We start from the raw sequence: 288,358 nt of genomic DNA on the forward strand, positions 1-288,358 counted from the left end.
AGCAGCCAGAAGCCTCCTAGCCAGACACTGGAGAGACCTGTCAGGAGTAAACATGAATCAATGGTATCAAATTGTATGGCAAATGGCTTTACTAGAAAAGCTAACCAATAAACTGAAACTGACATGGGGACAGATAGAAGAAGACACCTTCACCCCAGTATGGCTCTGCTTTATCATATACACAGCCCAACAAGACAACAACAAGAACCCACCGACAGCATACAAATCAGTCTGGCTTACCTGACCCAACAAGCCCTCTCCCCATCACAAATGCAAACAAACCCCACTGCAGACAACCACAGACAACCAACCACACCATGCCCCCCCAATACTTCTCACTATCAAGGAAATGTAATAAACGAATAGAAAGAGAATCTACCCAGTTGACGCTGACACAAAACCCCACACATACACTATACAAAAGAATATAAGCCTCCCCACCCCACCTCCCCTCTCCCCACCTCTTCTTCTCCAACCTTATACTGTACTCAACACTAAGGTCTCACAACAAATGTAACTGATTTGTAAGAAAGACTATAAAACCTGAAAAAAAGATGAGGCGTGAACTTTTGTAAACCAAGAAAACTGTTAATAAAAATACATATATTTTTTAAAACTTCTCATTTTTTCCAGTCTTAAATTCAGTTCTCCACATCTCCATAGATCAGTTGGCAACTCCCCCCCCCCCCAGGAAGTAGTATGAAAATTCAGCAGCATTTTAGTGTAAATTTCTCCTAATATATACATTTTGTGTGTGAAATTTCCCCTAATATACACACTTTTTTTGCAAAACAATTTCCCCTAATATAATGAAGGTATGAAAGCTATTTTCATGGGAATGTGCATTTGTATGCACAGCTTTTCACTAGCAAATGCATTTCTGTACGTATTATTTGGAGAACTGCATTGCAAAATTTGGAGAAGTGCGGCTTTGGTATGTTTGCCTTTAAATGTGAATGGCATTGGATTTCTTCCTCATCCCTACTTGGTTGTGAATCAGCTGATCTGATTTATGGTCAAAGATGGGACAAGATACACTTGGACCATGTTGCAAACTGAGCTTGGTAATGAATCAGCTGAATTGCTTCGTGCTTTAAAAGCACCATTTTGGAAAAGCAGGAGAGGCAATCGTAATATCAATCTCGACTCCCATGTGAATGTTCCTTAGAAATATTATATCTTTCTTGACTGTGCAATATTTTCAACAGTAACCACTAAAATTAAATCAGGAGTCCTGGTTTGATTATTGCTGTTCTTTTGTATTTTGACCTTGACTATATCCATTATTAGAATCTACTCAAATGTGTAGATTCTCCCTCTTCTTCTGTGAATGTTCTGCTCATTAGTCATGGCAAAGGTCTTGTTTGGAGGTTCTAGTAGGGGAGCGCAGCTATCGTATACCCTTGACCGAAGAACAGTACACTCCTTCTATCTGGGATGGTCGTCCTCTTCCACCGAGCACGCAGCTTCAGGAGGGACACACATGGAGCGGTGAGGGAGGAAGGGGACACCCGCCTAGCCAGCCAGATCAGCCGAATCAACCCTGGCGATCAATGGGGTGACAGATGTCACAGCCAGATCGCCCTCACATCCGGCAATCCCTTCCTCCCTCACCGCTCCATGTGCGTCCCTCCCGAAGCTGCGCGCTCGGTGGAAGAGGACGACCATCCCAGATAGAAGGAGTGTACTGTTCTTCGGTCAAGGGTATACGATAGCTGCGCTCCCCTGCTAGAACCTCCAAACAGGCAAAGGTCTTTATACCCCATCTTTTCCCCTTACGGACTCAAGGGAGCTTACAGATAAAAACAGAAATCACTAAAACGGGAAAAACAATAACTAAAAAACAATTATACATCAATAGAATTAAAACTACACACACACACACACACACACACACACACTTAAAGCATACAAATAATTGCATTAAAAACAACATGGCACCAGTCCGTTCATCAAACCAGTCAAGTCCCCAAAGCCTTTTGAAACAAGAAGGTACCTGTTGGTAGAAGGACAACAAGGAAGGAGCCAGTCCAGTTTCTCCAGGGAGGAAGTTCCAGGGTCTGGGAGCAGCCAGCAAGAAGGCCCTTTCCCACATCCTCACCAAGCATGCCTTTGAGGGGACGGGACCAAGTGATTGGCCTTCCCCTGAAGATTTGAAAACTAAGGCAGGTTTGTATGAGGGAATACAGTCTTCCAGATGGCTTGGACTTAAGCCATGCAGGCTTTATAGGTCATAACCAAAACTTTGAATTGTGCCAGGAAACAGAGCAGTAGCCAGTGGAGCTGTTGTAGTAGCAAGGCACCACATGATTCCCTGAGCGCTTTTCAAAAGTAGAGCATGTTACAGTAAATCCTAAGTATATAATTTCAGCTTTAACTTCATTGCTTCTCTGTCACCCCCCTTGATCACTTTTTACATAGGACACATAAGTTTGAGTTTTAATGAAAAACAGCACTGCACAATTAGCAATTCTTCCCCAACTCTGTAAAAAAGAAAGCCCACTTTAGATATCCAAAATGCTTCACCATGAGTGTTTACAAATGACTCCTTAAGGCATGATATTTGAGAGTCTCTGGGGAAGTTGCATGGTGGGTTTTTTATATAAAAAATGAATTAAAAATGTATCCAATGTTTCTTTTTATGGATAATTCCCCCTGAGAGCCAGGCACATTGCTCTCAGGGAGGTTTGTTTGTTTTCAGTGTGTCAGCATTAGGATCCCGGATCCCCACGTGTAATCATTTTCTTTTAAAATAGCAAAGAGAAAGCAGAGAAGCAGCTCTCAGACCACCTTGTATGGCTTCAGTAAGTTATCTAGAGTATTTAGCAATGTGGGGATACCTGAGCAAGCAAACAAGTCAATTTGCACATTGGCTAGGATGGTGCAGATCATGTGATTCTGCATAGGGATATTCTTTTGCTATATTCCCACCCCATCCATAGTTCAAACCCCAAAATCAGGACCACACTAATAAAACTGACACGACAGTAGGTTTCAAGACAAAGAAGAAAAGCACTTATTTTTGTGTCAAAATATCAATATGTTGTGATCGTTGCCTGAAGGGTTGTTGTAGACCGCAAGCACAAAGTGAAATTCACATTTACCTTGCCCCTTTGTGAGATCCTCAGAAATGTGTGACCCCGTTCATTAAGATGTGCTGCTTGTGCAAACTGCTGCCCGTGTGTGTGCATGCGTCTTTGTGGAGATTTACATAATTGCAGTAGTTTAAACCAGTGATGGCCAAACGTGGCCCTCCAGCTGTTTTGGGACTACAATTCCCATCATCCCCGACCACTGGTCCTGTTAGCTAGGGATGATGGGAGTTGTAGTCCCAAAACAACTGGAGGGACAAGTTTGGCCATCACAGGCTTAAACAGTGGTATAGTACTGCAACTTTATGTTCTGTGCTCTCACCTTGGTGCATGGGCAGAGAAGTTCTAATGAAGGGGCAAAACAGTTTGCATGATTAATTAATTAAATAAATAAATATGCATATGCATAATTACATACATTGCTGCATAGCAGCACAACACCACTGGTGTAAACTTGTACTAGAGTGGGGGGAGGAGTCAAGGTGGTGCCTTGCAAATGTTATTGGACTCCAAGTCCCATCAGTTCCAGCCAGCATGATCAGTGGACAGAGATGATGGGAGTTGTAGTCCTGCAACTTCTGGAGGACACCTTTTTGACTACCCCCGCTCTAGAGAGAAACTGGGGCGGGGGATAAGCCATCTCATCAGTCTGGCATTGCAGTAGCACTAGGATCACTATAAAGAAGCTCCTACACCATGCAGAATTCCCAGGGAATTTTGGGAGGGAACAGAGGTGGCAGAATCAACTTTTGGTAGCTAGCCATGAAGCGGCAACTGGAAGTGAACTGGCTAGTTCTGCCAGTCATGGAATGGATGGGTCATGGCATGCCTCACATTAACTGGAGCAGGGAACAGAAGAAACAGATGTTAATTTCCTGTTAATGCTGAGTTAGTTAATTCTACACAATGTCTGTCAATGTACCTTTTGTAAATCCATGTTAATGTCACGTCTCTGTAAAAAAGGGCTGGGGTTTTCTGCTCGGGAAACCCAACTTAAAAGAACACGGCTAGTTAAAGATGCAGAACACTGGGTATGAATAGAGTATGCTGAAATGGAATGTAAGGCTGAAAGACAAAACTCGGTGTTATCATGGCTCCAGGCAGAGCTGCCTGTAAATCAATGGTAGGCCAATCAATAAGGCAATCTAATGGGACCACAAGAACACAATTTGAAATTCTAGATGTTGAACTCAGATTTTGAATGGAACTGCCAGAGTAACTGAGCTATATCTTAAATTATTTGGAGAAACAAAAGACTTTTGAAAATCTATGACCCTGTTCTTTTTGATAGCGCAAGTCAACTGTAAAATAGTCAATAAAAGTAATAATTCTCTTAATGGCTACATTGTAATATCTCTCTCTCTCTCTCTCTCTCTCTCTCTCTCTCTCTCTCACACACACACACACACACACACACAGAGAGAGAGAGAGAGAGAGAGAGAGAGAGAGAGAGAGAGAGAGAGAGAGAGATTTTATTTTTGCTGCAAATCCATTACACTCTTTTCTGTTTGGATTCTGCCTGAGGCCTTGACTACGGGGCTACCTTAGAGACTGTGTATCTCCCACTTGGAGCAAACTTGTGAAAGAGAAAAACAAAAACAGGCTGGATGCTGTTGGACTTGACTAGGGTCTATTTTGGTTTTTGGCACAGCAGAAGGTCCTGATTTGATAATGGAGAGTTTTGATGCAAAACTCAATTCAGTTGCTTTTTGAAATGATTGAGCCATGTGCAGAAATTTAAGTCAGTGGTAAGTTATAATCTCAAGTAGTACTAATGGAGTCTCATTCCATTTCTATAGATCTCTAACTTTCTTTCTGAGTGATTAGATGCCTCTCTACAGTCTAGGAGGGCTACTCCTAAATGAAAGGATCGAATCCTAATAACTGTGAGTTAAGCTATGCCATCCACCTGTATTTCACTTATTATTCACAATGGCAGACTGAAGAGGTATTAACAAAAGGTCTATAATTATTTTATAATGGCAGCGCCTGTACCTATTTAAATAAAATTATAGCCAGATCTGTTTTTACAGTTGTCTAACATCTAGTGATTTTTCAAGCCATTGTGGGGAAACAGCCATTTTAATAGGCCGTGAGTATGATTTGTGGAATAATATGGGTGGTTTAACAACCACATAGCACAGTTATAAAATCATATTGTTTAACTGATTTTATTTGAGTGTTTTATTCCTTCAACTAGAGTTGAATAATGTGAGATCATGCAAAACCCAGCTTATACAAGGATCCATTGTCCCTACTTTGCATTTAAACAAAGTTCTTTGTTTGTCGAGGACCTCAAGCCACCCCCAAGAAATTGACACAGGAGACATTAATTTTGTTTGGGTTTTTGGCAATAATTTAGGCCACAATTTTATTGAAATACAAATTCGGTGAGTGGTTGCGTAGGCATTGGTTCAGACTAGCTGTCCGCCGGGACAGAGCTGACATCCAGTCAGCGTCGGGAGAGTGCCAACTGGGGAGAGTTAAGGAGGCTGGGGGCAAAGCCTCCCTCTCCCCAGAGGTCCCGGGGGCTCTGGCTACGGCCCTATCCCCTACCGGGGGTTTGGACAAAGCATAAGAGCCGCTGGATTCCTTTAACGGAATTCCCTGTACCATCATCACCATGATTCTGGATGTGGGCACCACCCTTCCAGCAATCCACACAATAACCAATGCCTAACCGCCAACCTTACAAGTTGTGACAAGTTGCTACTGCAGTAGGCGAAAACCAAATGGCAACAGCCAATCAGCCAGATGGAAAAATTCCTACTGGGCCTCTGCCCCAAAAGCAGATGACCCCATGACAGGCAGTTGCAAAGTCAAGAGCAGAGGCCTATGAAAAGAGGGGGGGAGGGGGGTGATCCGAAGCTCGCAGCCAAGAGAGAGATCACCCTGCGTGCAGAGGAATATAAAGGACACTGGGCTGTCCATCACAAGTTGCTACATCTAGCTTTGCCCAGCAACACCTCCTGACCCTATTGCAGCTAAGGCTGGCCACCGGCCCCATCCCCCACAGGACAGGGAAGTGTCTTGCCAGGCCCCGACCGCAACACGTGCTCTTACTCAGGGTAGAACCCGATTTGTAAACTGCAAGTTGTCATTTCCTCTTTTCAATCTACTGTCATAGATTAGTGTTAGAGCCCTGATAAACAACTTAAAAATAAAATAAAATAGGAGCCATATGTTGAACTGAATAAGACCAGCATCATAGACTTTGGCTTTTCCTCTCTCTTCAATCTCACTTCCATCTCCATAGAGGAGAAATTTGATTCCGTTTGCATTTTAGGCAAATGTGCCAAATCCACACTTTCTGAAACAGTACACAAATTGAAATAGTGCAGTTCTCCAGCCAAGGAGTATGTGCCAAAATGCATGTGCTCTGGTGCGGTTTGTGTACAAATGCATGTATTAGTGGTATTTAATGCACAAAAAACGTATTATATTACAGAAGGTTGTGCAAAAATGCTGTTGGCAAAAATGTGTGTGTTGGGCAAAATTGCATACAAATGTGTACGCTAGAAAAAAAATTGGACTAAAATGCCAATGAAGTTTTTAAATGCCATGAGGCCTTTAAAAGGAATTTCAAACTGATACGGTGATGTACAATTGATGGGAGTGGGGAGAAACCTGGGAGAAACTGAAACTGACAGATTCACGATCCCTATCGTATGGATGACAGGACAATGCCTTTGGGGAGTAGACTGGAGAAGAAAGGCCTTGGGATTTGCCTGTGGGATAAGCAGCCTCATAAAACCAACATTCTTAAGTATAATTAATGCATGAATGAGTTAAGACTATAGAGTAAGCTATACTGCCAGGAGTAGCTAGGTCACTCCCCATAACCAAGGGAGGTCCCTTGGGAGGAAGGGTTATCAAGCCTTTGTTCTCCCACTTTCCACCATGTGAACTCTACCAGTAAGTTGGTCTAAGCTGGATGCTCCAGGCTTTGACCACATGGCTAAAGCAAGCCAGCTTTGTGTTTCTATACAAATAACTTAGAAGCTCTAACCACTGTGGAACCAAAATTTTACTGCCTGTGTTTTCTTACTGCTGTATGGAAAAGCACATGGATCTGACCTTTGAAAGGTTTGTAAGTAAACCCTTTTTAATTTACCAAATGTGTGGTCTCTTTCTATGCTAAGGGTAGTAGGAAACTTTGGACACAACATAGACGGGAATATTTCAAAGGGCTAACAGACCGGTTTATTTCAACACTCTACTTTGCTCCAACTCCCATCAGCTCCAGCCAGCATAGACAATAATCAGGGATGATGGGATTAGTAGCCGAACAACATATGGAGGGTAACAGCCCCCCATCCCTGCTCTAAATGATGCCCCATTTTACCATACATTTCACTCTTTATTCCTTACTGTATTGCTTACTGTAATATACCAATCAGTTTGATACTAGAACTATCCTAGATGTACCAAGTTTTAAAATATTGTAGGCAAATATTTTTCTTGCATGTGCCAACTGATATTTAGCTAAAATATCATTATTATTTCCTTAAAAAATGAATCTCATAGAGCTACCCCCATATTGGATTATTTCATGTGTGACATTAATTTTCTGTTTAGCAGCAATTGCCATGTGGCGACATAGATATAGCGAAAAGTAAGGTATACTGGGGGAAATGAATGCTCAACCTTGCTTCGTTGCCATTTTAATGCGAAAATTGTATTTTCCATTTTGCTAAAACTCTGCTTGCAAGCTAGAAGATGCCTTCATTCAGAAAGGTCTCTTTCCTGGGCAAGCTTATGCTTTCCTCGCTACAAAAAAAGTTTGTACCGGTTCTGCCAAGCACGCTTCTGGGCTAGAAGACTAGATGGAAACTCAGTTCAGCTTACAAAAAAGGAAGCTTTACTCCATCCCCTTTGTGTGAATGTATGTCTCAAGACCACCTCAAGCATCTATTGTCTTGTCTGTATAAGTTCGTTGACAGCCAGGAAAAAAAGATAATCATCATCATCATCTTTTGTTTCTGCTAACACAATAAAAAATGAAAATAACAAAGACATTAAAATCAGATAAAACCAGCAATAAACAGAATTAAATAAAAAAACTCACCCAACGATATATTTAAAAGATCCTACTACCCTCTGCACATTTAACAGATGGACACAACAAAGTCGGGTGATGTTTGTGTGAGGAATCCTAATCTTGTATTTTGACCCTCCCAAGTTTTCATTGTGAAACAAGGTCTGAATTGAGACAGTACTTTCTTCTGTCTTTCTTCCTGACATTTCCTCACCTGTTACCTTTTTGCAATTCATGTGATCTTGCACACGACATAAAAGCAGCTTCTAGAAATCTAGTGGAATCTAGCAAAAGTTAGTGCTCTTTTCCATCTTAATCTCCCCCTCGAAAAAGAAATCCATTTGTAACCTGTTAAGTCAGCAAATCACAGGAGTTTTGCATTGTAATTTCCCCATGGTTTTCATGCTGCTGCTGCTGCTCATACAATGAAATTTGGAGCGGTGTCTCAGCATAGAATTTAAAATTTAACACGACGTGGTGGTATATCGATCAAAAAGGCACAGTTCCATAGTGCAACAGGTACTGCAGTATAAAAGGAATTGTAGAAACTGAGACAGAAGCGGTAGCATTTAAACTGCACAATAAACCCTGTGCCTGAATGGAGACAAGGTCATGTCAAACTCAGTTTTCTTCAGAGTAGACCCATTGAAATTAAGAGAACTAATCCACGTCCATTCATTTCAAAGTTCTACTTTGGGTAGAACTAACATTGGCTACAACCCACAAGCCGCAGCACATTATTATTTGTTTGCAAGACCATGGACTTTTTTTTGTACCAGTAGCAGCTGCTGATATAAGTTTGTTTGTTTGTTTTTAAGACATGATTGCTGTTTTGGGAGTGCACCATGATTATTTTTTATTTCAGTTTATTTCAGCTTTCTCCAGTTTAGAGGCAGTACACTACTGACTACTACCAGCTGCTGGGGAAAAGATGGAAGAGACCGATTGCAATTTTGACTTGCTTGTGGGCTCCCTATAGTCATCTGGTTGGCCGGTATGAGAAATTGGATGCTGGTCTGGATGGACCATTGGCCAGATCCATCAGGACTCTCCCTATGCTCTTAAATAAGTAACCCCTTCTTAAGTACTCTGGAAAAAAAGTCTGACTGAATTACCTTAACTTCAAAAACAGTAGGTGTTTCAGTCATAAACTGCATCGTGTAACAGAACAATTATCACACACTCAAAAAAAGAAAAAGAGGTAGGCTCAATGGAGGGTGATTCCGTTCAGCTGCATCCCTGACCTCCATGTATTGTCCCAAAGCTTGGAAAATATCCTAAGTTCATACAGATGGTTCACACAACCAGACACATAGCATTAGGTTTGCTTTATTCTAGCACTGTGCCAAACCTGGTGTCATGAGAAAACCTCTGCTGAAATGATTGAAGAAGAAGAAGAAGAGTTTGGATTTGATATCCCGCTTTTCACTACCCGAAGGAGTCTGAAAGCGGCTAACATTCTCCTTTCCCTTCCTACCCCACAACAAACACTCTGTGAGGTGAGTGGGGCTGAGAGACTTCAAAGAAGTGTGACTAGCCCAAGGTCACCCAGCAGCTGCATGTGGAGGAGTGGAGACATGAACCCGGTTCCCCAGATTACGAGTCTACCACTCTTAACCACTACACCACACTGGCTCTCACTGATTGACTTAGCATTGCCCCCTGTTCTGACCTTCAGATAGGGAAGTTGGAGAAATTTTATTCCGTTCTCTCTCTCATTCATATATATACACTGTGTGTGTGTGTGTGTGTGTGTGTGTGTGTGTGTATGTACTGTTTTACAATTTAAAATACTCCTTCTACATCCTTAAGATACCAATGACTTCCCTTATTCCTTTTCCATGGTTCATTTTACATATCATAAATCCCTGCATATTTTACAAAAAAATATACCATTCAGTATTCCATTATTGCATCCATCAAAATTTATTCACATTGTTGAATTTATCTTAATGCTGCCAGCACTTTCAGTTGTACACAATTATTTCCCATATATTCAATAAATGTTTTCCAGTCTTTAGACATTTGATTCAGTTCTCATTGGGTATGATTCCCTTTCTCTCTCCACACATCGAGCCTACACAGTTTTAAAAGATGTGAAAGGAGCTAATGCTATTGAGCTGTGGTGTGTGCATTTTTCACCTGGCTTACATAATAATAATAATAATAATAATAATAATAATAATAATAATAATAATGGGTCCTGAGCCTCAAACCAGCCTGGAAATTGCACTCTGACATCTCTCTCCTCATTTCACATGTGTGTGGCTGATTGTGATGACTCATTGTTGATGAAAACTCTCTCTCTACCTGTTCAAGGCTCTTTAATATTACTTGACATGTTTGAGCGCTGAATAGGTTCTGGGGATGTGACATTGAAAAATACATTTTAGGAATATATCCTGGTGAGCCCTAGCTCAGATTATGTTTCATGCTTTCAATTTACCAGTACCAGGTTGAGCATCAATAGCCAGGAAGATATTTTTTAATCTTCATTTTAAGTTTTTTTTTTTTTTTAAAAAAAGCAAGCTTGAAAATAAAATAAAAATACGAAGCAGGCTTCTAGTTTTTGAGGAGTTGTGTTCAGGTGGTCCTGTTGACGCATCTGTCATATCAAATCCATCATGTGCGTTAAGCTTCATAACTCCGCCTGATAATGAAAAATGATGGGGAAATGCACGTTGATACAGCACCTCACAGTGTGGCATCGCAGCAAGAGAATTTTAAAAATGTTTAGATCCCCCAAGCACAAGTTCCATATGCCTTTTAATGGAGCAAGGACAGGCAGCTTTGACTTGCTGTGAAAAAGAAAATATTCCAGTAGGTGTTTGTTTCTCAAATCTTTGCGGGTAATTAATCTTTCTGGTGCCTGAGATATCTGAAGGCTGATGCTATTAATGTGAGTGTCACGCCACATTGTGTCAGGGAATCCTTTCTTCTCTGTCACCACAGAGTTGTTGCTTACAGAAAGGCAGGTGGGCGGGGGGGGGGGATTCAATACCTTTGTGAATTTTCCCATCCTCATTTATTTATTTATATTTATATTGCACCCTATACTGTGGGCTCAGGATGGCTGGCTACAACAATGTCATCAATATCAATCTGTGTCCTGAAAAGCATCATGATCTGATCGTTTTGTCAGGTCAACTGCAATCCTGACACCACTTCCCTAGGAGTAAGCCTTGTGGAATTCAGTGGGACTTACTTATTTGGTGAAGTTTTCCACCTAATATATTAATACAGTGCAATAAAATTAGATGGAGGGGCACCTATGCTGCCTTTTCAGCTATTCACACATCTTAGTTAGAGGTGTGAGAAAGAGTTATTAGAAAATCCACCAAAATTCAACACACCACAGCCAGAGCACCCAAATTTACCTCAAAACTTGCTTTAGGTCAAGTGTGGGGATCCTCTGGCCTTCCAGATGTTGCTGAACTACAACTCTCATCATCCCTCGCCCTTAGGCATACTTCCACGGGCTGAGACTATTACATTTCTTTATCCAATACTCATTTCAAAATGGCTCGAATGTTTACAAATAAGCATTTGCAAATTGCAATAGCACCTAAATTTCAAACCTTTACTACACACCCTAAAGGCAGATGGAGAGTTGTGTGACTAAATTAAAATGCTCTTTTAGCATGGGGTGGGAGTAAGTGGGGGCGAATCAGTTTGCAGAAAAGAAGATGGCATGGTCTAATTTCATGCAATGACTGAAAGGCTGAATTTCTTATTTTGTGCACTGATATATAGTTCTACTAAATCACTTCTCCAGAAAGAAAAGCAGACTTTGTTTCATGCAAATGATATACAATTTCCTTGTCATTATCCTGTCTGCTGTTGACACAGGTAGATTGGTGGACAAGCTAAGAGAAAACACAGTTAGAGATGGGGGAAATGTGATATAAAAGAGCAATATGCAAACATAAAAATACCTATGGATATTCTTCTGAAACATGCTGAAACACTCAGCGAGACCTTGTGGATTGAATAAAAACTGGCAGCAGCTGCCATAATTGCATGGGTATTTTTCTCAGCTACCATGATCATGGCCATATATTTCATTATGTGGTCTGCATGCTACTATATGTTTACCCTTGGTTCTTTTTAGACATGCATGTACCTCTCATTTGATGTGTGGACTGATGCCATTCAAAAGCATTTTATTGGTGTGAAGTGGTGAACAAGTATCTATGGTGTTTTGTCTGTGATGGCTCATTCCTCACTTGATGATGAAGTCATCAAGTGAATCGCAGGCACATGCGATGAGAAAGTGGACTTTGGGTTGGTAATGTGAAGTGACGGGAAGGATTATGTGAACCAATTCTCCTTACTAGTAGCATCAAAATATGTGTGAATATTGAGTAGAGTATTGGCCCTGCCTGGGTATTACAGTTTCTACTGAGGAATTTCCCAAATCCTATTGTCTGCTGAAGAGTGTTACCCTTGCTCAAAGGAAAGGGCATTTTCTATGGTGCCACCATGGCATTTTAATCCCTAAGGAGGCTTGGCTGGTGTTGGCATTACAATATTTTGGGGTATTAGTTTCTGATTATCTGCTTTGCCCAGGCATTTTGCAGGGATTATATTGGTGTCTGGTCCCCCCCCTTCTTTTTAGCTGATGCCTTTTAGTGTTGATTGTTTTGTGATGGATTATATTTTGTTTTTATTGTTGCTATGATTATAATCACCTTGGGATCCATTTTAGAAAGTTATAAAATAAATAAGAGATTTTTGCTTATGGAAAAAGTGCAGAGATGCACATGATAAGTGCAACTATAACTTAGTAATGAAAAATGTGTCTTGGAGGTCGTAGCATGGTGGCAGAGAATGTTCTTTGTGTGCACAAAGTCCTATGAATCCTTGGAACCTATAGTTTAAGGATCTAAGGACTTGGAAAGCTTTTTTTCATTTGAGATCTGACAAAATTACAGACAAAATCTGACTGAGATAGATAGACCAACGATTGGACTCATTACAAAGCAGCTTGGAATGTTCATAAAGTCTTATGTGCAAGTTTGGCTTCAGTAGTTTTCTAGTAAGATTTGTATTATAGCAAACTGATGCAGAAGACTCTGAAATAAGAGAAGGCAAAACTTCCCTGGAGCTAGGCATGGAACCAATGAGCTGTGCAGGCATGTTGGAAGTCTTTAATAACAGAGAAAGATTTAAAAGCTGTGTCTGTGGTCTGGTTTCCCCTCCAATGGATTATAGTGATGATCTATCATTTAGAAACTGAGTAGAAAATAAATTTGAAACCTCAGCATTGAAGACTGAATATAACATCCTGAACAAGAAGTCGTATCATTCGTACAGCAGATACAATTTATTTTTTACAATTGAAAGTACAAAAAAGCCCTAGTTCATATTCGCAAATATAAATCCTAAGAAACTTGAAAGGTGTCGCTAGCCGACAAAGGAGAGAGAGAGAAAATTAAAACTTTATAAAGTATATAGCAAGAGCAAAAAAAGGAGACCGAAGACTATCAGGAAAAATAATATTTAAGCATCTAGTTACTGTATACATAAATCTAGGATGCTCTACAAAATGTTAATATATACATATTGTATAGCAAGTTGAAATATTTTTATACAGTTAATGACATTTTATTCACAACCTTTTTTTAGTTTGCTTTATAAAAAAATTGTCTCTAAATTCAATAGAAAAGACTTAAAATAACATGACAAAACTATACAATAGGGGAACATACACCATGTGCATTGGATACTACCCTTATATACAGATACTTGAAACAATATACAGAAATGAAAATAAAATGAATGGGCTGAATCCAAACTAAGTTGGTCACACTACAGTCCCACGGGGTGGGGCGGTGGGATGTGACAAGTTAATGACAACCAACATAAGCCCCATTGGTTCAATAGGACCTAAGTGTGACTAACATAGTTTAAACTAGTGATTCCCAAGTTGTGTGCCAGGACCAACTCATCAGCCATGAACAGGGCATTACATGTGCCTTGAAAAAACTAAGCCACCATATTGGATGCATCCACCACTCTCGCATTTGGAAAGTCCATGCAGCATTGACATCTCTACCTCATCCATCTCTACCAATAGAGTAAAAGTGTCCCTGGAATCCCTGGTATAGCTGCCCTACAGCTGACAGGTGTTGTGAGGGGATCCCAGAAGTACCCTAGCACCTAGAAAATCAGCCCCATCCATAGCAGATTGAGCAAAAGTGGTAAGGTGTTTAACTAGGCCATAAAACCAAGATTTGATGCAGTTTCAAGGAGAATGCCTTCCTATTTCTCCTGGGTGTTGAACACCCTACATCAGGCATAGCCAAACTTGGCCCTCCAGATGTTTTGGGACTACAACTCCCATCATCCCTAGCTAACAGGACCAGTGGTCAGGGATGATGGGAATTGTAGTCCCAAAACATCTGGAGGGCCGAGTTTGGCCATGCCTGCTCTAGACAGATAGTGTGTGTGTGTAAAAAGGTGTGCCTCTAAATTCTAATCCAGAAAAGAAGGGCCCACGTAACAAATGCTTGGGAAACACTAATATCAACAGATTACAGTACGAAAGTGTCAGGTATAGACAAATGGCTGACTGGAAAAGGATTGTCCATTGTCCAGTACTTTACTGGGTTTCAGATTTGTACAACGCAATGGGCTATTGCAGTTTATGCAAACTTTTATCAAAGCAGAGGAAGTCACACTGCCTGATCAACACTGGATAACAAGAATGGTGTGCTGTGTAGGTGAGTAGGCCTCACTGCAATGTTTACCAGATATTTTCAACTTGCTGTTCCTTCAAATGTTTTGGACTACAACTCCCATTGTCCTTGACTATTGCCCATGCTGGCTGAGACTGAGGCTGATGGGAGTTGCAGTCCAGCAGCACTGGAAGGTCACAAGGTTGGGAAGGTTCACGGATACATTGAAAGACCCACCGTGAAAAATAAAAAGAAGGGAAAGTGTAGCTTTGCCAGAACAGCAGGAGACAGTTGTGATGAAGGAAGAGGCAAGGCTGATAGCCTAGTATGCTCCTCTGCTAGTTCACTTGTGAAAGTTGGCTCAAATGTGTAAGTGCTGCTAGCCTTATCTCTCTGTATGCTAACCTTCTCTCGCTCTATGTCATGTATGTTCTTCCTTGTCTGGAAGAAAATTGTCTGACCCTCCACACTCAGAGCCATGACTACGTGCACATGGCCTAGTCCATCCATGAAACTCTCAAATATTAGAGCAGCATCCCCCCCTCCAAACTGCCGTACTTGGAGACACCACTGTCAGAATGTTGCCCTGATAACTGTGGATAGACCAGATCACAATCATTGTCCGTGCAATTGCATCTCTTGAAAACAATAGAGACACATCATTTGTGTGTGTGTGTGGGGGGGGGAGTAGTTGGCAGGCCGTCAAGCTCATTCTAGTTTATTTGCAAAGAAAGCTTTGCTGAATGGCAAACACCTATGCGTTTACTGAACATATATGTATGAAATATAGTGATTCTAACTCCCGTAACTGGTGATACATGTAAGTGAAATTCAGCTTAACAGCCATGTTGGACAGCCCAGTATAGTTCCTTATTTTTTTAATGCCTTACGGGGACTCTAAAAACCGTGGTGTTTCCAAGCATGCTGGTGAGCAAATTTGGCTGAACAAGTGGCAAGTTGTGCATACCATCTCTAGGGCAATTGCAGCAGCATTCGGGAAGTCTCCCCAACCCTCCTGGTTTTTAGTTATATATAAATCATGAAGGCTCACTGCTTTGCAGGATACAGCAGTTACAGTTTGTGACAAATTCAGTGCCTATTGTTGAGCTATCTCAAGAAAATATGATTATGCTAATAATCTCCAGTTTAGATCTTCCGTATATAGTTCATATTACCTGAAAGATTATATGCCTCCCAAACGTTTGAGGCTTGGCCATGTTGTTCTTTTCCAAGGTCAGGGGCTGGGGAGGGGGAATCCTACATCTCTCATTTGGGTGGAACATATTAACTTTTCAATCATTTTCCAGCATAGGTGTTTGGGGAATGGGAAGCAATTTAACAAAATCTATAGCCTAATTTAGACTTATCATTGCAATCTGAAGATTAATTAATTCTGTAGACCCAGGTGATTTAAAGAAATGGCAACTTTTTTTAAAAAAAGCATTGAATTCCTTGCTAGATGTTGACAGCATGAATTGTAGTGAAAATGCTTAAGAAGTCTACATATGTGGACTGATTCAGAGTTCAGAAAATAACATATCAGAACAGTTCCTTTCTCTGAAATGGTGTGGCTGTTCAAAAACTGCTAATTTTTTTTATTGAAATCCTGTACCCGCTTACCTAAACACCACTGCACTCATTTGGAGTTGTTTCTGTAAAGGATTGTGCTGTCAGTTAAATAAATTTATACTACTGTATAATCAATAGGTAAAAATACTGACATTTCATTTTAAAACATACTTGGTCCCACCCGGGATATTTATTAAATATTACACTATTTGAAGAAATATTTTAATAGTTCGTGTCCCACAATCTGATTTTAATACTGACCCAGTACCCAAATGCTCATCTGTTAGCAACAATTATGCAGGAAACTCCTACTGAAGGAACACTCCCCCTAGCTGGACCTACAACCCAGATCAAAGGTTGGGACTTTCCTTCTGGCTATCTTATATTGAAAACATCACCAATTCTGTGATTTGGAGGATACAAAGGACTTGGCTATTGGCTAGATTATGCCCAGCCTGTCAGAGAGATATGCCTTGAACAGTTGCAAGGCAGCCATCAAATACTTCTTCATTTCATCCTCAAAGAAACAAAAGTGGCAGTTGATTTCACACACACACCAAGGTGGTGCAACTGGGGGGGGCAATATTGTAACCAATTCTAGAGTGTGTACCTATGGTGCAATCTGTAACATTGGCCCTTTGGGTGGTGCTTCGACTGCCAGCTTCTTGCATTTATCGTGTTGTATATTAATATGCCCAAGGGATGCTTCGTTGGCTTACTGTCCAGTTGATACTGGAAGCTCAATGTGTGAACTTTGTTGGAAAAAAACCTGTGCTTGCAGTAATATGAAAGCTCTCTTTGTTGTGTTGTGGCTGTACAAGTCACCCACCACTGTAACATTTAGGAATAACATGGAATAACCCAGTGACTCGCCATAATTGGATGGTTAATTTAACCACTCTGTGTCCTTGGTTGGCAGGGAAAGTCATAATGCAGTGATCCTGCTCCCACAGTAAGGGAGGAGTGAAAATACTTAAGATTTTCCTCTTGGCAGCATCTCCTTTGATGCTCATAGCCATCAATATGTCTGTTATAACCTGACAGTGCATGTGGTAGTCAGTGATACTGTTTCTGATGCTGGGATGAACAGCGACACCAGTAGTTCCTTCAGCCCAGGTTCTGCTGAGCTACTTGATCTCCACTCAGGCTGACTGAGCTTTGCCAGTGTGTTTTAGACAGCCAGACAATTCAGAGGACGCCTGCAGACCACAGGAGCTGCTGGCTGTTCGAAGTGTGTTGTGGAAGCAGTCCCTTGTGCTTGCTTTCCCTCTGAATGCTTTAAAAAAACAAAAACAAAGGAGAGTGCCAGCACACTCTGCAAATGAGCAATATTTGTCTCCGCAGCATCAAGCTGCTAATACAATCAGATCTATTACCCTTTGTCATCCTCTCAGTAAGATTGTTCCCCTCTAGGTTTTAGCCTCTGAGCCATGATAATAAATCACAGAAGGCTAAGGGAAAGTTGGTTACCCAAACACAGAAGAGTTTACCATTTAAATGGCAGAAAGCAACCATCTATGAGGCTCACAATGTGTGATTTTTGTTTTCTTAAAAAAAGATAGTTAAATCTGTAACAAAGAAAATTATTGCAAGAGAGAGTTCTCACTATATTTATGGTTATAAGGGATGTTGTACAAAACATAGTGCATCAGCTTTGTCTAAACATTACTTAGGTGCGAATACACAAATATAATTAAAAAAAACAACCAGGAGCATACTTTACAACATAACTTACAGTACTATAAATATATTTTATATACATGTTAGTATATTTTTAAGACATGATCTTCATACATACGTACATATATATATGTGTATATGTATATCTATACATAGATGGTTTGTATTAATATTAGAATATTCAGTGCTTTAATTTTATTATGAATCTGCACTTTACATATAAATATTTGCATTTTTAGACCAATAGCAAATTCTTCTATATCAGAAGGTTCTTGCAACCTCTTAAGCTCGGTCTATTGGTAGAGTGATCTGTCCATGGTTCTGATGAACAGTGTTGGTGTATCTTCAATCAAAGACTTGTCCTTCTAGTTTGACTGTTCCTCATGAGCCCTAGAATAGTGGCTGCAAAGGAATGACAGCAGGATGTGGTGACAGGAGTGAGGGGAACAGTGTGTGGGGCAATGGGGGAAATGCCAAATGGCTTGGGTGGAGAACTGAAGCTGGAATAAGGGGCAGTTGGGGTGGGCCAACAATGGCTGTGTGACTTGCAGGGCAAAGTCTTGGCCCGACTGACAGATGAGGTAAGGGTGTCCGTGAAAGAGCCGGGACTTGGGAAAGAAACTGTTGGTGAGGCTGAAGGACCTTAAATGTACTTGCTGCAGCAGCCGCAGCTGCTGCGGCTGCTGCTGCATGCTGTTGCAAAACCGTGTGGTGGATTGTGGTGACCGAGGTAGAGCACAGAGGCTGCTGCAAAGGCAAGGGCTGCAGAGGGGCATTGGAAGGTTGGACTGCAGCTGGAGGAAAGGTCAGCTTCATCTTACTAGCGAGCATGTTTTGCTGGAAGATCTGGTGGTAGGCCTCGCATTGCAGATCTTTGAACTTGTCGTGGCTTTCCGGGGGCAAAAGCAATGTGTGTTCGGGCAAGGTGAAGGGGGCAAGAATTTGCTCTGTGGTTAAAAATGTGTGACTGTTCATATGTGCTTCTTTAAAGGGCAAAGGGGGAGGTGCATTAAATATACCTGGGTTATACCGTAGCCACTCGTTGACTGATGGGTTGAGTTTCTCTTGGGGCATAGCCTCAGCCACTTCATAATGACACAGATATGCTTTAGGAGGAGGCTGATCAAAGTTTCTTTCAAGACTGGGCACTTTATTAGGAACTTGCATTTCAGGAACACTTAGGTTTTCAGGTTTTTCTCCTTCTAGCATGTTTTGGGGTTTTACCATTGGTGGAACACTGTGTTCGGTAACAGAAGAAGAAAATGTAGATTCCTCCAGAGAGGTAGTTTTCTCTGTACTGGAAGAGTTCGAACCTTTGCTATTTTCTAATGAAAGTAAATGTTCGGATTGTGGAGCTGTTTGACTTTCTACTGACTGGATTGTTTGTTCCATATTGCCATTTGCATCATCTGTGATGGAAGGTGTTTTTGTTTGCTCTGTGTTTTCTTCAGTAAATAGTTTGAGGGAATTATTGACTGTGCATACCCTTTTAGGAGACTCAACAATTACATTCCTTCTTGGTGCCCTCTCTCTAAATGCATGTTGAGTTCTTGCTCTCTTTCTCCTTCGTTTCCGTTTAGGTTTACAAGGTGCTGCAAAGTTACATGTTTGCCTCAGATTCTCTTCTGAGAAACAGGTCAGTGCATTTGAACTTTCATCTGATGAACAAGAATACATATGATGTCTCCGTTTCCTATGGGACCTTTCTGGCTCTTCTGTGAGTGACTGATAGGCTCTCTTTGTGGGCAGTGATTGATTCACACATTTTTCTTCAGAAAAATGGCCTAAATGTTTATGGTCTGGGCTACTGCTACATCTTCTGATTCTCCAACTACAAAATGCTCCAGAATGAACTGAGTTGCATCTTCCAGAACTTGAACCTGGTTTATTTGATTGTCTGTGAGAAATTGATTTACTCCTTCTCCACACTTGGTTAGAGTTAATGTAAAATTCCCTATTGTCTTTTGTGTTGCAAGTGGGATGTAGACTTTGGTTTCCATGGACCTGTGTGGATGTTCCACCACAGTCATTGTTCTCAACCTGGAAAGTTTCAGATGTCTGCTGAAAGAGTTCCACAACTGAATCTCCCATTCCATTTTCACCAGCGCCTTGTTCCAAAGCATTATGAAGTTTTGGATGTTTATCAACATCAGCACAGTTATTTTGCTGTTCGGGTAAGGGAGAAATTTTAATATCTGCCTCAGTAATTTCCTCCTCATAATGGTGATGGCATAGCTTTCTTCTTCTTTTCCTCTTCCTGTTTTTGTGAAACCACTTTTCATGTGTTCTTTTTATCCAAGCTTTGTTTCGCTGTTCATTGACTGATGAGCTTTCATGTATACATTTTGGGGAATTATGGCATTTTTCATTTTCTCCAATCATCCACAAAGTATCTAGGCTTAGGTCATCTTGTTTTTTATTGGGGCTACAAACCTCTGCCACTGAAGCATCCGTCATATTTAATTTCTCATCATTGTATGGATGTGTGTTGTTAATGTGAGATGCACAATCAACATTTGCTAAAAGAGATTTATCTGGACAGTCTAAACTCAAATCATGGTTTGATTGAGGTTTATTTTTCTCGAGGCATTCATTTGATCTTGATGACCTAAAGTCAAAACATAATGGATTACAACTGTATGAAATGACTGGCTCTGTGTTTGTGTAAATTAACATTTCTGATGGCCACTGAAGAATGGTTGATCCATGTTTGTTAAGCACAGGAACAAATGGCTCACAAGGTCTTTTTTGTGAATTTTGTTTACAAGGAAAAGCTACAGTTTCCCCCTCAGAATTTGCTGGCATCAGTCCATCCGATGAGCATTTTTTAATTTCAACTTCAGCGGCTGGTGAATCGCTGCTCAGGTTCTGATCATTTTTCCCCTGGATATCCTGCTGTGATAAACAGTCTTCATTCACAGGGAGACCTGTGCATTTATTTCCATTGGGCTCATCACTATTACTTTCTGCAGGGAGGGCTTTGTTCCCAAGGGCAACTTTGGATGATGTTTCATCTGGCGAGGCAGCTGAATCCGCATTAACAGAAAAGCCCTCTGAATCACCAGGCCCAGGTTCTTTCAAATGAGAGGCAGGAGATCTTAATTCCATGACCTCCTTTATCATGTTTCCCTCAGTGGGTGGTTCATCTGGTGGTTCCTGTACTTGGAGAGATTCGCCAGCATGCTTTTCCATTAGTGGAACAATAGAATTGGGTTTCTCCTCAGAACACAGAGATATTTCTTCATTCAGTGAAACCTGAAGGTTGCAAGGTCCAGGAACAAACCGGCTTCTTCTGCTAAGCCCATGTTCAGACGAAGTTTCATCATTGTATTCATAGAAGGCAGCGGCCGATGATTCCAGCTTGACTGCTGCTTTCTTAGGAAATGCAAAAGAGAACCCCACTTTATGTCCATGGAGCCCCTGCGTTTGATCCCCAGGCTTGTTAATGTCTGGCTTGCTGTTATTTGCATTTTCAGGTGAGAAAGAAGCCACAGATGTAACATTGTCAGCTGTCTTTGAGCTGCGCAATAATGCAAAGTTGAATTCTTGCTCCTTTTTAGTAGAGTCCATGAGGGCACGTGGAGGGATTTCGTTGCAATTATCTCGGACTGTAACTGTCGTGGATCTGAACATAGGGCCACTCCCTGGAGCACTGAAAGAAAACAAGAACACACTTTCTGTAAATGCAGTTCAGAAGCATTTGGAATGCAAAGCTAGCAGTGCAGTAACAACGCCACTTTCCAAAAACAGCACAATCCTGACATTTTACAGGCAAAAGATATGCATGCATTTGTCATTTCCTGGGAGCTGAAGGCAATTCTGTGCACAGGTGCTGACTGCAAAACTGTCCTGTGGGTCCCGTGAGCTCCAATTGTTACAGAGGGTTGTATGTCACCACCATCATTATCATTAATATATTGCTTAATGCCCAAATAGGCTTCTATTTGGTTTATAACACCATCAATGTCTGCTCAAGTGCAGGGGCGAAGGAAGGGTAACCGGCACCCAGTGCAGGATGTCGGGGGCAGGGCAAACCACCTGATGATGCATGCACATGTGCCATATGTAGCATGCACTGCACGTACTATGTGCATGCATGCGCTGCTGGGCAGTTTCCCGGCGGCTCTGCTCGAGCGCCGTACGGATGGCGGTGGGATCCCTCCACCACCGCTGCAGCTGCGAGCGGAGGCTCCTCCGCACACAGCGACGGTGGCACGATGGCAGTGGCGAGCCCCTCGCAGGGTGCCTTCTTGTCACCCCCTTAGAGATGGCACTTGGTGCGGACTGCCCCCTTCCTCCATCACTGCTCAAGTGTCTTGGAAGAACCTGGTCTAGATGTCATAAGTGGGAGCTACCTTTCCCCGAGTCCGCCTTTTGTTCTCTTGCTGCTTCCTCCATTTGCTTGCCTTTCTTAGGGCTCACTATGTCCAGCTGCCCAAAGAGAGATTGAAAGCCACTGCTCCTTCTTTCACTGCTTGCTGGAGAGGGGAGGCAACAACAGGAGGGAGGAGGAGGATGAACCCAGGCAGTGGTCTCTGGAGTTGGCAGAAGGCCCTTTGCCAATGCATGGACTAGATAAGCTCAGTTGGTTAGAGTGTGCTGATAACACCAAGGCTGCAGGTTCGATCCCCATATAGGACAGCTGCATATTCATGAGGTTGCACAAGATGATCCTCAGGGCCCCTTCCAAATTTACAGTTCTATGGTTCTAATTAACACTCCGGTTAAAAAATGGAAGAAATGTATTAATAGATAGGTCTTAGGACTCTTCCCATGCTGTGAAGTATGCAAAACTAACTAACAAAAAAATAATAATCCAGGTTTCCCACCCATTCTCATTCAATATAACTGCTCTGTGTCCTGGGAGGAAATGAGCACATATTCAGATGCCAATGGCCTGATGTGGTTCTATTCTATGGAAACAAAAAAGAAAAAAGAAAAAGAAAAAGAAAATAACAAAGGGGGAGAGAAAAAGACACCATGTCTCTTTCTGGTCATTTATTCTCCAGCTCCCTTCTGTTCTTACTCTCTTACAAAAAAAAAAAAAAGTCAGGAGGACATCTAGACCACTGAACTAGACAATTATTTGAAAGTAACAAGGACAGAACTGCAGCTGGAAGTTTTCTATGGGTCTTCCACACCATTATGCTGGAATGACAAAATTTGTCTTGAATTTCTCTTTAGGAGAAACGTAATGGCAATTTTTGGTCTGGTTCACACACGCACTGGCCCACCCCTGCCAGCCTTGGACTGGAATGTCTTCCACCACCGTGAGGAGAACCTTCAGCATGAACAAAGCCCTACACGCAAGTACACCAAATTAATGGTATATGTCCATTGTGGTTGGGGAAATGGAAACCAGTACTTTACAGGAGTGGGAGTTCATGTTTGGTGAAGGTTCAGTGAAAGGAATGTGTGTGAACCTGGGACTTTTACCTATTTCTCAGTGAACATGACACCTACATGCTACAGTTGAATGTGTGAATGAACCAGACCTAATTTACATATAAGCACCCTCTCCCATAGCTGTCAACTTTTTACTTTTTTTAAGGGAAATTCCCTTATTGCGAATAGGATTCCTCGCAAGAAAAGGGAAAAGTTGACAGCTATGCCCTCTCCCCACTGATCAATAAAGGTGGAATTCAATGTTGCTCTCTTGCAAACATTCTGTCTTTGCAAGTATTTCAACTTGCCCGATGGAACAGTCCCCTCTCTCCTTCCTCCCCATTGTTCTGTGGGTTCTCCTGACAACCCATCAAGTCCTTCTTTGAGGGACAGGGGAACCCCATGGCTCAAGCAGAAGTCCTTGCACAGGGCTTTCCTGATGGGGTTTCTTAAGCGAATCCCATCCTGCATATTTATGAAAATCCGTATTGCATGCATCAGCTGTGAATCATAACACTAGGGATTTATCGTCTCACAAGCATGTATATTTTGGTAAACATCAGTTTGGCAATTCCGCAGGGCATGTTTGCTCCCACCCTTCCCTTCAAGAAAGAAATGCAAGAGGGGCTTGGTCACATGGTATCAGTGGGCAAATAGGAGGTGGTCTGGAAGGGGTTTTTAAAGTGGCTGCTCCTCCAGACCCCCTCCTGTTTGCCCATTGGTACCCTTTATGCAATATTGGCATTATAGGCTAATCACCCAGAGCTGAGTAGGATTTTTTTTTTGTTAAGGCCTCTTCCCCCCCCCCCTTCACACTGTTGAGTAAATTTGATTGGCATTCACGGAGAGGTGTGGCTTTCTTGCCAGTATGGCATTGAGTCTGGGTAGATAAGAAAGCTGGGTGCAAACCCTAGGTTTATGGAAGCAGTACTGGGCTAGGGACACCCTTCAGGGACCAGCTGCTACATTGTGCCTGGAGGGCTTGAAGGAGTACACACACAGGTGAATACTACACAGTGGGGTATGGGTGCACTTGTGGGGACCATACGCAAGGTTTTTCTGATGAGGAGGGAGTCTTTTATTCACTGACCTTAGCTGGGGAGCAACAGTGCAAGGCTGCACCTCATGTCCAGAGGGGGTGGAGTGGGTGAGGATTTACCTATCAGAGTTTGGCAAAGTCCTCACCTTTCTGTTAAATCTGATTACAGGTAGGTAGCCGTGTTGGTCTGCCGTAGTTGAAACAAAATAAAAAATAAAGAAATTCCCTCCAGTAGCACCTTAGAGACCAAATAAGTTTGTTTTCGGTATGAGCTTTCGTGTGCATGCACACTTCTTCAGATTCTTCAGTTAAATCTGAATTTGTTTGATTGGGTTGACTTGTTTGCTTGGAATGCATATCTTCCAGTCTGTTAACATTTTAAGAAACAGAACCTTTAACCTATTCTGTTCCTCAAGTCTCCTTTCTGGATGTGTGTATGTATAGGGGTTTGGGGGGGGGGGGCTTGGTATAAATCACATGTCAACGTCTCTTTAATATTTAATTTGTACAGCATACTGTCCAACATTTCTTTGATGAAAACAGGGACATCCTAAGAAAAAGTGGGACATTATGGGATCAAATCAGAAACTGGGAAAGCTTTTGTAAATCAGGGACTGTCCCTGGGAAATCGGGACACTTGGAAATCGTATGGCACAGAACTTTATTATAGAGAGCCCAAGCACCATGCCTAGGACAGGGCACTAATTTCCCCTACTCTATAAAATCCCACCTGCCAGAATTATTTTAGCTTCCCCCGAAACGTCTTCAGATCTTTTGACTGAACAAGATCTTCCGCATTTGTCTCAAATTTCACTTTGTGTGCAATTTGGTGGAAAGCCCAACTGACAGCAGCTCTCCAGGGCCTCTCAAGACAGTCTTGCTGGCCTTGATCATTTAGTCGGAAATGCTTACAACGGAGCTTGCAGCTTTGCGTATGCAAAGCATGGCCCCTGCCACTGATCGGCAACTCCCCCCTCCCCTGTGTTTTTAATGACATTTTGGGAATGCATGTTGCGCTAGCAATTTTGGAATGACTTTTAAACACATCTTATTTGACACACGGGTTGTTGAGTGAAGATAAGTATGGAACCCCCCATGGTCATTTTAAATAGTTGCTCTCTGAGCACAGCTACCCTATACCAGACAGGTTTGCATTTTCTCTGATGTAGCATGTAGAGCTCTTGGCTGTATTTCTAAAACATTTATAGCAGTATCTAAATGTATACAGTACCCCAGGGGTCCAGCTTGCAATTTCAGATATGTATACACATAGGCTGATCCATTGTCCTCCTCTCTCCCCGAACCACCGCCATTAATAAATATACCATTAGGTATAATGTGATCATTAGCACAGCAAGAGGAGTTGGATACGGACCTCTGGCTGTGAGTTATTTAAAGGTTACAAAGGCCCGAGGAGTAAGGGTAAAATAATAACAACACACACACCCCCAACCAGCAACATGCTAAATCAGAGTTTTGGGATTTAAACTGTTTCAGCTGTACAAGTGACCTACGGGGCTTAGATTATTTCTAGTTTGAATTGTTCATGGTCTGCAGCCAATTCATTGCAGAGTCTTGGGTCTGGAAGAAGACTAGAAGGTCACTCATTTTGCCTTTCTGTGATTAATTGCTTTATCTACAAATATCCCTGATGGGTTATTCTTCAAATCCAGAATTGAGGGGAGTAGGGGTGCTGAATGCAACCATAGGGCAAGGATGGTGATTGTGGTGGTGATGACGCCGACGACGATTTAAAGGGATATCTTAAGGAAATGAGTCGTGTCACCCATTAATTGGAAATATGAAAAGTTACTATTTTCAGGGGGTTATTAGTCAGTTCTGATGAGAGAGAAAAAAGTTGCTATTAAGTATTATGGGCTGGCAGGCAGGATTTGGGAAAAGGTCTTGGGAAATATAGATTCAGGACCCTGCTCAGCAAGCTGGGTATCTGTGAGTATACCTCAGCATCAGTTGCCAACCTGTGAAATGGATGTGATAACTGTCAAAAGACTAAAAAGGGGGCACATAATTCATAGGAATTACAACTAACACTTGATAACACAATTTCTCAGTTCTCGGATCTGTATTCTTGAAAAAGTGGTCAAATGACATTTCTCTTAAACCAGGGTCAGCCAATGTGGTGACCTCCAGTCAGATGTTGCGGTACTACAACTCCCATCATCCTTGACCATTGGCTATGCTGTCTGGGTCTGATGGCACCTGGACAACACCTGGAGGATGTATTGCTGGATACTCCAGCCTTACAGATTATTTTTTGTCAGTGCTCCCCCTGGTCGTGAGGTACAGTGTGTTATTGGCTATATTTTTAGAGAGCTGTTCATTCTTATCAATGCAGTAAATCTCAGAGCAGTTTTGCATGGCAATTCAGATCTCTTCACTTGGAAGTCCACTAAAAAACAACAACCATGTTTATTGTTTTAAAAAATGTCAGTAATGAAGGAAGATATAGGACTTTAGTCATCACGCATAATTGCCTGTCAGTGCAACAAGAAAATACTTCATAACGGCAGCCAATCAATTTAGAATGTGCTAAGAGCAATGATTTGTGGTGATGAAGTGAATGCTATTAGCAGTTTGAATGTGTGAACACACCTCAATAAAAGTTGTAACACGAATTGCACATTTTAAGTGTGACATACACCAGCAGCTATAAGAGGTCCCCTGTTTGCCGTTCCCATAGTATATATGGTTTCTGACACCGAGAAGCTGTTGCTTAATGCAGTAAAATGTTTGACTTTGTTCTTCCAACCCAGCATATCCTTATATTGCTGCTACACATATTTCGATGTCTACAATGGCTTCATGCAATCCCAGATGGGAGAAGAATATGGGTGTTTGCAAATTGTTCCATGAGATGAAAGATGGAGTGCTACTAGTGATAAAGGATGCAGAGAGGCTACCAATGATAAAAATGTGTGACACCCCCCAATGTTGGACCAGATCATCTGATTGTTACTCTGCATGTTCCCAGCAGTACTGATTGAGGGTTGGGCAGGGGGAGAGAAAATTAGGAAAATTAGGGATGCTCTGCCATCAGTCTACAGTGATCAGCATCTTCACACTGTAGCACCCACTTTTCCCCTGGGACCCTGAAGATTTTTTTCACATGGGCAAATTCCTTTGCAGGATTTGACTCAATCACTGGAACCTCCTCTTTCTGTAAGAGCTGTTTGACAGTGGGACAGACTCCCTCAGGAGGCTGTGGTCTCTCCTTCCTTAGAGGTTTTTAAGCAGAGGTTGGATGGCCATCTGTCATGGATGCTTTAGCTGATATTCCTGCATTGCAGGGGCTTAGACTAGATGACCCTTAGGGTACTTTCCAACTCTACAGTTCTACGATAATATCACCAGGTAGCAGGTGGTTGGATGGATCTCTGCCAGAGACTCTGTAGACCTGTAGTCCATCAGAGTAGACAACATTGGGCTAAAGTGTCCAGTGATTTGACTTTGAAAAATCTAAGTTCATATCTGCTTGCACAATGGGACTTCCTCTTCCTCTTCTGTCCCTGTGCCTCCCAACAAATCAAATCAAAACAAAACCCTGCGTTGGAAAGTGCCACTATGGGCATCTTCCTGTAGTTGGCCACTGTGAGAACAGGATACTGGACTAGATGGGCCTTGGGCCTGATCCAGCAGGTCTCTGCTTACATTTTTATGTGTGCAAGTGAGAGCAGATGAAACAGAAGTCTTGTTGTGCAAATGGAACTTATTGTACAAGCAGAATGGCAGCATTGGCTACAGCTCTATTATTCCACTTCCTCAGTTGCTGGTATGTGAAGTCCCTGAATCAGCAACCTTTGCATGGACAGGCAGAGTCCCTCAAACCCCAGGTGACCCCTGAGCGGAATGATGACACAAGACAACGTTCTATGGGATTAAAATTGGCCACAACTTTATTAAGATTCAGATGTAGGGAGACCTTGGCTAAGGCATTGGGCCTTTATCCTTCCCAGTCCCCAGCCGGGGATCTGGAAAACTTCAGGGTTATCAAAAATGTGTGGGGATTGGGCTGGCTCTGGAGAACATATGTTCAAGCAGAGAATCCGGTCCCCATCCACCACCACTGTTGGGAGAGAGCAATGACAACCTCTCCGCGTATGGCCAATGCCTCCCTCACAATCCCTTTAATGGGGAACCCAGGTATTGCCGCTGCACTGAGGGTGTGGGATCACTGCCCCATGCCCCCCATATAGGAAGATGACTAAAGGATTCCACCGAAGGCCTGAAACCACCACCCGAGACCGCAAACTCGCGGTCTCGCCACCAAGACTACCTACACCTGAAAAGATGCTTCGCAATCCATCAACAATTCCAAAAGGCCATGCCTAATGTGGGCTGGGTGGTCCCTTCCCTTACCTGGCCAATCCCCTGGCAGCGCCTCCCCAGGCAGGATTGGGCGGTTAACTAAGGTAGGTGGAGACCCCAGGTATCCTGCCTGGGGGAAGGTGATGCCAGCCCGAACTACCAGGAGTCACACTGGAATCCAGGGGGCTGCGTGTGACCACGCAAATGTCACCCCCCCATTTGATGTGGGGGAATGGTCATTGTGATCAATGTGACATTTGCTATCAATAAACTGTTTAAAGCAGAATAGGACCCAAATTTCAGAATGAATACTACAGAACTGAACTGGGTTGTGCAATATTGCGCAGACTAGTAGCAAGCCAGTGTATTCCTTTCCTCATCAGTGGTGTCCTGTCAAAATTCAAATGACTGACCTAGTTTCCTAATGTTTTCTACTGCTAAGCCTGATTTATTAAATATATATAGGACATGTTTTTAACTCGAATACTTGTCATTTTAGCTCTGTTGAAAAAGTAATGTTAAAACATTTATTTCTTTGCATGGTGCCACATCTGATTGCAACATACAGTTGAGAGAGTGCCGAAAATATATAGCTACTTTGTTCTGGTTCGAGATCTTAATAGTCACGGGGCATTCTGCCACATCATGTCATCTGGAATATTCTTCCCCCTTCCCCTGTACTTTTTACCTTTCAGTAACTTTTCACTCACCACACAGCTTCTTTTCTCAGTTCAGCTAACTTGTGTAAGCGTTGAAGGGCTTTTTCTTGCTTCCTTTCATCTTTTCTTGATTTGGAAGCTACATTTCGGGCAAACTCCCTCTGTTTCAGCTCCTTGAGTCTCTATTAGGAATAATTGAAAGCAGGGTCAGGGGGAAAGGGGGAGGAGAGAAACATTTAATGCAAAAAGAGAAAAAAATATTGCAAGATAATTTAAGAAGTCTTTATTTTCAGTTCTCATTAAACCCTCTGATTTATGCATTTATACAAACTGAGAGCAGCCCCCGAATTTAGCATAGCTATGATGGTATTTTGTTCAGTTGCTGGTCTGTCCCCTCCTTCATGATTACTTGTGTATTTTTTTGGTAGCAAAATGGTTTAGTTTAAGGAAATGCCCCAATACTACAATCTCTAAATTTATTTATAGTGTATTGTTTAGTTCCAAAAGCATCAGTGAAGAGGGAGGGCACATTTTTGTGGTTCACCTCAAACACCAAATGTCTTGGACTGGCCCTTCTTGTTACTCAGCTACAAGTCTTCCAGAATGTCAATATTTTCAGGTAGAATTCAATCACATACCATCAAATTCAGGTTGCACGGTTATAGCCGATTGGGAGAACTTTAGCAACAGACTTGCTTCCCCAAAAGGATTGTTCCGGAAAGCACAGGACAACTCCTGTTTTGATGCACCAGCATCTAACCCCCATGCAGACAATTTGGAATGAATGCTCACTAAACAGTCAGTGCCATCTAATCTACCTAAAAACCAAGGTGAATGTTCAACGAAGTGCTCACCAAGAAGTGCCCTAAGATATTTATCCAAAGCATTCAATATAAAGCAAGTAGGGAACTAGCTCCCTTGAAATAAAAAAGAAAGAGCTCTTGATATAAATCCTAAAATCACAGGTTTCAAAATTATAGATGAGAAGGCAGCATTCTTCTACAAGCCCAGGGGGGGGGGTGGATTCCATTCTGGCAAGGAACAGGCAGACTTCCCTCAGAACAAGTTGAGACAGAGACCAAAGACAAAAATTAAACTACCACTTTGAAACCTGAGATCTGCCCTTGGGAGTTAGAGGGTTGGATGGACAAAGGAGCCGCCATTCACCCTGCTGAGAGCCTGAGGGCCCTGCTGCTGCTGCCTCTATCCACCAGGGTGGATCCAGGGTGGGGCCAGGTTTTATAAGGACTGCTGCTGCTGCTCAGCAGAGAGGGCTTCTTCTTTTAAATTGCTTTTTTTATATATCCTTTAAAATATTTTTAGTGTTTTAACTGTTTTTAACTGAGTTGTCCAAAATTTTTGGTTCAGTTCTCTACTGTTCCACACCAGCCAGTGGTTGTTGTTTTTATTTTTAAAAAGTTCCTATGAAAATTAATCTGAATTTTTAGTGTAAATAGATACTTTTTTGGGGGTATAAATTGGCCTAATATACATTATTTGCAAAGCAATTTTCCTCAATGTAATGCATTTTTGTGACATTTTCACTAATGCATGTACACTTTACCCCAGTATATACATCCCTGTACACATTACTTGGTTGGAGAATTGCGTTGCAATAGATAGAGAAATGTGCATTGTAAGTTGGTTTGCATATTGTTTCCGAAAGTGCTAATTTGGCAAGTTCACCTTTAAATGTGAACTGAATTGAATTAGTTCCCCATTCCTAATCGGAGGAGTGGCTATGGAAACAGTTTGCTGTTTCCTATATGATGGCACAGACAAATAGAGAAGATCTTTGTATGTGTTTGTGGGGGGGGGGGTGCAGTAAAATTGGGGTCTTGTTTTGTTATACAGACAAGCTTATTAAGCTAATCAAAGTTCAGCCTTTCCAATCTGACCCGAATCCAAACAACCCCCCCAAAATCTAACCAATTACATTTTCAATCTTGAAAGGTAAATACATTCCACCATGGTGGTTAAAATGGACATATGAGACAATCAAATGCTACACAACTTTATTAAGGACAATCTTCAATACAAATATTTACACTATGGATAGCAATGGTGCCCCTGTCCCCCCCCCCCGGGTTGCCTCAGAATTACTAACAACTGCTTTGGCACATCTTAGCTAAAAACAAAACAAAACCCTAGGCTTAACATTTTAAGGTATATGTTGAAATAAACAAGGGAGTTTGCAAAAGGAATATGCAACTTTCATCCATCTGATCATTTGTAGTATTCATTTATTTTAAATGTTTCTAACCTGGTCTTAATCACAAGTGAAAAACAAAAAACAAACAAATTGAGAACAATTACAACAGCATAATTCTGCACAATAATATCATGAGCAGGCAAGCAAATAAAAGTGGCAGCCATTCACATAGTTGACTACATCTTAAAAGCTAGTTTAGGAGCTAATATCCATCAAAGGCCTGAGCAAAAGCCTGTTTTGGTAGTTGAATTTAGGGGCTGGAAAACAAACCAATACAACTCTTTTGTTTCTTCTGTAGTTTAGAGAAAGATCCTCAGCAACTCGCTCTGAGATCTACCTTTCACTCCTGACCTCCTGTCCATCCACTATAGTCCTAATTTGCCTAACCATTGTCACTTCCTGTGCTCTGTGCTTCCACAAACTCACATCTACACAATTCTTCATATGTCTGATTTAAGTCTATTATTTATAATGGCACATAGGAACCTGTGTTGTGCCAAGTTGTCACACCAGTGATCTGTCCAACGGAGTCTTGTCTGACAGACAGTGGCCCTGCAGAGTGTCTCCCAGACCTAGCTGGAGACACCTGGGTCTATCTGCACGCTGGTCTAGAGCTGTTCCCTAGCAAGCACCTGGCAAGCACACTGCTGTTCAGGAGGCCTCCTCTCCTCTCCATTTCCTTTCCTTAAACTGCAGCCTTTGTGAGGCACATTTGCATGAACCTAATTTATTCACCCTTTAGTAGTTTGGTGTACTCCCTTTCTCATTTTGAGTGATACTAGCGCCGTGCCATCTGTCTCTTCAGATGCTGTCATAAACCTTAAAAAGATGCCGAGAAAGAGCAGAGTGAAATATTACACTCGTGGGTTAATGGGTATTACCTGTCACTTCAGTAGCTCTGCGTGGCTTTTCAGGGAACCCTTGATGGGTACAAATAAATGATTTGGAAGGTAAAATAATCATGACCTCTGCTGTAAGTATTCCCCAGGTGGAGCTTGCGAAAAACATTGCCGTCTGTTGCAAGCTAGAAACAATGAAACTTAGGCATTTTAGACAAGACTTTGGAATATTTGATAGCTGCACTATAATGGAGAATGCTAGGTTATTGAGGCTCCATTTCATAAGATCCAGCTCGTATCTTCTTTGAGGATTGAAGGTAGCAGTTGCAACCCCCTCGGTTGGTATTAAAGATATTCTTCTCTTGTCTGTGCAGATTGGGACATCAGGAGCATCCACACCACAAACTTAAACTGGTGAAACTATTTCGAAAACCTGGCTCTCTGGCCAGGCAGTCATGCCCCCATGGCCGCACCAGGTGGGGGGAGCTCCCCATCAGCTGGCGACCATGTGGGTCCAGCTGCCAGGAAGGAGGTGGAGAGTGATGGTCCTCAACCAATGCCCACCAGGGAAACAGTGAGTGTCCATTCTGTGGACAAGGTCAAAATGCACACTACCCCCAGTGATGGGTAGCCCAACTCCAGGGAGGGTGGGTGGAAGATCTGATGACTGAGCCAAGGGACTCAGTCAGCTCTGTGGCTCCACTCCCTGAGTGTGCCAATCTCTGGATCCATCTGCTATTGATCAGTTTGCAGGCAAACCAAATTCAAAATTCCCCAGTTGGTGAAAGAAGCTGCTGTGTCTCCCACTGGCTGTGGTACCCAGCTGTTGGGTCTGCAGGAGTGGTGGGGTGGTGCCATGAGCAACATAGTGTTACTGTTAAAGGTAAGCAGTATTCTTACTAATGGTTACGGTTAATGGTAAGCAGAATTCTTACAAATTTGCATATATACACAAATATATATGCTGCTGCAAAACTACCCTTACGGATCAGTGACTAGGGCTGCCTAAGATTACACCCACAGAAAACAGCCTGTTTAAGTTTGGGATTAAGTGCTTCTTTCACATTCTTACCTTCTTTTTTACTAGCTTGCAAATGGAAGAGCTGTTTAAGGACATGTAACAAAGCATAAAAAGGCATTAAAATGTGGAAAACCCATACATTAATAAAAAAAAAGATACTGAGAAACACATTAGCTTCATTCCTGGAGACTAGACAGGGACTCACAATGCATTTTAGATTCCTTTATGACAGAGGAATAAAAGTTCCTGCCTTAAGGGGCTTATGTATCTAGAATATGAAACAGGGGAAGCTGTGGAGGAAAGGGAGGAAAGCAGAAGCAGGTGGTAAATGGGGGGAGATAGAGCTATTATTTCAGTTACGTGTAGAATGAAAACATCAGGGCCCTGTTGGATCAAGCCAAAGGCTTGCTGTCCAACATGCTGTTTTTGCAGTGGCCAACCAGATTCCCATGGGAAGCCAGAACAGGCATGCCTCTAGATGCCAGTTTCTGGGACTCTCAAATGGGGAAGAGTGTTATTATGATCAAACCACGCTTTCCCATAAGCCTCTGGTTGGTCACTGTGAGAACACAATGCTGGACTCAATGGGCCACTGGCCTACTCCAGCAGCGCTTTCCTTGTGTCCCCCAACTCTGATTGCCAGCAACTTTTATTTAAATGACAGCCATGAAGAGCGATGTGGTATTGGAGACAGCGCAATGTCTCCCCTGCACCTCCTAAGATAGCATAAGATAGTCATACTACCAGTAAGATTCAACTACCAGTCTGGTCAGTTATTTTTACATGGAGTAGGAAGAGACCATAGGCCCCCTCAAAATTCAGGTGGCATTTGGCTCCACCCCCTGGCTCCTCATGATGTTGTGTGATATCAGGATATTGTGTTGGCCCCTCTCAATCATCTTGAGAAGTTGGCACCACCGGAGGGGACACTGTCTTTTCTTTCCCCCTAGACAGTAAAATGTCTTGGGCTGACCTAGTACTTAGGTCTGGTTACAGACTTTAGTCACCTCTGTTCAACTGTAACTTAACTATTTTTTATTTTTTTTGCCCAAATGGTTATTCACCCTTGGGCAACACTCCACATATAATCACCACACACTCTTGCATTCACACACGCAAACAGATATAGCACATACAGGTCACCCTCCTCCTTGTTGTGATATTATAACATGCCGAGCTGCGAACGCTGTAGCAGCAAGGTCACAAGACTTAAGGGTCATGTTTCACCCTGTGGGAGAACCACTGGTCCCACTAATCTTCACACACATGTGATGTCATTGTAATGTATGGATGTAATTTACTTTCAGTTCTGCGTCAGGAGATGCAGACGCTTTTACAGACAGCTCTGAATTATGAGCTGCTACGCAGATATATATATATATTCTGCACTTTATCTACAATAAAGTAGGTTTTAGCCTTACTGGCTGATGCGTGTTGTTTTTCAAGCTGGGAAACAATCGCATATTACCCTTGTGCCCCTGGACTCCAGAAGCCAGAGGGCACGGAAGCTTCGTCCGCCTTGGGGGTCAGTCTCTCAACTTGCCCCCGCGGGAAGTTTTCATAACACTCCTTACCTGATCTGTGCAGATAGTTTGCATCCCTATCAGGGATAGGAAAGTAGGAAAGGGACAACTGTATTCTCAACAGGGCCTGGGCTGGGTGAAGAGATTTAACCATTGTCCATCTACCCTGGCGCTGATTTCTTTGCTCCACAGCTGCCAAAATTAGTGGAGTCTTCAGGCCCCATGGCTGGAGGTTAGCCACTTCTCCATTAGAGCATGGGAACTTGGGGGAGTAGGTAGAAAAGGTGGGGTCTGAGAAGGTCTTTGAAGGAAGCATAAGGGGAAGGGCTGCAGCTTAGGGTTAGAGCACTTGCTTTGCATGCAAAAAGTCCCAGGTTTGGTGTGTGGCATCTCCTGGGTAGTGTCTAAAACACCAGAAATCTGTTGCCGGTCAGTGTAGACCAATGCAGTTCTCTCCAGATGTAGGTGGATCAAATAATTGATGCTAAATCCTAAAATGACAAGAGTTATGTAGGCTTCTTGAATACAAGTGCTTTCCTCATGAAGAGGTCATAGATGGCAGATTTGTTTTGGAGGCAGAAAGAAAGGTAAAATGACTCTACTGAAAGTATTCAAAGACTGCTTGCATGCCTCCCCTACCTGGCTTTTACCTTGCACGTTTTACTTTCTTCTTATGAATTTATCTACCTGAGATTTATTTTAACATAATAGCCCCTTTAACAGTTACAGACTGCTGCCTTAAATAACATTCACATCTGCACACACAATGGAGAAATAATTTTTACCCCTTTTCAAAAATCCATTATTTTGACTCTCTTTTATCATCGGATGGCACCCACCTGATTTTTATGGCATCACCCGGGGCTGGAGGCAGCTTTTTTTTCAAACCCTAGTGGCACACCAGTGATGAAACAGTCAGGTCTAGACATAGCATAATGAAGTAAACCCAGTCCTGCTCAGGAACGGCCAGATTTAGAGATTGAGCTCATGGCAGAATCTGGTTGTCCTGAAGTTTTATCAACATTAATCTAGGATGACTCATTGCACCCTGTCCAAGTCTGGCAGCAAAGAAAACAAATATTGCCACCAATGGGGTGGGGAGTGAGGGCCTCTGTCTCTTTCCCTCTTCCCCCCTCACTATAAGCTAAAACAACAACAACCAAGCATAGGATTTGGGTAGCTTTAAAAAGGAAGGGGAAAGTTATACAGCGACAGGCAAAAAGACCTTATAGAGCTGAGGGAAGCCATTGGCTGATATTGGTCATAAGGCTTCTGGCAAGAATGAGCAGTAGCAGCTTATTCTAATGAGGGCAGCAATAACAATTAAAGTTGCTTTGGGCCAACCTGAATTGCCGCATTTTTCCGTGTATAAGACGCCCACATGTAATAAGATGACCCCTATTTTTTTGAACCCAGAATTAAGAAAAAGAAACCCTAAAATAGAAGTGGAAATCTGGATGATTGGTGGCAGCAAGTTGTTGATTTTTTTGGGTGGGGGGGGGGGAGGCGATCGCGCTGAAAGCTTCCAGCATGAGGTGCATGCAGTGCACCGTGGTGAAGAAGCAAAGGCAGCGACTGGGGTACCAGGTTCCCAAGCAGGATGCCAAGGAAGAACCGGGGAAAGGCAGCGGCCGCTCTGCATTGGGCCATGCAGTCGAGCAAACTGAGCTGAGGAAGGTGGTGAGCAAGCTGGGGGCAGACTGGGAGTTTGAGAGGGGAAGAGGGGGGGAAGGAAGGGCAAGGAGAGGCAGCTGAGGCAGCTCTCAGCAGTGGTGGTGGTGGTGGCAGCTGCTCTTGATCCTGTGGCCGAGTCAGCAGAGGCTTCAGGAGGCAAACCTGTCGCCAGCATGCAGCCTGGGGGGAGGGGAGAGAAAGTAAGATGGCAGCAGAAGGGACCACCTCAGCCCACCTAAGCCAAAATCCCTGACATATGCTTAACTATTTTAAAAAAATTCCCAAATGCCCATGTTCCGTGTACAAGATGACCCCCATTTTTTTTTACTAATTTTTTAAAGCAAAAAACCTCATCTTATACATGGAAAAATACAGTAAACGTCAGGCTGGCTGCTTTATTTATTTTTTAAATTGTAGTTCCATTAAGGGAAAGTGAGGTATAAACATTTTAAATGAATACGCAAGTTCCCCAGACATATCAAAAGTGTGCTTCCAATGTCTGTGGCTATTTGTTAATAAGATTGCCCCCCCCCCGACATCATAGTGTTAAGATTTAAAATATACACATAGAAGGTTTCCCTCAAAGCTTACTTCTCTTGTTAGATCCATCTGTTATATGCAGCTAAAAGAGACAGACGTTCATACACTGAACATGTGAAAAGGCATGACTGTGCTAGCAGAATCCATCCCTGACTTCCATCTTGACAGAGTGCCTGGACCATCCAAGTGCAAGTCATTGTATGAGTTCAACTCATGATGCTTCCATTTGCAGGCTCCTCAGTTTGCTCAGGCTAAGCCTATGTGAATACACCTACACAGGCTCAGGACTCTAGGCACACCATCATCCAAATGGGTGGAGATTGGGGCTATGGACAGTTGATGCAATCCCATGCCTCAATCCAATCCAGATGTTCACTGAGCATCTGGAGTGACCTTCTAATGTGTCAGAGTGAAAGTGTCAGCAAGAAGAATGCTGATCGATCAAAAGAGAAATTTTTATGTGGACTAAAAGGTCCGCTGGATGAAATAGAAACTTCACAAGTTTTGGTGACTGGAGCTGTAGGCAGTAAGTGGGACAGAAGTAAGACAGGAGAAAAGGCTCAGTGAAATGGTGGCCAAGGGGTATCACTCTCCTTCCTCCTTCCAGAGGCAAAGTGGATGGGGGAAAGGATGCAGAGTAAGGGTGCTTCCAGACTGTTGCTATTTTGAGTGGAATTCGGTCACATTCTGGCAAATTCAAGTGGTGGTATTCTCGTTGATTGGGAGATCTTTGTGCAAGAAAACCTGCTTCCCCAAAACTCCCCGTGATAAAGAAAATGGCAGGGAAACACCCTGGAAACGGTGGGATAACACTAGTTTTGACAAAATGTGCTCTGACCTCCCTGCAAACAAATTGGGATGAATGCTCAATAAACTGATAATTTGGAGGTGCCCTATGAGGTAGGATGAACATAAAGGAAGAAAAGAGGCATGTGGAAATGGGGGTGCGAGAGGCCAACTGTAATGAAAATTGTCAGACCATGCATACTTGCCCAAAGCAGTGACCTAGACCAACTCTGTGCAGTCCAATTTTGATTTAGATAAGTTTACATCTTCTGCTAATTGATTCCTTTGTCTACTATTGCTACGCTAAAATTGCAATCAAATCTGGAATGGGATAATCCAACTACAGTAATGGGTTATTTTAAACCCACAGCTCACAATGAGCAATTTCTCTGCTATTCTTGCATTGCAGCAATGTATTCCTGTTGCAATTAAGAAGAAGCATGGGTTCGTATACTGCATATTAGTTTGGGCTGATTAACATAACTCAATTTTTTAAAGCTAATCAGTTCAAATTGCATATTGAAATCTTATTTAATGCCATGCTCAAATACTGTAATAATGGCTATGATACAAGAACCTCAATAGAACTGATGAGAGTACAACTGAATGCGGTACAAAATTAATTTAGCATATTCATTTTGCATTGGATACTAATTATACGTATACTAACCTAGAAGAGAATTAAAAGCATTACTAAATAGGGATAGCTGGATTGGTCTGCTTCTGTTCTTTGTCAATTTTACATAAGTTCATTCATAAGTGAATTCTTCTCTCCTGTTTTTTGCACAAAATTGCAATGTGTTTGTTTTTTTAAAATCCACATGACAATTCATATTTAATTGTATATTTAAATTTGTACTTTATCATGTATACATTTCTGAATGCACTATAAACTAAAACATGTTTCAATATGTTTTGGCTTCCCTTTTAGCCAATAACTATATCACAATTAGGATGGGGAAGAAATTCAAATTACATTTAAAGGCAAACTTTCTAATTTGCCCTTTCCAAAACAATATGCAAATCATACTGTGTTTACTATTAGTAAATGTTTTCGAGAATCATAGTGGTGCTAAAGAATAAAAAAATATGTGCAATGCAATCCTATATATGTTTCCCCAGATGTAATCACACCAAGTTCAGCAGGAACTTAAATTCCTGTGAGTCTGCATTGGATTACAGCCTTGACACAACATTTGACTCAATGAAATTATTCCCAAACTATGACTATCAACAGGACTCTACTATATTTTAAGCATTTTGCTATTCTCTTGTCCTTATCCAGTTAGTGTGCATACACGTGGGGAAGCAGATCTCCGCAAATCTGTCTGTTGTTGAATGGGGAATCCTGTGTAAACATGGGTTTTGCATTTTCTGGTTCTTCCCTTGTTCTTGCTGCCAGATGCATGCATGTCATTCTTCAAAAAACTGAAATGATTACTGCTATGTTGTGCTACATTCATCTGCCTTTAAGTAGACATTGAATCTGTTTGCTTATTTCCATTGTTGTTGTTGTTCAGTCGTTCAGTCGTGTCTGACTCTTCGTGACCCCATGGACCAGAGCATTCCAATCCTTCACTGCCTCCCGCAGTTTGGCCAAACTCATGTTAGTAGCTTCGAGAACACTGTCCAACCATCTCATCCTCTGTTGTCCCCTTCTCCTTGTGCCCTCCATCTTTCCCAACATCAGGGTCTTTTCCAGGGAGTCTTCTCTTCTCATGAGGTGGCCAAAGTACTGGAGCCTTATTTCTACCTGCTTTTAATTAATGGGCTTATGTAAAAGAGTTTCAAATGATTTGAGGTTGGCTTTCATATATCTCACCTCAACCATTCCTTACCTGATTATCACCTCTCACCATCAGCTATGCTGTTTGGGGCTGATGTGAGTTAGACTTCCAACAACAAAAGGAGGGCACCAGGTTGCCACCTGGGACTGAGCTTTGCTCTACACCCAACCCAATTCCCAGGTTTCACAGTCTTATGCCCACCTCTGAAAACATGCTACATTTTTTATTGAAAAGACCAACCAAAGCTGAGTCCATTTTACGTGAACAAAATAGCTGAGGAGAGCATGCTGGATATTTCACCATGATAGCTGGTAAAGGAGCAACGTGTATAACTGCAGTCTGGCCAAATTGCAGAGCTTTAGGATATTTCTGTTAGCTTCAGCAAAAAATCCCAAGAGCACCTCATAAATATTAGTGATGGGAGGGCCAAAGGAAACACCGTAAAACTGGAATTAGCATCCTAGCTTTCAGATTTAAATTCATAATCAAAAGATCATAAAACTTGAGGCCATTTGTTTATCTGTAAAAATTGCTACATGTGGCAATTGCCTTGGAGTTGGAGGGTAATTATTTTTAATGATTTTAACGGGCTCCAGTCTGCCTTCGCTGAAGTCAGTGGTAAAGCACTCACCGGCTTCACTAGGAAACGGAACAAGCTTTCTAATTATAAAGATAAATTTGCAGTAACACCTTGAAGAGCTTTCCTCAACCAAGAAAATTAAAGACAAGTTGGGAGTCATTTTTCTCTCTTTACTTCAAATTTCACTTGACATTTCAATTCCATTTCTGTATCGCATTGGCCTCCCATTTCAAATCTTGTCCAATAGCAAATACGTGAGAGCTTTTTCCAAGCACAGTCAAGACACATAGATGATTACCTTCTGGCACAAGCAATATTTAACCCACCAAAATGACTAATATAGCTGCCTCCAGGCTTAAATCAGAACAGTTATCCAGTGGTCAGCCTCCTACAGTATATGCTGAAGATTGCTGACTATATCAGGCCCTTATGAGGCTGGTGGTCTTTTTTTTACCCCTGATCCAGGATCATAAGTTCTACCTCTCTGTTTTCAACAGAAGCCAGTTCCGAGGCCTCATCATATAGACCTTGGTAGCGATAGCCGTTCTACACTATCTGCTAATCAGAGATATACTCTAGACATGGAGGTTCCTTCTCAGCTGTTATGGCACAATCTGTGAATTTGCTGAATATTTTTTAAAGCATTCTGTGTAATAAAATTGTTAAGTTGTCTATTACACAAAGAAGTACAGTGGTACAGTGGTGCCCCGCTAGACGAATGCCTCGCTAGACGAAAAACTCGCTAGACGAACGGCATTTATCTAGCGGAAGCTGCCCCGCAAGACGAAAAAGTTTCATCTTTTTTTCCGTTTAGCGGAGCGCGGCTGTCATTGCCGCTTCGCTATTTGAAAAAACCACTAGACGAAAAAATTCGTAGAACAAATTATTTTCGTCTAGCGGGGCACCACTGTACCTTGGTTCTCGAACTTAATCCATTCAACTCTTGAAACCATCCAAAAACCAAGGTGTGGCTTCCGATTGGCTGCAGGAGCTTCTTGTACTCAATCGGAAGCCGCAAAAGCTGCATCATCAGACATTTGGTTTCTGGAAAATGTTCGCAAACCGAAACACTTACTTCTGGGTTTGTGGCATTCAGGAGCCAAGCCATTTGAGTACCAAGGTACTGCTGTACTTTCTTTTCATTGTTTGGTTCTTACCAATTTCCACAAGTCACCTCCCCCCTTTAATTATGAACTAGATTCTGCCAGGCATAGACTGCAATCCTAAGTGCACTTACCCTGAGCTCAGTGGATTGGCCTGAGAAGCACTTTTACATCAAAAGGACAATTATGCGTCTGACTATTTCCTACTTGAAAAAATATGAGAGTAAAACACACCCATGGAACTCAGTTTGACTTGTGTGCAAACATGGACAAGTATTTTATTTTATTACCTGCACAGCATCTCTTTGGAAATCAAATGCATTCATTATGCGTGATGAAATGTGCATGGATGACTATTGCATAATGTCCGGGAATACCAAGAATCAGATCTACAGAGAGGAAAAGGAATCATCTCCATCACACACCACCATCTCACTGGCAGTGTACTTCAAACCGGCTGTATTTTTGCCAAAATGAGATATGTGACTCCTGTGTTAAGTATGGTGATTAAAAATCCATCTTCCTTTCTCACACTGAATTGTGGAGGAAATCCACTTGGCTAATTGCAGTACTGATATATGTGACCTGGGGGTAGCCTTTATGTCTCCTCTGTCTCGTTTCTGAAGATATAGGCATGTAAGCAGCTTAGGTTTAAGGATTTAGGGCTGCTGATGTTGCTTTATAGTTGATCTTCAAGGTGACCCTCACTTCAAAAAAAACGAAGACATTTGAATCTACAAAAGGACGGTTTCTTAGACAAGTGTGACCCGACCCACCTCCCTTGGGCAGAGAAGCTTGGCTGTCTTCTTTTCCCAGGAGCTGACCTTTGCTTCACATCAAAAATGAAGAATATTTCATAAAGTGCAGAGCTATGTAATTTTCATGCCAAAGCAGATGGTTTGCAAGTAAGGACAAATGTGTTAGCGTGTGGATGTTAAGCACAATATGTTGTCCATTCCGCTTCACAGAGAGGTCCATGTGCCTCAGAAGTCATCTTGACCTTTTAAAAGTATCCCACCGCCCTTGCTAGCTAAATGCTAGCTAATCCCTAGGACTAACTAACATACTTCCCCTTCCCTTTTAACCAGAAGAATATTAATTGATTAATTAGCTATGGCAGACAGGTTTCAAGTAAGGATGAGAGAAAGACACACACATCCCAAACAAATGTTTCATATCAAATAATAATAAAGAGTTTGTTTCACAATACCTGAGAAAGACCCACCAAATTTGCTTCAGTTTTTGTCCTAAGTAAACTCACCCAGGTGATAATGTGCAGACTTCCCTGAAAAGGTTGCTAGTTTTACCAAAACAGAGTTGTGCAAAGTCTGGATTACTGCAACATACACTTTGTGGGGCTGCCCTTGAGCCTGATCCAAAAGCTTCGGTTAGTGCAGATCACATCAGCTGCAGTGCTGACGGGACAAATGGCTGACAGCATGTGACCGTTGTGCAAAAAACATCTGCATTTCTATTGGGTCAGGTTAAAGGTTCCTGTATTAATATACAAAGTTCTGATCAACTTGGGTTCAGGATACCTTGAGCCTTATAATCCCACCTCAATTGCTGTGATGTTCCACAAGAGTGCTGTTAAGTTCCCCCACTTGTTTCAGGAGCCTAACTCGCGTCTACTAGAAGTCGGGCATTTAATGTTGCCAGTCTCGTGTTCTGGAGGAGAGATTTGGCAGGCATCCTTGCTGCGAACTTCCCAACATCTCTTGAAGACTTTTTTTTTTTAATGCTACCAGGCCTCTTCAGTTGCTGAAACTATTTTGAGATGAGCCAGTCATTTCTGTGATTGCTTTGTATTGTTTTCATTCTATTTAATGACTTGTTCTACTTGTAAATTTAGTTGTATAATGCCTTGGTATTTTGTATGAAGGCCGTCTATAAATAGGTTTATTAAAAAAGTTAAAAGTTAATATGTGGAAGTGGACCTATCTGCCTCCCAGGGAAGTGTGAGGGACAATAGCATTTGTTATTGCTCCATGATCACTGCAGATGGAGACAGCAGTCACGAAATTAAAAGACGCCTGCTTCTTGGGAGGAAAGCAATGACAAACCTAGACAGCATCTTAAAAAGCAGAGACATCACCTTGCCGACAAAGGTCCATATAGTTAAAGCTATGGTTTTCCCAGTAGTAATGTATGGAAGTGAGAGCTGGACCATAAAGAAGACTGATCGCCGAAGAACTGATGCTTTTGAATTAGGGTGCTGGAGGAGACTCTTGAGAGTCCCATGGACTGCAACAAGATCAAACTTATCCATCCTTAAAGAAATCAGCCCTGAGTGCTCACTGGAAGGACAGATCCTGAAGTTGAGGCTCCTCATGAGAAGAGAAGACTCCCTAGAAAAGACCCTGATGTTGGGAAAGATGGAGGGCACAAGGAGAAGGGGATGACAGAGGATGAGATGGTTGGACAGTGTTCTCAAAGCGACTAGCATGAATTTGGCCAAACTACGAGAGGCAGTGAAAGATAGGCGTGCTCTGGTCCATGGGGTCACGAAGAGTCGGACATGACTGAACGACTGAACAACAACATTGCCGTTAAAACACTGACAATTAGGTAGGTCTCGACTATGTTTATCAGTTTACATTCCCTTTGAAAAGAACCATTGTTGCCTGCTATTGGAATCTCTACAATAGGCACCTTACACCAAGACAAAAAAGACTGCAGAGGATTTAGCCAGGAAATGTAAGAAACACAAGATCGACTGCTTTGAACAAACTCTATTCCCCCTCCCTTTTAAACATAAAGTGCTTGAGAGCTATTCCGTGTCCTTGAGAAGCTAGAAGGCAGTGGAGCAGCAGCTACAGTCAGCAAAATGAACCTAATACCCCGTTCAGGGAACATTGTCTCTGCAAGGTAGCGGGTGACTCATTTCTCTCTTAAGGTTTTCAGAAATGCTTGCAAGGGGCACTCTTCCCCCCCTGCCATTGCCATTAAATAGTTTACAAGTAAAAAAAGTAGACGTTGGTAAGGTCTACACAGGAACTGGGAAACTCCAGTTGTGAGGAGAGACACTTTGCTTAATATAGGAAACCTTCTCTGATTAGCGACAACAGCAAATAAGGGCCGCCACCTTGACAGAATCCCCTGGTGTTTGTTCTCTGAAATGGGTAAATATAAATCTGTTTTCAAATATTCACAACATTTATCTGGAAATTTCACCAACCAAAGATGAATTATCTACATTCTATAGCATCCTGGAAAGGCAAAATACCGCCCAAAGTTTTGTTGCTGATGAAGTTCAGTGGGAGCGGCATTTTACCAAGTGGCCAGGGCTTTAATATTGTTAAACCAAGAAAGCAGCAATATCATGAACTTGGAATAAATAAATAAATCCCAGAGTACTTAATACTAGGGCTTAAACAATACATTTTACACCCTCTCAGGTGCTCCATACAAAGGAGATGCCAGGTATGTGTTTCCCAATGAAAGGTAGCCATTACAAGGGGAGAAAAGGGGTAATTGCTTTTATACTGCATACCAGTTTGACACACTGCACAGTTTAGAAAAGGGAAACAAAAAAGGGACAGTGCAATCAGTTGACACCACAGGGGGGAAATTAATAGAGAGGGTGTTTAATTACCTGACTTGGAATTTGGCAAGAGTGTGAGGGTTGACACTCCTGCTCTTAAGAAAAGTGTTATGGGAGTTTAATTATCACAAGCCACCAGGGGCTTGGTTTTATGTCTTCAGAAATGGCAGGGGCCGCAGCACAGTGACACATTGCTTCAATACTGGCTCGCAGGGGGAGGGCAGTAACGAAGAGCCGCCCCTTCCCAAGGGTGAGTGCTTTTTGCAGTGCAAAGAGTTAAAAGGGCATCTCTTTCCACTGTGAGTTTCCCTGTAAGCCTGCTCAGCTGTCAAAATCAAAGCACGCTTAGTGGCGTGGTACGCAGTGAGAACTACCAGGCAAGTCTGTTTTCAATAGTGAGGGGCAAAGGCATGAACTGAAGTCCTTGAAACTCCCCGCCCCCCGTTGCATGCAAAACAAACAACACAGACAGAACCCGTTGTGGTATGGTGGTAAGAATGCCCAACCACAAAGCGGGCTGGTTGGCTGATGCTGGGCCCGTCAGAACTCTGAAACCAACAAACTACACAAAGTATCACAGTGGTGATAATAATATGACACTAAACCAAACCAAACCACCACAAACTGGCTAATTAATGTAAAAGGGAATTTACTAGAATGATAACTGAATGAAGATTGACTAATAACCATTCAAACAAGCAAAAACATATTACAATGCCATGTGTACTGTTTTTGCCAAAAACATGGAATGAATTATATGCACGGTGAACGTTTCAATGTCTGAATATTCATTCATTCCTTGCAAAACCAGTATTGATCTGTGGTGGTTTGGTTTGGTTTAGAACTCTGAAACCAACCTGGCTCAAAGGATGGTGAGAGGGCAAAATGAGGTGGGGAAGGCAGTGCATGCTATCTGGAGCTCCTTGAAGGAAAGTGAAGCTTTAACTAAATAAATCACCGATTTCCACTTTACAAATGAAATGCACAAATCTGAATGGGAAAAACTCGTCTGCACAGCCCATTAAAGCCCCTGCTCCACAGATAAACATGTGGAGAGGCTTTATTGAGAACTAATTTTACTCACCTTTTTTCTTTTTCTATGTGATAATTGTATGCGGCATTGGGTTCTCAGTTATCTCCTGGTTTTCCCCTCCCCTCTGTATTCTCATTTTGATTTCTGATTTTTGTTTTTATTTGTTACATTCTTTAGTCTTACTGCATTTTGTATGTGCTTATGTCAGTAACCATTCTGTATGAAGAATGACAACAACAACAACAACAACAACAACAACAACAATGTTGTTTATTATTATTACAGTGGTACCTCGGGTTAAGCACTTAATTCGTTCCAGAGGTCCGTTCTTAACCTGAAACCGTTCTTAACCTGAAGCACCACTTTAGCTAATGGGACCTCCTGCTGCCGCTGGGCCGCCAGAGCACGATTTCTGTTCTTAAGCGGAGTTCTTAACCTGAAGCGTACTTAACCTGAGGTACAACTGTATTTAAAAAAGAAACAAAACTTGGGAAGGAGGGCCAATTGAAATGAGCCAGAAAAATGTATCATTATAGACAGACCCTCATATTTCCTCCAGCTATTTCAAGGTTTTCATCTTTTGGCCAAGGGCTGGACTAGACATAACACTAAACCAGAGGTAGCCAATGTAGCATCCTTCAGATGATGGGGGTTGAAGTCCAACGATGTCTGGAGAAAACTATGTTGGCTACCCTAGTGCTAAACACACCTTTATCAATAATAGCAAGACATAGAGGGCGTTTTCATGGAACCATGGCATGTTGGGAGTATAATCCTCATGAAAATCCCGCCTTCCCAGCACGCTGCTATTATCTCTGGAAGAGAAGCTGTCCATTGCACTAATGTGGTACAAATCAGAGGGTGGAGTCTTTCACCAGAACAGAGGTAGGAAAACTTTTCAAGCCACATTCCCTTGTGGAACCTGCAGTGAAATGGGAATGCACCATCCCATGCCCTCCTGTCGCCCAGCCCCTCACTTCCACTGCCACCAGAGCATCGCCGTCTCACCAAACTCTGCAAGAACCAGGGTGTTCTGCAAGGCATTGCCATTCATTTTTCCTACTCCAGGGGCAGGAAAGATGAGCAGCAACACTGCATGCCAGAATGCCTCCTTGTTGCCAGCGAGAGAAGGGTGTTCCGGTGGCGGCAGAAGTGGTGGGGAGGGCTGGGCACCTCCTCTTGCACTTCTATCCTCATGGGTGGGCTGCCTCTGGATCTTTGCACACATGCTAGATTTCAGCCATGCAGTAGTAGCCAGAGGGTTCTACAGACACTCATTCAGCTCGCCATCCATAGAGGCAAGAGGCTTTGTCATAGTGCAAGGACACATCCCAGCCAGACAGAAATGCTTGAGGACAGGGTAGAATAGGACTAGAGAATTGTATGGCCTGGGGAGACCAAGGGCCTGTGAGTTCCAAGAGCCAAATAAAAATGCTCCAGAGGTTCTCCATCCAAGTCTGACGTTCTCCATCCTTGCACTACAATGCTGCCGCCAAATACATGGGCATTTGATAAGATTTGACTGACTGAAGATGGTTTGGCTTCTGCCTTTAAGCTATGTGTAAAGCAGTCCTGAGTCATATTTGCTCACAGAAGAGGAATGGCAACACCCAGAACAGAGGTATGACACTCTGAAGTGGCCAACTCTTAAAAGCTGACAAGGGCTGTCAAGGTGTCAGAATGAGAGAAAAGCCTGCACAATTAAGCTAACTCATAATGCATTCTCTTGAGAGGAAAAATGTGGCGAATTTGTTTTGGGGCAATTGTGTTTAATAAATAGATGTGTCACTTGCTGCATAGTTACCTTCTAAAGCACCCCATTAAAGCATACTAAAGGCCAAAACCTCTCATACCCCCTGTCACATTAAGCAACATGCAGCCATTACTTCATATTTCAGGCAATTTTATTGTCTGTGATAGCACTTAGAATGGGAGAACGAAATGGGTTTCTCAGCAGTGCACTGCAAAGTTTTCATTGCAGACATCATCAGAGCTGCCTGCTCACAAAGACAACCATTATTTTATATTTCTACTGTTTCTCCTACAAAACACACGCACACAATATAAAATTGATCCAAATTGCTGACTTCAAAATCTGTTCACTTTGTAGCAGTAGGAGCAGCAGTTTTCTTCCCACTTGAAATGGTCCAGATCTTTTCTCCCTTACCATGTCATCTTTGCCTTAAACTCCTTCCATCGTTTGTATGTGTTCAGTAAATTATTAACACAAAGCACATGTGAGTTTAGTCATCCTGAGAATGGAATGCCATATAACAGATCCTTTTGCTACACTGTAGCAAATGTACTGTATGATCTCGATACCAGATTTGAAAATACAGGCAACTTTAAGTGAGTTTACTGATAAAGTTTGTGCTTGCATCCTAAACAAAGAAGTTCATCTTACTCTACTGCTTAGGTAAGATTGTAGGTTAACAAAAAACACTAATCTGTGACTTTGAAAAGCAATTCCCCCCTTTTTTGTTTTGTTTCTAAGAATGTGCAAAATCTCTTTGGGAAATGTTGCTAGACTTCTTCTTCTTCTTCTTCTTCTTCTTCTTCTTCTTCTTCTTCTTCTTCTTCTATAAATTTCTATACCACCCTTCATCCAAGAATCACATGACAGTTGAAATTCTTCAGACTTCCCCTTAAATCTTAAGTTGTTTTGCCCAGGTAGGATCTGTCAGGCTTACGACTCCAATTTTGCCTTACACGGAATTCAGTGGCACTCAAGAGAGGTCCAAATAAATCACAGGCAACTTCTGCTAGTCTTATCAGAACTCATTCAGCCTCCCTCAAAACTCCATGGATGGATTTTGGGAACACAAATTAGACTCTAAATTGGCCCACACTTTCACTTCAAGTGAAAGTCTAATCGCATTCCTGTGGCACATCAAATTCCAGCTGTGATTTGCAAGGAAGCTTGTTGAATCATGGAGGCAAAATTGGAAGAGAGAAAAAAAAAACCATAAGCAAGATAATCAAGAGAATGGTGTGACCCACAAATGGAAAGCTTCTTCTCTGGGTTTGCAAGTTCGCAGTCAGCCCCAGAGCCTATCTGCAGCTCTTTCTACCCCTTTGTATGAATGGAAGAAGAAGAAACTGGGACATCACCAACGAGTGATCATAAACACTTCCATGTCTCTAAAATATTGTACCTTATAATGGATTTTAACTACTGCTTTAGGAATGAGACTTGGCTAAAACACTCAGTATAAAAAAGGGTTGTATCTAAGTCATATTCAGAGTAGACCCACTGAAATCAATGGGTGGAATCTAAAGTTGTATGAGTGAGCTTCCAGTTCTGCAATGGCACTTTGCCTTCCTCTTCTCTCTCCTGAAGCCCACACCCCACAAATCGGTTCCAGGGGGGGGGTCACAGAACCCCCTGGAGCAGTTTCTGAGGGTGCACAGGATGTTGAAGGAGGTAAAGTCCCATTGCATTAGTAGAAATCCATTTCATTTACTCACAGGCAGCACTGGCCACAACCACCAAAGTCCATTGACTTAAATTACTGTACGCTGAGTAAGACTTGGTGGGGGGGGAGGGAGCTCATCTTCTGGCCCTTTGTTATTATATTTGTCACATGTTGTAGAGCTGACTACCCTCTCCCAGGAAAAGTGAGCTTCAGGGTTAACCCTGGCTTAAAACATGCTGATGTATAAAAAACCTATGCCCATCGTGAAAGAAGTCTGCTGCATGGAGTGGTGAAAAAAGCAAAAACATTGCTATTCTCGCTATTGCTCTGTGATGCTGCTTTATTGTTTTAATGAAATGATGGCTGTTTTAAATCGCTGCTTTTGATTTCAGCTGCTCCATTAGAGTTGAAGAGAGGGGTAGACATGATTGCAAACCAGGCCGTCAATCAATAGCTGTTGCTTCTGATTCTTCAGCAAATTTTACTATAGTATTTCCATCTCTGAAACTGCAAGGGGCAGTACTTCTGTTTTTGAAATGAAAATCTTAACAAGGGCCTTCAGTTGATGAGAAAAGCACCATGGGAGATTTACACATCCTCACAAAGTGTATAGTGCAGGCTTCCTCAACCTCGGCCCTCCAGATGGTTTGAGACTACAGTTCCCATCATCCCTGACCACTGGTCCTGCTAGCTAGGGATCATGGGAGTTGTATGCCAAAAACATCTGGAGGGCCAAGTTTGAGGAAGCCTGGTATAGTGTCTGCTTTTATTTATGTTCCCTGAACCACAATTGCAAGTGGTTCACTAATTCACCTAATCTGGTGTGGACAGATTCACCTAATCTGTTGTCCCTTTGTGCATTTGGAGTTCGCATAGCCATTGAAGTGAATGAGGGAAAGCATTGTATGGAGCGGAGTGCTTGCATACATAGAAAGCTCCTGTGTCTGCGCTGAATCACTTGATCGGGCTGCAAGTATGTTGATTGTCATTCATAGGCGACACCAAGCATTAGTCAAAAAGAAGGACTAATAGCTAATCGCTTTTAAAATAGGAGCTGGAAATTCTGTTCAGGCTAATTTCCTTCATTCCGCTGCTTCTCGTGTCAATACATCCTGTGGGATTGCAGTGGTCGACAGTGCTGGCTTATATTTGCAATACCAACATTTCAGAAGAGCCGTTTGCCAGCATACGCTCAGAGATGACTCAGGCTGGCCGTTGCACAGCCGCTGGGCATTTTAATGTAGCAGCATTAATCATTAATGACCTGGAATTAATATTATTATTTATTATTCATTATTTGTAATGCAGAGGTGCCTAGGAGGCCCGGTCAGATCTAATTGAGGCTGAGAGAACAAAGGGATGGTGTAACACAGAGGCAGAAGAAAGGCAAAGATAATAGAGGCAGGAAGCTATGTCAGCTTCTATTATTCATGTGCAAAGAGGTTGCAGGACTCCTTACAGGATTTCTCGCAGGCCGAAGTGTAAGTAGAAAGTTCAAGCTTCTACATTCCAAAGGAATCAAAATTCAGAGCCCACTGCTGCAACCCCAAAGCTGTATTTTTCTCGATAAGGAGTTTGAAGATTCTTGGTAATGGCTGTGGTCCTCAAGCAGCCTTGTGAATTTCAATCACAACTCAGCAGGCACAGAACGTATGCTTAGAGCTCTGGCCCAGCCCTTGGGATTGTGTCATCCTAATATAATAGTGTCTAAAACATAATCAGATTATTCAGCATAAGGGACAAAGGCAAAAGACGCGAGGCAAATGTATGTGGGATGTATTATTAATAATGCAGCTGCAAACCTGCAACAGGCACCAACCGATCTATGCCTTCTAGGGATGTAAGAAGGCAGTTATCTCCATTCCAATGTGTATTCATCGCAACCAGAGCTGTTTCTGTTCTGCTGCACTTTGGCTTCCACATAAATCTAGATGATTTGTCTCCTCGTCAGCTCTCACTGAGTTCAATGCAATTAATTATGTCATTAATTACATTATTTCAATGCAAAGAAAACACCAGAAAAATGAGACAAGGGAATGCCATTATTTACATATCTTTTGTGGATGAAAAACAGCAGCTACAAAGAATACTAATTATATCTGTCTGCCTGATTTCCGTTCCTGACATCAAAGCAACATGCAAGCTGCAGGAATTTCTGCTCCCATGTCCACTTAGAGCAGAATTCCCTGTCACCCCTAACACCGTGGGCCAGATTTAGAAGGCGATTGGGCCTGATCTGGCCCCTGGGCCTTAGTTTGCCTACCCATGGCTTAAAACATAGGTCCAGGATAGAATGCATAGAATGGCTGAAAGAAAAAGGAGAGAATCCAATACAGCACTAAGAAGAATGTTCTGTCAGCAGAAGTTTCTGCTTGTGCAACAGAATGTCCCCCATCCTCCACCCATGTCATCCCAAATCTGTCAAAGAGGTTGTCCCCAACCCTCTGCGGTAGATTTGGAGAGTGTGTGGAGTTCACACGTGGGAAGGACAGAGCGGAAATCCTATTCTGCAAGCAGAAAGCCATACACTGACATGACTCATCATTAAAGGACCACCCACAGTCATGAACCATTGTGCTGTGAGACCCCCCAAATCCCCATGAGAGACTTGAATGATTAATCAGAAACACAAAACAACCTGAATGCCTCTGAGCCAAAGTATCTTTATTGGTGCATTTCAGGACCAAGCATCTAATCTTGGGCTGTGTGTCTGGTGAAGAACTTGCTCCTGGACTCACACCACATATTCTTGATGGAAATATATCTGTAACTAAATATATCTATGTGTTTCTTCTTATAAGAATAAAACCATTTATTCAACAGAGCACCTGGATTTAGGTATTCTGCAATAAAACACTGTTGCTGAAAAAGGCATTGAGGCACAACAGAGCCCCCAAGAGGAGTTCCTTTTACTCCAGTCACTTGCAACGTAATGGATGCCCCTTATTTCCACTTGTTCCACTTCCAGGGAATATAATGGATGTCTCTTATTTGAGATACCACACCTCTAAGAGTCCCTTGCTTTTTGAAATATTGATCCACCCGCTCTAATTCAGGGTCACAATTGATAACTGTCTCTTCGCAAAAGCACATGTTTCTTGCAGTACGCTGGAGCCGAAATTTCAGAGGTGAAGCAAAATCAATGCATTACCTCCCTGCACTTCTGCAGCAATTCCAGCTGCCAGATCAAAGTTGATTGGGCCAAAGTATTCAGGTCTGCATGTTTTGGTACTGGGTGGTGGTGGTGGTGAGTGGAACAAAAATGCCACTGGTGATTGGATTAATCTTGGTGGAAAAACACCAAAAACTTTTGGATCGGAGTGAGTGGGCTGACATTAAAAGATGAGGTGGCTGTTGTTGTTGTTGTTGTTGTTGTTGTTGTTGTTGTTGTTGTTCAGTCGTTCAGTCGTGTCCGACTCTTTGTGACCCCATGGACCAGAGCACACCAGGCACACCTATCTTTCACTGCCTCCCACAGTTTAGCCAAACTCATGCTAGTCGCTTCGAGAACACTGTACAACCATCTCGTCCTCTGTCGTCCCCTTCTCCTTGTGCCCTCCATCTTTCCCAACATCAGAGTCTTTTCTAGGGAGTCTTCTCTTCTCATGAGGTGGCCAAAGTACTGGAGCCTCAACTTCAGGATTTGTCCTTCTAGTGAGCACTCGGGGCTGATTTCTTTAAGGATGGATAAGTTTGATCTTTTTGCAGTCCATGGGACTCTCAAGAGTCTCCTCCAGCACCATAATTCAAAAGCATCAATTCTTCGGCGATCAGTTTTCTTTATGGTCCAGCTCTCACTTCCATACATTACTACTGGGAAAACCATAGCTTTAACTATACGGACCTTTGTCGGCAAGGTGATGTCTCTGCTTTGTAAGATGCTGTCCAGGTGGCTGAGGTTTCTTCTATTTTCTTTCTTTCTTTCTTTCTTTCTTTCTTTCTTTCTTTCTTTCTTTCTTTCTTATTAGGAAAAAAACCCCCACCGAACTTTGCTGCTTCAGCTACCTAGGGTAGTTGAATGACATTCTTTTTTGAAATTTGTGACCCATTAACCAATGAAGTGGCATTACATCATGCTGTAGCATTCTTCCTTATGTATTAGGAAAGCATTAGGGGAGTTGACTCATCTAATCCAAACTTCTTGGACCAATGTGCAAATAAGGACCATTCTTTGATTTTTGCCTGCCTGCTGGAAGTTGCTTTCATCAATTGCTTTCTTTTCTTTTTCAGTGTATGATGTCATGCGGTGTCACTGAATAACATCAAAGGCTTTCCCATGAGCCTGTCTCTCAAGAGCTATGTTTCAGTTCAATCTCATTTACTCCTGTGCAGCCAATTTGTTTTTTTAAAAAAAGAAGCCTCCTCCAGTCCACAGTCTCCACAATTACTGTGTCATCACCACCATTATCATGGATTTCCTTTCAGACTTAGTGTTCTAGTCACATTTTCTGGATTTCAGCAGAGTTGTAAGTTAAGTGGAATTTCTGAGGTTTTTTTCACCTTCTTCAAGGTCTAGCGCTGTCCTGTTGCTTTGGCAATCCTACCTTACTCAAGGGAATGCAAATGTCAGCAGTTTTAAGGCAGTGTGGGAGGGAAAGCTGCAGAAGCCTCTTGACGCAGCTCTATTCCTCCCCCTCGTGATTGGCACGATTTATGTAGGTAATAAACAGGCAGAAAATGACAGCAGGTTGCATGATTATAATTTCAGCAATTAATGCTGACAATGCTGTGTTGAAACAAAATGACGGGGGAAAAAACAGTACTGCATTTAAAATGGACAGTAAAAGTAGTAGGACTTAAGGATATTTATCGTGTAAGTTTTCAGACCATTGTAAGAAGAGTCCTGCTAGATCAGGCCAAAGATCCATCTAATCCAGCATCTTGTTTTAACACAACCAACCAGATGCCTAGGGGAAGCCCACAAGCAGTACCTGGGTACAACAGTACCCTCCCACCTTGTGATTCGCAGCCACTGGCTTTCAGACAGTGGAGGTCAAACATAACCACTCTAGCTAGTAGTTGTTGATAGTCTTAATCTCCAAGATTTTGTCAAATTCTGTTTTTAAGCAAACCACCACAACTTGCCGGAGGGCATTCCATGGTTTGTACACTATGTCAAGAAGCACTTTCCTTTGCATGTCCTGATACTAACTTTTGGCTTCATTGGATAGCTGTGGATTCTGGTAATATGAGAAAGGGAGAAAAACATTTCTCTACCCACTTTTTCGAAGCATGCACAATCTTATGTACTTTTATTTTGTCCCCTTTGAGCTTTTAAATTTAGAAACATGGTGAACAAACACCATGACCTTTCCACGTAGGAGACTTACTCCACCCCTTTAATCATTTTGGTTGCCCTTTTCTGAACCTTTTCCAGATCTACAATATTCATTTTTTTTTTTAGATGAGTTAAACAGTACTTCACACAGTATTCCAAAAGTGGAGCACCATCATAGATTTGGATAATAATAGCATTGTAAAATAGCCACAGGAGGGTAGGAATCAACTTTAAAAGGGGAGTTAGATATTTTATAAGCAAGGTATTTTTATTGTTTGTAATCTGATGTTTTACCTGTGAGAGACAGAAAATTATCTCATTTAAAAATGTTGCTTAATTATGCTTCTGTCAGAGTTTCAGAAAATGTCACGAGTAGCAACTGCTTTGGGGGAATGGGATGGACTGTGTTATAAGGCTTAAACAAAACTTGAGGAGACTTAGTAGATGGATTTTGCCAAACTGTCTTAGTTAGATAGCATGTTGGCTGGCTAGAATGTTGTCTACCCATCAGAAATGGTGCCAGTTGCCTACATGTTGTATTATTGATTGAGCATTGGAATTGCACAGCATCCTTCTAAAATTAATTTATAATGCAGAGGAAAATGGTAACAACAAGCTTTTTTGCAAAGATCCTGTTCATTTCTGTCAGATCATCAGTGGTTGCTCATGAGTAATCAGCCAGAAGCTGAACTTCTAACAACTAAGTTCTTTATTGTGCAAATATTTATAGTGGAGCTCAAATAAAAACGTCCATCTCATCCCTCAGCAGAGTCCGGGAATGACCGTTTCCGGTTCTTGGTCCAGCACAGAAGGCGCGGGATTCTAAACCCCCGCCTCCCCCTTCCACGTCCTTCCTCCCTTCACAATCGGAGCATGGGAAAAGGTCCCTGTTCCCCACTTCCTGCTTGGTGTTGAGGCTCTGTGATCCTGACACAGCCCCTGTCCCGACTCCCTGCTTCCATCTCCCCTTCCCCACTGGAGGAGTGGTCTCCTCCTCCAGAGGAGGAGGATGACGAACTGCGGAGAGGGGGAGGTGGGTCCCTGTACCGCAACAGATCTGGGAAAGCTACCTGCTGGGGTGAGGGGGGTTTCCTGACAATTTCTATCCAAGGAAAACCAAAACAACCTGTTTTCCGTGGAGTAACAGTGAGCAGAGAAAGATGAGGAGGGAAACCACTGTCTGATATTGTATGCAAGAAAAGTTATTTCCATAGTATCAACATCACAATTAGTTCCTAATTTATGCCCATTCTGATTAGGGAGAAGCTTTCCCATTGATGTGGTCTTGTGCAACAAGAGAAACTGAGCTGAGTTTCAACAGATGACAGCAAACTTTTTGTCAAGGAGTCCCCAAATGCCATCACATTAGCTGCCTGACTGCGCACGAGGACAAAAGAGACATAAAAGAAGAGATATATTGATTTGCTAACAGATTTAACAATAATACTCCGTACTTCCGTAGGTGCTTGGAATGCTCTACATTGATGAGCTCTGGTGTTAGCCAGCAATTTTCTGACAAAGATGGAGGCAGCCTTTACCAACTGATTGTTGCAACTACCTGTTTGAAATAATGAGATGCCATTTAGGAAGAGCAATCAATAGCAGGATGGTGCCAATTAACTTCTAAGAACTAAGGTCATGATAACAGAGGGAAAGCGGGTACCAGAGATGTCCAGAAGACTCTTTGTTCCAAAACTCCCCCAAAAGGTATAGAGGTGATGAATCCGTTCTTCCATTTAAGTCCAGAATTGATTTTTAGTTTTATTTATTTAAAAGATTTAGATGTCACACCCTAAAGTCATGTTCTTAGGGCAGTTTCAAATAGATTAAAAATGCATGTAGTAATTTAAGAAAACATACAAAAAAGCAATATATATATATATATATATATATATATATATATATATATATATATATATGTGGAAGAGATTAAAAGGCCTAGGGAAATAAGTTATTTTTTTTACCGGCCACCAAATCCAAATAGCATTTCAAATAATATTCTTCAACCTCCACCCAAGGTTTTATTGATTGGTGGTGAAGAGTCATCCCACAACAGTTCACTAAACATGTCTGATAAGGACAGTGGCGGATGTACCTGAAAAGGAAGGTATGTAGGAAGGAAGGACAATGAGCCAACTATCCCTTTGAGGTTTGGTAATCTAAAAAAAAGCTGCACTTCCAAAACTGTCACAGTGGCAGATTCCTGTGACACAAAATTTATGTAAAAACTGATATAAGAAAGAACTACTTTTACCAAGGGACAGAATACCCAGCAGTTCAAATGACATAAGTAGAATAAGAAACTGCTTGCCCACATTTTTGAACAGTATAATATCAGCAGAAGTGAGGAAACCACAACAATAATGTTATTGCTAAGAAAAGCCTCCGCGAACAAGCCAGGCCTCCACAATTTGTGCCCCACCAGCCATATTTAGCATCCAGAAATTTCCACACAGAAGCATTTTGCTCACCAGTTTCAACACTGCCTCTACCCTCAGCACCCATTTTGAGCCAAAATACAACATTCTGGTGCTCTTCACCTCAGTTGCAAGTGCCTCTCCATTGGGGTGGGTTTGTCCAGTCAAATTTAGCTGCTCAAGCCACTCTTGTTTCTCTGTTGTTGTTTTTAATTGCAATCTTTATTTATGACTGCATCATACATCCAGCTTGAAATAATGGGCTTCTAGCATGCAAAGATGCTCTGCTGCGGTCAAAATTACAAAGAAGTTATTTGCTTTGCACGAGCTGTTGTCTCTCAAGATGGTTTTATAACACACTAGTTTATAGGCTGAGGTAGCCCATGTGGTGCTATCCAGATGCTATTGAACTAGAACGCCCATCATCCCTGGCTATTAGCCATGCTTAGATAGTAGTTGTAGCCTGTGATATCTGGAGGGCAGCACATCGACTATCTAAGTTAAATTTTATAACCTATATCTTCCTTATTCACAATTTTTCTTACTTGTAATGCAACCTCTGGGACATTCCAGTGCTGCCCTATAAGAAATATCCCACTATGACCTCCGTAAGAGCTGGAAGAAACATTTTCTCCTTCTGCGCACAGTTGGGTTTTATTTAATCCAAGACCATCAGTTTCTTGCCATTTATTCCATTTTGTCAAATATTTATACAGGATGCTAACAGGTAAAATAAGGTATAGTCGTTTTTCCTCCCTTAAATATCCTGTTTATCTGTCTCCAGCAAGATGTTCAGTTCTCCACACTTCTATGTGAATCATAAACCACTTGAGGGCTGAGAGATAAATTTGTGTGCTAACAGATTCATGTTTACTTCTGCTTCAAATTAAAAAATGGAGAGGGGGGAAAGAACACAGCAAAAAAAAAATAGTGTTAGGTCAAAAGACATTTTCACTGGAATACAAAAACTGTACTGGAGGAAATTAAATAGGATGAAAATTTCCCCACTTTATTGACCCATTCACGTTTGAAAGCACAGCTTCTTGTTTTTCTTATAAAGTAAGGACCTCCAAATTGTGGACCTGATCCTTAGGACATGTATAGCCCTCCACCCTGCATGGCACTGTTTGGGGATGATGGGATTTGTAGTCCAGGAACAATGGAAGTGTCACAGGTAGTCCACTCCTGCTTTAGGGAAAATGCAGTCCCATCCAAAAGAGGTTTAACTGATCACTATTCACAACCCTCAGTTTTGAACCGAAGTGTCATGAGTTTGAACTCTCAGCTCAGATCCTGTGATCCCATTGGAGGACAATGTGTCAAACATTATTCTGAGCTAGACATAAAAAACCAACCCAAAACATTTAAGTATGTGCACTCAGAATTCCCAGGTAAGTGTCCTTAGAATTCCATCCTGTAGCATTTGGAAGAAACCAATTTTAGTGTGTTGTTATGTGCCACCCCAATCTCTGAGGGGTGTGAGATTCCAAGAGTACTGGGCATGCTTACCAGGGTTCGTGTTTTCTTTTGGAACAATGAAGCACAGCGGGGACTGTGGTGTCTTTATGATATATGGTTTATTAACACATATTTACAGCCTGAATCTAGATTGAGAGAGTTCAGAGTATTCAGATTCCAATAGGGTCTCTTGCTTCTCCCATAGGCCCAGCAGGCTTGGGTCTGAGAACAGAGAAATCAGCCATGCTCTCTGTCTCTTTGTTTTAGGTTATCACAGTCAGCTATCACATGGTGCCCCTGACCCCCAATTCTTCTTCCTTGTTGCCGCTAACAGACTGAAAAGGATTTCCTCCCAACCTACTTCACCCAAACTGAAATCCTAAACCCCCTTTTGTCTCTGCTCACTAACACAATCAGAAGAAGAGGCTCCACCCCTCCCATTGCTGTCTGGCACTGAGTGTTCTGATGACTCATCACCAGTCTTTGTCCCCCTAATAACCCACACTCAGCTAGCAATCACCAGACTTGCCTGGTTTGTTAACATAAACTTAGTTCAGGGGTTCAGTGTTTGGCACAGTTTAACTCTCCAAACTTTGATTATTTTCTAACTTTTATTGGATCCAGGAATTTAGGGTGTCTCGCACCTCACAAGCTCATAAGTCACCTTCTTACTTGCCTGGTTTTGTCATTGCACAACTTAAAAGCTTGCATACAAATAAGACACAAACATGTAAAAAAGAATACTTTAACTATTTCATATGTCTTATATTCTCCGGTCTTGGGGTCAACATGACAACAGATGTCTATACAAGGCAAGCATGTACATTCAGGCCATCCGCAATTACTGTGGATGTAATTGACAAGAAATCAAATCAGGAGAGCACCGAGGATGTAATCACTCATATGGAGCCTTGCAAGCTTTAATCAGCAGATTAATCCATTAACGCTTTAGTTGATTAATTGGTTGGGAGTCCAATATTAATCAGTGAAGGCAAATTTTAATTGATGGGGCTGAGAGTGAAAGAAACCCTTGCTAATCTTCTGAAGCTATTTTGGTTCTGGTGCATCAGAAACAGGGAATAATATATTAAAGAAGGAACCATTAGTAGTCATGCTTGTTTATTAAATTGTGAGTTTTCACACATCCTTCAAAATCTCAAAGACGCCAGTACTGGAAAGTTTTATAATAGAGAAATAAATTTTAATTACAGTAATTAATTTTACGATTTCCATCCTAGCTTCTAGCAACATTTTAAAGTGCCTAATAATATAGGGGGGAACAGTGCAGTTCTGTACATGTTTACTCAAAGGTAAGTCTGGCTAATTTCAAAGGGGCTGACCCCCCCCCCCGGTAGGCAAATATAAGATAGTAGCCAAACACAATAAAATATAATAAAACAGCAGAACAGCAACAAGTGATTAGATTTAGTTACAGATAGGTAGGTAGCCATGTTGGTCTGCCATAGTTGAAACAAAATAAAATAAAAATCATTCCAGTAGCACCTTAGAGACCAACTAAGTTTGCTCTTGGTATGAGCTTTCGTTTGCATGCACACTTCAAGTGATTAGATTACGTTAAAGAGTGTTGTCCCACACTTTCCAACAAATTCTCCTGTCACTTTCCTTATCTCAAAAAGTAAGATCTTTTGCAAGAAGCGGGTTTGTTGATCATGACTCTATGGTCACATCCACATAATACATTCAAAACACTACTTTAAACATGACTTTAAACAGTCATGACTCCCCCCCCCCAAAAAAAAAAAATCTGGAGACCTGTAGTTTGTTAAGGGTACCTTAGAGTTGTCAAGAGACCCCTATTCCTCTCACATAGCTACAATTCCCAGAGTTCCCTGCAAAGCAGAATTGAAGGGGTCTCTGTTTACCACTCTCAGCACCTTTAACAAATGACACTTCCCAGGATTCCTTGCGGGAAGCCATGACTGTTGAAGGTGGCACCCCAGTGCTTTAAATATATGGTGCAAATGCGCCCTATAATTCTGCAGCCTGAATTTGCTGGTATGTGATAGAATCCAACCCCCCGAATAGTGACAGCCTGTTGGTACTCCCTTTCTTCAAAATGGTGTGCACTTGTTACAATCACAGGTCTTTCATTTTCAGCTAGGGTTTCAGGCACAAAACAGCAGTGGGGAAAAATACCTTTGCTATTTACATCATTTTGGCAGTCATGGAAACGCAGGCGCTTACCTGTTTGTGAGCGTGGTCATAGGAGTTGATGTGATTGTCAAACTCTTGATGCTTATAGTATTGTTTATCACAAAGTTCGCAATAGAAGTTGGCTTTAAGGTCTTCCAGAGCCTTGGTGATTGTATTCTCCTTTTCAGCATAATCCTGTAGAGAGGAAGAGTAAGGATTCTTAGTTTTTATCCCAGCATTACAAATATGAGGGAAGGGTTGTTGGTTTTTTGTACTGGGTAAGTTAATCAAATTTGTCAACCTGTAACTAAAAGCTTGCTCTTACTTGCTTTATCAGCAGAGGAGCATAACATTTTTGCACACTCCAATTTGCACTTCCAACTGACAGCTACCTCTAGGGCTAAGGAAACATGTCTTTTAATCTTATGGAAAAGGAAATAAATAAAATGAATATTTATCTTGCTTACGGCTGTGTAAATGTTAATTTCTATCTGCGGGGGGGGGGGAGTGACGATACACACATCAGTGTGGTCAAAACCTTCAGAGCATAAATACATTTCAGCAGAACACATATGGAAATTAAGACAGTCATTTAATTTGGTTACAGGGCTGTTTTCAGTAAACAGTAATAAACAATTTGCTGCTTGAATATTAGGAATAAAAAGGGGGGAAGGGAATAAATATGTAGGAGGATGATTCTACAACTGAATAATTATTTTTTCCAGGCTACAACTGAATAATTATCTATTTTCAAAAATGGCCATAGTTTGGGGATGGGCAACCTGTTGTTGGTGAACTACAACTCCCTTCAACCCTGACATGCTGGCTGCAGCTGATGGGAGTTGGAATCCAACAATATGTGGAGGGTCAAAAGTGCCCCCATCCCTGGCACAGGCCATGCTCTTGAATCAGCCAGTGATGAAAGAAAGACTGCCACTTACTGTGGCCTCAGTAGCATATACAGTATAAAGTGTTCCTTGGCTTTCTCCCTTTACATGCCACATTTAACTTTTCCTAATTTTAGAGCTGTAAGGCAATGGCGATACATGCACTGATTGGATGCAGATTCTGAGCAGCACCTGACTTGTACTAACACAGACCATTGGTCCATCAAGCTCAATGCTATCAATACTGATGGGCAGTGTGGCTCTCCAGGCTTTCAAATACATTTCCCAGCCCTTCCTACTGGTACTTGCAATTGACAGTTCTTAGTACCAGTCTCCATTTTATTCCCATCTCAAAGGACCCTCACAGTCCTCTCTTTGCATAGCTAGCCTAAATCCTGAATAAATGTGAGTATTCCTACTCAAGCAAAACCTCTGAGGAATGTTGAGGGTTCCTTAAGACTAGCAGTGCATCTTAGGGGGGATTTCCTGCATCCTCTGGGCAATTTTGCCTAAATTGAAATTCAGAGTGCATCTCAGGTGTGAGATGTGAGGAGCTACACAGGAAACCTGAAGCATTTTGATAAGACTGTTGAAATCTCTATAAGCCTTTCTCCATATTTCTCAGTGACGAGTGGCTGTTTTTGTCTTTCTTCTGGCATAAAGTGTAGGAGGGGTCATGGCTCTGCATGCAGGAAGTCCCAGATTCAGTCCCTGGAACCTCTTCTTGAAACCTCTTCCATCCATCAGACAGGATGGAAGGACTTTGACCTGAGTTCCTAGAGAGCTGCTACCAGACAGAGTAGACAAGAATGGGCTCCAGGGACAAAAACTGACCTAGTATGTGATAATTTCATCTGTTCCTAAATACTTGTTTTCAGTGCTGAACATTGCCATCTCCCACAACCAGTGACCGCTGCCTTCTGCAATGTGTTTTGTAATAAATTCCCCATTTTCTTCACAGGCAACTAACTGTACACACCCACACCTACCTAAATGCACACCATGACTGTGCAGGTGGAAAATTGTCCTGAAGCAAAACCTGAAACTGATGTACCGTATGTCAATGGAAAAACCAGTCCAATCATTTTAAGGCACCACTAAATCCTGCCATGCTTGTGATGGAATGGCTGCTTTACTACAGTCTTCTGTGTGTTCTACATGAGTTAAGTATTTGCTACTGCAAAATTACTTTTTTTAAAAAAGGGAAAAGGGAGTCTCATAAAATCGCTTGATTAAGTTTTTAAATGTTAGGCAAGCCGTTTTGCATGGAGATATGGTTATTATTTATTATTTATGATGCTCTTCTGGTACTTTAAAATGGAAGAGCTAAATCAAAGGGATAATATTATTGCATATGAGCGTGCAAATACCAGATGATATCAGGGAGCTCTTGCAGACTTTTCCTTGCTCTTATCATTTCACAGAGTATGACCAGGATTTTGCAAAACACATTATTATTTACTAAACATGTTTGGCTTATGGAAGAATAAAATTGGGCATTCTGGTGTCTTCTCGTTTATTGTAAGTTACCTTAAACTGTGGGAGAACAATATAGTTTGTCTAAAATTAACCTCAGTAGGTTCACGAGAAAGTCTACTGGTTATGACTTGCAGAGGATTTGTACTGCGTTGTGATAAAGAAGCAGCAATTTTGAAGCAGCGTTATTGACTGTGGTATTAATGGAACCTCCTGGATGTCCTCAATGATACCAGCAACAGCAGATAAAGCACCCAAAAAGACAGCTTGCCCATCACAACTGATCTTTCTCCATATTTTGTAGCCTCAGGTTGCATGTGTTTGGGGACATACAAATAGGATCTGCAAAATGTTGCACTGTGGTGTGTTCCTGTTCAGAGTTTCAATCAGCTCACCAACCATGCCCATTTCCAGAATACTCCATTCCATTCCATTCTATTCCATTCTCTCCCTCCCCACGCATACAGACAGGTTTCACTTTCCCCTGCTGTCAGTCAGCTAGCATTCCATGCCAGCTGAGCATGCTTAGATATCAATCAGCTGTGGGGAATCACAATCAGTTGTATACAACTGGAAGTCCTTGCACAGGGCTTCCGCTGACAGGGTTCGTTAGGCGGATCCTAACAAATTCTGTGGGTTTCTGTGAACCAAGTGGATCCTCCCGCTTGTCTGTGGGTTGTGGCATTTTGGTTACACAAGGATCCACCCTCTGAGAATGAGCTCACCATTGGTTTCCAATCTCCAATTTCTCAATCCTTGGAGGTGTCATGGTTAGAACCTAGGGTCTTCCACAAGTAAAGCATATGCTCTACCACTGAGCTACAGCTTTCTCCCAAACAGAGGAACAGAATGTGACTATGCAAAGTTTGTGTGGGGGCCCAGTCCTATTAGGAGGAACCTTAGAGGGCATGGGCTTCTGCGCTTTTGCTTTTAGTTCCAGCATGCCCATAGCTGTCAATCCCCCCTGCTGTTTCCCAATGCTATAATAAGGGAATTTCCCGCAAAAAATGGGAAAGGTTGACAGCTATAAGCATGCCTGAAAACCACTGTCTTAATGCCATGTCCAAATGGCCATTTGAGGAAATGTTTGTAGACCAAATTGACTCTGTTATATATTCTCATCCTGTTGGTCATGATCCAGCCAGCCAAACCTAAGCATTTGGAACTACCATTTATTTAAATGGCAGAATTATGCACAAATATAACTGTCTCATTCAAATCAGGGAGACTTAGACTTAGCTTTGGAAGAATTATGGGCACTTTAATTTTAATTTTTTGCAAATCGGTATCTTAGTTCCCCAAATTATATCTTTTCGCCACCTACTCCCCCAATTTGTGCCTATTTAAAGAAGCCACATTTCCCCTTGGCTTCTTCTTTTTCGCTTTAATTAGTATTTTATACAAGTGAAATAAAAAAAATGGCAATCATAACAGAGCTTGTCAAACATTATTATGTATACTTAAGTCATTTATTTTTCATTCCCCTGAGATTCATTACAATCTACGGACTGATTTCCTTTCAAATACATATATTTTAAGCTGGGTTTTTTTGTATTTATTTTTTAAAAAAAACAATTAAATACAAATCAGTGGCTGCAGAAAGTGCACCTTACTTATTCCTCCTATTGAGATGTTCCAGAAATGTACCCTGAATGAAGGTAAATACCTATTATGAATAAAGCACTTTAGAATTTAAAATTATATGTATTCAAACAGATGCTGGTTGAAATCCAAAAAGACGGCTAGGTGATTCTCCACCCCCTTCTATAGAGATGCTTCTCTAAAACCCACCGCTCTACCTCAGTTTCCATTTGATGATAGCTCTCCAGTCTATTAAGCCTTTTAATGGAAATTCACCATCTTTCTTCTGTCCTGTTATTTCCCTAGGAAATCTCACCACTAGTCCTGCTTTATGCACAATGAAGTTATATGTTATAAGTACTTAAAGATCAAGTCACCAAAAAGATGCCTCCCAATTGGGCAGGTCTTAAATTATTGTACAGAGACTTCCTTCTATCTTCTGCTTTGCCTTCTTTTCTTTCTTTTTTCTTTTAAGCACAAGAGGGAAGTTCAAAAACACACTTCAAGAAGCATATTTTAGTTTATTGCCCATGAGTCCTAACATCCTACCTCCCTTGTTGTGAAGAGCACATTTTCTTTCAAATAAATTGGGTTATTCTGTGGAGAACAAGTTCAAGATGAATTTTAAGTTCATCGGTTACGCATTAAGCGGGATCTGAAAAGTCCCTCAGGTGCAAACGAGGCCTTCCGTAGGCACACCAATATGAGTCTAGTGCATGTGTACATGTCTTTTTGCATACAGCATCGTCTTCTGTTTCTCCTGGAGAGAACTTTGGACTCTCCTCACAGTCAGGTACAGAGGGAGGCTGTTTTAGGGTTCTCACAAAACTCAACTGGGCATACAAGAGTTCTCAAGTGTCCTATCCTAATGACTGTCAGCCAACCCACACATCCGGACACAGGCCCTAAGCTCCAATACCAAAAACTCAACTGATGGATGAAATGTACTTGAGAAATTTTACTAGTCTTTTCTCAACACTTTTGGCTTGCCACAAAATCATAGCTGTCAACTTTCCCCCCTTTTTAAAAGGGAAATTCCCTTATTCCGAATAGGATTCCTAGCAAGAAAAGGGAAAAGTTGACAGCTACCCACAAAATCTCTCAGATGGAAAATTTTTACAAGTTACACCCACCCACTTTTCAATTGTTGAATTCCAATTTAGATGAAATCTCCCCCATCTCTGTTTGCTCCATGTCCCATCCTTGTACATACTTCCTTTATACTTGCTAAAATTTAGAGGCTTATGGAATTCCCATGAGACTTAGTCCTCCTCCTGACTAGACTTCTGAAGTAATTTTGGCCTTGGTAGTGACTTCTCAGATTTTAAATACTCCATTGCCCTTGGCTGCAAGAGCTGAACTCTGCCAGATACCCCTGGTAATATATTTGACAGAAAATAACATAGTTATGTCAAATACCCCAATTGTTTTCTAGGGTTGTGAAAAAAATGTTATGTTTCTAGAATAAGTTAGGGTTGCCATATTTGAAAAATATTTTGGCTCCACCTACTATTGTCTTCCATGCTTTCCACCCTACCAGCCACCACTGACAGCTTCACATATCCCTACTCTAATAAAACATTGATCCTGCAAGTGTTGCTCTCTGGGCGTAAAAATACAATAATAACATGTAACATAGCTAGCAATTTGCTGCCCTTTCATGACACTCAATATCAGCTGTCTGAGGCAGCTGCCTCACTTTCCTCAATGATAGGACTGGCCCTTACTGTTTTTATTTTCCTAGGTTCCCTAAAATGTGGAGAGGCAAACCGATGCTTTGCATCAGGCCAAGTTTGTGACTTATAAAATGTGCTTCTCCTTTTTTATTTGTATTTATGGCTACACTGAATAAACAGTTTTTATTTCTCAAAATCTCAGACTCCTTTTACAATCTGTGTACTGAGTTTTACAAGGATTTTTATATCTGACTGGAAAAGCAGCGTGTTCAGGGAGGGATATCCAGTGAAACTTTCTAGCCATTGAGACTACCAAAGGCTTCAATCTGATCAACTCCTTCCCCCCACGGTCTGACAGCCACATTACTTCCTAAAGGCAGTTCCTTAGTAGCGAGCTGTGACTTCACAAGCTCTGAAGCAAACGTGTTAATGATTTAATCTATGAAACGGCTGAATCTGTGAAAATGTTAAATGTTCTCTCCAAAGGTCACTTTATCAAAAACAGTGAGGGCTGATATACATACAAGTACGTGATGACTTGGTGAGATGGGTTGAGCTTTCAAATGTGGGTTATGCTTGTAGATGCATAAGTACAAGGACATGTTTAGAATTCTACATAGGTAAAGGTAAAGGGACCCCTGATCGTTAGGTCCAGTTGCGGACGACTCTGGGGTTGCGGCGCTCATCTCACTTTATTGGCCGAGGGAGCCGGTCTACAGCTTCCGGGTCATGTGGCCAGCATGACTAAGCCGCTTCTGGTGAACCAGAGCAGTGCACAGAAACACCGTTTACCTTCCCACCGGAGCGGTACCTATTTATCTACTTGCACTTCATGCTTTCGAACTGCTAGGTGGGCAGGAGCTGGGACCGAGCAATGGGAGCTCACCCTGTCATGGGGATTCGAACCACTGACCTTCTGATCAGCAAGCCCTAGTCTCTGTGGGTTAACCCATAGCACCATCTGTGTCCCTTAGGGTTCTACATGGTTTTGTACAAAGAATGCTTCCATCCAAATTCCTCCCCCATGCCAGAATTGTATGCCCAATAAAAGTACTCTAGCTTGCCATTTTTATAGACCAGGATTACTTTTGCACACATTACGTTTTCAGTCCCTGCTGACAGAGTCAGTAAATGAATTATGATTGCCAAAGGAACTAGTGCCCTGATAGCACCCACGTTGGTCAGGAATGTGAGTGAGGGTTACAGAGATTGCCTGAGGTCCCCACTGAGGGGTGCTACTTCCTTATGATGAACTCCTATTTCCAGGCGATTGCAACCTGATTGGTACCTTGCCAGGGTGGCGGGTCCCAAAGTCCCATGGAATTAATCATGCCCATGTGGTCAATTCCCCAGTGGTGTGGGATTATAATACAGAGAAGCATCTTAACGTGCCCTTCTCTCTGTGCCTATCTGGTGTGTAAAAATGGCCAAGTGTGAAGAAAGGGAAAATGGCCAGAGGGATTTCATTTTTCAGTGGGATCCTTCCACCCCACTGAAAAGTTTTTGCTCCTCTTTAAAGTCTCTGACAACCAAATTGACATGCACAGAAGCTGGTCTGAGCTTGACTCACCACTGTTCAGCCCACGTAATTGGCAGATAACAACATGGCTGAAATCCAATTTCAGTGCAAGCCAGACTTGAGTGGCAGCCATCCCACAGTGGAGTTCTAGGATTTTAGTTGCAATATTTATCTTGCAAGATACATCTGAAATCTCAAAGTGCCCTTTGAATAGTTTCACACAAAGCAAGAAAGAATCAATTTAATTTGGTCTAAAATTATCACTGTTTCCATGGGCAGCTCCTTAATTAAAATAGCATTTTCTTGACTGCCTACTGATCATATTCCTGTTGGCTTTTTTTCATCATGGCAGATATGAAAAACATGCTCACCGTGAGCATTTCGTGTTAGCACTCTGACTCAGCAGTTTATCCCATGGCGTCTTTAATTTGTTACAAACTAAATCTTCTTACGAACAACAGCAAGAACTAAAGGTCAGACAGAAAATCAATGTTGACATCTCTGGCTGCCCTGCAGAACCTTGCTTCTTCACTGGCTTAATTCTTTTTCAATGCTTGATTCCTTTAGACTCCAAGCCCTCACCAGTCCAAGCAAGAATGGCAAATGGTCAAGAATGATGACAGTTGTAGCTCAGCAAAAACTGGAGGGCCACAGGTTGACTACCCCACTTTAAGAGGTGTCTAATCTGATATAAGAAGTTAAGATTGGTAATAAGATGTTATATTTTGACACTTAGATGTTAAAAGATATAAATTGTGTTTTTGTTTAAGTTTGATATGTAGTAAGATGTAGGAGACAAGTTAATTATTGGAAATAGTATTAAGAAGAGATGAAGTTACTAAAGTAAATTGGTACTGAACGCAGTCAAGAGAATGGGGGAAGCCCCCGCATAAGATTCGAAATTCAAATTTCAATAAGCATATTATGATTTAATGTCGGTGTGTTAGGTGATAGGTATGTATACGTTTTTCTTGTTTTCTTTCTTTAGTGTTTGTTTTTTTCTCTTTAATGTAATTGTATTTGTATTGTGTATTTGTTCTGTTTTTGTTGTTTATTGTGGAAAATCAATAAAATTTCATAAAAAATATAAGAGGTGTCTAATCTGCACGTCCACAACTTTGTAGGAAAAATGCACTCTTCCTTTAGTGAACCAAGAAGCAGTTTCAAAAAACGAAAACAGGAACCAGCGTCGTCATCATCATCACCACCATTATTATTATTGATATTTAATAAGCACAAATTCATGGCAGTGTAGTGATCTGCCGGGGCCACCTTGAGAAATTGCATGAAAGATACATTTAAAAACAAAACAGGAAAACAACTTCCTCTTTTAGAGCTTCCCTTGGGATTCCTTAGAAATCTCTCCTCTACCCCATAGTGTAGGAACCTAAACATCTGCCTAAATATTGTGCTAGATGCAGTCAAACCACCACTCAGGTGGGCACTAGTGACATTATAAGAGAACAAGGGAGGCATTCATGCTGAGTTCCGGCATCACGTTTTCTAGAAAAATAGCCCTCCACGTGTTATAGATCAGCCAACTATTACTGCACTTACCCTAGGGTTAGCTGTTTTAAAAACTCTTAGCCTTTCCTACCTCACAGGGTTGTTGTGAGGATCAAATGGGGAGGAGGAGGAGAACCACATGCACTACCTTGAGCTCCTTGGAAGATAAAGGTGGTATATAAATGTAATAAATTAAATGACAGGAAGCAGGAGTTTCAGCTGCTGAACAAGTCAACCAGTTCCTCCTGTGTTGCTTCTAGTGCTTTACCATGGCACCAACTGGGCATCCTTGAGGTTGTTTGGGGTAGACCTGACTTGTGTGGAGTCATCTGGTCTTCACAGAGAACCCTACCAACGCTCCTTCTACCACCTCTGATTATCATGGTCATGGGCAAAGCCAGCATTCCTGTTTATAGTACAATATTGCAGAGGAGAACGTGTCAGTATTCTGGTGATTGTTGTCGCCACCCTTTATTGGGGGTTAAATCTTTGCTTTTATTTTAAATGGCACCTTGTAGTACAAAATTTACCAAATATGAGTCTTTCATTGCTGACCTTTCATGTTCAATCTTAAAGGTAATGAGAATGGTGCACTAAAATAGAGATTCATTTACCTTTCAGGAAGCTTTCCTGCAACATTTTCTCTCCCAAATTGGTTAAATATTTGCAAGCAGGCGCATTCTGCCTTTTCCAATAAACAAAACACTTTCCTCCCCTGGCAATTTCATTTCTGGTTCTAATCAATTTGTTTATGGCACCATAACTGCCGCCATAACCCACCCCCTAAGGACACACACAGAGAAAGAGGACAAGGCGGGGTGAAATAATTATTCTTACACAGTACAGTTAAAGCGCAGGCTGTGAAAGAGCGTACGCACTAAATTAAAATTAGAGACAGGAAGGTATTAGGGCAAGGAGATGTAAATTGTTTTAATGTGCATCTAAGTAGCTGTTAGAAGCTAAAAATCATTTCCCACAAAACTGTCTGTGGTCGTATTGTAAGGCCTGAAAAGCGACTTACCAAAAAACATGATTTATTTATTTTTAAGGACTGAAATATAAAACAATCTTCCCTTAAGATAAAATGTATTCTTCTAAATCACTGTTTAGGCATTCCCTAGCCTTGTTCAGGAAAGATGCGACGAGAGCTAGCTCCACCTCATATTTCCTCATCACTCCCTACAAGTTGGAGGGCAGCTGTCTGAAGCAAGCAGTCTTCTGTATGCATAGATCACCAGGAAGCTGCCTGCTTCAGAAGATGATCCTCCAACACAAGGAAGGAGATTGAACCAGTGATGAGGGGTGGAGCTAGCACACTTATTCCTCCGCCTTGGGTTCATTGAAATTCTTAAAGAGTGCCTAAAGAGATCTTAAATCCATGCAAGTATTATTTGTCCACTTGTCCTCTTAAATCAATGTGCAGAAGGTGTTCCTACCTATTACTCAAAGGTGTACCAGTATAATCCCTCTAGAATGTGGGAGGGCAACACATTTATGAGCTACAGGCGGTTGTTCCAATAGTTGCAAACTTGGGGACCAAGATACCCTCAGCTGCTGTAAATACAGAGAGATGTCAAACTGAAGGTTATGTCCCACTGCCAGTATGTTGTAAGCTTAATATTATGTACAGCCGCACTAGCCAACAACACATCTTCAGGTAGACTCATTAAATTATTTATTGCCAAGCTACAATGTAGCTTTAAGGGGTGCAGTCCATACAATAGGAGACATCCTGTCAAGTCACCAGAGTTCAGAAAGGAAGCAAATTTAAGAGCCAGTCCGACAAAGTCTTTTTGATACCCACCCAATTTTGTCCAAGAATTTACAAATTCAACCAGGCACCAATCATTGAGTTCAGCCTCTGTCAAGCCCCTTCCCTCAAGTCTGAGATAAGCAGTCTAGAACACTAAATCTCAGTGTAAAATAAAATTTTGAGCTCTGGTATGGAATTCTAAAGTAATTCCCCCTTTGTCCAAACAGATAGAAATGGTCTATTTTTCAAAAATGTCATGAGGCTAAGAAAAGAAAGCAGCTCTGCTGTGGTCAAGAATTTCTTTCTCTCTTAGGAAATAATAATTTTACACATGGAAACACGACTGAAGGGGATGGATGAGGCCTGAAAACTGACATGTAAAAGTACCATACAGTGGTACCTTGGTTTGCAACTGTTTTGGATTACAACCGTTTTTTTTTTATTACAACCACATCAAACCCTGAAGTGTGTGTCCATTTTTTTGGATTAAAACCATGTTTTTTTTGGGGGGGGGAGGCCCCATTGGCGAAAGCACGCCTTGGGTTACAACCTGTTTTGGTTTACAACCAGACCTCCAGAATAGATTATGGTTGTAAACCAAGGTATCACTGTACTTAGAATTTTCCGTTCTGATTTGAGATGGAGTTGAGTGCCCTGTATCCTTTCACATCATTATATTCTGCCTCATTAAGCACTCTGTTTTCTTAGCTGAATGGCTTTCACATTCACAAGATGGGCATTGCAAAGCAGAGTTTGAGTCTAAGATACAGAATCACTTTAGCGAGTTCACCCAGTCTCTTTATGGACTATCAATGAGTACTAAATTGTTTCCATCCGTGTAGCAATTCATCACTTCCCTACAGATTTTTGTCTTAATGTTGTTCCTCTGTGGAACCAGCAGCCTACCAAGAGGAGCGGCTGACAATAGCAAACACACATAGCAAGACTTTAATAATGGAGGTGCTCTCAACATCTTTTTTTCTGAATGGTCTCTGCGCCCATGGTGAATTTTAAGTGGACAGTCAGCTGAGTTATCAGCTTTCTTATAGGAATCCTTTAGAGCCCCTAAGGAGACATTTGGTTAATGTGTATCATTGACAGACTGACTATATCTTTATAACATTCATGTTTTCAAGTTGCATATTCAATATTCTGATATTATTAATAATTATAATTAATAATAATAAATTAAAGCAATTGACCTGGTGTCTGCTGGTGGAAAATTACTGAAGGTGCACTCATGTACACACAGAGAACTAAAAGAAAGCAATTCACCTGAATGGTTTTCAGAAGAGGCATCTCAATAACGTCATATTAAAATGAATCTTAAAGATGTTTGCTTAATTGTACTTATCATAGGAAGCTGAAACCAAAACTTTGCAAAGTTTTGATACATAGGATTACTTTAATAAAATATTATTATTATTATTTTAAAAAGGAAGCTGAAACTAAAAGTATCATCCTGTCACTTCCATATCACATCACTAAAACCCTTTCCTGGCAAAAATGGAGGGGGCAGTGAATAAAGAGGTTCATGGAGACTAAGTATGCTCATTATTGCATTAAATGTAGTCTGACTGTTAGGGAGACAGAGAAATGGGGAAACAGGAACAGACCACTGGAATGGTGCACAGACTTCAGACACACTGCACATAGCCTGTCAAACACCACCCACTTTCCCAACTGTTGCAATGCAGCTGAAGTAGCATAAGAAGGAAGAGCCTGCTGGATCAGGCCTTGGCCCAACCCAGTTCAGCATCCTGTTCTCACAGTGGTGAACCGGAAGCCTGTGGGACACAAGCAGAACTTGAGCACAAGAGCTTCCCTCCTGTGGTTTCCAGCAACTGGTATTCAGGAACAATCTGCCTCTAGGTCAGGGGTAGGCAACCTAAGGCCCGGGGGCCGGATGCGGCCCAATCGCCTTCTAAATCTGGCCCGCAGACGGTCCGGGAATCAGCGTGTTTTTACATGAGTAGAATGTGCCCTTTTATTTAAAACACATCTCTGGGTTATTTGTGGGGCCTGCCTGGTGTTTTTACATGAGTAGAATGTGTGCTTTTATTTAAAATGCACCTCTGGGTTATTTGTGGGGCATAGGAATTCGTTCATTCCCCCCAAAAAAATATAGTTTGCCCCCCCCATGGTCTGAGGGATGGTGGACTGGCCCACGGCTGAAAAAGGTTGCTGTAGGTGTTGAGCCAGTGCATTGCCTTCAGGGTCCGAGGAAAAAGAAGAAGAAGAAGAAGAAGAAGAAGAAGAAGAAGAAGAAGAAGAAGAAGAAGAAGAAGAAGAAGAAGAATAGTAGTAGTAGTAGTAGTTTGGATTTGATATCCCACTTTATCACTACCCGAAGGAGTCTCAAAGCGGCTCACATTCTCCTTTCCCTTCCTCCCCCACAACAAACACTCTGTGAGGTGAGTTAGGCTGAGAGACTTCAGAGAAGTGTGACTGGCCCAAGGTCACCCAGCAGCTGCATGTGGATATGTGTACTCCCCTGAGACTTCCCCGCCCCATCCACTGCTCAATGCTATCATACAAAAATAATTTCCCTTTCAGACTTGTGAAGATGGGTGTACAGGGAGAGGGAGGATAATGAAATGTCCCCCCTATAGCCACATATCTGCTGGTTGAATGCTCTACCCAGGCAGGCACTCTTGGATCAATCTTTATCCAGTTTTAGGAATCAGGCAAACAGCTGCATGAAGCAGGTGCCTGGAGCCACAAGAGCAGGATTTAACCCGCACAGTCAACAGCTGACAAGCTCTCACGTGAGTTTGCCCCAGTTACATGACTGAGGTCCAGTTTGAAGATCTGCCTATCAGTGAACAGATAAATAATGATGTTAGCAATGGCCTTCAAACAGTTTACTATCCAATCCCCATAGACTAGTTTTTAATCTTACACAAAGCTAGTATGCCAGTTGGGTGAAGAGGAACACGAGCTTTGCACACTTCACATGTTTTAGACTGCACTCGTTTATATTCATTTACCTTAATTTCCCCAGATAAACGCAATGTGTTTCTGTGCCAGTGTTTCTGGCAACTCTCAGAAATTTCTATCTGGAGTCATAATTTAGGTTCCAAAATGGGCAAATGGGTAGGCAGGTATCTCTCCAGTTAGTCATTTAGTATTCAAAGCCTATCATTTGATTGTACGAATTCTATTTATTTTAGTCAACCGCTCTTGCTACTGAGGTTTTTATTTATTTATTAATCAATGGCATGTGTGCATTGCCTTTTGATGTGGGTGGGGGAAACCTCAGAGAATAACTTGCATATTAACAGTCCCCCCCTCCTCTCTCTCTTCCCCTTTCACCTCCCCACTCTCTGAAATTGTGGTGAGCAATTAAAGCAGGTTGCTATCTTGGAGTATCTAAACTTTGAGACTTGATGGCATAATGATTTTAATAACTACCTTAAATGTAACATGTTGACAAGTTGACACCTGAGGTTTGTGTCCTGCAATCTTATTTTTCCAGCATCCTATTGTTGTGCTGGAGGAGTAGCAATATGGTTAGAGACGTTTTAAAAAGCCATTTCTTGTTCCTTCTTGTTGTTTATAATTATTCAGTATTCCTCCCCCTGCCTTTTTCCATTTGAAACTCTAAAGATGTATGAAGCACCCAAAGCTCATATTTTTACACTAATATGGTGGCTGCTTCCCTTCCCCCTTCTGCAGAGCTTGTGTCTACTTTGTAACAGGCTCCCGAACCCTGCAGTAGCAGAACTATTAGTAGCAAGGATTAAAACCCATATTTTATGTTGACAATGTTGATTAGACAATACGGAACTAGAAGAGCCACTGTCCTATGTTCCTATATTCCTGCAGTTTAGGAAAGAAAACAGTCATTTGCTCAAATGCCAATCCTGGGGTCGAGAGTAAAGAAATTGTTGTTGTTTTCTTGGGTAACAAAAGTACACACGGTGTCCCTGTTTTCAATTCAGAGTCCTGTTACATTCAATGTGAGACATTACTGTTATAGGCAGTATAGGGTTGGGGATAGAGTGGGAGAAGAAGGGGAAAGGGGGCAGGGGCCATCTTACCCATAGGCACTAGGGGTGCAGGGCACCAGGGCGCTGGGCTATCAGGGGCACCAGCCGAGAGTCCAGGGCCTGAGAGTTGAGTCCGGGGAAGAGCCCGCCCGCTGGTCAGAACACCGTGGTGGGCTCTTCCGCTGCGGGCGGCTCTGCGCTGCGAGTTCAGGAGCGACTGAGCCAGTGAGACGCTGAGGCAGCTGGCCGGCTCCGCCTTCCTGCATGCCTGGGATTTGGCAACCTGGGGGGGGGGGCGCCGGGCGGATCTTTGCACCCCGGCACCCGCGTATGCCCTGAAAGGGGGAGATAGTAAACATTCATTCTTTTGCATATTGTGTGAGCGTAATTTTGTACTAGTGTCATGTAAGTACAGTAGGTATCATATTTTTGTTGGCGGGGTGAGAGACTAAAGGGCCAAGGGCATGGTTGTTGCCACTGGTTGCTTGCAGTGTGCTTTGTTTGTGTGTGTGCAGAAAGTGCTGTTGTTGGGTCAAACTAGCTATACTGATATGTATGCCGTTGGGGGGGGATAGGTCATTGTCTTGTTGGCCTCTGTATGTAATGAAGGGGAGCCACACTGGGGTGAAGGCCTCCTTCTTTGTTTGTTCCCATGCTAATTTCAGTTTGTTGGTTAGCTTCTCTAACAGAGTGGTTTCCCATACAGTTTGGGACCAGTGGTCCATGTTGACATCCTGATATCTTGTTACAATGGTCTTTGTTGCTGAGAGTAAGTGGTTTATGAGTTCTTTTGTGAGCTCCTCGTTCCTTTCCTTGATGGCCAACGTATGGATTGAGGAAAGTCACAGAGAGATATGAAGGAGGGGGTTGGAAGACACTCATTAGCATCTGAAAGCAATGCAAATATTACAAGTATCCAAGGTATGAATGGAAAGCTCAGATCATCGGTAAAGGCTGCATTTCATCTGAATAAGTAATCTAGCTACAGCACTTTGAAGTATTACACTCCATTTAGACCAGCATATTTCAGTTCAATAGCAAAGCATAGTAATTAAGACTATAGCATTGATCAGTGTCTCTGAAAGGTTTCAAACGTATCAGGCCCAATTCTACAAACAGCTTACTGCCAAAAATCAATGAGATCACTCCGATGAGTGGCATTACTAAGAGTGAAAGTGTTGTAAGATCGGATTTGTAGCCAGGATCCAGGCTTCCAGGCCAGTGCACATGTTTCTCATTATAATATAACAGATTGCAGCTCATGATGATTGCAAATTGTTATTGCACCAATATGTACCAAGCATACTGGCACTGGATTAAAATGCTATAGAACTTCATTTCACTATACTGAAAGAATAAGATGTTTACTACAGTTTGAGCAAGCCCCTATCTAGTGTACAAGATAAATAAGCAACAAAGGCAATACTGCTTTGTACTGTGGTTTAAATATATAAAAGTGTGTGTGGGGGGGGCAACGACAAAGAAAATCATTATGGGGAAAAACAACTCTGCCAATTAGTGTGTGTCCATCAATAAAAGCTTGCGTATCCAAATCAAATTTAAGACACAGCCACGTTGAGCAGTTTCTTCCACACCATTTGTCCGGAGAGGTAAATGGCATATTCTTCCTGGTCGATTTTAATTTACTTCTAAATAATTTTCTTGAGTCACTACTGAGAGGTATGCCTGCCTTATAGGTAAAGGTTCATTACCTCTCTGTACTTCACACAAGGGTCAACCCTAGAGTAGAGTTATCTCTCGTCTAAATATCTCCAGTCAGAGCAACCAAGTGGCACATTTATAGCTACAAAATGTTGCCCAAGGTGAATTTTTGGGGGTGGGGTTGTTGGTGTCTTATTCCCCTCAGAGAGCTACAATTCCCAGAGTGCCTTGGGAAGATGATTGATTATTTAACCACTCTGAGAATTGTAGCTTTCTGCAGGCAATAGGGGTCTCCTAACAGCTCTCAGCACCATTAACTAACCACACCTCCCAGAATTATTTGCAGGAAGCCATGACAGTCTAAAGTGGCACGATGCTACTCAAATATATAGTGCAGGTGGGGATTTCATCTGCATATCATTTTATGCCTGTTTTGCTCAATATAAACAAAAAACACCCCATTCCCAATCCAAAATGAATAAATAAATCCCAAAATAATCTTGCAAACCAGAGAAAAAGGCATTCTTTACACATACAGTGTGTAATTATGTGAATTACACATAATTCGTTCTGCGAAAATTTTCGTCTAGCGGGTTTTTCGTCTTGCGGAGCGGAAATGGCAGCCACGCTCCGCAAAACGAAAAGAAAAAAAAAGACGAAAATTTTCGTCTTGCGAGGCAGCCCATAGACTTTTCGTCTAGCGGGGCAGCCTTCCGCTAGACTTCGTCTAGCGAGTTTTCGTCTAGCGAGGCATTCGTCTAGCGGGGCACCACTGTATGTGGTTTAGCCTGCAAAATCTATCAATCACATCTGATTTAGAATTAGGGATTAAATAAAAACTTCTATGTTCCTTTTTACCTCCCCACAATGGATTTGCTTAGTCTTTTTTTTTTTAAAAAAGAAAAAGTCTGAAGTTAAAAAAAAAAAACCCCGAGTAAAGATATTCCATTTGCTTCTGCTGATTAATGTATTAAGAATTCAGGTTTAATAAAGCAAGCTCTGTATAAGAACAGTATCTGGAAGGAGGCTTTCAATTTTTGTGTGCCTGCTTAAATGCCTTAATTGCAAATTGCCGTTCTGGGGAACTAATCACTTTGAATATTTTCAAATGTGAATGTTTAAATAATAGCCTCAAATTGCTCCCTGTTTATGTATCCTCTTCGTGTCTGAGGCCAATCTTGTAGCATAGGCAGCCTAGCAATGGCTCAAGATTTGTATTTTCCTAAAGCAGTTATCTCTGGCTTATATCCCACCATGATTTGTCATCTGCTGAAAATGTCCTCAACTGACCAACCAAATATTACTTACTTTACTTACTTGCCCCTTCCCATAAGATCCCAGGGTAGGTCATAGCAACTTCAAAATGCAGTATTAAAACTGGTGTTATACAAATTACAGTCATGAGAACAGGGTGGGTCAAAGGCCAAGGGAAATGGGTGCCTCTTCAGAACACATACAGTGAAGGTACCATATGCATCGATCCAATCATTTGCTGGACAACTTAGGGGCCACCACAGAGAAGGCTCTCGCCTGTCTACCCACCACTTCTGAGGGTGGTAGAACTACCAAGAGCTGATCTTAACAGCCAAGAGCAGGCTTCCTCAAATTCGGCCCTCCAGATGTTTGAGACTACAATTCCCATCATCCCTGACCACTGGTCCGGCTAGCTAGGGATCGTGGGAGTTGTAGGCCAAAAACATCTGGAGGGCCGAGTTTGAGGAAGCCTGGCCAAGAGGTTATAACAGTGGTACCTCGGGTTACAGACACTTCAGGTTACAGACGCTTCAGGTTACAGACTCCGCTAACACAGAAATAGTACCACGGGTTAAGAACTTACTTCAGGATGAGAACAGAATCATGCAGTGACGGTGCAGCGGCAGCGGGAGGTCCCATTAGCTAAAGTGGTACCTCAGGTTAAGAACAGTTTCAGGTTAAGAACGGACCTCCAGAATGAATAAAGATGGAGGCAGCCTTGCAAGTATTTGGAGCCTAAGTCATTTAGGTCTTGAAACACTGATGTGAGCACCTTGAATTGCGCCTAGATACACACTGGCAACCACTTATCAGTGCCTGCCCCAGAACTCCCTTTCCCTGGCCCAAATCATACCCCTGCCCACATTTTCCCTCACCTTGCTACTAGTCATGATGGCTCTATTACCTCCAGTTCCAGAGGCAATGTGTGTCTACGAACCTGATACTGGGGAACTCATGTTCTGCTTGTGGACTTCCCACATAGGCACTTGGTTTCTACTGTGCCCTTCCTCCTCTATTGTTAAGGAGCAGAGCAGAGCCTGTTATTCATGGAGTTCACTCCCCAAGTGGAGAAAACTGAGCCTACAAGTGATGGGCAGCATGGGGCAGAGAGAGAGATGGGTCTCCTTGCAATTGATGGTGGCCCCTCCTTGGCAACAGGACTGTAGTCCAACCCTCTGATTCTCCCTCTGCTCCACTGATTGGCCAGCTCCTCTGATACAATGGGAGGCAGAGCAGAGACAGGCACTTCTGCCCCTCTGGGATGTCTAGCTGCCCTGAGGCAACCCCTGGCCTCCAAGGCTAGGGCTATCCCCACCCTTATCTCAGGGTTCTATTCTTCTATATCCTGGCACTCATGCACCATCCTCCTTGGCACCACAGGGCCTATGACAAGCTGGATTAGATGGGCCTCTTCTTCGGTACTGATTGCCACAAGAATGAATGGACGTTCAAGTCACATGATTATCATATTGGAATATTGTCCTTTGTTATATGTAAAGGAAAATTCACCAAATGCCACTTGTTGACTGTGTATGGTTACAATGAAATTACATGATGATGACATGGTAGTGGTAACAGTAGTTTTACTGCAGTGATGTGGGAACAGTAAAAACAGTATTTTACTGTAGTAAAAATGAGGTGACAGGAGGAAACTTTTTTTTTAAGATACAACTGTGTGAGTTGAGATGTGATGGTTATCAGAATAGGCTTTCCTTATTTATAAGCTTTGGGTTTAGGAACCAGTTTAGTTAGTCATGCTCTGCTTAATAAACTCAAGTTGAAATGGGAGGAGGATGGAAGGGAAAGAGAAAGGAATTCACAGCTGAACTGGAACAAAAAAGAGGATACGATTGAGGAATGTACATATCTGTCTGAGATCATGCAGGAGCCTTTAAACAAAGCTACACATGGTAAGAAGCCTCTAGGGGACTGTAGTGGCTAGCAGTTTTGTCAGTCATCCGGGAAAAGTCTCCTACCAACCCTCTCTCATTATTGACCACTTGCTCACCTTCCATCTTTTACCACAGGGCTCAAGCTTGGACTTGAAGTGGCAGAGAAGAACAAAGAAGAGCATGTGAGGGATGTAGGATGGGTTGTGAGAAAGCAGGTGGGTTGCTCTGAATAGGCTGAAAGTGGGTTCTTCCTAGGTGGCTGCAGCAGTCAAAAGCTGTCACAGGCACCCAGGCTTCTCATCATTTGAAATCTTATTCATGGACTGCAAAGTATGAACTGCAAAGAATAGCATAAATGAATGAGTGTGCCTTTAATTTTTTTCATTGTCTCATTTTTCAACCATGTCTGAAAAATGTAAGCTTTGTTCTTTCCTAACCCAGTGACAATAAGGCATTTCTCATTGAAATTCCTGAAGCAATCAGCAAAATGAAGAGAGTGCGTACTATCACCTGTTTGTATTATATCACCTAAAGAATAACTTTGCAACTTTGCTCCTGAATAAGATTTCTCTCTTTCATAGTTGCAGTGTGATGATTCCATTCTGACAGCCTTGCAAAACTGCAAAAGACAACTCTCTCTCTCTCTCTCTCTCTCTCTCTCTATATATATATATATATATAATGCAATGAGACACAGAGGCATCTTACTTGCCAGCTGACATACAGAAGGAGGAAAAGAAAGGTTTTGTGATCATTTTCTTTCACAGCCTACTACCATTTGAATCAAAGGAGCTGAAAGAAATTAGCCACTAGAGGGAGAGATCACCACAAACATTTACTTAGTTTTAGCACCCAGATGGCGGCAGTGGTGCATAGAAGGCACATTTTAAATGCAAGAGTGGAGAATTTTAACAACAAAAAGTCACTTGGGACAGATTTAACAAAGTTTCAAACCTAGTACTAGCTCAATAACATCAATTACAAAAGTGAAAAGAAGGGTTCACACTTCACAATGGAGTTGGTTTGGGGATTGGGGGGGTGGATTTCAAACTTGAAGTCTGTAGGCTGAAAAGATAGATTTAGAGAAGGATGTACATAATTTGTTATCACACAGTGATAAGTTGAACTAACTTCCAAGCTGAAAGGGATTGTGTCAGATGACATGAAAGTTCTTTCCGTGGTGTTTGATGTGGATTGTCTCATTTCAGACAAGCAAGAAATTACTTGACATTGCAGCTGTGAATATAATACACAAACTCAGCTCAGAATGAAGCAGCATAAGTGGATGCCAGTCATTTCAAATTAATATACAGAATTATGGACAAGCCAACATCTTCTAAGTAAGGATTGTCATATTTAACTGACAGAGGTATTTGCACACTGTGGATTGTGGAGTTCCCCTTTGACCTCAAGACGTTTTCACTTTATCACTACTGTTCAAATAGACACATAATTTTAACATAGTTGTGGTATGTGTGTCTATCTGTCAGTCAGTCTGTCCATCTGTCTATCACCCAATTGCAAATCTGCTGTCAATTGCACACAATTCTCAATGTCATAAAAAGTTGTGTTACTGTTAGATTAAAAAATGGTTAAATTCAGGAAATATTAACTGTAGACTAGGCATGCCCATAAAACCCCAGCTCTTGGTTATACCAGTCAAATGATCCTCACCTTAACCCATTAATTGCCATTGTTTGATTTATTTTCCCCAAAAGCAAAGGATTTTTTTTTCAATCCTTGACTTGCTGTCAAGCTGCTGATGCTCATTGAGGCAGGGATTTGTACTTGGGCAGTGACAATGGAGGAGAAGAATTTTAACACCCCTCCCACCCACATACTTCCCCCCAGAAATAAATTTCTGTCTCAAGCTGCTGTTTGCCCATGGGAAGAACACACAAGGTGGAGGTAGGGATGTAGGCAGGGGATCAAAACCATGAACCCAGTCTAAACTGCCTTTTCCAGCCACTGTTATTAGCACTTCTAATTGTTTTATTTTTAAGTGCAGAAATCTGATTGTGGAACTCCCAATGTCATGTCCAATTTGGTCCCAAGAAACAGAACATATTCACATATTGTATTGGTTCAGCATTTTATTTAGTTGGTTTTTTAACAACAACTGTTGAGGAGAGTACCCATTGGTGGTGTTTTGGGTGCATGTGTATACTTTTTCTGTTGTTGAGGTTCCAAAATAATAGCCTTTTCTTTCATGAGCTCATTCTGTCATTTTATTTCCTTGCAGAAACCAAAAGGGGACAAAAAAAACAAAATTCAATAGCAAATACAATGTCAGCTTTTCATTCTTTTTTCATTTCTGCATGGCTATGGGGAATTATTGCCTCTGCCCCTGAAGTATCTGAATTCCATAGAATCAACAAGCAAATATGAAAAGCCTAAGGAATATCCTACGCTAATTTAAGACCTTGGGAATTAGACATTTTTAGCACTAAGTGTTTAGTGAATTTAGCAAATCTCTAGCCAATTGCCTTCAACACTTCCAATCCTTCTTCCTCCAAAGACTGCGTTTTTATTTATCTATTTTTTAAAAACCAAAATAGGTTGCTGAAAAAGCCCCCCTGACTTTCATACAGCATAAGAACACAAGGCAAGGAATCTCGATCAGGCCAATGGGTCATCTAGTCCAGAATCCTATTCTCACAGTGGTTGACCAGATGCCTGTGATTCTCTGCAACTGGTTTTGAGAGGCATACTGCTTCTGACAGTGGAGGTAGATAGAATCATAGAATTGTAGAGTTGGAAGGGATGCTGAGGATCATCTAGTCCAACCCCCTGCAATGCAGGAATATGCAGCAATGCAGGAATATGCAGTTGTCCCATATGGGAATCGAACCTGCAACCTTGGTGTTATCAAGAGCACACCATTTTACTGGCACTAGACTCCAGTTTAATAATGTTTCCTGGACTCTTTAATACATGCATCCAAAATTTAATGACCTACTTAAGCAGGGGGTGGGGATAAAGAAACTGAAAATAAAGAAAACTTTTGAGGTTTTCATCTTTTACACACCCACTTGGAAACATGTTGCATTTTCTGAACATTGTGTAGGCTACTGCAAATGGTTGGCGTTACACATACATAATGTACTTCAACATTGTTTAGTTTTTTATCAAAATAATTGTTGGCATATTTTTTTTGAGAAGCAACATATTTAATCTGGATGGACAAAATTAGCATGAAATCTCTCACTCTTTAATGTCACTAGTAGAACATAGCTATTTTTTAAAAGGGGAAAGAAAACGAAATGTAGTGAAACAACTTTCTCAGATGCCTGCCATTTTTAGGGCAACCTCAGGTTTGTTTGCCTTTAATAGAAACAACAAGAACACAACAACACAACAACAAAACAGGTGATAGCTATAAGTGCAGTCTGTTGCAGCTAGATCTGTTTGTGCTATCAAACGATGGACATAGAAAAACTGGACTGTAATTGTAGAGGCTAGAGGGTGCTATTTGCAAATTTTCAATGTCAGAAAAGGTTGCTCATTTGGGGAGGGGTGAAGAGAAAGAGAAGAGAAAGATGGGGAAAGAGGAAGGAGAAAGAAAAGAGGGAAAGGAAAGAGGGGGAAAGGAAAGAGAAAGAGGGAAGGAAAGAGAAAGAGAAAGAGAAAGAGAGATGAGCACTTCCTCTTTCTCTCTTGTTGGATGGTACCCACACTGGCCAAAACATTCCTTCATAGATATGGTGCAGAAACAATAAGCCTCTTGTACTCCCACCCAATGTATGTAATGTGTTCTAAAACAGAGAGTTTGAGGAATTGTCAAAACATAGGAGCCGCACCATGCTGCATTATTTGTAAGGAATGCAATTTGGAAAGGGCCATAGCTCAGAGGCAGAACACATGCTTTGTCTACAAAAGATCCCTGCATCTTCAAGAAGGGTTGAGAAAGACACCATCTGAGACCCTAGAAAGCAGCTGCTAGAGGACCAATGAGTGCATTTAGGAATAAATTTGTGAGCACACAGTCTACCATAGACTAGCTGACCAACCACTGCGTAAAAAACACATGTCCTGTTGCTCTCTTTTCCAGTAACAAGTGTTGCCTGAATCAATTCCCCTTGGCTTCAGTTCTGCATGGCCCCTCTAATGCCATTTGGTCATTAGCAGCCAAACTGTGTGTTGGGCACAAGCCTTTGTGTCTTGTGATGATGCAGGTAACATCTGATTGCTGTAAGAACAGTAATAATATGTGAACTATAACAGTAGTTATCTTATATTGCCCTCTGTTGTATTCCTGAGCTCTTTGCATGCATGTCACACTTTAGAAAAGATAAAATATGAAGGCCGGATCTTCTAAAAGTTAAGTTTTGTGCCCTAAAGCAGAGTATTTGTACCATTACTCATCTATTAAGAATTATAGCAACTGTGCAAAGGTGTGTTTGCCTCAGTATTAGCTTACAGATGGATTTCAACATCCGGATTTTGGGATCAATATTTGAATAGGGATGTAAAAATTCAGAAATAAAAACTTATGGTTTAGAAGACAAAGCCTGTATCTACTTATGCAAATATTCATTTCAACTGTAGTAATTGGGATATGCAAATAGGCAATCAAATTGATACCGACTTATCTGAGTTTAGAGATGGGTGAAACTGCAAAATATGATATACTATTTCTCCAACAGTTGTTTTTCTGCATCATTTTATGCAGTGCTTTTTTCTGGGGGGACACAGGGTATGCATATCGCTAAACATTTTGTGAATCTACATTTGGCCTCATTGCGAGAGGCAGTGAAGGATAGGCGTGCCTGGCGTGCTCTGGTCCATGGGGTCACGAAGAGTCGGACACGACTGAACGACTGAACAACAATTTTTTTAAATATGAGTAGGAAAATGAGAGTACCCCTAAACATTTTTTATTTTTTAAAAAAGCACTGATTTTATGACATATTGATAACATTTAAAGGACTTCTTTTTAAAACAAAAGTTACAAAAATGCTTTCTCTATTTAAAAAACAAAACAAAAAAACACCAAATTCCTTGGTTTTCCAAATCAAATGAAAAAGCTAAATCGATCAAAACATCCATTTGATTTTAAAATGGCTGCTTTACAGATTTCTAGAACACTTTTACAACATTCATAAATGAATCATTCCACACTAAGAAGCTGGTTGTTTTTTTGGGGGGGGGATCAGTTCTGAAAACGGCTAAACCCACTGTGTGAAATTCCCTAAGCCTACAAGGTCCCCCACATTGTCACATGCAGGAAATTATTACAGTACATTCAATATTTGCAGTAACCATTGATTGGTAATTAAAAAGCCACCAGAAGCCTGTCTAATAATCTATTAAAGATGTTGCATGTTCCCGAACTATCTCTGTTAGTACATCAAATGTTCCTTTTAAGGCACGTGCTGCAGGCTCCAGAAGAGGAATATAGAAGTATATAAGAATTCTTTCAAACTTGTAATAGTGGAGAGATGTCTGGTTTACTATTGCCACTCTTGGAGCTCCATCTCATGCTACCATCACAGTGTAGAAGCTGCTGCAGCATGGCTCCGTCTCACACGGCAACATATATATCAGTAGGAACACATGAACACAGGAAGCTGCCTTCTCCTAAATCAGTCGACTGGTCCATCTACCTCAGTATTGTCTACTGTAACTCACAGTGGTTCTCTAGGTTTTCAGGCAGGAAACAAACTCAGCCCCACCTAGAGATTCCAGGGATTGAACTTGGAACTTTATGTATGCAAGGCAAATTCTCTACCTCTGAGCTACAGCCCTTCCCCAGTAGCTTTGAGGGCCATTCCATGTCTCCTCCCCCATCAGCGCCATGCCTCCCAGAAGCTAGAGAGCAGCCATGTTTTGGGACAGAGGCACATCGTGATGAACACACTCTATGAGGCTTTAAACCTCATTGAAGGAGCCCTGGCAGATCCTTCAGCAGAGCATGCCATGTATGGTGTGGGCTACCCTTCTTTAAGCCCTTCCCAGCATGCTATGCCTAGCATAGTTACACCACACTATGCGGGGGTCAGCAGGGAGGAAGAAGAGGTTCCACCAAAGTAGTATGGAACCCAACAACAAGCAGTCCTGTTTCGGGAAGTTGTTTTTTTATGTTTCATGACTTACTATGTTTTCATATTTCCTGGAAGCTGCCAAGAGTGGCTTGGGAAACCTAGCCAGATGGACAGGGTATAAATAATAATAAAAAATTGTTAAGAGCTGAAGGAGCACAGGATCCCCACCCTTACTTTAGAGAATGCCTAAGTGGATGCACTCCCAGTAGGAAGAACTGATCACATGCATCTGTAGGTGTGTAGGAGGGGAAAGCTGCAACCCAACACCCACTTACTTGGGAGTAAGCCCTCTTCTCAGCTGCACTGCTGAGGATAAACGTATAGGCTCGCACTGTAAACCTTCTCAAACCAATTATCATAAAAAAGAATAATGAGGGAAGCTTGCACACTTCGACCTTTATGAATTCTGGTAAGAGCCGATGTGATCCATACCTCCAGGACTAATATGTAGATTGGAGCATAATTATGCACTAGCTTTCACGCTCCTCAAATGTTCGAGCCATTGTAACACTGGGTTTTGGGGGGTGAAAAGTAATTGAGAAATGCATAGAGGTGAGAAAACATGAAGCTAAAAATAAAAAATAAAAATCTGATGATGGACATTGTGTGCAGGGTTGGCCAAGATGTTTGGGTGCCTGAAGGACAAGTTGTCTCTCCCCCCGCCCACATTCTAAGTATAAATCTAACAAGAGAGGCAATTGAATATTACTTCAACAGCAATGATGAGACTCCAATGTGTCATGCTTAATAGCAGGCAGCCAGCTTAAAAGACCCCAGAGGAATGACTGGGTCACCCCAATGCTGGGGGGGGTCACTTCCACCCCAGCATTGGTCACCTGAGTCAGCTGCCTCACTCTGCCAAATCCCCTGGAGGAATGACTCATTATGCTTGCTGCCTTAGCTTAATAGCAGTGACTGCCAGGTATCACTCAGTCTCCTAAGAACATGCTTGGGTCAATGATGCTATTATATGATGCTGTGATTAATGATGCTTATTCCCCACAACCACCTTCCCCCCTCTCTGATTCTTCTGCTTGTACTCACAGAAGTGGTTTTTCTTCCTTTCCCCCATTTATACACAAATTATTCACTCGGTAATTGAGGTAAGATGACAACGACGATGACGATTTGCATCATTTTATAATGATAGGTGGCCAAGCAGGATCTCCATGTGACTGTTAGAAGTCACTCTGCTTTTATAAGGCTTTTCAAAGTAACAATGGAATAAATTTCATTTATGGAGTGAGAAAGATTCCTGGGCACTTAACTTTATAGTAGTGAGCCAACTATGCTTAAACCCATCAAAATAATTTGGGCTTAGCAGTCTGATAACTGCATGTAAAGAAAAGAAAAGATGCATTTTAAGTAGCCTAATGCAAACTGCACCGCCATAAACAAAACTTTTAAAAGGAGAAAGCACACACAGTGAATTGAGGGTTCCCCTTAATTCTTGTTGCCGAATGAAATGGTTTCAAATAAATAAATAAATAAATAAATAAATAAATAAATAAATAAATAATCTTATTTATTTATTTATTTATACCCCGCCCTCCCTGGCTAACACCAATAAAATTACAATAAAACGTAAAGGAAAAGGGAAACAGTTAATTAAAATACGGGTGAAAATATGGGTTAAAATACCATTTAAAATGCAGCCTCATTTTAGTAGTAGCCCATAAATTGAAACCATAAGGGGAGGGAAACATAAGGGTCAGACTGAGTCCAAACCAAAGGCCAGGCGGAACAGCTTTATCTTGCAGGCCCTGCGGAAAGATGTCAAATCCCGCAGGGCCCTGTTTCTTGTGACAGAGTGTTTCACCAAGTCGGGGCCAGTACTGAACAGGCCCTGGCCCTAGTTGAGACCAATCTAACCACCTTGCGGCTCTTGACAGAAGGCGCTGGCACTAATTGAGCCCCCACTAGAGATGGGAGTTGGCCCCCCAACCCCATGTCATCCTGACCCAGCCAGAGGACCTCTGTCTTTGAAGGATTTAACTTCAACTGGCTCCCATGCATCCATCCAGCCACAGCTTCCAAGCATCTGGTCAGTGTGTCTGGGACTGAGTCAGGGTGGCCATCCATCAACAAATAAAGCTGGGTGTCATCTGCATATTTATGACAACCCAGCCCAAAACTCCAAACAATCTGGGCAAGGGGGCGCATAAAGATATCGAAAAGCATCGGGGAAAGGATTGCGCCCTGCGGGACTCCACATACCAAGGAGTGCCGCAGCAACAACTCCTTCCCTAGTGCCACCCTCTGTCCCCGACCTGAGATAAAGGAGCGCAGCCATTGTCGGACTGTGCCCTGAATCCCCACGTCGGCACGGCAGTGGTCCAAAAGCTCGTGATCAACCATATCGAAAGCTGCTGACAAATCTAAAAGAATCAGCAGTCCCGACCCGCCTTGATCCAGCTGTCTACGGAGATCATCCGTTAGGGCGACCAAAACAGTCTTGGTCCCATAACCAGGGTGAAAACCAGACTGAAATGGGTCCAGAGCCAATGTTTCATCCAGAAACCTACCAAGCTGTTCAGCAACCACTCTCTCAATTACCTTACGCAGGTATGGAAGATTTGAAACCGGGCAGTAATTGAATAGATCTAAAGGATCTAGAGATGTTTTCTTTAAGAGCAGACGCACCACTGCTTCTGCATCTCGCCAACAATGCCATATGGTGATTACAAATGCACAGCCTAATGACATTTTTATTCAAGTTAAATACTTGGATTTGGGTCCATTTAGTCAATGGAACTAACTCAGTCTAAAAAATATTAAACATTTTGGTCTACGTGGTTTGTGGATTGTAAATGTTCATCTATGATTTTAAGAAAGCATTTGGTCATTAAGTCCCATTGATTTAAGAGATGAAGGAATCAATGAGACTTATTTCCAAGTGTATTAGAAGAAAAATGGTATTATATTTAGTTGTGAGGTTCGCACAGTCGTTTATTAATGGTTTGTACTTCTTCATTTCTAGATTTCACCCAAGCCTGCTGTCACACAGAGACCCCATCTTGTTTCTCAGCCTCTTTGGCTACAGTCTATTGACACTCAACTACTTGGTTTCAGAGGAAACAATGGTAATGATAGGCAGATTTCATATTAGAGTTAATGATCGCAACATTCTGTCGTACACAAGGCATTTTCAAAATAGCAAAATCTCTAGTTCCCTGGGTTAATTAAAAAAAAAATACACTGGCATTTTCAAAACTTTGATTTTGACAGTTGGGCCAAACAAGAAGTAGATGCAATAAACCATCCACGAAGCTTTGATTAGTAGATTGCTGCTATTATTAATATTATTAGTCAAATGTTATACGACTGTTCCTTCAAAACCCAAGTTACATGACAGACTGATATTTTGTATATAATATGTCAATAGTTAGTAATAATGCCAGTGGATTTGGAGAGTAAAATATGTCCACATAAGGAAGATGCCTTGCTTTATTCATTTAAAATTTTAAATAAATATTTGTACAGCTCACCCTTCATCTGTACAACAGCAGCACAGGATGCCAAACAAACAAACCATGGAATGATGATAGATGATGATGATGATGATTAATAAATATCATGAGCTCTCATAAGAATATTGACTGGATTTTGAGATAAGATTATTTGGAATCACGGCAATAACAGTGTTTCCCACCTACCCATGTAGGGGTGGAAAAGTGATTGCCAAAAGTCTGCTGCTGCTGCTGCTGCGGCTGCTGCTGCTGCTGGTCTGCTGCTTGGCTATTAAGGAAACATGGCCCTGGTTTCCTTTTAAACATCAAGCCACCCTAGCCACTCCCTTGCAATTCACCACATGTTTGTGGTCACTTTCCTCTTCAGCTATTTCATTTCGTAAATGGCTGGGAAAATTCCTGGCCACTGAGATGAAATAAGCTCACGCTTTCTGGAAACCTAACAGAGTTGGCATTAATTTCCCAACTCAAAGTATACTTTCCTCTTCCCAGAATCAGAATCATCAATTACAGCCCTAGCATTTCCTCTTCTCTCTCTCTCTCTCTCCCTCTCTCTCTCTCTCTCTCCTCTCTCTCTCTCTCCTCTCCAGAAGGATTTCTACAGTTATCACCATCTGCAACATGGTAAGTATGGGGGAGAGTTTTCACGTCCCTAAATGTGTACATGAGGCTGGTGACCTCTTTCACATGGATGCAATGGCCCCTTGTGAGAGAAAAAGTAAGGAAGAGGAAGTAAGGAAACTTCTTCTTCTTCTTCTCTTCTTCTTCTTCTTCTTCTTCTTCTCTTCTTCTTCTTCTTCATTATCAGGAGTTCAGTAGGGAGTCCTATAACTTGCACATAGGGGCAAACAACACAGTGACCAACTATTAGCTGCAGAGGTGCCAGCTGTGCAAGGGTGATGGGGGGCAACATCATGCGCATGATGGTCATGCGTTCCGATGTCTGCACAAGACATCAGGACATTGGGAGGAGCCAGGGGCAAGTCAAATATAGCAGCCACATGTATCAATGGCTGGCAGCTCCTCCTTCACCTTGTCCTGGCATTGGCCACTGGTGGGAGGCAGCTTCAACCCTCCTTCTCATCTGTGGCAGGAGGAGGAGGAGAAGGAGCTGGCCACTGGAGCCATGCCATGCTTGGCTCTGCCTGGCTCCCAGCCCAAAAATATTGGGAGCCTCCAAAGGGCTCAGTCCTCAGGCTCCTGATTAGCTGTCATTGATAATGTCCTGGCTTAATGAAAACATGTTTTCTGTAAAAGGAACACAGGACACTGGATGAATGAGAAGCAGGTGAGACTCAATTTAAAACCAAACCCAAAACCTACTGCAGCACTTGTTTCAGAAGCCTTTCAGGATGAAATCATTTTGCCGGTGCTCTTATCAGAACAATGCTTTTAGAATGGAATGAATTTTCATTTCGTATGTTTCCTTGTAAAATGCTCAGTCCTTTTCCTCTTTAAACATGCTTATCTAGTAGTGATAAGATATGCAAATATCCCAGCAGAAATCAGTCAAATTGTGGGAAAGAAAGCGTCACCCCAAACACAAGTATTTGCTTTGTAAATGAAGAGAGACATTCAGGGTAAGAGAAGGTTTCAAATAAAACTCCTCTCCCTTCTTTAACACTGCAATTTTAATAAACCGAACAGGTTCCTGGTGTATGCAAAAACAGCAAATAGACCTCGTGGCACCTCAAAGATGCAAGATACATGAATCAAGTATGAGATCTGCAGACTAAAATCTACTTCATCACGATACGTGAAGTTTTACTCTGGTTCCAGTATATGCAAAAAAAAAAAAAAAAAAATGGGGTGGGGAGTGTAAACAGTGAGCTGTCAAAAAACAACCCCAAATGGCCCTGGAATAATTTTTATTGTTGTGTTGTTTACTTGTGTCTGACTCTTCGTGACACCCCTGGACCAGAGCACGCCAGGCCACATCTGTCTTCCACTGCCTCCCGCAGTTTGCTCAAACTCATGTTGGTAGTTTCGAGAACACTGGCCAACCATCTCGTCCTCAGTAATTTTATAAGCTCCCTCAATACTTTATTGAGGGGCCAACGGGACCGTAGCCCTAGGAGTTGGCTCCTATGATGAACATTACATAATTGTATTGGAAATAGAAGATGCAGATTTCGTTGTAACTCTTCAAGCTCATGAAACATTTTGCATTGCAACCTGTAGCGTCTGGATATGTTGCCTGTCCCTGGATCTCTGTCCTCTTTTTCCCTCCTGTTTTTTGCATCTTCTGTTACTAAGTTATCCTTGGAGAGGGCTGGCTTTCAAAGCAGATGCCTAATGTGTCAATGATCTTCCCTTTTCTGCCATGAGTGATGTTAAAGTGTTCTGATACATGTCTCCACAGGCACAGCTTTCTTCCTCTCATAATCTGCTGGCTGTTATTCCAAGAGTCAGCCCAAGTCATTAGCCTCTGACATGCAAATTACAATCAGTGATGTTGTTGTGGAGCAGGGTTGGGGGAACACAACACAGCACAAAATCTATTTCTATATTAAAGAGAACAGTTGTTTTTGTTGTTTGTTTTAAAAAAAGTTATGAAGTTATTATAAAACTAGCTAGGAAATCAGGCTGGCCTCAACCTTTTAAATTTCTCCCTACCCTAACTTTCAGCTGGGAAGAAATTACATAAATAAATAACCGTTGGGCCAAATTTATTTTATTCTCCGTCTCACAAAGGCAAATGAGATTTGGCTCAGAGAAAATGTGCAAAAGAATGTTCATGACTCCCAATATGTTTGCTTGCTTTGGTGTGAAGGGTTAAGTAAAATAATAATAACAATGTTGAAATTTTCTCAAGTGGATTGACATTCTTCAACTGGGATTGCCACTAGCTGCACACAAGCCTAATATTCAAATCCACATTCCACCTTGTACATAAATAAAAGCTATCCTAGTGGGATAATAATTCTTTAGCAATCAATTGATTGCACATAGTTGCTGTTTTTCCAGGTATGCGCCTCTTTAAGTAGATTGCAAAATAAGCAAATAATAGCCTTCATACATACAGATTATGTGCATTTTCAAGAAAACATGGACACTGAGACAGTTTAGTGCTGGCTTTGGATTCACACGCTAAGATTTGGCAAATAAAATATCGCCAAATGGACAATTACTAAGGAAGGCTCTTGTGAATGAGTTACAATGAGTCCACACTGCCCTTACTTGTAGGCACAACTACTGGAACAGCTACTGCCTCTGCAACAGACCAGACCTGCACAATCTTTTAGCCACAAAGGCAAAACACAGCCCACCAGTGGAGACTTTGTCTTTGCAGTACCACACAAAGACATTTATCAGCCTATGATGGACCTCAATCAGAGGTGCCAACTTACAAGGGTGATTGGGGGGGCAACATCACACAGATGTTGCAGGCTCTGACATCGTGCATGTGATGTCAGGGCAATGGGAGGAGCTGGGGTGGAGCTGTCACCAGTGACAATTCAGCTTCAATGGCCAGCAGCTCCTCTTCTGCCACCTCCTGACAACACCACCAGTGGAGGCTGATTCAACCTACTTCCCACCTGTGGCAGGAGGAGGAGGAGCTGGCCACTGGAACCACGCCACACTTGGTTTCATGCTTCACCACCATGTTTTTTGACACAGGGGGTGACCCTCGAGCCAAAAATATGGGGGGGCGGGGTGCAAAAGTGGCTTAGCCCCCAGATGCTGGCACCCCTGACATCAGCATAGGCTAGTGGACTCTTTTCGGCTTCAAAAATCACAAGTTGTAGAGAAACTGAAACAGAAACGAAATACCTCTGTCAAACTAGCTTGGTTAAAAACAACCTGAATTTGAGATTCATACAGGATAGGTGTTTTTGGGGGGTTTTTTGGTGAGGAAGGAGGACACAGTCAGCAACAGATCTGTGTTCCAAGAGAAAGTGATTAGGTACGTTGCTTTATTTAATAATATAATGCCGCCTGTTATGCAGGAATCCAGTGCACAACAAATAATAAAATATTATACAAAAAAAACCCCACAACCCAACTGTAATCATCAACTACAATAAATATCAAACATGCAATCAAAAAATCCTTAAAGTTCTACAGTGGCAGTGATCAATAGTCAGTAAAAGCCAAAGTGGGCAGTTTATTTCAGCATGTGCTGAAATTGCACTAATGTTGATTATTCCTGGGGTAACACTATTCCAGGGAGTGGGTGCTATCACAGCAAAGGTTACTGGGTTTTGCCTCATATCCCTTCACACTTTAATGGGCAAAACCCCGGGTTCTCTTCATAGTGGATCTGATGCAATTTTGTGATTTCTATCAGAAACTGATAAAAAATGGAGCAACGTACCCCTTCTATAAGGAAAACATAATATTTCCAGATATTGTGCATTCAGTTTCTTTGTTTCATTTATTTTAAGAACTGAAGAAACCAGACCTTTATACCAGTACTTTCTTTCACTATATTTATTTAGCTGAAGAGAATTTCTGATAGGAATCACATGATGGCATCAGAACCACTGTAAAGAGAAATCAGTCTCTCTCTCTCTCTCTCATCTCTCTCTCTCTCTCTCTCTCTCCATTAAGAGTGAGGGACATGAAATGGAACCCACTAGGTTTGTTTTTAATTATAAGTACCTGCATGCATGAGTAGCTGTCATAACTTCAAAGAAAATTCTTGGCTGTGAAATAGGTTGCAGGAGTTACCTTGAGGGTATGCTAATGGTGCTGCAGGGCTTGTTTTCAAGGCAAAAGGCGATTTTTTAAAATCAAATTTTATTTACACTGTGTTACTTCTTATCCGAGAACAACACAGATGGCGGCCACAATACCCAGTAAAAACTCAGATATCTTCAGTTCCATTTATCCAGAATTCTGAGTTATTCTGATTCTGCAGTGTAGTGAACCAAAGCCAGTGAACCGAAGCAGCCGATAGTAACTATGTAGTGCATATATAAAGCTGGAAGTTTGAGGGGGTGGGGAGAAGAGCTATGGTGAGCTTCAGATGACTTAATGAACCATGGTGAATGGTACCGGAAGCCAGGCTTGAAAATAAAGGCCCCCAGAGGATTGTGAGTCCAGGCTTCAAAAACACACGCACCAGTCATGTCTTATACTACACAACTATATGGTTCCCCACCCTGGCATAGAAGGGCGGTGATGATTTTGCATCTAAAGCTGTATTGTGAAAAGAGCTAGATTTCCTATAAGATTCCTGTACTTAACTGGGGAGGGACAGTATACCGGTAATAGTGACAGGCTTGCGCAAAGCTTGTCTGAGGCCTGGGGTCTTGTTTGAATAAAGTTATAAACTGGAAAAAAAGAAAAGAAAAAAGCAGACAGTCCCTGGCAGGCCCCACCAGCTGGAGTAGCCCCACCTCTGCAAGGGCCATTGGAAGGAACCAGGGCAGCTATTCATAGCTTGCTTATTTATTTATTTATTTATTACATTCACATATCACTCTTCCTCCAAAGAGCTTGGGGTGTGTTTGTGTTGATGAGCCTTCATTCATTTTATCCGAACATCAACCCTATGAGGAAGGTTAGATTGGGAGGCAAAAGAGACTGGAGCATCCAATAAGTTTCATTGTCAAGGGGCTGATAGGACGACCAGGTCATTCACAGGTCAGGGATGGAGAAACGTGTCTAAGGTGAAGTTAGTTTCTTTTATTAAGGGAAGGAGGGGGGAAAAACAAGGAGGCTCATAAAGGCAACCCCCTGTCATGAAGTTGGTTGAACTGGCGTGCAGCCCCTCCTTCGCTGTATAGCCCTCTGAGTCAGGGCTCCTCCCCTGTAATCCTCTGCTAGGGTGAGCAGCAGGAGCCTCTCTCTGTGCTTATCTGGCCCATTGCCCACCAACATGTAACATCCTTCACATTCTGGGAGTCAATGGGGGCGGAAAGCCTTCAGCAGAGAGGTTGTCCTGTTGGTGTTGTGGGAAAAATGCTGGGTATGGCTCCTCTCTGGCATCTCTGTCAGAACCTGTATCCAAACTGGAAACCTGTATCCAACCTGCTCCATAGTGGGTCATGTACCTGCTGCTGCCTTTCTGTGATCCCTCATGCTTCCTGCTTCTAGGACTTCCCAGCTTGTCCCCTCCTCTGAGGTGTGGCCGGTATCCCACCACCAAGATCTGGGATCTAAGTCATCATCTTCTGTGTTCTCTCGGGGGTTGGGGGGTTAGGTGAGCAGCTCTTCTCACTCTTCCTCATCCAGCCAGAGATTGAACCTAGATCTCCCCACTCGCAGTCTGACACCCTAAACCAAGAATGTATACCCTTTCTTGACCTGATGGTCACAGGCAACCTTGGCCAATCCTCCAGTTAGTCAGTAATGATGGGGTGTGGCAATGTCTGGAAAGTCCCCGGTTCCCTGTGCCTGCTGTTGACCCAACAACCAGGAAGTAATCATTAAAAATACAGCAACGCTGTTCTACAGAACTGCTCCTTGCACCACACCATTCAATGGTGCATCATGCTACAATTCAATTTCACTTGGCATCAGAGTAGAGGGTAATTTCCTCCATATCAATTAATTCTGTCATGGGCTGAATTCTCCCCCACAGGTACATTTTGCATGCCAGGGTTTTTCACCTGCATGCACATGATTAGAACTGATCAGCATCTGGACATTGTTACTTAAAAGGGAATGAAACAGATCTGTTGCAGATGTTTTCATTTAACATTTGAGAACCTTCTGTGGGACTAGAAGATTTAATTTTCTGGTCATCTGTCTTTTTAATAATGAGTATGTTACATTACTGAATATACTCTGCCTCCTGTAATACTACTCCTTGAAGAGATACACAAATAAAATGGGGATATAAATGAGTCTGGGATGTCTGCCATTGTTCTAAACAAAGGGACAATAGGCAAATTCAAAAGGTTCTCAAAATATTTGGGAAATTAAAAAGAAAGTATACATTGTGATTGGAGTACATTTATTGAGGGCAAATTAAGACAATTTTTATGTTCAAGTAGCTTTGCTCTATTTCAGGGTCAAAACACAGCCTATGACACAGCTAGAATAATAGATATTGATCCTGAGACTGAAGAAGGTGCCAGTTAAAACTGCAAAGCAAATTAAGTGTGTAAGGAACTGTTGCTCTAAGGAAACCTTTTATTTACTTCCCTAGTTTGGGGCTATCTGAAAGGAAGTGTGGAAATGTATGGCAAATTGAAATTGAAATTGAAATACTTTATTGTCACTTGTACAACTTGTATACAGTGAGATTACATGAGCACCCCCTACTCAGCAATCTTAGTCTTAATTCCCCTCGTTTACTGACGCACACCCACCTAACCCGAAAGTCAGTTGCCCTGTTGTTATCTTCTCATTCAGTAGCCTAACAGCCCACGGATAGAAGCTGTTCTTTACCCTGTTGGTGTGACTAATCCTGCTTCTATATCTTCTGACCAAGGGCAGGAGATCAAGAAAGTGCCGGCCAGGATGTGAATCATCCCTGAGGATTTTCCTCACTCTCCTGAGGCAACAGTCTTCCGCGATGTCATCCAACAGATTCACGGGACAACCCATAATATCTTGTGCTGTATTCGTCACCTTTAGTAGGCACTTCCTGTCCGTGGCGGTCAAACCAGCATACCACACCGTGATGCAGTATGAAAGGACACTTTCTAATGTGGACCGGTAGAAGGAGATCATCAAATGTTGGGTGACATTGTTCTTTCGCAATACTCAGGGGCATTTTTTTTCCTTTTAGGTTTTAGGTCGCTCTTCCAACCATTCTGTGTGAAAACATTTGAGCTTGTCCCTTGAATTTTGCTCTTGCCATGAAACGTCCTCAAGGCATCAAGCTAGAGCCTAGGTGGTGGCCAATGACTGACTCATGCCATGTGGAGTACAGCTGTGCACAGGATCCAGCCTAGGCATCAAGAAGCAATTCAGGGCCGAGATCCAGGTCAGGTTGCCCCTGGATCATTGAATCAGGGTGATACAAACTGCTAGACTTGGGCCTTAGATTGGATCTGGGAAGTGGGGGCATCCATAGCCCTAGTAATAATCATTGAGATTTTGTTGGTGTGCAAAATTCACGCCTTAAAATTCAATAATTTCATAGGAGTTCTAATCCTAGAAAGTTTTATTGGCATGCCTCCTTGCAGTATCTGCAAAAACACAATGAGCTGATTTGCCATAATCTGCAGGCTGTTTCACTCAGAGCAGAACGTGGGTTGACTACTCAGGATTTGAGGGCTGTCTGCCACATGAACCTACTCCATGGACAAGCATTTTGCTTGAGATGATGTGAAGTTCTAGCAGTGGTATTTGACCTGCAGTGGCTCACATTGCCATCTGGTGCTTCTTCCATCTGGCCATGATCATGCATATGTGTAGTGGCCCAGGTTTTCTGCTATTTTGATGGCACATTTTAGACACTCAACATGCCGACACAACAAGCACGGGGAATTTAATGACATATGTGAAATAGTCATTTCGTTGTACAATGGCAAGATCCAGATGATGAGTCTTCAAAATCCACTCTCAGAATTCTCTTCAGTGGGTTTCCAGGGAATATTTTTAATGCTGCAAAATCAGTGTTCTTAATTGCTGTTCTGGAGCAGAGTCAGATTTAGGGCAGCGTGACCGGTTCTGCCACACTGGGTGCTGAGTCTAGGGGGTGCCACAGGGCATCACAACTATGATGTAGTGAATTGAGCAAAACAGAAGGCTGGTGGAGGGCTGGGAGGGCATCCAAATTTTGGCCTCAGACAGGGTGCTGCTGAAATTTGAAAGACCAAAGTCTTCCCTTGCCTGGAGAAACCCCAGATCTGCATTGTACCAAGGATGCTCTGTGCAGATTCACATTAGAAGTCCTTCCTAACTTAGCAAGAGACACTGCTGTGAATCTCAATCAGGCACACATCATTTTAAAGCCATCAGATGCCTTCCCATTCTGCCTAACAACCCATGAAGAACCTATTCTGAGGCACCTTTGGAAAAGCAATCTTGATTAAAAATCTCTTACACATTTGGAAAAGAATTTCACAAGCCCTCACAAAGGACTCTGCCAGAAAAGTCCCAGTTCCCCTCTACCCTTATGTTTGAATTGCTACTAATAATAGGAACATCTTCCTTTTATAATTTTGAATATAAAAGCCATTTGCCGAGTAGGTATCAGTGGAACAATGCTGAAAGAAACAGAGTAGCATGCATAATCTAGCAGGCCATGTGATGTACATTACCTCTCCCTGGGTAATTCGTACATCTTGATTTAAATTAAAGTGACGGGCCTCACTATTATAGAGTCTTAGGCCTACTGGTTCCTTAATATAATGTGCCCATGACAATGTTGCAGCAAATTGCATAGCTCGGCATATTCAAGTTATGGACCTCAGATCAAATTCAATTTCCTCTGAAGGAAACAAGGTTTGTATTGGCGGAACAGTTTGAGGTTACAGGGCAAAACTATAGTTGAAGCCAGCCTTTCCCAACCTTGGGTCTTTAGATATTCCTGGACTCTGATAGTCCCAAGTAGCACAGCCAACAGTCCACAACTCCCATCATCCCTGACTGTTGGCTGTGCTGGTTGACACTACCAGAGGTTGGAGTCCGGAAACATCTGCAGAGCCACAGGTTTGGGAAGGCTGATCTGGGCCAATGGTACTGTCAGGAGTGGTCAAAAATTAATAGTCAACAGCTGAGATGGATACTTTGTTATCAGTGAAACTTGGCGGTTTTCCAATTCTCCATTTTAAATGCCTCTCAACATTTACCCTACGAGATTAAGTGGAATAGTGAAAATTCATGAGAATTTTAACATTCCCCCCCCCCAATATACACTTTTGTTGTTTAGTGATTTATTCGTGTTTGACTCTTTGATCTGTATGCAATTTTGACTAATGCAAACAAAACTATTTTTCTTGACGTAGGCTATTTTCACAAATATACGAATACCTATATGCTATTTTCACTCAGATATCCACGTGCTACCCTACTATATGCATTTTTGTACTAAATACTTGGCCGAAGGACTGCATTGAAAAAGTAAGAGAAACTCAAATTTCAAAGAATGGCTGCACTTTGATTCCTTGGAAAGTGTGAAATAGGTAAGTTTGCTTTTAAATGTGAACCAAATCAAATTTCTTCCCCATTCCTGCCCAGAAGTCATGACTTCTCAGCGTCAACAAGAACAAAAATTTCTTGAATGGAAATTCAGACTGGCATTCTGAATAAGTTTTCTTAACAGGGCTGAGTCAACTATTTGTTTTATATTATTGGGGGGCGGGGGGGGTTGCATACAGAAGGAGATGGGTTGTGTTGCTTTTTTTTTTTAAAGTATAAACTAACATTCTCACTGTATTAAGTCATGCATTTCTACCGTATTTGACATAACAGAATGATGACAATGATTACTGTTTTTTTGTTGTTGTGTCTCTCTGATTGTCAACAAACAAACAAAAAAACCCAGAGGACTGGCAGAACATCATTATGGCTACTTCCAAACAGGGGGGGGGGAACTCTTTCTGAAAACGAATTACTGGAAATTTCCACTGAACTAATTTTTCAGAATTCTCCCCTAGAAAAGAACCCCAGAATCTAGATGGCAGGGGGAGGGGACAGCACATCATACATATGCAGCTTAAAAACATGAATTATTCAGCCACATCATGAATATGCATTTGGGGATTTAAAAATATGTATTATTAACCAAGCAAACGCAGATCTGATGATTAATGAGCAAAAGTGGATCAAAACCCAGTTCCCTGTACAATAAATGCCAGCCTGATGGGGAGACAGATAAACTGTGTTTAAAAGTAAACATTATTAACTGAGGAAGCTGCAGCTACACCCAAGCTATTTTTAAGCATCAGTAACTTGGGAATTGGAATTTGCTTTTTAATCTTTCAACATATCTGATCCATATTTTCTATTACTCTTCTGCAATAGCCCATTTTAAACAAGACAATTGTATACATAAGGGCAATCCATCTGAAACTTCTGTAGCCTGATAATGTGAAAAATGGAAAGGCGATTTCTTTGACATTTTAATAAATCTCTCCTGGCCTTGTGATTGTGGGTATTTATATACTTTCATTGATGGGCTAGATAGTAAGAAAAAAATTCCCCTTATTTTCCATTTTGAAGGTGAAATATTCACATTACTCATTAATAACTAAATGCTAGGTGTACAATGCTAGATGTACAATGGGGCCAATCCTACCATTGGGTAGCGTGAGATGGTCATGTTAAGAAAAATAACATATATATATATATATATATATATATATATATATATATATATATATATGATTGTAAGTTTGCTGCTAGGGAAAGAGGGTCTTGTGGGATCTTTGCACTTGACTGAGGAAGGCACAATCGGTTCTTTTAATGTAATTTCAAAAAACAACAACAACAGAAACATGTAATTTGGTGTCAATGAGTGTGGGGCTATTTAATTTGTATGCTTTATGCATTTGGCCATGTTTAATCAACACTCATCCTCTGCACACTCCCTGTGCTTGGTTTCCGTTTGTGGACTTCCCATGGGCATCTGGTTGGCCACTGTGTGAACAAAGCACTGTGCCTGATGGGCCATTGGTCTGACCCAGTAGTGCTATTCTTATGCTGTTACACATAGGAGAACATCCCATGGAACTCTGTGGAGGCTACGTATGAGTAACATACATGTAGGTCTGGATTGCAAATGCTTATGCATCTCTTTTGACCTCTTATCTAACAAAGGGGACATGGAGAGTTGGAGGGAAGGACTTAGGCAGAGGGGGAAACCAAATATAAGTCAAGCAGTTTCTGCATTGCAGGGGGTTGAACCACATGATCCTCGTGGTGCCTTCCAACTCTACAATTGCATGATTCTAAGTTTAGGGACACAGGTGGCGCTGTGGGTTAAACCACAGAGCCTAGGGCTTGTCGATCAGAAGGTCGGCGGTTTGAATCCCCGCGACGGGTGAGCTCCCGTTGCTGGGTCCCTGCTCCTGCCCACCTAGCAGTTCGAAAGGACATCAAAGTGCAAGTAGATAAATAGGTACCACTCTGGCAGGAAGGTAAATGCCATTTCCGTGCGCTGCTCTGGTTCGCCAGAAGTGGCTTAGTCATGCTGGCCACATGACCCGGAAGCTGTACGCTGGCTCCCTCGGCCAATAAAGCGAGATGAGCACCACAACTCCAGAGTCGTCTGTGACTGGATCTAATGGTCTGGGGTCCCTTTACCTTTACCTAAGTTTAGGGTATTTAGGAAGTGGGAGAAAGGGATGTGAATAGCAGTGAGTTACGGGCTGAAAGAGTTGCGGAGCTAGCCAAGTTTATCACTATGCTTGCCTGGCACACTTTTAATATATCTCAGCCGCTTTCCACTCAGGAACTAAGGAAGAGAAAACATTGTTTGTTCTAGTTCCAATGTTCAGAGATGAGTGCTGTTACATATATAGCCAAAATGGAACTACACACACACATAAATGAGGAAAGCATCAGCAGGTTTGGGGAGGGGTCCCCAAGACTTGCAAAAGTACAGAATAAAATCTTGTGGGGATACCTCTGAAACAGATAAGCACAGAGCATGCTCAGTGACAATGGGGCGTTGACTGGTTGTTGGGGCGGGAGATAGAATAACTGGGTGGGAGGGATAACTGAGGGGGAGAACTCCATGCTGTAACATTTTGTTCCAGCTTGCCCTGGTTATATACATAATTGTTTATATACCCTTCCACTCCTTCTGTCTGCCCCCACTGGCCTTTGGATAAATGAGGCAAACCCTTACACCTTTTCAAAACGAAAATGAGAATAGATACTCCTGGATCAGCTCAGATAACTGTTTGGAGGAAGATTCCATTTTGCTGCTAAATAAAAGGACCAAGTGTGTTTAACGGTAATGTAATTGTGCCTAGTAATATATTAATCCCTCACTGATTGTAATTTCCTTGATTAAGTTTTAGCACTCAGGCAATTCTTTCATAGCAGATCCACTATTTACTTAATGAATAATACATTCTCTTGTAAAATATATCTTCTGTGTCACACCTTCGCCCAATAGAAAGGTTAATGCAGCATTTTATAATGCCGAGACTGTGGCAGAAAGAAGAGGGAGGAGGGGGGGAGGGAAGCTCTCCCAGCAAGCAGAAATGTCAACACATCTCTAATAAGACACAAAATGAAGTGTTATCAACTGCTGACTAGTAAGGAAGATTTTCTGAATTAATCACTAAGACAAACAACAGCACTGGGCAGATTTTAAAAAAAAAATAAGTTAATGAAACTTTCATTAGAGAAGTTTTCCAAGTGTGAGTTCTTTTTGCAGCATTCTCAGTGGGGCCTGGGTTAAGCTAAAATGGCCTCACAAAATTCACCATGGTGTTTGTTTCGTAGAAAAAAATGGCAGCAGCCCCAACATTCCCTGGTGGGAGGTGGGATTTCCTAATAGTATGGAAGGGAGCACAGAGAGAGAGAAAACTCTCAGGAAACTATTCTCAGATATTTCAACTCACCAGATGTTGCATGAAACTCTACTGCTATTAGTTCATATAGTTGGGTAAAGGGACCAATGGGCTAAGAAAGGTGGGCTGGAAGGAGCAGGGGTGAAGTCCATTGCTTCCTTCAACAATATTAAAATTGTACTGGGTTGAATCCACAGTTGTCCTTAATATTCCTCTGGAAGAACTGCTGGGAGAGCAATTTTATAGAGTATTCTTTTTGGGGTGGGGAGGGGATAGAGTTTTGCAATTGGGGGACACACACACCTGAAAATAGTAAATTCTCTGAGAATTTCTCAGAATATTCTTTCCTGAGAATTTCAGCTCACGATATCTGGAATTCTGGAATTTTGTTTTGTGGAAAATTTAAATCATACAATTAAAAAAAAATTAAAACAAAAGAGAATTTCACCTCACCCTTTCTGCTTAAAACCTTCATAGGATATTTTAACAGACATGAACAACACAGTTAATAAGGCTTCCCAAGTGAAGCAAAATTATATGGGAGCTCCAGTCTTGCTATTTTCTTGTAAGAAGCCTGTAACGAGAACATTTTTTTTAATAAGATAATACTAATCAGCAGCAGAATTTGTGAAGTAATGCAGCGTTTTCAAAATCTAGAATGTCCAAAAGAGCCTCAAACACATTATCTCGCTGACTTTGTAAAGTAGGTGAGCATTATTAGCCCTGTGTTACAGATAGTGTGACTGAGGCCAGGAAATAGCACCCTGCCGAAAAGATTCATAGCTGTGCTGAGATATGAACTGCTACTATTTTTAGCTACTATTCTAGACGAGCTCTTGCATCATGAAGAATTCACCGTGTATCTTAATCCATATACCATGGAGGAGTAAGCTATGAATCAAGAATAATTTCAGATTTTGACATTTGAAGATAATGATTTACAAATAGAAATTCTGCAGAGTAATTACAACCCTTACAGAATAGAGAAGGGCACCTGCTTGCACAGAAATTATATCTGCTACAAGAATTCCATGCGGCTGAAAGATGCAGAATGGTTATGGCTCTCCAGTCCTCCAGCACTGAACAAGTTGTCTAGTATTGCTTAAGGCAAAGCAACGTATTCATTCTACGTATTAAATGAATTAAAGGAAACCTGGTGAAAACAGAGTGAGGCAAGCACTTGTTCAGAGCAGCCAAGGTATCTGAAGAGAAAGAATACCCAGTTCTCATCACCCTATGGATATGAATTCTCTGTTCTCACCATTGCTCCAGCTGCCAGCTCTTTGCAAGGTTCTCTGCGCTGGCCTCTCTAACCAAGGGCGGGACCAAGGGCGGCACACATGCAGAAGAACTTGGGTTCACTCTCTTGCATCTACAGTTGAAAAGGATCAGGTGGCAAGTGATGTGGAAGACCACTGTTGGAGATGCTGCAATCCTTGCTGCCACTCAGAATAGACAATTCTGGACTACATGGATCCATAGTCTGACCTGGTATAATGTAGAGCAGGGACATCCAACTCCCAAGAGACTCCAATCTACTCCCGGATTAAAAAAGAAGAAGTGATCTACTCATTGGGGGGGGGCAAAATTCTTGAGGTTTTTTTAGGGGGGGAACGCCATACTTCTGCCACTTTTTTTGGGGGGGGAGCATGCCATTAATTGCTTACCGAGTAGAAAACACAGCAGCAATAACTGCGTCTTCCATTTTTGCAGTCATGCGCGAATGAAAGGAAGAGCGGGGGGGGGCAGGGCTGAATGCTCTTTTTCCCCCATGGAGGAAAGTGAGCCCGCAATCGACCACGATCAACCAATATCACCCGGGGGACGACCTGTCCATCGCGGTTGACGGGTTGGACATCCCTGATGCTGAAGAAGAAGAGTTTGGATTTAATATCCCGCTTTATCACTACCCGAAGGGGTCTCAAAGCGGCTAAAAATCTCCTTTCCCTTCCTTTCCCACAACAAACACTCTGTGAGGTGAGTGAGGCTGAGAGACTTCAGAGAAGTGTGACTAGCCCAAGGTCACCCAGCAGCTGCATGTGGAGGAGTGGGGACGTGAACTCGGTTCACCAGGTTACGAGTCCACCGCTCTTAACCACTTACACCACACAGAGCTTTGCACTGGATCCAGCAGAGCCTCAAACTATATCAGACGTATTCAGAGGGATCTGTGCATCAGTCAAGTTGAGTTGAGAAAGCCCCAAATCTCTGCTGGTTGGGTTGGGTGGCCCAGAACAATCTGGGGTGTCAGGAAGGAGAGGAGGGGTGGTCAGGAAGGAGAAACCATGGAAAGGAAAGACATACTGGGCAGCTTACTGGGGAAGGTAGGGGTGGGGTGAGTGGGTACATTTCCTACCAAACATTTCCTTCCTGTCTCCTGAAGCAGCACCCCACACAATCCAATGCTCCTGTTTATTAGCAGGAGGATACACAGAAGTTTCATTATCACTCAGCAGTAGAGTCATTGAATAACACAATTCCTCCATTTCTCTCTGCTACCATTTGCCTGATGGTATCAGGAGACATTGGTAAATGGTCGTTGGAAGGGAGTTTAGTCGGACTGTCAACACCTCAAAGTCACAGGGTAGTTTACTCAGACCTATTGAAATTAACAACTAATTAGGGGCATCAATTGCAATGAGTTTATGCTGAGCAAAGTTGACTACTACCTTCTGGTGATCTCTCTCTTTCTCTTATACACACACACACACACACACACACACGATTCACATATGCACTTGCGTTTTATTCTGTCAATAGTTATTGTACCATTTGGGCCCCAAAACAAAAACAGAACAGAACAGAACAGCACGTCACATGGAGAAGTAATCTGTATGCAAAATACATCCCAGTGTGCCTCTTTGCAAATCTCTTTGCCCTACTTGCAAGCTAGATTAAATGGGGTGGAAACAGTGCAGTCACAAATGCCTCAGCATTTCCATTTTTAAGGCTGCAGTATTGTATATGTTTACTTGGGAGTAGAGCTGGGCAAATCTGTCGATTTCATGTTCTCGTTTTCCCCAACTTCAGTTCTCCACATTTCCACATCGGTTTGCTTAAAAAGAAAAAAAAGTATTTGGTGTCTAATACAAATTTATCCTAAAATACACCTCCCCATTCATCCCATGAGGTCATCTCAGTGAAGCCACACCCATCTGTCCTCCACCTAATGTCATAGGTGTGGGGCAAGGAAACCTGAAGCTTGGACAAAGGTGAAACTTGATGGGATGGTGTCTTCAGATACCTTTGAACAAGGCTTCTTAAGCACAGATGATCAGTTGGGAAATGTTGTGGGCAAGGCTTCTCAAGAACTCAATTGCCCTTGTGAAGCATGATTCACAGTGCTTCCCAAATCAGCTGACTGCAGCATTGTGCAGACCATTTTGATTTCAAACAATGTGGGCGAAAGCAGGTCACATGACATCAGGGAATTCACAGGTGGGCATCCCCATCTATCTGTTTATGTGCACACCTCCAATAATTGCATCTGTGGCCTTACTCCATGCACAGGGGCTTCTCATCCTCAGTAGCCAACTCACAGAGACTGAGATGGTTCAGTGCTCTCTATGCCAGGTTCTGGTGGATTCCCAGCTCAGCTTTATAGAAATGTCACTCTGCTTGCACAGCTAGCAAGGGAGCATAGCAAGCTGCCTTAAACCAAGTCTGACCATTGTTCCATCTAGCTCATTTATCCATGCAAACTGGCAGCAGGTCTCCAGGGTATCATCAGACAAGGACTCTTTTCTAGCCCTACCTGGCAATGATGGCCATTGAAACTTGGACTTTCTACATGTAATCATTTGCAAATGTGTCTGAAATGAATTATGGGTTCAATCACAATAAACTTGTTCCTCATTTAAACCTAGAGCAGGCTTCTTCAAACTCGACCCTCCAGATGTTTTGAGACTACATTTCCCATCATCCCTGACCACTGGTCCTGCTAGCTAGTGATCATGGGAGTTGTAGGCCACAAACATCTGGAGGGCTGAGTTTGAGGAAGACTGACCTAGAGAGTATCAGCATCATGTATTGCACAACGGAGGACTCTGATGAAGTTCAGGCTAGTTCCTTGAGGTGGGAACCAATGGTACCCTATTTCTGGCCTTCCTGGTTAGAGGACACTTCCCTACTGCCATCTTCTGTTTCCCCAGACTCACAGAAGCCAAAGACTTCAGAGAGACAAAAACTACCACCTTTCAGGCTTAGTCAGCTTACTTAAGGCTTCTATGAGGCAATTTATCTCATACCTGCCTTAGCAGCGTCCTCTCTGCCAACCAAAGTAGCTTCGTACTCAGCATTGTTTGGTAATTCTTTTTTTAAAAAACCAAAGGAATCATTGCAGTTTTGAAACATTTGGTTAAAATCAGTCCAATTCTGAAAGGTTCGGCCCAAGCGCCACTGAAAAGCTGCTCCTCAATCTCAGGAACCATAATGCAAAATCTCATTACAATATCTTCAGAGCATGTCCAAATGCATAGTGACTTTCCATATATATATATATATATATATATATATCTCATTCATACACATTATTAAAAGCTTGTGACAATGAGGAATCATGGCAGAATATATCACCCTAGCTCCACAGCACTAAAACTCTTCAAAGTGTATAATCTCCTTCAACGGCTTCTCACAATCCCTCCCTCTGGCTTGGCCTGTAGCCTCCCAGCCCTTCTGATAAAAGACAAAGGTTTTCCAGCACGATATCTCACCTGGGCCAGGGTAGCCTGTGGATTGGAAGCTACATCATTACCTTTATTGCACAGTTAATAGAAGGCCAACCCTGTATTCTCGTTCCCGTTGAAGATCTAATGTGGGAAGCCAACTCTGCCCTCTGAAATTGAATTTCATACTTTCCCTACTAGATCTGAATTATGCCAGCTGCTTTCCGTACAGTAATAGGCACTTGAGGTAGATGATTGGTTTAATAACCTAGCCAGGTACCTCAGCTCTGAATGGCTGCGCACAGCAATTGAAACTAAAATGGCCTTTAAAGAAAATGCTATTTATACCAAATACAATAAATGGGTCTCTGCAATGGCCTCGAGTGTCAGAGGTGAAACATATATATTGTTTAGAATTTTCCCAGAAGATCAAAATGAACAACACAGGTCATTCATGAAAAATATTAAGAATGACTTGATAAATATTATCTCCCCCCTCGGCCAAAAATACCCCCTTGTGTTATGACAAATGGAGCCATTCAAGCTTTGTGATAAAATGTGCATGTAAAAATCACTGAACAATCTATGGTTGCTTAGATTCCACACGCATTCATGCAAGGTTTTTTTGAGGGCCATCACAGTCACACACACACCAGAGGAAGTTTGCTAGTCTCATGGAGCTCTCTTTTATATTGCAATCCTCAACGCATCTATGAGGGAGTAACTCACACTGAATTTTGCCAAACTTACACCTGAAGATTGCACTGGGCATTTCTCTCAAGAGTCCCTCTGATTGCAAGCAGGAACCTTCAGTAACTCTTTAAACCAGGGACAATCTAGGTCAGAGTTTCCCAAACTTGAGTCTCTAGCTGGTTTTGGATGAAAGCTCCCACCATCACAGGCTAGTAGGACTTGTGGTCAGGGATCATGAGAATTGTAGTCCAAAAACAGCTGGAGACCCAAGTTTGGGAAACCCTGATCTAGGTGGTGCCCCTCAGATGTTCCAGGACAACATCTCTCATCTGCCCCAGACAGCATATCCAATGGTGGAAGGCACTGCATTGGCCATCCTGATTTGATCTATGCATTTGCAGCATTCAGCAGAGCTGGCAGAACCTCAACCCTTTGGGCTGCTCTCGGAATTTCTTGGATGGTTTCCAGGATCACAAAATTTGCCTCAGATTTCACTATACATAAAATGTTGCAGCAATGCTAGGACTTCTTCTGTCCTTAAGACTTTGAGTTGTGTGTGGGTCTCTCTGTGTGTGGAGGGTATCACAGGAAACTAATAGGACAAGCTCTCCATAAACATAAACATGCTTAAGCACTCTCTCCAAACATATAACCATGCTTCGACCCACCAGGAGGCTGTGATAACAGCTCATACAACTGCTATTCGACTCAGCTGTCTGGAATGTTTTCCCCCACATACACACAGGATTGTGCCAAAATGCTTTAATGAGGAGATTACTAGTTTTTATTCTTTTGCTTCCTGCACAGCCAAACAGTTAATTTCGCCTAGCTATGATAATCCTCCCTCCTTTCCTCTGATGCAAATTGCTCCAATTTTATTTCTCAGCTGTGATTATAAAACTGGTTTTCAGGATGGTCAGGCAGGGAGAGACGGCATGTTTTTAAAGAGCTGGATTTTGCTTTCACCTCAAAAAGTGCATTAACAGCTTCAAGAGAAGTGGGTTTATTTGTTTCTTTGTTTTTAAAGAGCCAGCTGGAACGTTGCAAAACGTGGGTGTGTTACTTCCTAAACAAAGGTTGAGCCACTCAGTGCAAGAATTAAGGAACATTATAGAAAAAAGCTGCCTTGTTTATTATAGTTACCAAGAGGAATCATGCTAGCAGGTATACTTTGGTGGTAAGGTACAAATGATGACACCAAGTTCTATTCACTCTCTTGCTCTGCTGTCAAATAAGCAGTGAATTTGAGTTAGTTTGTATTTAAAGTTGAACCTACTTAATTTGCAGTTTCTGAAACAATACGTGAACCAAAACAGAACCATCTTTCAAAAATTAAACCTCTCCCAATTTTGCAATGCAGTTCTTGAGCAAAGTATATGACAGAGTAAGGTGTGCAAAAAGAGAGAGTATATATTAGTGAGAATTGCACACAAAAATGTCAAAACAAAATAAAAAATTTAAAAAATAATTCTTCCAGTAGCACCTTAGAGACCAACTAAGTTTGTTCTTGGTATGAGCTTTCGTGTGCATGCGAGAATTGCTTTACAAAAATGTGTATTGGGGAAATTTGCTGATGGATTTTCTTGAGGACTTTAAAAAAATTGCAAACTGATTTGGAAATGTGGAGAACTGAACTTAAGATGGGAAAAATGAGAAAGAGAGAGAAACCAAGTTTGACAAGTTTGCCCATCTTATTTCTGCTAATGAAAGTTTCTTTTAAAAAAAAAGTGAGAAAGATATGCCATTTTAGACACCATTGTTTTTGCAAGCTTCTCTTAACTTACTATTCTAGGAGGAATATAGTTAGGTATTCATTTAGCAAAGCTCCCCTAAATGCCAAGGCAGAACTCCTGGACGTTTTTACATCTGTCTTGCCTGGTAACTTTTATAGCTGCAATCATTTAAAGATTGCAGTAACATCACATTATGGCTTCCTAGTTGTTTCTCCCGGGGTGGCACCCAAATCTTGCTTTGAGGGGAAAGTTGATTGCAGCTGTAAGGCCAGATGCTAACATACCCCAACAACATCTCCATTTTACTCATTTACAAACAAAGGATAGTTCAGTTGTGTTTTAGCTGGTGCTACCTTTATTTCGAGGCATTCCCCCATTATCACACAAAAACCCCTTCAAAATGACTTTTATTTGCCAGCAATATTTCAATAGCTAAATAGCAACAATCACATCTATTGTTATCTCTTTCTACTAAACAAGAGGAATGCATTTTCCACCGGTTTTGTTATTCAGAGAGTGAATAATCCGAATCACCCTTCGACTTGCACAGCTTCCTTAGCAGTGAGTCTTCTTTTTGCCTGTAGATTTTTATTTACTCTATAAACGGCAGAATTCTGGCCCTAAAACATTTTTATATGCATGCATCTTTCCAATTCGTATCCAGGAAAATCTCTTATCAACCTAACGCAGTCAAAGAACCAGGCAGCATTCTTCCAGGGTACTTTAGCATTTAGGGCTTGACAGCATTCTTATGCAGCGACAACACTATCAATAAAGCCATTTCATTTTTACATTTCGTTGGAACGTGTTACAACGGTCAGCGCAGAAAATCCCTTAGCGACGCTAAAATTGACAGACTTGATAAAAAAAAAAATTAAACTTGCGGGGATCAGTGGTGACCGTCCCACCGAGTGAAGTCACACAACCGGTTCGCACAATAATTGGACGTGAAAGCTTCATCACAGCTCTCTCCCCATTGATTGATACTGCATGCACATGTTGAAAAGTCACTACACATAAAGCTGGCAAGCTGGATTTGTTCAAATCCACTCTCGGAAGCAGCATGCTTACGAATACCAGCTGCTGGAAACCGCAGGAAGGGTGACTGCAGTTGCGCTCAAATCCTGCTTGCAGGCTTCTGATAGGCATCTGGTTGGCCACTGTGAGGATAGGGTGCTGGGCTTGATGGACCACCAGCCAGATGCTGCAGTCTCTTCTTAAGTTCTTAACTCTCAAGCTATTATATAACAAATGATTCTGGGATAGCATATCCTTGTATTGGGGCAGTATTGCCATTCCCCAGACGCTTCGGAGCTGAGTAGGGAAAAAATTGCATGTTCCGTGTTTATCCATACGTAGGCAATGGATTAACTCCCAGGCAGAGACTGGAGAACTGGTTAGATTCCTCCATAATGCCACCAGGGGAATTGCTGGCCATCCATTTGTCTCTACCTCTTTGACCCAGAGACAGAGAGTATACAATGGATACTATTTCAGTTCAGCCTCTGCACAGTTTGGGGAAGGACACCAGTCAATGCATTCTGGCTTCTGGCAAAAAGGAGGCAACAAAGACCACTGAATGCCAGTTAACACATCCATAATACAAGACTGGCTTATAGAATTGATTGGACATAAAGTGGTGATAGTTATTAGCTATGATTATTGACTTAGATGAGGGTTTTTTTTTTAGTCAAATTCATAGAAAAGTACATATTTTGTGGCTCCTCCAGTAGATATGGGATCATCTCTAGAAACAGACTTGAGAACTCCCTTTCTTCCCGTATTGAGCTCATGATTTTGGTTTTGTTTCTCATGAACAGTACACACTGGGAGGATGAAACAGGTTCTGAAGCTGCTTCATCTCCATTTCTCTCTCTAATCTCTCCCCAGTCCCATCTCCAGTCCTCTCTCATTGTTTTTATCCTTGCCGCTTAGCTCTCTCCCCCCCCCCAGCTATTTATGACCAGCACCCCATGGCATAGATTTAATTTTGAAATTTATTTCATGCTTTCCCATTGCTAAAATGCCTGTGACTTCTATCTCCCACCCCCTCTCTCTTTTGTTTTGTTTGATGAGTGATACTTCAACTACCCCAAACAGCCAGCTGCACACTGAGAGCTTCACAAATAATAATTGTTAACAACATGAATATAGATAAAATGAATTATTAGGGAGAAATCAGGTGGATAGAAGATGGTTTCGTTTTGAAAAGGGAAGGAGCACAGTACACCAGATTCTTTTTAATGCCACTAGCACTACATAAAGCACTTATCCACACATTGTCCCATGCAGCCGCATACCACATTGAACGTTTTCAGTATTTCCATACCACTGATGTGCGACCCAAAAGGAAATTATGCTCGCTCACTGCACACAGATACACCAGAGCACAAGGTTCAACATGACACTGGGTTTGTAGAATCCTGCAGTTTTTCAATGTTCAGAAACATAGGAAGCTGCCTTATAATGAGTCAAACCATTGGTTTAGCAACACCAGTGTTTCTCAAACTTCGGTTTCCAGCTGCTGATGGTCTACAGCTCCCATCATCCCTGACCACTGGTCCTGCTAGCAAGGGATGATGGGAGTTGTGGTACAACAGCCGGAGACCAAAGTTTGAAAAACGTTGGCCTGTACCGACCGGTAATGGCTCTTTAGGCTTTCAGACAGGGAGTCTCCCTCAGCCCTACTTCAGCTGTATCCTAAAAATTACATGGCTGTGATATTATTTTCTCTCCCTCCTTTTCTCTTCTTTCACATTCTATACAAACCAGTATAATCAAATTGAAACGATTGTCTAAACAGTCAACCTATCTACTGCAGTCCCCTTTCACACTCTTAATTTTTGAGAATTGTCAGTCTAAATTGATGGTGACATTAATTACATCTGAATTCAGTGTTACAAATAAACACATGGGTACACATTGCTACCATTAAGATGTTTTACTTTCTGCATGCTCTGATTAGATTAAAATTCAACGGGCATACTGCATAGGTGACACATCCACCCTCATTCATATAAATACATTCTGGAGTGTTAAAAGAAGGACCATTAGGGCTGCCATACGCCCGGAATTTCCTGGATATAGCCAGAATACGGCGGCAGTCAGAAACAGCGGAAATAACTTTGGCTCACATTTGAATGAGTGTATTCAGATTCAACATGTAGCCAGCAATGGGGAGGATTCTCTGATGGAGACCCCGGAGAACAGCTGCCTGTCAAGAGTAGACAACACTGGGCTAAATGGACAAACAAGTCTGACATACAGGTGAAACTTGAAAAATTAGAATATCGTGGAAAGGTTCATTTCTTTCAGTAATTCAACTTAAAAGGTGAAACTAATATATGAGGTAGACTCATGACATGCAAAGCGAGATATGTCAAGCCTTTATTTGTTATAATTGTGATGATTATGGCGTACAGCTGATGAGAACCCCAAATTAACAATTTCAACTTTGGGGTTTTCATCAGCTGTATGCCATAATCATCACAATTATAACAAACAAAGGCTTGACATATCTCGCTTTTCATGTCATGGGTCTACCTCATATATTAAACTCCAGTAGCTAATGAAAACAATTGCTTACATAAATGGACTTTCCCACGATATTCTAATTTTTTTGAGTTTCACCTGTATTAAAAAGCAGCTTTCTCTGTTCCTATGATGTTCCTGCAGCTTGACCAATTGCAACTAGGAGCAGCTAGGAGCTAGGTCTAGTCAAAGATCTGAAAAAAAAAGTGTAGACCCCCACACACTGGCGAGCTTTTGTTTTGTCTTGGAATGCTGGTTTGCAGCTTCTCAGAAGTATGTAAAGGCAAGAAGCAGGCAGGGGAGTGCTGGCCTGCAATGGCACCAGTCTTGCCAAAGGCAAGATGGTTCGTTTAAAATGAGATTCAGAAGCAACACAAAATACACAAATGTGTGAGAAGATTAAAGACTTTATTCTAAAACAGCAAGCAATGTATACATAGCAAGCAAGCACTTCAGCATGGTGCCGGCATGATGTAGTGGTTAAGAGCGGTAGACTCATAATCTGGTGAACCGGGTTCGTGTCTCCGCTCCTCCACATGAAGCTGCTGGGTGACCTTGGACTAGTCACACTTCTTTGAAGTCTCTCAGCCCCACTCACCTCACAGAGTGTTTGTTGTGGGGGAGGAAGGGAAAAGGAGAATGTTAGCCACTTTGAGACTCCTTACGGTAGTGATAAAGGGGGGTATCAAATCCAAACTCCTCTTCTTCTTCTTCTTCTTCTTCTTCTTCTTCTTCTTCTTCTTCTTCTTCTTCTTCTTCTTGTCTGCCACTTGGAAGCCCCAAAGAAGTGGCGAAGCCGCTCCCCTAGGTAGCCTCAGTTTGCACAGCCCTGCGGCTGATCAGTCCACACACAAGCTTCAAAGAAACTCTGCCAAACTGTCCAGTTTTATAGATAGCCTGTGTGGCTTCCAAGACTGACTAATATGCAGATCATCCATTAGCCACCCCCTCCCATGTGTCAATTTCTCAAAACAATGTCCAACATAAAAAGGTACCCAGCATTATCCTCCACAACTGATTAAGACAGCTGGGGGGGGGGTTACCACCTCCCAATGTTCTCAGGGCATTAAAGACTGTTCTCACACCATTGAAAAACTTAACAAGAGGGAAGGAGAGGGAAGGAACAGAGGCAGGAAGGGCTCCGTGTTAGATCACCAACTCCTTGATACATTTTTGCCTTCTGGATGCATTTCCCATACAGCACTCACCTGAGAGGTGCTGGAACTGCGCTCTGGCTGAAGAAAAAAAAAAGCACTGGCCAACAGGAACACAAGAAGCTACCTTCTACCAAGTCAGACCACTGGTCTATCTAGCCTGGTATTTTCTACACTGACTGGCAGCAGCTCCCCAGGACGTCAGAAAGCTCTAACTGGAGAGACCAGGGACTGAACCTGGCACCCTCTGCATGCAAAGCAAATGCCTTACTGCTGAGATACGGTTCCTTCAAACAGTAACAAAGACCCAACCCACACCTTAGTACTGGTGTTGTGCAACAGTGCAGTTGGCACTGAAATTTGCTAAGAATGAGTCCCTCAAGCATTCCTAGTCCATAGGTAGAAGACTTGTGATTTAGGACTCCTCTTTGCAGAAACTCCAGATCTGGAAATTGGAAATATTATTATTATTATTATTATTATTATTATTATTATTATTATTATTAAAAACTGAGATTTTACTTTTGCATGCTGGCTTATATATATATATTTATATTTGCATTTTTGAGGCTCATATTGCCATCAGTCATATGCGGCTAATTCTTCTGGCAGAACAACCTAATAGTGCAGCCACCAAATATTTAATAATTCTGAATAAACTTCAGAGCAGTGTTCCTATAATTAGTTCTCCTCTATCCTCTTTTCACTGATAATCTCTGGCTTTTTCTTGTTGCTTTTTCTTAAGGAACCAGAATATAAATGCTAGCAGATTTAAGATAAGGAGAGAGAAAGAGGGAGGGAGGGAGGGAGAGACTCATTTGGTGTCCTAGCTATTTGAAGCTTCAGAACCACCCTTTTCCAGTAGATTTGAACAGCAAGTTAAATGGGAACAAAACAAGATTATTTGGTAGGAGAAGTAAGCAGGGGGCAGCTGCCAAGAAGAAATGCATACATGCTGAACAGTGGAAGAGAAGGGATCATTCTTTGCATGTGTTATGTTGACAGGAAGTGACACTGAAACTGGTGCAGAGTGTCCATTAACGCAGTTCCACTGGCACTTGGGTGAATATTTAAAGGTAAAGGTAAAGGGACCCCTGACCATTAGGTCCAGTCATGTCCGACTCTGTGGTTGCGGCGCTCATCTTGCATTACCGGCTGAGGGAGCCGGTGTACAGCTTCCGGGTCATGTGGCCAGCATGACTAAGCCACTTCTGGTGAACCAGAGCACCGCACGGAAATGCCGTTTACCTTCCCGCTGGAGTGGTACCTATTTATCTACTTGCACTTTTGACGTGCTTTCGAACTGCTAGGTGGGCAGGATTAGGGACCGAGCAATGGGAGCTCACCCCGTCACAGGGATTTGAACTGCCGACCTTCTGGTCAGCAAGCCCTAGGCTCTGTGGTTTAACCCACAGCGCCACCCATGTCCTGGATGAATATTTACCCTGGGGCAAATCTCATCCTAACAAAATGATTCCAAGAGAGATCCTAAGAAGAAAGCCATATTAAGAGCAACGTAGTTCCATTACTTCTGGGGGACTACCACAAGAGTACTAAACTGGACATCACATTGTGTATACCATACTAGAGATGTTACTTTTTTGCAGAAGGATTGCTGGAGTTCAATGCAGTAACAAAATGCTCTAATAGGAAATAAACTTTTTTTTAAAAAAAATGCTTGACACTATTGGCGGACTTTAATACTGAAACTCATGTGCTTCTTGCATTCATTCTAGACTGGCCTACCACTCACTCATTTTTCTGCCTCACCCCCCCTTCCACTAACTTCTTTCATGTCCTTTTTCTTCTCCTTTATTTTCTACATTCCCTAGTTATACTCGCTTTTCCCCTGGAATAGCATGCCATGCCAACCCTGACCCCTGCTTTCCAAAAATTCAGCTTGGTGCAAGAATAGGGATACATATAGAAGAGGAAGAAGAAGAGGAGGAGGAGGAGGAGGAGGAGGAGGAGGAGTTTGGATTTGATATCCCACTTTATCACTACCCTAAGGAGTCTCAAAGCGGCTAACATTCTCCTTTCCCTTCCTCCCCCACAACAGACACTCTGTGAGGTGGGTGGGGCTGAGAGACTTCAGAGCAGTGTGACTAGCCCAAGGTCACCCAGCAGCCGCATGTGGAGGAGAGGGGATGCAAACCCAGTTCTCCAGATTACGAGTCTACCACTCTTAACCACTACACCACACTGGGAAATATAGGGTTTCCAAACGAGCAGAGGCCCTGATTGCACGGGCTCTCCATGCAATCAGGGATCCAGGTCACAAACTCTCCATACAATCAGGGATCCAGGTCATAGACTCTCCATGCGACCAGGGGCCCTGATTACACGGGGTTTCCAATCATGCTGTAAGTCTGTCCATATGGGAAGAGGGTGAACAGAATGTTCAAAACTGGTGTAGAGCCAACAGGCATGGTATACTCATGGAGAAAAAAATTGTGAATAGAGGCTCCTTCCTTTATCATTTCTCATTACCTCTTTGGCTTTTCAAGTACAGTACCCTTTTAGACTATTCATATTATTCTGCTTTAGTTCTCCGCCCAGAAGACATAGGACAATGTGGGAAAGATATGCATGCTTAATCATCTATAAATATTTGTGCCACATAGCATAATAATAAGAAGAAAACCTGGTCTGTATCATCTCTTGCCAATAATCAAGATGTCTTCTTCAACCCCAACTATAACCTAGAATGTTCAAAATAATCCGGCTGTGCTTTGAGAATGTCTAAAGGCAATCCAGCATCTCTCATTACAAAAATAATACCCATTAGCATTTAATGTGTTTTTAATTGGTCAAAATAGATTTAATTGTTTAGCTGATTCTTCAGTGCATAATTAAATATACTTCGGGGAATCGCAATAAAACTGACAGGCTCTACCCTGCCAGCCTTGCAGGCACTTGGGTCTGAGGCTGTAAATTTCCAGGACTTACTGCCCGATCTGGAGAGGAGATAAGGCACTGCAGATAAATCCCAGAGACCGCCACAAAACTAGAATCAGCTGTCAGAAGCAATGCACTCCCAGCCTCGGCAACTCAGAGTAATGCCTTTTGGTTTCTGGTGCACAGTCATGAATTATTTCTGCTGCGTTGCTCTGTCATCTTTTGCACACAGCGAGGACTGAGCAGATTCTTGTGGGTACATAACAGTAGGCCTGCATCTGTGATGAAGGTCCCCAGGGATCCTCGGAAAGTACGCCACGAACTCAAACACATGGTGCTAGTCCTGGGGGCAGTCGGAAGCTTGCTGCATTAACCGGGGAAGGAGGAAGTTGCTCAAATAAAAATTAAGTGCTGACTTGGTATCTGTAAAGTACTGCAGCTACTAATTGCCAAGCACTAGATAAAATCACTAACTCTGCCTCTGCAGCGGCACATTATATAGCTCGGGTAGTAAAACAGTTACTCTCCCTCTTTCTCACTTTTAAATCACATTTATCTACTCAAGCAGAATTTTAAAAAGGGAGGCATGAGTTGTTTATGAAGAATCCTAAAGCTAACAGGATTTTGCATATAATCTACCAATCCCTTTGAACAGGACTGGATGCAAGGGTATATAATTTAATAGGCAGAGTACTCCCCCTCCTTTCACTTTGCACAGCAGCAGCTAGTATGCATTTAATCTATGCATATTTTACCTGCCACACTCAGTGGCTGGAACCACCTTTTGCTGTACCAAAGTGTCACCCTCCCCCAGGCAGCAAGTACTAAGAGGTGTGATCGAACAAAGTCAAACAGACAACGATCTGTATGAAAAATGGCCACAACTTGATTGGTTACAGGTGTAGGTGGAATTTTGGCTCTGGCACTGGGTGTACATCAAGTCTAGCCTCCTGCCTGAAACTGCATCAGGGTCGTGCCAAGGAATGTGGGCCTTCCCCAAGATGTCAATCTACCGAGATGGCCGTTCTAAGGCCACTGCTATGGCCTGTCTGCCCCACACCTGGCCAGAGATTTCCACTGAGACCCCTCTAATGGGGTACCCTGAATCAGCCACTGGTTCAGGCAGGCGACACACTGCTTCACCCAAAAGCTTGAAGACTTGGATTCCACCCAATGCCTTAACCACCACCAAAACCACCACCACCACCTACAACTGCGACCAATCAGAGCAGGGCTGGATTTAGGTTTGATGAGGCCCTAAGCTACTGAAGGCAATGGGGCCCTTTATCAACAACAAATTGTCACTGTTTTTTTTTGTGTTGAATATATGCTATATGGTAATTTATAGACCTAATAGGTATCTAAAGCCATTTCCACATTATAGTCCTTGCAGAATGTAGGCACCCTATATATAGAAATGAGCAAACCAGTGATATTTGAGGGAGCAGGCTAGCAGGCAGGGCCCATTACTTACAGCCTAGGAGCCTACACAACACAAAACACTATTGCTGCATGTAGGTTTTATTTTATTTGTTGTTTATCTTATATTTTGGAAATGGACATCCAGGTTTTTTTTTTCCTTTTTGGGGGGCCTCCAAGAGAGTGGGGTCCTAAGCTATAGCTTGTTTAGCTTATACGTAAATCCGGCACTGAATCATAGATACCTCTATGTGGGACTTCCCTTGCACAATAAATTTGTCCTCTTTTTTGCTCTTCAGAATATGGCAACCCTAATCTTCACTGTACTCTTCTTTGGCATCTGCTAAAAACATGTTTGTTTGGGCAAACCTATCCAGACATAAAGAAGTCACATGTACTGAGATGTTTTTAAATACCTGTTTTAACTGTTTTTAAAATCACTGTTTAATATTTTTGAAAACAGCTTGGAGATTTTCATAGAATCAAGTGGTACCTAATTTTTCTTAAATTATTGGGGGCGAAGAGAGAGAGAGAACACAAACACTTGTATCCATTCTTCCAAGTTGCCCAGAGAAGCATTTTATTGTCACAACAGACCTGCCCAAAGCTAACCAGGGCACTTCATAGCTATGTAGGTATTTGAACATGGGTATCACATAGCAAAGCCTCTGTATCTTACTGGTTTGTATCTTGTTCTGAAAAATTCCATTGTAATGTGCACATCTGCTTAGTATACCTGTTGTTGTTGTTGTTGTTGTTGTTGTTGTTGTTGTTGTTGTTGTTAAAATTTATATACCACCCTATGCATAGAAGTCTCAGTTCACAGGATAAAATCAGAATATGAAGCCACAAATATAATACTTATTCATTTGTTTGACCAATTTTCATTTATCTATACTAAACTACGAAAATTTTAAGACAAAATAGAGTGTTTGGAAACTGAAATCTGAATTACCCTTCCCATTCCCTCCAAACTATGCTCTGTTCCCTTACAACGCCCCAATGTGTCAAGTATCACAGCTTCACAAAATGCCACAGATTCCTCTCATTTCAGAATGTTACAGTGCCACAGAATTCGACGGAGACAGATTTCTGTTCTCAGCTGGTTCATTTCGGAAATAAGCGGAGCATCCAACGCTTGCTCACTCCCTGTATCCACAACGTTCTCTAGCAACTGGTTCCATACACCCCCTCCAGCTAACTTACCTTTCGCATTCCAAGGACACAGCTACCTCAAAATGCGGTGGCCCACAAACACTGCCTCCAGTGTTTACTGGAGTTACACAACACATCAAGTAAAAAGGTAGCCCTGAGAAATGTGCAGCCTTATCCACAGTTGAACAAATGGATAGGAACAGAATTTCAAGGACAGAATGGGCAAGATGTGTGGCATTTACAAAGTAGTGTCTACATTATCAGTTGCCAGAAACTGAAGGTGTGTGTGTGTGTGTGTGTGTGTGTGTGTGTGTGTGTGAATGAGAGAGAGAGAGAGAGAGAGAGAGAGAGAGAGAGAGAGAGAGAGAGATCATTGGCTTAAATAGAACCATTGCTATGTCCTAATGCAGTTCCATGGCAGTGAGAGATTTCACTTTCTTGGGTTCCATGATCACTGCAGATGGTGACAGCAGTCATGAAATTAGAAGACGCCTGCTTCTTGGGAGAAAAGCAATGACAAACCTAGACAGCATCTTAAAAAGCAAAGACATCACCTTGCCGACAAAGGTCCGTATAGTTAAAGCTATGGTTTTCCCAGTAGTAATGTACGGAAGTGAGAGCTGGACCATAAAGAAGGCTGATCGCCGAAGAATTGATGCTTTCGAATTATGGTGCTGGAGGAGACTCTTGAGAGTCCCATGGACTGCAAGAAGATCAAACTTATCCATCCTTAAAGAAATCAGCCCTGAGTGCTCACTAGAAGGACAGATCCTGAAGTTGAGGCTCCAGTACTTTGGCCACCTCATGAGAAGAGAAGACTCCCTAGAAAAGACCCTGATGTTGGGAACGATGGAGGGCACAAGGAGAAGGGGCCGACAGAGGATGAGATGGTTGGACAGTGTTCTCGAAGCTACTAACATGAGTTTGGCCAAACTGCGAGAGGCAGTGAAGGATAGGGGTGCCTGGCTTGCTCTGGTCCATGGGGTCACGAAGAGTCGGACACGACTGAACATTTTTAAAAAAATAAAATTAAAATATTGCCTGACAACATGTTGGCTGTTCGCAGACAGTGTGTATAAGGATGACACGTGCTTCACAAACATTTTTTCCCTCCATAAGAAAGTGATTTAAAATCTGCTATAATTTCCATATGAAGCTGCCCCTTTCTTTATACTTCTTAACCTCCTAGAGCCTCTTTTCAATCCTGGGAATGCTGTACAATACTCTGGGGTCTGAGGGAAGTTTTACCCCCAGCCAAACTTCCAACTTTCCTTTCCATCACTGGAATCAACTTTCTTCCCTGACCTGTTGGTAATGAGTCTTCTGGCTTCAAACCAGTTCAGCCGGGTCAGTGCCAGAGGCTTCACCTGCTCTTAAGTGCAGTGCAGTGCTGATGATTGATGGTTTTATGGAGCACACTTCTAGCTCAAAGGCATCCAAGGCAATGGAGAAAAATCTCAGTACACATTGTAGAACAAAATGAACTATTCAATATAAAACCATTTTTTTAATTAAAAAAAACCATTTATATATATGGCAATAGCAGTTGAACAGGCCCCTCCCAGTAACCTCATAAGCCAACCATCCACAGAACTGCCGCTCAGCCGCTACGAAATCATTTTAAAATGAGAAAGTTCTTAACCTGGCAGAATAACATCAGGGAAGTAGCCAGGCAGGTCTCCCTTGGAAAGGAGCCATCCATATTCTGAACTATAAGAATAATGTTGAAATAGGGCAATCTAGGGTCTCTCTTTTCTTTGACAGACTCTTGCCTACACTTAAGCAGGAACCCTACAGGAATATTTGCTCGCAGCTGTTTATAATTGATTGATTATTTATTTTCCTATACCGCATTAATATATTAAAAAAACACTGTCTTAAGCATTGGGTACAGAAACCCGAAGCAACAGCAGACAATTTGAACAAAGTAAGTTGACTTTGGCTTGGTTCAGGGTGTCACACATTGTATTTATTCATTTTTGTCCCCGCTAGCCCAGGTGTGAGATTCAGATCACACAGATATTTTAGTATGGAAATCTCCATTATCTCAGAGGCATGTTTCATAGCTTTTAAAACAGGAAGTAAGGGCTCACCTACACACCTGCTTTTCCCGTTCCTAGAAAGCACGTCCAAGCGGTTTTCTGCTTGTCCCATGGGTCCGAGTGGTTTTTCATATGTCCCTGAGATAGCCTGTTGCTTACCACCAAATCGAAACAATCGTCAGCCCATAGAAGAACCAACTGACATTTGTTCCGATTCAGTGGAGTTTCCTGGGGGAAAGTGCCGGAACAAACAGAAGTGTGGATTAGCCCTCAGTGTGGAGCCAATGAGATGTCATTAGACTGCAAATCCCATCAGCCTCAGCACTACGGCCAAAGGCTGTGGATTGTAGGAGCTATAGTTCAACATTTTGACTTTACGCCCATAGGTGCACTCCTCCATGGTCTCCAAAGACAGACGGATGCCAACAATCAGTTCAACATCCAGAGAGCACCACAGCAGTTAACCCTGTTCTGAAATCTTACATATTGCTGGGTCAACTCGGATTAATGATGGCTTCAGATGTTATACTTCCTTGCAAGGATGTACACTTTAAAGGACATGGGTGGCACTGTGGTCTAAAGCACTGGGCCTCTTGGGATTGCCAATCAGAAGGTCAGCAGTTCGAATCCCCACGACGGGGTGAGTTCCCGTTGCTCTATCCCAGCTCCTGCCAACCTAGCAGTTCAACAGCACACCAGTGCAAGTAGATAAATAGGTACCACTGCAGCAGTAAGGTAAATGGCATTTCCATGTGCTCTGGTTTCTGTCATGGTGTTCTGTGTGCCAGAAGCTGTTTGGTCATGCTGGCCACATGACCCGGAAAACTGTCTGTGGACAAATGCCAGCTCCCTTGGCCTGAAAGTGAGATGAGCACCACAACCCCATAGTCGCCTTTGACTGGCCTTAACCATCCAGGAGTCCTTTACCTTTACCTTTACACTTTGAGGCACCTGAAGGATTCATGTGATGGAAAAGCACCACACTATGTGAACCAGTGCTAAGCATTAAGGTTAATCCAGAGCTTGACGAGTGAGAGGAGGAAAGGACAAAGGCGACCACTCCATGCTGCAATTTGAATTGAGCCTCCTAAATACTTAGGTTACATTAAAAGGAAGCTATGGCCACTGAAGCAAATCTCCATGCCATAAAAAAACCCCTCCTACAGGCCTCTGCATGAAGCCCTTGCAAGTCTGCAGTTGCCTAGAGATGCATCTGGACCAAGCAGCTCCGAGATAATCAAAATACAAAAGCCATGTAAGAGCCCTTTTGAAAGTTTGGAGATTAATGGATTGTTGTGGAGAACAGCACTTACTATGCTTGAACTCAAGTAGTCGGTAATTTCCTCTAGGAGAGGAAATAAGTGGACAAAAGACGTATGATTAATAATTATGCTAATCGAGATTTACTTATACAAATGTACTCTCCCAGCACAGAGGTTTTTCGGCAGAGCGGAGAATTAAGAGCAGAGCAGGATAAGTTGAGTTTGCATGCAGAAACTGACAGCAAAGAAATCTGTGCATGTTGTTAGACTACAGTCTATCATGTGGAGGTTGAGAGCATCACTCCATGGATAATCTGTATCCTAGGCGATCCCCTGGTACTCTCATCTACACAGGATAAGGAATCCAGTTTGGAGGCTATTTTTTAAAAACATGGTTGATTTTTCTTCCCTGAAGCAGCTATTTCAGCTACACTGGCCTGCGCTGATAGATAGGTCCCTGTTCAGACAGGTCCTGGTGCAGATTTTAAAAATAAATGTTAGTTTGTTGAGAAGCAATTTCACACAGAAAAATAAGCATTGTAAACAAGGGTTTGTGTATCTATCAAAAGAATAATTTTATCGAAAAAAGGACTGAAAATTAGAGAAATAGTGGAGAACCATTTCCCCCTGTTGTGGGCTGCATTTTGTTGGAGTAATCTGTTGGGGGGTAATCTGTTGTACCATGCAAGAGATTGAGCCAAGGGTAACCCCTAGCACTACAGAATGCAACCTTTTGTTCAATTCACTGGACAGCCAGCATTCGTGTCAGTGAGGTTTGTTTGTGCAGGGCGGCAGTGGGGGAGGAAGGGGGACGGAGGGCGGTTCGTCCTAGGTGCCATCTCTGGGGGGGGGGGTGACAAGAAGGCACCCCGTGGGGACTCGCCCCACTGCCCCCGGGCACAGTGGCGTGAGTCGCTGCCATCATGCCACTGCAGTCGCATGCGGAAGATCCTGCCGTCTGTACAGCGCACACACGGCGCCACCATATGTAGTGGCGCATGCACATGTGCCATACATAGCAGAGCTGTGCATGCACCACTGGGTGGTTTGCCCTGCCCCGCTGCAGCCGCGAGTGGAGGATCCCACCATCGTCCATACGGCACACGTGCATGCGCTCTCCATAGCGGCGCTGCACATGCAGTGGGCAGTTTGCTGTGGGCAGTTTGCTCCACCCCTCAACAAGGTACGACTGTATACAGTTTATTACTGTTTATATTTTGAATTAGATATATATGAGGGCACCAAAATCTTTTAAGTTTCATAAACTGTTTATATTAAAGTTGCTTTTGTTTAAGCATCCTCTGTGGGGCCTCTTCTTCATGATCCTTTTCTTTCTTCATAAACAGTGCATGTTTGGGCTAAGGCTGAATCTAGACCTACCAAAGGAGCATTTCAGTTAAACACATTGTAAAGTTTGTATGAGAAATCGGGTTGGCAAAAACGGAACTCCACAGCGCCATCTGGTGTCACAATGTTATAATGCACAAACAACACATATAAAGTGTTTTTCCCTTTGATAAAGTAGCTGAGTTCCAAGCTTGCAATGTAGAGGGTTCTCTGCACCCCTCTGCAGCTATGCATTAGAAGAGATAGCGGGCAACTTCACCCCTGCCCCTCAGCAAACGTGCCCTTCATTCCTGATCTTCTAACTAATAAGCTTGTGAAGCAAGTTGTGAATCCCACCCATCTACTGTACATTAATTGATCAGGTCCATATGGCACTCTTAGCTGCAAGTCCTATAACCACACAATACCCAATTTATAAAATCTATCTTTAACAGCCAAGAGGTTCTGTTCTCGACTGGCACAAAACAGACCTAGAGGGTTAACATACAACCAGCAAGTGCCATCAGTAGCACAAACTAGTAGCAGCAGTAGAAGGAAGCCAAGGATCCCCCTCCCACCTCAGAACAAGTACACTGTGTCTGCTAAGAGGCCTGCCAAAAGCTACACACTGCTGCTAGAAAATTATCCTTCCCAGCTGGTAGCAGCTATGGGAGGGGAAGAGGAATCAGACCTTTTCTCCCCCCCTGCCATATGAAGGAAGACAGAAAAGGAAATGAAATATGACAAAGTGAGCAAATGGCAACTTCCCAAGTCATTTGAAGTCAGATTTTAAAAATAGTCTATGCTACAAATATTTAACGTTTCATTCTTTTCTTCTCAAAGGAAGGTTCAGTTTGGGGGAACGGAATCCTGATGAGTGAGAGACTTTCTGTGAATGCCTGATGGATTAAAAATACCCAGCAGCCTTCATATTCCCCACTTGCCTTTCCCCAGAGCATAGCTGCGTGTGTTTATTTTATTTGACACATAATCCAGCGAATGTATATTTTTTGCAGATATGACACAAAAGGAATCCAGATACATATGTGTCCAGGTGGGGGGGAGTACAGCAGCTCTAAGCTTTTGGAAACAATGGGCGCACATTTCCTGGGGAGCTAACCCTTTGCAGTGTGTGGGAATGTCACCATGGGCACCATCGCTCCCAATATTTTGCAGATGGAAACAGGGGGAGACTGTGCAGCGCTCCTACTTTCAAAAACAAAGACCAAGGACTATTAATCAAGCGCCTTTCACCAACAGTGATGGAAGTTCCACTCCATTTGCTACGCATGACAACAATTTCTGCAGTCTTAAAAGACGCAAGAAATGAGTTGCTCTTTAGGCTATTTTAGGAAAACATAAATTACCATGCAATCTGCTATCAACAATTCAAAAATGAGCCTTTTGTCTTCTTGACTCTTAGTGGTCATATGTGTGCAATGGGCTAGTTTACAAAAATGTGACCTAGACACCAGGCGTCCCCACCATCCCCACCAGTCAAGATATTTTATGTCTAGTGATTACAGGGCAAGGACTAGCACGATCTATTATACTGGGCTGCAGCAGTCCTGAAGGTGTGGTGAGGCTGGGAGGGAGGGGGTTCCTCCCAGTTATGCAAGCACCTCCCGGGCTGCTGGGTGGACTGCGAGTGGGGAGTAGAGAACCAGACGGGTCGACACCCTTCCCTGCCAGGGTGAAGCCCCCTCTCGCTGCCTTCCCCCTTCAACATGCCAAGTCCTCTGCTTGCAGGAACTGCATGCCACATGCTTCTCGTGCCATGGCTGGCAGCGGCGCTATGCATGCCAGGTCACTGCTGCGCTGGGAGGCCCCCTACTGCCTCTGCTTTGGGACAGAAGCACCTGGGGCTCCCATGGTATTGCAGAGCCTCAGTCCAGGCCCCCATACCCCAGCTGCGGGGTGCCGCTGGAGCCCTCAACGCAGGCAAAGAGGCAGCTGCGTGAGCCTTGGCTGGCAGTGTGCTGGCTCCTGGGCTGGACTGATAGAGCTTCCTGTGGAAGTGCTACGGCTGGTGCAGGATGAGACATGGTGCCAGAAGGGCTCCAATTGGGTGGTTGGAGTCTGCATCTGCTCCCCCTTTTGCACCTTGCCCCGGACACTGGCAACCCATGCTACGCCACTGCTTTGTCCTAGATGTTACATTTCTGAAAGAAAAATCAAGTTCTGCTTTGCAAAAGGCAAAGGTTATCCACTGGGGACTCCTCCAGATGACCAACATTCATCCCAATACACTTGCATAAAGCTTCTGTGGTGGTTAGACTATGCCAGGTCTTTATTGAGAATTTGTTCTTGTTTGTTTACAGGGTGCTTGTATTGCAACGAGCATTGATCCTGCATCCATCCTGATTTGGTTGCGGGGTGTTTACACACCTTCAGATTAATCACTCCTTCACCCCCCCTCACTTTCCAAACTGCAACAACAATACCATTGTTGTGTTTTAAGTGGATTTGTAGCATGGAACCCTTTAATTCACTTTAAATGCACACATCTAAAGTTCCAGGATGTGCTTGAATCCTTCTCACAAAATACTGAGAGTCTGGAGGTGCCATAAATCTGCTACCTCTTCCCAAACTCCCATCTCAAGACTAACACCAATGCAGACCATATGGCTTTAGCACCAAGGCAGCTACACTCAGCCATACAGATATTGGCTTAGATTATTCTGTACGCCACTTGAGGGACTTCTCTCCATGCTTCCATTGTATTGCTAAAGAACCAAAATGAAACAGCAGCATATGCAGATTCAACTGAATCCTAAGGATGAGCAAATATCCTTGTTGGTTTCATCATCAAGGGATGAGAGTTAAAGGTACAGGTAAGCCAGACATCTCGACAAGACTGTAAAAAGATCCTCATGGATCAGGCCAATTACTTATCTGGTCCAGCATCCTGTTCTCACAGTCGCCAACCAGATGTCTGTGAGAAGCCAGAAAACAGGACCTGACTGCAACTGCACCCAGCAACCAGAAGACAACATATTGTTAGCCATGTATGTCAACAGCCTTGTGCTTATTTACACTGCAATATAGAAAGTTGCCCGGCTTATTTTGCTGTTCTCTGACTTTCCCTAAGAATGTGTGTCCCCTAACATTTCCCCTCAAATGTATGGATCGGAATATAAAATGCCTTCCGGTTACTGGTTACATAAAGAAATTTGCAAGCTGATCTTCATGGCAGATGAGTACTCAGAGCCAAAAAGAATTTGCTAAGCTTGTCAGCTTCTGTGAATGTTAAATGTTAAGACATAGCTGCTGGTAGAAATGATGGGAGGAAATCTCATAGGGGAGAAGGAGAGATTTATAAAAGTCTCTCCAGCATGTTTGATTCTTTTGTTAATCCTGTCACTTACTTAAGTACATGGTGACGCTTGATTTATTTTGTTTGAACATTTGGGATCAAACAGCAGAGATGCACAGTTAGAGAGAGTATATTTATTAATGTGCATGTGTGGAATAGCATCTGGTATAGCATTCAGCGTACCATACTGGTACAGTCTAGGGTAAGTATACTTTCCAAAGAAAAAAAAGAAAATGGCTAATGAGTCTGGATTACCATTTTCACATGAAATAATGAACAGTGTATTCTCTTGGTAATTACAATATAGTAACAGCATTGATTTGCTAAAGGATTAGGGTTAGGATTAAAAACAAAAACAAATCAGGGCTTAATCAGGAAATCAGACATCAAGCCAACTTTCATCATCCCCCTTTTTATAACGGTTCTTCAACTGAGGCCAGTTAGAAGAATTAATTACAACTTTGTTTTCAAAAACCAAACATGTTTGCTTCTTCCTATTCCCCCAACCACTTGTACTGTACACATGCCCCAAAGCTTAAAAGCAAGTCAAACACATTCTGTGGAAGACATCGAGAAATACATTCTCATTATTTCTTTTTCCTTTTGTTTAGTTTACTGCACCCCCCAAAAAACATGGAAAACAAGGGAAGAACAATACCCGAGAAAACATAACCAAATGGCAAGCTAGTCATAGAATCATAGAATTGTAGAGTTGGAAGAGACCCCCAAGGGTCATCTAATTTAACCCCCCGGAATGCAGGAATAGTCCTGTGAGCTGCTACACTAACAAATAAAAGTTGTAGCACATGATCAGCAGCATGGCTTAATGTATTGTCTGTTTCATTGGTTGACCAGTACAGCCTCAGATAGGGCATCCCACAACACAGCTTGTCTCAGTTTGGGATGAAGTCCAATAGGTGTGTCAACACAGAATGATCCAATATATTGCCCTGCTATAGATTCATACTGCCTTGCCATAGCTGAAATCTGGGGCAGATGCAACACAGCAGAATTGCACAACGTTGCTGATGTGCAAACATTGCCACATGCATGGACAAGGACAGGGATGTGGCATGATAAGAAATAATTCACCAAGTCATTTCAAGTTATTTCAAATTGTTCAGTCAATACAGAGCCACCTGAAGCCATTATCCAGCACAGGTATGGGACAGAGCCACCATGGGGCTCTTGCACAGCCTAATGTCCCTAATATGCACTACTGTCTTTTTAATAATAAGGTTTCCTCTGCAAGGCAGCTCAGAAGACTTGCTCCTTTCACCTTGCGCAGGATCACTGCTCAGTTTCCAAAAGGAGAAGCAATGAAGAATTATGCTCATCTAGAAGCTATGATGCCTAAATCTTCAACCTGCCAACACTGACTGTAGCATAACACAGTACACCCAGAGATGCTATGGTGCATAAACAGAACTCCAAATGATACACAATATAGGAATAATGAGCCCATGTATTATTATTTTTAAGGGATCCCAGCCTAGATCCACTACAGCTGTTTGGAATCAAGCCAGCCCATCACACTAAAAATTAATATACACTGTACATACAGGATTTGTAGAGTGCTTTATTTCTCAAAGCACTTCAGATACAATTTCCAAAGTGATGATCTCTTTAGAATCCCAGCTGCCACATGCCCCAATGGTAACTTTGAAGAATGAAGTCTTGTCAGCATATGCAGTGGAGAGAATTCATGAGTATGTTCTTCTATTTGCCTTCCCAAATGCACTGTTGAGATGCCTTATAGCAGGGACCGGGAACCTGCACTGTTAGAGGACTCCCAGCCAACATGAACCATCCATGGTAAATGATCAGTGGAGCTGTAGTTCAGTAGCATCTGGAAGGCCACGGGTTCCCCGCTGCTCCTCTAAGGCTAGCCACATTACTTTTAAAATGCTAAAAAGCAATGTTTTCAGAATGCAACACTTTCAGCCATTGTTAATTTTGCAGAAACTGCTATGAATTCTTTCCCACTGAATGAATGCTATCCTGTATTTGCATATTTGCATATTCACCCCAAGAATATAAAAGCTAATGGTACAGACATAAGGGATACATTTAGATGTGCATGTGTTATGATATCGCTCTATGGGGACATGTATACAAGTTGTGAGCTTTGATACAATGAGCATCATGTTCAGCACAGAATGCCACTGCAATTGCCCATGCGTTGCCTCTGGCTCCCTCTAGTGCATATGCACTACCATACTATTCAAAGAAGTATGGGGCTCCTATGACAATTGGCATGCAGTCTTCATGCATATTCCAGCACGGGAATGTGTTTGCATGAAAAATGATCCCTGGAGCATCTCTACGCTTGAGCACAAATGCTATGGAGATGTGTCAAATCTCCCTGCGATGGCATATGGAGTTTAAACAACCCACAGCTTCTGCTCCTGATAAACGGGATTTTAAAAATATATAAAGAGCTTCATCATAAAAGTTTTTTTTAAAAAAATCTCAATTTATTGTATTGTGTAGAGTCTTTTTGAGGAGATTGCCATCAATAAAACAAAATCTGTACAGCATTCCTGCGACAGAGGCATTTGTCACTCAAACAGATGTCAACCCATAAAGCTGCAGATATCACTGTGTTCCTCCCTCTATATGGAGAGCAGCAATGTTTACACAGATTTAATTGGTGGTGAGTTTTAAGTGGCAGCTGTTCACGTCAGCGTGCTCCTCCATGCCAAGGTGACCCATTTTTATTTTACATTTGTTGTTCCTGATCAAACAGAGTAATGATATGTAATATGCTGTGTAGGTTTTTGAGTGTATTAAAAATTTGCCATGTGAAGGTTGCTGTGCATACATTTTAATTTTGCACTGGTAGGTTGATGAGAGGTGTTGAAAATGCATTGGGCAAGCAGAGGAATGGAAAGCCTCATTCCAGATTCAGCTTTGCAAATGAAGAGAGGCCCATCACAGGCACTAAAAAATAAGATAAGAAAAGCACTGCAAATTGAGAACCAGGCTTGTTTTGTTCAAAAATGACAACCAATGCAATCTCCTGTAGAGCTCCGCCTTCACAATGGTCCCAATTGCTTTTGTAGGTCTGAGGTTGTGTTCTCCAATCCATTTGTAGTGCTGAAGAAGCTTGAAGATGGAATAGAACCACTGATTCTAGGACTACATATTGATGCTCAACCAGTTTTCCTGGAAGTCTCATGTGCCTCACAAGAGTCATACATTCAGAGGGAACATCTCCTAATATGGAGATGCCATGATGGGAGGAATCTTCAACTGTTTAATTTCTGCCTACCATAACTTACAGTTCTAGATCCCAAGCCAATCTGGATGAGTCAAAACAAGATGCAAAATGACCTCCTCACTTTTCTTTTCTGAAGGCATCGCTGTTTCTAAGTAATGTGTGCAAAAATACATATACGAAAGCATGCATAAAAATGCTACCGTACAGACATGTGTTATATTAAGAGACGCTGCTTTGCTATAATGCAAATATTAGGCAAAACTGCAATGAAACATGTTGCATTAAGAGAAATTTGTGGTAAAATGTTGGTGAATTTTCATGATTTTCAAATCAATCAGTCACAAACTGATGTGGAGAAGCAAACTTAATATTGGAAAAATGAGAAACCAAGAGGTACGAAAATTGACAAATGTCACTGTGTTGTCATCATCCCCAGCCAGCATGACAGATAGGGTTGATGAGAACTAGAGTCTAGCAATGTGTGGAAAGCCACAGGTTCTCCACCCTTGCTTAAATAAGCTAAGTTATAGAATCATAGAACTGTAGAGTTGGAAGGGACCCTGAGGATCATCTAGTTCAGTGTTTCCCAACCTTGGGTCCCCAGCTGTTTTTGAACTACAATTCCCATCATCCCTGACCAATGGTATTGCTAGCTAGGGATGATGGAAGTTGTAGTCCAAAACCAGCTGGAGACCCAAGGTTGGGAGACACTGATCTAGTCCAACCCATTATAATGCAGGAATATGCAGCTGTCCCATATGGGGATCAAACCTGCAACCTTGGCATTATCAGCACCACTCTAACCAACTGAGCTATCAGCTGTATCCAGGTTACCATGTTTAGGACAGCTGACTGCCACCCTTTGGGCTGGGGACATCTGGTTAGCAAATGAATTATAGTGTGTGTTGCAAAATACTCCTAATGATCAGGCAAGCCATGAACTCACAGAATGATCAGGTGTTCAGACAGCAAGGGTTGGCTGTTCATCTGGTGAAGAGAAATGGGTTTTATGGATTCCTGTCACTTGTCCCAGAAAAGGGATGTGACGAATCAGAAGTGCTTCCAATGGGAAAACTCCTGGACCTAGTTGATAGAAAAAAGAATTGCTGCTCGTGAGAGCCAGGCCCAGGTTCTTCCCAAATGGCCCTTAATGTGTCAAGAAAATGAAGCAATTCTAGGTCCATTACAGGACCAGCTACTGCTTGCTATCAATCCTATGCCAAGCATTCCGTAGCACAGACAATGCAGGTGGACCCTGGCAACAGATACCGGCCTAAGATCATGCCAAGCAGGGGAAGCCAGGAAATTTGTGCAAACTACTGTGGTGGAGAGCTGCATGAATAGCAACTAGGCTTGCCCAATGACCAGAAATAAACCGCCCAGGCCTGCTGTTAGGCATCTTAACAGCAGCTTGATTTGTAGAAATCAGGAGGTGAAGCTTTTCACATAGGTTATGGAAATAAACATGACCAGGTGCTCTCCAGCTGGAAAAACTGGCAATCCCAAGAGAAGAGGATACAGATGTACTGACCAGCAACAGCCTGCACCATTCAGCTGCAGCACCTGAAATCATGGGCTGATCCTGATACAGTGGTACCTTGGTTTAAGAACGGCCCTGTTTACGAACGATTCAGTTTATGCACTCTGCAAAACTGGAAGTAGTGTCCCGGTTTGCGAACTTTACCTCGGTCTAAGAACGGAAGCCGAACGGTGGAAGGGCACCAGCGGTGGGAGGCCTCATTAGGGAAAGTGTGCCTCGGTTCAAGAACAGTTTCAGTTTAAGAACGGACTTCCGGAATGGATTAAGTTTGTAAACTGAGGTACCACTGTACTTTCACATGGTAGGGCTGATGTGTGTGGCCCATATGTTGCACCAATTTGCACTCCGTACCTCCTCAGAGAAATGTGTGTTAGGGTTGTCATATGTCAAAAGATGAAAATCCTGACTCAAAAGTTGTTGATGCTGTTTACAAGGGCTATGTCTGGGAAACCCCAATGTGTTTGGTGTAAACATTGAAATCTTCCCAAAATGGCTTTGATTAGTAAAGGAAAAGTTCCAGCCAAATTTGCCTCCAGACTAAGTTCACTGCACTTTACGTCTCAGTGACTTAAATGGAAACAAGCAGCACAATCCTAACCAAGTCTACTCAAAAGTAGGGATGGAGAAGAAATTTGATTCAATTTGCATTTTTAAAGGTGAATCTATCCAATTTGCAGTTCCAAGAAGAACGTGTGAACTGAGGAATGTTGCACACAAAAATGAGGGAACTTCTTTCGGTTGCCTTAAGCAGCTAGAGCAGCATGGAGAGTCCTGTGCACCTAGGGTTGGGGGAGGAATTCGAGTCACACTGAAAGCAGGACCTACCTAATTTGCACTTTCTGAAACGCAGCCATCTTTTCTTCACACTTCTGTGAATTTTTCAATGCAACTCTCCAACAAGTGATATACATTGCATTGCAGTAGTGTGTGCATAAAGTGCACGCGTTACTGAAAACAACATACCTAGATGTATTATATTAGGGGAAAATACTTGCAAAAATGTGTGTGGAGTCATAGAATTGTAGAGTTGGAAGGGACCATGAAGGTCACCAAGTACAACTTCCTGCAATGCAGGAATTATGTGCTCGAACCCATGACCCTGCGATCAAGAGTCTCATACTCTACTGACTGAGCTATCTCCAAGCTCAAAGCTTTACTAGAACACTGCCAAATTCTCAAGAAGACTTTATGAAAGGATTTGCAAACTTATACAAACATGTGGAAAACTCAATTTAATAATTTTTTTAAAAATGAGAAAGTGAGATTTGCCTATTCCTACTCAGAAGTAAGTCATCTAGTGGTGCTCACCCCCAGACAAGCAGAGCTTGGATTGCAGCCATTGCTAAATATTACTAACCTGAGGGAACGAACTGCAATTAACTTAGTCTGGTTCCCGCCTTTAATATCCAAAGTGAAATATGTTGCCAAGACTCAGTGTTGACTAATTTCCTCCAGTGGAGACTGGTTATGGTTACTGGAAATCAGCGGAGGAGGACTGGCCCTCTCTCCTTCTGTTCTCCCATCAAACCTGGAGGGCTTGGCACCCGATACAGCAACAGGGCCAGGGCCCTGAGTGAAATTAAACACTGGCCATCTGCGCCAGAAACTCATAATGTTTGGTACAGCTAATTGTTCAACACATTATGCAGAAAGAGGCAATAGCTACACACACACACACACACACACACACACACACAAATACACAAACACACCTACTTCATTGGGTCAAATGAGTCTGCTCCCAAGTCAGTGAGTATAGGTCTATAGCCTGAGTAGGCAGAATTCTGGACTGTGCCAATTCAGAGAGTATAATATGCTAGAATGTTCCCTCACAAAGAAATATCCGTGCATGTATTAAACTGCCAAACCAGGGAGAGGGCAATGCTGATTACCACTTACAGATATTTCAGTCTGCTACATACAAGGATTATTTATAAACGGGGCAGAGGCACTATCTTCTCAGGATCATTGCGGGGCGTGACACCACGTTCTGACGTCACACGCACAATGTCGACAGGGGTTGCAGTCGAATGCCCTCTGAACATTGATGGGGCCCAGTCCCCTCAAAACAAAAACAAAAACAGGGAGGGGGTGAAAGTGCCTCAGCCCCTAGGAGCTGGCGCCTATGAATGGGGGCACACTGAAAATATGACTCCTCTATTAAGTATCATGCAGAAACCACACAGAAGGTGAAGTTTATTTAACCATATAATGTAATCACCAGGGATAACCAACATGGTGCCCTCTCAACATTGTTGGACTACATCTCCCATCATCCCTGACCACTGGCCATGGCTAAGCAAGGCTAATGGAAGCTGTAGTCAAATATCTGGAGGGCACCACATTGAGAACTCCTTATTACAGTAACCCCTCCGCTGAATGAATGAAAATGCAGAGAGAGCTGTGGAGAGGCACAAGGCCTGGCCTCACCCACAGCTGTAGACAACCACCGTGTTCTCCAAATTCACCCAACATTGAAAAGTGTTCCCCTTGTGTACAGATTCCTGCTGGCTTTGTTCATTAATGTAGCAAAGTTGAAGCTGGTTTTTCTTGGACTCATCTTACAAGGGTGGTAAAGTTGAAAGGCCAAGCGCCATCTGGGTGGGGCAGACACACAGGTCCTTCCCACCCACATTTCACCCTGCCCTGATCCTGGCTTGGACAACAACTTGGATGGGTTTAAAAGAGGAACACACGAGTTCATGGAGAATAAGACTACCAGCAGTTATTCGCCACCATGCTTCCACTATCAGAGGCATATCAAAAGTGGTGAAAGTGCTGCTGTGCTCAGGTCCTGCTTTGCAACTTCTCAGAGGCCTTTGGCCAAAGGCGCTAGTTTGCCCCCAAGATCGAGGAGGCCTGGCGTGCGTCGCACATTTCTGACATCACACATGCGTTGTCTTGTCATCTGGAGGAGACCGAGCGTTCCAGAGAAGCCAGCCACTGAGCATCGTGCATGCACACCCAGCACACCAGGCCCCCTCAATAGTAAGGGGGCATGGCTCCCTTCCAACAAATATCAAGGGGGCTGTCTTCAGCCCCCCCAGAGTTGATGCGCCTGCCTCTGACTAGCCACTGTGAAAACAGGGTGGGTCACTGAGCTAATGCAACAGGCTCTTCTTCACAACCATATATAAGGAACTTGTGAAGTCCATTAACGGTACAAGTAATTAATATGTGTGGAGAGATGAAATCAAAGCAACAGGCTCCACTCCTTGGTGCCACTGTGATCCCATTAAGCCTGGTACTGGTTGCACATCCATTATCATAATGGAGATAACTGAGAGCCAGTGTGGTGTAGTGGTTAACAGTTGTAGACTTGTAATCTGGTGAACCGGGTTCGTGTCTCTGCTCCCCCACATGCAGCTGCTAGGTGACCTTGGGCTAGTCACACTTCTTTGAAGTCTCTCAGCCCCACTCACCTCACAGAGTGTTTGTTGTGGGGGAGGAAGGGAAAGGAAAATGTTAGCCGCTTTGAGACTCCTTCGGGTAGTGATAAAATGGGATATCAATCCAAACTCCTCCTCCTCCTCCTCTTCTTCTTTCATAAAGCACATTGCTGATTCTACCATCTCGATCCTCCTGGGCTGTCCTGCATGCAGTTCTAGTGAGTCCTCTGACCTTCAAAAGATGTTTTGGAGGACAGGCACAAGGGGCTGCAACTGGAAGAGAGCTAGGGAAGCCCCAGAATATGTGTGGAATGCTGAGGGCAGCCCTTCATATCCAGGCCACTGGTCCCAATTTAAAATAACGTTACTAAGCACAGCTTTCAGAGTTTCTCATCCAAGTGGAGTTTTAAGTTCTGTGCAGATTTTTTTCTAAGTACAGTACAGTGAGGGGGGCGGGGAATGAAAGAAAATAAACTTTAATGCACTCAGCATTTTAGCCAGTTATCCCAAGGAGTGCTGACCAGTAAGGACTCATTTTATTGTATTCTGCCTTCTGATGGATTTCAGTGAGCATTTATAAAATGTCAGGGTGAATTACTCCAATTCTCCATTCTCTGGCATAATATATTTTTTAGAAAGCCTACAAAGTCATCTTCCTGCGCACAAAATAGCTTTGATAACCTGCACTCTCTCGTCAGCAATCCTTAGGATAAAACAGTGGATTAATTAACACACAGGAGAGCTAATTGATTCCTTTTTATAAAGTTATTTAATAGCATCAAATACAGAAAGCAATTTCCTTTCCAACAGGGAAATGCAAATATAGAGATGCCAGAGACACATAATGTACTGACATTATAACACAGCATGGAAGAGGAGGGAGGGAGAGAGAGAGAGAGAGAGAGAGAGAGAGAGAGAGAGAGAGAGAGAGAGATTCATTTTGCACAGGTTTTTGTATTCAAGTACCATTTCTCTGGGCCTGGTTGTTGTTGTTTTTTAACTTTTAAACTTGGGCTCCCTTCTTTCTCATGAAAGGCCTTGTCTGTTTGGGGAAATGAAATGGTTGTTTGATGGCTATCCTTCAGCTTCTCCAATGTTCCCTTTGTGGGGAACCTGTGGCCCTGCAAATTTTATGACACAACAACTCCTATCATCTTTGGCCATTGGCCATGGGGCAGGCAAGACTTGCAGTCCAACAACAACCAGAATGCCTCCAGCCCTGGTTTAAAATATTCATGTTTCTGGCTGCCTGATTTAAATCTGTACTAAGATGGGACAATATGGGATGCATGTGAAGAAGAAGAGTTTGGATTTGATATCCCACTTTATCACTACCTGAAGGAGTCTCAAAGCGGCTAACATTCTCCTTCATCCCCCACAACAAACACTCTGTGAGGTGAGTGGGGCTGAGAGACTTCAAAGAAGTGTGACTAGCCCAAGGCATGTGTATCCACAATAAGCAAGTGACAAATGCCCTTCAGACATTGCTTTAATGTCAATTCTTCCATGCACTCTGGAAAACCAAGGGCCTAACTCTCCAATGTTTTGGATACTGTGAAGCCTATCCTGAGCTCTCAGTGGTTATTACGTTGCACACCCTGCCCTCCTGTTGCCAATCAATTGCCAAGCCTTTATTGCTCCTGCTGTCTATGTGTAGGAAAAACAACAACCATGAATTATGGGGCTTCTAGTTCCCGAATCTTTCCTGATGTTGGGAAAGATGGAGGGCACAAGGAGAAGGGGACGACAGAGGACGAGATGGTGGACAGTGTTCTCGAAGCGACTAACATGAGTTTGGCCAAACTGCGGGAGGCAGTGAAAGATAGGCGTGCCTGGCATGCTCGGTCCATGGGGTCCACGAAGAGTCGGGACACGACTGAACGACTGAACAACAACAACAACAACAAAAGTTCCCAAATGACTATGTCTCATGATGTGGCTCAGCCTTTCTGTCTCGCAACCTACATGTTCGATTTCGTCTCTCCCCCCTCATACATACATAAATTTATTGATATGCTGCCTCCCACAGTTCAAAGCATGCTCATGGTGGCTTACAGCATGAAAAAATAAATATGTAACTACAACAAAGGTAGTCATTAACAATAATTAAAACATTAAAAAATACGCAACCAAACAGATCAATCCCCACATAAATCATGAGATCTAAAATAAAGATACAAACCCCCCCCCCCAACAATACCCTCTGCAACAACAACAAAAAACCTGAAACACCCCGTCCGAGGTCTGTTCAGTAGCCTCAGCTGTTGTAGCTGAAGTCAGTCAGGGCCCCACCCTCCCAGGCCAAGGGGGAAAGTCCAGCAAGGCAGGAAGCAGGTCTTCCAGGACTCACAGCCAAGATGGCCTCCGGCCTCTTCAGCAGCCCCAGCTTTCGTAGCTGAAGTTATCCAGGCCCCACCCCCTTTCATCCCCCAAAGCATATTTCCTTGGCTAATTGCCCTCCAGTCACTTAGGACCCAAAGCTCCCATCAGCCCCAACCAGTGCGACCAATTGTAACGGATATAACCACAGCAATAATCACACAGTAAGACCAGTGCATCCTTGGGATGCAGAGTTTTGTAACACCATATGCTCATCTTGGTATCTCTATCCATGGCATGTGGTTGGCTCATCTATTCCATTCGGAAAGCATCGGCCATGTATGTTGCAAATAGATTCTCTAGTTCCAAAGGCCCGGTCCACTGCATCTTCCTCCTTGGTACTGGCCGGTGTGGCATATTTGTAGCCTATTCAAGCTGAGAAAGACAGCCTGTCTGAGGTGTCACTCACACACTTGTGGATGGATGGGAGCTGTCTTTCTCCTTCTTTTCCTGGAAGCAGCACCCTCTCTCCCTCTCTGTCTCTCAGTGTGACTTCTTGGTTGCTTCAGGGCCACAAAGGAATTTTGGGCTGATCCGCCTCTTACTGGGTTGGTTTTCCAACCTCCTGCATCCTGAACAGCTGGACGATGGATATTAGATTGGTCTGCTGTGTTGTTAAATAGGTTAATCTGGCATTTTGTGGTTTAGGTGCAGGAAGGGGAGTAGCTGTGTTTCAGCCTGGTGGCCCCCTTTAGGCACCTTTCTGGGTGATGGGCTGGCCCTGAGACTTACCATCTGGGCTCTGGAGTAGGATAGGAGCTGCCCTTGAGGCAAAACTGCCTTACCAATCTGAAGCAAGGGGGCCTTGGGGGTGTTGATGGAGCAGCGTAGGCCTTCCTACTCAACTTCATGGTGAATAGAATAGAATAGAATAGGCAGGTTGGTCAGCCGTGCCTCCACTTCCTGCAGCTAGAGGTTGCAGTTTGTTCAGGTTTGCTTCTGCACCAATAGCGTTTTCCCTCTGCAGGGGCTTTTCATTGGTTTTCATTTTAAATAGAGTGGCCCTAGTTCACCCCAACCTCTATGTCTGTCTCTTTATTTAGCTACCAGGTTGCAGAAGCCCCAGCTAGCATGGACAACATGACAGCGAGTTTCTCATAGTCCAACAACATTTATTTAAAAATGGTCAAACCCAGAGGGGGCACCATGTTAGCTAGCCCAGCTCTGGTTACAAAGTCTGAAATTCACAGATATACCTTGCCTGTGATGATGCAAACTCCTGGTGTGGTCCCAGAAAATGAATTTCAGGCGCCCACCCCACCCTGAAATAGTCTAGCTGCATTTGAAATGATGTCTCAATAAACTCATTATAAAAACTGCCATGTCCTTCAACAGAATCGGCTTCAGATATCTAAATTTCTTGCTAAAGAAAGATTGGTGCTTCTAATCTGCCCATTCAAATACAACTCAAAGCAGAGATTAATATCAGACAGCACAGCTAATTTGCATGAGGCTCAAAACATCAAGAAGATGTCAATAGGGGAGAAAAGAACGACATTGCAGCCCCTTGGGGGACTCTCACTCAACTGTGAAATATTTCTAAAAAGCACATTTAAGAAAAACATGCAGATTTCACATCCTCTCACTCTAATGCCAGATCAAAGGGCTCTGTGTTGTCCTTGTACAGCCCTAACCTCTACATTCAATCAATTTTGTGAGCTGCGCTCAAGAATTTTCTTTAATCATGCATAGGAACAGAGGGAAGTAAACCAGATAGCAGCAAGTCCCATATTAATATCTCACTATGTTCACATTCACACCATAACGTACCCTCCATTTCTCTACTGAAAATAGGGACATCCTAAGGAAAAGTGGGACATTCTAGAATCAAATCAGAAACCATGATGCCTTCTATAAATCTGGGTCTGTCCCTAGAAAATAGGGACACTTGGAGGGTCTGCATACATGTAAAACAGTATGAGACCACTTTAAACAGTCATAACTTCCCCATAGAATCCTGGGAGCTGTAGTTCGTAAAGGATGCTGAGAGTTGTTAGGAGACCTTCATTCCCCACCCAGAGCTACAATTTCTAGAGCAGTTGAACTATCAATCTTGCTTCAAAGCTAGCATTATATCCTCGACAGAGCCTCCTCATCTCAACCTGACCTATCTTACAGGGAAGTTGAGAAGATAAGATGAAACATCCACCTCCCCAAATGCCTTAGAGCAGGCATCCCCAAACTTGGCCCTCCAGCTGTTTTGGGACTACAATTCCCATCATCCCTGAACACTGGTCCTGTTAGCTAGGGATGATGGGAGTTGTAGTCCCAAAACAGCTGGAGGGTCAAGTTTGGGGATGCCTGCCTTAGAGAATTATATGGTACAAATGTGATGAGATAAAGCTAAGGGTGTTGGAAAACAATACAGAAAGTAAACTGATGTCCAAGCTGGTTCTATCATTTCCCATCTGAGCCTTTTTCTCTTTTGCATCCCTTTTCGTTCCTACTTAAAGTAACTTCTCTTTAATTTGCTTGAAAGTCTGTGGACAGGGATGATTTCATTCTTTTAAGTTTTGGACACAGCCCTGTAGGTTTCAGGCCCTGATATGAACAAGTTGGCCTCTCCTGGATTAGATATTTGAGTGGCCATTGATATGCAATGCCATATGCCTAACAGTGGAAATGAACCAGTAATCCAGAGACACACCACATGCTCAGACTAATTCAACATGTGATAGAAAAACCGAGGATAAAGTGGGGGAAACCTCACACAATTTAGGAAAGAAATTGCTATGATCTGTTCTCTCACGGACATATTGACTCGGCAAATGGGAACAGAACAGATAAACAGTAACCATATTGTCAGGAACAACCAAAATCAAACACTTAGCTGTCCTGATATTAAATTCCTTTAATCAAATGCCATATGCGACACAGATCAACAATATGTAGGCAGGGAAGCCTGCCCCCGCCCCCTTTAATACAATACATTTCTAACCTTACAAACATAATATCAATCTGGGAGGTAGCTGCCCAGTAAAAATACCCCCCCCTTTTTTTCAATAAAGCCATTTACCAGGAACCAAATTGTTTTGCCACTATTAAGAGTTTTCCCCTTTTACCTATTTTCGTTTGCCTTGACAATGTATTTTAAAAGGCAGTAAAGCAGAAAGCAGTAAAAGAAGCAATAATGAAGGGAGAGACATACAAAGTGATCCTTAATGGATTGTCAGCTCATGAAGGCAATTCACAAGCTGTGGCAAAATGAGTTCTATGCACAAAAGAAATCAATACTCATTGTAGAATCCTTCCTGCTACACTGCAATTTATCAGCTAAACAGAATACTGTCACATCTCATAGGCCTCTGAAAACTAGTTGCTCTCAGAAGCAATATTTATTCTACACTGCCTCTACCCACAGCAGAATCTGATTTGTGTATAGCACAGGCTTGCTGTCTAGTGATCTGAAGACGAGGACGGAAAACAGGGAGCAAGATAAAGATAACAGAGTGAGAGGCAACGGGTTGTCTCGACAAAGGCACAATCTCAGATACAGCACCTCTCCTCTGCGTGCTTTGAGTTTCTCAACTCATGAAGACAGGCTCTTACAAATCGGTTGGAATCTTCAGGTGGGTTGAGATGGTAGCAAACCATGGTGAATACAAACCATGCGACCATGTTTAAGGACTGGGATTGGATCTTACTGCCCCAAGTTTCGACAGTTCCAATTCTACTGCATGCCCCATCACGAACAATTCCAGAGGATCCCTTGACCTTCAAAAGAGCCTGAGAGGTTCAGGGGGCTTCAGCACAGAGGACCATCCAGTAAAGGCCCATTGCATGAGTGGAATTCAACTTGTGGGTTTCTGGATGTTATTTGAGCTTCCAGTTGTATGACAGGCAAACCATGATTTTGAGAATCTTGTCTGCCTTCGCCTGCTGTTTGCCCCAGACTCAATTTCATAAGCTCACTCCTGTCTCCATGGTGTAGCAGCCACCATAGAGAAATGGCATTGAACTGTGATAAATCGATAGCCTGTATATTTAGACAAAGCAGTAAGCTACTGTTATCTCAAAACAATGTTTCAGCTCCTGGTTTGATGGATCTAGAACAAACCACAGTTAGCTACATAAACTGCTTTTGCATCACACCTGAGCCCAGTCTTCTAGTCTCTTCCAGAACCAAGGTATTAAAAAAATAGCATATCGATATTAGAATGAAGCTAAGACCAGTTGCACATTTTCCATTTTGATTCCCTGTTGGGCATACTGGTGTAATTTAGTTGGTGCTTGGGCCATGTCTTGACCAGCCCACTTCCTATGTCTGGATTCTGTTTAGAGGAAGATGCTGCACTGGGTGATTAGAAACAGTTGAAGGCTAAATGCCTAAAGCACAACTCACCCACCCTCTCTTTCTCAAAGGAATATGTGTCTGTGCAGTGGCCAAGGTTGGATTCAACAGCACAGGCATTCACTGAAAGCAAGGGATTTGCCCTGTGCAAGCTATCAGTGGTGAAGCTGAAGGTTACATGATATATGGTTCAATATAGCATGATGAACTAGCACGGTAAGTGCTAGTTCATCTCTATGTAAACTTGTACCTTTACAAAGTTTATTTTTAAGACCAGAGAACTGTATAATAGTAGAATAGTTCTTGTGGTACCCACATCTTTTAAAGTTTATGTAGTTAGTGTGTTCCAGCTTGTCTTGTATCATGAGACAATAAACTCTATATACTTTGAACTGAACTGAATGGAAAAGGAGTTGTCTTAACTGGGAACTCTGGAAAAGGTTGGCTACTGGAAAGCTGGAGGGCTCTGTTGAAGCTGTGCATACTCTGCTGACCATAACAGTGGTGTTGCAATGGGGGTGGGGGCGGTGCACCCTGGGTGCCATGTCTGGGGGATGACAAGAAGGCACCCCGCAGCAGCTTGCCCCGCAGCGGTGGCACAACCAGCCATCGCGCTGCCACAGCCACATGTGGAGGATCCTCCGTTCGCAGAGGATCCCGGCGCCAGCAGCAAACCGCTATGTACAGCACATGTGTGGCGTTGCACGCATGCGCTGTACATAACGATGCCACACATGCGCTGTACATAGCAGTTTGCCGCTGGCGCCGTTTGATCGCCATAATATGGATGGCGGTGGTATCCCTCCATCACCGCTACAGCCACATGTAGAGGATCCATTCGTGGCAGCAGCTGCGAGCAGAAGATCCCGATACCGTCCATATGGCACTGGAACGGCAGGGCAGCAAGCCGCTATATACAGTGCATGTGCAGCATCACCACGTACGGCGCATGCGTCGTACGTAGTGATGCCACACATGCGCCCTACATAGTGATGCCCCGCCCTGGGTGTCACGATGCCTTCATTTGCCCCTGGATCATAGTAGCTGAGGTGTGGAGACACAATTCTCTGAAATCTGGAGCACAGGGGCACAATGGCTATCCCGGATCAGGATCTCTCCTTAATTCATTTGTTGGTATAGTATCAACAACAGATGGTATGCCCAACAGGGTGTGGGCCAACTGACTTCTACAAGCCTAACAGACAACAAAGAAGAAGAAGAGTTTGGATTTGATATCCTGCTTTATCACTACCCGAAGGAATCTCAAAGCAGCTAACATTCTCCTTCCCTACCTACCCCACAACAAACACTCTGTGAGGTGAGTGGGGCTGAGAGACTTCAAAGAAGTATGACTAGCCCAAGGTCACCCAGCAGCTGCATGTGGAGGAGTGGAGACGCGAACCTAGTTCACCAGATTACGAGTCTACCACTCTTAACCACTACACCACACGCAAGCAGAGGCAAAGTTACTTGCAGCGGCATGACAATTGCTCCAGTGTGTGTGCTGCCATGCTTCTGCCAGTAATACCAGATCATATACTGATCATGTGGTAGGGTCAGAGAAGGTTCACATCAAAAGTTCTAATTTCCGTGGCTGTGGTTGATCACCACAAATGGAGAAATACAAGAACCCAACTGTATGAAAATCAGAATGCAAGTTGATACTGTTTAGATATTTGTAAATAATCCAAAATACATTAATATACAACTGAAATTATTCCAACACACACATTATGTACAACATAAGCATACAATAGCAAGTAACAAACAACACAAATAACAATGAATATAAATAATTTCATGAGCCCAAAAATGCGCCACAATTCAAAAGCTGCTTGTCAGAAATGCATATGCTCCAGGATGCTCCTCACATGAATGCTACTTTGCCAATCATGCGCTAGAAGGAAATTTGAGAATCACTCTCCATCATGCTGCTAGGACCCCAATGCATCATGGGATGTTTTCTAGTTTCTGGCATGCCTGTGAACTGACCAAACGACTCACTTCAAAACACAGGCATATCAAACGGGGCAAATTTATAAAAAACAAATTACTTACAATTTACTAGCCCCAAACTATAATAAATTAAATTCTGTGAAAGTGCTGTCATATATCTAAATGAAATTGGAAAGAGCTGCAGATTTCCTAATATGTCTACATAAAAATGCATCTCAGCTATAGCATGGTTAGCAAACATCTGGAAGTATTCTGTTCAGGTGAGCATGTCAGCATGTTATTTGTTTATTTATTTGCAAAACAGAATAAGGCATTGTATGTGGAAGGTCCATTGACTGGCTATATAGAATCCAATTACAGTTTTGACTCCTGCAAGACCTGGATCTGTGGTAGAACAACACCTTACAATGCAGAAGATTCCATTGGTTTATTATTTTCTTTTCTTCCTGTGATACTATCTCTCCCCCTACCATAATATTCTTTTTTCCTTTTTACACATTACACAGTGAACTTTTTAGGAGTCTAGTCTTTTATTTATTTGTGCTAAATTGGTCAATTTGCAGCTTGGTCAAAATGTGAAGCTTGCATTCACAAAACATTATTTAACTCTACTCCCTACCCAAATGGTTGTGGGTTTTTTTGGGGGGGGGGATATTTCAAAACAGTCTGGACAAGCTGTACTTTGCATTAGAGTCAGCCTGTTAAAATCAGATATATTAGAGCTGTAAACCAGCACATCTCATTCATACGCTGGTAATGGCTGGTTTGAAGAATAATATATGGGCAGACTTTTATGAGGGGATAAAATAAACGAAACCATATTTTACCTCACAAAATGAATGTAAACCATTAAATAATATAGATATATAACAAAATACATGAATATTGAACCTGACATCCTTTTTTAAAGAATTTTTTTTAAAAAAAACTGAAATCTTGAGTATCCGTCAGTGTGGTTTGGGATTTCCCAGGTAGCTTCCCAAGTCACCAAAATGGATACCAATTTGTGTGTGTGCATAGTATATCTACTGATACAAAAGGGAGGTGGGGCAAGGCTGAGGAATAGGGAGAAGGCAATAATCTTACGTGATCAGAGATTTCTGTCCTCCCCTCAGTAATTATTATTCTACTCTCTCTTTTTAAGGAAAGAGAAGGACTGGCCAAGTCATTCATACATTTCTTTTTACATGGTCATGAGAGTGGGAAAAAAGATTTCTGCCACATTTTGGGCAAATCTACACTGGTCGGTTATAACATCACATTGTAATAATGCATTATTAACATTATAAACTACAAGTGTGGATTCACCCCCAGAGCAGCTTCAGTCCCTGGTGTCCCCAGGTAGGCAGTGGCGTAGCGAGGGCAGGGTGTAGGGGGCGGGGCACCCGGGTTCTAGGGGAGGGGGATGACACTTTGGCCGGCCCCACCCTGCCACGCCACGCCACGCCGGCAGGCCCGAGCAAGCCACGGAGCAAGGCAGCCTCGCCCCGCAGCCTGCTTGCAAACCTGCTCGGTGGCCTGCGAGCAAGTCGCGGAGTGAGGCCACGCTGCCCCCCCGGTCCGGCCGGGGCCCGCCCACCAGCCAGCGCCACTATGGGCGGCTCGTGGGCTGCCGCCGCTGCTCCCTTGGCGACCTTGTGAGCCGCTGAGCGATTGGCGGCTCGTGGGGCTGCCTGCAGGTAGGTTTGGGAGAGACCACTGTCAGAATCACTAGAAGGACACTGTTGGTCAGTATAGACTACATTGAGCGAGGTAGACCAATAATCTGACTGAGTATCAGGCATCCTATCTTCTTAATGTGGGAGGAAGAAATGGGGGGGGAAGGGAGGAAGAAAATGGGAGAAGAGAGGGGAAAGATAGTACTTAATCTAGGGGACTGTGCTGTTTGCATTATGCAGTACAAATGAGCTGGTACTTTCCACAAGCAATTGATTCCATACAGATGCACATCAGGAGTTCAAAGTTCCTTCCCACCCCCTGCCCCCCGCCCCCCGTTTTCAATACCAGAAGGATCTGAGCTCACACTCAAGTCCAGTCCTGGTTAGCGTTCTTCATTTCCGCAGCCTAATTTAGGTGTTAAAAGTCATTTGCTGTAGCTATTGTTAAACATATGGCAATAAGAAACCCTTGCTAATTACTGCAGATTAGTTAGAAATATATCAATAGATCCTCATCTACTTTCTTTCCTCTCCTGACGTACATCACTCAGGAAGGAATTCAACATCACACTGAGACATTAATTCTGCCAGGACAAACATTTCAGCTTGTCTGGGGAAGAACACCCCTCTCCTTCCCTGTGTGTCTTTTGGGGTTCTCCTGACCCCCTTAGAGCCAATTTTGAGGACCCACATGTGGAAAAGAGGGGAAGCCCCATTGCACAAGTGGAAATCCTTGTGGAAGGCTTCTGCTGATGGCATTTATTAGCTGAATCCCATCTCAGTTTCTATTTGTCATTGAATGAAACTCTGCTGTTCGTTCAGATTAGTGGATGGTGAACACAATGGATGGAGGACTGGATGGAATATAATTTCTTTCAAAACATTAAACTATACTAGCAGTTACATGGGGCAATTGTCCATGGCTAGATCTGTAGTGAGGCCAAGAAGTAAAATAATCAAAATATTTGCAATAATTCACTTTCCTGCACTTCATCTACAAAGATTTCAGTGTGTTTTTTTTAAAAGGTTATTAAAATCCAGCAGATTATCTGTGCCACAGAACTCACAAGACAACCCTAGATCACTAGTTTTATATGGGCATCATGAGTACCCAGCAAAGGCAAAAGTTGTTATAAATTCTCAAGATTTCCAAGATATATAGATCACTTTCTTTATAAAGTGAGCATGACTCGTTACGCCCTGCAGGCCTTGTATAAATGTAAAGACTTTCTGGGACGGATGGGACAATCTAGTTGTTTGAAATCATTTTCCTCTAGACAAGAACCAGTGATTCATTTTGAGCGGCACCCTGGCTCTTCGATTAAGGCAAGCGGGGATTACATGGATTTTCCGTCTATATTAGTAAAACTCCAGCATCTGTTGTGTGCTGGATTTATAACTTGAATAATAGCCTTGCAAGCTGCTTTTGTTCAATGAGGTCAGCTCCCAGGCTCCCAGCCATGTGCACAAATACCTCGCATAAAGACCGGGCATGGCATTTGTCATCCATCTGGGTTATCCTGCCTTCAAGCATCCTGAAAATAGGAAATCCCACAATGCACCTAGAGAGCACAAAGCTGCTTACAAAATATTTGTTTAAGCTACAGTAGGAAGGTAGTCAGGCCATTGGTCTGATTTAACTCAGTATTGTCTACTTTATTTTGTTTCGTAGGGCCTTTTCCAGGGTCTCCAGGCATGTGATTTCTGATCACATCATCCTTTTTAACTAGAAATGCCAATAATTAAACTTGAGACTGTCTGCATTCAAAGTAGCTGCGCTAACACTCATGGGCGGAGCAAGGGGGTGCGTTGGGGGCGGGTCACTCTGAGTGACACCCTGGAGAGGGGTGACACTCGGCGCCCCCCGTAACGCCCAAGCCAAGCCCTGCCGCCCATAAAAAGCACACGCCAACGGCTTGCTCGCAAACCTGCTTGGCGCCTGCTTTCCTTTTCCTGCTGGGGCGGAGGTGAGGGGCAGCCGCTGATGCCCCTCCCTGGCCCACCCCTTGCCTCCGCCCACTCCATAGCATGCATGCGCAACGCCGCTCCATATGACGCATGCGCCGTACGTAGCGATGCTGCGCATGTGTGCTACGGAGCAACACCCTGCCCCCGGGGGGTGCCCCCACGTTTGCCGCTCCGGCTGACCAAGCGGCTTCGACCAAGCTCATACCAAGTTTGTTCTTGGTATGAGCTTTCGTGTGCATGCACACTTCTTCAGATGCAGTGTGCATGCACACGAAAGCTCATACCAAGAACAAACTTGGTTGGTCTCTAAGTTGCTACTGGAATGAATTTTTTGTTTGTTTTATTTTGTTTTGGTTCAACAGTGATGGCCATTCCTGGACTGGGAAAGCCTTGCTGCAGTAGTTCATGAATTGGCTACTTCAGGGCTGGATTACTGTAATGCTCTTTGTGGGGGCTTCCCTCACGTTTGATCTGGAGGTTGCAGTTACTGTGGAGTGCGCTTAAAATGCAATTGAAGCTGGGCAATAGCACCCGTCCATGAGGTAACTGCACAGGTCAGTTAAGAAGCAGGGTGGCTCTGTTCATTCCCATGTATGTAAAAGAGAGAAGAGACTGGGAACACCCTCCAACATCCCTCATATGAAAATAGTGACCCTCTATTCAACATTAGTATCGGGGACAGCATTTTTTTTTGCATGTTAATTTTATTTATTTATTTAAAGTTTTTCATGATACAGACAACTTCCCTGTAGCCCAGCTAGTTCCAATGTCCACCCTCAACCCCCATAACTTCCTTGCCCCCCACACCCCTGAAACTCCCGTTCCCCCCAGGCTGGTCTGCACCTCACCAGTTACACCCCTCCCCACTTCTCTGCCACTGCCCAGGGTCTCTTTCAGCCACTGCCTTCTCCTCAATGTCTGTAATCTTTAAAGCAGCTTAGAGTATTTTAATGTTTTGCTTCTTTAGAGGCTGTGCACTCCTTTACTGTACCATTTAAACACCTGAACAGTCATACTGACCCTTAAACTAGCATTCTCAAGTGAACTAGAACAACTCTCTCTCTCTCTCTCTCTCTCTCTCTCTCTCTCTCTCTCTTTCAGAAGAGTTAACCTTCTAAATACAAATGTAGCATTTTCACCAACTCTGTAAATATGTGTCGAAAACTCATCGGTTTTTCCTTCTTTCTAATTAAAGCATTATTTACGGAGGACATAAATGAACAGAGGGGAGGGAAGTTTGTTTAAATAAATAATTTAGTCAGAAACACCACATTTCTTATCAGTAGTAAAGCACACATTTGTCTCTCTTGTTATGGATGAGTTATTGACTCCCAAGTAAGATCTTTTCATTCCCTCCCTTAGGAGGTTTCTCACATGTTGAATTTTGTAAGCAGCAAAACCCACAGCAATGCAATTTTTTTTAAAAGCGAGTAATTTGTAAGCATATCTTACACATTAGTACTGCTTGGCCCAATAGCGACATCAGGGGGGAAATGTACCACAGATTAAAATTATATCATTACAAACTTACGCACACTTCGTGTGTGTTTGTTTGTGTGTGTATGTGGATCTGCAAATCCCTACCTCGCCACCCCATTCATAGACCCATTTTCCCCACTCCTTTTGCCTTGTGCCACTTGCAAAAGTAGGATTTACTGGTGCTTTTCACACACACACACACCCAAAGCAGAGAATTATATCTTCTTATGCTGTTCGGCATGCTTACATTCAGTTGTCTTCACGACACTTCCATTACATAACACCTATTTTACACAGTGCCTATTTTAATCTTTGCTGCACAAAAAGAGGAGGACTGGGGGGGGGGGGAGGCCAGACCAGTTTCTTTTGTTATAGCCTGGCACATTCCATTTTGCTGAGAGAAAACTAAAAAGCTGGCCAAGAATCGATGATTTACTACCATAGTAGCTGATGGTCAAATATGGTATTTCAAAGTAGTAATGTCAGCATAACGTAACTCATGTAACTAATGACTTAAAAACTCTTTTTTTGGTGGAGTCAAAAACCACTCATTTATTTGCCATTAAAACTAGTGGAGCATATAATTTGGGGGGAGGTGCTTGGACACCCCAAATTCATACATAAATGTGAATTTGGATAGTTTCTCAAATATAGATCCATTCATGTGCACATAAAGGTAAAGGGACCCCTGACCATTAGGTCCAGTCGTGGCTGACTCTAGGGTTGCAGCGCTCATCTTGCGTTACTGGCCAAGGGAGCCAGCGTACAGCTTCCGGGTCATGTGGCCAGCATGACTAAGCTGCTTCTGGCGAACCAGAGCAGCGCACGGAAACGCTGTTTAGCTTCCCGCCGGAGCGGTACCTATTTATGTACTTGCACTTTGACGTGCTTTCGAACTGCTAGGTGGGCAGGAACTGGGACCGAGCAATGGGAGCTCACCCCGTTGCGGGGATTTGAACCACTGACCTTCTGATCAGCAAGCCCTAGGCTCTGTGGTCAGGGCCGTCTTAGAGGGATCGGCCGCCATGGCGCGGTGATCCCTCGGCGCCCCCGGCCTGCCGCCTCTCCGCCCGCCTCCCTCCCGCGCTGGCCGCCCCTCGGGAGGGGGGTGGGCGAGCGGGGGATGAGGGGCGTGGCGTTGGAGCGGGCAGGGGATGAGGGGCAGATGGGCGGGCGGGCGCTTGCGCGCCGGCGGGCGGGCAGGCTGCAAGCCGGCCGCCCTCGCCTCCCGGAGCCCCAGCTGGAGTGCTGGAAGCCCTCGTGTTTGTGAGAAACTAAGCTGCCTCTTACATTATCGGGGGGTGGGGCCAGTGAGGTAGTATCAAGGAATATTCCAGAAACAAATGAAATGAAATGAAATAAATACTACACCACTCAATCCATTTCTTCTCGTTGGCAATTATTTAGTTAATTCCAACACCAGGCAAACAGACATCGGTTGCAAGGAATCGCCAGCAAGAGTAAAGACCCGCAATGCTGAGTCACAATCCTTTCAGACAGTTTTTTTTAAAAAAAAACAACAACTGAAGCCTACATGGAATGTTTTGCAAAAGATGGTTTACATCTGAGGCTTTTTCAGTTCTTTTTTCACATTTATGTTTGTTAACTTAATTGGATTTATAATAACACTGCAAAAAAGCCTCCATCCAGTGCTTATGCACTCCCCCCTCCAAGTAAATTAAAAATGAATGCAAAATTAGCATATTTTTATACTTTTCTTCCCTCATTAAGAATTCCATTAAAATTAGCTCCACAAAGATAAAAAAAATAATTGGTTGCCTCTGACAGATAAGTGAATACTTTAAGGTCAATTATACTGATATAATGTTAGCAAAGCTCCTTTCCTGTCCTCCCCCTTAGATAATGCACCGGCCTTTATCTGTTCTTGGTGATATTTCTGACTTTGGAGTACTACGGGGGACTAGAGCAAGCAGCCCGGGAGGAATGGAGAAAGAGAGTCCTTAATGCAACAGTGCTGAGGCCCTCCCAGTTCCATCTGTCACACACATTTCATAAGCAGCAAACCCTTTTACATTGTCGGTGTCATTACTTGACAACACTTGCGGTTCTCAGAGCAAATGAAAAGGTAGCATCGAAAGGAAATAAACCCAATAGTGCTTTTAAACGCCAGTTCCGTATGCACAGGGAACTCAGTCAAGTCAGCCACACGTCACTGTCCTCCTGCAAAAAAAAATCACGTTCATTCATGGAACAGAACTGAACATCCGATCCTCAAATGGAAGTGGGGTCATGACACATCTTTTGAATACATATTTCATAGTTGTCACACATTTATTCAAACTAAAAGATGCATGGATACTGAGAACTAGAACTGCCATCTTTCAGTGACCTAGTTTTTTTTGAGGGGGGAGGGGGTTGCTGCAAAAGGGACCTAATTCAACCAGAAACAAAGAGAACCACAGTGAAAAGTAATCACTTTGTATTGTTTTAATCTGCACGCGGATCTGGATTACATATGATTGCCTGGGGGCTCCTACCTAATCCACATTAGATTAACTCTATTCAGGAAACTAACATTTTGTCATATACAAGCTGCCCATTGGTGTACCCTGTTTCCCTCTTTCATTGACTCACCAAGTGTCTTATGTTTTGCAAAAACCCTTAACATACACACCAGGGAGTGTTATTGATTGATTCCGTTAAAAAAGGAAAGAAAGAAAGACTGAAATCCACCCAAGTTTCATAGCAATCTTAAGTGTTAAAATGAATACAAACAAAGAAAACAAAAATGTCTAATGCCAGCAGAAAGCAACAGTTCAGCAAACAAGATAGAACAGGGCAAAACAGTAATTAATTCCCTAAAGGCAACTGAAGAAAAAAAAAAAAGAAGGCTTCTATTTAACAGTGGAAAATCAGCAGGGAAGACATTGACTGAATTGCCTGACGGAGAGAACTCCATAATATATGGCCATATAACCTAGATAGGTATAAGACCACTGATCAGAAGGGAGGAGGGCACTCTATTCATGCAACCTTCTTTTTGGGGAGACGAAGAAGAAGAAGAAGAAGAAGAAGAAGAAGAAGAAGAAGAAGAAGAAGAAGAAGAAGAAGAGTTTGGATTTGATATCCCGCTTTTCACTACCCGAAGGAGTCTCAAAGCGGCTAACATTCTCCTTTCCCTTCCTCCCCCACAACAAACACTCTGTGAGGTGAGTGGGGCTGAGAGACTTCAGAGAAGTGTGACTAGCCCAAGGTCACCCAGCAGCTGCGTGTGGAGGAGTGCAGACACGAACCCAGTTCCCCAGATTACAAGTCTGCCGCTCCTAACCACTACACCAAACTGGCTCTATAGCACATCTATACAGTCGGAGGTATTTAATGGCTGCCCAAGCGAAGCCGAGTCAAATTTGCTGAACACAGACATCAAAACAGGGGTAGATTAATTATCTCTCACACAAGGAAGATCCACACACAGCGTCTGTGATGGGATTGTGTGCAGGCAACCTTGCTCTTGCTTACTGCTGCCCCAGTGTGGTCAGCATTTTAACCATCAAATCTGGATTTTATTATGAGGCCACCACTCAGCCTCACTGTGCCACACTGCAGGGAGGAGATGATATTGATGATGATGATGATTATATTTTTTATTAAATTTCTATACTACCATTCTATACAATATAAAAATACCAAATGTATAAACGTAGTAACAAACAAACAAACACCGCTCCAGCACACAGTTTAAAAGGACCATAGGGGAAGGCCTGGGAGAATAATGTTTTTGTCTGGCACTTAAAGAATGCAACAAAGGTGCCAGATGAGCCTCCCTAGGGAGAGCATTCTACAATGAGCATTCCCCACATCAAACGGGTGGCGCATGTTGCGAGGTTGCGAGGAGGCCCATTGAATCACGGTGGCAGCTCCTGGAGTTGTCTGGCTTCACCTTCCCAGGTTGGGATACCTGTGGACTCCGCCTACATAGCAGCTGCCCCAATCTGGCTGGGGAGGTGTTGCCAGGGGGATTGGCCAGGTAAAGGGAGGGATTATGCAGTACACACAATAGAACTTGAGTCATACCTGGGAAGCGGCCGTTGGATTCACCACAGAAAGGCCTGTTCTGTGTGCCCTTTAGACACTCTCACGGGGGAGGTGCATGAAGAAGGCCTCAGAATGAGAGTGTAGAACACCAATAGCTGAGATAAAAGCATCATTGAGATGCTTGCCATGGGTACCTGGTTGGCCACTGTAAGAACAAAATGCTAGACTATATGGACCTTGGTCAGAACAAGAAGGGGTGTTTTAATATACAGGAACAGTAATTATTCAAACGGACCCTCCAAGTCTCCCTATTTTCCAGGATAGTCTTGGATTTACAGGAGCTGTCCAGGTTCTGATTTCATCCCAGCATGTCCTGCTTTTCCTTTGGAGATGTCTATTTTCGTCAGATAAATGTTGAAGGGTAGGGGGTTATGCAACCCCTGAGTCAAGGAGATAAGTAACTATACAACCTTTAGAAGACATCTGAAGGCAGCCCTGTATAGGGAAGTTTTGTAATGTTTAATATGTTGGAAGCTTCCCAGAGTGGCTGGGAAGCCCATTCAGATGGGTGGGTAGAAATAATAAAATTATTAGTAGCAGTAGTAGTTAGTATTGTTATGGAATAGGACATCCCTATTTTCATCAGAGAAATGTTGGAGGGTATGCTCTAAGCCTTTCCCTTGTGCTGCCTAGGAAGCCTGGTAGCCAACAACTCAGGATTCTGTCTTGCCCAACTCAACTCACCTGAGAACCACACCCAATGAATTCCCCATTCCCAGCATGGAGAGCTTGATGCGGTACAGATATCCTACTGGAGCTTGTTCTGAGATGAGACTGGGCAAGTAAAATTAGCTCAAATTAAGCCATGGGTGGGAGGAGAGGGCCCAATATCACAAGGAGGCTGGTTCATGAATTGTCTGTGATGGATCAATGGCACGATTCTCAAAATTTAGGGCTTTAGCACCCAGTCAACTTCCATCTCTGAGCTGAGACTGTAGGCCTGCACAAAATCACTTTCCAAACAAATAAATGGCAACTGATGGAAGCCAACTAAGAAAACTGTTTCCTTTAGTTACTTAATGCTGGAAACATATGTGTTCAACATGGTGCTCTGTGTGTCATTGTTTTCTCCTGCAGACCGTGCCAGATGCACTTCCAGCTTTAACAAGATTAATCCTCTGCATTCAGTAGAGCCAGACAATTTAGTTTGGAGCCCACCCTGCCTTATAAAGCTAGCATTTACCCTAATAAATAAGCTAATGTACTGGCAGATTGTCAAATAAATCCCAACATTTCTAAATGGTAAATAATAACCAGAATGGATTAAATTACTAACATGAGTACTGCAAAAACGGGATGTTTGTGATTCGGCCTGAAATTCCGACTGCAGAATAACATGGATAGGAGGGAGGATGGGTAGAAAAGGGGTTTGGTTTTGGTTTTTAATGCAAGCCTACGCAATTCTCACTTTCAGAAACAATATGTGAAACAAACCACATCTCCAAAACCTGCACATCTCCAAAATTGGCAACCAAGTAATGTGCACCAAAATTTTATATTTCTTAGGGAAAGTGTGGGACAAAAATGCATGCATATGTGAAAAAAGCATATAAAGTGTGTTATTTAATGCAAAATCTCATACAATAATTATTCCACGAGAGTTTTGAGCTAAATTTTTGCACGGTTGTACCCAGCTGTGTGAGAAGCTGGCCCGAAGGGCCAGGCAAAATACAGAGCACCCTGTGTGAAAAGAAAGGGGGAGCAGAGCAGAATGCAAAGGAGTCTTGATTTTTTAAAAAATAATAATAAAAACACCCTTGTGCATTTGTCTCTAATCTTCCCACTTCTAAAATTTATTTACAGTATTGTGTTTTTCTTTCATAAATATTCCAAAGAATAAAATAAAATAAAATAAAATAGGGATAATGAGTTTTCTCAGGGCGGTGGAGGGTGTGTGTGCTGTGTCCCATTGGTTGTAGTGGTGGCACTCGCTCGGCGTGGGGACACACAAAATTGCGGGGGGGGGGGTCGAGGAGAGTCAGTTGAGGGGAGTGATAAATGTCCCCATTTTCATCTGAGGCATGTTTGAGGGTATATTGCACTGAACTAAGCCAATGTTTTGTTTATAGTATGTCATTCAAATCTAGGCTTGTGAATTTGCTCATGGTTAGTCTGTAGAGCGTTTACCACAAGCTCCAGTTCAGATGATTCACTAAGTCAAAACTTGGCTTAGCTGTGAGTGCAGCACAGCAGCAAAAAAAAAAAAAAAAAAAGGACCAGGGAGGGAGGAAGCAGCTGTGAGCATCTCTCCAAGAGCCTGCATAGTTTGCCTTAGCATCTTGTGGGAACCTGAGTCAGTTTCCTACATTCCTATAATATATCAGAATACATCCCTAAAATATCAGAAGCTCGCCCCATTGTAACTCAGAGGCTCAGAGCAGGGCTTTCAACGTGGCTTCCTCTGTAAAATAGTATCCCGAATGAGGTTCAACTATCTGCGTTTTCTGGAAACAACTGGAGACCATGTATCTTAGATAAGCTTTAGTACAGGGGTCCCCGAACTAAGGCCCGCGGGCCGTATACGGCGCAAGGGACTCAGTTATCCGGCTCGCGGCAACCCCCACCACCCGCTGCCGCTGCCCGCTCTTACTGGTGGCGCAGCTGCCCACTTTCAGGTTGGCGGAGGGGCCAGAAATAGCTTGTGCACATGCGCAAGCATCATTCCCAGCGCACTTTCAGGTCGCGGAGTGCCAGAAAGAGCTTTTGCGCACGCGTAATTTCCGGCGCACTTCTGGGTCGGTGGAATGCCAGAAATAGCTTGTGTGCGTGCGCATGGCCTCCACAGACCTGAAAGTGCGCTGGAAATAGTGTGTGAGTGCGGGGGGCGCTCCCCCGCCCTCTGGCCCACCGCGCATTCAGCGCTGAAGGAACCAGCCCGAGGCTGGGTAAGTTTGCCGACCCCTACTTTAGTAGCTTGATGAAAAGGCCTCCTACTCAAGTGTTCACTTTGAATTGTTTTTCAACTCTCTTTTGCTGTTTGTTTTTGTAGTGTGTTAAAAAAATTAAGCAGTTTTATGGTATAGTTTTTAGTTTGCCTTTATATGCATCTAAAAGGAGAACCATAAAATAATAATGCAATGCAATAATGAATAATGTGTTAGCAACAGAAGTACAAGAGGGAAGGACATGGGCAGTTTTTTGCAATTCTGTTCATTGATTCTAAATGCCCAGAGAGGAAATCTTGACCAATGATCAGCTGTGAATGGCAGATTCCTGGACTGCTCCAAGATACACCTGCCCACCAATATGTCAGGGAAGCACAAAAGTCACACAGTCCTATCTATCAAAATATTGCAAAGTCATTTACGATGATAAAGGCAAACAAAGAGACCAGATGGCTTTGGGAGCCAGAGCCACTTAGGGTGTAGATTAACCAGAGGAGATATGCACAGGGCATGTTTTCTCATGTTCAGTGGGATTTGCTATCAAGTATGTGCACAGAACATTGCAACCTATTATGGATTTGCATGGAACGCATTTGGAGTGATTCTTGGCTTGGTGAGAAACCATGAGAACAATGTTTTCTGCTGAGATTCTCATGCATGGCTGCAGTAAAGAAAAAGATGGAAAGGCAGTGGAAATCATGGTTTTTAGGTTTTTTTATGTTTCGGGTGCTTTGCCAGCTAATCTCAGAAGAATAAATGCTGGCTGTGGGTTAATCATACTCTGCGAGCTCAGGCAACAAAACAATGTTCTCGGGCTTAGCCATGAGGAACTTTGTCTTCTGTAAGAGCTGCCAAACAAGTTAATTCAGGAAACAGTGGAAAAACTAATTCCTTGCCTCCATAAATCTGGTGTCATTCAGAGCCAAGAGGCTCCGCTGTGAGGTATATACTATTTCCAATTCCCTCTCTTTCCTAAATCACATATTCTGTGTCCTTGTTGTTATTACAGCTACAGCTCCCTAACATTTAATAAACTTTTACATTTGCTCTGTGATGAAATTTGCAGACAGACACACAAAATACAGGGATCTCACCAAACTGCTTCTGTGCAGTCTTCAATCGGGGTCATTCTGAGGATACCGTCTGCGTACAACTGCACTCCCTTAAAACATACTGCAAACTGCAGATTTAACAGCAAAGCTCCATCAGCCCAAGGTCCTTCCAATGTCAAACAACAAAATTACCCATGCCTGGGAATCATGCGCCTCTAGTTTCTGCCTGCCAAGACTTTACTAATGGCCATTTCCAAGATTTGGCTTCCCACAGTTGTACCCAGCTGTGTTGAATGGCTCCCATCCTTATGCTGGCAGTGGGCACGAGCCAGCTGATCTGTCTCATGTATTCTTGTCAGTGCCATGAACAATCAAAAATCTTATCGGTCCAAACCCACAACTGCAATTGCCTCCCCCCCCCACTTTTTTCTTCCATGGCAAAGTAGATTAAAAAGCTTGTCATATTTGTCTCTGTCATACAGATTATGTATCCCAGAGGCTAGCACTGAGGGTCAGCCCCGCCCCCAGCTGATTCAATTATTATCTAGAATCTGAGATTATCCAAATAGTACAGATCTTTCTGAGGACTGCCACAGCCATGGCAACCATACCGTAGGTATGGTCAGTCTATTGTGGGTGAGACTCAAGCCAATACCAGGAAATCTAGGTTTGTGCAAGTGTTCTGTCACCCTTGTGCAACAAATCCATCTTTTAAAAAGAAAGAAAAGAAACTGACCTCTTGCAGTTTGGGAAGTTACTGGGAAATGCATGAAAAATGAACGAGCAATTAAATGTCATTGCATATAAACACCACAAGCAAATCAGCACGAATGCAAGACGAAAGTTCAATGAAGAAATCAGAACACAGGCTCAGCAATGACTGGATATTATCTAACCTCCGTGTAAGCATTGCACAAGCAAATCAGAATGAATACACCAGACATCTGGAGGATTTTTTTTTTAAGTTAGCTGTTTGGGGGTGGGGGTCCTAATTCATAGAATGGTTCCACTTCTTCCAGAGCTCCATTCTCACAAGCCTTCACCAATAAACCAGGCAGGGGTCTGTACAGGGACAATGGTACCAGGGAGGTGGAGTTCATCCCATTGCTCCTCCCAAATTTCCACCAGAGATTAATGGCTGAGTTTGGCTCTGAGGGTCAGTTCTCATAGTTGCTTGAGTAAAAAACAAAGCTTGTGGGTTGTGATCAGAAATGATCCGCTGTGTGTCAGTTTCACCTTGGAGCAGTCACATCCCCATATGTAATGCACCCACGCCCACATCACCAAGGCCAATAGCACTTCCATCACTAGGCCATTCCAAAACTAACATGGCATTTTATTTGTTTGTCATTACTATATTTATACCCTACTCATCTTTCAGAAATCTCCTAACTTACATGTATTCTCAGCAATGTCCGCAGGGAAGCAGAGCTTCTGCTGAGACCTTTTTTATTGTATCCAGTGTATCCTTTCTGGACCATGCTTATTAGATCACCACGAAAGAATAATGTCTTGATGTTCTGGAGCTGGCCATGTTTGTCTAGCAGTTTCCGAAAACCCTTTGGTTGAGGACACACAAGTCCCACCAAGCAGAGCAAGCCCATAGCAGCTCATGTTGATCAAGTTTATTCCCCTGAATCTTGGCCCGGTCAAAATGCATTAGGAGATGTCAGTAAAATAAATAGAAGGCATCTTCTAGGGAGCCCCTGGTCACACACTTCAAGTCACGTGACTTGACAGCGGTCCAAAGTGTGTCCTATGGGTGAGGAGTCATACTTGCAAGAATCCCAAATGCATCTCACAAACTGGATGTATTGTAGCTGAGGATATGAATACAGTTGGAAAAGCAGCAGCGAATGGAAGCTTCATACAGCACTTTATCCACAGTGAGAGTAATCTGTCATTTCTCCAAACACCCCTCCCCACTTTTTTATGTAGCTATGAAGGAAGAGTCAGGTTCTGTTTCATGTTGTATGCCTGCCTCCCTCCATGCAAAGTGATTACAGTAGCTTGAGCAAAAGTAATAAGTTACTTTGCTGCAGCGCATAATGACTGCTCTATAAAGTCAAGTAGACAGCTTTACAGGGCTATTGCCAAGCTACTACTCATTGAGAAGTGGAGCATCTGGCTTGACTTAATTGCTGAACTTGTGCGGCAAGCCCTGCTCCATGTCAGAGAAATTCTACTCAGTTGTTTTCTTGCTTTCTGACAGGCAAGAATGATGCATTTATGCGCCGCAGTGTATTCAGGGCTGCGCCAAATCAAAGTTAACACATCGAGGTATCTCAGGCTATGCAGCACAAAAAGTCATGAGGTCATTTCCAATTATGCAGATGATGCCCATTTGCATCTACTAGGGGTGGTGTTTGCATAATTTATTCTTTTCCTTGCAAGGGACTGAAAATTCTGCCTCTCTGGAAAAAAAAAAGAGTTTCAGGGGGCAAGTTCACACATGCACTTAAAGTGTCATCAAGCACTGCCCATACATTTATAACCATTATATATATTCAGCCCTTCAGTTTAAAGAAATACTCCAGATAGTTTATAACGTATCAATAAAAATCAATGAATCAACCAAAGTTAAAGGCAACAGCTAAAATGATTTCAACAGAAGTTTTAACGTTTGATGTTGTATTATGTTGGAAGCGCCCAGAGAGGCTGCGGCAACCCAGCCAGATGGGTTGGATATAAATAATAAAATTAGGATTATTTTTATTAAGAACCCATCCAAAATTTAGTACAAAGGACTCCAAGAGAGGGTGGCTATATACCATATTTTTCTGTGTATAAGACGATGTTTTTTATGTTTTTTTTGTTTTGCTTTAAAAAAGATAGTCAAAAATTGGGAGCTGTCTTATACATGGATGGTGAATGCACAGGGGTTTGGGGTTTGGGCTTGCGTTTGGCCAACCCTAACTATGGGCGACCTCCAAAAGAAAAGCTCAACAACTTTGGCCAACTTCCCTCAGAAAAGCTCAGAGTTGTTCTGTTTTATGTTTAAAATAATGATTTTTTAATTTTGGATTTTTTTAAAAAATAGAGGTCGCCTTATACATGGGGGCATCTTATACACAGAAAAATACGGTAATCATTTCAAATATTGCTCTGGATTTCCTTGTACTATGATTCTAGCATGTTTTCTGGATTGGAACCTGGTACGGTTGAATTCATTGTTGCATCAGATTCCAGAGGAAGATTTCCAGATTTTTCCCAAGGAAGCTGAACTGCTTAAAACGACAGAACAACTGCTTCTTTTATTCCCCCCAGTGCATATTCTAATTTTCAAAATTGCACGGTGGTGCAATGGACATCTCCACTGAATATAATATGAAGATTTAATGATACTGCACCCCTTAAGTGCCTGATGGGGAGCAAATAATCTCTTCCTTTTAATTTCATGGAGGCAGACCTGAAATGGTGCAATGACAGCATGAAACAATGGGGCAATTGTGCTATCAGGCTGTGTGTGTGTGTGTGTGTGTGTGTGTGTGTCAATGAGACCAACATATGCACAGAATCTGTTCTAGTCTGACATTTGGAAGTGTAGATTTCTGACTGAAGTTTAACCAGAATGAAACCAATAGAATACTGCGAACCTGGAACAAATTCAAAGTGCAATTCTTTCATGCGACTAATGCCCGCAAGTAACTTGTTTTGTTAATTACAGCTGGGACTCTCAGGATAGAGATATGAACTTTTCGAAGGAGGGGATCATGGGGGGGGGGGACGGGACATCCCCCTTGCAACTGATTTTATCAACTTGGAGTTGTTGTTTTTCAAATTGCCCCCCAGAGGATTTTCGCAGACTGAGCTCACAATGCCGGATTTTGCAGTAAATATCAGATTCCATCCCTGTGCTACAGTTCTGCAGAACCATGGAATATATCACTCCCTGTAATACTGTAGTGAAGTGCTGAGTGCCAACTGAATTGTAGCCAAAATAAGATGACTGAGAAACAAGAGGGAGATGTCAGCATGCTCAAGGGAACCCCAAGGTTTACAGAAGCATAAGATCTTTCTTGGGGGTGGGGGGAGTAAGTAAAAGCACAGAGAGAGAGAGAGAGAAGTGAGAGCCAAGCATGCTTGGTAGTCATGGGGTGCTTACTGTCAGTTGGAAACAGAAAAATGAACGGGGAGAGGGAACAGAAAGGAGTACAGTGGTACCTCAGGTTACATACGCTTCAGGTTACAGACTCCGCTAACCCAGAAATAACGCTCCAGGTTAAGAACTTTGCTTCAGGATAAGAACAGAAATCGTGCTCTGGCGGCACAGCGGCAGCGAGAGGCCCCATTAGCTAAAGTGGTGCTTCAGGTTAAGAACAGTTTCAGGTTAAGAACGGACCTCCAGAACGAATTAAGTTCTTAACCCAAGGTACCACTGTATCTTGGAGGCAAGATGGGCCAGCTGTCTGGAGCTAAAGTTACATTGTTCTGTTTTGTTGCAGGCCCTGTGAAAGAACATGCATGTAGATCAGAGGTTCCTAAACTTTTTTGGTCTGCCACCTCCTTTTTTGGGGGGGGGGTTACTCAGCAGCCCCCCTGGAAATCTACCATCTTTAAGTGCACAAACAGAAACAAACAAAAGCCTGCCAGCTCAGTCCGATCCGTCCAAAGAACGGGACTGGCACCACAGTCAGCTGGCCATTGGCTAAATAGGCAATCCACTTCCCAGGCCTGGGTGAAGCCAACAAGGGTTCACCCAAGTCCAGGAAAACCCCTTGCTTCCAGCACAAATGCTGAATCCAGGGGAGGCATTGTCGCCATCCCATAACAGTGCGGTAAGCGTCATTACACAGCAGATGAAACATGTACAAATGGTTGTTCAAAAATGTTCTGTATGATTTCACTGCCCCCTTATTTTTACTCAATGGCCCCCAATTGCACCCGAGGCTACTACCACCCCCCTGGATCATTCCAGCACCTCCCAGGGGGCAGTATCACCCAACCTGGAAAACACTGATGTAGACAGATGGCATGGATTTTCCATGCAAAGTAATTGGGCGGGAAAATAAAATGCAAGGAATGCTATACTCCAGGGTAGGGAACCTAGGGTCCTCCAGAAGCTATTGAACTACAGATTTCTCCTATCTCTGGAGCTGATGGCCATTGGTGTCAAACAGCATCAGCATAGCCACAGGTTCTCCACCATTCTCTTCCAACAGTGAGACTGCCCACTCTCTGCTACCAACTCTGTATCCCTTGTGCTTATCCCAGGAGAGACTCAATCTGCTTAGCACTCATATGTAAGCAAGCCCCATCAAACACACCAACAAGTGTAGGACTATGCTGCAAATCTTGAGGAATGGGGCTACATTGGTATGTTGGGGTCCTTTTATCCGACGGAGCAAGATTTTCTTGGAACGTTTGGAAAATTGTTCTGAATCTAAATAAAATATGTGCAGAGATGGAAATGAGTCAAACATTGTTACTCAGCTACTCATGGTTATGTCATCCAGCAAGCCTATTTTCCACATTATCTTTTTCTGCATAATCTGTTTTGCAATTGCATATCAGTCTTGGGGATTTACCCAGGAGTTTTGCCCAGCTCTTGGAGGATAAACAAACCATAACCCATCTGCAAGGCCAGATCTTTTTAAAACTTTGATATGAGCCCCAGGGAGTTTAAATAATTAAACTGGGTGCCTTGAAAGGCAGTTCTTTCCCACTTGCATGTACTCCAGGATGCACAGCCTAAACTTTTATTTTTGACACATATATACAAGAGCCCTTAAAAACACAACTTTACTTATTGTAGGCTCCAGAGAATCCACGTGGAGAAGTGGAAGAGATGTGAGCATGGAGCCCTACAGTGTCCCCTTGCTACAGGAGGCTGAAATTGCTGCAGATCCTATATCTATGGCTTCAACAGATCTGGGGGAACATGGTGGATACCAATCCGTTCCTACACTTAGGAAGCCCAGTTGGCTTTACTGATGACTCAGAATCAGCCACACACCCACTATGCCATATGAAATGGATTTCCAATATTTAGAGTAAATATTCCCAATATTTAGAGAAATACTCAGAGAAGGGAGTCCAAGATGAATGAGAATTTCTTAAAGGTGAAATAGTGAAGTCCCAAATGCAGACAATTCCATCAAGAAGGAAAAGTGGAAGGCATCTAAAGAAACCAGAGTGGCTGCATGAAGAACTTACAGGTGAGCTGAGATTTAAGGGCATATAATAAATGGAAAAAGGAAATAATGAAGGAAGAGTATATACAGTTGTACCTTGGAAGTCGAACGGAATCCGTTCTGGAAGTCCATTTGATTTCCAAAACATTTGGAAACCAAAGTGTGGCAGAAGCCCCATCAGATGTTCGACTTCCAAAAATAGTTCGCAAAGCGGAACAATCACTTCCTGGTTTGTGGCATTCAAGAACTAAGCTATTTGAAAACCAAGGTATGTCAAACGTGTCAGCTTGCCCCCATGATTTAGAGGGCCGGTGCAGTGCGACATGGTGATCTCCTTCATGCATGCCACACAGCATGCACGAGTGAGATGAGCACGACACACAGTGGTTGCTGCAGAATATTGAGGGGGCCAGGCCCCTTCCTTGATATTTTTTTTTTGCATAAGAATGGCTGCAAATAGGTACAGAAACAGTGGAAAGCAGTGCTTTTGAGGGATGTCTTATGAACCCCTCAAAAGCACACTTATCATTTCAAGGACAAAAATTTGGTGTGAGTAATCCTGGGTTATTTAAATAATTCATTTGTGATCAAAAGGTTTGCAGATCTTGGGCTCCCCCTCACAGTCTACCCATTTGTAAGCATTCAGCACATGGTCTGGACAACAGTGGGCCTTTGTCAGTTCCTCTCTGCATCTCTGTAGCATCTGTTCAATATGCTTTCAAAAGGCTGAGGTATTGCCCGTGGGTGATCCAGCAGAGGGCACCTGCAGAGGACATCTGTGTTACTCAGGACTTGTCCTGGCTTATAGTTATAAGCTGATAATGCCAGGGCCGATCTCTGAGTCTGGTTTTTCCAAACTGTCCCTGCAGGGATTTACAGTCTGGACATATCACAAAATGTCTGTCAAATAGATAAGGATGGATTATTATTTTTAGCCCCAGAAACCATTACTAGTTCTTTTTTTCCCCTATTGCAATTCCATCCCTCCCACCCATCCTTTATTCATTCAGAAGGCTAGCACTGCTCCCATACAGAGAAAAATGACAAAGACAACAAAAGAAGTTGTCCCCCCCCCTTGGGTTTACCACAATGTGTTAGAAAGGTGGACAACACGAATAATTTTTAAGGGGTGCCAAAGAATACTGGACATCAGATCATTTTGACCTTCAGTGCCAACATTAACATTAAAAATAATTCATAGCTAGTGCTGCCTACTGAAATTTTTGTAGAGATTCAAATGCTGGTTTCAGTGTTTTGTTCAAAATAAAACAGAAGACAATATTTGCTTTATAATGTAGATGTTTCCTGAGTTGCAAGCTCGCCTTTAAAATACTCTATGCTTGGAATATTTACAGCACAGTTCAACATGTACTCAGAATTAAGCTCAACAGGGTTCAATGGCACTTCTAGGTAGGAATGTAGAGGTTTGTAACCTTCGTTATGTGAGCAGCTTACATACGATTTCCCAAGTGGCCTCCCACCCAAGCTGCATGCTACTTTTATTTTAAATTGTCACTCCATTCATATTCTACCTTTTCTCCAGGGAGTTTAGGGTTGGCAAATGTACTTCCCACACACGCACAACCGACTAACCACACTTTAATCTCACAACAAGCTATGTGAGTAGGCTAAACCAAAACAAGGGAAATTGCCCAAAGGTCACCTAGTGAACTTTGTATCTGAACAGAGCTGCAGTGACTCATTCAAGATCTGCCTGTCTTGCTTCAGTGGCAGAATTGCCTTAGATATTCATAACTGTGCTAGGCACCAATCAAGGGAAGTAATAGTACCACTATATTCTGCTCTGGTCAGACCTCACCTGGAATACTGTGTCCAGTTCTGGGCACCACAGTTCAAGAAGTATACTAACAAGCTGGAACGTGTCCAGAGGAGGGCAACCAAAATGGTCAAAGGCCTGGAAACGATGCCTTATGAGGAACGGCTTAGGGAGTTGGGTATGTTTAGCCTGGAGAAGAGAAGGTTAAGGGGTGATATGATAGCCATGTTCAAATATATAAAAGAATGTCATATAGAGGAGGGTGAAAGGTTGTTTTCTGCTGCTCCAGAGAAGCGGACACGGAGCAATGGATTCAAACTACAAGAAGATTCCACCTAAACATTAGGAAGAACTTCCTGACACTGAGAGCTGTTCAGCGGTGGAATTTGCTACCAAGGAGTGTGGTGGAGTCTCCTTCTTTGGAGGTCTTTAAGCAGAGGCTTGACAGCCATCTGTCAGGAATGCTTTGATGGTGTTTCCTGCTTAGCAGGGGGTTGGACTGGATAGCCCTTGTGGTCTCTTCCAACTCTGATTCTATGATTCTATGATTCAATAGTAAAGATTCAACTCAGTGGGGAGCTTTATTATGAATTGAGTTTCACTCATGGTGAGCCTCCGGGATGGGGGGACCCCTACTGATTTACCTGGAATTTCCTTGTGTACCTCAAAAATCTGCTCAGGAGGCCCTGTATACCTGAAGGAGCATCTCCACCCCCATCATTCAGCCCAGATACTGAGATCCAGCTCCAAGGGCCTTCTGGTGGAACCTGACAGAGGGCCTTTTCAGTAGTGGTGCCTGCCCTGTGGAACACCCTCTCAGCAGATGTCAAACTGATAAACAGTTATGTATTTTTTTTAAAAAAAGACATCTGAAGACAGCCCTGTTCGGGGAAGTTTTTAGTGAGTGATGTGTTTTTACTATTTTTTGTTGGGAGCTGCCCAGAGTGGCTGGGGCAACCTAGTTAGATGGGCAGCATATAAGTAATGTTGTTGTTGTTGTTGTTGTTGTTGTGTGCCAAAAATATCTCCAACTTTTCCCCCTTCTTTTCTTACCATTCCCCATCGGTTAATGAGGGGGGTGGGGGAACACATTTGAAAAGGGACAGAAAATGTCAGCGAATTTGCAATGGTGGGATGCAGGTTTTTTGTTCTGCTTCTTATCAAGGTCACCCCAAGAATGTTTGTTTCCAAGTACGTTTCCGAGCACAATTCAAAGTGTTGGTGATGACCTTTAAAGCCCTAAATGGCCTTGGCCCAGTATACCTGAAGGAGCGTCTCCACCCCCATCGTTCTGCCCGGACACTGAGGTCCAGCGCCAAGGGTCTTCTGGCGGTTCCCTCACTGCAAGAAGCAAAGTTACAGGGAACCAGGCAGAGGGCCTTCTCGGTGGTGGTGTCCACCCTGTGGAATGCCCTCCTACCAGATGTCAAAGAGAAAAACAACTACCTGACATTTAGAAAACATCTGAAGGCCGCCCTGTTTAGGGAATCTTTTAATGTGTGGCATTTTGATGTATTTTAATCTTTGTTGGAAGCCGCCCAGAGTGGCTTGGGGAAAAATTATTATTATTATTATTATTATTATTATTATTATTATTATTATTATTATGCTTGGGAGAGTGTCACCGGTGGTGAGCACTCTGCAGTCTTCCAAGGTAACTGTGCTTCAATTAAACCCCAGGGGAAAGCACCATGAGGCATCTGCCCCCATGAAGGGTCTTGAGATCAGGAAGTTTCAGCAAGAGATATGCAATGGAAAGGAAATAAAGGACACACCACACCCTCAGCCACCTTTCCGTGTTAAGCTAAGCTCAAAACCAGACCACACCCACCAGCAAGTGCTCTGAGAATAAGGCGGATGAGCGGAAGCCTCTTTTGCGGAGGAGAAAAACCTTCGAGAAAAGGGAGGACCACTTTCATTACAATGATAATGGAGTACATCTCAAAAGGGGAGGCTGCAGGAGAGGGAGGAATTGGTGAGTAAAGCACTTCCATTCGCATTAGGAAAGCCAGCATGCAAAGCATACCTACAATAGACTGAAAAGAAAAGAAAAGAAAGCTTTCCCCCATGTACACCAGGGAGAGATAAACCTGTCATTTTTGGTTCCTCATTTTCCAGTCTTCAGTTCATTTCTTAGCATTTCCACATCCGTATGTGTTGTTGTTGTTTTTTAAAGAGAAAGGCCTCATGAAAATTCATCAGCATTTTAGAGCAAATTTCTCCCAATCGATACATCGTTGTATACAATTCTGCCTAATATAGACATTTTTGCAAGGCATTAACTCTTTATATAAGGCATTTTTATACTCTTGTTTTTCTTTTACTGATATGTGCATTTCAATGCACACGTTGCATGAGCATTTCTGGACACGGTGTTTTGCAAGAGAACTGCATTGCAAAATTGTACGGAGGTACGCTTCGGTTCACATGTTGCTTTGGAAAACGTCAATTACTGATTTGCTGAATTAGGTAAGTTCTTCTCAAGATGCAAAGTGAATCGAATTTATCCCCACCCCTACTACTTCTGCTAAAACTACAGCACTCACTCACACGCACACAACAGCTGGTTCTTCATCTATGAAACATCTTTAATTAGGCAATTTTTGACAAGTTTTGTTTCCACAGCCAGAATATGGAAGGCAGCCTATTACATAAGCCATTATCTGTCTAGCCACTAGTGGATTTTAGTCATATGCCTTTTATTTGAAAAAGCTGTTTTTTACACATTAAACACAAATAGCTCTGAATAGCTTTGATGATATTACCGCAACCGCTGAAGGTCTTCAATGAGTGCATTTTTTAAATATAAAAAACCCCACCACCACAATAGCCACTTTCAAGTCATTTAGCTTCAATATACTTCAAAATCATCAACTTGATCAATAGGTATTTGGCTCTCTGCCTCTCACAAACTGACCATTGTGAATACTGATCATCCTTGTAAAATGATCTACCTTCCAGCTTTGTTTCTGCAGAGTAATTGTGCATTTTATTGATGATTGTTGGGGGAGGTGGAAAGAGGGGGGAATCACATCATGACTCTATGTATCACACATTTGCCTGCAAGCCTTAAATCCATTAGATTTTTTTCCTAAAAATTTTTTGGGGGTACTCTCATTTTCCTACTCATATTGAAATACTGCCCCTCAATGAGGCCAAACTTAGATTCACAAAATATTTAGGGGTATGCGTGCCCCTGCGTCGTCCCCCCAGAAAAAAAGCACGGCTTAGATCTGCATGCAATATCTCTAGAATCAACAAGCAGACTCCAGGACCTTAGCTTTCAAAGGTTCAGCTAGCCTTCACAGACTAGGTCGCAGATGACAGGACAATGTTGATGCCACCGTTGTATTACAGACTGCTTCACTACCTTATCACAATCTCTTCCCATTCATTATTCGCCCTCTCCCTCTCTCCCACCCGCAGCCTTTGCATTTGAACAATGCACCTTGCGAGGCACTTCTTTCATCAGGATGCCTGAAAGCAGCGAGCGATTAATGTGCTACATTTAAGCCATTAGGATATTAGATCTTAGATTCTGATCATCCGTACACTGTATTTTTTATGATCATGATGTGTGCTGATGCAAAATGCCATCTCAGCAGCTTGGCTGCCACCCAAAAGCCACTTCCCATATATTCAGTGCTCCATGCAGCTGTGGTCATGTTCAAATCTGCTTCCCACATGGCCTGGACCAGATCACATGAGATGTAACAAGGGAAGTGCCACAGGTTCAGGCCAACCGATTTATGTCCCCTGTTTATGTCAGGCACAGCTCCTGTCACATTAGGGAGCAAAGCAAGGAGGTGTGTGAAGAAGCCAAGGCTGCCAAAGGCCAAATTGCTTCCTTGCTTAGACCAGGACAAGCTTGACCGATATGCTTTTAAGAGAGCTTAGGTCACACCACACAACATGCTTTGGCCTAGTGCTATGCAAACAAACAAAAAACCCTTGGCTAGTTTACCCTGGATTTCCCTGCATTTGCCAGAACTCAGGACTGGTTCACTTGCAGAACCTTTTCCAGACTTCTCTCAGACTCTAGATTCAGAAAGGGCTTTCATTAAGGATGTACACTAGTTCCATTAACGATGACGGATAGAATATAAGATGGAAACGGACCAGTCCGGAATGGATTTCAGTGGATTCATCTGAGTCACATTTCACCTGTTTTCTCCATCTAGTCACTACAATCAGTGAGCTTCCTTGCTCATATCTCAATGAAATTTGGCAGGTATGGTCCTTTAAAGGCATAGCAAAGGGGTGGCAAAAAACAACAACACAACAACTGGCTGCTGCGCAACCAGTATGTGTCTCTGTGTCTGTGCACCCAGAATATGTCTCTGTGTGAAGTGGGTACACCCAATTTTATTCATTTAATAATTTGAACAGTTTATTTATATACCACTTAATGCTGTTGTTTCTATGCACCACACAATGAGCTACAAAAGTAACACAGTAGGGATAAAATCAGTTACAATTAAACATGAAAATCAGTACAATACTTGGAGGATTCATGCCAATGAGATCAAAAGCAACACAATTGTAGGTAGCACAAGATCACCTGCAGAAATCAAGGAGAAAAAAGACTGGGAATAATGAAAATGGTTGAAAGTCATGAAAAACAGTTTTAGGATGAAAAATTGGGAAAAAACACAAGTTCTAACTACAAAAAGGAAGCATTTCCTCCCTCTTTTATTCCCCCATCACTACCCCCACACAATGGCATCCGTAAAAGTGAAATAATGTGTGAGTTAGAGACCCAAGTATGTGAATTGTCTGTTTTGAAAAGGAGTAGTTTAGGACAAGGGTAGCCAACATGGCGCAACCCAGATGTTGTCAACCACAACTCCCAATATCTCTGTCTATTGGCCGTCCTGGCTGGCACTGATGGGAGTTGGACTCCAGCAACATCTGGAGGTCACAACAGTGGTTTGGTTTACAGTTCATCTAAGGTTAGGGACATGAAGAGGTTTGACTAAGTTTGCATGTAAAGGCAAACCTACCAAACTTGCAATTATCGAACGAAAATATAGCCATCCTTCAAAATGTTCACATCTCTGAATTTTGCAGCACAGGTCTCCAGCCAAGCAATTTGTATTTTAAAAAATGCATACACCAGGGTAAATTGTGGAAAAAAAATGATATTAATGAAAATAGCATGCAAAATATTGGGCAAAATTGCTTTGCAAAAATGTACACATTAGACAAAATTGCATATAAAATGTGTTTACTAGGAGAAATTTGCACGATATTGCTGACACATTTTCAAGTGTGATTTGTTTTCGGAATAATCAAAAAATGCTGAAGAACTATGGAGAACTGAACTGACAGATCCGTCTCTAACTGAGGTGGTGAAAAAGTTCTCTCTGCATTGTTTGATCTGCCAGCATCACATTGCGGGTTGCGGCATTGTGCGGCCACAGCAGTTGGCATGCCCCATGAGGCAATGTTTACTTACAGTCCACTTCTGACCATTCTTACAGTTTGATAAGATGCGTGACATCAAGGAAAAGATCTAAAGGAAGCTGTGAGAAGGCTGGGGGTGCGAAAACCGAAGAAAACACCTCTTTTCAGACGGCTCTAATAGAAATGTGTCCATACACGATATGACAAGACAAAAGCGATGTATGACTAAGAAGTTAATGTGGCTGCACAGTCAGGGAAACAAAGAGAAACAGAGAGAGAGAGAGAGAGAGAGAGAGAGAGAGAGAGAGAGAGAGAGAAGGATGCACTTATAGAAAGAGGATAGAATTTAGAAGAGCCTAAATCTAAAACAAACCTAAATCTAGAACAAGAAATGACAAGCGAAGCAAACTGGGAAATTATTTCTATGACTAAGTTAGTTTACTGCTGTGAATGCCTCCTCACACATTTGTCTCTATACTTTATGCCAGGAGAAGATAAAACCAGTCTGCAAGCAGTAACAGGCAAAACACTTCTGTAGTGCCTGAAAGTAGGAACAGTGTTCGAAATTCCCATTGTTCTAGGCACATTTTGCAGCTGGGAATTTCATTAGCACAAGCAGCTTCTGGGTGCAGTACTGCGCCTAAGATTTCAGATTAAAACTGCAGAGTGGAAGGAGAGGAGGACCTTTTTCTGCCTCCCCGCTTCCAGCTACTCTCTGAAGACTGAAGAAGAGACCCTCTTAAGAATATTAGGGGGGTGGGCACGGGAAGGAGTAGGCCATGTGAAAAATGAATATCTTATTTTAGCTGCAGTTCATTCATTTTCAGTTTTGTTTTCTTGTTATAAAAAAGTGCACCTAGGTATTCCGTTGTTGCGCCCATAACCTAGTTTTAAGGTGCCATTTAGCTCCCAGCTTTCATTTCTCAGTTTCTAACACTGAGTAGGAAGCAGGACTCAAGTGGAGGGAGGACTTGAAGATGAGAGAGGAGCATATATTGTACATCCAGGGCTGCACCAACTTCATTGCCAAAGCATTTCCAGGCTCAAATCAGTTTTAACATTTAAAGCCCTCCTTTTAGGGTTCAGTGCTGTTGTGGCAGCCCACTGTGTTGCTCTGCCTCCCGCTCCCAGTGGAGAAAATGTTACCCCATCTGGCCTCATTCTCTGAGCCAAAGGAGAGGAAATAGAGCCTCCAGGTCCAGGGACAGTCTATCTCTAAATATCAGGGGGTGGTGTCATTTTTGCCTCGGGCAGCAAAATGTCTTGGGCCAGCCCTGTTCTGAACTGGTCATTTCCTTTCCAGTCTCTGTGCTGCTGAACCTGGGATTTCCGCAGACTCCATGCTTCTTGCTAGAAAGGGAAAGTAGACAGACCAGGAGGGACTTGGGCTGTAAAGTAGCTTCCCACACATGCGGCATAACCCCATGCAATAATCCCTGGAGCCAGTGTGGTGTAGTGGTTAAGAGTGATAGACCCGTAATCTGGTGAACTGGGTTCACGTCTCTGCTCCTCCACATGCAGCTACAGGGTAATCTTGGGCTAGTCACACTTCTTTGAAGTCTCTCAGCCCCACTCACCTCACAGAGTGTTTGTTGTGGGGGAGGAAGGGAAAGGAGAATGTTAGCCGCTTTGAGACTCCTTCGGGTAGTGAAAAGCGGGATATCAAATCCAAACTCCTCTTCTTCTTCTTCTTCTTCTTCTTCTTCTTCTTCTTCTTCTTCTTCTTCTTCTTCTTCTTCTTCTCCTCCTCCTCCTCCTCCTCCTCCTCCTCCTCCTCCTCCTTCTCCTCCTCCTTCTCCTTCTCCTTCTTCTGGACCTTGTCCTTTTTTTTTTTTTTTGCCTTGCTCGGTTGATTGGTCAACTTCCTAATTGAAATCAAGTTTCTATTAAGAACTGTTAGTCAGTTCTTGTATTGGGAACAACTCAAAATGCAACATGAAGTTGTGTGCCATTGTTCAGTTTGCTTACTGCGGCTGCCTTTGTTTTTTACATCCTTTCCGATGCTCCTTTATTACAGAGAAAAAAATAAATAATAAGGACGTATCTTCTACTGCTTTTAAACAAAACCCTGTACAGATCTAAAAGGATCTGCATTGAACAATAACTTCAGAGAACTAAGCATGGGATATAAACACAAAGGAAGTCACTAAGCGAATTTTCACATTTAATCATAGCACCTTGTGTGTGCTTTTTTTTTAAAAAAAAGAAGACAATACAATAGCAACAGAATTTCTATGAAAATCATGTTGAGAGTCTCTGATAATTCACCTGAATGAACAATCCGAAGCAATCGTAATGAATAAACATGTTATTTCAGAACCTCAGAGGTGGTATTACAAATATGATTTAGACCATATGGCTTTGGTATTCCTTACAAAGCAGTGAGCTCTGGCAGACATAGTTCTTGTGTCTTGTTCAGTTCCTAAGGGGTCTGATGCAACTGTGTATTTGCTTCCAGGAGGTAACCATGGCATTTCTTAAAAACTCAGCTGCTCATAAAGAACAGAAGAAAAAGAAATATCTCTGGGATTTTTTTCTTTTCAGGGTTAGAGTTAAGTTGACATAAGCAGGTGCACTTTTAAGTTCCGCCCTCAAATGTGGGTGTCCTCAGAACATCATGTCTCTTTATAGCCTATGAAGCTGAAAATCATTCTGGAGTTTTGTTATCTAATTCAAGCACCACCTTTCAAACCCACAGCAGGACCCACAAGGTGACTTTTCAATTTAATAAATACAAACTAAAAACAGCTCAATAAGATATGCTGATACTGAATCCAAATCAAGGCTATTGACCCTGGCACTCACAAAAATCAGTGCTAATTAGAGATGGCTGTCAAAACCATGCTTCCTTGGAAGGAAGTCCAGTTGAATTCAGTAGGGCTTAATTCTGAATGTATGGTTCTTAGTTCAAGTTTTGTTTCTGGTGTATTTATGTGGCTTTTGATTTGATTCAAAAGCTTCATTTTGTGTTGAAATTGATTTGCTGCAAGCCATCCAGACCATGTTGTTATGGGACAGCATATAAATGTCAATGGAGAGCCAGTTTGGTGTAGTGGTTAAGAGCGGCAGACTCGTAATCTGGGGAACCGGGTTCGTGTCTGCACTCCTCCACATGCAGCTGCTGGGTGACCTTGGGCTAGTCACACTTCTCTGAAGTCTCTCAGCCCCACTCACCTCACAGAGTGTTTGTTGTGGGGGAGGAAGGGAAAGGAGAATGTTAGCCGCTTTGAGACTCCTTCGGGTAGTGAAAAGCGGGATATCAAATCCAAACTCTTCTTCTTCTTCTTCTTCTTCTTCATTGATGAAGGTATACATGGTCAGACTGTAGCCCAGGTAGCAATCATAGCAAAAAGCAACAGGGACTTGTGGTGCAGTTAGGATCACAGAAATGTAGAGTTTGAAGGGATCCCAAGGGTCATCTAGTCCAATCCCCTGCAATGCAGGAATCTCAGCTAAAGCATCCATGGCAGATGGCCATCCAACCTCTGCTTTAAAATGTCTAAGAAAGGAGAGTCCACAACTTCCAGAGAGAGACCGTTTCACTGTTGAACAGTTCTCACCATCAGAAAGCTTTTCTGTATGTTTAATCAGAATCTCTTTTCGTGTAACTTGAAGCTATTGGTTTGACTCCTACCCTCCAAACAGGAGAAAACAAGTTTGTTCCCTCTTCCATGTGACAGCCCTTGAGATATTTGAAGATAGTTATTGTGTCCACTGGTGGAGGAAGAGGAGTGCGGGGGAAGGGCACCGCCCCCCGGCAGCGCGATCCCGGTAGGGTGCCATCGCAGCTGTTCCTCCGCCCACGCTGATCGCCAAGCCCCCAAGATGCGCACCACACCCTCAGGACAGTGTGTCATGCCCCCAGGATGCACGTCAGCCCTGCCCCCGCCTGCTCTTCGCCCCCCAGTGCCAGAGCATGAAGCTCCACCACTGATCAAGTCTCCTCTCAGTCTCCTCTTTTCCAAGCTAAACATACCCAGCTCCTTCAACTGTTCCTCATAGGGCTAGGCTTCTAGGCCCTTGATCATTTTAGTTGCCCTCCTCTGCACATGTTCCCGCTTGTCAACATCCATCCTAAATTATGGTGTCCAGAATTGGACACAGTATTCACAGTTATGCCAGCCTTGCCTAACCGCAACGCTCTCCAGATATTCTTTAACCATCCACCATATTGGCTGGGTTTGGAATTGGAGTCAAACATTTGGAGGGTACCAGGTTGTGGGGAGATGAATTAGAGGGTAGTAAGAGGACCTACAGGGCAGACCTGCCTATAGCCCACTGCAAGGGTGGTACAGGACTTACACCTTTAATATTTATGTAGAAGAGGGAATTTCATCGGTTGTAGCTTGCATGATGGCTGAAATGCCCTCTTCTACCCAGCTGTTAAAAAGTGCAGGAGATTTATTCCTCTTTCGCATCTGGCCATCCTATTTACAGCTGTCTGGCCAGGTTCCTAATACAAGCCTGCAGCAAGGATTTTCCTAGTTTAAGAGAAAGGCGGAAGGGGGAATCTGGACCACTCTGAAGTGAAGAATACACACTGATGAGAAGCTCCTGAACACAGCACACTAGACGTGAAAGGAAAACAAAAATTATCACCGTATACCACCTAATAAAGAGATGGCTGAGACTTCAGCTTAGTGTTTACACTAACAAATACCATGGCAACATCACACTTTGTGACTTTGCACTGACTCCACATTTCACATGCCTTTGTATCTGCTGATGCAGCAACCGTTAGGATCCAACTCCGAAAAGGAAATTAAATTTCATCAGGTGTGAAATTATGATGCTTGAATGGAACGGCTGTCATTGTTAAGTAATTAATAGGGAGCACAGCAGAAAATGTTTCTGCATTATACATCATTAATCCTAACAGATTCGTCTAAGTGTCTGTTAATTGTGGATCAGCTCTCCATAACAAACGCCCTATCTGCGAATGAAAGTAACGACAAAGTTCCTCTTCCTTTCATTTGTAGTGGGTGCCCGCAGCGATTGCTACATGACAGACCTGTGGAAAGGGTTGGAAACTGTACAAATGGCATAAAATCCACAGCTTTAAGATTCCCAAGCGATAGATCACACGCTTGCTTCACTCAGTCGTCTTTGCAGAACAAACCTATGCATATTTACTCAGAGGTAAGTCCTACAGTGTTCATTGGGGCTTCCTCCCTAGTAAATGCATTTAAGACTGTAGCCTAATTCAAACAACTTGTATGCATCAAAGGAAAATGAGTCTGACTCTTTTTTTAAAAGTGTCAAGGGACTCAGTTTCCCTTTGATGTTCAGAAGTTGCGTTCATTCAGTGTTAGCTGGATTTATACATGCCCATTGAGAAAAGAATAAACCCTAAAAAATCTTCACATTAGATACTCTTTACTGTTTAACCTAATTCTGGGGCATGCAAAAATGATTTTTTTTTTTTTAAAGCAATTATCCTTCTTACCGTAATGGCAACAAAGTATCCTAATGTACACCCATGAAGGATTCCTTTGAAGAGTTCAGTTGGTGCCTATTTAAGTAATGCTTGGTGGTAAGTTTAAATCAGTTTAAACTGCTATTATGTAAAACAGCTTTTCGCTTGCTTTCATACCTGTAGTTGGGGATGTTGGGGAATTCTGATGGAAATGAGAACATATTCTTCATCCAAGGTATAGAATGGAAATCAATTCATTATATGATCACAGTTGACTTTTGCTGATCTCAGTCTGCAAATGATAAATAGTTGATGACACACACACACCCTTCGCATTGAAACAAGTGGTGTAGCTTAATTAATTAATTACATAAAATTCTGCCCCAGCAGACAGCAAGATACAGTTTTCATTGGAAGCTGAATTCAGTGGAATGGAAAAAGCACGGCTTGTGAGAAACACAGATCAGAATAGAACTTGATGCCTTCTCACTTCCCTACCTGTGTCATCCTACCTGGAGACTAGGATAGCAGCACACTGTAATTGTACAGATTTACCTGTGCAGCCAGGGCATATAATAATTCCAGGAGGAGGGGCAGAGCTGATAATGAGCTGATAGATCATGAGATCTCCTTAAAATATGGGAAGTTCTAGAAGGAGTGGTTACGTAGCTTGGACGTACTTCTGGATCCTACGCTGTCACTTGAGGCTCAGGTAGCCTCAGTGGTGTAGAGTGCCTTCCATCAGCTTTGGCTGGTGGGCCAGCTGCACCCCTTCCCAGTTTGGATACTTCAGCTGGTGCAGAATTTGGCACCAGGGCAAGACGGCTTGAGCATATTACACCAGTCCTGCCTCCACAGCACTGGCTGCAAATTAGTTTCCCGGCCCAATTCAAAGTGCTGGTTTTGACCTATAAAGCCTTTCACCTACCTCGTAGCAATTTGTCACAACTTTGGTTTGGCGGTTAGGCATTGGATAACATCAATAGAGGTAAAAAGGGGAGGTAGCGCCATCACCTGCCCCTCATTGGAAGGGTATTCTGGTAAAGGTTTCCGGGGGTGTGGCCCTGTCCGAAGCCTAGGGAGGTTAGGGCCTAAGGCACGCCCCAACGGTGATCACAGGGGGAGCTCAACTTGATAAACATCAGTGGGGCTACCCTTGGTGGTTAACCCTTCACGGGCCTCCAACACCCGGGTTGGGGTCAGATAAAGTGGTTAGGATCCAATGCCTAAGCCAATACCACTCAACATCCGTAACCAATAAAGTTGTGGCCTTTACGCCCATTTAATTCGATACAATGTCTCATGTGTCATTATTCATCTGGGAGGGAGGGATATAGCCACGCAAAGCCTTAACCAGCTCAGGACAGCAATACTGGGTAGTCACTGAATTGCCCTAAAGCCATATATAAAGAGAAGATTGAGGTCCTTCAAGTAACATGTTCAAGCAGGTGGCGGGGGGAAGGTTGATGACGGCAATGGATCTCTCAGAGGGGTTTCACTAAGGATGTAAGAAGGTATGTTACCCCATATTCATTTCATGCAGTGCTGTTGCTGTTGTGCTGCAGTTCAGCTCCCAAAACCAATGCTGCTGTTCATTTCACTGTCCACTTTGATGAAATTTTACACAATTAATTATGCAATCATTACATATTCCACACCAGTCGTTTCAATGGAAATGGAACAGCTACTTATTGTTATGTATCATTTGCAGACTGGAAACAAACAACAACAAAAAAGTATACTTATCCTGTTCACTGGGTTTATTTCCATTCTGGAGAAGGGACAATTTCTGCTTCCATGTCAATTTTCATTGGAGTTTTCTCACATCACTCAATGGCATAGCTGTCAACCTTCCCTTTTTTGCAGTGGGAAACGGTGCTGTAATAAGGGAATGTTCCACAAAAAAGGGAAAGTTGACGGCTATGCTCAATGGGCACACAGATCTCCCACCTTGCTGCATTTCAGGGAAAACATCGTGTCAAAAGGGCTCCCCCTTAGTTTCGCCTGTTGCATCTTCTCTTTCATTGTAAATTCCACAAGAAGAAATAGTGGAGCCTTCAGCATTCATAATTACTGATTACCTTACCAAATGCACCAAGCAACTATGTAACATTCACCTCACAATTATCTAGTGCTGAAAACATGTTCACACTGTTGCAAAGACTCAAGCTACAATACAAGTATTTCTACTAAATTCTGAGCACATTCACCCAAGATTTCAGGGCCTGGAAATTACTAAAGCTTTGGGCTGAATGGCCATTTGGTCTGCCTCAATAAGATTATTATGTTCAATAGTTCAGCTGCCCTTCCAGTGAAGCTTTGCTTTCAAACATTTCATACCCCAGGGTTCGAGATGCACCCTAGCTTTAATTGTCCTTGAGCAAATATCACACACACACCCCATTTCAATGTAGCACATATGAGCTTCACTTCCTCTGATGAGCATCAATTGCCTTCCTCCTTCAGGAGAATCAGATCTTGATCTATTGCCTTGTGTGTGCCATTTTAAATAGATTCCTTCCTGAAGGGCAATACAGCCACTGCTATGGAGTAAGGATAATGAAGTTTCCATGAGTGATGTTATCTCAGAAGGGAGGAGGACATATTTTGTATTGATAGATTTGGAGGTACTGATTATGCCTGACACTTGCAACCCAAGAATTGGCACTTGGTAGCTTATTAGTCCTTCAGGGCTCTGGGACCTGATAAATCTACTTTGATAATTTGCTGTAGGGTAGAGTGAGCATGGCAGTGGCCAAGACTTACACATCACGAGCAACTGTATGGAAGGACAACACACAGTTAGCTAATGACATCAACTGAACTACCAAACAGCCTCATTGCATGGTTCCCTGCGTTTCTCCAATTAGCGTAATCAGGAGCTGATGCCTTCTTATGCTTAATGTCAATCCGAGAGCTCTGAGAGTTCTCCTTAAGCATATCTTTTCAATGCTTGCTTCTATCACGTCACGTCTGCTTCCTGCAAGGCAGGTCTCCACAATTCATTGGCCATGTTGCATACGTGTCTCTTCCCCTAGCAATGCTAGGGTCCTGGAGGAAATCATCATTGCCGTAGCAAATTGCCTTTGAAGTAGTGATTCTCAAAGCTCCTTCCTGCATGCACTCACAAACACACATGAAACCAATCCATCATCAATGGATCAATTGCATGTAACACGGGATTAAATTACAGTTAGCTAGATGCCTCCATTTCACTGTTCCAATCTACAGATGGTGAACTAGGGTGGAGCAGTATCCTATCTCTACTATTCAAATTTATTTGTGTATATATGACAATATATAAACAAAAAGTATAATGAAAAATAGAAAAAGTGTGAGGGGAAAGTCCCCTCACTTCACCTTAAAATACAATAGCAGGTGATACACCCATCTTAATTTGAACATATAAATTGATTTATGCCATCCAAATGACCACAGGAAGCTGACCTTTACAAGAAATGTGCTCAAATGTCCTCAAACAATTGCATAATAAACGGTGGGTGTTCTGGTTTTATATTGGTTCTTCTTTTTATAGAATTTCATGTTAAGTCACTGGATCCTCTACTCCTGCTTAATGCAGTACAGTGACACACTTTTTCCCATGGACAGACGCCGGCTGCCTCGGCCTAAAAGCAAGATGAGCGCCGCAACCCCGTAGTCACCTTTGACTGGACTTAACTGTCCAGGGGTCCTTTACCTTTTTTTACCTGAGCATGTAACTATTAGCTCTCATACAATGTTGCTCTAAAGTAAAGTACTAGTATTTCAGGAGTCATTTAACCCTTGTACAATCTTAAAAACAAACCAGTGCCACTCTTTCTTCTTTTTTCCTTAAACACCTGAGTGCACAATCTTAATGCAGCTCAGATACAAGACGGGAGCCTTCAAAAATTCAGTTTGATCATTTTAGTGTAAACCTTGCCAATTACCTGAAGGGAACATTAAGGTCAGAGCAGCCAGGAAAGGTGGTTGGGATGGAGTTAGCAAAACAGTAATTCAAGGTGAGTTTTGTCTTTGTGTCAGGGAGAACTGCAGATAATAAGTAGTTTACTTCTTGACAACAGTCAGAGTAAAAGGAGGAATGTGTTCCATGGCAGTTTGTCTCTGCAATGTTCTTAGGCCTTCCTGGCTTATTCCCTGTTCACACACATCACAAGGTACTCTTTTATTTTTCACCTTTCCTCTCCTCTGTGGCGTATCTAGCAATTAGCGGAGAATAAATTTAGAGGCAGCAAGAGCTAAAACAGACATGATATTCAGTGCAAAGTTCACCCCATGATTTCACCACTACCACCACCCCTCTTACAACTGGAAGAATGGAAGGTGTGAGTCTGCACACTGTAAACTGCTGGCAGCTAGAAGGTTAAGCTCTGTGGTGTAAAAAGAAAAGAACAACAGAAGGTTTGGGGGAAAATAAGAATGCTTTTGAATCATGGTGCTGGAGGAGACTCTTGAGAGTCCCATGGACTGCAAGAAGATCAAACCTATCCATCCTTAAAGAAATCAGCCCTGAGTGCTCACTAGAAGGACAGATCCTGAAGTTGAGGCTCCAGGACTTTGGCCACCTCATGAGAAGAGAAGACTCCCTAGAAAAGACCCTGATGTTGGGAAAGATGGAGGGCACAAGGAGAAGGGGACGACAGAGGATGAGATGGTTGGACAGTGTTCTCAAAGCGACTGGCATGAGTTTGGCCAAACTGCGAGAGGCAGTGAAGGATAGGGGTGCCTGGCGTGCTCTGGTCCATGGGGTCATGAAGAGTCGGACACGACTGAACGACTGAACAACAAAGAATTTCCGTCACAGTCATTTTTATGGTGTTTTAGGACAGCTGTTCCAGAGAGGAGAAAACCTAATCTGTCCAATCATACCAAGCAGTATTCAATTAAATATTTGTATTTGCACAAGGAATACTAGTGGTATCCCCCTCTTTTCCCCATGCACACCCCATGCCATCCCCCAGAACTAATCTAGGAGGAGCAGGAGATGGAGCTCTCAGGTAGAATTCGGCAGAATTCAGTTCCGGCACCTCTCAGGTAGATGCCATTGCCATTATAAAAGAACAGGAGAGGCATTCATGGGGAATTCCAGCACCTTTTTCTAGAAAAATAGAACTGAGACTGTTCCGTTGCATTCGGAGAAATCCTTGAGCTGATGAATTATTCGCCTTAGTGCTATGTTGAATATATCTCATCATAATATTGAGAAGTGTATAGTTACACCACTTCAAGGACTTTTTGGACTTAAAGGGTTTTATTTGTTTTTAAAAGCAGAGTCTTATTAGTTATCGGTTTGGATGGGGCTCACCAATTGTCTGTGGGCATTTAATGCCAGAAGTTCTTGCCATGCCAGCTTGGTCTGTGCCGTTATTAAAGCCCAAGCATACAGACTTGGCACTTAATGGGTATAGCAGTGTTTTTCAACCTTTTTGGGGCAAAGGCACACTTGTTTCATGAAAAAAATCACGAGGCACACCACCATTAGAAAAGTGGAGGGTGTCCCCCTAGGGAGCGCCAATCGGCGCCCCTGCTGGCCGAGGGTGGGGTCAAAAACCCCACCCCCCCATACCCAGGACACAGTCCAGCACCCGCCTAGTGGGCGAAAATTTGACATTTTTTTATTTAAAAAATCTTTCGAATTTTTCAATTTTTCCCACGGCACACCAGGCAACATCTCGCGGCACACTAGTGTGCCGCGGAACAGTGGTTGAAAAACACTGGGGTATAGTAACTGTGAGCTATGATCTTTAGCCTGTTTAGCAGAAATTGTGGATCTCTAGCTAAAAAAAAAAAAGTTGTGACTGATTTTGTCTTCAATGCAAATCATCTACTCCCATGGCACAAAAGAATGACAGAAAGAAGACTGGTGTGTTTTTAAACTTCTTTCTGTACTGTATATTCAACAATATGATACACAGTTGTTTTAAGGCTGTTGATGTCCCCTCCACAAGATTTGTATTGCTTTGCCATCCCACACATTTGATATTCTACATTATTATTTATATCTCCACCCAAGTTTCCCATCACCTCAACCACCCACTATACCAGATCCTTTATTTGCCTGCCTGGCACAGAAATCTAAACAAAAACATTCATTGTTCTTCAAATTAGTCTTGTCTTTGAGAAGATTACCTAAAAATGCATATCCCACCAGAAAAGGACACTTAATCTTTCAGCTGTTGCTACATTTGCCTAAGTTCTCCAAAACCAGTTACTAAAGACACTATTTTCCCTTTTCTAGGGAGAAATCCTACAATGGAGACATTTCCTTCTGCATAAACATTTCTTGACTTACTTGCTTATTCATTATTTAAATTTATAATCCCCCTTCCCACAAAGGAAGCACAGGACAACTCACAATAAAATAAAAATATACCTAAGAGATATTTAAAACAATACTATAACATATTGCAGACAGCAGTTAGAACAACCAGTGTAGAAATTTCATAGAACTTATTAGCCAAAAGCCAATATTTTTTATTTTTTTAAAAAAAACCTTTACATGTTTCATGAATGCAGGTAGAGATTTATTTATTCCTCCGTTTTCTGCTTCTAACAATGCATGCTGCTGATTGTTGGTGAGAGTAGAGAGAATTTGCATTTGAACAAAAAAAAGGTCTTCTGTAAGTTGGTTGTGTAATACCACTGCAGGCACACAGACAGTAAAAATGCACAAAAACAATGACTGCTAACTGAGCATGAGATTGCTCAGAGATCAAAAAACAGTGATATGAATTTCAGAGTGAAAAGGTTAGCGAAAGATAATATCTTGGTGAAACCACTTCTTGTGTTTGTCACTCAGAGCACCCAAGTTGAGAAATGAAACCAAGAATTTTCAGAGATATATTTCATCTCATGTTTCATAGTTTGGGGCCGTAAGATTTCCAAGAAAATGTGTAACAGTGGATTTTAATGCTTTCCACACTCTCCCTTAATTTAACACATCATCAAATACCTTGCCTTTTATGATTTCACTGACTTTTGGACGTACAACTATCCCTTCCTAGATTGTGGCCATGCTGATCTTCGGATTTTTTGCCCTTTCAGGTAAAGAAAGCATTTGTCTATTGCTTTGACAAACCTTTCTATCAAACCTAATGCAATGTGTAGTGGTGGCAGAGATATATATATTATATGTTTTTTATATATTTTATATATATGTTGTAAAAGACATGTAACACTGTTAACAGCCTAGCTAAAAGTTGGATCTCTCAGAATGTAGTTTGCTGTTGGGAGAGAGCCAAAAGACCACATCACAAATTTTTATTTCTGCTGGACATTGGACATTCTAGACAGTAGGCCGAAATCTAAACATACTGTACAATATGTGAATTTGCCATCTCCTGTAAGACCTGTTGCCAGTGAGCCACTGTCTGATCCTTTAAAAAAAAAAAGTCTATGATGTCTATGTGTACGGCAACATCAAACGTTGGAGAAGCCTCCTGATGTGGAATGTCCCATTTTCATCTGAGAAATGTTGGAGGGTATGCAGTTTGTAAAGGGTGGTGATCATTGTAAATGTCTTTGTAGTAAACTGCAGTTCCCAGGAGGCCACGAAGGAGGCCATGTTTAAATGCATAGTGTGGATGGGACCAAGTCCTTGCTCTCCCTCTGGAGATCTGAGGGAGGATTATAAATGTTTCCCAGGAGGTCTTCATTTGAGCCATATTAACTAAGATGTATTTCAAGACTTAGCAGGGCATAATCAGTGACCTGAAAACACTGGCTGCATCCTTTTACACTTCAGTTGACTTTGAAAGGATTTAAGCAATGGGTGATGTGCACAACTACAATAATATGAATGAGTGTGGGACAACCTCCAGTCATACAGAATGTTTACTTTTTCTATTCCTGCAATGCTCTATTTTGTACTAGCGGCTGTGAACACAATTCTCCCAGAAAATCCTTACTTGCAGGGCAGATTTAGTTAAGTCTTCTTTGTTTGTAAGAAGTCGCTTCATTTCCTCAGACACAGGAAGTAGAACTTTCATCTCCAGAACACACGTACCAGTACGCTGTCTTAGGAAATGATTCCTTGCACAAGCACCTCAATTGGTGCAATCGACTGCAAAACACTACATGAAAACCACAGCCTACTTCATGTGCGACAGCTTCATTGGTAGCTGTGACATATGGGGCTCCACAAACACACAGAGTGCCTTCCATTTCTATATAGACAATGTGATCTTGCGTGGGTCACGTGACTTAGACCCAGAAGATGGTGTCCACCATTTTGGCTGCATCATGTTGGAGAGTCTGTGATATTCCCATGCGTGCATGATAGGAATGAGAAAACAGGTCTGTTATGACCTCGCAGCAGGAATTGGCAACCTTTTCTCTGTCCTGTAGCCAGCCACATTCCCCTATGGGAGGTGTTAATATGTCAGAGACCGCATGCTCTGTGGCGTAGTGGTAAAGAGCGGTAGACTCATAATCTGGGGAACCGGATTCGTGTCTCCACTCCTCCACATGCAGCTGCTGGGTGACCTTGGGCTAGTCACACTCCTCTGAAGTCTCTCAGCCCCACTCACCTCACAGAGTGTTTGTTGTGGGGGAGGAAGGGAAAGGAGAATGTTAGCCGCTTTGAGACTCCTTCGGGTAGTGAAAAGCAGGATATCAAATCCAAACTCCTCCTCCTCCTCCTCCTCCTCCTCCTCCTCCTCCTCCTCCTCCTCCTCCTCCTCCTCCTCTTCTTCTTCTTCTTCTTCTTCTTCTTCTTCTTCTTCTTCTTCCACCACCACTTCACTCATACACTTCCCACCAAAGGATCCACTCTGAGGGAGCGGAACACTCTTGTCAGAGTTCTAAATCAACGGCTCACACAGAGTGTTTGAAATTAGGCCTACGGCTGCAAAACTTTCATGTGAGGCCTACGGGTGAGTTTGGCCGCCACTGCCCTATGGGGAAAACCCTCTGCATATGATGACCACTCACCTATGGTGGGCTGGACCCAATCCAGTATTTGTGAAAAAGAAATTTGCATAGAGAAGCACACAGCAAAGGATGAAAGGAATGACAAAAGGAAGATAGCCCCCCACACAGAGACTCTGTGGATTTACCATAAAACTGTGCTATTCAAAACCATTTTAGATGCACAGAGCCTGATGCTGCTTTCTTCCAGTTCATATGAATTTTCCATTCATCATAGCAGCTGAAGAATGGAGCTTTTCATTATGAAAATGTGCAGCACAATGACCCTTAATGGGCATTATGACTCTGGTCTCCCATGCAAATGTGTGTTTAGATCATTCCCAAATGCAAGAGATCTTGAAAGCAATCATTACTGCTTTCTATTCAATTCCACACATAAGTGGTACTTTTCAAATCTCGAGATCCTTGGCCTTCGTGGAATGGGTCTTTCATATGCACACACATATAGACAAACAATTAGCATCCTACAAAGTGGAATACCATTATAAAGCTTTTTTAATAAAAAAAAAAGATGAAATGGGAGGAAGTGCACAATCACTACCCATCCCTCATGATGGGACTTGGTTCAATTTAGTACATTTAATCAGATAATTCTGATTCAATGCCTTGAGAGGTATCCCTTATATAGCTAAAACAGCAACACAAAACACACAAAGGGGTGCCTCAGCAGACTTGCGGTAACTCCAAGATATGCAGATGTACAAAACATATTAGGCTCGCCATACATCAGGAAAATTCCTGACACGTCCTGGTTTTGGGGTGTAAAAATGGTGTCGGAGGGGAAATGCCAGGGAAAACCCAGATGTATGGCAACACAGCTCCAAAAGCAACGTAAACAGCTCCAAAAGCTTAAAACCACTATTTTGTAGTTCGTTCACCAAAAAAAGCTCAACAACTTTGTGGGTGTCAGGAATTTTACTTTTTGAAATATGGCAACCCTAAAACATATTAAGAGGCCCAATGAGTACTGAGCATGCTTGATAGCCCCTATGGAATGCTAACCCTCTCGAAAGACAATCAACATGTATTACTGGATGAGAGAGGGAATGAAAGGACAACAATGTTGGAAGTGCCACAGCAGAGATCACTCCATGTGCAACTTAAGAGTCAACTAGCCAAGAGGGCAAAGGGTGGAGATGTTGCTTAACAGCCAGGCAGGGTGGCATGATGTTTGCTGAGGTGGCGCAAGCTCTGATTAGCCATGTAGTTTGGTTGGCCTTTTTCCTCCATATGTTTGGCGGAATGCTCCCCTGCTACGTACAAGACCCGAGTAAAAAAAGACAACAAAGACTTTCACATTTCTGAGATGGTAGCAGGAAATCATCATAGCACTGGGGAAGTTTCTGGCCTAACCTTCTCCCCAAAATGCTAGCTTCGATGTGAAGGGATATTTTATTATTATTTAATGGAGGAGTGTTCAGTTGTGTTTGCTGTCACCGACTGCCTGAGGTAATACAACCCAGAGTTTCCTGCCTCGGTGACAGGGGACACAGTAGTGTGGTAACATCTGGGCTCCCCTTGCTAAAACAAACCTTCACCAGATATGGCTGTCTGCCTTCCTCACATTCCCAGCTGCTATTTCCTTCCATTGATTTAATGGGGTTGTTTTATTGCATTTTTTTCAGTTATGATTAGCTGTATTTTAATGTGTGTGTGGTTGGTTTTTATACTTGTAAACTGCTTAGGAACCCATTGGTATATTAATTAATTAATTAATTAATTAATATAAATAGAAGCAGCCACCTTGCTTTTCGCCTAGCCCACCTCTTCCCTGGCTCTTTCATGCCCCCATCTCAAGCCCAAGGTCATTGCGACCACAAGAGGCACAGGGTCTGGTAATTCTAATCTCCTTTTTCCATAATCCCAATGGCACGGTGGCCCACACTGCAGGAAAACCTGTGCCTTCACCGTTGATTGGCCTAAGTCATACAAAATTGCCCTTGCCGACATTGTAATTCTGCAACGGAAAACTGGATATTGGAAAAGCAAAAGAAAAAAGCCAGTCAACATGCATATTATCTAAAGTTATGAAAGACTTATCTGCTCCCCTCCCCACAATTGATTTTTACAGGATTGTTGTGTGACACATTTAGCTTAGAGAGAGAGAAAAAACAAATCATGGTTGACTAGCAGTCAAGTGCCCTTTTGTAACTGATTCACAATTCATCTACACTACTCTTAATTTGTGTTACTACTGGGCCTTGCCTCCCTCACCCCACTCCACACCCACACCCCCCACACACAACCTCTTGTGCAAACAGTTCAATGCATCCGCCCTGACAGTAACGCAAGTTCAAGATACCAAATCACAAACAATTCTTAAAAAGACACACAGAGGACAAAACTCATTCCAAAGCTTTCTAGCAGAGCTCTAAAAATAGCTTGGTGAACAGATGCTTCAACTTTAACTCTTATTTCCCTTAAAAAAAAACAAAGTTCCGTTATTGACTGAATGGCTTTCCATCATTTTAGAACTGTGTGTGCTTTTAGCCTTTAGAACCAAACTGAATAGGATAATTCTATTTTGCATAGATTCAACATTTTACTGAGTTACCCCAGCCACACTGTATTGTCTCGGAGGTGAGAGCTCTGAACGATTCCATTTTTCGGCTATGGGCTGTGGTTGGTCGCCTTGTTTGTGCAAGGGGCCTGGTAGGAGTTTTTGTCCAAGTGGCAAATTGGCACGGCCTCTTGGTTTTTTGCCTACCTCGTAGCAAATTGTCACAACTATGTTAGACTGGCGGTTAGGCATTGGGTTTAGTGTGGTATCGGAGGGCAAGGTTCGGGCCATCGCCTAACCCTCCTAAATTTTGGGTATTCCGTAAAGGAATCCGGTGGTCGTGGATCCTGTCCAATGCCCTGTTGGTGGCTAGGGGCCATGGCACGACCTCCGGTGACTTCAGGGGGTGGAGCTTCCAGTTGTATCTTGCATCAACAGGCTCCACCTCCTGGGCGGTTAACCCTTGAGTGACTCCACGCTCTGCGGGGGGAGTCAACTATAGTCTGTTCAACCCAATGCCTAAGCCAATACCACTCACACGCTGTAACCAATAAAGTTGTGGCCTTTTACCTCCATTTAACCAAAAAATTATGTGTCATTGTGTTTTATTCCTGACATGCGGGAGTAGGGTCCTCGAATCACAAGTGAGAGCTCTGAACGATTCCATTTTTCCCTCAGCATGTCACACCTGCTCACGTAAAGCAACTTTAAGAGAGAGAGAAATTCCAGGAGATGTATGCAGTGAAGGACAGACAGGTTGGAAAAAGCAAAGCAAGTCACATTTCTGTTTTGAAAACACAACAACATCTGGCCCACCTCTCGTAAAATATGCTCACGGGCCATAATCACTGAAAGATCCACTCATGTGCCTGAAGATTATATGCTGCCAGTAGCCTTGCTGTCTACAGTAAAACTGCTGACAGAGCACAACATGAATAATTTATCGCTGCACTGGTGCATATGAAGCAGTGTACACAACACCATAGGTTTAGTCATCGATTTTTACAGGGATAAAGCAATTTAGCTGCCTTGCCGTCTCGACTGAATGCCTTCACATCCAGCCAATGGCATGACAACGACCCAGGGTGAGGGGTGGGGGTGGGGGGGTTGAAGGGAGAAGGGGGGGAATAGACCCTGGACAGCAAGATCTAATTTGTTTATTTCTTTATCCTGTGTTCAAGGTGGCACACACAAATGTCCCAGCCCATGGCTAGCCCCTCATTCCAGATGCCAGGGACTTTTTCATTTCTCTCCCCCTCCCCCAGTGGTGGACTTTGGTAAGATAGCAGCTGGAGCAAGGACAAAATCTTGTGTGCTTTTGCTATTTTTTTTTGTACAGTGTTTTTAACTATTTTATTTTTTTGTTGGGAGCTGCCCAACATTGTTGTTGAAATAGAAAAATAAAATAAAAATCATTCCAGTAGCATCTTAGAGTCCAACTAAGTTTGTTATTGGTATGAGCTTTCGTGTGCATGCACACTTGTTGTTGCTGTTGTTGTTGTCATCTTCATCATCTTATTTTCACAACAATTCCTTTTGGTACTTTCCCTAGATATTTACCTGTATAAATATAGGTGGTGGTAGTTGTTGTCAGTGCTTTTCTTGTAGAAAAAAGGTGCTGGTACTTGAGTACCCCCAGAAAAAAGCACTACTATACTATACTATACTATACTATACTATACTATACTATACTATACTATACTATACTATACTATACTATACCTTCTTCTTCTTCTTCTTCTTCTTCTTCTTCTTCTTCTTCTTCTCTTCCCCTCATCTTGCACCCCTTCAACTGCCCTCACTGCCCTAAATCCAGCACTGGTTTTCTCCCCACTCCTTTACCTGCATTAACCACCTTCAGCCGTATTCCTCCCATCACCACACTTCCTGTATGCATGAGAAGCCTGATCTGATTGATGCCAGGAAATGGGTTATTTCATTTCAGGAATTCCTCTCTGTCTTCTTTCCAGCTCTTATCCCACCAGCATGTACATTCCCTCAGGGGTGGACTTTGGTCTTTCAAATTTCAATGGCGTCCTGTGTGAGCCCAGATTTCTGCCCCCCCCCCGCCACCTGCCATTCTGCTCAATTCACTACATCATAGCTGTGATGCCCTGCAACACCCCCTAGGCTCAGCACCCAGAGCAGTGGAACCAGTCACACTGCCCTAAATTTGCCTGGGACCCCCTGCGATTCCCCTTAGATGAAATCATGTATCAAATCTTCACACTGCTTTATTTTTAAATAAAAGATCAGGTGGGGATGCTGAAGACATCCACAACTTTTCACTCTCTCCCGCTCCTCAATTTTCAAAAATGACACTCTTGATGTAGCAATGGGACTGGGAATGCTTTCAGCAGATCTGCACCTGGTGTGGGTCAGAGAGGGGCACACAGAACCTTAGTTGCACAAGCCATGTTCAGCCTCATTATTACAGTACCTTGGGGGTGCAGTTTCGAGCAGGGACTGATGCATAACTAAGTCAATAGGTTTATTGACTTAGTTGATATTGACTTATTGATCCCCTTGCTTTTTCCTGTAAGACCAATTGCAGTCGTTAACAGTCCTCAACAGGTTTTCCACACCCATCAGCCATTCACCCATTCCCACCACCCTTCTGAGTAATACCCCTCCCCACTCTCTCACTATATATAAGGGTCTGGTGACTTCTGTTTCAGTGTATCTGAAGAAGTGTGCATGCACACGAAAGCTCATGCCAAGAACAAACTTAGTTGGTCTCTAAGGTGCTACTGGAAGGATTTTTATTTTTATTTTTATTTTATTTTTTTATTTTGACTATGGCAGACCAACAGGGCTGCCTACCTGTAACTGTGTCCATAGATTTGCTACAAGTTAACAGGCAATGTCAGCAGTGGGGATGATACTGTACATCTGACTGTGTCACAGCAATTTGGACATTGTTTTGCAAAATAAGAAATACAGTAAATAAAGATGTATCTTCTTGCAGATCAGGAAGAATGAAATCTCTGCAAAGAGGCATTTACAGGTTTACAGAGAAGGTGGGAGTGTGTATATGCACAAGTGCATATCAGAGAGAGTATTTTAGAAAAGAGGTGGGTTTATTTTGGAGGAGGGGTGCACATTTCGAAATGGACATGGTCCTTCTCATCTGCATTCTGGGACTCCTCTGCAAAATCTTTCAAAAGTTTTTCCCACCCCCGCACCCCCAAGATTCTGCTTACATTAATCATGTACTACACTACCACCATTTGTTATTAGTAAGAGCACTTAAAATAAATTGAGCAGTGTCCAAATGTGAAATGTCACTTATACATTAGGAATCCATTCTTGAAATCGGAACACATTCCCGGCATGTGTGCTTGGTATTATGGTCTATAAGTCACTTATGAATATTGGCTTTAAAAGCATCCATTAATATTTTGCACTGTTTAATGGCTAGTAATTTGTAATGCTCATATTTTCATTGTTGTGCAAATATATTTCCACATCCAATGCCATTTGGATGGTGGTCGAGGAAGACAGACAAAATGCAACATGCAGCCTGAGCTGACAACAGACAGCCTGAGTGACAGATGGCATTTTCAGAAGGCATTCATAGACCTCAACCTCATGGAATTTAATAATAATAATAATAATAATAATAATAATAATAACAACAACAACAACACAGCTAGACCACAGAACTTGGGAGCATTACAATCTTTGAAAATAACTTGCACAACCATTTTTAGAAATATCAATAACCAACAATATCACAAGAATCTAGTGACAAACTAGACAGGAAATTACTTACTTAAATGGGGGGGGGCTCTCATTAAGTCAGGATTGTGCAATAGGGTAACCAAAGGGGAATATTATTCTGAGAATGGAAGTATTTGTTAAAAAACATGTTTCTAGCACTCATGAAAGTGAGGCAAGACATTCTAAAGTCTTTGGAGATACAGTAGATGGGAAATGAAGTTTTTGCTATTTGCAGTGAGTAGAAGCCAGCAGAAGCTAGATATTGCCACTTCGTGTTATGGAATCAGTGGCTAAATCTCATCAGTTTAAAGCAAGGGCTTGTCCATGTAGCCCTACCGTCTACTCCAGTGTTCTTCAACTTTGGTTCCCTAGGTGTTGTTGGACTACAATTACCACCACCACCACCACCCCGACCAGTTTAGATAGAAGCAAGGAATGATTAGATTTGCAGTTGATCATCATCTCTGAACCCATGGTTGAAGAACACTGGTCTACTCCAATTGACATCCGCTTTCAGTGAGGTCTTCCCCATCTCTGCCTACCTAATATTTTTAACGGAAGATGCTATGGAGTCTTTTGCTTGCCAAATGCAGGCTTCAGCACTCAGCTGACTTCAGCCCTTTGTTGAAGCAACTTCCTGGAAGCTGTCAGAGGTTCTGTCTTGCCTGACCTAGCCTTATAGATCCCCAAACAATCTAGCCTCTCCAAGATTTGTGCCAGAGAACAACCTATTCTCTTGTGCTTCCACAGAACATAATGCATGCAGCATTTCCCCACCACCAACATCATTGTGCATCACCACCACTGTACCTGTGCATAGCCCGACTCACACTCACACTTGACACTGTGAACTAAATCCAAGAATAAGGAAAGGTGATGCTAAGAGAAGGGCTCACAGTTCAGCAGTAGAACCCATGCAGTCAACCATTGGGATGTCCATTTAAAGGAGGGGGCGGTCAATCTGTGACTCTCCCATTGTTTGTGGACTCCAAAATCCTACATCAGCCTCAGCCAACCTGGTCAATGCTCAAGAATGATGGGATGTCCATCATCACATGGTAGAGTTGCCATATGTCCACAATTTCCCAGACATACCTGGTATTTGGCCCTCTTAAACACCATCTGTACGGAAATTGCTGAAATGTCCAGGAAAATCTGGATATTCTCTTTTTGAAATATGGCAAACCTATCATATGAGAGGGTCACAGTTTACCCAAACTGGGTAGAAGGGTCTGGGATACACTTTTACCCTAGTTCTTGGGGGGAAATTTCCAGCGAGGGCTGATATTGCCATTTTCCTTCACTGTGCCACCTTAGATAAGTGCCTCTGCTAAGGACTGTTTCCATCTGTCGCCTTTGTCTTTATATATAATAGATGTTTTGCTATGGTTGTGATTTTAATTCTATGTAAGTCACCTTGAGTGGGTCATAAGCCTCAGAAAGGCAGGGTGCAAATCTAACCAATACTACTGAGGAAAATGAAACTGTAGGGTGACACTTTATATTGCAGTTTTTCATGTGTCACTCAGATGTTGAGAGACACAGAGAGAGAGAGATAGGTTACACTTTCTATTATGAAGCAAGTGATTCCTGGAAAGCAGCCTGGCACATCCTCCTGATCAGCCAATCATTAGCTGTAGCAAATTTGATGTATACATGGCAATTGCTGTATTTGATTTAAGGAACCCAAAGAGTGCCCGCTTTAAAGAAAGAACAAAGGTGCCCAACTGAAATGTGAGACATGTATAAAACATGCACGGCTTAGCAACATGTTTTCAGTGTTGCAATATCTTTCCATATTGCAACATTACCTATTTTTCATTTAAACTGGTTTTCCAAGCTTGAAGAGAATATTGGGAGCACAACCCTTCCACCACTGACAACATTTTTTCATTAAAGCGGCTGTAAGTGGTACATGACAGTGTTAGCAAAGTCACTTAAATAAAACAGATGGAATCCAGAGCAGGGGGAGGGGGGTCCCGATAGCACTTCACTGACCATAAATTGAACAAACAATGTACGCTTTGAGGAGAAAGGAACAGAGATGTCTTTCTTAATCAAGCCTTTTACATAGCAGGGTGGAAAAGCTCCTTCAGAACTGCACAGCTAATCAGTGTCTGTGTTACATACGTAAGTGAAGATCATGCCACTCTGCCTGTTTGACTTTAACACTAACAGAATTAACCCTTCAGTTACAAACGGAATGATCCCTGCTGTTTCATCTCCAACAGACAGTATGGCCCCATTAGTAATACTGTGAAAAATAGTTACTTGGTACTCTAATTGTACTGAATATAATCCACTTTGTAAATTGGTAGACTTGGTGTGGCTGAACAAATTGCTGGGGGTAAAGGAAATAAACCTGCCATGGGGGGGGGGGCACATTGTGTGCAATCCTTTTATTCCTCTAGTTGCAAGTTCTTCTTCTTTTCCTTCTCTGTCCTTGGCCTCATTTGCCCTTACTGACAGACATTGAAATTTATTATACAAGCCATGTTATTGTTGTCCATATACAGTAAATAAAATCTCGTGTATCACTGTAGTCTATCAGACTGTGTGGACAAATGAGACATGGGAGAGTAAAATCAATTTATTTTTTTTAGTATGGACATTCTGCTGAATAGGATGTGTTTATAAAGGGGGGGGGATAACCTTAAAAAAAAAACAACCCAGATCCCTAATTGTTTTAAAACCACAGTACTCTTATGGAAGTCTGTGTAGTTGGACTAAATGTAGCCAGAGCTTCAGTTATCAGACTTTATTCTGTCACTACTTCTTTGAGAAGGATCATATTTAAAGGTCAGTTCACCTGATGAAGTGTTAAACATGTCACGTGGGTAGTGACAGTAAATCCCTTCAAACACTGCTAGATTTTGAAGGACGCTGCTATGAATACTCTGCAAATCAACTCACCTGTAGCTTCTGACTACTTGATTTATCTACCCAGACAGGTATCCCTTCATATATAGGTTGTCAACCCTTCCCGAGATTAAAAACCTGGCGAGAAATCCTGCATGATTTAGGATTATAAATTTCAAGGCTGGATTAATTAGATCCAACCTCTGCAGCAATGAAATCAGTTACTAAGGAATGAGTATGTGAAAGTTTAGAAAGCCTGGAAATGACAGAAAAGCTCCCACTCCTTGAATTCCTTGAATCTAGTAAGATGTTTTGTTCTACTTCAACTGCAAGCTAGAGTTTCTACCTACCAAAAATATACCTTATCCCTTCAGCCGAATCATAGGAATCAGTCTCTAGGGGCTAAGGCACCTTCGGAGGCCCCAATGTTTTTTTAGGGGGGCAGACCCCCTCAATGTTCAGAAGGCATTCAGCTCTGCCCTCTGACTTCATGCAAAGTCGCATGCGCAACATCAGGATGTCGCATTGGGTCCCCTCAATCATCTTGAGAAGATGGCACCTATCAGCCCAATGCTTCCATTTCGTCTACCTCTCAGGGAGCTCTGGGCACTGTGCCCTCTGGTGGGCTCTCTTCCTTTGCCAGCAGACCTGACAGGCTTACCTAACTGTGGTTGATAGCAAATCAGGCAGTCCTGGCCAGCTGCTTCTACATAGCCATGTTATTATTCCCAAAGCAATGCAAGGTCAGTGGCATTGTGGGACATCGAAAGCACAGCTAGATTCTGCCCCTGCCAAGAGTGCCAGGACTAGGGGGAAAAAAGACGTAGGAAGGCCTAGGGCAATGGGCCCTGGCAGCTGACCAAGGATGCCAGGATCTGGTCCTTCTCATCTGGATTCCATTCATTGTACAATCTCACTTCTCAGTTTGGGTTCTATTTTTACATTTCCTGAAGTGTGTGCCAAATAGGTTGCCATCCATGCACCCATGTTATTCCAGCCAATGTGGCTATGGTAGATTTTGTAATCATGGCACACTTGTGTACACTTTTCTATGTGTTACTAAACTCTGGAAAGTATTCTGTTGATTTTTATTTTCTGGTTATTATTTTTCCTTAATTAGACACTTTCTACAGAAGTCACTCGACTTTCTGACCTTGACCCTCAGCATTTTCAGAATCACTCCAATGACATTGGGATTTGCTACCAATTAAAACCAAGGGGATGAAAAGAAGAAGAAAATAAGTGCCTGTTGGGTTTCTTCCTTTTTAGTTAAATGTCAGATGTAACATGGACTATAGACAAATGGACAAGTGGTAACAGAAGAACCATATCTGTGTTAAGGATTTATTTTTAAGCAAGAAAAAAATGGAAACAAGTTTGGAAATTAGTATGGCATATGCTAGAGCTGGATTTATTTATTGGTTGAAAAAGTGGGCTAATAAAAGGTTTGGTTGGGTAAGTCCTAGTTATACCATGAAACTATCATGGAAGCAAAGTCAAAGATGCTTATTGGAATGTCTATATGCATGTATCAAATAACTGTCACATAGTAAAGGTAAAGGGACCCCTGACCATTAGGTCCAGTTGCGAACAACTCTGGGGTTGCGGCACTCATCTCGCTTTACTGGCCGAGGGAGCCAGCATGACTATAGTAGCTAAGATTTAAACCTCACTCTAGCCATCAGTTCATCCCTTCAGCTCCCTCTCCAAGTCCACAATACTGAAATTCCATGCAAGAATGCCTTTCCAAAAGGGGTTAGCATTCCACCAGTCTGTGGCTTGATTGACAGGAAAAAGAGGACTAAGTCCATCCTTCTCTGCTCCCCCAGCTGAGCAAACAATTGGAAGCACTGACCATTGGACTAAAGACAAGGACTGCATGAACATGACTCATTTCTGCAAGTGTACCCCCATCTAGCTAGGAATACACAAATGGAAGCCTCCTCCTAGCTAGACTGGAGCATCTCAACCAATGTGTTGTTTTGGGATCCTACCTTAATGCCTGTAAGTGATTGACAAACTCTATCAGTGTCCCCCTGCCCCCCTCCCTTTTTGCTTTTAAGGATCTGCCGTTGGTTCCCCCTGTTGTTTATCTGTTGGTTTCTTTTTCTTTTTTTAATTAAATTGTACATCTTATGAAAAGACAAGGAAGCACCATTTTTCGATATTAATAATAAAAACAATCCTATAGCACTACTAAACAGGTTTATTAGGACAAAGCTAGACTTTTGTGAAAAGGTATTTTTCTCAGTTAATAATTTTGATGGGCAAAACCCGAAACAATCTTTAAAAATCCGTGCTTGAAATTTAGGAAGATTGACTGTTTGCACAGTCCAATCCTACTTACCAGAATTGTGGCCCTCAGGATTATCACAAGCTTTTTTTTTACTTGATCCAGGGAAGGGGATACTTGCTGTTTCCCTGGGAGCTCGGCTTTCTGAGGCTTCCTATCCTTTTAAGCAAAGCTTTTCACAGAACCAGTATACCAAAAAAATGATATTTATTCTATAACATATACCTCTGAAATAGTATCTCCCTTTTTTTGTAGGACTGAATTTTTTACCAGCTGAACCTATCAAGAGCACAAAAAACGTTAACAGCTAAGAAATAACCAGTCGTCGCAGAAGCTTTCTACATTTCTTCCCCTTTCTATGCTACCCACTGCGCTGCCAACAACATATGCCGACACACCATAAGGTTTTCATTTCCACCTCCAACAGATACTGAAAAGCAATATGTACAACAGTTTCTTCAATCCAACCTTAGCGGTTGCCTGAGGTGCTCTTCTATCAGCAGCAAATTGGTCTGCGGCAACTGTCATTTATTCAGGACGCCTGGAAATCTATATTTTGCATTTACATGACTTCTTTTAATGTCAGTTGCTAATGCAAAGGTTGGATAGGATTTGGATAGGACCCCATCTGAATGGACTGCATTTCGGAAGCTTGTGGAGACCAATGGAGACTGTCGCATCAGGACAAATGGGGGGAAGCACTGCCTCACCAATCTCAGTCTGCCCTCAGTGGTAAGAACACTGGTGAGGATCCTTTTCTGCAAATTTATCTGAAAATATCCAGCAATGACAATATTGAAGCACTGGTGCCATCTCTTTTGTATATACAGCAGATGAAAAATTGTAAACTGTGGGCCCACAAGAAGCTTGTAGGAGGATTGTCTGTCTGGGCAGTCATGAGAAAAGGCACAGAATCATTGCTGGAGGGTTCAGCCTCTAGGGCATGGATTGTAAGTGACTTAGACCATAACAGAAGAGAGGTGAATTTAATGACTTTGTAAGATTTCTGCAACCAGCTGCATACTGACAGAAGCACAGCACATTTTATAAATGCACCATGAACCTTAAACTTTAAACACAGCAGCAAACTTGGTTCAATAATCAAGCCAACATCATTTTGTAGCAAGGACCTTACAAGCATGGGTGCTCATTTACTCAGGCACTGCAAGATAAAAAATGGAAGCTGATGTCCTTGAGGAACAAATCTGCTTTGAACCTTTAATCTTCAAGAGTGAGCGCAAAACTGAAAGACAGTAGTGTTCAACCAAAATAGGCATGGCAGCCCATTGGTTTCATATATATATATATACGTGAAAGCATGAGCAAAACGTTTACTACCCCTAGATCAACACTTGCAGGGACATCAGATCACAACACCTTGGGGCATGAATTTGGCCTGTGAGTCACCAGTTGGCAACCCTATCTAAAACAATAGGCTTATGCAATGCCTGGGGCTTTTTGTAGCGTGTTCTGTTTTAGAATGCCTACTAGACCAAGGGCAGGTACAATATCATCATCATCATCATCATCATCATCTCAATTTGTATACCACCCTTCATCTGAAGATCACAGGCAGTTCACAACATAAAAATGCAAAATGAGAACCCAAAATAAATAATGAAATAAAAACAAGCCAACAGGGGCGTACCCAGGATCAAAACTAGGGGGGGGGGGGCAAGCCATGGTCGTTCAGGTTGTGACATTTCAGCACAGAAAGGCGAATGAAACCAAAATTTTAGGAAAATTATATATAATTATAGCAGTGCTTTATTACGGTAGTTATTACAATTATTTGCTTGATTTTTTTATTTTTTTTATTCTAGTTACATGTCTTATACCAGGGGTGGCCAACTGTGATCTACTTTCAGAATTAAAATCTGGCAGTTTTGGGGGGTTGTTGAGCATTTTTTAGGGACTGGACCTTCTGAAATAATTGATTTAAAAACTAACTCAGCAAGACAGAAGACTGCCCGCTTTGTAAAGTGTGACAACCTTTGAGGTACAAAACACCCAGACAAGGAAAACCAACTCAGCTAACTAGTTTACAAGAATACTTGGCTAGTTTAGATGTACAGTCTCCAGGGCCAGATGAACTACATCCAAGAGTATTAAAAGAACTGGCAGAGGTGATTTCAGAACCACTGGCAATAATCTTTGAGAATTCCTGGAGAACAGGCGAAGTCCCAGCAGACTGGAGGAGGGCAAATTTTGTCCCTATTTTCAAAAGGGGGGAGAGAGAAGACCCAAACAATTACCGCCCAGTCAGCCTGACATCAATACCAGGAAAGATTCTAGAGCAGATCATTAAGCAAATGGTCTGTGAGCACCTAGAAAGGAACGCTGTGATCACTAAAAGTCAGCATGGGTTTCTGAAAAATAAGTCATGTCAGACCAATCTGATCTCATTTTTTGACAGATGTGGATGTAGCCTATCTTGATTTCAGCAAGGCCTTTGACAAGGTGCCCCATGATATTCTTGTAAAGAAGCTGGTAAAATGCGGGCTAGACAATGCTACCATTCAGTGGATTTGTAACTGGCTGACTGACCGAACCCAAAGGGTACTCATTAACAGCTCCTCTTCATCCTGGAGAGAAGTGACTAGTGGGGTGCTACAGGGTTCTGTCTTGGGCCCAGTCTTATTCAACATCTTTATCAATGACTTGGGTGATGGGCTTGAGGGCATCCTGATCAAGTTTGCAGATGACCAAATTGGGAGGGGTGGCTAATACCCCAGAGGACAGGATCACACTTCAAAATGACCTTAACAGACTAGAGAACTGGGCCAAAGCAAACAAGATGAATTTTAACAGGGGAAAATGTAAAGTACTACACTTGGGCAAAAAGAAAAATGAAAGGCACAAATACAGGATGGGTGACACCTGGCTTGAGAGCAGTACATGTGAAAAGGATCTAGGAGTCTTGGTAGACCATAAACTTGACATGAGTCAACAGTGTGATGCAGCAGCTAAAAAAGCCAATGCAATTCTGGGCTGCATCAATAGCAGTATAGCATCTAGATCAAGGGAAGTAATAGTACCACTGCATTCCACTCTGGTCAGACCTCACCTGGAATACTGTGTCCAGTTCTGGGCACCACAGTTCAAGAAGGATACTGACAAGCTGGAACGTGTCCAGAGGAGGACAACCAAAATGGTCAAAGGCCTGGAAACGATGCCTTATGAGGAACGGCTTAGGGAGCTGGGTATGTTTAGCCTGGAGAAGAGAAGGTTAAGGGGGGATATGATAGCCATGTTCAAATATATAAAAGGATGTCATATAGAGGCGGGAGAAAGGTTGTTTTCTGCTGCTCCAGAGAAGCGGACACGGAGCAATGGATTCAAACTACAAGAAAGAAGATTCCACCTAAACATTAGGAAGAGCTTCCTGACAGTAAGAGCTGTTGGACAGTGGAATTTGCTGCCAAGGAGTGTGGTGGAGTCTCCTTTGGAGGTCTTTAAGCAGAGGCTTGACAGCCATCTGTCAGGAATGCTTTGATGGTGTTTCCTGCTTGGCAGGGGGTTGGACTGGATGGCCCTTGTGGTCTCTTCCAACTCTAGGATTCTAGGAGGGGGTGGGGTGGGGAGAGGGAGGTGGAGATCATGACGACTTTGCAAATGTACAGGAGAGTTTGCCTCGCTCAACAATCCCGGGGCAGTTGTGCGCGATACCTGACCCTCACAGCCTAAACAACCCCCTCCCAATCTCTTCCGTACGGATGAGGGGCGGGAGGAAATCAGGGTCCACACAAAATAAAATAGGAGGAAAACACGGGAGCTGAGCAGAGGGTTGTAACAGGAAGAATTATCTGAAAGACGGGTGAGGTGGTGGTGGGGGATACACAGCTGAAACCGGGATCTTCTGGAGGTGGGAAGTAGCTGCTGCGGAGCTTTAATGGTGTTGATTTTGTGGAAGACAAAAGCAGAGGGTGAGGCGGCTTCCAAGCAGGTTTACTCGGAAGTCAACCCCGCGGGTTTTCCTCCCAAGAAAAGCATAGGATAAAAGCACAGAAAAGCCAGGGGAGCCGCTTTGCAGCGAGTGGGGGAGACGGAGGAGCTTTGCCGGTGCTGTTGCTCACGAGCTGCTGGTTTGCCAGAGAGTCAGCCTGGAGGGAGGGGGACGGGCAGCCACTTTGCTGGGAGGGAAGGAGCGCCACCGGGGCTGCCAATTGGCGCAGCTGCGCCATCCGCCCGGCTGCCGGGGGTGCTGATTGGCGCGCCCCCCCCCCACCCAGCCAGCTCTTTCAGGTGCTTTGCCGCTCCCCCCTTCCTCCGCAACTGCCACCAGACATATATAGTTGGTGGGGCATGAAGCGTGTTTGCGTTTCCATGTCCTGCCAGGGACTCAAGGCTGCTTTGGGGGGGGCAGCTGGCTTCTAGGGGGGGGCATCTGCCCCCTCCTGCCCCCCCTTCGGTACGCCCATGCAAGCCAATAACCACCTTCCTACAGACACATTTTAAAAGCCATAGAATCTTGACCAGCTAAGGCCTGCTCCAGAACAGCAAGCAGGAATAGGTCAGCCCCTGTGGTTTATGCACTGATAACCTCACAATTAGATGACCTCATGACTGGATTACTGTAAAGTGCTCTGTATGGGGCTCCCCTTGAATCTGATCCAGAAGCTACAGCTGGTTCCAAATGCAGCTGCCTGGGTGCTCAGTAGAATACATGTTAATATACAAAGCCCTCAGCAATTTTGGTTACCTGGAAAAACATCCTTCCCCTGTATAAACTGTTTGATCATTAAGATACTCAAGGGAGGCTTCGTGGGTTTTGCCGGAACCTGCAAATTGTTATTTGATGGCAACTTGGAAGCACGCTGTCTCTGCAATAGTCCCTACCTACCCTGTGGAATGCTCTCCTCTTCCTGTTATTCAGGAAACATCAACATAGAAGTGTTCTTCCTATACAAGGTTACAGGGAAGCAGGCAGAGGGCCTTCTCAGTAGTGGCACCTGCCTTGTGGAACGCCCTCCCATCAGATGTCAAGGAAATAAACAACTATCTGACTTTTAGAAAACATCTGAAGGTAGCCCTGTTTATGCTTGATGTTTTATCGTGCTTTTAAAATTCTATTGGGAGTCGCCCAGAGTGGCTGGGGAAACCCAGCCAGATGGGCAGAGTATAAGTAATAAAGAAATATATTGTTGTTGTTGTTGTTGTTGTTGTTGTTGTTATTTGAAAACATGCCCCTTTTCCTGTGAATCTTGATCATTAACTAGACTCTATAGTTCTTTAGTTCTTGATCTTTCTGCTTTTTGAAATGGTTTTAAAAGTACCATCTTTATGACGTGAATCACTTCAAGAATTTCTTTATAGTAAGAAGTATAAAATGTAAATAATAAAGAAAGAGTTGAATTGCATTGCAGAAGTTAAAATGGAATACTGGCACTGCAATGGAGAGCGGGGTGGGGGGGTGTATCTAAGTACAGCCATACTTTCATTTCTCTGGAAGCTTCCTCTAAAAGAAATCCCACTTCCTTTCCAGGTATTTTCTTCCATTGATTAACTGCTCCTATAGGCAGGACTTTTCCTGTACTTATAGAACACAATTTATGGCAAGGGATTATTATGCAGTGGCAGAGCACATGTTTGCATGCTGAAGGTCCCAGCTGCAATCTCTAGCATCTTCAATTAAAATGATCAGGTGTCAGATGATGCCAGTGCTTATTATTAATTCTTTTTTACGGTGTGTGGGGGGGAAGGTGCTGGTACTCACCATGAAGTCGTTACAGTAAGTGCCACACTTTTAACATTTGGAGGGGAGGTGTTGGTACTGCGTACCCCTGAGTATCCCCGGGGGGGAAGCAGGATAACAGGTTTCTGAGATCCTAGAGAGATACTGTTAGCCTGAATAACAACACTGGGCTGAATACTCTGACTTGCTATATCATTGCTTCTTGTCTTCATGTTGCGTGTGAGAGTTTTGAAACAGTTGGTATGTTTTGTCCAGCTGTTGTTGGGCCATTGCGAACAATTTTTCTGTGCTCAAAATTTATTTCATATTCATTATTTTGCTACTTTGTAGTTAAATTAAATAAAGTCCTGTCATGGAAAGGAATCTTTCTGATACAATTCCAACTAAACCCCACCATCATTTATTTGTAACACACATCCTTAGCAGCATTATTCTCTACATACTTACAGTGCAATCATATGCATATCTACTTGGAAAGTGAGAGCGGGTGGCATTGTGGTCTAAACCACTGAGCCTCTTGGGCTTGCCGATCAGAAGGTTGGCGGTTTGAATCCACATGACGGGGTGAGCTCCCATTGCTCTGTCCCAGCTTCTGCCAACCTAGCAGTTTGAAAGCACACCAGTGCAAATAGATAAATAGGTACCACTGCGATGGGAAGGTAAATGGCTAGAAGCGGCTTAGTCATGCTGGCCAGATGACACAGAAAGCTGTCTGTGGACAAACACCAGCTCCCTCGGTCTGAAGTGAGATGAGCGCTGCACACCGTAGTCGCCTTTGACTGGACTTAACTGGGGTGCTTTACCTTTATCTACTTAGAAGTAGGTCCTGTTGAGCTTCATTGCACTTATCCCCAGGGAAATATTTACAGGACCTCAAATTTCACTACATAATTTTAATTACAGCATACAGCAACACACAGCATCAAAGCTTGAGTTCATTTCCGTGCTCCTTCTGAACATTTGTTTTGATTACACTCATTTACCACAGAGGCAAGGAACCTGTGGCCCTCCACTTGTTGGTGAACTACAGCTGCCATCATTCCTGACCACTAACTATACTGGCAAAGGCTGATGGGAGTCAGAGTCCAACAACATATGGAGGACCACAAATTTCCATCCTGGGCTTATAGCATCTTATCCAACCTTTACATTCACTACAATGTTCACTCATGGTTTTCTTGATCCATAGCCATTTTCCAATCTCACGGCTCTTTTGGTCTCCTTCCCTGTCCCAAACTTCTTTGTTCTTTAGTTTCCTTTTGCATCCTCATCACGGTGAAACATTTTCCCCATCTCATGGTAGAAATGAAAATAATGTGATCATGGGCATAGCCAGGGTTTATGTTAGCGGGGAGCAGAACCTCAGTTAGTTATTTTTATTGATTTACTTGGCCATGAATGTGAGGGTGAGGGAGTGTCACACTTTCCTACTATGGAACTGATATGAATGGAGGCTCTTAATTTCCTCTATTTAACACTACGTAGCTGCACAATCATCTCACCAGTCACTTTCAAGTAGCAAAGCAAGCAAAGAAAAGACCTAAGGCACTACCACCCCTTCCACCCTCAACTAGAAATCTGAGAAACAGCAATAAATCCTCAGATTTGTGCTTCTTTGCTCACTAGATCAGGAGCGGGATGAACATCTACTGTCCTCATTCTTAAGACCACAACCACACGGCAAAGTTAGTTCAGAAGAGAAAGAGACGAGAGCAGAAGAGAGGGGGATAAACTGCTCAGCAGTGGCCCCTCTTGGCCAATGGAGAATTTGCACAAATACAATAAAATAAGCTCCCTTGAAAGCTGATATAACCAGGGCCCCTTTCATTACATCTAAAGTCACAAATTGCTCATTTAACCAGTCTTATGGGTTTTTCAATATATGATGTTCCCTGGGAACGTATGCACTTTCTTGCCAACAAAGCAACGTGGGTCTCCTGCACTAAAGTTGATTGTACAGTGTTGATGTCACAAAAAGGTTTCAGTAAAAGTTCATTTTGGCTTCAGTCATGTGTGTGCATATATATATATATATATATATATATATATATATTCATTTCACACACAAACACACACAGAGAGAGAGAGAGAGAGAGAGAGAGAGAGAGAGAGAGAGAGAGAGAGAGACGCACACAATTTTTTGGTGGAATGATATATCTACATCTCTTCAGGACAAAGTCAATCGTCAATCAAAGACTTAATAAACAGCACTGAAGTTATTCCATGAACTATGAAGAAATGGTTGCTTTTCACCACACTCTACAACTAGCAAAGACTGTTGACAACAGCTGGATTTGGGATGTGAGCACAGATCACAATAGACTTGCTACTTTGGGGACAACTGAATTGTATATATTTCACCATAGAATACAACTTTTAGTTCAGCAGTTACATTAACCTGGGGGCACTGCTTAATCTATTAAAAGTTTTAAATACTAATAAATCAGGAAACTGTTTTAAAATAAAAATTCTGACAAAAAACTGTGAGTGGTAAGCACTAACTTAGATTATGCCTTCTTGCATGGAATGGAACACATCTTCTAAGGTGGTGCCTGCTTGGACTCACCTTAGACAGTGATGGGGAAGCTGCAGCCCTCCAGATATTATAAGGCTCCAATTCCCATCAGCTCCAGCCAACATAGTCAGTGCTAAAGGAATACAAGAGTTGTAGTCCAGGAACACCTGGATAGCAACACGTTCCCCCCCCCTTCCCATCCGTGATCTAAAAACAAAAATGAATAGCTTTTCCCATTTGTCCTAATATGTAAAATCATGCAACTTAATTTGATTCTTTAACAAAGTTAACCACACTGTCTTCAATTGGGTGCCAGCCCTGCTTCTTTCCCCTCCTGTCCATTATGCTGCTAATTTGGTTCCTTTTTCATGCATAATGCCCCTTTCTATTACGTATCAAGAAGAGAAAGTCAAGATTGCAGACTATGTATTTTTTACTTATGAAAAACTCCATATCTCCCTTGAAAGATTTTTCCACTTTAAATTACATTTAAGAAGTACATTTACATCCTGGTAGACTGGGTCTGTGAAATAATTTTGCATTCACTTCCAAAAAGAAATGAATTTCATTTTTGAGAGCATTAGGTTGTATTATAAGAAGATTTTCCTTATATTACCTTTCAGGAAGTCTTCTGTATCGCTTTCATTAAATTAACTTTAAAAAAAAAAAACTCTCCCCAAATACAGAAACTGAATTAGATCTGCAGCAAAGGCCAATTTTGCCACATGCCAAAATAACTTCAAGGCAAAACAAATTATGTCAGTACTCAGGGATTGGTGACATTTAGGACTTTTCTACAGGAGAATGTGGTACGTAAGAAATTATCTTAAGATATGCTCCCAATCATGTCAAATAATAAGCAGATAATTGAACTTTCAGATGTATTAGTGGAACATGACAAAAGGTGTTTGACATATATATATATATATATATATATATATATATATATATATATATATATATATATATATATGGAATGTGATCAACATGACATTTCAAAGTGCCACTTGTCACCAAACAGAACTTTGCAGAAGTGCGTCAACTTGAGTTGCAATCCTCCACAAGGTGTAACATTAACTTTGTTGCAGCCATCTGAAATATTGCAGCAAATCTTCTCTGGTAACAAATTTACCTATAGATATTTGAGATAGGAACCCATTTCACCTGCTTGGAAGTACATTCCATTGACAATATGGGCACTTGCTTCCAAGGAATTGTATTTAGGATCACAGTTGTTAAAGACACAGAGAAAATTCTGTATACACAAACCAATAATAGCAATGAAAGCTCAGGCTAGTGAACAATGAAGGTAATAAGATTTTGACACACTTTAACCAACATGGATAGAAATGCTTGAGGGCTGCTTGCTAATTTCATCAATGAATCATTCTTGCCTTATTGCTCCTTAAAGAGCACAGCACCCAACTTGGCATAATTCATGCAATCTTCCATTATTATTTCATAGGAATCTCTGTGTATGCAAAACATCAGTATGGCATTTTGTTTGTGTGTCCCTGCTTGGTGAAACATGAATGAATTTAACAAGGTGTTTCCAGCGATAACCACAGAAGAGAGCGCCAACATTTCCCAAACCAGTGTAATTTTCTATTTAGTGTAATTTATTTTAGGACTTGCCTCAAACTTTGCTCAGTCACTATATTTACAGAGAAATCACAAGGTAACCATCTTTAGCAAGCATAGGAAGCAACTCTTCCACACAAGGGACATGTGCTGAGTTCCTACTGCATTGTTGCTATAGAAAAGTTTCAGTAAGCACTAGTGAGAAAACAGCGTTCCTCTCTCCAAACCTGGATCCAGTACTATAGAACTTTTCCAGGGATCTCTTGCACATGGTGACAGGTCCACAGTGGGTAGCCTTCCTGCATGCCATATGTCATATGAAGAAGCTGATCTTCTTCAGAAAACAATTCCTTCCAGCGTCAACAATTTCAAACACAGACACAACAAATGTGATCACTCTCAAGTCAGACCAAGCATGTGTTCGTCAACAGATTTAACAGAAGAGTTGCCAGCCAAACACCCCAACTAATGTAATTTGGCTGGCAACCTGAATATACCAATATATCATTGAGGTAGGTGTGCCTTTAGTGCACTCTCAACTCAAGCCGCCCCATTGGCAGTTAGTCAGCATCAAACTTATGTGCATACTGCTATCCTCAAAGGAGCTTACTCCTGAGTGAGAGGGTATAGGAATGCCTTCTTAAGCACTTTGAAGTCAAATGTGAACAGGTGTGCAAGATTGTTATCCTAGATACACTATCTGGGAGTAAGGTACATTGAAAGCAGTGGGGCCAACTTCAGAGTAGACATGCATAGAATTGTACTATAAGTTGATTTATATCCTCTTCTTATCAACAGGGGGATGCTCCGAACTACTATCATTCTTCAACAACCTCCTAATGAAAAACTCAATAGTTTGAGCCTCCATCTGCCTCTCCCTTCACTTTCTGAAGACCCTCACACCCTCTTTGGTATTAAACAAAGCTGAACCAGAGCTAGACATAACAGGGATTCCACTTCTTCTTCTGGAGTCGTAACCTCTACCAGATAACTGCACAGCTTGTTTTAAACACTGTGCCCTCCAAGAGAAGAAGGACTCGAACTAACCACTGCTTCGACCAATAAGCAAGAGCATCTGTGCGGTACACAGACTGTGCCCCTTCCACTGGGGGTTACGGTAAACCATGTCCCATCACAGAATGAGCACGTTGGAGAGCCCTGTCCAGGAAGACAAGAAAGGAGGGGAGACTGCTTTCCTCAACCTCAAATATATCTCCACCAAACGGACAGAGAACCTTCCCTGAAGCGCGCCGTTCGGAGCTGTCCAGGACGCTGCGGTGCTGAACCCAGAGTTAACCCAAAGGAGGCATCAACAGATAATGGAGCGAGCGAGGAAGAGGAGAGGGGGCGGGCGGGTGGAGAGGAAGGCTCCTTACCAGAGTTTTGTTGCCGTTCTTGCTGAGAGGACCTCGGAAAACTCCCTTGATGTTGCGAAAGTGTCCATTGCTGAGGTGCGCGGAGCTGATGACAATGTAATAACACTCCATGGGGCAGCCGCCTCGTGGGCTGCTGCTGCCGCTGCTTCCATGCACCCCGAGGGTGCCCGATCAGCCGGGAAGCAAGGCGCCGGGCGTGTGTGTGTGTGTGTGTGAGCGCGCGCGCGTGTATGTATGTGCGTGCGTGCGCGTGTAGGGTGGCGGTGCGAGGAAGCGGCGATGGGGTGGTGGCGGGAGTGGGTGGGGAAACCCGGGGGGGAAGCGAGCCCCGAGCACACACAAGGCGCGCGCACCAGAGGTATGCACAGCGCGCTCCCTCCGGCTGCTCGCTCCAGCTCAGGCGGGGGAAGTAGCGGGAGCCCGGCTCTCCCTTTCCGCAGGGTGGGGAAGAAAGAGACAGGCAGACAGAGACACAGCAAGCAGGCGAGCTTAGCAATGGCCGGAGCCAGCAGGCATTGACCACGGTCCCCCTCCCCTTCCCCTCAGAGCTGCTGCTGGAGGAGGAGGAGCAGCACCAGCATCTCTCTGGCTTTGCCGAAGGAGTCTGAGCTGCTGCCTCGCACAGGCATGGTGCTATTATAGCGCGCAGCCTTGCCGCTCCGCTGCACTGAGCCAATGGCAGGGAGCCACTAGCCGGGGAGCTGTCAAAGGAGTGCATCTGTCACACGCCGCCTTCTCTCCTCCTCCTCCCCCCCCACTCTCCTCCTCAGTTTCCCCCCTCCCCACCTTCACTCTTGGCTCAAGCCCTCCACAGAAGAGGGCAATAACGGACAGAGGAGGAGGAGAAGCGAAGAGGGCGCCCCCGCTCCCCACATCAGCTGCTTGCTGCCGTCGCCAAGGTAAAATATAAGAGAAGGAACAGAGGGGAGGGGAAATTTTATTTTTATTTTTATTTATTTAGGTAGGCGAGCGAGTGTCCCTGAATGGCTGGTCGAGGGAAGCCTTTCCATCAGCTGCAGCGAATCCCCTTTCCCTAAGATGTGACATTCGCAGCTGCTTCCCTCGCTTGGTGAGGTTGTGGGGGGGGGGTGGTCGTTCCCGACAGCTCCCCGATGGGGGGAGCGAATCGACGCTTGCTGTTGGGGGTCAAGGCTGTGGTGGGATCCTGTGGAGGTGGGGGAAGACGGAGCAGCCACTGCCCCGCTGCTCACAAGCGATTCTCTGCTATGCGCGCCAGCTCAGCGGAGCCTCCACCACCAGAGAGTGTATATCCGAGACCAAGCGCTGCTCCCCTCTCTGTCTGCCTTGTTTGCGGGCTTCCTACTTGCGCTCTGTTGGGATACAGGAAGCAGAGCCAGGGAGACCCCTTGCTGTGAGCCTCCTCCCCTGTAGTAGTTTTCCCCCACTCCCCGTACCCTGTCATTGGCTTCCTGCCTGCCCTCGTGAAGCAGAATTCATGCCAGGAGCAGCTGGGCTGCCCCACAGGACCGGATTTTTCAATGTCTGGGGTTGCAACCTTTGGATTCTCGGGGTGTGCACGGGAGAACAAGAAGCAGGAAAATAAATGCTGCCTTCTGGACGCAGGCTCTTCCTTTCCACCACTGGGGAAACTACATACGGAGGCGGTGGGGAAGAAGAATCAAAGGCTTCCAAGGCTTTCCCAGCCCCAGCACCTCTTCCCTTTCAGGAACAGACCGCGGGACTTGGCAGCTTTGCCTCTCTTTTATAGACTCCCCCCTCCTCAAGATTTGATGCCACCATGACCACGCCCCCTTCTCTCTCTCCCCCCCCCCAGCAGGTTAACCCTTAATTGCATGCGGCCCCGCAGCAGATCAATACTTCTTCCCGCTGTGCCCGGGTTTTTTTTTTTTTTTTTTTTTTGAGGGGGGTGCTGCCCTTCCTTGCTAGCACTTCATCTGTCTTTTTGCGCTCCCGTTGCGCGTGCTTTATTGGGTATAAACGGGTCTCATTAGCAGGCACTTAAAGGGATCAATAGGCAGCCAGCGGAAAGCCTGGGGACCATTCCTCCTGCAATGGATTTACAGAGACTTTTATTTCTTCCTCTAACCCGAAGATGGCTTAATTGGCGAAAAAGCAGATTGCGGCGCACGCTCTGCCGCGGGGCCGCTTAAGACGCAAGCCGAGTCGAGAGAGGCTTGCTGGGGGCCACATGCAATTTCTTTTCGGATCTGAGCAGGTGCAGAACAGCACCGCAATAGTTAAAGGGATCTGTGGCAATAAGAGAGAAAGCTGCTCTTGGAGCTATTAATGTAATGGACTTCCAAAAGCCATACCGGGTTCAAATATTTATCAATTAAGTTGTTGATTTTAAAACAAATCATACTTATTACGCTATTATGCATGACTCCTAGAGGCCGAGGGGGCTTTGGGCCACCCCAAAAATATTTCAGGGAGCCAAAGCCCCCCCCCAAGTTGATGGGCATTGCCATTCAAATAGTGTGGTGCACTTTGTCATGTGATCAAATATGCGGGGCAGGGTTTACCTGCCCCCCTATTTTATTCAAGTTGGTACCCCTGTCTGTAGTCGTTCTTAGAACATCTGAGATCATAATTATAGGAAGCTGAATACCACCCACCACCCCATCTCGGCTAGCTGGGTTTTTTAATTGGGGTCCACACATAGTTTTCTTCCAGAACGAGTGACAACTGGGTTCCTTTTGTTTTTCTGTAGTCCACACACAATCTAGGTGTGCTGCATATTTTGTGCCCCTGTAAAGTGCTTTTTGAGAAACTACATTTCCCTTCAGTGTGTCCATTTGAAAACAGATACAGGTGATCTCAGAAATGGGGATGTCTCCACAGCTGCCCAAGGAAACTGTGGGTGGGCGTGTACATAGATGGCAACCATCACTTCCTTCTTCATTCACCTGTGGCATGTGCAGGAAAGAAAAGGTGTGGATAACCTAATCAAGAGTTTTCAAATATGTATCAGTAGCCATACCCTTGGAATCGAAGGATATAGAATCAATCTAGTGGCACAGTGTTACTCAAACTTGGGTCTCCAGCTGTTTTTGGACTACAACTCTCATCAACCCTAGCTAGCAGAACCAGTGGTCAGGGATGATGGGAATTGTAGTCCCAAAACCAGCTGGTGTCCAAGTTTGAATAACACTGTAAGCAGCATGTTGAGGATGAGTGTGAACAATCCTGGACTGAGAAAAACTACAGCAACCTTTGTCTCATTCCTTAGACTACCAGCCTTTGGATAACAGATCATGATGGCACACAAATGAGTTGTGAAGCACAATCATAGAATCGTAGGACTTGTTTAAATAAAATTAATCAATGAAATAGACCTGGAAGGGACTACAAATGGTTCTTTCATTTACCCCCCTGCCAATACATCCAAGTCATGTTTACCCTGAAGTAATTCCCACTGTCTTCAGTGGGGCCTTTTCTCCAGTAAGAGAGTTGAAGGTTGCAGCTCTAAGATGGATCGTACCAGAACATAATGACACTTTTATTTCATGGCTTTTTAAAGGCTACAGTCCTCAGCACACTTTCCTGGAAGTAAACTGCACCAAACACAAATATTTTCCAGTAAATACGCGTTTTGTTGAGCTGTATGATAAGGAGAAAGGCAAGACAGCAAGGATGGCACAGTTTGAGTGATAGACAGACAGATGAAAGAACCACCCATGTCGTTTTATAGAACTTCCATATGCAGATTTAAAAATATATAATTATGGTATATTTAAAAGTGGAAGCTTTGTTGAAGGGTTAGGGTTTGAGGTGGATCCTCCTGGTCTGTAAAAAACAACAACAATCTGACCCCTTCCTTCTAAGAGGTTTACATTACAGTAGACATAGGGGGAAAGTGTCCCTACAGATGATGTTGGACACTCAGGCCCATAATCCCTGGCCATTGGCCATGCTGGTTCAGGAGAAGGAGAAGGAGAAGGAGAAGGAGAAGGAGAAGGAGAAGGAGAAGGAGAAGGAGAAGGAGAAGAAGTTTATATCCCACTCTTCTCCCAAAGGAGCCCAGGGTGGCAAACACCAAAGTGATAAAACAATAGGATTGGTGTTTTTTTTAATGGACATATTTAAAACATTAAATACCTGCTGGGGTGTTGGATCCTACCAGCATCTGGAGGGCCACAGGTTCCTTTATTCTACATTAGAGGCTAAGCTACGGAATGAGCAAAAAGCTCATCAGCTTGCAAGAAGAGTCTTAGGCAATGATTCTTGTCAAACAAATGCTCTGAAGCTAATGGGGGAAAGAGAGTGTATATCAGAATGCAGGAATTTAGCTCATTATGGATAATGACTGCCAGGAGGGATCTTCCTGGCAATATCTCTAGAGCTACATTTCTTTGCTATCCACTTGGGGGAGTCTGGGAATTTTCTAAATAAGGTCCATGTTTACAAAACTTAGGCTTAAGGCAGAAGTGGTGCTGGGTATTTTGAATGGATTACCCTGGCTACTTCTCCCCGCTCTGCCCCACATACTCACACATTAGAGAGGAAAGCAAAAGTGGTTTTGGGGGGGGGGACTTATGGCACTGTGAAGATATATATCTTGTGTTCCTGTAATGGCTGTCTCAGAGGACATCAACAACAGAGGCCACAGGGCAGAAGCTGGTAGAGCCAGGCGGAGGAAGCCCTCTGGTCAAAGCTGAACATTTTAAAATTGCACTCATTTCAGTGGGGCTTACCCCTAGGCAAGTGTGTAAACTGCAGTCTAAAATGCTGGATGAGTCGGGGAGTGAGTTCTGTTGAAGTTCAGTGGGCCTGACCTCTAAGTAAAATATTTCTTAATATGATACTGTAAGTTTTCCAATTCACATCCTGTAAGAGTCAGCTGGAAAATGAAGTCGTAATAACAGCGGCAGCAGCAACAACAACAACAACAATATTTTTAGCAGTTACAATATGAACTGTGCTTCTCGAAACAATGCCTGGCAGATGTGGAATTCTTTAGTATTTTAGAGCTTGCTGCAGATAAGACCTTGTAACTGGAAGGCAATAACATTGTAAGTCAAGAGACAGGAACTGGAATCAAACAACATATGAATCCCTATAATTCCTTTCTACTCGGTGTAGAAAGGAATGATAGGAGCTTTTGTTGTTAGACTGTGACTGTGACTCCCACTAGCCCCAATCACCATGGATGATGATCAGGATGGTGAAGAGTTGAAAGGGGTCCTGAGGATCTTTGAGCCCAACCCCATGCAATGCAGGAATATGCAACTGTCCCATACAGGGACTGAGCCTGCAACCTTGGCATTATCAGCACAGCACTCTAACCCAGTGTTTTTCAACCACTGTTCCGCGGCACACTAGTGTGCCGTGAGATGTTGCCTGGTGTGCCGTGGGAAAAATTGTGTTTATTTGATTCCTATTCAAGAGAATTACTTTATATATAGTTAATATAGGCACAGAGTTAAATTTTTTAACATTTTCTAATGATGGTGTGCCTCGTGATTTTTTTCATGAAAGAAGTGTGCCTTTGCCCAAAAAAGGTTGAAAAACACTGCTCTAACCCACTGAGCAATATCTTGTTCCTCAACAGTGCCTGTCGTATCTCAACAAGAATACTATTCCATAGAACAGGGGCAACCACACTAAAAGCCTAGCTCATGTGTTACTGCATCTGGAGGTTTGCTGGTTCCCCATTCCAGATCTTAGACCAGAGAATACAGATTCGGAAACATTTCGACAGCATGAGCTGGTGGCAGCTCCCCCACTCTGCTTTTCCCCTAAGCAGGTGGAATGAAATGAAATCCCAAGGCTTAATTTGGGGGAAAAGAAAGAAGCAGTATATCACTGGGGGGGGGGGAATGCCTTCCAGCCCGCACTTGCTTCTAGCAGCAAAAGATGATGATTGTATCATTTTACATTCTGAAATAAGAACAGCACTTCTAGAAAATGCTGATGGATGTCACTTTCCTGTCAGAATTTGCTATCTTTACCATTTGTATCCTTGATACGGGAGGCAGCGATTTATGATAGGTGCCTTCCACTTATTGGAATGTGCTATCTTCCCCAGCTCCCATCTTGAAGCGGGGAAAGTATTTTGACAGGTGCCACTCACTCACCTATCCGAATCTGCAAACTGTTGCACCTGGGCTGTAAGCCGCAAAGGCAGCAAATTGGGAAGGGCAAGACACTTGTCAGAATTTGCTCCTTGTGGTGACGGAAGCCCAAGTTTCAACTTGCAGAATGTGACACAGATATGGAGGCACCAAAATGAAACCGGCAAGTTTGTTAAGCAAAATCCGGGCGTGGGGGCCTACCAATCTCCACCAATATCCGAGAGAATTGATAACAACCCTCTTAGGGTCCCACCCGATGACACCCCCCCCCCATCATCTGCTGTGTATTATCCTATCCAGTAAAGTTTCTCCTTGATATGAACATTTAAGTAGCATGTGCTTCTTGGTGAGATAAACTGCCCATGGCAACCTTTAAAAAAATGATTCACTTACAGACAAGATCAGTAGTGTAGCTGTACAGGGCCTAGTTTAGCAGAGGTAACTGTCCACTAAGGCACAGCAGATTTATCACTGGTGTTTTAAGCCTGTGTACTATTTGTACCCCTTTAGACTGTGGGTGGGAATTTACTTGATTGAACTCTTCCTCACACAGTCGTTTCCCTTAAATTTTTTTTGAAGCATTCCCTCTCCCCCAATGAAGTGGCATTCAGTCATATAATACCACAATCATGGTACAGAGCACACAGGTTTACCATCTCAAAGCTAACTAGGCCCAGGGCTGGCGCATCCATTTAGGTGAACTAGGCAATTGCCTAGGGCACCAAAATGGAGGGGGTGCTGGCCAGCCTGCCCCGCCGCCCCCTGCTGCCGCTCTGCAAGTGGCAGAGTGGCGGGGGAGGGGGGAGCAGCCCGAAATCGGGCTTCTCCGCCCCCTCCACCAGCGGCAGAGTGGCAAGCAGCCCCAAACCGGGCTTCTCCACCCCCCTCCGCCGCCAGCTGCAGAGCAGCGGGGCTGGGCAGCAGCCGCTTAGCTCCTGCCCAGCACCTCTGCTTTGGGGCAAACTGTGAGGGAGGGCTCTTGTGGCTTGCTTTGGAGCAGTGGGGCTGAGCAGGAGATGCTCCTGCCCAGCTTCGCTGCTTCAAAGCCTCGAAGGAGGGCTCCATTTACCTCCCTCGCAGTTTGCTTTGGAGCAGCAGGGCTGTGCAAGAGATGCTTAGCTCCTGCCTAGCCCCACTTTCCCTCTCCCCACCCCACGCCTCCTTTTGGGGCGCTCATCCTGCCACCGCCTCTCGCAAGAGCAGGCTTTCTTCCCCCCTCTCTTCCTCCCTCCTTCCCTCACTCCTCCCTCTCTTTCACCCCTTCCTTCCTTGTCTCTCTTTCTTTCTCCCTCTCACCCCTCCCTCCCCTTCCCCCCTCTCTCCTTCTTTCACTCTCACCCCTTCCTTCTCTCTTCCCTGATCTTGCCTAGGGCGCAAAAAACCCTAGCACCGGCCCTGACTAGGCCTCATGTATTTATTCCACTTACATTCCACCCTTTCCCCCACAGAACTTAGTGACAACCATAGGTCTCCTTGCTGTTTTGTCCTAACACCTTATTGAGGCAGGTTAGGCTGTATGCATTAAGAGAGAGAGAGAGAAAGATATGCTTTAAAAAGAAGAGTCAGGAGCACCTGTCATAGGTGCTTGGATTCCAGTTAAAAAAGAGAAAAAAATAAAGACACATGCAACCTCCTCAGAATGTTGTGAATTCAATAAGTTTATCCAAGTGTGCTAGCATACCAGAAACCTTTAACAAAAAGCAAAGCACAATAACATACGCTCAATTCTCACCTGGTAATAGATCACAGTTCACCCAAGTCTACACCACTGGCTGATCCTTTCATTACAGTTCCTTTGGAATAATCCCTCTGGCTTTGCCGTGTTTTGATGTATGGATCTCCTTTGTTTTCTCAGATACAATGGACAAACATCGAATTCCGGTCGAGAATGAACAAGGAGCTTGAGTGATTCCCCTGGCTTCTCCTCTCTTTCGCACAACTCTATAGAAGAATGCTTTATTTCCTCAAACCATCATTACCGGCTTGCAGTAACCACAGGTGGGCTTTTTCACTGGTGGCAACAGTGTTGTAGAATGCCCTCCCTGCTGAAATGTGATAGGCTCTATCCGTGTGGATATTCCAGCAACTCCTGAAGACACAGCTGTCTAGGCAAGCATTCCATTGAACCTGAACTTCCTGATTGAATTGCTTGCATTGCTCTTTTAACTGCTTTTCTTTTTATTCTTTTTAATTGCCTTGTTGTATGGTAAATTCTAATTCTAATTATTTTTAAGTTTTGATGGAATTGTTTCCATCATGCATTTTAATTATGTGTGGATTTTATAATTGATTTTATACTTGTAAACCACTTAGAGATCATTTCGCCATATAAGTGGCATAGGAATTTGTTGCTATCTGGGAGTTGATTCAACTTAGACCTGCCTTTTAATTCCAACAGTCTTTATACCTCTCACTTTTTGCATTGCTTTATTTCACTTTGTTCGGGAATGACAAAAGTTTTACTTTTGTGGAACAGCACACACAATGCATTCCATCTTGTCCTCTTCAGCAAAAGGAAGCTCATTGTTTCCAGTAGAAGATAAAGCACTGGCATTAAGTTGTTATTTTTGTCCTACATGAATAATTTTATTGTACGAGCAACCCTATAGGGGCTCCCATTATAAGGTAGAATCCACTTCCCCAGAGAAGCTAATAGAGAAGCTCCTGTTGATTTTAATGGCCCCAGGTTGTAATGATGGCGACCATTACAGCCAATCCGAAAATAGATTTATTTTTCCACATAACCTCTTGCTAAATGTTGCCCCCACTGTGAAATCTGAAATGTCACCACAGTGACACACTTTTATTCTTGCCAGAAAAATGGTCTTCACTTGACATTAGAAGAACTGGTCAAGGATCCTGGAGAGGTTGACACTTGCCCTCTGGAAGTTCTGAGAAATGGAATGGGTGGCTGAGTTATTTCTTAAGAATAGATACTCTCGTCTTTTTTTGATGTGCACTTAGCTGCAAAATTTGAGAGTATTTCCAAGATCCCCTCCCACCTGCAAATAACAGCATAGCAACAGTGGTTAAAGTCCTATCAGAAACAAAAGTGCCAAGTTGGCTAGGGCCCGCCATACCAAATGCCCACCTCCAGGCATGTATTATGGCCTGCCAGGTAGCTTCAGTCACCACTGACTAATGTCACCACTGACATTATGTCATCAACTATTTGGGAGATGGATTTCTTCCTCCCTTCCAAATTATTGATCAGCAGGATTTCAGCTTATTTTACAGGGCTATATATGCACAGAGTTAGTTCTGAGCCAAAATATGTTGCTTCCGGGAAGTTCTGAGATCTGCTGTCTTTTTATAAATAAACACTTTGGTGATCTAGAATCAGGTGTTCTCTATACCGGTACAAAATAATTATAGGCACAGTTCAGGGCCTAAATATATCAGGGCTTGCTCTAAGCACTGAGTGATTTCTACACATCTTTACTTCGGTGGAATTTCAAGTCACAACCCCATTGTTCCTGCTGAAAGGACACAAGGTCACCACCTTTCTGAAGCCAGTGGATGGATGCATGATTGCACATGGAGGCCACCTTGGGTTCTTTGACAGACAAAAAAGAGATAATGCAAGTCAACCTCAGGTGCACAGTCATCAGCTACAGTAAAACCAAGGGGTGAACATGCATGTGTGAATCAGTCTCAACAAGCACATCCTGTATGTACACACCACTTAAGCCCCTTTCACATTTTATATGCATAGGGCTTTCTGATGCAACCTGTGGAGCAGAGTTGGGTCTCTGGCCTCAGCTGTACTGTCATGTTCCCTGCCAGTGTTTTGGGCTGCTGCTGCTGCGAGTAGGCTCAGGTTGCATATATTTGTAAACAAACCATAAATACACATAGCCTCCATTGTGCCTAGTTTTCCAAACACAAATCCTGGGTGAGTGTTTACAATCCCTGAAATCTTGTGCACCGCTCGGGGGAGATTGGGGTGGCGTGGAGCATTGCCTTTCCTTAGGTGTGGTCAACTTGCCCATTCCCAATTTTCAATATTTCTCCCAGCTACCTCTGGGAGTTCTTTATGGCTAGTTCCACAGCCACAATCAAATTCTGCGGCGGTTCCAAAATATGCAAAGGACGACATGATTTGCAGAATTTCAGAGCCTACCAGACCCCTGGCAATAACTGTCTTTAACATCTCGCAAACACCTCTATCCTTACACTCTTTGAGAGATGCTTGTGGGAGCATAAAACAATGTGCAAATGGCACTCATTGATGCTTATTGTGTATGCATAGGCACATCTGTCACTTTATATGTGACAGATATAAAGCTCAATATTCTGCAGCTTTAATATTTAATAAAATTTCCCCTTTTAGATGAATAATCCAAGCATAATTTAGCACACACAAGGCTTCAGTAAGAATGTTAATCATTGTCTTTAACCATTTACATAGCATAATTTGTAAGATGACAAGACTAACAAATATATTTATATCTTTCACCCTGCGGGTGCTTTCCAGATGTACATTAGCGATCCAGGTCAAGCTAATCTGGGATGCTGAATCCAAGAAGAGCCATTCATATGTTGACCCTGAACACAGCTGTTATTCCCAGTGGTGCTGAAGTCTTGCTGTAACTTGTCTGAAGGGAGAGATTCTTGGAAGCTTCTATTGCTATTATCACCTTAAACAAAAACAAAAAGAAGCCAGGGTGGAGAATAAAGGAAAATGTAAAACTTTAAACCATCCTTGTACAGGTCACAGGAAGAATTATAAAATCCTTCTCTGACACCATTCTGGTTGATCATCCCCCCCGCCCTCCAAAGTTCAGTAATATAATTATCAAGACAAAAATAACTGATGTAAACTGGGAAATGACAGTGATAATAGGTCTGAAAGTAAGTATATTACTCTTGAAAGTTTCAATAAAACAGTGGTCTTGACAGAAGAAAAGCAGACAGATTACCGCTGATTAAAATCCAACATTTCTAATACTGTATTCAAAAAGTAATTAATATACTTTGGGGCTCCGCCCCCCCGCCCCCGATTTAAAGGCTATATAATAAAGGAGAGGGAAAATGAAACACAACCAGCGTTTCCCCATCACATCAGTCATTCTGACAATGTGGTTGAGCTGGAAATCAAGAAAAATTGTGGCCGTTTATATCAGTGTACTGAGCTTAGCACAATAGGACTTTTTTATTATTACCAAAAAGAGAGAGAAATCACATGAAATAGCATTGTTGAGCTCAATTTCCTGACTCAAGGAGCCTGCGTAAAGATCAGCCAATATACCGGTAAGTGTCTGCTCTCAAATGGTTAAACTGCCATAAACTGAAGGGAATATTAATAAGTACTATTACACTGCAATCCTATGCGTGTCCATTCAGAAGTAAGCTTCACTGAGTTCAGGGAAGTGAGAACAGGACTGCAGCCAGGAAGTGCATTCCTCTGCATGCTTACTCAGAAGTAAGCCCTATTCAGTGTATATAGGATTGCAGCCTAAGAGGAATAATTTTTTTTACTTGTTATATTTTATTAAATTCCAATTATTATTATTATTATTATTATTATTATTATTATTATTATTATTATTATTATTATTCATTTATACCCCACCCATCACAGGAAAAGGGGCATGTTTTCAAATAATAATAATAATAATAATAATAATAATAATAATAATAATAATAAAAAAATTTATTTCTTTATTACTTATACTCTGCCCATCTGGCTGGGTTTCCCCGGGCACTCTGGGTGGCTCCCAACAGATTAAAAACAGAATAAAACATCAAATATTAAAAACTTCCCTAAACAGGGCTTGCCTTCAGATGTCTTCTAAAAGTCAGATAGTTGTTTATTTCCTTGACATCTGATGGGAAGGCATTCCACAGGGCAGGTGCCACCACCGAGAAGGCCCTCTGCCTTCTACACCCCAAAGTATAATCATTTTTTTTTTCTTTTTTCAGCTTCCCCTCCCATTTTCCATGGTGTTTTTTAGCTTCTCCCCCATGCTGCACCCTATCTTCTCTCTCTTATATTATAACTAGTATACAATGATCTCTAATTCCCTCTGTTGCCCATAGTTCAAATCCTGCTCGTGAATTCATACCTAAATATTTCTTTAAATATTAAAAAAGGCTTCTATTCTCCCACGAAACAACCCTTGATTAAACATTTATATATACTGTCAATTTCAATGACAGAGCTATGAGGTTGTTATCAACAGTCCAAATTTTTCCAGTGGTATTCTCCCCCTCCCCCCCCAAAGACCATCAAATATTTAGAAGAAAGGACAGTGTTTTCCACTGTGCAGGATTTTTCAGACCTAGGCTTAGAGAGTATGCCTTCTGCCATGTTGGACGGTAGATGCTGACAGATGCCAGTAGCCAAACGGATTTGCAACTAATTTTAAACAGGTGGAGAATGTAATCCACTATATATTGAATTGTGCATCATATGGTGGCCCATATTCCTAAGAAATGTTTTGTCTCCGTAAGCTACTCTGACCAAGCAATCTCTTCGAAGATGCTTACTCATTTGTAGCATACAGAACAGCACTGCATGCTTTAGCTGCAGGAAAATTCCAAACAGAAAGAATTAGTGCAGTGCAACAGGTCATGTCTAAGGGTTCTACCAGTGCTCCCAATTTAGTTTAGTTTAACTTTAAACTAGTTAAACTAGTTATACATTTAGTTTAGTTATATGTCTTCCTATTCATCATTTGTTCATTCCACACCTTTCTGTGCATTTCCCTGTCACTTTCCTTACAGCAAAACATCTGTTTCTTTTCCTTTTTTGAAGTGTATTTGTTGCACTAGAGTAGCAGAGTGCTTTAACCCACTTGAATTGTGCAAACCTAAATCTATGGTCTGCACTTGAATTCATTCTGCAAAATAAGGACAATCTGGAAGTCACTCATGTGAGAAAGTAAGTGTGTTCTCTGTATTTGTGTGTGTGCAGTGAATGTGCACATGTTTGTGATTAAAACACCTTCAGATCCACCCCTCTGCCCCTTCCCCACCATCACAAACTATTGTACAACAACCTCACTGGTTTGTTTGTAATTTTACTATGCATTTTGAAGACATTTCATGGTTATTTCACCTTTCCTGCCCAACCTCACCCTTTGAAAAGGCCGATACTTGAATTATAGTGTGTGTGTGACAAATTACATTATATACCATGACTAAAGTAGTGATTTACATCCATATAAATGATGCACTTCAAACAGTTTTCTCCAAGTGTTTCTCATGATCCAAAGCATGTGGCAGTCCAAGGGCTTTTAGTCATATCTTTCCCTTCATACCTCAAAAACCAACTCCCATCACCCAGTGAAGAAAACAATAATTAATTATGAATAAGTATATTAAAAATACCATGAAGAAAATGTATCGAGAACAGAAGCCAATTTTGAAAGCATTAATAACCTAAGTGCTTTAATTAAAAATTGCCTTTCTGATACAACCTCACATACATTATGGATTTTTCGGCTGGGAAGTTTTCATTATAAGTAACAAAGTCCTTTTTAAAAAGAGAAAAAAGAAAAAAGAAGAGAAAACCCAGCTGCTAGGATAGTATCAACTCAACTACTGCAGTTGTTTCTGGCTTCTCCCTCCCATGCACCACTAGTTTAGTAAGGGAAATGCTCATTGGCTAAGACTGTGTGGGTGCTGATTGGATAGGAATCTATGGTGCCTTAAGCTGATCTTGGCAAATGGGAGCAGAGGTGGAACACATACTGACTTTATATTTACCTGGCACCCTGATCATGAAGGAGGTTTTCCCAGAGTGAGGCTCATCCATTGGATTCCCACAGGTCAAGGAGTGGAGTATACCCAAGATTAGTCAAGTTATCTTGGCACTACCAGCAGCACTGCTGCCTCTCTCAAGTTGTAAAAGCACAAAGTAAATACATGGATGCATACATAAACAACAATTTTCTGCCCTTTGATGACACTCAAAATAGGTGGCCTGAGGTGGCAGGCACACTTTACCTAACAGTAGGGATGGACACTCCACCAGATCCCAGAGTAAACAAGGCAACAGGAGGTTGCAGAGGCAAATAACTTCTCTGTAGAAGAAATGAGATGGGCGGGGAGGGAGAGAGAAAGAGAGAGAGAGCACATGAGGACAGGCTGAAACATGAAGCAGTACCATCCAGAAGCATCTTCCCACATACAGAAGTTGGAATGATCAGGGTTTCTCAACAGTTAGAAATCCATATTTATAATTATTATATTGCCACCTGCCAGGAGTTTTAGACCCATTTAACCCCACTGTTAAATGTGCCTGGGAAGTACTAGTAGATATGCAAATAATAATTAAAGGTCCAAAGTCAATTGGTTTCTATCACAATTAATGGTTGTTTACGTTTCTGTTAAAAGCATTGCTTAGCTAAAAGCATTGTTAAAAGCCCTCTGCAATTTGCCAAGGAGACTCCATTAATACACTTGGTTTCTCGGCACACTCCCCAAGGCTTGCTTACCTCTTATATCACAACTTCTGACTCAGCAATACACAGCTCATCAGCCATATATGGTGGCCCAGCAAAGGGCAGATAAATACCTTCTTTTTTTCTGTCTGCCTTTGAGGACTGTAAGAGAGATGTTGTCAAGAAGCTAGAAGGCCCGATTGTCTAGATGATCACAAGTTTAATTTAAGGAAACAAAAAGTATATATTGCATTGACTAAGCACATCAATGTTCTGCTATATTGATTTATAGCATAACCAGAGTGAAGCATCTAATTCATGGGTAAGAAAACTAAGGCCCAGGGGCCGGATCTGGTCCAATCGCCTTCTAAATCTGGCCCACGAACGGTCCAGGAATCAGCGTGTTTTTACATGAGTAGAATGTGTCCTTTTATTTAAAATGCATCTCTGGATTATTTGTGGGACATAGAAATTCGTTCATCCCCCCAAAAAAATATAGTCTGCCCCCCCACAAGGTCCGAGGGACAGTGGACCGGCCCCCTGCGAAAAAAGTTTGCTGACCCCTGATCTAGTTAGACCTGATACATTTACCATACAACCAGTCATCTGAATTTAGGAGCTGCTAAATCAGACCACTGGTCCATCTGCCTGCACTGATGGGAAGCAGCAATCCAGGATTTCAGGCAGACGTTTCTCCCATCCCTACATGGAGATGCTGGAGATTGAACCTGAGACCTTCTCAATGAGAGGCAGGTGCTCTACCCTGATCTAAAGCTCTTCTTCAGATACAAAACAGGTGAAAAGGGCATTCTATGGGAAATATCCCCCACACCTTTGATGGCAAAGAATTCCATGGATTGGACCTTCTCAGGGAATACCTGCTTATCAGAATACATTGAATGGAAAAGAGTGGCACCTGCCCACATCTCTACCACACAAAGAAAATCTCCAGCCCAGTAGTGGCCATATTGGACTCCAACTCTCATCAGCCAGCAGGGTCAAAGTTGTAGCCCAATAAAATGCAGAGGGCCACCGATTCCTCATCATTGCTATCTCTCAATGTGTCAGTGGCAGACCTTGGGGTCTCAAATTTCAGTGATGCCCTGTGTGACATCCAAATTTGGCACCCCCACCTCTCGCGCTTCACTGTAGTCATAGTTGTGGCATCCCCTACATTCCCCCTGAGCCTCTTCACCCAGTGCGACCGAACCTGTCACGCTCCCCTAAATCTGTCTCTGAATCACAGGCCCTATCTCCAAGGGGCCCTGGGTACCCACAAAATTTGTGTTGTGGATGCCCAGCTTCCACCCCCTGCCGCTGCCCCCCTGCCACCACTGCCTGCCACTACCTGGCCACTGCCTTACCTCTGGCATCTAGGCCCTGCAGTAGTGACAGGGCCAGGGCCTGTGCTTCCTCCTTGAGGCCTCTTTTGGGGCCCACTGTGGCTGCAGACAGAGGTTGTGCCGCAGACAGTGGCCCTGTGGTGGAGGCACAAGCCCCTGTCCAGGTGCTGCCAGAGCATCATGACATCGCAATGTGATGCATGCGCACTGGGCATGCACAATGTGGGGCCCAATTCAGTGCTGCTGCTCTGAACCATGCCTAGGCTTTGTGGGAATGTTGAGGGTGGCAGGAGAGGATATATTGATTATTAATATCCTTCCTAACTTGCACTAGCAAGTTTCTTCACTTAGCAGAGTGCATTCCTCCTTTACACAGCAGAAAGCTGGTTGCAAACTCATGTGAGCCTCTTAAGACAATAAACAATTCAATCTGGCTTGCCCAGATTGAGATATGCTCTATTATTCCTGGTAAGACCCCTTTGATGCCTCCTAAAAGAGTCTTTTTCACAAGTAACAAAAAGTAGTTTTACTCAGTGTGATCCCTGAAGGCAGGCATTAGGCTTAAAGTTACAAATATGTACAAACAGGTTTACCCCATATGGAAGATAACCTGGGGGACTGCTTGGCTGGAAGGAATCAGGACGTTTGCAGGACGAAATAGAAGATCAAAGAGAGAGGCGGCTGCATGACTTGGCCTTTTACCATGCCTGGAAAGGTCACGCCCACCTACTAGTCACATGCAAGGGAGGATGCTCCAGCCAGGTGTAACAGGAAGTTCGACTGGCTGGACCAACATCCCCTGATCCCCTGCATGACCACTCTAGCAAAACAGGTAATGTTGTACTTGACTGCTTTAGTGGTTTACATCCCACAGGCTTCAGTCCTCTATCAAACCTTTCAATACAGCAGGTTTTCTTAGCTGCTTAAACTCAGGGAGGCATTGTCTCCTGCTTCTTCTAGAACCTAATAATATGCCTCCTTTATGCACATGCCATTCTCAACTGGATTCAAAAGCAGCCAAAGATACTGCCTTCACCTACCAATCTGATAAAGCCTAAAAAACCGAGCAGCTTGGATGTAGCCGGGATTCTTGCTTATGAGCTATTACAAAGATCTCTAACAATTTAATTTAGATGGCAAAAAAGTGGGGAAATGGAGCGGTTCTTGAAATGAAACCATCTTGCCCTGAAGGGCCACACGGCTTCTTAGCAGAGTTATAAATCATGAACGTGGGGAGACAGCTATCTTTAAAGGATAAATACCAGGATTATGTTGTAATTTAAGTGTCTATTTCCCAAACCAAGAATGAGACTGCTTCATAACTTCAGGAATAAAGAAGCAATTCACAGAAGGGAAGGACGTATTATTTCGTTTAATCATTATGCAGAGCAATACTTCACCCATCTTTCGTGAACCAACAGCTTTGCAGGGCACAAAACTCAATTAATATCTTCATCATCCCATTTTTTAAAAATAGATACATTCTTATACATTGGCTAGGATTACCATCTCTCCAGAGGTTGGAGTGTGGGGTGGGCAGGGGGAGAGACATGGTTATTTGCATATGTTACATGAACAGAAAGTTAAAATTATCTGGCCTTTTTTGTTGTTTTTTAACACTTACGTGCTATCTTTCTTTATTGGAGAAAAATCCAAAGAAATCCACATCAGCATTTTTTTTAAAAAAATATTACAGTTCAGAGATCAGCATCCTCCACATACATACTGAAAATAACAAAACATCTCCCAGCATTTTCTATATTTAGGACCAAACAAAATGTGGTAGAAGAGAAGAAGAAGAAGAGTTTGGATTTGATATCCCGCTTTATCACTACCCGAAGGAGTCTCAATGTAGCTAACATTCTCCTTTCCCTCCCTCCCCCACAACAAACACTCTGTGAGGTGAGTGAGGCTGAGAGACTTCAGAGAAGTGTGACTAGCCCAAGGTTACCCAGCAGCTGCATGTGGAAGAGCGGGGAAGCGAACCTGGTTCCCCAGATTACGAGTCCACCGCTCTTAACCAATACACCACACTGGTAGGCAAATATAGATATCTCCCTTGCAACTTAGAGATGGGGGGGGGGGGAGAGATTGATGCAAATCTACCTGTTTTGCACTTTCTGTAACAATGCACAAACCAAATCACCATGATGCTTTGGAATCGTGCTTCTACAAACTTTATAATGTAGTTGTCCAACCAAATAATGTGTACAAAAATGTGCTTGTTAGGGCAAAGTGTGCATAAAAATGCACACATGAGTGAATGTGACATACAAAAAAGCATTATATTAGGAGAAATTGCTTGCAAATATGTGTATATTCAGTGAAATTTGGACTAAAACGCTGATGCAATTTCATAAGCGGTTTTTTTTATATTATTACAAACTACACATAATTGTGGAAAGCCAAAGACAAACGGAGCAAAACCAAAACAGACAGTTTCGTACGCCCCTATCTGCAATCAGGTAGAGCAGGGGTGCCAACTTGAATCAAATATTGTGGGGGCCCAGGTAAGTCTTGCCCTGCATAATCAATCACAGGGCCTTTGGCACATGCACACCATTTGAATGGCAATGCCTACCAACTTTGGGGGGCAGCCCCCTCAAATATTTTATTTGGGACAGGAGTGAAGGGACCTCAGCCCCTAGGAGTCGGCTCCTATGAGGTAGTGTCTAATTTTAAGAGCAAATGGGGAATTTGAGAAGAGCAGAACTTTTCCCACCCATGGCTTCAGGATGTCCTCTGGTGTCATTTTTTCCCCAGCTGGAAAATACCAGGTGTACGCTCAGCTAGAGTAAAACCACCTGGGGAGAGGAACTGCATGGAGGTAATGGTAGATGAGAGAGGGTTCTATACTCCTCACCCACATACTGTACCTGTTTTGCTAGTAAAATTGAACCAGCCACCCATCTATGCTTCTACAAGATTGGAAAAGAAACTGGTTTGAACACATGACACTACTGCTGGCCCCCAGTCAACCTTTAAGCTTCAGAAAACCCATTCTCAAAAGTTCTAACTTCAGCACTGTGTGTGTCTCTCTCTCAGTGTGTGTGTGCACATAGACTAGCTATTCCAGCCTTCTCCAGCCTTTGGTGCCCAGATATTGTTACTGGGACTGCAACTCCCATCATAACTTACTATTGGCCATGTTGGCTGGGGATGATGGGAGTTATAAACCCAAAGTATATGGGGACTCAGTGTTGGAGAAGGCAAATGATGCAGTAAGATCAGTTCAGTGAAGCTTCTCTCTTCCTTCTTCCAGAAGACAGAAAGCCCTTTTATAGCTCCAAGACTTTCTTAAGATTGGAGGGCGGTGAGTGCGTGTGTCTATTTGTAGTAGGAAGTTGACTGGGGGAGCTTCCCTCCTTTCAGTAGAGATTAACCCAGAAGTCAACTCAAATTAAAACCAGATAGGAGACAAAAGAGCCAAGCGGAGCTGGTTTCAAACTGGCCTGTCCTTGGCTTGGGCTGGCAAGTTTTATTGAAGGAACTTAAATTATTAATTAACACTTATTGGCTTGTTGTTTGTTCTGGTTAATGAATGCTTTTCGGCACAGGCATTTTTCATTTTCCTTTCTGCACTGTTTTCCGATGAAAGGCCGTTGATTACATTTCAATGCTTACACACACAAAGCCTGGGGGACCATGTGGAGAAATACATTGCGACAACCCAGGTGGGTCCGATGCTGCTTGCTGTGTGACTCTTTTCAAGCATGCAGATGGAGTCCGGGGTAGCTGCTTGAACCATATATTGGAGACAGCTCCATAGAGCAAACTGCTTGTATCACATGAACTCACGAAGGTTGGGGGTTTTGTCTCTTAAGAAAAGGAGGGCTGTGAGCTGGCCTGGGAGTGGAGGGCAGGGGTGCAAGCAGGATCCCCCAAATGACAGACACTGACACTTTCACACAAATGATCTGCAAGAGGGAGGTTACTTCTGTTTGGTTGCATGATGCTGCAGTTTCAGGGCCCAAACCTGAGACCTAGGGCTGGGCCCCTGGTGATGTCACAGGAAGCGGGCCCTGGTGATGTCATTAAGTATGATGTATTAATTATCAACCACAGCCACTGAGGGCATGTCATTCCAAAGACGAACATGAAGTCCAACAAATGAGCAAATATTTCACTGCTGATATAGGTCCAGCTGAATTGAGGTGATCATGCCTTCTTACCTGTTTAGAGAGCTAGGTTAGGGAACATTTAATCTAGCCTACTTGCTTCAGTCCAGAAGAGTTTGAGCACCCTCAGGCCAGGCCAGGAGTTGCCATGGGTGGGTGAGGCAGCAGGGTTCAGCTCCTGCAGCTTATCTTCATGTGCTCTGCTTGTATCTGCAACTCATCATCTCGTGCCAGGCATCCACGTATACTCATAACCCCTTCCTTCTCTTGAGCTCAGCCCAGTTCATTTTCTTCCTTTGCCACCACTGAGCCCTGGAGATGGAAGTTAATTGGGAGAGGGGAGAAGGTCAGACCTTCCCTGACCTCCTCCCCTCTCCCAATTTTTGCTTGGATGAAGCTCGCAAGTTGTGTCCACAGTCTTATAAATAATAAGAAGAATTTAAAGGGGCCCTCCTCTGCCATCGTAGAGCAGAAAAGGTAGAGCTGGGGACTTCAGTGTGGTGTAGTGGTTAAGAGTGGTAGACTCGTAATCTGGGGAACCGGGTTCGTGTCTCCGCTCCTCCACATGCAGCTGCTGGGTGACCTTGGGCTAGTCACACTTCTCTGAAGTCTCTCAGCCCCACTCACCTCAAAGAGTGTTTGTTGTGGGGGAGGAAGGGAAAGGAGAATGTTAGTCGCTTTGAGACTCCTTCAGGTAGTGAAAAGCGGGATATCAAATCCAAACTCTTCTTCTTCTTATTGAGGCATATAGTGGGCAGTAGAGGAAGAAGTGAATAAAGTCCTCTATCTTTCCATTGTTGCATGGGCAGAGTCAAAGATCTAGAGGGGTATTGGAAAATACACCCTGTAAGAATGCTCCTCCTCCTCCTCCTCCTCCTCTTCTTTTTCTTCTTCTTTTTCTTCTTCTTCTTCTTCTTCTTCTTCTTCTTCTTCTTCTTCTTCTTCTTCTTCTTCTTCATCTCACATATGGAAGGGACTCCTAAAATTGTTTGGTTACTCTAAAATCCTCTGTGTGGATGTATCCATGTGCAGGAAATAAAATCTCACCTGACACAACTTTGCACAGCAGCCTTTTCAAGGGTATTTTGCACAGGGAAGAGCAGTCTAAAGAGACCAACAGACGGAACTGAACGGCTCCATTGCTTGGTTATTTCCATCCAGCTGGAAACTGTGAAGTCATCCCTTTCCCCATCTGCTGATTCATTCCAGTTGTCAATTAAAGTAAGCTGAGAATCAGATATACAGAAGTTTCATATCTTTTCAGTGCTTCCCATAACTTTGTGCTGAATCCAAAGGGCTGTGCCTTGATGAAACCTGTGATGAGCAGATTGCTATAATAAGACCTCCTGAAGAACAACCTCTCCAGTGAATCTGTACAGAAACTCCGCTCCAGAGGCCTTCCTAAATTGCTGTATAAGGGAATGATAGTAGTAGCACCCAGGCTGTGCAAACAGCATATATAGGGAGGTACGTTTGCATTTGGCAGGTGGTGATGAGCTCTTTTGAGCTTTCTTCTCACTTTGGCCCCTTTGATATTCTTGACTCCTGGTTTTGACTGTGTCTTATTGCTCATTTCCATTTAAATTTCTTTCTTTTGGTATGGTCTGGTATGGTTTGGTTTGGTCTGGTCTGGTGTGTAGTTGTTTTGTTGTAGGCCTTCTTGAGCACACTTCAGTGTCGAAATGAACAAAATAATCTGTCACCCATCTCAAAGGCACGAGAATGCACTTTCACACAGAGCAACTGATGGAGGAGTATTCGCACCAATCACATAATTCATGCAATTCATGGAAAGCAAGTTTAGAGCCATTCCCTCAAAAGTAAGGCATGCAACAAATTGCCAGTCTTGGACTTTCTCTTCATCCTTCATGGTGTTCAGTTACTTCAAATCAGGTTCCACACTGTTTCTCTAACAGGGGAGGGGAACCTGTGGCCCCATCAGATGTTGTTGGACTCAAACTCCCATAATCTCTAATGAGCATTGTCAATGGTCAGAGCTCATGGGAATTGTAGTCCAATAAGGTCCAGAGGGCCACAAGTCACCACCCCTCCTTTCTGTGGGTTTTCAGTGTGGCAGCACATGCAGTATGATGCTCCCAATTAGTGTTAGACTCTCATGAAGTATTGCCATCTGCTGAGGATGTTCTTATTGAGGCCCCATTTATGAAAATGATTTGAGATGGCAGGAGGGGGTTGCCCCACTGTATATTTCTCTACACTATCCTGAGTCTGTGATCTGCCATTCCATGCCTCCTTGATGTCAGGATGCTGTCAGCAGCTCCCGGCTGGTTGCCCAGTAAAGTATAAAGACAAGGGGAAGTTTCTTGCAGTCCTTTTTTATTTACAGAGAGAGGCTATAGAACCCAGCCTCTTGGATAATGGCATTGTCCCAAGTGAATCTCCCACTTCCTAATTCGTCATCATCATCACCTCCTCTACGTATGCCACTAAGTGCCCTCTGTCTTTGAGCTCTTTGCTCTCCTACTTTGAAGGCTTGCCAGGTTCTGGGAGATGGAGTGTCTGGAATGCTTTCTAATGACAATGTGTCAGCTGGGTGTTGCTCTGGCTTTCCCATGATTTCCCAGCTTTCCCCCTCATCTGCCTCTAAGCTGCAACCTCCCTCAAACCCCTGTTGTAAATCTATACTGTCTTCCTATTCCTCCTCCCTGGAAGGGTCAGGATGGGGAGGTGGTCTTCACCATTCCTCCTCTGCTCAGTCCCTGGCACATGACCCATTACAGAGCAATCCTGTTGAAACACTGCACAGGTTCCATCCTATGTAAAAGAACACCATCAGCATAATTTGCCCCTCCTCCTGTTCCTTTCCATGCTCCGTTTGTCTTGGGACCAAATCAGTGAGGTCAAGAGGGAGGTCTTGTTGTCTGGGCAGCCAAAGACCTCTGTACACACTGCCAAGGCTTTCGTCCCAGGGAGGTCACTTTGGTGCTGCTAACTTTTGACTCCCTCTGAAGGCACACTCCATTGTCTCTCGAGACAAACGGATGCCAACAACTGTCACACACACACATCTTCAGTTGAGAACAGCACTGCGAGACTGTCTTAGAAATATCAGGAATAAGATTGTCCCTGCCTTCAGGCTTACAAACACAAAACTAAAGGGATTGGAAAGGAGGAGGGGGAAAAGAAACTCGGGTACTAGTACTTAGTTACGGAGTTCTTATAATGAAGAAGTTCAAGGAGAGGAGAAAGCCAAAATTGTTGGTCTCTCTGCTGAGCCAACAAAGAGTCCCTGCTTTCCTTCTCTACCTGTGTTGTCGTCTGGTGAGATGGCTACAACTAGATGACAGGGTATTGCTATCATTATTGTCATTTTGCTATTTCTGTAGTATATATATATATAGCTGAAGGAAGCTTGCATCTGTTTTCCCCCTCCACTTTGGGCAAAGTCTAAAATTAGAGAGTTGTATATGCTTCAAATGAATTTCTAAAAATGTCCTAGGGAGAATATATTTTTTTAAAAAAAAATGGTGGGAGCACAGGATTTTCCACATCCTACCTCCTGTTTTTTTGCATTAATTTGTTGCATAAATCTGTAAAGCTGCTATGCATCTCATTCACGTACTGCCAAATCTATTTATGAATCTAGGGCTAAGGAAGCTCTGAGTGAAAATTTGCAGCCCACCCCCCTTTCTGTGCTTTTCAAATACGTCATAACATGAAGCATGGGTTGTTGTTTTGCTTAAAATCTAATCTTTTCCCCCCAGGAAATTGTGCGGGTCTGTCTGTGTAGTATACGCACATATATCTATACACACATATACCAGTACGTCTTCTATACATTTCAAAATAGCAATAAAAAGGGTCTCATTGTAGCCCCCTCCCCCCAGTGTATTATTCTCCAGTGATGCCATTATGAACATAAAACAGTTGTCCATATAACGAAATGAATAAGCAAGCAGATTCATTTTTTATAAGTGTCACCCAAAGCAAAATTCTTAGTCTAATTTAAATTAAATAATATTACATCCCAACAGGCATAATCTAAATGTTTGGAATAGGATATTTAGATAAAAGGAGTATCATTAAATTTTAATTTAATGGTTTTTCACCCCTTAAGAAGAAAATGTGCTGTGGCAGACTATCCCTTAGTACTGAGTACGGATTCATGGACACAGTCTCTCCCCCACCCCCCTTGACTGAATTCCATAAGGTGTGTGGGAGGCTTTTAAAAATCCACATATTTTTTCCTCATACCCCCCTCCTCACCCTCCCATGTTAAATTAATATCATCTGATGGAGTGGAAATTAAACCACTCTGAATGTGTTAAAAATCTCACTCTTCTTGACTTTCATTACCAAGCGCCAGCTATTGCTAAAATCATTCATTTTTGGAACAGGAACAACCTTGGTAGCATCAGACACGGGACAACACAAAAATAGAACATTGGCAAAATCTGTGAATTGATTTTGTGGTATTTTAAAACGTGGCATAAGCCTTTCCTTTCGCAGATGCAATTCTCAACGTGCTTAAAGTCTGTTGCTGGCTATTGTTCTACTGTGACTAGTGCTGTAGCTTTCGTTTGTTTCTGAACCACCTTGGTATTTCTTCTGGAAATGAAAAGTGGTATATAAATGCTTTTCAGTCGTCGTCATCATCACCATCACCATCATCATCATGGCACTGGAATTGAGCACTGGAGGAGAGGGGTTAAGAAATTACTTCCCCCATTTGGAAGCTCTGCTTACACGAGAAAGCCTCTCCTCTTACCAGAGGGGAACGGTTGTGTGTGGGAGCCGGTTCCCGCGTCAGCAGGGGGCGAATTTGGCCCCCTGCATCAGTTCCTGGCTGCCACACCACGCCACGCCCACCAGTCAGCCAATAGGCATAGCTGTCAACTTTTCCCTTTTTAAAAGGGAAATTCCCTTATTCCGAATAGGATTCCTCGCAAGAAAAGGGAAAAGTTGACAGCTATGCCAATAGGGCTGGCTGTGGGCGAGGTTTAGCCACATTCAAGCGGCCGCTGTGGCACCGTGCCCTCATTCTGCTGCCTGGAGTAGTCAGATCACCCACCCACCCTCCCTTTAGGTCATATCTATGCTTTCGACCTTGCTATGGACTTTGGTTGGTTGCCCTGGTTGCCCAGGGGGCCTGGTATGAATATTTATCCATTTGGCAAATTGGCACCAGCCTCTCGGTGTTTCACCTACTTCGTAGCAAATCATCACAACTTTTTGGGTAGTGGTGGTTAGGCATTGGAATATGCGTGATGTGTCGGAGGGCAGGTTGTGGCCATCACCTACCCCTCCCCTTTTGGGGTATTCTGTTAAAGGGATCCAGCGGTCGTGGATCCTGTCTGTCGCCCTGTTGGTGGCTAGGGCCATGGCACAACCCCCGGTGACATCAGGGGAGCTTCCCGTTGTATTTGCATCAACAAGCTCCACCCACCGGTTGTTAACCCTTGAATGACTCCCTGCTGAGCGGGGTGGAGTCATGTGTCTGATCCAATGCCTAAGGCCAATACCACTCATATGCTGTAACCAATAAAGTTGTGGCCTTCTTTAGCCCATTAACCTAAATTCCTGTGTCCTTGTGTCTTATTTATCTCTAAGCAGGTGGCGGGTCCTAGACTCACAAACTCAAGCACCCTCTGCAGACTGGAGGTGGGCAAATGTTATCCCCATCTTCAAGGGGGGGGAGAAGAACCAGGTAACTATTGACTGGTACCTTGACATCAATACCAGGATAGGTCCTAGAACAGATAACTAAACAGTCATTCTGTGAGCAATTAGAAAAGGATGCTGTGATTACTAAGGCTCATAATGGGTTTCTCAAAAACAAGTCATGTCTGACAAATCTTATTTCATCTTCCTTCCTTCCTTCCTTCCTTCCTTCCTTCCTTCCTTCCTTCCTTCCTTCCTTCCTTTCGGTCCAATTCCTGTTTAAAGATAAAGAATCCTACAAAGGGAGAGGTGGAGCCTTGAAGTTGCCCATTAAAATTTAGCAGCACCTGGGCAGCAAACCTGCTCATAGTCTCCTGCACTGTGGTGAGATGTCTTCCATCTCTATTTAAAAGGTAGTAAATGTTCCTAAATTTACATCTAGACATGAGATGTGCAAATTTTATGGAAATAGGGATCCTCTTTTTTTGATGATGCCTAAGCGACCTCTTTCAATTTGGGTCCAACTCATCATATACTAAGCCTGGCACCAGCCTGCCCCATCGCAGCTGCTCCTCCACATGGAGGCTTTGCTGTAGGGAATGGCAGTGTCACTGTTGGTGTCTCGGGAATAAGGATCCATGGGAGATGTAGTTCTCACTCGCTGGATCATCACCTTGTTGTGGTGAGTCAACTTCATTGGACTGGTCATGTTGTGCAGATGCCTGATAATCGTCTTCCAAAGCAACTACTGTACTCTATTCTGAACTTAAAAATGGAAAGCATAATGCTGGTGGTCAACAAAGGAGGTTTAAAGATTGCCTCAAGGCAAATCTTTTAAAATGTAGTATGTTGTTGTTGTTCAGTCGTTCAGTCGTGTCCGACTCTTCGTGACGCCATGGACCAGAGCACGCCAGGCACCCCTATCCTCCACTGCCTCACACAGTTTGGCCAAACTCATGCCAGTCGCTTCGAGAACACTGTCCAACCATCTCATCCTCTGTCGTCATCCTCTGCGAGGGCTCCAATTGGAGAACAGCCTTTACCAAAGGTGTCACGGGCTTTGAAGACACTCGAATTCAGGAAGCAAGGGAGAAACATGCTAAGAGGAAGGCATGCTTGGGAAATTCACACCGTGATCAACTTCTGCCAGGAAACCAATGTCCCCACTGTGGAAGGAGGTATGGATCCAGAATTGGCCTCCCCAGTCACTTACGGACTCATTGTTAAAACCGTGTTTATGGAAGACAATCTTACTCAGCTATGAGTGATCGCGAAAGAAAGAAAGAAAGAAAGAAAGAAAGAAAGAAAGAAAGAAAGAAAGAAAGAAAGAAAGAAAGAAAGAAAGAAAGAAGAGTTCCAGAGGATTGATTGCATAGTAGGGTGATCATGATCTATATTACATCTCCAATAAATTCCTTCTACCAGGAATGCCACTGAACTGCTGAAGGTCTGCCAGAATCCTTGGTGGTGAAGCCTTCCTTGCCACCACTGCTAGGTATGTTTGGGGAAGATAAGAGAGAAATAGGGGGCTGGAGCAAACAGAACAATGCTGAAACCTAGGCAGATGCCTTCTACTGAGTCAAACTATTGGCCCACCCAGTTCTACAGCAGGTATCCCCAAACTCGGCCCTCCAGATGTTTTGGGACTACAATTCCCATCACCCCTGACCACTGGTCCTGTTAGCTAGGGATGATGGGAGCTGTAGTCCCAAAACATCTGGAGGGCCAAGTTTCGGGATACCTGATCTACAGTGACTGGCAATGACTCTCCAGGGTTTCAGACAAGGGTCTTTTACCACCCTGCCCTAATAGGCAGTCTTTAAAAAATACCTTTAAATAAATAAAAAAGGACCAAGAGAGGAGAGGAGGAGGGACCTGTTTTCTCCAAAACACACAAGAACGAAGGTCTGTGTTTCATTGGCAATATCTTCATAGCTTCTTCTTAGGAAAATGCTCTCATTGTTTGTTCCTTTGCTGGTAGCAGCTGCTAATGGGCCAAATCTATGCATGCCTATGTGCTTAATTTTAATTCAATAACTGAATGCAATTCAGTTTGCTTGGAATTAAGCTTAATGGAGCTTATTCCCAGGTGAGTGGGTAGAGAGTCGCAATCTAAATTACCGGTTTGGTTGCTGTCTCGCGATGCCACCATTTCCCTCTAATGATCCACAGCATTACGTGCATGTGCACACACGCACACATACACACAAATGTGTGTGTGCGTGTGTGTGTGCGTGCATGTGAAAAGCAAGCACGCTACAAAATATAAGAGGATTTGAAATGTTAAAAGTGACTCTGGGTCGATAGAAATTCTCAGATTTTTCTTTATTAAAAAAAAAAAAACCAATAGCCAGGTCTTGAATGTCAGAAAAATCACAGCACAGGTCATAAATATCTGAGAGCTGTATAATTTTATACACCTTGTTCAGTTTGTAATCCTCTTATGATAACAGCAGTTTCCCGGGAGATCATTAGCTTCCTGTGTGACTAAGTGAAGCAAGCTACAGTTAAGCTATGGTAAATATGTCTCATTTTCCCAAAGGATGGTCAGCCGAAAGTGCTTAAAAGTTCAAGTGGCTGCTAAGTAAATAAGTAATAATAAGTTCATTTTCCCTCTTCTTTTTGTACAACCTCTCATGAGACCTTTAAGAGCTATAATGCTATAGTGCTAGTGTTCTTAGATTCATGTCTAAGAATGACATAGCTCAGAGTATCCATTCTCAACCTTGGGTCACCAGATGCTGTGGGACTACAACTCCCATAATCCCTGACCAGTGGTCCTGCTATCTAGGGATAATGGGAGTTGTAATCCAACAACATCTGGGGACCCAAGGCTGGCTTAGAGCAGGTATAGGCAAACTCGGCCCTCCAGATGTTTTGGGACTACAACTCCCATCATCCCTGACCACTGGTCCTGGTTGCTAGGGATGATGGGAATTGTTGTCCCAAAACATCTGGAGGGCCAAGTTTGCCTATGCCTGGCTTAGAGCATGGATAGTTGACTCACAGCCCAAGTGCCAAAAGTGGTTCAGATCATAGGGGTCAGTAACCCTCTTTGAACAAACATGAGGCCTGTGGAGTCTTCTATCTCAGTGTTTTTCAACCACTGTTCCGCGGCACACTAGTGTGCCGCGAGATGTTGCCTGGTGTGCCGTGGGAAAAATTGAAAAATTCAAGAGAATTACTTTATATATAGTCAATATAGGCACAGAGTTAATTTTTTTAACATTTTCTAATGGTGGTGTGCCTCGAGATTTTTTTCATGAAACAAGTGTGCCTTTGCCCAAAAAAGGTTGAAAAACACTGTTCTATCTTAGAGTTGCTGCAATGGATTCCTTGAACAGGACCTTGTTGCAGAGTAGAGACGAAAATGCTCTCCAAGACAAGAATGAGTTTCAAAATGTTTGACTGCAAAACTGTCTTCAGCTAGTTACAAAATACTTGTAAAACATTGCAAAAGTACAAAGTAACCTCTTTAACAAACTAGCAATGGTCTCTCCCCCCCCCTCTTAAAAAAATCCTTAGGATTCAGTCCAAGAACCTTCCTCTCTCTGGTCCCAGAGATAGATCCTAAGCATCTTGCTTGTTCATCATCGCAGACCTGAGCCAGTACTGCCACTGCTACTGACAAAAATACCTCACTTCTTAGATTTCACTTCCCTGCTGTGCGAGCTCTGCAGCTCAGGTTTCTGGAATGAGCCATCAATTACCCTAAAGACTGAAACAGAAGCAGCCAACCTTTTCTGCCACATTTGCCAGAGGTTTCACTTGCCTCATGCAAACCTCGCAGCATAGCATTTTAAGTACAGCAAATCCAAACCATGCATTTTATGCATATTACACTTGTATCTTTAACAGGCTACACCATACAGCAGAGATGGGGAACCTGTGGGTCTCTGGATGTGGTTGGAATCCAACTCCCATTGCCCCTGTCTGTTGCCCATGCTGAGTGGAACCATTGAGGACTGGTGTCTCACAACATATAAAGAGTCATAGGTTTCCTATTCCTGTCATGCAGTCAAGTCACCAATCTCTTTTGCAGATTGCAGGCAGAAGTAGATGCCATATTCCCAAAAGTGATAATCTGGACAAAGTTGAGCTTCTTTTTTTGAGGGGGGGGGGGGTCAAAGTTGTTGGGCTTTTTCTAAGGGGCTTTGGGGCCTTTTAATATCTTTATTTATTTTAGTTTTACATGGGTATTTTTCCATGTGTCCAGATTTCCTTGGACATTTTTTTTAACGATTTACCGAAAATCCGCCCAAATGCCATTTTCCTGCCCAATTTGCCGCCCAATTTCCCAAACTTGCCCGGGAAAACCAGTACGTACAGCAGCCCTAGGCAGAAGGCACTGTGTTGCCTGAGGCAACAAAAAAACAACAACACATTCTACATTCAGAAGCTGACTGCACTGGGAGCTGAATTTCACTTCAGTACCAGTAGTGTCCACTGTCACATCTGAGGCCGACAGGATAGTTATGGGGCCCCTGGACAAGTGGCATGGCATCCACAGCTCTGCCCTCAAAAGAAGGGTACAACCAGGGGACACAGAAGGGACAGCTGTCACTCTAGGCCAGGCATGTCCAACAGGTAGATCACGATCTACTGGTAGATCGCGGGGGGGGGGGGTCTGTGGTAGATTCCTGGTAGAAGAAATTTATTGGAGATGTAATTTCCATAGATGATGATCTCCCTACTAGGTAATCAATCCTCTGGAAGCTCAACAACTTTGGCTCTTCCCAAAACTTTGGTAGATCACTCCCAGTTGTTGTTGTTTTTTAATATATATATAGTGGGAGTAGATCTCAGTCTCTTGAAAGTTGGACATGCCTGCTCTAGATGATTGCTTTACTTTGCTCCAACCATCATGTAGTCCTCTTCCTCTTGGCTGCAAGCCTCATATTGCATTTTTCTCCCCCCCATATTCCCCCCTCACACATTTCAGGGACCATCTACACCTTTGTTTGTCCCCCATGATTTTTCATCATGGGTCTGAGAGCTCTTAATTTTGTCCCGCCGCATTGCCTGGGGAAACTCGCTGTTTACAGCTGAACTGGAACAAATGACAACCAGGTTTTTCTGCGGATTGACATTTGTTCCAGTTCAGCAGTAAACAGTGAGTTTTCCCAGGGCAAGTGTTGGGACCATAAAGAGAGAACAGTTCTCGGACCCATGACTTAAAATCACAGGACAAATTAAAGTGTGGATGGACCCACAGTCCTACAAATTCCAAGAGCTGAAAAGCTGCTGTGCCTGTACAGGGGCCTAGCAAGCCTCTGCGCTGCCGGGGGCAGCGGCGGCGGCGCAGAGGCACCCCCATGGGGGAGGGGCACGGCTTTTTCGGTGCGAGGGGCGGGCCAGTGAGGAGGGGGCATCACGCTTGTCCCTGGCATGACGCCCCCTCCTCGCTGGCCCACCCCTGCCGAAAAAAGCGGCGGAAAAGGGAAAAAAGGGAAGCAGAGCAGGCGTGTTTGAGCGCCTGCTCTGCCTCTCCCTTTCCCCCTCCCAGCGGTTTTTTTCGGCGGGGGGTGGGCCAGCAAGGAGGGGGTGTCATGCCAGCGACAAGCGTGACGCCCCCTCCTCGCTGGCCTGCCCCTTGCGCAGAAAAAAACCGCTGGAAGGGGGGAAAGGCGACATGCGCCTATTCGGGGCCCGCCCGGCGGGGCGGGGCAGAGTGGCGGCCAAAGTGTCACCCCCCTCCCCTGGAACTCGGGGCGGCCCGCCCCCCGCCCCCCTTGCTACGCCCCTGTGCCTGTACAAACTATGCATAGTACAAGGAGGAAGTTCAAGAAGCGTGACTCTTTTTCCCTGGGGAAAGTTTTTCTAGTAATATCACAAGCAGTGTCTCTGTTGAGGCAATCTCAGCTGATGGTAGGCTGCATTGTCACGACAGATACAGAGCACAGCCTCTCACTCTCCTCCACAGCCTGCCTACATGTATTAGAACAATCAGGCTATTGCACAGCATCTATGCAATGTGCCAGTTACCACACTTGATGCAAGACTCATCCGCTCTTATAGAGCTTGAAAACTTCAGCCTCTTCTACTGTATATGATCCAATTTCTAATTTTCACAAAAAGGCAGCTTGCATTGCTATTGGAAACTGGAAACTCTGGTATATTTTGAGTGCATTTTTCTCATAAATAGTATTTTAAATTGCTTTTTTTTTAAATGCAAATTTAAGACATATAGTCATAACATTTTTTTTAAAATGCTCTTGTCAAAATGAGAATCCAAGAACAAAGAGGTTTTCCTAATATGGAAAAATCTACTTTCCAGATGGAGGAAGACTTAAGTGTACCAAAAATTTGGAAGAAAAGGAGTCAAGCCGGGTATAAAATAGCTAGACGTTTGGGATACGCAAGTTTCCATTGTAGACAGGTGTTTTCTGTGGCCAAAATGTGCCATATTAATGGCAGACAATATGGGCCACATCCTTAATAAGAACACCAGTGGAAAAGATTTATAGCTTGTCATAACCGTATTTTTGCAGGTGGAAATAAGATGTCTTGAATCAAGACAAATCCTACTGAAGAAACATTTCTATGCCACCCTGATTATAGTAAACTTCCCCTGTAAATTATATGATTTCAGATTTCCCTGTTAATTGTCAAGTTAGATCTTGGCAATTAACAGGGGGGGACGGGACTTTGTTGAGGCATCAAACTGTTTCATGCCCCTTCTCTTGCAGCATCCCATTCATAAAATTCACTGGGCAAACCTAAGCGGGTTGATTTTTTACAGAAAGCATGCAGGCAGGCAGACATACAGAGCAAGGCAAGTAACTTGAAGGAAGGAAGCATTAAATAGTCTGAGGAATGACAAATTAATGGAAGCTGACCACAGACACAGAAGAGTGTGACAATAAGTGAAGCTACAGTATCTGGGCCTGGGGGACAATTAGAGGATATCCCAAGTCACCTGACCCTAACTTAAAAACTGTTGCTTGATACCCATGAAATGTTAGGTAAACTTCCAATGCTTTTGAACATTCACTCCCCTCCATGCCACAACAGTACTGAAATATACTCAGTGTCAAGTGTGAATTTCATGCTCTTTATTCAGTTCATAGTAGCAAGGAATTAGTCTTTCCCCAAAACGTCTGCTATATGTTCATTATTTACACAATGGGCCCCTCGTGATTGGCTAATTCTGGGCTACTCCTGTGGGCCAATCAGGTTGCGGATTCACTTCCTCCAGGAGCCTGATTGGCTGCTCTTGCAGGCCAATCAGGTCACTGATTCACTTCCACCTGGAGCTGGATTGGGTGGCTCCTGCGGACCAATCAGACTGCTGCATTCTGGATCCTATTGTTCTCAGACCAATCAGGCTGCTGCATTCTGGATCCTATTGTTCTAGGATTCAGCTCAGTACATAACAGGTACCTTTTGTAACGCTGTCTCAGTTAAACAAGACTAGGTTGGCCCCTACCTCTCACTATCCAAACTGCTTTTTATTTGTCCTGATCAAAAATTCCAAGAGACACATCCACCCGACTGATTATCAGATTATTCCATCTCAGGTCTTCTACTGGGTTGGTAGGATGGCCGTAGGATCTACAACTCTTGCACCAGGCACTAGTCCTGACGGGAGACATGGCAGCTATAGCTGCTCCTTTGTTTCTCTTCCCAGCCTTGTCCTCTGTGCATCTCCAGCTGTGCCACAACCACTCAAGGGACTGAATGTGCAGGAGCAGCCACAACTACCTTGTCTCTCACTGCACTGGGAGAGGGAAATGTCTCCATTTGATGTAAGGACAAAGCTACATCCTTCGTTACTGATGCTTTAAAGGGGAGGGCACACACACTTAAGCCAACCACTTTTGTTTGGAAGAAAATGCAGCTCTTTATCCAAAATGGGTTGTGTGCCAGTTTCTTGCCAAATATTTTCCCAGTTTCCAGATTCTCTATGCCCCTGAAAAGCATTGTTTGCAGAAAATGGCACCTTTGTGTGCAAACAGCAGAGAGAGAGATTCCCAGCAGGAAACCAACTGGCACAGGGTCCAATCTAGAACCGAAGCAACTTTTGAAAAGTCAGTTTCTTTCCTCCAGAATAAAAATAGCCAGTTTAAGAACCATTTTTAAACAGTATGCTTAGCATAACAGGTAGCTTAGCCCTGAGAGGTAGCAATCTTAAAAGAGAAAGAGCTAAATGCAACTGTCTGCTGTAATGGAGCCAAGGATACTAAAACTGATATCCTAAACACACTTACCTGGGAAGAACAGTTATCTCCAACTCAATTTTTATCATGGTAGACACATTGAAATCAGCAACCCTAAGGTAGCCATGTCCTTTCATTTCAATGGGTCTACTCTAAGTAGGACTAGCATTGGCAACAGCCCTCTGCCTCAATTAACCCAGTGGAACTCACTTCTGAGATATCACGGCTCAGCTCTTTCTTCCCAAAAGCCTCAGTCCTTAGAGTACTTTATTTTGTGAGGGTACTGATGCAATCTGTTTTGCTTAATTCTGCAGCGTGGGGTTTTCTGTTTCCAACAAATGTGACAGTCCGATCTTAGAAACAATAGAAAGTGCATGAGAGGAGGATAGAATGTGGATAATTCTGATTTCTAGCATGATCCGTTGTTGATTAAATAGGCCTGTATTGCTGTCAATCAGAGCACAACGTGGCCCCACAGTGTTCTCTCCAGTGGATTAACCATTGTATGTTTCTTTTGTATTAAATGGTTTGGACATAATGGAGAAAATAGTTGATGAAATGTTATCCCAGTGGGCTGTTACCAACACATGCTTCACTCTGGTTTTCCAGTTGTTGCCGCAATTACAGGATTACCAATTTGTTTACAAATGAGCATTTCCCCCCACAAGGCATGTTTGTGATAAAAGATACTATTGGGGTAATATAGCATAAAAATGAGCTGATAAAAAATGCAAACCAATTTTTTTTCACATAACAAAACAGTCATGGTTGATGGAATCAGGTCTAATGCAGATGCAGCATCACAACATCTCCCCTTTTTATATTACATTCTGTTAACATAATGCCTCTATCAGAATATTCTAATAGAGAAACAAATTTTCTACTCGGGGTTTAATGAGTCTTATGTTTCTCAAGCCTTGCACAGGCCTGCCTGGTGCAAAAGATGGAACTGGCATGGTAGTGAGAAATGAGCTGAACGATTCTGTGTCCAGATCAAGGGAAGTAATAGTACCATTCTGTTCTGCCTTGGTCAGACCACAACTGGAATACGGTGACCAATTCTGGGCACCACAATTTAGGAAGGATATTGACAAGCTGGAACGTGCGCAGAGGAGGGCAACCAAGATGATCAAGGGTCTAGAAGCCAAGCCTTATGAAGAAAAATTGAAGGAGCTGGGTATGTTTAGCCTGGAGAAGAGGAGACCGAGAGGAGATATGATAGCGATGCTCAAATATTTCAAGGACTGTCACAATGGAAGATGGTGGAAGCTTGTATTCTTCTACTCCAGAGGGCAGGACTCGGCTTCAAGTTACAAGAAAGGAGATTCCAACTAAACAGCAAGAAAAACTTTCTGACAATGAGAGCTGATCAACAGTGGAATGGTCCTCCTTGGGAGGTTGTGGACTCTCATTCTTTGGAGGTTTTTAAGCAGAGCTTGGATGGCCAAATGTCACGGGTGCTTTAGCTAAGATTCCTGCATCACAGGGGGTTGGATTAGATGACCCTTGGGGTCCCTTCAAACTCTACAATTCTATGATTCTGATTTTATGCCATAGATCAGTGATGGGAAACCTATGGCCCTCCAGATGTTGTTGGATTTCTGAACCCAGTCAACAGTTTGTTTTAAATTTTATTTTCAAATAGTAGCAGCAGCACTGCTGCAAGGCATACATTACACACCAGCCCAACAGCATCCCTCTTGTGCAGGGAAAACTTCAGGTAGAAGTAAATACTATAAACACACACACAAAAAAATGCATATATAGTGTGTCTATCTATCTATCTATCTATCTATCTATCTATCTATCTATCTACTATATTTTTCAGTGTATAACATGCCCCCACATGTATAAGATGACCACTATTTTTTGGACCACAACAAAAAATGGGGGGGGGGATTGCCCAGAGTTCTTCAGCTTTTTTGGAGGGAGAGATTGTCCAGAGTTGTTGAGCTTCATTTGGGGGGGGGTCACTGCTGCCAATCGCTCTACAGCCTGCCCGCCAGTGCAAATCACATGCATCGCCATGGCCACCAATCGTCTGCATGCTAGCTGCCAAAATACCACCAGAAAACTCAAAGCAACCGTAGCTGATTGCACACATGCCTCGCCAATGACGTAAAAAGCCCACACAATTGCCACAGCTGCAGCCAATCATCAGCAAGCCTTAACGCGGCAACCAATCACACACCCTATCACCGCTGCCAACCTCCTGCTGGCTGCTGCCACCAATTGCCCAACCCCCCCTCTGCTATCCGTGTATAAGACAACCCACAATTTGGGCATATTATTTCTAAGGAAAATATATTGTCTTATACACAGAAAAATACAGTTATCTGTCTGTCTGTCTGTCTGTCTGTCTGTCTGTCTGTCTGTCTGTCTGTCTGTCTATCATCTATCTATCTATCTATCATCTATCTATCTATCTATCTATCTATCTTTCATCTATCTATCTATCTATCTATCTATCTAAAAGCCAAAGCTAAATTTCAAAGCAACACACCATCCTTTGAATTTTAAGTTTGGTACTTATCAGGAAATCCTTTTCATTTGATACTGCTTCTAAATTGTCCCCCTCGCACCAGTTTCTTACTACTGGTGATTCATGTGAGCTTCTGTTTGTTAAGAGGAGCTATGTCTACTGTTCTAACTGCAGTGCCATTTATCCACTTCGAAGTCTGATTCCAAGAATACAATTGCTCAGCAAGTGTGGTAGCTAGACGTAGTTACTTCATCTTCTTATGCTCTGGCTAGTCTTGCAGGAGAGATCATCTCTAACCAAGCACTTAAAACACACCAATTCCATGGTATGGGAAAGATTGTCATGTGCTTTCCGCACGTGTTAAATCTGTGGCATGGTTGTAGCCACATGTCACTAGATCCAGCCCAAGTTTGAAGAGGCTGTTGGCCACTAGAGGACACTTTCTCTTCTACCTTGATAGGCTCTCACAGCAGAGAATGGCAGCACTCTAATGGATGCTGGACAGCTGGGAGCCCTTTTAATTTCCCACAGTTCCCACACCTTTGCGTCACTCTGGGGTGCTTTGGGAAATTTAAATGGTGGCTCCAAGGTTCTGTTAAAGGTGGGAGAGTGCACTCTGCTTGACAGCTGCCTAATGGTGCCATATGCTGAAGTCGGACCTGATGGTCAGCATTTCATAGATCAATCCCAAGGCCTAACAAAGCTAATCTCTGAGCATGTACCTTTACACTATCTGACAGCTCATGGATAATTGGCAGTGACTACAACCTCCCTTGGGCATGCAGAAAGGTATAGGAGATATTCTAGTCCACAACTGGAAAGGAGACAATAATAATTTATGCAGATTAATAAATATCAATCATAGAATTCTAGAGTTGGAAGGAATCCCAAGGGTGATTCCCCCACAATGAAGGAATCACAGTTGTATGAATCTGATCTGTGACTGGTCTCCTAAGAAACTGCAAAACCACAATATCCAATAAGACCAGAATCAACCAGCATTACAAATATTGGTTTGTTTATTAGCACAATAATTGCCTGTACCTGTATTTTTATTGGGGGCAATTAATGCTCACAATGCTCTCAGTGAACTTCTGCATTGTACAAAACTATTTCTTAAGACAGATGTCCAAGGGGGTGGGGTGGGGGAGAATGTTTCTGCTGTTATTCATTATTATATCTTTATAAAAGGAATTGTCAATATGGTACCCTCCAGATGCTGGAGAACAGCTCCCATAAAAAATGGGATGATGGAATTGAATAAGCCAATTGTGCAGATCTGAACAACCCATTTGTGATATAAAACCCCAGTATTCCACAGGAAACCTGTCATTCCTAAGGTGACCAGATGCAAAAGAGGACAGGGCTCCTGTATCATTACTAGTTGGGGCAAAGAAGAGATATTTCTGTTTATAAGATGCAGGTTTTCTTGCCTCAGCTTCCAGTTGTCAAAATTCGCCTTTCTACACATTGTGTTCCGTAAGGACATAAGGACACAGGAAGCGCCTGCTGGATCAGACCAATGGCCCATCTAGTCCAGCATTTTGATTTCACAGTGGCCATCCAGATACCTATATACAACTGTGCTATATGCAGAGTAGACCACTACAGACCCATTGAAATTAATGGACCTAAGTTAATAGCTATCCTTTTCAATGGGTCTACTCTGAGTACAGCTAACTCAGATACAGCCCCCTGTCCTCTTTTTGCACCCTTGCATTGACCAGCCTCCCAATTAGAGGTGGGTCTTTCAGTCGTATTGTCATCGGCCCTTCTTCTTTACAATGTAAGGCAATAACTATATTTTGACTACTTTCTACCATATAGGAGATGAGATGTCAGGAGCTGAGGTGTGAGGAGGGAAAAAAATAGATGGACAAAATAGTTAGGAGGTGCAAAAAGAACACCATTACTACTGCCGTTGAAAATAAGCACGGCATCTTTTTAAGAACACTTTGTAGTTTCCCATAGAAAATAAGCTGCTATTTTTGGTAGTGATTCATAGCAGCTCGACTCACTGTATTTTATTTGTATCGAAACAACATGTGCTGCAAATCAACTGAGGGAATAAAGATTTTCTTCTGCTGCTCAGTGAGTAGGTCACAGCAAATCAGCTGTAAACCTTTACAGCCGGCAGTTCCCTCTAACTGAGCTGTGGCTTGGAGCTGTTAAAATATGGTCCACCGTTGCCTGCTGTTGCCCATGTGGATTCCGCCCCCCTCCTCTCCCCAGTATGGAAACAATGGCTTTTCTAAGGCAATAGAAGAAAGGTTGGGCAAATAGCTAGTCACCTGGTCACCTGTGGTGAATAAGAATAACTTCCAGACAACCAGGAATAGAAACCTTTGTAAAAATGGTATTTTTTACATAGTCATCTATGGTTACAGGGGAAAGCAGGTGGGCCAGTAAAAAGAAAATAAATTGGCAATATAGCAACATTTGAGAAGTTTTGGGATTCAACTAGGACTGCAGAATTAAAGGGAATTTCACTTTGACCTCTGCCACCAGCCAAGGCACCAAAGGCCACTGGGAGACTGCCCCCCTGCCTCTCAAGAACAACACAGTGAGAAGAAAACCAACCTGGCCCCATCCAACAGCTAGTGAAGCAGTAGCTCCTCCAATGCTTTCTTTCCTCAGCAAAGTAGGACTGGAATCTGCTGGATCTAACTTAAGGTGATGGTGGATAGGTTCCAAGGGTAGTCAACATGTCACCCTCTAGATATTGGTGGACTGCAATTGTCAATATCCTTCACCATGTTGGCTGGGGTGCGGTTATGATATTATAGTCCAACAACACCTGGAGGACACTGTTGGGGTAATTTAGAAAAATGCATCAAATTGTGGCAGGTGCTTGGGCCATGTCTTGAGCAGCCCATCACCCATGTCTGGATTCTGCTTAGAGAAAGACTCAGCTGCACTGGGTGGCTTAGAAATGGCCCAAGGCTAAAGACATAAAGTGTAACTCATCCACCCTCCTTTTCTCTAAGGAATGTATGTAGGTGCACAGGCGGGTATAAAGCCAAGGCTGGATTCAGCAGCTGTTTGCATGAATATGAGGCATTGGCAGGAGTGTGAGGTCTTCACTGTGAGTGAGGCATTTGCTCAGTGCAAGGTATCCATACTGAAGCTCAAAGTGGCATGCTATATATGGTAAAGTCAAGCATGGTGAGCTAGCATGGTAAAGTGCTAATGATTCTCTCTGTAAATGTGTATCTTTGCAAGGTTTATTTCTTGGACCGAAGAAGAAGAAGAAGAAGAAGAAGAAGAAGAAGAAGAAGAAGAAGAAGAAGAAGAAGTTTGGATTTGCTATCCCGCTTTATCACTACCCGAAGGAGTCTCAAAGCGGCTAACAATCTCCTTTCCCTTCCTCCCCCACAACAAACACTCTGTGAGGTGAGTGGGGCTGAGAGACTTGAAAGAAGTGTGACTAGCCCAAGGTCACCCAGCAGCTGCATGTGGAGGAGCGGGGACACAAACCCGGTTCACCGGATTACAAGTCCACCACTCTTAACCACTACACCACACTGGTTCTCAGAACTGTATTATAGTAGAATAGTTACAGGTAGGTAGCCGTGTTGGTCTGCCATAGTCAAAACAAAATAAAAAATTCCTTCCAGTAGCACCTTAGAGACCAACTAAGTTTGTTCTTGGTATGAGCTTTCGTGTGCATGCACACTTCTTCAGATGCAGTGTGCATGCACACAAAAGCTCATACCAAGAACAAACTTAGTTGGTCTCTAAGGTGCTACTGGAAGGAATTTTTTATTTTGTTTTGATTATAGTAGAATAGTTCATGAAGTACCGGTATCTCTAAAAGTTTGTGTAGCTAGTGTGTTTGTGCTTGTCTTGTGTCCTGAGACAATAAGCACCTTATACTTTGAACTAAACTGAATGGGAAAGGCATTTTCCATGCCCTCCAATATTTCTCCGATGAATTTAGGGACGTCCTATTCCATAATCGTAATAATTTTACTATTTATACCCCACCCATCTGATTGCGTTGCTCCAGCCACTCTGAGCGGCTTCCACCAGAGCTGCCTTCAGATAGTTTGGGGGTTGGGTAACTCCATATCCTCCAACATTTCTCTGGTGAAAATAGAGATGTCCATACCCTCCAACAGTTCTTCACTGAAAATAGAGACGTTCTAAGGAAAAGCAGGATATCAAATCAGAAACCAGGGTGACTGTCCCTGGAAAATAAGGATGGAGGGTCTGCATTTCCTTTGGAAAAGGCTGCCTGCTGGAAAGCAGTTCTTCTGGAAGATTCTGCAGTAGCTTTGCATACTCTGCTGATCAAAGTGTGATGTAGTATCAACAACAGATGGCTGGCCCAAATTTACAGGTTCTGGGCCAACTGACTTCTACAAGTATTGGCTGCCCTGATATGGACAGTATTTCTTTCTTCTTGATTTATTTTGACAAATAGTTTTCACTTGATTTACAAAGAGGGGGGAAGGGGCAGAAAAGCCCAGTGACATTTATTTAATTTTAATATTCATTTCTGTTTGGTTCTAAATCAAATTACTAAGAGTCCTAAGAGATCTTGGAGTTTCCCAAATGGATGTGCATGTTGTACGATTGTGAGGGGTTTTTTGTGGGTGGGGGGTTTTTCTTCCTCTCTGCTTTGTGAATTCAATGAAACTATTCAATGTCCCAGTTCCCATTCCCGAAACCAAGCACAATTGAGCACTTCATACCACACTCTACTGCTACAGCAAGGCCATACCAAGAATAGATGTGGAGGAGAGAATAGTCTATTCGTTGCAATAACGCTCTTCCACGGGCAATAAATTGGTGCTCTCTGTTGTCAGGTTCTTCTCAGTCACAATTGTTTCCTACAAAGCCCTGTCTTGAAATACATTGCTCCAGTTTTAAATGATGCTTTCGGAGACTTTTCCCCTTTGGCAATCAAATTTAATGTCCTCCTCATCATGGCTGGGATTCAAAAGAACCTATGCAAAGTGGAAGAAACACAAGCCCAGGCAACAAGATCTTTCATGGTTTGGGTTGCAAGGGAAGAGGTGGTTGGTCTCACAAAATAAAAATGATTTTACTAGTTATTTTTTAATACTTGATGCAATAAATCAGTTTTATTACTGTATGAACCACTTTGTTATTTCTTCTGTAATTAAAAAGAGGCACATAAATATTTTAATAATAAGTAGTTAAACAAACAAACAAACAAACAAACAAACAAACAAACAAACAAACTAGAAGATGAAGCTTGCCCTCTTCTCTTGTCACACGTAGAGGAGAGGACAGTGTGAAACCTGATGGCTCGTGGCTTCTTCACCTGAACCAGCCCATAATGTCTCTTACGACTTCCGCTACAATGCAACAAAGCGCTGTCCATCTTAAAAGCCTGAATACAGTGTTGTGGGAAAAGTTTCTCAGGAACAATGAGGCATCATCTGGAAGTTAATTTTAGAGATGAGCGATAGATCTGGAGGTAAAGGGTTAGGAGTACTGTGCCTCTGTATATCTCAGATTATATCAGTGGATGACTCACCATGGAGGCAGAACTGTAGTTGCGTTCTGATGACTCAGATGATGGGTTGTGTGGAGTCTGGGCTTGTTATGCAGTTCTTGACCTCTGAACTCTAAATCATATTTTTGTTATGAAATTTAGTTCATATTACAGGGCACAAAGTTATCTGAAACTAAAATTAATTGGGAAAGGGGGTTAGGAAAAAACAACACCTCCCTTATTAAACATGATAAATGACGCATGAAATACACAGTTCTCTCTTTTAATAAAGCACCCCAGAAGGTCAGCAGATATAAGCTGAAGTGATTCAGTCAGAATCACACAAATAATGAGAAATATTTCTTGTCAAAATATGCGGCATGTTATATCAGCTGCTGGTTTTCTGAGGCATGGTGTGATCCAAGCACAGTGAAGCACTTTTAAATACATATTTAACTCTGTTATTGAAATAATTAGCAGCTGCAATTCTGGACACACTTTCCTGGGAGTAAACTCCAGAAAACTCAGTGGGACTTACTTCAGCATAAAAATGCATAGGACCATGGTATTAAAATCCTTTGACTGAGATTTGGTCCTAAACCCATTCATCCACAATTCCCTGCTTTGATAGTGTTGAAACTGAACTGTGGGTTGCTTTGCCTGCATATGGCATATCAAAAGTGCCCCTTTCATTTCATTTTAGTAGACATGCTCTCATTTTGCAGACAACAACATGTGTTGTGAGGCCTATTTCTGGTAACAAGACTGCCACCATCACCATTGACAAGAACAAAAAGTTGCAGGGATATTTTTGAGTGACATATGTCATTATTGTTATCCCCAGAATTAAAAACACACCATTCATCTCAGGGGGAAAAACATGGACATGAAATAAGTGGAAGATCAGCCCAAATGATCTACTTCTAATTGACAGCCAGTGAAACAAATGAAATTCCTAATTTAAATTTGTTTATGGTCCTATGGACCGCTTATTGACCCCTTGTTAAGATGTCCAAAGCATGTTTTCCACATGTTCCTTGTCGTATAAACCCCTGTGAAAGAGGGCACTTTGGTTCCTTTGTCTCTATACTTGTATCTTGGGATGGAGGTGAAGATTGCTTCAGTTTGCATTCTAATGTATGCCTACCTAATTCACAAAAGAGTGTACAACATTTCTATTAAATGAAAATGCACTTAAAAAGACATATGTTAATAACAAATAGCACCAAAAATGCAGTTAATATACGGGGGAAATGCTTGTAAGAATGTGTATTTGAAGCAAAATTATATAAAAAAAATATGTATATTAGGAGAAATGCACACTAATAATTCTGGAAAAATTTATTGGTTTTTTTTTTTTTTTTTAAAGATATCTTGGGAGGAATTCAGTGTAGTGCTATGGCAATCGTTCCACTTGGGCAAAAATTTCAGCTGGCTAGTCAAAGTGATTCTCCTCTCTCCACCCCCTCTATCCTGGGGGTTCTTCTGACCTCCCAGAGATTATTTTTTTGCTATTGATTTCAATAGGACCTGAAGTCAACTAACTAACTAACTAACTAACTAACTAACTAACTAACTATGTTGTTTCTTTAGTTTTCCTACCCACCATTTGACTACAAAATCCTAGGGCAGGTTACAACAACATAATCCTGATCATATCTGCTGCCTTGTGATATGCCATGTTCATGTTGCGTTCCAGCACCTCTTTTTCTAGAAAAATAGCATTGGCATCAACAGACCTATTGTCCGTGCCAGGTGGGGCAGAATGTGGAGGAATAGGCAAATAGATGTGCCAGCCCAGAACTGGAACAGTGATAAGGCTCAGATCAGACCCAGCTGCTGTCACATGAGAGCAATAGGGGTGACTTAGGATCTATGTAACCCCAGCTAGTTCAGCCCATCCCTGCTCTCGGAGCACTTCACTTTGGGGCAATCTCTTGACTGGCACAGGTGGAGAGCCCAATTACAGACCTTGTACCTTCCCACACATTTGGTAGGCAGAATGGGGAGCTGTGTGCTGGTGGAAGCTGGGAGAGGCCCACAGACCTGGGCAGAGTGACACTTCCACCTAATCCAATTTACCTAACCCAGTCCCACCCAGTTTGGTACAAAAGGAGCTTGGGTTGCATCTGAAGTCTGGCTGAAACCCAATATGTGCCATCGTTTCCCATGCCCACCAACATATCTCCAAAGAAAATGGGGATGTCCTATTCTATAACAATGATGATGATGATGGTGATGATGATATTATTTATACCCCACCCATCTGACTGGGTTCCCCAGTGACTCTGGGCAGCTTCCAACATATATAAAAACACAATAAAACATTTTAAAACTTCCTTATTCAGGGCTGTCTTCAGATGTCTTCTAAAAGTTATATAGTTACTTATCTCCTTGATTGGGGGGGGGGGTCACATAACTCCATACCCTCCAACATTTCTCTGGTGAAAATAGGGATTTCTAAGGATCAAGTCAGAAATCGGGACGGCTTCTGTAAATCTGGGACCGTCCCTGGAAAACAGGGACAGTTGGAGGGTCTGTACTTCCTAATCTGTGCACTGTTGGTTACTGAGCATCGCTTTAATTAAAGAGAATTATTTAAGTTCAACAGAAGCAGTGTGGTGTTCTAATTTTCTGTGAGCACGCTAAAAGCGAAAAAATAAAATAATTTTTTTTAAAAACAGAAGCAGTGGAAAGTTGGAAACATGTATAGAAAGTTGAACACTGCAGAAAAGAAATCAGGCTGTGAAGTATGGTTTGCGGTGGTTGGGTGAGACTGACCATGGTGTCTGTGGCCATGTTAGGGTTGTGTTTTGTTGTTGTTGTTTTAAATAATGCATACAGATAGCATGCAGGCATGGAATTTTAAAAGTCTTTATGAAAGTAACGATGGGAAAGGAACGGAAAACTGTGATCCAGATTGCAATGGTGGCCTAGACAGTCATGAGCAACCTAAACAAACACTTGCCGTAAGGCAGCTCAGAAGCTGCCAGCACAAATGCTCAGAGAGTCAGGAAGAGGACAGATGCTGTCATTTTATTAATATTTTCACTAAACAATTCTTGCTATTCAAATGTAGGAAGGAAAACAAGGATTAATACAATATGAGAAATGTCATGGCTTTAAAACAATCATCTGGCAAAAATGAAAAGAGCCATCATATAAATTAGAAAAAGACCCCCCCCCCAAAAAAAACCAACCCACCCCTATGTTTGTTCATTATATATTGTTGGAAAATGTTGTGGAGAAGATAAGGTATAAAATAACTACAATATGCAGCAATTTTAGAAAATGTGGGGGAAATCAGGGAGAGGTAGATGAATGTGAAATGAGGAAGTATGTATCACTAAAAGATTTACAACCATATTTTAAATCCATGTGATCCTTCTGCTCTTAAAAATTATATTCCCCCCATCCAGCATAGTGTAGTGGTTAGACCTGAAAGACCAGGGTTCAAATCCCTACTCAGCCATCTAACTCACTGCGTGACTTGGACCAGCCACTGTCTTTCAACATAACCTACCTCACAGCATTGCTGTCAACTTTTCCCTTTTCTTGTGAGGAATCCTATTCAGAATAAGGGAATTTGCCTTTTAAAAAGGGAAAAGTTGACAGCTATGCCTCACAGGAATGTTGTGAGGTTGAAATGGGCAGGGGGACAACTATGCAGGCCACCCTTAGCCCCTGCCTTTAGGGAAGGGAGGGTGTTGATGAGACACTAAACAAACAGAGTCACCTGTAGTTTAGACACATGGAACCGCCCCATCATATCAAGTTTGTCATGAGTAAAATATAAATCTCTATGACTCAAAGAGAATTACAGAATGCTCATTCATGTAGAATAGTGTAGGAAAAATATATATAAATACATTGAAATTTCTACATATGTATGTAGGATGGAGTAGGCAGTATTTAAAGGTTTAGAATGCACAAAACTCAATATCTCAAATCCAAACAGTCCAAATATTCTTGCAATAAGTCCAAAAGAATACTCTCCATGTGTTATTGGTGTAAACCTCCAAAATGTATTTTGTATAGTTAAGTTTTTACCTCTATCTTCAGTACATTTTATTTTATTTTATTGCTAGTGGCTGATGCAAATAAAGATTCTCTCCGTGTGTATACTTCTTGCTGGTGCAATTCCGATGGAACTCCAACAACAAGATGACTGGATATCAATCTCTGTTTCATAAATCTTCTTCTGGTTGGTCCAAAAAGGAACTATGCAATGACAATTCAGTGCTCAACAAAATACCGGTAGGTCAGTTCCAACCTTCAAAAGGCACGTTGCTCTTTTCAAAAAGGCTGACTTGAAAAGGCATTGTAAATATCATTTAAGACACTGAGTATGAGAGGGAGTTTTTGTCCAGCAATATCTGGGTGTCCATATGGATCCTAGCCCTTATCTTAAAGCAAGATTTGATCAAAGTCTGGACTTTGACAAAATAAAGTTGATGAGTTGTATCCAAAAGAGTGCAAGTAGGAAGCATCTCAACTGGCAGAACACAAGATTCCTCCATCCAGTTTTGTCCGACTTCCTCCTCTTGTGGTTGCCCTCAGTGGTACAGCCCACAATGTTTAGTATGTTCCCCGAGCCTCTGGAGAGGATTTTTTTTTTGGGGGGGGGATACAGAGTTCTGGAAGAGGGTGGAGCTTGCCTTTTATGCTCACACTGCATTGGATGCACTCACTATTTTTCAATGGTCCAGCATGGCCAGGGGATTTTTATTTATGGAAACTAATTGCTAGAAGGTGATTTCTCTGATATAGAGACCTCCCTGGATTGTCTAGAATGGGAAAGCCATCAGAGTTTGGAGAAGATGGCATAGCTATGTGACAGCTGCAAGTTAGGGGGAGGTAAGTGATCTCTTGATCTCTCTCAATTTCTCTGGCAGCAATTTTGGAACAGAGGTAGAGAGCACAGGAGGAGATCTGTGAGTTAGAAGGCCTGAAAGCACTTTCATCAGACTCTCTGGGAGTCTGATGTGAGGCTATGGATTTGCGGCATACTGGGATTGTTTCTGATGGTTGCCTTCATTTATGCTCTAATTGTATAATTGCAAATAAGCCAAATACAGGTCTCCTGTAGCCAATCCCAGGTTGCTGGAATGTCTCATTGCTCTAGAAAGTGAAGAGCAGGTAACAATGTAATTCATTGTGTGGCAATGTCCCTCCCTCCCCGTGAGAAATAATGACATTTGACACATTATATCAGATTTTAATGGGCGAAAAGGGCACAACTTTATTGGTTACGGATGTTGAGCGGTATTTGCTTAGGCATTGGACCCTCACCGACTATATCCGACCCCAACCCATGTGTTGGAAGTCCGGGAAGGGTTAACCACCAGGAAGGAGCCCAGTGATGCATATCTACTGGAACTCCCCCTGTGATCACCATTAGGGGCGTGCCTTAGGCCCTAACCTCCCTAGGCTTCGGACAGGGCCACACACCCGGAATCCTTTAACGGAATACCCTTCGAATGAGGGGCAGGTGATGGTGCTACCTCCCCTCTCTAGAAATTTTCCAATGCCTAACCGCCAAAACCAAAAGTTGTGACGAATTGCTACAAGGTAGGCAAAAAAAAACCCAACAACCCTTGGCTCGCCCAAGTGGAAAAAGTCCTACCACGCCCCCTGGCCAACCAAAGTCCATAGCAAGGTCAAGAGCTAAGCTTAAAGGGCGGGTGGGCGGGTGAACCGATGCAGCTGGGGAGTGGGGGTGAAAGAGGGAGGATTCCTGCCCATCTCCTGCTTAAGGGAAGCAGGACACGCCCCCCCCCCCGGCCAACCAGGTTGGTCGGCGCATGGGCAGGAATCCACCAATCGCACAGGGGCTGAGCTCTCAGTCCCTGTACGGATGATCGGGTCGTGACACCCGCAACTCCACTTCCCACTTAAGGGCTGGAAGTGGCTTTATGAATTATGGAATTCATACTCCATTCACCAAGACCCAGCAACTTGAAGTCCTTAGCTCCTCCCTCCTATTTGCTAACCCAGAAGTAAGAGAAATGTGTGGCTTGAGCATTGATTACAACAATGGCATTTTCTGGCGAGCCACTTGTGAAGTGGATCCTAGACTCACTAATCCCTCCCCAGGATCCCCCTTTAAATTAGCCATCCAACAAGACTAATCTATGCATTGAGCTTTTGAAGTCATATGTGAATCAGAATTTTTAGCTAGCTTACTTGCTTATCCATTTACGTTCTGAAATCCTAGTAGCAGACAGGAACACAATGAGATTTCTCATATTATATTGTTGTAGTTTTAATTTTTAATTATTTATTTGGCATGTGGGATTCTTTCCCCCTTTAACATCCTTGTAGTGAACCCTACCCAAATAACCCAATGGCTTTCCCCTCTCCTTCCTAAAAGACTTAAAGAGAGTCTCTTGATCTGCTGTGATAATCAAGTTAATGTTCACTTTTCTACATTACTATAAATCTATTTTCCCCGAAGACTCAAACGTAATTACCTCATGCTATAAACTCAAGACATTTCAACAACAAAATCATTAAATCAGACAATTGTCTGGGGAAGAATTCCTCTATCTACTTCAAAAACTTCTTTATCTCTTAGCAAATATCAGTTCTGGTTAGATTGTTAAAATTATGACATCCCTTTTCTGTATTTTACATTCTTGATGTGGCCCTGGACTTTTAAATAGGGGTGGAGAACTATAGTCCATTACCTCCGACCACCAAACTACATATGGCGGACCACAAGTTCCAAATTTCTGTCTTAAAGCAACCCTCAGTCTTCGAGCAGAAGGAGAAAAATCACAGCTGGACCCAGAGACTGGGTTTTGTACAACAATGCTTGCCCAGCCTGAGGCCATGGCTAAGGAGGTAGATGGAAATCTGCATTGGCAGAGCAAAGTGATGCTACAGCCAGGGCCGGCTCAAGACATTTTGGCACCTGAGGCAAACCACAAAATGGCACCCCCTACTTCTTGACAGGACAGAAGGGGTGAATGAAGATCTACACCAGGAACAAGGGGGGGGATATAAATCTACATTGGGATCTGCTGTCCCTGTGCAATCTGCCACCTGAGGAGATCACATCACTTTGCCTCATAGGTGGGCTGGCTCTGGCTGCAACACATGTCTCATATAAATGGAGCATCACATGCTGTTTTCTATTAATTCACCTACTTCAGTTTTCTGCAGTGACAGGCGGGCAGCTTTACAAAATTTCAGGCAGGTGCCTTTTCCAGCCCTGTGCTAGGGACCAACCCTGAACCTTCTGCATTCAAAGCATGTATTCTGTCACTGAACAGGAAGGACCCTGGCCCAGTGGTAGAGGATCCATTTTGCATACTGAAGGTCCCAGGTTCAATCCGTAACTTCTCCAGTTTGGGCAGGGAGAGAACCGTGCCTGAAATCTTGAAGAGCCACTGCCAGGAAGTGTAGATCGAATTGAGCTAAGTAGACCAATGGTCTGACGTAACACAAGGCAGGTTCCAATGTTCCTCATGATGCATAACTCCACAGGGCCATCACCTCTTGCTCATTCACATGTTTGGGGTGAAAATTCACCTTCTGTCTCAGCTAATCAAGAAGTCACTGCACAGAAAGCCCTACAGAATACATAACTGCTTAGTCATGGATAGCAGAAATTATGTTGTTGGACTATCTCCTATCAGATCCAACCAACACAGCCAATAGTCAGGGATGGTGGGATTTGTAGTCCAACAACATCTGGCAGGTGGCCCTAGCTTTAGGCTACTTTCAAACCCACACCCACCGAAATGAATGCAGCCTCAATCCTTATATAAGGTGATCCGCAAAAAGCTCAATAGATCTCCCGTTGTCATTTTTTGGGTTGCAAAAGCAAGGGGGATTATGAAGCACTCAGCAGTTCACAATCCATGTCCGGTGGGTTTGTCTTTATTGGTGACTCGTTGCGAAAGCATTTTTTAACCTGGGTCTGTTTCATTGAAGATAACGAGGGCCTTTTAATCAGTCTATGGATTGGTCAAAGACGTAATACAGGCAGCGTTCTTTTATGGAAACACAGTCTGAGTTTTATGGTCCAGATCCCCAGCTGCGGCAAATCCCTGTTGCTCTTTTGAAGACAATTATGCCAATTTACATACTGCCTTTGTAAATGGAAGACATAATTCTTTCCAAATTCAGCTGTAATTGCAACGGATGCTGCTTGTTGAGTTGTATCAAATACTCCCAACAGTTTCTGATACAAACTTAAGACAGTGCCTTTCTTTGCTGTAGGTACAATGAAAACAGTAGGTGACTGGCTTAATTGTGTTATTTCTTTAGGATGCTCTGTTAAAAGTCTTTTTTTTCCCTTTGAACTGAAAAAATATATATATAAAGAAGAATCATGATTACCTTTGCAATGTTAGGTGTGTTTTTTTTATGTAAAGTCTTAAGTAGGTCAAATTAGTATCAAAGTATCTTATTTGTAGCTCTGCCTTTACTAACAACTTCCAATGATTGCTTTAATCACGCTGACAGCCCAGTTTTTGTCATCACACTTTTTGCATTTATATGTATTTGTCTGGTTTTGCACATAAATAGATCCCTACAATTTGACGGCTGCAGCTGTACCAATGCCTGGAGATATTTCATTATCTCTACTGTAAAATAAACATTTAAAATTACTGCCATTGCTTCTGATCGCATTATATCATTTAAACCCATTTAAAAAGTAAGACCTTTCTGCTTAGCTAGTAAAAGCTTGCATCGGGGATATTTACGGAATAAACCAGAGATTCTCAAACTGTGGTTCCTGAGTTTGTTCAGTTGGTCAATGGAAAGGTATCTGAACTCAACTCTGCATTTTACTGATTTCCCCCCTGATAATGGAGATTGAGGATGTCAAGACCAGGGCTTCATTATCAAACAAGCTACTAAGACCCTGGTCTAGGGACCATGATATTTATAATGTGGTGCTAGTGGAGCCAAGTATTTTCCCCATAAAAAATAAAGGCCCCTTCTCAGTAGCCTGGCCTAACACCCATGATTTTCATAATATTGCATCGGTTTTGAAGATGTCTGGCACATGTTTCCTCCCCTCCCCCCATAACACCATAAAGTCAATACTACGATTACTAATATATGAGTATATTAAAAAATATGTATTAAGAGTTCCTTTGAGAATCCCACAAGGGACCTAGCTAAACTGGTGAGTGGGAGTGGCTGCCGGGACCACATAACACTGGTCCTGAGAGACCTACATTGGCTCCCAGTATGTTTCCTAGCACAATTCAAAGTGTTGGTGCTGACCTTTAAAGCCCTAAACGGCCTCGGTCCTGTATACCTGAAGGAGCATCTCCACCCCCATTGTTCTGCCCAGACACTGAGATCCAGTGCCGAGGGCCTTCTGGCAGTTCCTTCACTGCAAGAAGCCAAGTTACAGGGAACCAGGCAGAGGGCCTTCTCGGTAGTGGCGCCCACCATATGGAACGCCCTCCCATCAGAGGCCAAAGAGATAAACAACTACCTGACATTTAGAAAATACCAGAAGGCAGTTTAGGGAAGTTTTTAATCTGTGACATTTTAATGTATCTTAATATTTGTTGGAAGCTGCCCAGAGTGGCTGGGGTGACCCAGACAGATGGGCAGGGTACAAATAATAAATTTTAAAAAAAGAAAACAAACAAAAATGAAAATAGATGCAGTAAAAATAGGAGAGGGCAATGATAGAAACATTTCTTCACTAAACCAGGGGAGTATTCAGTAAGACTGAATTATTCACAAGTGGTCCATCCTGGTGAATATTATAGGATTTGAAATATCAGCAATGATGTTGAACAGTAGCAACAATAAAGGTTTTCCCTTCCTAAATTAAATCTGCTTTTTTGCCTTGATACTCATTCTTCCAAGCAAAAGCTCATCACACTGTGCAGCCTGCCTCCAACAGTGATCAGTACCAAGCTGATTTTTAATGACTTTCTGATGGGTAGAAGAAGGCCATTTGTTTGTGTATGCGGTATTTTTTTTACAATGGTCTGCTGCTAGAGACAGGAGAGAAATTTGATTCGGTTTGCATATAAAGGCGAACTTACACTTTCTGAAACAACATGCAAACCCAAACACAGCTGTCCTTTGAGATGTGCAATTATTCACATTTTGCAGTAAGGTTCTCCAGCCAGGTCACGCATACAAGAATGCATACATTGAAGTGTCCCCATACGAATGCATAGATTAGTGAAAATAGCATACAAAAAAATGCATGCTATCTGGGAAAATTGCATATAAAAATGTGTGTGTTGTCATAAATTTGCACAAAAATGTGGACAATTTTTCACGAGAGCCCTTAAAAAATTATATATATCACAGCCTGGTGCAGAAATGTGGAGAAGTGAAGGCTGGACAAATGAGAAGCCAAAAATTGGCACATTTGTCCACTATGGGTGCACATGGTCATATAAGCAAGCCACATTATCTGTCAGCTCCATTTCTCTATGAGAGCTGAATAACCAACATGGTCAGAGAGACAGAATGTTATGCCTTTCTGGCCTTCTTCCACAAACTATTAATGGCAAAGGAGCTAGAACATCTTGGTATTTGAAGCCACCCTTGCAATTATTCAATGCTGATTATTAAGCACTGTTTTGTGTGCTTTTTGATAGGTATTATTCATGACATAATAATATTATGCTAAGTATTAAAGTGGTACCATCAGATATGGTGAGAAGACCTGTAGTTTAGTGGTAGATGATCTGAGATCAGAATTATCTGTATCTTGGAATATTTTGATCTCAGTAACTCATATTGTCAATTTAAATGAGGAAAAATTCATGCTTAAAATGATGTGATGGACCCGAACCTGCCTCTGTAAAAAAAAATGTTAAAAAAATCTGGATATGTTATATATATATATATATATATATATATATATATATATATATGCAACTCTCTTGTAGCTCTTCAGAAAATAATATGACAGGAGAATTAAAGAGTTTCCTTCTTCTGAAATGCATCACTGGATTTTAATTTTGGCAGCTAAAAATGTTTGATAGTGTTGGGGCTATTCTTTCACAGTCAATGAATAGAATGGTAATTCTAACACTTTCTAACTTCAGCAGTGAGTCAGTGAGTTGGAACTCTTCCTTGAGACATTAAACAGCTTCTTTGCATTTGGTTCTAAAAATATGTCATGCTCCTAAGAGGAATGGAGGTGGAGGTGACATTTTTACCAATATGATAAATCTATTGTTACTCAGATTTCCACCGTATGTAGAAGTACAAGCAAAGGGAGGGGGGAAAGCCCATGGAACTGACTGTGCAAGTCATTTCACACTCTCAAAGAAGGACCATGACTCATTGGTGGAACATCGGTTTTGCATGCGGAAAGTCGCAGGTTCAATCACTGGCAATTCCAGGTATAGTCAAGAGAGGTCCAGTCCTGGAGAGCTGCAGCCAATCAATGTAGACAATACTCAGCTAGGGGGACCAATGGTCTGACTTGAGGCAGATTCCTGTGTTCCAAAATGCCTAGCTAGTCTGTCAGTGCTATGAGTGAAAGCCTCACCTCATAAGGTAAGGCAGCTCTTCAGAGACCTTCCTCATAAATGATATCGTTACCAATGCACTATGTCCATCTGAGACAGCAGTAACCGACTTAATGCCCTTCCAGATACTGCTAAATCGCAGTTGTTATCATCGCTGACCACTGATCATGCTGGCTGGGACTGATGAGAGGTGTCGTTCAGTAACATCTGAAGGGCACCATGTTGACCTCCTAAGAGTTGAGAGCCAGTGTGGTGTAGTGGTTAAGAGTGGTAGACTCATAATCTGGGGAACCGGGTTCGCGTCTCCGCTCCTCCACATGCAGCTGCTGGGTGACCTTGGGCTAGTCACACTTCTCTGAAGTCTCTCAGCCCCACTCACCTCACAGAGTGTTTGTTGTGGGGGAGGAAGGGAAAGGAGAATGTTAGCCGCTTTGAGACTCCTTCGGGTAGTGAAAAACGGGATATCAAATCCAAACTCTTCTTCTTCATCTTCTTCTTCTTTATCATCTTGATAAAGATTCTGAGGCACCAGGGATAACGAGGAAGACATCATTTTGTACACAGATCACACACAAATCGTTCCATACAAAAATGTTGACATCTAAATGACTATGATCAAGGATTCAGTCCAGCAGAGCTGTAACTCTGAAAGTATGCAAACAATATTTTCATGCCCCTGTAAGAACTTTTTGGCTGAGACAGGTAACTGGCATGGCTCTATGCCCAGCTCACAGAAATTTTATTACCGGTATATGCTCAGAGCACTGTGGTTTCTGATAAAAAAACTGTGTTTTCTGATTAAATCTTAAGCAACACCCTAAATCCTACTGGGATGCTATAATATAACTCATTTAATTTGGGGGGAAATAATAATATCCATTTTTCTCCGACTGATTATTATAAATCCCCAGTCTTACCTCTATAATGACAGAGCCCCTTATTTATAGGATCAACTCATAACTGGGGATTTGAACTGGGGGAGAGTCTCAATATTGTCAATGGGGCTTTCATGTTAACTCAAGCAACAAGTGCTTGGGAAGTCATATTGTAAATAAATGGATCCCAACCTGAGTTTCATGCAAAAGCTTCTGCTGAAAGATCAAATCTCCCTATGCATAAACACTAAAGTGATGGACGGAGCCTTCAAGTGATACTCAGTCCTTCCTGCACAGATGGTGCTAGAGTCAATTTGTTCAAAAGCAGTTAGTGTGTCACCTTTATCTGTGTGCTGCTTTGCTCTTTCAGCTTGACTTGCCTCCTGACTATTATGTACAAGAGACATGAATTGACGTGCACCGGATATGAATATGCTAACATGAAAGATTAACTCTTCCACCACAACATTTTTATCCAGGGCAATAATCTGTCTGAAGACAGATACAACAAGGAGTATTTACTCTGCCAAGACCATATGGTTGGCTTTAGGGGACTAACAGCTTTGCGCCTTTCAGATTTGAAATACTGCCACAAAATTGTTTAGTGAAATTACATGGAACCAGGAGGGAGGTGGTTTGGGGGAGGGGAGAGAAAATCTGCACTCTTTTTGGAATGGGGAAAAAAGCTTGCTGTATTAGAACTTCTGCCAGTAAATGGAAACTAAAAGCTAAAATATTGCCCTTTCTTTTGAAGTTCTGTATTCAATCCTTTAATATATACAATGTAACAAACAACAAACAAATAGGATTGCATCTGTTTACGTATGAGGCACATACTATTCTAACAAGCCAGTGTTTTGTGTGTGTGCATTGGTAAAATGCTAAAATGAGGAGGAGGGAGCAATTTCCATAAACACATTTGTCCATATTAACAGAGCTTTATATAAGGCAACACAAGTAAGCCCCACTCTGCATAATCAGTCACAAGACATGGTGCATACACATTATTTGAATGGCATTGTCCAGTAACTTGGGGGTGGGGCGGCCCCTCAAATATTTTATTGGGGGGGTCGAAAGGACCTCAAGCAGTAGGAGTTGGCTCCTATGACACAGACAAATAGTTTTAAACCAGAGAAAAAATATATGGAAAAAAATGACTAAGCAAAATATATAAAATGCTCATCGATGAATAAGTTAATTTTGTGACCCACCCCACAAAAGCCTTAGCCTGGTAACTGAAACTGATTGAGATGACACCAGGCATGTATCCTCAAGGAGAGCACTTGAAAGATGTTGGGGCACCAATGAAAAGTTAGCCACCTCTCAATGTTAATTATTAAAGCGAGAGCCAATCCCCACTGAGCATTTCAACCAAATTGACCTGCCTGTCTCCACTTTTTGTGGTTGATTTCTTTTCACTCCTCCATAAATGGTTTGGGTGGGACAAGACCTAGTTTGCTTATCTTCCAGTTCAAAAACTGAGCCACAACTCAGCCACGTTGGAAAACTAAGAAGGGTGAGTAAGGAGGACTGTGCTTGAATGACTGCCACGCAGATGTCAGTGCTTGAACAATGAATATCTTAAATCACCTAACTGGTCAGATTCATTTTAGTGCCTCTTTTATACTCTATTAGAAGGCCCTCAAATGCCCTTGTTACCACATGGCTGCAATCTGAAGCACTTGCAAGTAAGGACCATTGATTTTAGCGATACCTTCACATGATGAAATGCGTTTATGACGGGAGTCAATGTCATTGCCATTTCAGATGTCACCTTTGTTTACAACTGATCCATTTGACTGAATTGGTCATGGTGGCTGGAGACTAGTGGCTGAGGTTTCATAGAGGGTGTGATTGTCAGTTATAGGCTTTTCAGCAGTGCCATTTTTCTAGAAAAAGAGGCGCCGGAACTCACCATAAACACCTTCCTCTTTCTTTTAGAATGGCAATGGTGCCCACCTGAGAGGTGCTGGAACTGAGTTTTGGTGAGTTCCGTCTTTAAAAAGTCCTGCTTTTCAGAGCCATTTGCAAATTCCAGATGAAAAAAGAGGTGGATTCTTTGCCATTGGTCGTGTTATCTGGGAATAATGAAGTGATGCATGTGTATAATTAGATGGTATACCTAGATGTAAAGGGTAAAGGACCCCTGGACAGTTCAGTCCAGTCAAAAGTGACTATGGGGTTGCGGTGCTCATCTCGCTTTCTGGCTGAGGGATCTGGCATTTGTCTACAGGCAGTTTTCCAGGTCATGTGGCCAGCATGACTAAACCGCTTCTGGCACAACGGAACACAGTGACAGACACCAGAGCGCATGGAAATGCCATTTACCTTCCCGCCACAGCGGTACCTATTTATATACTTGCACTGGCATGCTTTTGAACTGCTAAGTTGGCAGGAGCTGGGACAGAGCAACAGAGGCTCACCCCATCACAGGGATTCAAACCGCCGACCTTCCTATCAGCGAGACCAAGAGGCTCAGTGGTTTAGACCTCCGTGCCACCTGCATCCCCTATACCTAGAGGTAAAGAATGAGGCATTACCCAAAACACAGGACACAGGAAAAAACAGGGAACCTGTGCCTAGTAGTTTTCTCCACTTCAGTTGTAACTTTAAGCAATGAAATCTGTAAAGTGAGATTCTCACATAGGAGCATAGGTGGCTGAATTTTATCATGTCAGACTGCTGGTACGTCTAGCTCAGTGTTGCTTACACTGGCTGGCAGTGGCTCTCCAGATTTTCAGGCAAGAGTCTCTCCCAGTCTTACATGGAGATGTTTGGGATTGAACCTGGGCCCCTCAGGCTGCAAACAGATGCTCTGCCCCTGAAGCTATGGCCCATACCCTGTTTTCCCTTCACCCACAACAACCAGCGACATGAAGCAGATGTGGAAAAACACATAAAACACACCACAAGTTTCATTGTTGTGCATTACTTCCCTTCATTCCTAATTATGCTACTTCTTTTATTTGGCTTCTTGTATGATAGGCTGCAAAACAGATGCTGAAAAATATATATTGATGTGGCCTTCTGGTTGTCAGGGAGAGAGAAAGAGAGAGAGACTTCTTTCTCTCCCTGAGGAGGTTGGATCAGCTCATGCAAAAAAGAACCCATTTCAAACGCTATCACACCTACAGTAAAAAAATAAAAATAAAGCTATTTATGGGAACTTTTCGCCGAACCAGTAGTACATTTCTGGTAACAAAAGGCCAGGTGCAAGGCAGAAAATAAGAGATTATTCATGTGAAGATATCAAGGCCAGAACGAGGATGACCATCAGCCAACTGGAAGAAAACAGGCTTTATTTTGTCAGGTAAAGGTTGCAGTGTGGGAAAGGATGCAGCTGCGTGGGTAACCAACCCAAAAAAAACCTGGCCTGTGAACCACTTAGGAGGAACTCCAGATTCAAACGACTTCACCTGATATTTAAAGTACTGAATCCTTAATTTGCAACTTTATTCCAGAGGTGAGCACACTGGAGTTCAATCAACAGCTGTGCATTGGTAACTATAGCAATCCTACCCAAGTTGATGTAAACTTACAGCTTATTAATAGAATCTATATAAATCCAACTGTTGGTTTTCTTATAAGTTACCTCTACCAATAACCTTAGACAAATATATCTTGGTTATTTCATTTATCAGGGGTTTTCTTCTCTCTTTAAAATGTTACACACCCATTCTTTGTCATATTTAATGCCTCTCCTTGTTTTATAGAGGTGTCCTCCTCCCACTACTTTTGAACGTTACTTAAAAGAGTCACTGGAGGAGACTCTTGAGAGTCCCATGGACTGCAAGAAGATCAAACCTATCCATTCTCAAAGAAATCAGCCCTGAGGCTGATTAGAGCCTGATTAGGCTCACTAGAAGGACAGATCCTGAAGTTGAGGCTCCAGTACTTTGGCCACCTCATGAGAAGAGAAGACTCCCTAGAAAAGACCCTGATGTTGGGAAAGATGGAGGCCACAAGGAGAAGGGGATGACAGAGGATGAGATGGTTGGACAGTGTTCTCAAAGCTACTAACATGAGTTTGGCCAAACTGCGAGAGGCAGTGAAGGATAGGCGTGCCTGGCGTGCTCTGGTCCATGGGGTCACGAAGAGTCGGACACGACTGAACGACTAAACTAAAAGAGTCGCTGCATAAGATTTCATGTTCAGAAGCAGGGCATCTCCTCATTTTATTTGCAATCGGTCATTTCAAACCAAGCTTTGTGATCTGCTCATTTAGAAATAGTATAGCATTTCAAAACTTTCAGTGCTTTGTGACTTGGATGCATGTGTTGAGAACTATCGGCACACTCTGGCATCCAGGGACACCCAGAAACAACATCATCCCCTAACCCGCTGCACTGTAGGTGTTTGGGGCTACATAACATTAGCACCAGCCAGTGATCAAGGATGAGGGGATCTGTGGTCAAAAACTTCTGAAAAGGATCAGGTTGGAGATGGCCAGTGCATCAGAATATTCATAGAGTGTCTCCAAGCAAGATGGCAACTTGGCCCAATCTAGGCCTCCATTAAATGAAGGAGTTCTATGATGTGATCACTAGGCATGGCAGAGGGGTTCACCCATGCAATCCAATCTACCCATATGAATTCTTTCAGTGTGTGAACTCACCTCATGTTTTCTGCAGAAAAGCATTTGGTACAAGGTATTCTTCCATTCTCTGTGAGGTTTAGTAAACACACACAGAGAGAGATGACGACAACAACAACAACTGGATATTTACTAGCACCATTTTATGACTTGCCATTTGACGAAATGAGGCTTCAGGAGAGGCTGCACACAAGCACACACACACACACACACAGTGGGGGGGACTGTGGAAGGATTCAGACATAGGAATCGACTGTGTTACTTTTCCTGACTATAATGCCAGTTCTTCTCTCCTGTTTTTCGAATGTTCCTTTCACACAGCAATATGCATTGTGTTACAAAATTAACTATGAAAGATGCCTTGCTAAATTACATTCAGACCAGTGGGTGTGGTGTGACATAGAAGCATAGAATCACTTAATTGTAGTGTTGGAAGGCTATGTTAGTGGCTGTTTATGAGTAAGAATTTATTTGACTAAGCATTTTATTTAAATGCCAAGCACATAATATTTTGTTCCCATTTCTAAAGCTGTGCTCATAACAGGCAGAAAAGGTATTATGGACAGTTCACCTGTTTGTTTTATCATAGATTATTTATCATAAGCAAAATCCTTATGGATAACCTTAAAGGACATGGGTGGCATATCACAAATGATAAATCTGCAAACCATCGTTGTGTGAGAAGGTGCAATAAATCATCCTTCCCCAACAGCAGGGCTGGCTGAGGATGAGGAGGACTGTGGTCCAAAATATCTCGAGGGAAGCAGGTTGCGACAAACACACATACCACAGACAACTTTAGTTTTTAAAGAGGGCTACTTCATATGAGGAATTTAAGTTTTGACTACATGAGCATATATTAAAACGCAGGCCTCCCCAACTGGCAAAAAAACAACTCATGGTCATATTCACTGAGTTAAGCTGTCAAAATTCTCTACTAATCTATTCCATTCTAAAAATGGGAAGCTTCTATGTATGAACAGTCCTTATGTTGCAAAAACATCAATGCCAGTGTAATCCATCAGCTGATATTACTTTAGAATAATCCTCTTTTGACATTTTCAGAAACTATCCAACTTTATAAAAACGTCAAGTGAAATATAATTTTTTTTCTTTACAGCAGATACAGATTGCTAGGAGTGTAAAATATCATTTACATCTCATCCAGCATAGGACATACTTTTAGCCTAGTAAGTGTTTTGCTTTTCTCTCTCAAGAAACCTTAAAAAAAATAAGAAGGGAAAAAACTTCACACATAACTATTAATGGAACTTTAAGATTATTTAAATCTTTTTAAGCCGTATCATCAAAAAAATGCTGAAGTAACTTTTGCTGAGTGCCCTCAAAAGTCCTTCCTTTTGTCTTCATGTAAAATAGTCTGCTAGGAAAATTATTGTGCCACTTTAGTTTGCCCAACAAAACACTTCAACCTTTTAGTCCTCTTCAGGCATTCAAAGGATCATGTGAAGCTGAAACTGGACAAGGGGCATGGGCACTAGCCTAACCCTCCTGCAACATCCCTGAGCATGCTGGTACTGTTGTGTGTGGATTCTGAAGGTGGATTCTGGCTGCATTCAGTTGAAACCACTTGGAATCCTTCCTGTGGTCAGGAATCCTGTGCAATCTGGAGGAAGAAGAAGCAGGTTTAATGCAAAGGTGGATTCACCAATGTACTGTAACTGGTGAGTGGGGGAGCATTTTTCAGGCTGTAGAACTGATCTTGTCTAAAGCTCAATATATTTATCACAGTGAGAAAGATGACCTAGAATTTTGGGAAAGGATGTGGAACTGTGTGGTGGAGGGTTGAGAACCTAGACTGATCTCTCTTTCCTAAATATCTTCGCGGAAGCTTACGAAAAGTGTGGTCTATCGCTCAACATCCAAAAAACCAAAGTGCTGCACCAACAAGTACTAAACAACACCTCTGCTGTGCCACAAATCCAACTCAATGGTGTAACGTTGGAAAGTGTTAGTTATCTTTCCACAAGGGCAGACATTGATGCCAAAATCCATCATCGCCTGAGCTCTATGAGTGCAGCTTTCTCCTGATTGAAGTGCAGAGTGTTTGAGGACCGAGATATTCGAGGGAAACCAAAATGTTTATTTACAAAGCTATTGTACTACAAACCTTACTGTATCCTTGTGAAACGTGGACCACTTATAAACGCCATATCCAACTCCTCAAAAGATTCTGTCAACGGTGTCTCTGAAAATTTTTACACATCACCTGGGAAGACAGGTAAACTAATCCCAGTGTACTGGAAGAAGCAAAGATCACCAGTGTCAAAGCAATGATTCTTCAACATCAACTTCATTGGACTGGTCATGTTGTGCGGATGCCTGATTACTGTCTTCCAAAGCAACTACTCTATTTCGAACTTAAAAATGGTTGGTGTAATGCTGGTGGTCAACAAAAGAGGTTCAAAGACTTTTTCAAGGCAAATCTAAAAAAATGTAGTATAAATACCGACAACTGGGAAACAATGGCCTGCGAGGGCTCCAATTGGAGAACAGTCTTTACCAAAGGTCAAAACAAAATATAAAATCAAAAAAATCAAAAAACCCTTCCAGTAGCACCTTAGAGAACAAACTTAGTTGGTCTCTAAGGTGCTACTGGAAGGGTTTTTTGATTTTATATTTTGTTTTGACTATGGCAGGCCAACATGGCTACCTACCTGTAACTTTACCAAAGGTGTCATGGGTTTTGAAGACGCTTGAACTCAGAACCAAAGGGAGAAATGTGCTAAGAAGAAGGCACGCTTGGCAAACCCTCACCATGATCAACTCCTGTCCGGAAACCTATGTCCCCACTGTGGAAAGAAGTGTGGGTCCAGAATTGGCCTCCACAGTCACTTACAGACTCACTTTTAAAAAAAAACTTGTTTATGGAAGACAACCTTACTTGGCTACATTCTGGCTACGTGTGATTGCCAAAGAAGATGAAGAAGTATAATGATGATGTTGATGATAGGATGTCCCTATTTTCATCAGATAAATGTTGGAGAGTATGTATAAAATTACCATTCATTTTATATATCCATCTACCACTTTAATTGGAAGGAATCACAAAGCAGTTTTACTTCAACAACTTTAGAGACCCCCCCTCTAGTCTAGTCCCGAACCTGCAGTCTGTACTCAATCAAAACAATGGAAAGCTGTGGGAACTTTGTCCAGTCAAGCATGCTCCTCCAATTTGATGTGCAGCAATCCACAGCAAGCACCATTTATAATCTCAGAGAGGCCATCCTCTCACCCTCATTTGTGGAGTGGTAATATTTGCACTGATGGAACCTTTGCATTCTTACCACTCACCCCATGTTTGAACTGGACAGCTAGGTATTGTGCACCAAGCACCAACCATTTTTTCCCCTTCAAAAAACCCCTTGCCCTTTATTACTGCTTCAGGGAGCAGTTGGGCCATATGGGATGATAAAGGTCAGTAAAATAGACTATTATGTATTTCTATTGCTTTCCAAAGCAACAGGGGAAGTAACAACAATCAGATTTTAAGATTAATTTTGAATGAAATGCTTACAGGCAAACAGATATAATTGCATTACAAGATAGCTGGACATGTACTGTATGTCTTTGATGAGAATGGCTGGAGGAGAAAGAGCAATGCCGTTTATATTTAAATCAATTTGCGAAGTACAGACTGAATTCTTCTGGGCAGCATTATTGCTCCACATGCAAAGACAAATGGCAAACAATTAATGATTGTTTACAGCAGGTCAATCTGTATCTCAAATTTAACTGAGAATGCATATACCGGTATATGCTGTCCATTGGATTCAGCCAGGGCCTAAGACAAATTGGGTCTATGTATCAGTCTAGGTACTGGACAAATAGGATCTTTGGGGTTATCAGTCAAGGTGGGTTGATATAGTCATGGATTGCTGCATGTTGGGTTTGATGGTTCAGGCTAGGGGGTGCCAGGGACTGGGGCCATAAAGAAGGAATCAGGCAGAAAACCCTCTAAAAAAGGCTGAGATCCACCTCACTGGGTTGTCCTTCCAAGAGAAGGTGGCCTTCTCCTTCCTGCCATTTGCCTTCCCCAGTACTGCCATCATACAGGAGTGCTGCCTCTATTCAGCAATCCAGGTTTTCAAGCTGGGAGTGTTTCTCAATCTACCTAGACAAACCAGGGACTGAAACTGGGTTGTTTTGCATGCAAAGCATGTGCTCTACCACTGATCGGTGGTCCTTCCTTATAAGTCTCATTTCTGAGTAACAGTGGATGGGATTGGATTGCCCCTGTAAATAGAAAATCAATATTCTTAAGAAATAACAAAAATGCAAAGGAGGAAAATCCTGTAGAGTACTTCTGTTCACAAAGAATGCCGTCCACACGTCATTCAAGAAGCTGAGTTGTACATCTGGTGCATTCCGGTCCCCTGTCTGTGAAAGCTTCCCCACCAGAAAATCTGATGTACTACTTTGGTTTACCTGTCCATGGCCTAGCTGTCAACTTTCCCTTTTTTGCTGGAAATTCCCTTATTCCAGCGCCGTTTCCCACTGCAAAAAAGAGAAGGTTGACAGCTATGGTCCATGGTCAAGGCAGAGCAAGCAAGGTAGCAGGAACCACCCAGGTCACACAACTGCATAGGGGCTACCAGTGTTCTTCAATCAACTTGTGGTCACAAGATTCTAGGATACTCTATCCATGAAGTCTACCTGGGCCAGTGGGCCATTCCTGCTTCTTCAACCCCCCCCCCCAAGATGCTACATGGCATATTCATGAATGGTGGTGTTGCAGAACACATGAAACAGGTATTTGGTATGCAAAAGGTCCCAGGTTTAGCCCACCACCTCTTCAGGTAGGGTTGTGAAAGATTCCTGTCTGAAACCCTGGAGAGTGTTACTAATCCATATAGCCAGTACCAAGCTATATACAAATGGTCTGGTGCGGCATAGAGCAGCTTTCTATGCAAGATAGCTTCCTGCTATTGTCACCCTAACCACCATGCTGCTGTCTTGATGCCTTCTCAGCAAGAGCAACCTGTATTCAAGGGTTTGCCTAGACACAGGTAGCTGTATGACTTACTGAGCTATGAAGCAAGGGGAGGCTTTCACCGCTATACATAATCTTTTCGGATGCATCATCTTTCCTATTAACCAATAGTATTAGAGTCAGGTTTGTGTAGTACTCCATTTTGGCATTTATCTACATCCAATTAAGGGCTCCTGTTTATAAACTCTGCCTATGAATTTATAGTCCAGTCAGAAGATTTGCTGTGCCAGCAAATAAGTGCTTAGGCTGTCTGTGTCAATGCCTTTGCCAGTGCAATGTCACACGCAAAAATGTTATTGCAGTCTTGCTGGGTCATTACTCTGCTGCTGCATGCAGATAACACTGGCACAAATATTGAAGACCAGCCTAGAGGTAGAAGATCGGAGAAGAAAAGAAGAATGTGTCTGTTATGCAACAACATGTATTTCATCTTAATAAACCTGGAAATCCTTTTGAGCCACAAAATACCTTTTACAGCCACTCTAAAGTTGTGCTTCTGTGTGAAGATGGTTGGGTTCTTGCTTGCTTGAAAATTGGCTAGAGTTCATGTACAATAATTTTTCCATAGTTTTATCTAATATGCTCATCCATGTTAATTTGACAGTTCACGCTGCTGGTTGATAAACTGTCATTGCTTTTTGGGAACTGCTACAAACCAAGTTAACAATCCATAGTAAAGTTATTTTATTTATGACTTTGTATGATACTTACCATAAGATTCTGCGTGTTAATCACACATCTATTATGGGGTCTATTGAGAGAGTTTGGAGCTTATCTCTTGTGTAACTGGAGGAGAAACATTTTCACAAAACAAGGTTTAGATCATCATTATTCCAACAAAATTATGACTGTTATACTTATTGGGAATAACAAGCTATGTAATTTATTTTGTATACCCACCCACCCCCAATTTTTCCTAACAGCTTTCCTAACTTGTATTAAAGGCTCTGCATTATTTAAGTGTTTATTTAAAAATCAATAAAGAAATGAACTTTATTGTGAACAATAAACTTTAAATGTGCTGATAACAGCTTTTAATATGGCACATAGTCAGGGTCATGTAGCACCCCCAAAACATGTGCTGAGTCATCAGTCTTTATCACAGTGTTGGGGGGGATGATTAAGGACATTAAGATTACAATTTGATTTATGAAGATCTGCACACATTGCTATTCTCCTGGGCACATGCACATTAATAAAGAAACATAATTTATACCAAACAGAACAAAAAGACTGCCAACAATTGGGAGCTTCATCAAATCAATCTATCAACTCCCCCAATACTATCATAAAAGAACAAAGATAGTGGTTTTCCTGTGCCAACTTTCCCCAAATCATTCTTTAATTACTTTCTACCATCAACAATTTTGATGGACTTGGTGTACTTCACATTCTGAATGAAGGTCACAGAATGAATCATGGTGAGCAAAGAAGGGTACCAAATTTGCAGAAGTTTCTATACCAAATATTTGCTTCAGCTTGGAACTTGGGGTTCATCTAAACCCAAGGTACACCCTTACTGTAAATGTGATTTTTCCAACCAAACAAAATGAATCATTTAACCCAACTTTAATTGATTCATTTAATATATCATACAGAAACACTAGTTTCTCAATTTTTTTGGCAGAGGAGAGTGTCCTGCAAATAAAGAAAAGGCTACACCCTTCCAACAACTACATCCTCTTAATCTCTGGTAGAATCAGTGGATTGCATTGACTTAATTAAGGACACAATTTCATCCAATGGTCTTAATCTGGATAGAGCATGCTACATCTGTTCGTCTTTCCCAGGACACCATTTCTGTTGTACAGAAAAAACACTGATTGCATCTTTCAGCAAATTTCAGAGGGCAGATGTGGTTTTAGTAGCGAGGAGACATTTCCTCTAATTCTTTTGTAAACCTAACCAGTTAAGGTCAATCCAGCTCACAACTATTTTTTTTTTAATGAAACACATACTAATTTTATTTTTCATTTAAGATTTCATGGCATTCCAAGAAAGAGTACTGTAGGCACTAGAGGAACTGAAGCAGAGCCAAATGGCTATATGCATCTCCTTTTGTGAGCTCTCTCAGCGGGGTGGACAAGTGAGACATCAGTCCAAGATGGTGTGTTTCTTGAACGTTGCCAGGCATCATTCCCTTTATCTTCTCCCATGTGGCTGGGTTGAAACAGAACAACAGCACCCAGCAGCAATTCTCAAGATGTAGCTCGGGCACACAGGGCAAAGGGACTATTTTAGAAAATATAGATAGGGCAGATTTGAACTCCTTCATTGCTGGCCTCTCATTCATTCAAAATATTGCCAGGCAAACTATGGTCTCTTTGAATGAAACAGGAATATATTATGTTGAACCTAAAAACTACTTTGTTAACCATTGAGAGTATCCCCCCCATTTGTGTTTGATTTCCAAAGAAAAAATATACATGGGACTCATTTTTTCCACTGTGGCCTGTTACTAGCCACAATATGCTAAGGTATGTATTTATTGGACTGTTTTTCAGTTCCTTGATCTAATGCTTATTTGAATCAGCATTCTACCTAAATACCATTACTTGCTATTACTGTGAATGCCAATATACATATTCATCAAGTGGTCACTAATCTCTGCATGCCCTGAATGCAATATTGGCAGACTCTTAAACAATGATTTCCCAGTTTGCACTTCTGAGCCTGGTATTATCCGTCACACAAGTTAGTTGGTAACATTAACTAATTAGTTAAATGGATGAATAAATCTGCAAAGCTGAAGCCAAATTATCTCATCCATTCCTAACTCACTGATTCAGCATCACCAAGCCAGAATAACATTTTTCTTTCTGCCTAAAAAAAAAAAGTCCCAATTCATAAATTGGGGTAATTAAAATTAACCTTTGTGGTCATTTTTGATCCTGTTGAACAAATCTTACAGAAACAGCAGTTTGTGACTTACTAGTGTGTGGCATCTATTTCTTGAGAAATGGGGCAATTGGTTATTTTAAATATTGCACAGAGGAAATTCCAGATTTATTATCAAGTATACATGCAAAAGAAAACTATGGTCAATTGCAACTTTCCGACTGGTGTCTCTGTATGACACACTTTTGATGGCATACACACATTTATAATTTTATGTGTTACATTTTTTAAGTGTACACTAAAGTGACCACGAGATTCATTCCCCGTGTCTGCAGTCATGGGATTCTTATCTATCACATGACTGTGTATGTTTTCATTCCACAGAATGGGAAGTGACAAAGACAGGATATTTGTGTTACTGTGTTTCCTGAAGTGGGACTATTGTCTTTTGTTCTTTGCTCTTTGCTGTCTGATGCTAGAGAGAGAGGGAGCCATGTTGCAGTGCTCCATGTGTTTATATGTAAACAAAGTAGATTAGCCAAAATGCTGAGTTGCAGAGTTCTGTTACGCAACTGTGCACACTCTGCAGATCTGTAAGTGTACTAATGATTTCTGGCATTAGTCGCTGTGATGTTCGGGCTGAAGAAAGCTTTTGAAGCTCCTGAACGATCACCCAGGAGGGAGGGAACATGCCAGTCAGGCATGTGTCTCTGCCAGGGTCCTACTCATGTGTAGGAAATCCTAACAGAGACTACCTGCTCTGATTAACATGGCATTAAAAACACTCATTAATGAGATGGAAGGAAGATAAAGTACCTACCAGAGAAGAATGGCTAACAAAGATGATGGACTATGCTGAAATGATGAAAATGACTGGGAAGATCAGAAACCAGGAAGATAACAAATTTAATTTTAAAAATGGGGAAAATTTATAAGTTACTTAAAAGAACACTGTGAACAATTAAAAACATTGGCAGAATTTAAAAAAACATTTGCAATGTGACAGGAAATATGGTAAGAACTGATTTTTAAGGAAATATGGAGAACATTATATGATGCAGTCGGCAAAGAATAACTATGGAACCCATGGGGGGTGGAGGAAAGTCTAGGGATTCTGAGAATCCTATTTGTATATGATTATGATTTACATGTGAATGCAAATGTTAAATGGAAAATTGAATAAAAAATATTCAAAAAAATAAACACTCATTAATGCTAAGGAACAGTAGGTTTTGAATGTGGTGCTTTCCAGGTGTTGCTGGACTACAACGCCCATCATCCCTGATCATTGGCTATGCTGGATGGGAGCTGATGGAAGTTATAGTCTACCAACATCAGCAGGACGCTACAACCTCTGCTAGAGAAGCAGCTCATTGTCAGTCCTTGCCATCAGCCTTCCCATAGCTTAATCAAGAAATCGATTTTTGCAAAAAGTGGCTAAGATGTATAGGGGAAGGGAATTGGGAATGAGATGGAAACAACTATCACAGCACCAATATTTGACCATGGGCTGTTAGTAGAGGAGACCTGAGATTCAGTTCCATTGCATTTGAGGATGGGCTGAGGCAAAAACCATCTGAAAGCATAGGTTAAGTTTTCACCTGACTTTTCTGAGGAACTTTTAGATCATGTTGCATAGTTTCTCGCATATATATGTGCATGTATGTATGATTTTGAAGTACACTGATGTGAATGTTTATTTGTTTTTTATACCTGAAGGAGCGTCTCCACCCCCATCATTCCGCTGAGGTCCAGTGCCGAGGGCCTTCTGGCAGTTCCCTCACTACGAGAAGCCAAGTTACAGGGAATCAGGCAGAGGGCCTTCTCGGTAGTGGCACCTGCCCTGTGGAATGCCCTCCCACCAGATGTCAAAGAAAAAAAACAACTACCAGACCTTTAGAAGACATCTGAAGGCAGCCTTGTTTAGGGAGGCTTTTAATGTTTAATAGATTATTGCATTTTAATGTTCTGTTGGAAGCCGCCCAGAGTGGCTGGGGAAACCCAGCCAGATGGGCGGGGTATAAATAAATTCTTCTTCTTCTTCTTCTTCTTCTTCTTATTATTATTATTATTATTATTATTATTTTATTTTATATGCATCTTTTACATGGCAATGTCCCGTCCCCCCATGGGAAATGAATGACACATGACACAATGATATAAGGTTAATGGGCAGAAAAAGGCCACAACTTTATTGGTTACAGATGTTGAGCGGTATTGGCTTAGGCATTGGATCCTAACCGACTATATCTGACCCCAGCCCATGTGCTGGGAGTCCGGGAAAGGCTAACCACCAGTAAAGGAGCCCTGTGATGCACATCAACTAGGAACTCCCCCTGGGGTCACCGATAGGGGCGTGCCTTAGGCCCTAACCTCCCTAGGCTTCGGACAGGGCCACGCCCCCGGAAACCTTTAACGGAATACCCTTCAAATTGCAGGGCAGGTGATGGCGCAACCTCCCCTCCTCACTTCTATAGAAATATTCCAATGCCTAACTGCCACTCCCAAAGCACTGTCAAAGTGCAAGGGAAAACCAAAGCCCCAGCTTGAACCACCGCTCATACAGCTCTACTTTATCCCTGCCGGCACACCCCCGGGCCCATAATACCGCTCTACAGCTGATCTCCGATGCCAGAAAGGCAGCCACATGGTAGGCGGCTACGCGATCAATGGTGGGCTCCGAAGAAGTCGTGTTGTGATCCAAGCTGAAGGGCAGCCAACGCGGGTGCAGCCAGCAGGCAATGAGGAAGGCAACGGGGAAGGTAGCCACGCGGTTCCCAATATTAAAGTCGACAGGCAGGGGTTTGAAAAGGGCGCGAAAACCAGAGCAGCTGGGGAGCGGGGCAAAATAGGAAGGATTTCCACCTGCGCTCTGCTTACGTAGGGCAGGACACACCCCCAGGCCGACCAGATTGGTCAGCCTGGCGAGTGACGCGGCCAGGAATCCCCCTAACGCACAGGGGCTGAGCCCCCAGCCCCTGTGCACGTGGAAGGACCATGATTGCCTGCAACACCACCTCCGTTTTAAGGTGGAAGTGGCTTTGTGAACTACTTAGAGGTCAGTTAAATTAAGTGGTGCTTAAGCTATATAGATATCTAAATAAATAACCAATATATTGCCAGCCACCATGACCAGAATTCTTAATTGTTTAGAGTAGTGAACAAAACTTGCTCAGAAGGATTAAAAGGCACAAGAAGCATTAAACTGGTGTGTTCTGGCCTATTGGGATCAGGCTTCCTTTGTGGTTAGTCTTCCTTGAACCCAAACAAGGTGATGATACCACAGCTGATTTCTCATTGGGCTTGACTGAGGGCAATAGTTCAAAACCAGCTTCATGGTCAAGCCCTGACATGGAACTAAGTGTTCCTGTGCTGTAAATTGCTGTCTCTGCACCATGGCTAAGAGCCAAACTCTACACAGTCTTTTCACATAATATGTTGTTGAAACAAACCTAACATGATGGGGGAAAGGTCTGAGCCTCAGATTCCTCCCTGACATTCTAGGTTTGAAATTATTGCATTTTTAAAGGGGCATTCTCATGAGGGTGTTGACCATGCATTGTAACATCAGCCTGTTGTTGTTGTTGTTCAGTCGTTCAGTCGTGTCCGACTCTTCGTGACCCCATGGACCAGAGCACGCCAGGCACGCCTATCCTTCACTGCCTCTCGCAGTTTGGCCAAACTCATGTTAGTAGCTTCGAGAACACTGTCCAACCATCTCATCCTCTGTCGTCCCCTTCTCCTTGTGCCCTCCATCTTTCCCAACATCAGGGTCTTTTCTAGGGAGTCTTCTCTTCTCATGAGGTGGCCAAAGTACTGGAGCCTCAACTTCAGGATCTGTCCTTCTAGTGAGCACTCAGGGCTGATTTCTTTGAGAATGGATAGGTTTGATCTTCTTGCAGTCCATGGGACTCTCAAGAGTCTCCTCCAGCACCATAATTCAAAAGCATCAATTCTTCGGCGATCAGCCTTCTTTATGGTCCAGCTCTCACTTCCGTACATTACTACTGGGAAAACCATAGCTTTAACTATACGGACCTTTGTTGGCAAGGTGATGTCTTTGCTTTTTAAGATGCTGTCCAGGTTTGTCATTGCTTTTCTCCCAAGAAGCAGGCGTCTTCTAATTTCGTGACTGCTGTCACCATCTGCAGTGATCGTGGAACCCAAAAAAGTGAAATCTCTCACTGCCTCCATTTCTTCCCCTTCTATTTGCCAGGAGGTGATGGGACCAGTGGCCATGATCTTAGTTTTTTTGATGTTGAGCTTCAGACCATATTTTGCGCTCTCCTCTTTCACCCTCATTAAAAGGTTCTTTAATTCCTCCTCACTTTCTGCCATCAAGGTAGTGTCATCAGCATATCTGAGGTTGTTGATATTTTTTCCGGCAATCTTAATTCCGGTTTGGGATTCATCCAGTCCAGCCTTTCGCATGATGAATTCTGCATATAATTTAAATAAGCAGGGAGACAATATACAGCCTTGTCGTACTCCTTTCCCAATTTTGAACCAATCAGTTGTTCCATATCCAGTTCTAACTGTAGCTTCTTGTCCCACATAGAGATTTCTCAGGAGACAAATGAGGTGATCCGGCACTCCCATTTCTTTAACCTGTCCATAGCTTCCCTGAGTAATTCAAGCCCCTTCGCCACGACAAGGCAGTGATCCATGAAGGGGAACATCAGCCTACCAAGATGCATATCATGTCTGTATAAGGTTGCCATGAAAATACAAATGATGGCCAGCATAAAACGTAACTTCCATCTGAAGAGGAATGCAACAGTTTGTTCAGCAGCCTCTAGCCTTCCTCTGCTCCAACAGCTTTAGGAACATATGAGAATATAGTTTTTAAGTCTTCTGATGCTCTTCCCTGCGTCCTCTACTTTTCATTCTGAGCACTTGTAGGTTGACCTATAAGACATTATTTTTGTACAGTAGCCAACTCTGTGAACTATTCACTTGGCATCAGGCTAGTCTACTTTTGTTAATTCACTATTGATCCAGATCTGTGGATATTTTTAAGTGCTATGGATATATAGTTTATAACTTAGAAGTGGATTAACATGCCACTGGAATATTTGCTAGATATTTTGTATTTTCACTTTACTGTCTAGAGCATCTTAGATAAAATGCTATTTAATTGTTGCTTTTTGGGGGGGTGGGGGGTATGCCTATGGCAGTTTAGTTTGGTAAATAGCCAAAGAAATCATGAGAACATGCATAAGAAGCTTTAAAAGCAAACAAACAAAACTTACCAATATTAAACCCAATCCCCAAATTCTTTCATACTCTCTAGTACAGGGTACCCAATGTGGTACACTCCAGATGTTGTTTGACTCTTGTTCCAAAAGCTAGTTTTATGACAGAGCAATTGCCTTCATTAAGATGCTGGGGGGTTAGGAATCCTCAAATCAAACAAATCAAAACATATCGTCAAAGCAACTTGGAGAAGGCAGTTGTGTCTGCCCTGGTACAATAATCCCAGTCACTATTTTGGGGGTAAAAAAATGGTTTGCCATAGTGACTTTAGGTCAAAACATTACTTCCTCCATATGGCCATGGCCATGGACCAAGAAAACGCTCTCTAGTTAGCACCCCCTAGGTTGGAGGAAAGATAATTTTTCTTTCACTCCTAAATTATGAGTAAAGTCTCTTTTTTTGCTAGATACAGCCAATTTTGGTACCTTAAGAATTCTGATTCCCCACCAAAAGTTTGGTGCTACATGATATATTTAGCTTCCTTCACCTTCCTGTATAATTCTTTTTTGGGGGGTTCATGTCATTTAAAAGAGCCCTATGCAGGCATTTCTGCATTCTTTTTTCCTGTGTTGCTGTGATTTGCTGTTGTGGTTCCAAGTGATATCTTTCAAATCCTACTAGCGCTCTCATACTCCAGGAAACTTTGTCTACTAACTATCCAAGGAGGGGATGTTAAAAAAAAAAAAAATAGAGAGAACATTTTCACAAATTGAATGCTGCCTTTTCCCTATGATCTCTCCCTCCAGCCGTTCCTTTATATGATTCTACCATCAATGTTCTGCTGTTTCAGTTGCAATTGTAAAAGTCATCCAACATATTCTGTGCTGCACTTTCAAAACCAGTGGATTTCTCCCTCTATTGTCAGTTGAGGTATGCCTCTAAATAACAGTTGCTGAGAATCATAAGTGAAGAGAAGTTTGATAGACATAGCTGTGGATAATGGCACTTTGGTGGGAAGGAGAGAGAGCTGTCCCTGCAATGCAGCAGGGTGAAGCAATCTCCTTCATATAGTCCCCTTCTGCCTGAGTGGCAGAAATAGATAGTGGCAGGACCTGAATCTGAATGATTGGCAAGAATGTTAAAAGGCCTGTTCCTAGAAGGTAGGGCACCATATGTATTATACTTCAGGCACCAAATGTCATTGAATGGCACTGGAAGAAGATGGCAAGCTGGCTTTGTTTTGATATATGTTAGTTGGAGTTAAGGCCAGCTTAGTATGGACTGCATTCCTGAAAGAGCATTCTGCCTCCAATTTCAGAGGTGCTATATACCAGTTGCTGGGAATCACAAGCTGGGGGAGATCTATTGCACTTCTATCTTGTTACAGGTAGTTAGCCGTGTTGGTCTGCCATAGTCAAAACAAAATAAAATAAAAAAATCCTTCCAGTAACACCTTAGAGACCAACTAAGTTTGTTCTTGGTATGAGCTTTCCTGCTTATGGATGTGAGTGCTACCTGGAACTGTCCAAGGTTCTGACGGTTCTGAACTGATGCTGAAACCCCTGTTTAAGCTTGAACCACCAGTGTCTGGAAAAGGACCTGAGTAAAGAAACACATACTGATTGTCCTCCTTCCCCATTTCACCAAGTCTTTGAATCTGCTGCACCATATCTATGCTGCTCTGGAGTTCCTCTTGCCACTTCAATACTTGGGGGAAGCTTGCAACAGCAAAGGATCCAAAGGTACTGCCAAGCTACATACCAACTCCTTCAGAGGGAGTGTAGCTCCTTCAAGAGCAGGCAATCTCCTATCCATCCGCTAACAGCACCTCAGTCTTATTTGGATTGATCTTCATTTTGCTGGCTGTCATCACATGGGTATCAGTTGTTAGAACATGAGACTCTTAATCTCAAAGTCGTGGGTTCAAGCACCACATTGGACGAAAGATTCCTGCACTGCAGAGAGTTGGATTAGATGACCCTTGGGGTTCTTTCCAACTCTACAATTCTACAGTTCTAACATCCAATCTATTACTGAGGCAGATACCTGCAGATGTAAAGGAGAAATAGAGATGTGTCATCAGCATATTGCTGACAATGTACTCCAAAACTCCAGATGACCTCACTCAGCAGTTTCATGTAGATGTTGAGCAGTATATGTGATAAAATCAAACCCTGAGGAATCCCAAATTTAATGCTCCATGGGGCCAAAGAGTACTCCTTAAGCATCACCCTCTGGAAATGATAATCCAAGTAGGATTGGAACCACCACAAAGCAGTGCCACCCACCCCAAACTCGGGCAGCTGTTTCAGAAGGATACCATGGAAAGCTGCTGAGAGGTTGAAGAGAATTAACAGGGACACATTTCCCTTGTCTCTCACCCAATGGAGAAGCATATTTATTTAGGAATGAATTTAAGTGGTCTTACTCCCAAGTATGTTTTCATGGTATTACAGCAATCCAGTTTGTTTTGCTGTTCCCCATCTGCCCATGCACAGTAACAAATAACCATAGGATTCCCCCTTCCCCCATGTCACACCTTCAGTCTGCCACAGGACATGATGTTCAAAAAAAAAAAAAAAGATTCAGAATTTCTGTTCAGCAGCAGCCATGGCTGGTGTGCCTCTATATGAAAATGAATAGAGCAGTCACCAGATGTTGTGCATCAAGTTAAATTTGAAAAAGTGAGCACATTTATATGCTTTTCTTGTGGAGATCCTGGGTTGAATACCAGCCATTTGTAGTTCAAAAAGATGAGAGGGAAATAACTTCAAAAATGTTAGAAATATGTATTCCAATGGAACCTAAGATATTTCTGCTTGGCTGTACAAAGAATATTATGGTGGATAGTGATTTAGAGGTGGTAATCAGTTTGATCACTGCAGCAAATATAATTATTGCAAAAAAACTGGGGAAAGTTAATCACACCCGCCACCACTGAATGAATTGAGGGGGGGGAATAGACTAAGGTGATAATGATCATCCACTATAGGTGATGACAAGTAAATCAGCCCAACAAATTTGTGGGAAAATGGGTGGTGGTGGTATATTGGAGTAGTAAATGCAAGGACAATTTACAGCCAGATGTTGTTTTCAGATTATTGCAGAATTAATTTGTTACTTGCCATTTATTGTATTGCAATTTTGAAATACTGTGAACTTTAAAATATAATAAAATAGCAAAAATAACAATAATAGTAATAATAATGACCAGGTAGCGTGCGATGTGAAAAAGACCTTGGAAAGCCATTGCCAGTCAAAGGAAACGATACTGGACTAGAAAGCCAAAAAAAAAAAAAAAGAGAACACATTTCACCTCAGTCAAAGTTGATACCTAGACAAGACCTCATGCTGATACAATCAAGCTACACCCACTGCAACTAGCTGTTCAGTCTTGGCACTAGATATGTATGCAGGAAAATAGAATGCATAAAGACTATTGTTTCCAGCTTCCAACACTTGTCTAAAAAGGGTAATAAAAGAGTGTTATTTATAGTCACACAGCAAAGTGATTTACCAAGACAGGATGCCATTTCACAAGCACTTCATCATCTTTTAGTCTCTCAAAAGAGGAACCATATTCAGCTTCCATTATCGTTCGCAAACACTCCGATTGTAATAAAAACTATTTAAACTCTGTTCACTCAGAAAGCCAAATATAACATGTGGCATTTAAAGCCTTAATAAGCATGACATTTTGCCTTCCCATTGGCCATGCTATGCACAAGGGAACCAGCTTTGGTTGAACTCTACAGCTTAGGCTTTCATTTTTTAATTAGCATTTTGTTTTTCATCTTCACTTCGCTTTTCCCAGTCTTTGGGAGAGCCTTTCTATGGCTAATTTACTTCCACCTATGAATTCCCATGGTCAGTAAATTAAAAAAGAAAACAGAAACTCGATGTAGCAAGGTTTATTAATTCTTGTCAGTGGATTGAAAAAAAAAATTGGAATTTTTATCCCATTAAGATTATGCTTTCATTAAGGTTCCTCTGCTAATGCTATTATGGATTAATTTATATTGATGTGCTTATCTACAGCAAACACACACATATGAGAGCGAAATCTGATCAGGTGCATTAATAAATAGGAAATGCATGTAATGAAGAACCATCAGACATGACTGTTCTGCATATGAAACATGGCTCTCCACTGGAGACACCAAGGATAATGAACGCATCATCTGGTAATCGTCCATCTTTTTTTCCTTGTTGATAACAGGAAGTCAACTTGATCACTACCTGTGCAGTTAACTGAATATTAACATAGGAATGAGCAGGGAGTTTCATTGTAATTTGAGGGCTAATTTCTAATCACCAATGCTTTGTCTGTACCACTACACAGCCTCCTGCAATGAACTGAGCATTGATAATTTTGGTTTCTTTTCAGGGACAGATTCAGGGGTGATGGGCTTGGAGTTATGGACTGGAAGACAATGTAGTTTGTGATCCCCTGAGAAACTGGCAACATTGACCAGCATGGTCACCATTGCATGAACAATTTTGTTTGTGTGTTTTAATTTGAAGGGAATTATACACCATGAGTTCACATTCAACAGAGGCTGTAGGCCTCCCTAGGTGTTCCTTGAAGTGGACAAGAATGGTGAAAGGGGCCGTACCACTCCCAAAGCTGTGTGGTTGCTCCCGCCCCAACCGTTGTCATATTTGGGCATTACTTATGAAGGAGACTCCCCCACACAGTTCAGATTTAAACACTTTATCTAATTCATTGCTCTCCATGGGACTGTACTGTGCCTAAATTCTCCGAATTACATCCCTAAACTCCTGCTCTTTATTGTCTCAATATTAGAACCTCGGGGCAGTGTTATTTCATTATACTCTCACAACAATTACCGGTATGTGAGGGGAATTATCCCAAGAGTTAGTGACTGATTGGCTGATTGACCTCGTGGCTGATCAGGAATCTGGATTCATGTCTCTCTGGTTCATGTCAAACACATTTTCTACATCCTATTGCAGGGACAGGTTAGGTGGGGGCAGGTGCTGTTGTGCTGTAACTCCTATTATTCCTAACCATTGGCTATGATAGCTGGAGCTGGTGGGACAACCAAACATATCTGGAGGGCACCATGCATTGTTGGTTCTTTGGGGGTGGGGGAGATTTGCAATTCACTATTTATTTGAAAGTAAATTACAAACATTCAATCGAGCTCACTCCCAAGCAGTGTAAATGTGGGAGCATTGATATTTTTGTACTACGTATGTTCAATTTTGGAATCCAGAAATAGCAGTCAAACCCTGCTGGATCAGGCCAAAGTCCAGCATCCTGTTCTCACAGTGACCAACCGGATGCCTGTGGGAACCTGGCAAGCAGAACCTGAGTGCAACAGTATTCTCCCAACTTGTGGTTCCCAGAAACTGTGATTCAGAGACATAGCATCTCCCCAAATGGAAGGAGAAGCATAGCCATCAGGACTAGTAGTCATTGATAACCGTATCCTCCATTAATTTGCCTAATTCTCTTTTAATACTATCCAAATTAGTGGCCATCACTACATCTTATAAGAGCAAATTCTATTAATTGCATGCTGGGTCCTTAATATTAAAAGCACCTACTAATTTTATGCTAATAAACTAGGGTCAGTCCAACTCTTCCAGTTCAAAGACGTAAAGATTCTTTAACTGAAAGTGGTCCAACTTGAAAACTGTTTCAGCGAACAAAAATTGCATGGAAGTAGGTTTTTTTTTTTAATAATAAAATGTAAACTCAACAACTGAGGCAAATATCATTAAATCATAGGCAGCTAATTCTGCAAAATATTGATGCCAAATACACATACATACACACACACACGCGCACACATATATATACATATGGTTCATTAGTCAAGAGATATTTTTGTTAGTGTACACTAATCAAGCATATATAAAATAATTGAGTGAGAATTTCTAATTACAAGCGCTACTTAAAATACATCAATTATAGAATTGTGAAAGTTTCATGATCATTTATCATGAAAATTGCTGTTTTTATTCCCAGGTACCTGATATTAGTTTGACGTTGCACATTGCATTCCTATACTCATTTAATTGCAAGTAAATCCAGCTTATGTTCAGTGGGGCTCATCTTAGGGCTGTGCCTTGGATTTGGCTCAGGCCCATTTGGAGGAACTTGGGTGTCAGCCAAGTTGGGTTAAGACTGCCACAGATCTCTGTGGGTCTGGTTGGATGGCTTATAGCAATCTGGGACTGTTAGGGGGGTGGGGCATTAGAAAAGAAGGAGAGGTTGGCATAGGGCATGAAAACCCTGTGATCACCAGCAGCATCTTTCCAGAAGAATGTAGGAGCGTGACATCACTTGACTCTCCTTCCTGCCTAGCACCCGATTCATGAAGCAGCACCTCAAAGGATCTATGCCTCCAGGCAACAGCTGTTCAGTGCATGTATCAATCCTGCATAGTGTAGGATACGCCTTTACAAGGGGCTTCCCTGAATGAAGGCTGCTTGTGAAGCAACACCCTACAGGATGAATACTACTACTACTAATTTGCTGTCTATCTGACTAGGTTGCCCCAGCCACTCTGGGTGGCTTACAGCAAATTGAAACATCAACATTAAAACATTAAACATTAAAAACTTCCCCCTGCCTCTGTGAAACAGCTGTGGTGTATAGGGTGCTCATTTTCAAGTGGTTTCCCTACAGAGAAGTCACTTTTGAAGAAGTCCTCTTGTTCTTGGTTAGGGCAGGAGAAGATGCAATGTCTCCTTCCCATGCCCTCTTACTGACTGTGTATTTAAGTAGTTGTTGTTGGGTTTTTTTGACCAATTAAACATTAGCTCTTCCCTGGAAACAATTCAGGACTAGATCCAGGATGGAGCAAGTGGTCCCTGGATTGGCCCTGGGTGGGTTGGCCCAATTAGTTTCCCTAGGATCAGAGCCGTGGGGTGAAATCAGGAGGGGCCTAGTTCCATTTAAATTGCATGCTTATACCCTTATTGTTTCATTTGTAGCAGAACCTGTGGCCCTCCAGTGTGGTGCCAGTGTGGTGTAGTGGTTAAGAGCGGTAGACTTGTTATCTGGGGAACCGGGTTCGCGTCTCCACTCCTCCACATGCAGCTGCTGGGTGACCTTGGGCTAGTCACACTTCTCTGAAGTCTCTCAGCCCCACTCACCTCACAGAGTGTCTGTTGTGGGGGAGGAAGGGAAAGGAGAATGTTAGCCGCTTTGAGACTCCTTCGGGTAGTGAAAAGCGGGATATCAAATCCAAACTCTTCTCTTCTTCTTCTTCTTCCAGGTTTCACCAGACTTCATCAAGTTACAGTTCCCAGGATTCTTTTTCGACAATGGCATGTTGCATGGTACAGTACAGCACTCTACAGTGCAGCCACTGAGGCAGCAGTGCAGAAGAATGTCTGTGGATATGCCCTCCAAGGCATGCAGAATAGTGCATATGGGAGGGGGAGGCAAGTGCCATTGTCTGGATATTAACATCAACTGCCTCTATTAACTCTGATGCAGGGTTTAATAACTTTTTGTAGTTTTATTGTATATAGTTAGTTTACATTATTGTTGTTATTGTAACTATTATTTATCTCCATATTACCATCAAAACAACCTTGTTAGGTAGGATAGGTTGAAGGCTGGTGACTGGCCCAAGGTCACCCTTTAAGCTTCCTGGGCTGAGTGGGGCTTTGAACTCTCTGGCTATAGGTGGGTTACAAAAAAATTAAATTGAAGTTTCTTTGAAAGGTGCTTCAGGTTTATAACATACTTCAACAGTAATGGACATGATAACTTTCAACCGTATCATTTATTGGGGACATTGCAAAGGCTTATTTTTCGTTCTCTCTCTCTTTCATTCTTCTGATTTTGTTTTCATAAAAATAAAAGCATTAAAAAGTTTCAAATTAAGAAATAAAAGCTCCCACCTCCAAATACATACGTAGGGACACACAATCCCTAAACGTTTATAATCTAAATAATACTGGGGTTTGGTCCAATCCATATATCCTGGTGAAAGCACCATTTTATTGCAGTTTCTGTCTCTTCCCATCAAGAAACCTCACATTTATTTCCCTACAGGCTACATCTCAGAAGTTAGCTCTTCCCAAGCTCTAACTCAATATTTACCATGATTCTTTCAAACACTATGGTCCATTGACCCCACATCATGCTTGACTTAACAGCTTCCAACCCCCAGTCTTCATTACTGTAAGGGCTAAAGAAGGGAAGAGGGAAAATGAAGCTCGCTAGAGGGCTTTATCCTCTAGCTGCTGCCTCCAGTCTGCTGGCTGTTCCCAGACTGCATGATTGGGAACACCAGTGTGCTGTGAACTGTTAGCAGAACAGGAGAAATAATTAACCAATCGAAAGCTTCTATGAATTGTCTACAGAGAAGGCTCTCACTGTGTCTCTGTTTGGTTAGGAATAGTGGCAGTGGCTCCTTCCAAACAGCAGGTGAAATAACTTACACATTTTAAAACAGATCACCACCACCTTTATCATCAACACCACCAGAAAGTTGCACAAAAGGTTGTCCATAAAATAGAGATATGATTAATATAGAATTCTAACATGGAAC

At 42.7% G+C, this 288,358-nt stretch overlaps 1 protein-coding gene across 1 annotated transcript; it reads right to left on the bottom strand.

The window, feature by feature from the left end:
* Nucleotides 1-17,656: 17,656 nt before the first annotated feature.
* ZNF804A (zinc finger protein 804A) lies at nt 17,657-208,389 on the bottom strand. Its single transcript, XM_033166796.1, has 4 exons — nt 208,191-208,389; nt 60,885-61,028; nt 29,520-29,650; nt 17,657-21,711 (listed from the first exon to the last, which is right to left on the bottom strand). Exons 1-4 carry the CDS (start codon nt 208,299-208,301, stop codon nt 18,450-18,452), a joined length of 3,648 nt encoding a protein of 1,215 aa, XP_033022687.1. The 5' UTR covers nt 208,302-208,389; the 3' UTR covers nt 17,657-18,449.
* Between the last annotated feature and the right edge of the window lie 79,969 nt (nt 208,390-288,358).

Source organism: Lacerta agilis, chromosome 1 (genome assembly GCF_009819535.1).
Source record: "Lacerta agilis isolate rLacAgi1 chromosome 1, rLacAgi1.pri, whole genome shotgun sequence".
Taxonomy (NCBI): domain Eukaryota; kingdom Metazoa; phylum Chordata; class Lepidosauria; order Squamata; family Lacertidae; genus Lacerta; species Lacerta agilis.

What these genes read in the sequence shown, in the direction of transcription:
- ZNF804A (XM_033166796.1), bottom strand. Translation starts at nt 208,301, where the DNA reads ATGGAGTGTTATTACATTGTCATCAGCTCCGCGCACCTCAGCAATGGA. An exon ending in ATGACCACGCTCACAAACAG is followed by an intron (nt 29,651 to 60,884) that starts GTAAGCGCCTGC and finishes TATTCCTAATAG; the next exon opens with AGACTCAAGGAGCTGAAACA. An exon ending in CTGAGAAAAGAAGCTGTGTG is followed by an intron (nt 21,712 to 29,519) that starts GTGAGTGAAAAG and finishes GTTTTCTTTCAG; the next exon opens with TGCTCCAGGGAGTGGCCCTA.